Source organism: Desmodus rotundus, chromosome 3 (assembly GCF_022682495.2).
Source record: "Desmodus rotundus isolate HL8 chromosome 3, HLdesRot8A.1, whole genome shotgun sequence".
In the NCBI taxonomy this organism is placed as follows: Eukaryota; Metazoa; Chordata; class Mammalia; order Chiroptera; family Phyllostomidae; genus Desmodus; species Desmodus rotundus.
This window is the reverse complement of record NC_071389.1, coordinates 27,644,039-27,885,256: the sequence shown is the minus strand read 5'-3', so window position 1 is coordinate 27,885,256 and position 241,218 is coordinate 27,644,039. Positions and strand designations below refer to the sequence as shown.

The 241,218-nt window shown below is 43.6% G+C and overlaps 7 protein-coding genes and 2 long non-coding RNA genes across 20 annotated transcripts; 4 read left to right on the top strand and 5 right to left on the bottom strand.

Moving 5' to 3' along the window:
* The first annotated feature begins 3,734 nt into the window (after window positions 1-3,734).
* Window positions 3,735-8,682, top strand: CLDN19 (claudin 19). Its single transcript, XM_024554815.3, has 5 exons — window positions 3,735-4,490; window positions 5,645-5,809; window positions 5,910-5,994; window positions 7,668-7,820; window positions 8,548-8,682. Exons 1-5 carry the CDS (start codon window positions 4,268-4,270, stop codon window positions 8,594-8,596), a joined length of 675 nt encoding a protein of 224 aa, XP_024410583.1. The 5' UTR covers window positions 3,735-4,267; the 3' UTR covers window positions 8,597-8,682.
* Window positions 8,683-20,595: 11,913 nt separating this feature from the next.
* On the bottom strand, window positions 20,596-43,298 carry YBX1 (Y-box binding protein 1). 2 transcript variants are annotated; one of them, XM_053920674.2, is made up of 8 exons: window positions 42,983-43,297; window positions 42,234-42,297; window positions 28,401-28,434; window positions 25,889-25,978; window positions 25,285-25,587; window positions 24,917-24,999; window positions 21,583-21,848; window positions 20,596-20,974 (listed from the first exon to the last, which is right to left on the bottom strand). In XM_053920674.2, the coding sequence occupies exons 1-7, from the start codon at window positions 43,146-43,148 to the stop codon at window positions 21,614-21,616; spliced, it is 975 nt and encodes a 324-aa protein (XP_053776649.1). In that variant the 5' UTR covers window positions 43,149-43,297; the 3' UTR covers window positions 20,596-20,974; window positions 21,583-21,613. The 2 variants fall into 2 exon arrangements, with proteins under 2 accessions (XP_053776649.1, XP_053776650.1); XM_053920675.2 differs by lacking the exon at window positions 25,889-25,978 and having other exon boundaries at window positions 42,983-43,298.
* Window positions 43,299-47,891: 4,593 nt separating this feature from the next.
* Window positions 47,892-65,641, bottom strand: PPIH (peptidylprolyl isomerase H). The gene is made up of 10 exons (XM_024554660.3): window positions 65,510-65,641; window positions 65,111-65,175; window positions 64,753-64,776; window positions 64,451-64,495; window positions 64,147-64,189; window positions 61,492-61,584; window positions 58,161-58,248; window positions 57,632-57,672; window positions 56,533-56,622; window positions 47,892-48,095 (listed from the first exon to the last, which is right to left on the bottom strand). Exons 1-9 carry the CDS (start codon window positions 65,573-65,575, stop codon window positions 56,554-56,556), a joined length of 534 nt encoding a protein of 177 aa, XP_024410428.1. The 5' UTR covers window positions 65,576-65,641; the 3' UTR covers window positions 47,892-48,095; window positions 56,533-56,553.
* Window positions 65,642-68,831: 3,190 nt separating this feature from the next.
* CCDC30 (coiled-coil domain containing 30) lies at window positions 68,832-166,980 on the bottom strand. Of its 8 annotated transcripts, none has more exons than XM_045190923.2 (20): window positions 165,785-166,980; window positions 159,853-160,081; window positions 156,755-156,875; window positions 152,836-153,026; window positions 141,310-141,463; window positions 136,817-136,888; window positions 134,623-134,738; window positions 132,927-133,025; window positions 116,601-116,726; window positions 114,834-114,965; window positions 105,046-105,225; window positions 101,953-102,162; window positions 98,395-98,549; window positions 88,224-88,386; window positions 84,530-84,642; window positions 77,353-77,494; window positions 73,884-74,020; window positions 71,880-71,994; window positions 70,067-70,134; window positions 68,832-69,721 (listed from the first exon to the last, which is right to left on the bottom strand). In XM_045190923.2, exons 2-20 carry the CDS (start codon window positions 159,916-159,918, stop codon window positions 69,679-69,681), a joined length of 2,403 nt encoding a protein of 800 aa, XP_045046858.2. In that variant the 5' UTR covers window positions 159,919-160,081; window positions 165,785-166,980; the 3' UTR covers window positions 68,832-69,678. The 8 variants fall into 8 exon arrangements, 7 of the variants coding, with proteins under 7 accessions (XP_045046858.2, XP_053775894.1, XP_053775895.1 ...); XM_053919919.1 differs by having other exon boundaries at window positions 166,584-166,980; XM_053919920.1 differs by having other exon boundaries at window positions 159,853-159,924; window positions 166,584-166,980.
* On the top strand, window positions 114,186-126,719 carry LOC123479146 (uncharacterized). The gene is made up of 3 exons (XR_006654682.2): window positions 114,186-114,351; window positions 114,867-114,932; window positions 125,317-126,719. It is a non-coding gene; the product is annotated as an uncharacterized lncRNA (long non-coding RNA).
* Window positions 166,981-167,209: 229 nt separating the features above from the next.
* Window positions 167,210-196,751, top strand: ZMYND12 (zinc finger MYND-type containing 12). Of its 3 annotated transcripts, none has more exons than XM_045190929.2 (8): window positions 167,210-167,335; window positions 180,677-180,818; window positions 182,063-182,234; window positions 187,418-187,587; window positions 190,240-190,362; window positions 191,390-191,501; window positions 194,996-195,141; window positions 195,808-196,751. In XM_045190929.2, exons 2-8 carry the CDS (start codon window positions 180,756-180,758, stop codon window positions 195,931-195,933), a joined length of 912 nt encoding a protein of 303 aa, XP_045046864.2. In that variant the 5' UTR covers window positions 167,210-167,335; window positions 180,677-180,755; the 3' UTR covers window positions 195,934-196,751. The 3 variants fall into 3 exon arrangements, with proteins under 3 accessions (XP_045046864.2, XP_024410612.2, XP_045046865.2); XM_024554844.3 differs by lacking the exon at window positions 167,210-167,335 and adding an exon at window positions 176,923-177,171; XM_045190930.2 differs by lacking the exon at window positions 167,210-167,335 and adding an exon at window positions 177,196-177,691.
* On the bottom strand, window positions 170,681-176,699 carry PPCS (phosphopantothenoylcysteine synthetase). 2 transcript variants are annotated; one of them, XM_024554658.4, is made up of 3 exons: window positions 176,556-176,699; window positions 175,712-175,815; window positions 170,681-173,815 (listed from the first exon to the last, which is right to left on the bottom strand). In XM_024554658.4, exons 2-3 carry the CDS (start codon window positions 175,802-175,804, stop codon window positions 173,492-173,494), a joined length of 417 nt encoding a protein of 138 aa, XP_024410426.1. In that variant the 5' UTR covers window positions 175,805-175,815; window positions 176,556-176,699; the 3' UTR covers window positions 170,681-173,491. The 2 variants fall into 2 exon arrangements, with proteins under 2 accessions (XP_024410426.1, XP_024410425.2); XM_024554657.4 differs by lacking the exon at window positions 176,556-176,699 and adding an exon at window positions 175,986-176,537.
* Window positions 196,752-209,878: 13,127 nt separating the features above from the next.
* RIMKLA (ribosomal modification protein rimK like family member A) lies at window positions 209,879-239,385 on the bottom strand. The gene is made up of 5 exons (XM_024554835.3): window positions 239,121-239,385; window positions 224,201-224,431; window positions 220,181-220,267; window positions 212,622-212,825; window positions 209,879-210,572 (listed from the first exon to the last, which is right to left on the bottom strand). Exons 1-5 carry the CDS (start codon window positions 239,281-239,283, stop codon window positions 210,082-210,084), a joined length of 1,176 nt encoding a protein of 391 aa, XP_024410603.1. The 5' UTR covers window positions 239,284-239,385; the 3' UTR covers window positions 209,879-210,081.
* Window positions 239,386-239,576: 191 nt separating this feature from the next.
* LOC139440769 (uncharacterized) lies at window positions 239,577-240,741 on the top strand. The gene is made up of 3 exons (XR_011650923.1): window positions 239,577-239,625; window positions 240,369-240,420; window positions 240,681-240,741. It is a non-coding gene; the product is annotated as an uncharacterized lncRNA (long non-coding RNA).
* The last annotated feature ends 477 nt before the right edge of the window (window positions 240,742-241,218 follow it).

The window sequence follows — 241,218 nt, the reverse complement described above, 5'->3', positions numbered from 1 at the left end:
TAGACAGAGGAGGAGTCAGGACAGCCTGGCTGGAGGTATCGGGCCAGAGGACACGGATCCAACAGAGTCATGAGCAGGGGACCCAAGAGGGACAGAAGTCCTGGAAGCCGACGAGAGGTGCAGGAGGGTGTGAGCAGTGCTGTCAAATGCTGCTGAGAGGCTGAGCCAGGGAAGAACAGAACCCACTTTTGGGTTTGGCAACATGGAGGTTAGTGAGAACTTCAGCAAGCAGTGTTTGGGAGGGGCGTGGACAAAAGGCGGGCTGGAGCGGGTTGGAGTGAGAAGGGATAGGAGGTGCTGGCAGGCACAGACGGTGCTTCTCAGGAGTCAGGCTCCACTCAGGTGTGGAGGTGAGCTGGAGGGAGATGTGAAGCAAAGGAGCAGTTGTGGTTTTAAGCTGGGAGAATGCACCACCTGTGAGTATGCTTGTGGGAAAGACCCCGAAGGGATGGTCCCCATCCCTGTCGTCATTGGTGATGCCAAGTCTGGTTTGGTGACTCACTCGCCCTACGGAGAGTGGAGCGAGTTAGTGGAAAGAACATGAGCTTCACCCATGTGCTGAGTGGGTGAGACTCGCTTCCAGCACTTGGAGTTGTGGTCCTGAGTGTGTTTGCTGCCCCGTAGCCTGGGCTTACGGTCCTGGCCTCCCTGGACACACACGAGTATTCATGAGGGGTGCTCATACAGCAACCGGCATGATGCTTATTAGCGCATAGTAGGTACTCCACACCACAGAAAACTACCTGCCTGCTTCTGGTATTCCAGAAGTTTCCACATCAAGGCAGATGACCTTTATCACTCCAATGCATGCTAGCCAACCACATGGAGACCGCAGACTGTCTCAACAAAGCTCACAAAAGGCCAAGTGTGTCCAAGGGCAACGGGACCAGGGAAGTGCAGACAACCAGGGTGGGCAGGTCACTCAGAAGCAGGCGGTGGAGGCAGAGTCCAGGTGCAGACACGGCTGTGACTGCTCGGTCTGTGTCCACAACACACTCAGGGGCACGTCAGCCATGGCGGGGGCTGTACGGGTGAAAAGGCAGTGCCCGTGGGGGCAGCTGGCACACACAGGGCTGGACCGTGGTCTCTGGCAGCCCAGCAGTTGGCGAGTTCTCAGCACCGGAGACGAGGAGCTCCTCCCACGGGAGGCGTGGGACTCAGACGTGGGCTGGGCTAGAGCTGTGAGGCGCTTACAGCCATCAGTCCTGCGGAAGGAGGCAAACAACACACCAAGGGCCGCGAATGGGAATGTGCAGAGCGTTCTGGGACCCCAGCTCAGGGCGCCTGACCCTGCCCGGGCTGGCTGGGCGGCTGGGCGTGGCCACGTTGCTGGCTGCACTGCTTTCTAGTCACGTGGCCTGAGGCACGTCTTGTGTGTTCCCAGCCCGAGGTTCTGCAGGAAAGTTACACTGAGTTGGGGTAAGACCAGCTCCACCTCCAGTGTGGTGGCTGCAGAGAATGTGCTGGATGGTAACCAACCAAGTCAGAACCTCTGCCTGTCGGTGGGACAGGGCCCAGGAAAGGGCTGCCGTGTCCCCCTGGGAGGGAGGAGAAAACATACAGTCTTCATGCCAATCAGTCCGTGATCAACACGTGTCTACTCAGCGCCCGCTCTCCGCCAGGGACGCCAGGCAGGAGGGGGCTGTGGGTCTTCAGCCAGTCAGTCCACCCCCACTGGGGGCAAGAGGGCACAGAGGGGAGACCCAGCCAGGAAGGAGTCTTGGGAACAGAGCTTTCGTTTCTTCAGGCGTGTCGTGTTCTCCAAAAGCACTTCTCACCCATTACTAGATCCCTGTGAATACAGCTCGCTCGTGAACCAGATGGGACCGGTTATGAGCCATACTTTTCAGTGAAGGAACCAGGCCCAAAGAAGCTAAGGGACTTGCCTAATGTCACACAGCTTTTTGCGGCAGAGGTAAAGCCAGAACCCTAGGCTTCTCGTAAGGCATGTGAAAGCACTTTTCAAACAGTGAAGTGTGACACCCCAGGGCAGTTTCTAGTTAGGACTTAATGGGGGCTGGGTGCTCGCCAGCATGCCTGGGAGTCACTGGGCTGGGCGGGCCGTGAGGCGCCAGGGCTGTAGGAGCCCTGGGTGCAGGAGCTCTGCCAGGTGGGGAACTCCACCCCAGGAGCAGGATCTGAATCCTAAAAGGCTTTGGAACATGGTGAGGGAAAGGCCATCTGAGGACATTTTGATAGAACAGACTCAAAACCTCAAATAACAGAGAAGGGACACGTAGAAGGGCTTCGGAGCGAGATGTGAGCATCGTTCTGGATCACAAACGTCTCTGGGTCCCCAGTGTGAGAGGCTCCGGGGTGTCCAGGAGGGAGGCTAGGGCACACATCCTCTCAGGCCTCAGAGCCTAGAGACTTCTGTCCCAGGCAGCCAGCCGCTCGCCCCCTCTTTGGCTTTCAGCTCCCGCATCTCTCGATGGAGAAGGCTGCCACTGTGGTCCTGAGGGCCTGTGTGGCTCTGACCCTTGGTGTCTGTGTGATGTTGATACTAAAGCTCAAAGACCTGCCCCCCCAGGTGCTTAGCGGGTCCCCTGGAGTGGCCACTTGGCTCTAGCAATGTCCTCTCTCCCCCTTGATCCTGCTGTCTCGGCACTGTTGGTGGTAGAAGAGGAAGCTGAACTCAGCACTGACCTCTACAACTGTTTAAACCCTCTGTTTGATTTTTGGGGCCCACAGGCCTTCCCAAGTACACAGATCCACGTGGCTCTGGACTTCACAGCAGGAAGGGCCACAGGAGGCCCCGTGTTCAGAACTACAGGCCAAACAGCACCCACTCCTGACCCTTCAGGGGGCTGGCTGCTCCCCCAGCGCCCACTGACGGGAGCTCCAGGCCATACCAGGGGCCCACGCCTGGGGCGGGCACACAGGGCGGCCATTGTCCGCTCAGTGCCTGGCACCCTGTCGTTTGCATAGCCACGTGAAGAATGCAAGGGCGCAGGCTGGGGACTTGTCCCTATGGTGGGGCGCCAGGGTTGTGGGGGAGGAAGCCGGGGTGGTCAGCAGCAGAACCCTGCCATCCCCCAGTGCAGCCCAGCAAAAACAGGTGGCCCCTGGAGATGAGGAGGCAGCTGCGGGAGGAGGCTGGCAGGAGGGGGCACAGGGTTGTGACATTCCCCCTGCACCCACAGCAAGCAGAACGTGAGGGGACTGCTAATGAGGTCCAGCAGAGTTAAATATTCCCCGGCTCCAGAGGGCAGAGCTGGAGTAGGGGAGAAAAGGGAAGGTGGGTGCAAGGAGGGCAAAGCCTGAACCCCAGGAATGTGCAGAGGCCACAGCTCCCTCCCCGTGAGGCTGTGCTGGACCTGGGAGCCAGCGCCCAGTGCCTCCAGCCTGGCAGGAGCTGCTAAGCTGGCCAGCAAGGGGATTAACAGGCCGAACCGCCTGCCTTCCTTCAGGCTGGTGCCAGAAGGTCCGCGCTAATTCCCACCTCCCTGCCAGACCCCTTGCTGACCAGCAGCCAGGTCTGGCCCAGCCTTGATGGGGTCCCTCTTCTGCCCCCCTCAGATCTCAGACCCCACAGCGCACATTCCCTGTCTGGCCTCCCCTGTTTTTGATACACATGGCCCCCGGGCACCCAGAACCACCCCTCCTCAACACCCCTTCCGCAGCCCAGTCTCTCCATATCTGGCCTCAAAACCCTCTCCAGAAAGTCCTTCCTGATGTCTTACTCTAGTCTTACCTGCTGCAAATTGGAATTCCATTTCCTTACTGTCCTACAGGCAGAGAGGACAGAAAGCCCCCAGCTCAGCTCAGCCACCCAGGAGCAAAGTCCATCATCTCAGGACTGGTGCTTGGTGGGAATTAGGAGAAATTTAAGGCACTGGTACCGGATTTCTAAAGGGGTTTCCCTGGCAGACAGGCCCTGAGGGCAAGAGAGTCCCTCCTCCCAGCCCCTCCCTTCTCTATCCCGGGGCGGGGGGGCGGTAGGGGAGGTGGCCCCCACCTGCTCCACACCAGCTCCCCACCCCCAGGGGGCTGAGCGGGAGCTTTGCTGGGACCTGCCCTGGCTTAGCCGGCTGCAGTGGGCGGGCCCCTGGCCCTGCCAGCGCCTAGGCCTCCCCCTGCATTCTAGAGCCCCAGCCACTGCCTTTGCTTTTGCTGTGGCTGGGCTGCCACCTCTCCTTTTCAGCGTCTTGCCACTGCTGCACCCCACCCCTGCCCACAGCTCAGCTCACTTGGCCATGCCCCTGACCCCCCCAGGGATCCTGGCCCAGCCCTGAGCTCTGGGACCCCCGGCCCTCTCCCCTGGGCCATGGCCAACTCGGGCCTCCAGCTCCTGGGCTATTTCCTGGCCCTGGGTGGCTGGGTGGGCATCATCGCCAGTACAGCGCTCCCGCAGTGGAAGCAGTCCTCCTACGCGGGCGACGCCATCATCACCGCTGTGGGCCTCTACGAAGGGCTCTGGATGTCCTGCGCCTCCCAGAGCACCGGGCAGGTGCAGTGCAAGCTCTACGACTCGCTGCTCGCCCTGGAAGGTAGGCCCCCTGACAGCTGAGTTGGGGGTGGCGGGGGAAGGGAGGTCTCTAACAAGCTTTCACACAGTCCGCCCTCTGTACTGGGCTGTACTCTTCAGCCCCCTGCCCTGTGCACTTCTGGTAATCTAGGTCAGGCTGGTGCCCCACGGCGGGCAGGGGCTCCAGGCTTTGGCAGCCTTGGGCGCAGATCCCAGCCACTGACCCTGTCTGCGTTCCTGTATCTTCACGTGTAAAGGGAGCACTCTGACTTTTACAGGCTGATGTGAGGGTCAGGTGAGAGGAGGGCCTGGTGATCCCCTCCACTTCTCCCCATGCTCTGCAGGCAGACACGCGTGTGTGAACAGGCCGGCTCCGCTAGCTAGAAAAGCACACTGGCACGCAGGTGCAGGCGCATGTGCATGCACCCACACATGTACACACACATGCACACATGCATGTCCACACACAGGTGCTCGGGCCTGCAGGTTCCTCTTTCTCCCTCCTGGGGTGTGGAATGGAGCCTGGAAGTTTGCTCGTAAACTGGCACCACTGCAGCTCTGTTCATGGCTCCGGGCCCAGCACCCCCCTCTCTGCCCCGGCTCACCCGCCAGAGCCGGCTGACCCCCCACCCTGCCACCCCGCCACGCCAATCCAGGAAGATCATCCAGCCTCCCTGAGCTCCCCCCAGCCCAGCCCAGCCCAGGCTGACTCAAGCAGCAGGCATATGACTGCCACGGTGACTCACAGGCCAGAGGGGAAGGTGACCAGAATCCGGATGGCCGGTGGGGGTTGGCATCCTTGCCCAAGGGCCACCTGGGCTGAATGGGGCCTCAGCTGCCCTTAGTTCCTCTTTTGGCTAATGTGAAAAGCCCCAGGAGAAGCTGCCTCTGCTGCTTGGGTGGGCAGGACAGGTTCCCAGAAGGGAACCCCCAGCCAGAAAACGGCTGAGGAGAGAATGCAAACCGCTCCATCACCACATGCCACCCAGAGGCCCCTGCAAGCAAAAGTGAGCAGGGGAGAAGCTCGGCTTCACCCCTGTTTCAGGACCCTTGTACTGTCCTGTCTGGGGGGCAGTTCAGGAGGAGCTTCCAGGTCCTGCTCCAGCCCCTCCCACCCTGGGCTCCCCCCACCCACCCACCTCTCCCACCACCCACTCAGTCCCTCCCGCCCCCCAGGTCACATCCAGTCAGCACGAGCTCTGATGGTGGTGGCCGTGCTCCTGGGCTTCGTGGCTATGGTCCTCAGTGTCATCGGCATGAAGTGCACCCGGGTCGGAGACAGCAACCCCATCGCCAAGGGCCGCATTGCCATCTCCGGGGGAGCCCTCTTCCTCTTGGCAGGTGAGTGCCCCTGGCTGCTTCTCCACCAGCCTGGCCATGGCAGGTAGCCCCGCCCTGGTGGCCAAGTTGGGGCACAGCTGAGCACCCCCTCTGTCCTTAGGCCTCTGCACCTTGACTGCAGTCTCCTGGTACGCTACCCTGGTGACTCAGGAGTTCTTCAACCCAAGCACACCTGTCAACGCCAGGTGAGTGCCCAGGCATGGCTCGGGCCAGGGGACAGGCTGGGCCTCCCTTCCCACAGCCTCTGGAGCCACTGGCCTTCATCCTGCAGGGTACGTGGAGGGGAATCAGGGGCCAGCCCCCGGTGCTGTCACTGAGAAGCTCTCTGGAGCGGGGAACCAGGCAGGGTGTGGCTGGGCCCTCCGAAGGAGCGAGAGGCCTGTGGAGGACACGCCAGGGGCTACGTGCCTGGCTCTGGGCTTAACCCCCAGCGCTGCACCTGCTGGCTGTGTGATGGTGCCAGCCCCTTAATCTTTCCCTGCTGGTTTCCTCCCTGTAACGTGGAGCTAGGACCCGTGGAGCTAGGACCCGCGGACCCAGCTCACATGTGCTTGTGAGGGTTCAGTGAGTTGTGCAAGTAGGGGACTTGGCACAGTGCACAGGCTTAACTCAGCCAAACCGAGCTGTTGTTATTCCTGTAGGAGAAGGCGGTTCCTTGGGTGGGAAGGGGGTGGCTGACCATCCCTCCAGCTGTGGTGTGAAGAATGGTGGGGAAGGGGCAAGGCCAGTGAGGTGCTGTTGCAAAGTCTGGAGCAGAGGGTTTGGGCTGGGGGGCGAGCAGTGGAGAGTAGGTCAGAGATATTTCGAGGGCAGAGTGGTCAGGACGTACATGGCCAAGGGGCATGGGGGCTGAAGAGGGGGCTCTGTGAAGGGCCTGGGCCCCTATGGGCCAGGAGCAGAGAATGGGGGTAATCTCAAGCCCAGACATCCCCACAGGCCTTGAGTGGGAAGGCGGTGGAGGATAAGAAAAGATGCCTGGGTTGCTGCTGTTGTGAGGGTTCCCTGGAGGAGGTGGAAAGATGGAGAGGAAAGAAAAATGAGACCTCCACTATGCTCCGTGAGGCTGGCCACTCTGGCCACGAAGACCTGCCAAGGAAGAGGCAGCTCAGGCTGGCACTGTCCCTTCATCCCTTCAACACTTCCTAAGGCCGCCTGGGCGGCTGGTCCTGTGCTGGGCCCTGAGGATACAGACAAATCGGGTGTGGTCTGCCCTCGAGGTCCTCCCCAGGGAGCCGAGCAAGCAGGGGACCGAATGGCCACCTAGTGAGAGTCAGCGAAACTCTGGGAGTACAGAGGGGTCTGGCAAATTCCCCTCCAAGAGGTAGTTTCTTAGCTGGGTCCTGAGGGCCGAGCGCAGGAGGCGCAGAACGGAGACGCTCCAGGAGGGGGCGCCTCGTGCAAAGGCACAGACGTGCGGAGACGCCGGGCACCGCGGGAGCAGGCTCGCCGGCAGGGGGCGTGGCGAACCTGGAGTGCCAGGTGGAGGGCCCCGCCCTTCTCGCTCCGCCCTTCTCCGGGGGCAATGGGGAGCCCTGGCTGGGATTTCTGTGGGCCAGACCGTGACTGAGAGAGATGGCAGGGATCGCGCTGCCGGGACCTGCGGACCCTCCCTCACCCGCTCCAAGGGCTGGCTGAGGAAAGGGGCCCGAGGCTGCAGAGGATCACCCTGCTGGAATGGGGGCGGAGCAAGGATGGATGAGCATTCGTCCTGGCCTATCCAGAGAGGGTGCTAAGGCTTGTGAGGGCTCCTGCCACCGCTCCTGCCAGGGGCAAGGCTAGGGAACCCCCCCCCCCCCGTGAAGACTGAGGCAGCCGGGGTGGCAGCCACGCCTGATGGCATCCTCCCTATCCCTTGCAGGTACGAGTTTGGCCCGGCTCTGTTCGTGGGCTGGGCCTCTGCCGGCCTGGCCATGCTGGGGGGCTCCTTCCTCTGTTGCACGTGCCCGGAGCCGGAGAGAGTCAACAGCAGCCCACAGCCCTACCGGCCGGGCCCCTCAGCTGCCGCCCGAGAGTACGTCTGAGCCCGCCAGCCCCAGCCAGCAGTCTCCCGCCCTGCACTCTGCGGCCCCTGCAGCGCCCTGGGCAGGCCCAGGAGGACACAGGGTGTCCCCTGAGCTCGGATGGGGCTCTGAGCAGCTTGTCCCCAACATTGGAATCCACCCCTCGCTCTGAGACCGTCACTCAGAGAGAGGCCAGAGGCAGGACCTAGTCCACAGGTGCACGCACAGGTCCAGGTGCAGGCATGGGCCTGTCCACACAGTCTCTTGGCACCTGTGTTCCCCTATAGTCCAGGTGCCCGCCCTTTCACTGACAGCTTATTTACTCACCCAAGGGCGGCTTGAGTGCCATGCTGGGCCCCGTGGACAAAGCAATTAAGACGGACCTTGGCTCCTCACAGCCACCCCATGAAGGAGGCAGTGCTGGCATGACGAATGTCCCCACATGACACACGAGGAAACAGGTTCAGAGAGACCGAGAGGCTTGGGCCCACTGTCTCTGAGTTCAGGGCTCAGCTCTTCCAGCATGCCCACCCCAATGGACAGCCACACAGGGGGCTGGGCCAGACCAGACCGCGTCACCCCCACCCCAGGAGTGGGCCCCAGGCAGGGCTGCTGTGAGGGCCTGTCTGACCCCACTGGCCAGTCCCCATACCTGGGCCTGAACCCCACAGCCCCCGCCCCTCCTTCCCCCACAGCTGCTCACCCCACTAACCAGCTCTCCTCTCTTTTGACTTTCAGACCAGTTCTTAAATTGTCTGCCTCCTCCAAGGCCCCCCTGGGTGTGTAGTGTCCCAGTCCCCGGCCTGGCTCTGCCTCCCTGCCACACCTAGACTGTGTGTATGGTCCTTTTTTGGAAAGAGAAGTGAACATCCAGCCCCCGTGTGGTGTCATTTGATCTGTCCCTGGCATGGTCAGGGTGGGGGCTGGCCCAGAGAAGTCAGAGCTGTTCCCTGGGGTTGTTGGGCAGAAAGATGGGGAGACAGAGGTCCAGCGTGGGTTATACAGAAGGGCTGAGGCTGACCAGGACTCCTGCCCCCTGCCCTGTGACCTCTCCAGGCTGGCCTTGGGCCAGCATCAGCACCTCCTTGATGGGAGGCCCCATCCTGAGGCCTGGCCTGGCACTGAGCCCAGCCCTGGGGTCAGGGAGCCCTTGGTCTAAAGACAGACACAGTCCCACCCCTGTTAGTCAGCCTGCCCCTGGGAGCCCCCTTGGGGCACCCCCTGGGAGAGGGAAAAATCCCTGGGAGGCCCCCCAGCTGGGTTCTGGGGATCAGAGCCAGGGTGCGGAGACACTGCAGGATCGCTAAGTGGAGAAGGTACCAGAGGTGGGACATTGGGCCTCTCAGGCGCTGGGACCCGCCTGAGGCAGGTTGGAAGCCCCAGGCTCCACTCCACCCCAAGGCTGCTCCTGTTCTTCACCCACCGTTCCCCTTGGCCAGTCTGCTGAGGCCCCGCCTCCTCCCTGCCCCAGAACCAGAGCAGGGAGGGAGCCTGAGGTCGCCCAGATGGTGGCCGGACGCCAGCTCACTCAGAGGTGCAGTCAGAGCTGGACGGGCTTTTGGTCCTGAAGTTCAGGTACCCAGCCCCTAGTCTGAAAGTGGGGGAGTCCTCCGATCAGTTCCTCCCCTCAGGCCCAGGCCTCCCCCGACCCCGCAAAGCCCTCCCTGGATCCCGGGTCTCTGGCCCCTGCCTTCTCTCTCTCCCCGGGAGAGCGGAGCACGCCTGCCCCTTGCCTTCCCGATGCTCAACTCAGCCAGCTCGTCCTGGCTGCCTCCACCGCCGTTGGTGACCACGTGTCTCACCCAGTCGCAAATCCCAAGGCAGAACTCAGCCTCCTCTCTGAACTTGACGCCGGGAGGTGGACTCTGACGAGGGGCTGTCGGGACGCTGCGGGGCGGCTGGCGGGGAGGGGGGAGAGCTGCTGTGGGACAGTTCCTGCAGCGCCCCGGCCTCGGCGGGCAGCGGCCACACGGCCAGGCGGCCTGGGGAATGAACGGCTGCTTCCGGAGGCCCGTCCGGCCTCTGGCCAGAGCGGGGGCGGGCGGGGGGAGGGTGACCCTAAATGGGTTTACTGGACTCCTGACCCTCGAGTCATGACTGAGAACTACGAAAGAGTCTGTCTGGGAGCCTGCGCCAAAACTCAGCGGATCTTGCTTCTGGGCGCACACTCCGGGGCTCCCCGCGCCCCCTGACACCCCCACTTAATCGGCCTCGATGGCCCCGGCCTCTGGGTTCAGCAGCTCCATGGGACCGCAGTGTGCAGGCAGCACCTCTGTGAGGCCTGAAGTTGAGGCCACATTCTTTGCCCCTTTGAGGGGGTCTCGGAGGGAGAAAGGCACCTACAAGAAGAGGTGAGGGGGGAAAGAGGAGGGGAAGCCCCATCTCCCTGGGGCTTTCCTGAGACCAGGCTCTCCCCCGAGAGTCCCGCAGGCTCCCAATAAATGCACGCCCTGTGCCGAAACAATTCCGAGCTTGATCTCCATCACACACAGCCAAGAGAGCCCTGAATGACAGCGAATTTGGGACCTGGGGTCTGAGCGTCGCGGTGAAGGCTGCAGTCACAGGTGCCGGCTGAGCGGGGTGGGACGTGGGGCCCCAAGGCTCGGCCCCCTGTCCGGGCTGGGGACTGGGCAGCCCCTGCTAGCTGGTCATGACTCAGCTGCCAGGAAACCGTGTGTCGTCTCCTGCTGAGGTTCAGCGCCACCAGAGGCTTAGGGCCATCGCTGAGCAAGGGGCCGGGCCCACGCCCAGGGAGGCCAAAATGATGGCACTGCATTTGGGAAAAGAAGGGAGCTTAATTTGCCAGTCCGCTGGCAGAGAGACAGTAGACATGACATCAAATCTGTGTTACCCAGTCCAGGATACGGGGCAGGATTTTAAGGGGTAACAGTTAAGGGCTCATAAGTGTTTCACTAGTGTTATTCATAAGCCGAGTGTCCAAGGGTTAAACTTTTGTTCTGGGTCTTGTTAGAAACGAGAGGGAACCAGGTTCTGCAGTCATAGGACATGGTAGGAAGATGTCAGGATGGCATGAGCTGGCGGCTTGCTGAGGGTTTCGGGGACAGGCTGTGAGACAGCCAAGCTCCATGCCAGGGGCCAGGCCTGACAGCAAGGCAGGAACAAGCTTCCATGTGATCCTTCCTGAAGGGAAGCCAGAGACTGCACAGGCGCAGGGTCAGCTCACCACCTGCAACCCAGTGAGTACCGGTGAGCAGCACAGTGGGTGCTGGCAGTGGGAAGATGTCCAGGAGAAGCGAGGAGGGCTGGACGCTGGGAGAGTTTGGGAACCTGACCCCTGGGCCTGACCCCTGGGCCTCTCTTGAAGCAACCTCTTTCACCTCTACGGTCACCTGGGCGACTCTGCAGGCCTCCGGGCTGGAAGCCTGTTTACTGGCCCGGCCTCAAGGCTGGATAATTAGCAGGAGACAAAGGCTATGATTCTAAAGCATCTGCCATCATTTATTTGCAAACATGGCTCCCCCAAGGACAAAATTGGCCGGGGGAGGAATATACCTGTGTGTTCAGCCCCTGAAGGACACCTGAGTACGAGGGGAGTGGGCCCCAGGGCCCTGGAGTAGCGGGTCAGGGGCCCATCTGTTGCCCTGAGGATCTGCATGTGGACTGCGTGTTAGAGGAGGTCAAGGCATTACGGTTAGTTCTGTGTTACATGTGTTGTTCATTTTGTGTGGTACTGACATTATGGTTATTTTTTAAAAACTCTTACCTGTTAGAAGTAGACACTGATATAATATAATGGCTGACTTTGCTTTAAAATATTCTAGGAACAAAAAGGTCAAGGGCAGGTGTATTTACTTATAAGACTGTTCTGTGTGGGCATTCGCAAGTGAAACACATAAAATGCTAAGAATCCCTCCAAGTTTTTCAGGTTACCCGATTTCATTTTACGGTGGTGAAACATAGCAAATATAGCTGAGTCAGGTGATAGGAGTTAACACCACCAGGAACGGGAAAAAGCCAAAATTGTGCGTTGCTCCTTAGAATGCACTGAGAAAAAAAACAGCCTCATTTATAAGATGTTCCTGCTAGAGGTACATATACTGAATCTACTTATGACAAGACAGGAAAATCTGAGTTGAGGTTACTCTACAAAATAACAACCTGGATTCTTCAAAACCATGCAAGTTACGAAGGACAAAGAAAGACTGAGAAGCTATTTCAAACTGAGGAGACTGGAGGGAGAGAACCCAGTGCTGTGGGTGATCCCACACTGGATTCTGGACCTGGAATGGACATTCCTGGGACGACCGGTGAGGTTTGCACGGTGTTTGTGGTTTGCCTGGTGCTGTATCAGCGTTAATTGTTTGAGCTTCATAGTTCACTGTGGTTTTGTAGAGCAGCGTCCTTATATGTCAGAGAATGCACACCGAAGTAGTAGGAGGATGATGAGGCCTCAGAAAAACCTTCATAGATGCGCATGAAGACAGCCAGGCAAATATGTGCAGTATAATATTAATTAAGCCATCGAAGTGAAGGGCATACAGGAGTTCTTTGAACCAATAAAACTCTTTATTTCACCAGCCAAGGCTATAAGCATCTTTTTAAAAATATGTATTTTTTAAAGATTTTATTTATTATTTTTAGAGAGAAGGAAAAGGAAGGAGAAAGAGAGGGAGAGAAACATCAGTGTGTGGTTGTCTCTCACGTGCCCCCTACTGGGGACCTGGCCCGCAACCCAGGCATGTGCCCTGACTGGGAATCGAACTGGTGATCCTTTGGTTCGCAGGCTATAAGCAGCTTTAAGACAGTTATTTAGAAATCTTTGTCTAGTGCGTCGGCTACCAAGTCTTTCTCAGGGACAGTTTCTATTGATGTATTTGTTCTTTTGAATGGGCCACATGTCTTTCTTTGCATGTCTTGTGATATTTATGTTACTATAGTATTGTTTTTAAAAACTGGTCATTTGGGCCCTAGCTGGTGTGGCTCAGTGGGCTGAGCGCTGGCCTGCAAACCAAAAAATCACCAGTTCAATTCCCGGTCAGGGCACGTGCCTGGGTTGTGGGCCAGGTCCTCAGTTGGAGGTGTGCAGGAGGCAACCTACCGATGTTTCTCCTGCACATTGATGTTTCTTTCCCTCTTTCTCCATCCCCTCCCCTGCCTCTAAAAAAATAAATAAAATCTTTAAAACAACCCCTGGTCATTTGATCTAATAATGTGATACCTCTGGAAATCAAATTGTCTTTCTGCTCTAGTGTTGCTGTATTTATTGTTGTTGTTTTTATTGCTCTAGGGTGTCTCTATGCCAAGGACCAACCTTAGGTGTAAGTTCAAGGTCTTTTCAGGTTTTATCTGAACCCGTGATTTCCCTTGGGCATGGTCGGTGACTTTCCAATTTCCTCCATATATGTGGTTGCCTTTCATTGTTCCCTAGACTTTAATGTCTGGCTCCCCAAAAGAGAAAAAGACTAAAACCAATGGGGTGAAGGGAGGCACCAGGCCTTCACATCCCCTGGAAGTCACTTCAGCTGGCGGAGAGAGATGCAATGAGGGGGCAGGTGCAACAACGGCTGCTGCCTATGCGTGCGTCTGCACCTCCTTGATCAGAAGCAGCAGGAAACAGCCAGAACCCAGAGCCCTGTTATTCGGAGGACAGCGTCCTTATTGCCCGCTCTGGCTCCGCAAGCTACGCGCAAGGCTCCAGGAACATGTACACAGCTGCCTGCCACAGGGTTGGGCTGCGCTGGGGATGAGTAGCTGCTGCAGAGCTAAGGGCTGAAATTCCCAAAGTGAGCCCCCATGTGCCATCTAAGCCTTCTCTGGAATGTTGCCAGTCTTTCAACAGACTGTAGAAGTTCCAAAGTAGCCACGCGGACCGATTCAGCCAGCGTGCTTGTTGTCTCGGTTGGGAACGCATTCCAGGTGCTTCATGCTCAGCTTTCTTCCCAGAATCTTTTCTCACTTGCGTACTGTTTGATGACTTTTTTATGTTACTCTGTGTCCTCCAAGCAGCAGACACTCAAGTAAGAGTAGACAAGTGAGGGGAAATAGGGCAGGAGCTCCGAGAGCCATCGAATAGTCCTTGAGTGAAAAAACATCAATGGGCGCGCCCCGGACCACCATGCAGCCTAGAGAAAATTTGGCAAAGTCTCCAAGGGAGTCCTTGAGCCAAGGTCGGCTGCCAGAGGAGACCTGAGTCCTCCAGGAACAGGACTGCTCTGATTCCGGGGGAGTGTGGCCTCAGGGTGAGCACAGGGGCCGATTTCAGAGCAAAGCATCATGGGTCACTTATGCTCCCTGTCATTGGAGGTCTGTCTGTAAGTCACATTGTCATGGCCATCGCACTTTCCGTTTGCAGTTTTCCCAGCTATTTTCTCAGTTGGTTTTACAGTATTCCTGTAAGAGTAACAGCCATGGCGAGCTGAGCACTAATAAATTAGTGCCAGGTATTGTCTGATTGTCCCTGTATCCTCCGAGAACTTTCAGAGGTTGGTACTATTTGAATCTCTGTTTTAAAGTTAATGTGAAATGCTCGTTCTCAGGTTGCTCTCCTGCATTGGGATCAGGCAATTGGATGGTGGGAGGAGCCGCGAATCCCTTGCTCCTCCCGGGGAGGGTCCAGAGACCGTACTGGGAGAAATACTTCAGCGTTCCATATGGACTCCTGTGTGAGTGCCCTGCAGCGGCTCTGGAAGGTCAGGCTTCATCGTCAGGATAGGAACTCAGGTCTTCTGACTTCAAATCGCTTTCCTTCCTGTGTCTCAAAATGACCTATGAAAACTGAACTTTATGCCCAGGGTAAAATGAAGCATGTTGTCGTACCCATACCCAGAAAGCTGTCTTCTCGTTCATACCTTCTCCCTCCCCTTATAAACCCGTCTCCTTATCTATCTCAGGAGTGACCGAAACTCCCACGCTGCCTGGGCAGTGCTCTCATTCCGCGGTAGTTGATGAGCATGCCCCTCCCATTCCCGCGAGCACCCTATTCGGCTAATGTGAACATCAGTGCGGTCGCGGTGACATTAGCTGCTTCCAGCCACAGCCCACTTCATTCCACTTGACGGATCTGTTGAGCTTCTAGCCTGTACACTTCTAGCCCTGTTGGATAGAGCTGCAGTGAACAAAGTGGACAAAATCCCTGCCTTTACCTTCCAGCAAAGGGGCAGAATAAAGTAAATGTAGATTCGCAGGTGAGGAGAGGCACCACGGAGAAAAGCCGAGCAGGGTCAGGAGGCTGGGAGATCTGGGTGTGGGGAGGGGCTGCTACACTGAACAGAGTGGCCGAGGAAGGTCGGAGTGGCCAGAGACCTGGCAGATCTGAGGGAGACAGCCTTCCTGTCGAGGGGGAAGCGCGTGTGAAGGCCTTGAGGAGGGATTGGGCCTGGACGGTTTGAGGAAAAGGCCTGTGAGGCTGGAGTGGAGTAAACCGGGGGGAGAGCAGCGTGGGAGTGGGGCCAGTGGGGGCGCATCGTGGACGTGACACTGAAAGCCTCTGAAGGGTTTGGGGCAGACGAGTGACCCAAATTCTGACGGTTTTTGAGACACCCTGGCTGCTGTGTTGAGAACTGACTGCAGGAAGGTTGCAGGGAGCTCACCTAGGAGGCCGCTGGAACAGCCAGCGGAGCCCCAGCTGGTGTGGCTCCCTGGTTTGCGTGCCCTCCTGCGGACTGAAAGGCCACTGGTCGGGTTCCCAGTCAGGGCACATGCCTGGGTTGCAGGCTGCTCCCCAGCTGGGGGTGTGCGGGAGGCAACCAACCACCACTGTTCCTCTCTCTCAAAATGAATAAAATATTTATTTAAAAAATCATTAAATAATAATCCAGGTGAGATGATGTGAGTGGAAGTGGTCAGTCTGGATGTTTCCAGGGAAGAATCAACAGGCTTTGCAGACTCACTGCACCGGGCACGAGGAAAAGTGAGGCGACTCTGAGAGGTGGGCTGGGGCCCCGCAGGAGGGGCTGCCCCGCGAGGGGAAGGCTGTGGGACCCGAGCCCTCCTCCCGCCCCCACCGGCAGTCCGGGGTCCGCCCCGCACTCCCGCAGGGCTGCTCTCGCGTCGTCAACTTGTGCTCTTCAGCCTCCACCTTCTTGGAACTCCTGGCTTTGATGCCTCCTGAGCCATTCCTACTTTGTTCTTTAGGGTTCTATGATGTCCACCTTTCTAGATTTAATACGTCTTTCTGGTCATCAGTTTTATGTCCTTGGCCTTGTCCCACAAGTTTGGGCCTCCACCATCTTCTCTTCACAGATGCCCCTTGAGCAATGTGACTTCATCCACGACGATAGGTTTCCACAGCTGCCTACTGGGTGTCGAACATTCGGCTTGGACCTATACCCCACTCGGCTGCAAATCCGCTTCCCACATGCTTCCCGCCGACGCCCCCCACAGGCACCTCAAAACCCAGGTACCGGAAACTAAACAGGCCCTTCCCCCCTTTCACTGTCTGCTGCCAGCAGATGGTGCTGTTTGCGACAACATCCTGCAGTCGCGCGGGAGTCTCCCCCTTCTCCTCCCTGCGTTCAGCTAGTCGCCCAGATCCGTCAACTCCATTTCTGACGACACCTCAAACTGGATCTCCTTCCTTCCTGCGGTATCTATGGTCCAGGTCTCATTTATATGGACTTCCGCAGCAATGTCCAATTCGGTCACTTCTGGTCAAACTCCCCCCGCACTACTCCCTGCCCAGTCATCTTTATGAAGTGAAAAGCATTCTATGAAAAAGGAATCCAGACTCCCGATCACCAGCTCCTGAGCCCAGACAGAATTCAAGCGCAGGGCTGTACAGCTAGCTGCCCTAAGCCTGCAAGGGGTGCTAAAACATCACTCAAATGCGCGTAAGTATGGTGGCATCCCAGTCTCCTCACTTCTCCTGCATCACTGATAGCCTTTGTAAGCAGGGATGCAAGGGATGGAAGCTGGCCGCCTCCACCTGGGGCACTGCCCCCAGCAGGGAGAGGCAGAGTTCCTAAGACTGCTCCTTCCCAGCCACAGGCCAGCTCGCCCGTCAGACCAGTCCTTCCTCCAGCAGAACAGCAGGACTGAGCCTGCCCTGCGCTCCACCACTGTTCTCTACCAGATGTTCGAGCTTCCCCCCTTCAGCTGTCACTGCCTTAATTCCCACTGGCCCTCTCCTCCTCCCATTCCGACCCAGTGTTGCTTTCTTCCCAAACCTTCCACTGCGCCCTCTGGAGTTGTCACCAGCTTATTTTGAAATGTCCGTTCACCTTTTTACTCTGCCGCTAACCAGACCCACCACTTCCAGTACAGTCCCTTCAGTAATGTTTTTTCGGGCCAGACCTCCTGGCACATCACCGCCACTTCTAAGCCCTCCCCCCCCTCGTAAGCCCTCAACAACTCCGTCTTTGAAGCTAGCACCTCCAGATGCAATCTGTTATGGAGCGGCGTTCCTTGAAGATTTTAGTTTCAGGGTCACACCTACTACTTCTACCCTCACTTGTGGCAACCTCAGTGCCCACAGAAAGGAGGTCCTCCTTTGAACGCCACTGTTTACTTCTGGTCTTTTTACTTCCAGTAATGTCTCTGTTCTTTCCGTCTTCCACTCACATGACAATAGCCTGTGTGTCATTACCAGTTAACTGCTCAAGGGTAAGCATGCCTGTCAGGACCAGCAGCTCCTATTCTCCCAACTCCCTCAAACTAGTACTACTCTACTGAGTCCATGAAGAACACTTGCCAACTCCCAGGCCAATTCCCATGACCAGAGAACACGTGCTCTTACTGGCTTTGGCCAATCAGGACCCAACCCTGCTTCTGGGGTTGGGCAAGTGGATGCTGGGAACATCACTGTCACCTATAACCCTACATTCACTCCCAACACCCTTGCTCTTTTCTTCCTCTGATCAGCTGGCAATGCCCTGATAACCCCTGCCACCCCCTCCCCCCCGCTGGCAATTCTAGTTCCCTAGTTACATTTGTCTCCCATTCCCTAAGACGACTATTTCTCATGCACTGCATGTTTTGTCAACCATGGTCTTGTAAGATTACAACGGAGGTCAATTTCCTCTAAGAAATGAAAGGGCATGTGGCTCAGGAACTTTTTCCCTGATGGGATCCCTACCTGTAGCACTTGGCAGTAGCCCCCCTCTCACCTACAGCACCTCAATCACCAGTGCACAGGTGACACCCCAGTCATCGGTCTGTTTCAGCAGAGGAGCCTGTCCCCCCAGCACCACAGCACTCCCAGATCTACCTGGATGGTCTTCAGAGTACGTTGCTGTGAGTTCTCTGTTGAAGATCGCAGATCCTGCGCAAGGACATGGGTCCACAGGGACTTCCTTAACAAGTGTTGAGTGTCACTCCACGTTAGTAAAAGGTTTCTGTGGCAGTGTGGAGACAGCCTGTCCCTCCCTGTACTTTGGAAATGTTTTCTGGCCTATGGCCATACCCCCCTGGACGCACCAGGTCTCAGAAGAAATGTTTTTTGGTTGTAATAGATTGGGTAATAAAGCAAAAGAACAAATTTCCTAAGTCAAAATACCAAGTTCTCAGTTCCATACCCTCCCCATTTTCTATGTATACCGCAAAGTTCCTTAATCTATGGCTCCAACGTACAAACCAAAACCAGTGCCTTTCTCCATCTTAATTATTCCTCCTGACCCTCAGGCCAAGGTTAACCCTTCTTAGCCACTACCACGGTGAGCTACACCTTGCCCCGTGCGTCCCTGGTATTTCCAATCCATCCAGCTAACATCCTTGTTCACGGAGCAGAACTGACAGCCTTGGTAGTTTCTGACCTTGTTAGAAAACAAGTGGGGGGACAGCCTGTGGTCAGTGTCACACCATCTACACCAGTGTCCAGTGATGTCCCAGGCCTCTACTTACCATTCTGGCTCGCCCAGAGCGACTTCCAGTCCTGCAAGCTCCATTCACAGTAAATGCCTGTAGAGGTGTGCTGTTTTTAACCATTTGTATCACATCTTACTGTACCTGTTGTTTACTTCCCATTGTGCTGTACTTGCTCACAGCGTCCTGTACAGGTTTGTAGCCTAGAAGCAGTAGGTAGGGTTGAGAAACGCACTCGGATGTTCCCAAGATGAAGCGCACCTCACAAGGCACTTCTCAGCACACACACTCGTGGGTGGTGACACATTCATGCACAACCTTTTCTAACTTCCAACATCTCTCTCCTAAGACGCATCAAGATAACTTACCAAACTTAAATCAATAGATGAACTGACATCAAGTCTCAATATCCATGAACACAAAAGCCTCAATTTTTAAGTCCTCAATTTTCAATGTCTTCAATACTTTTGCTTCTTCCCAGATTTTGGAAATATTATAGTTGTAAATCCATTTCCTTGATACTGCCATGGTTTTTATTAGCTAATATTATACAGCAAGTATTAGCCACTTATTGACAAATTATCCATTAATTTGACCAAAAACACCTGGTTTCTCTGTTACCGATATTCCTGATACATGACATTTCCTTTCCAATCACTATTTTTATTTTGCTGTACTGCCTAGGCCCAGCAATACGATCAATAGAAACCATGATAGCATCCTCACCTTCATCCTCATTTCAAGGGTAACAGAATAAATACACCGCATACCTGATATATGGTACCTACTCCTTGCTGTGAAAAGGCTGGAGCCAGGCTCAAGGTCTGTTGAAAGCAGAGGCAGAGCTGCCAGCGGAGGAAGCCACTGCTGCCCTCACTGCAAAGCACGACTTCCACCCGCCTAACTGTTGGCTTCTCCACACTCGTGCTGGTGCTCACCTGGTCAGCAGACCTGGCTCCAACAAAGATTAATGTGTGCTCTGGGTCCTTACAGTAGTCACAGGCTGGCTGATCTTTACATAAGGTGAAGGAATTCATGCAAACGCTGAGCAACAACACACACCTAGAAAGATCACCTGGACGGGGTGGCTCCGCTGGCCGGAGCACCGCGCAGCACACCGCAGTCGCAAATCGCAAATCTGACTCCCGGCCAGGGCACCTGCCTAGGTTGCTTGTTTGGTCCCTGGTTGGGGAGCATGCAGGTGGCAACCAATCTGCTTCTCCCCGCCCCTCTAAAATCAGTAAGTATGTCCTAGTATGAGGATTTAAAAAAAAAAAAGTAATTTTGTGTCTAACACTGGTAGAAAGGCTACCACAAAAATCTCCCATTGTGTTCTTGCTAACACATTATTTTACTAGAAGACCAAGAGTTGGCCCCAAATCTGGAACAGGAGTTTCAAACTGTTCAATAGTAGCTAACAGCCTCGCCCACTTAAATATTATTTCCCCACTTCATTCACCAGTCCCCTGAAACTAAGATAGCAGAGCCCCGTCATCTCTGTCCCTCAGTCTCGAGCACGTTCTGGAAGGGGCACCACCACAGGGCCCCGAGATGGGCCAGGCTAGCCTACTCTCCATTCCCATCATCTTTTGCTCTGCCCACTCCCCCGGCCCCCCAGCTGGCCAAGGATGATTCAGAGTCTCTTGACAGTAGCCACCAATTGTTCCATAAAGGAAGTCAAGGAGATTTAACAAGACACTATAAAAACACAGCCAGACCAGGCTTGGGTTACAAGGGAGTGAAGACCACAACACTACTTCCCTGATCTCCACGTTCTTTCGCAGCCTTCTCACGGGCACCACACTACTCGTTACCACCCCCTCTGACTACTCCAAGGAGCCGCGTTTGTGTGCGCTGAGCACCCCAGGCTCTATGGCAGATGTCGCGTGACTCTCAGGTGGGTGTCTCCAATGGGCGTGCTCAAGTTAACTCCCCTAGGAACAGAGGATGCTAGGGCATGACCTCACCCCTTTGCCATCGCCTCCCAGCAAAAGGAACTTCAACAAGACAGAAATTTACACAAAGACAATTATTTAAGACCTTTATTAACAGGTGCTTGCAGTTTGTTGACTTTTTTGAAAAAATCAAGTTGTAAACTTTTATTACAAATTAAAAATGAGGTTCTTAAAAATCTCAACTTGACCAGATATGAAACAATTTAAAAACCTTTAAAGGTGTAGTGAGAAAAAACCAGGCTTATTTTTTTTAAAAAACACTTTTGTCATTACCAAAAAGAGACGTCTTTAGATAAAAATAATAAAAACCCCATGCTGCATAGACAATGCAGATAGTTCTAGTCATCTGGTCAACGGGCAAAAAGCAAGCACTTAAGGTCTTCAGCTCCAATCTTTTGTTCATTTCTTATTGCTGGAATTTCATATTCATTTCTTCTTGTTGGATGACTAAACTGTAAAAGGGAAAAAAAGGAAAGATTATCTTGTACAATTCACTGCAGCGTCCTTTCCATATACCAAACGGCTCCAGATCCCATCAACATACCTCGAAGTATTTAACAACACAGGCGGACAACATGGTGCCTATACATAGTTACTTGGAGGTTTCTGAATGACCTTTGCCACCCCAAAATACAGAGGGACAACCCCCCAAAGCATCAATGGCTAAAAATGCTAACTCCAGAGCCAAACAGAAGCAATTACAAACCTCTCAGTACCAAGTAAAAAGGGAAGACCTTACTTCTGAAATTGATGTCAAAGCTGCCACTTTCCCCAGAGAGACTCTATTGGTCGTCCTCACCTAGGTTATTAATTCTAGCGGCTACCGCACTTCTTTTTAAAAAGGCAGAACACTGTATTGTAATCAACACACTTCTTGGGGCAAGGCTAACAAGACTTTTCTCAACTGGTGAAATCACAGAATACATTCAGAAAAGTTTGAAAAAAGCCCTAAAATATTCAAAATACACTGTGAAATGAGTTCTTCTCTTGCATTAACGAACACTATTCATAACCACTAAGAGGCCAGAAGGCCATTTAAGGTTCAGTTAGGCTAACTCACCCGGATGGTGGTAGAGATGGTAAGCCGGCATTTACTCAGCCCCGCCCTGCTCAGCCTCGGGAGCGGACGAATTCTCAGCTGGTGGATCGGCTGCTTTTGTCTCTTTGCCATCTTGTGGTTTAGGGTTTTCTGGGCGTCTGCGTCGGTAATTGAAGTTGCGGCGGTACCGACGTTGAGGTGGCTGCTGACCTTGGGTCTCATCTCCTTGATTTTCCTTATCTTCTTCATTGCCGTCCTCTCTAGGCTGTCTTTGGCGAGGAGGGCCCCTGGAATAAACATTGTGCAAACCTGCAATGACGAAACTTCTTTCTTTAAACCACCCACTAATGTAACACCATATCTGGTTCTTTCTGTTTATCAAGTGGTCTGCAAGCAATTTAGCAAAAACAAGAGCAAATGTGATTTATATTTCACAAATGGAGTGATGACTTCGTACAATTCTTGGAAGTGTAAAATGGAAGAAGAGTATTCTCCCTCTTTTTTTAAAAGCTGGGGACAGGCAAACAAGGGCGGGCCTAGGATAGAAAAAGCAACAGGAGAGGGACTAGGTGGGGAATTGCGCCTGACACTGGGCTGCTCTGACTAAGTCAGAGAAAAGAGGGTCTTGGAGACAGTTCAGGGGGTCAGCCTGGGATGAGCTGCAGCTGCCCACTGCTCCCTGGTTGCAAGTCTCATGCAGACACTTAAAGAGTTTAGGAGAGGCATGCCTGCTGGGGAGGGAGGGGGGAGGGGAAAGGGAAAGGCTTGGGTGTGCTCCTGGGAGGAAGAGCACACTGGAAGATGAGTATGTAAAACTGGTCTTTGGACTAGCAAACTTTTTACCAATAGTATACAGTAAGGTTATACAACAGTATAATCAATTACAAAATTAACCACGAAATGACTTCAATAGTGGCACAATAACAACAGTTGACGTCATTTTATAACATTTTAAATGGGCTTCATAGTAACCATGTTTGGGAACGAGGGCTACCCAACCTTTATAGATGAACACTTGCTTAAAATGAAGGAATTGAAAACCAAAAAGATGCCCTCTTCACAAATGAAAGCACAGTCACTGGGGAAAGGCATGTGATTCCACTTCAATTTCATTAGGATGGCCATGATCAAAAGGGCAAAAAGTAACCAGGGCTAGTAAAGATGTGGAGAAATTAGCTTTAAAAAGGGGCAAACAACTCAACTGTGTAGCAACTCATCAGTGGAGAAACAAATGTCAGAGCGACGGGAGAGAATGTCATTTGGCTGTAAAAAGGATGCTGCATGCTACACCATGGGTGAACTTTAAGAACAGGCTAAGTGAAAGAAGCCAAATATATCAGGACCACAGACAACAATATCAGGACTTTCAATCATCCAAGACTCTGATTTCTCTTGCTGGTGATTACAAATGTTGCTAAGTGATGTTTTCGAGGCTTCTCCTCCATCCACACTCACGGCACCCCACAAAGCCCCAGGAACACCAGGACTAATATCGTGCCTTCTGTACATTCTGGTAATCCTGGACTTAATCCCCATTTAGATCTCTACCCTCCATTTTCCACTTCTAAATTCCCCAATCTCCCACCCACTCCCCCTCCCTCTCCTGAAACCCTTTTAATCTGTCTGTCTATCTATAAATAAAGTCATGGTCTTTGGCAAAAGTGCTGTGGCTTTGCCCTGCAGCCTTCAAATGGTGGTCATCCCACCCCACCACTGTGGCTCCTAAGTTAATTCTCCCCATTTCTGTCTAAAACCCCAAGGCTTCAAATTTCTCGCTGGGCTATGTTCCCTTCACTATCCGTTTCCTGTTTTACTCATGACAGACCCAAATAACCCGGGCTTTCCCTCTTTACGTCCTGTCCAGTTGTTCCCTCGATTTTAAGCATTCCATCATGCAATGCTCCTTTCTATCTTTTATCTCCTCTTCTTCTCCCATACTTCATTTTCCACTAGGATCTATAAGCCAGTGATCCTATCACCTGTGTCCCTAATTCTCCCTTAATCTTTTTCTCTTGTTTTTACCCAATACACACCCAAATAATGATTAATGGGCCCACCATTAATCATTACAATCAACCCCAATCTAGTATCTTCATTTGGATAAACAAATGCTACACAAATCCAACTTTGCCCAATCTGAACCCGTTGTTCAAAATGGCTAGAAAAACACGACCACGCTGGTGGGCCCACTTTAAACTTGTGACCACTGCTCTATTGTTTGATTCCCTGTTTCTTCTGGAGACACGTTCACACCTTTGACCCAACCCTCCCAAACCTCCTCTCCCCCCTCTCCTTTTGACTCCCCCCCAACACTTGGTGCCCTCGTACTCTGGGCTCCTCACACACGCAACACTCACGGTGCCTAGCAAAAGACCAATCTCCTACTTGAGTATACTGCCTGTTAGTTTTAGAAATCACATTTGGAGACTTAACTGTCACACCATTAGATTGTACCACTGTGAGACTGGGAATATTGCTACAAAGTGTAGTACGCATTTATGTATTAAACATGTCTGGCTGACGGAGCTCTTTCCCAATTTCTCCATACTCTAATATTTAAACATCTGTTAAAAAGGATCTTCCTAATACCCAAATAGGGAGGTTGGTTATTTAATTCAAGTCTGGAACTGGGTTTCTTTCCCAAAAATTATAGATTAAAAAGGATTTTTAGAGAAAGGAGAAAGAAGGGAGAGAGAGAGGATGAGAAACACAGATGTGAGAGAACACCATCCATCAGCGGTCTCCACATGCTCTGGCCAGGGACTGCACCAACAACACTTCGCTCTGTGGGATGACGCCAAACCAAATGAACCACACTGGTCAGGGCCCAAATTGTAAATTCTTAATCAAGTGATTGCTTTTCTAACTTTGGGACGACTAACAAAAAGTACACACTTAAATCGAGAAATGATTAATGGAAAATTATGCCACCTCCAGAAGCAAAACTCTCAACTCTTCAATTCTGGTGCAGTACAGGTCAGATGCTCCTCATGCTTGAAAGGCGATGCTCACCTTACCCTTCTCCCTACCAAAGACGGTCTTTAAGATAGAATGCAGTTTAAACTATCCTCTTACCTGTTCGAGGACAGAAAATTTGAAATTTTATACCCTCATCACAGAGGTAAGAAAAAACACACACACACTCCCCAAACAAAAAACCCCAACCCTGTAAAGTAGACCCCATCTAGAGCCAGCAAAAAAGACGCAGACAACAGTCTCAGCGATAACTGACTTCAGGTTCACCTCTTAGACAGCTGATTAAGGAAAACGGGAAGTATTATTCAACAAGACTGCAGGAGAAGCACGATACTGTCAGGTCCTAAACATGCTCGGCAATTTCTAAATAAAGCCGTACCTGCGAAATCGTGGTCTGTAGCCCCGATACATATTCTGTCTCACTGGTCTACCTTGTTCTCCCGCACCCTGGTTGTCAGCACCCTGAAACGACGAGGGACACCAAGCCAACTGATTAGTAATGGAGTAAAAAGCCAATAAGACAAGTCCAAAGTCTGATAATAGGCGTTAAAAAATTACCTAGTAACTGTGACTATATTATAAACTAGTTATTAATCCTTTTGGTTCTTATTAGGAATTAAAAAGTGCTTCCCATTATGATTAATATAGGTCCAATAGAGGGATGACACCAAGAAAGAGCTTAAAATGTATTCTATTGAAAGTTACCATATACTGTTGTTGATCATCTTACTTTTTGGCAAAACTTACCTCCATCACTTCTCCCTGCACGGGAGGGTTGGAATATTGTGGTCGACGCCCATAGGGTCTCCGCATGTAGTAAGGTGGGAACCGTCGCCTGCGGTAGGGCCGGCGCTGTTGGGCCTGGCCTTCAGGAGCACTCTCCGATCCCTCATTCTTTTCCCCACTCTCACTGTTCTGGTAATTCTGCTGGTAATTGCGTGGAGGACCCCTGCGACGTGGATAGCGTCTATAATGGTTACGGTCTGCTGCATATTTACTGCCTTGCACTGGAACTCCACCAGGACCGGTAACGTTTGCTGCCTCCGCACCCTACAAAAAGTCATCATATATATTGAAAACGACAATGGAATTAAGTACGCTAACCAAAATTTACACAAAGCAAATAAAAAAAGGGTCTGTGGCCAAGGGTGCACAAAAATGATTAAATATTAATTCCTCACTGTTCTGATGAGATTGCCCTCTAACTGTAGCCAGTGTATTATGCTCGATGCACCTGTGTTCATGTGGTCACCTAACCCATCCATCCACATTAGAGCCACCATCCTAATGGATGAGATCTCCAAAATATTTCCACACTGAAGTCAAACCTGTACACAAAAAGCATCCTCACCTTTTCTCCTTCAACAACATCAAACTCCACAGTCTCTCCATCTCCTACACTGCGAAGGTACTTCCTGGGGTTATTCTTCTTTATGGCAGTCTAGTAATATCACATTCCAAAAACAGATTAAAGGGGAGAATAATGTGCTTTTTCATTTAAAATGTACCAGAGTCAATATTATTTTAGGTTCAATATACACTTAAAATTAGCTTTAAATAACACCAAACCATCAATATAAATATGCAAAAACAGGCACCAATGCTATCCCCAACCTCAACCAAAATACTGCAGAGTCTTGCAAGACCCCAGCATTTTACCACAATTTTCCAAACTAAAACAAGTAATTTAACACTCAAGACAATATATGCATTTCTAAATGCTTTAGCAAAAGCATTGTATGTTGCTTTGAACGAAATGAGGACATCAATCTATCCCCCAAAGACTGCACTTAATAGTAGAAGCTAGCCCACCCAGGGCCAGTTTAGATGACAGGCGAGTTTAGTTTTGCATGCTTCAAAGTTGACCAAACCAACTTTGCCCAGCAAACCATACAAATGTCGACCCAAACCCTTTCAAACCTGCCTGTGATAACCCTTCCATGGGATGTAATTCACGTATCATCCATGCCACTTTTTATATATCTGACTACGTGGGACAATTGGTCATTACCGTCCCCACAATACATGTCACGTTTATTGTTCTCCAGACTGCTACGACAAAGTAAAAGGGGAAGAATAACACCTCACACCTGTGGGGAATGCTTCCACAAAGTTCTTTCACACATTACCTATTATTCTCATTATGATAAATGATGTGAGGTATTAGTGCTCCTTTTTTAACAGATAAAACAGGCTTTAAAAAGTTACGTGACTTGCCCAAGGTCACACAGACAATTAGTGGCAGAGTGTAGACTTCTCTGAATCCAGGTCTCGGGACTCCAAACCCCATCTTCATTTGCTACATCGCAGCAGTATCCATTAGGGATCAGTCATGCATTCCATTCCAAAGGGGGCAGGACACCCAACAATCCAAAGCTGATTAAGCTAAGTTGCCCAGAACTGCAGTCTCTTGGATGCATCCCTAAGAGCTGAGCAGCCGAAGTCCCAAGAAACAAGTAAATGTTGAAACCACTTCCAAAATAAAGAGGGGAACATACTGGTGACACCTTGTGGGTCAGAACAAGTGGGTGACACACACTCAGCCAAATAAATGATCTCATCTGTCATCTAAACTGTCACAAAGTTTTCGTACCTTTCATATATAGCCAACTCTAAATTACCTGCAGTCATAGGGGATAGCAGAACTATGGGTGATTAAAATCCCTAAACTCTCATTTCAGTCAGCACCTGCAGCGGCCCTCCCCAATCGCCCCCAACCCTTTCGTGTTGCTAACACACAGTAAGATGGACACATCTTGCCATCTCTTGGTCCTAAGTCTTTATTTTTGAACACACAAAACGGAAGGAACAGGATAAGAGTTGGTATTCAATTTTATAAAACATTTGTTTTAAAATAACATTTTGTCTGAGCAGCCCTGTGTTTGTATTTAGAATTTAAATGTTTCCATACTTATAACTGACCCTGTGTTTATCTGACAGGGCTTTCGATGTACCAGAAATTGATCTGGCTCCCTCCCTCAGTGCCAGTGTACATTGTCCAGGACACTTTAAGAGAGCTACAAAGCACCAACCTAAGACAGCCCTTCTTAAGTATGTCGCCACGCAAGCTCACACTGGCTTGAAAAAGATGTGTATCGAAACTGGCTTACATTAACAATAAAGTCCTTAATTGCTCAAGCATTTTCCAACATATTTTCATTAAATGGTACTTGAGAAAGTTCAGCATGTAGAACCTACCACTCCCCCCCCCCCCGCCCCAAAACATTGAAGTCAACCTAAAAATTATTTGGTAAGTTCCAAACTTGCCACATTGCCTCTTCTTTTAGCCTTAAACTAGGTGAGGACTTCTACAATTTCCAAGCCGGCCAAAATTCTCCAAAGGTAAAAACCTATCTTAACCCACTCAAAGTGCTTCAAAAAAAAAGAAAGAAAGAAAGGGACCATATTACTTTGCTAGTTTTCTAGGATCCATTTCAAATTAATGTCTTGCAGCTTTGTCCTATTTTCCCCATGATTACTGTGATCTGTCCTTACCATACAGGCAAACCCAGTAACATTTGGAAACAACTTACAGTTCAAGTTTACATTAATGGAGGTTTACTGCTCATCTAAAATTACGTTTAAAAATTTAGTGTAATGGCTTGAGCAATTCAACATTTTAAAAAGCTGTAACTATTAACAAAACGTCAATTTCAAACTACCAATACACTCTGTCTTAAGTGAACTGCCAATACATTTATACATTTAAACATGCTAGAACTCTTCCTATAATGAATTAAATAAATCGCTTGGTGATTGGATTTAAAATTCTTTTTTGCAAGGAACCATAGTTGAGATGACAACCCCGCCCCCCTTCTCAAAAGCCTTGAGCCAGAAGCATAAATATCCGCACAAGCACCCACCTGGTGTACAAATACATCTTCCTTGGTGTCATTCCTGTAAGACAGAGAACCAAGGTGAACAAGTTAAAAATGGAATACATTTCATGTTGCCAAAGATTAAGAATACACTGGGTCTTTTATGCATCTCCCTCCTATTTTTCTTATTAGAGACTTTCAGGCTCTCAACTAGCCATTAGGAAATTTAACAATGAAACAAAACAACAGTAACAAAATTAGTAAGCTGCTGTGATTTCTGCTTTAAAGACTAAGCAGTTGCCAACAATTGTTAACTGCACCACCTAAAGGATAAAACAAAGTCTAAGAAATCAAAACGTGACCTACTAAGCCACTAAGAGGGTGGGGGACAGAACATAGATCATCACGCCTTATCCTACTAAACATCACCAATGTTCTAGTACACCCCACCTCTTCCCGCTAGAGCATGGTCACTAACTTAAGTAGGAGACCACAAACATATTTCCACCCATTAATTACTAGCTTCCTTCTTTCTCACTTCATCCTCAATCATTTCTTCTTCACCATTTCCTATTCCCAACTCTCCTTGAGGTCTTAAAAATGACCACTAGAAACCCCACAGAACGCACACCACTGGGAGCGAACCCTAATGAAAACTATGGACTAGAGAGGATAATGTGTCCACAGGGACTCATCAACTGTAACAAACGCATCAACTGTGGTGCAGGATGGTGGGGACTTTGTGCACGTGCGGGCACAGGGCACACTGTCTGAAAAATAAAGTATTAATAAAAAAACAGCATAATGAAGTACAAATACAGACACCACCAATATCCACATCATTCATGTGACAAGCATTATACTGGGAAATTAAGCAGATGAAGGTAAATAAAATTTTGTACTAGCACACACAACCCCCTTTTGCTTCTTTTTACATCAATCATTCGTCTAGTCAGTCTACTGATAGGCTTTTAGGTGCAGAAATGTGATATGATACAAACTACTGGCTATTAAAATCCAGTGGCTGCTATTATGAAAAGCCAAGAAGTGCCCAGTTAGTTACAAAAGCTACTCCAGAAGTCTGGGCCAGGACCGAAGGGAGGCCTGGACTAAGGTGCTGGGTACGACAAATGTGTATTTGACATGTCTTGAGGTAAAATGGAAAAAAACTTTGTGGATAAAAAGACGTTAAAAGCAAGGGGGGGGGGGAGTGGAGAATTAGTTGTGCTTTTAGGTTGGGGACTGGGGTTAAGGTGATGACACTGTGAAGGAGAACCACCACCGGAGGAGAAACAGATTCCCATACTGTTACTGAGCTCCCCACCCTCTTCACTGTTAGCAAACCAGAGAAAGGCTCCACGGGGGTTCTAGTGCTGAATGACAAAAGGAGCAAAGGCTGCAATGAACTAAATTGACTTACTGACTGTAGGCTCCTTGCTGATCCATGGAGCAAAACATACACCTAAGAATCCATGCAGCTTGGAATATCACTGACATGAGACTATGTTTATGAGAACATGACAATTTTAAATCTTTAAAACAAAACCCACACATAAACTGCAAAAGCTACTCAAGGCATGTGACTGAAAACTGACCTTACAAGCTAGTTGAGTATCAGGAACACTAGGGAATTAATAGCTGATTATAATGGCCATCTATAAACAATTGTCACAGCCATCACTAATTAGTGTTCATGCCCAATACGATGGATTTTTCAATCCCTAAGGCTATTAAGTGGACCAACAAAAAATTGGTAGAGGAAGTTAGAAAATTAGAGAAAAAAGGAAGTTGAGTAAAGTCTAGAAGAATGATTCTCAACAGGGGCACTACTGGCCACCACAAGGCATTTAAAGTCTTTCCAAAGACTGGGGGCACTATTTGCATCACAGGTGAAGGGTGTCAGGCTTAAGGATGACTAGGTAAATAATTACATGGTATCCTACTTGACTTTTATATAAACAAACTTATTTGATTTTTGAATGCAACATTTTTTACTGTTTTAATATGCATTAAACTTACTAAATATGCAACTTCCACAGAGAGGGATTTCCTTTTTTATGGCTGATAATGCCACGAGTGTGTCTGGGTAGCCACTACAGTGCTCCTTCTATTAACCCATTATTTGTGGGAGCAACAATTAGTCACCATGTCCACTAATGAAGCTGGCAAACAAGTATTTACATACCAGCACATATACACCAAAATAAAAAATAAAAGTAGTTCATGAATGTTATTTCAGGATTGTAGAATATTTAGAAATTTATCAGAACTACTTTTCTAATGAGGACAATCTTCTTAAAAACAGACAAGGTGGCTCTCCACTCCGCCCATTCACTAGACAGCTGCAGCCCTGAGACATGGTGGCGAAGGCTGTAGTGAATGGATTTGGCTGTATTGGCCACCTTGTCACTAAGGGCTTCTTTTAACTCGGGCAAAGTGGATACCGCTGCTATCAATGACCTCAACTACAGGGTCTACACGTTCCATTATGAGTCTACCCACGACCAGTTCAAAGGCAGCCAAGGCAGAGAACAAGAAGCCTGTCTTTACAGAAAGTCCATCTCCATCTTCCAGCAGCGAGATCCCGCCAACATGGAATGGTGATGCTGGTGTTGAGTATGTTGGTATCCACTGGTGTCTTCACTACCTTGGAGAAACCTGGGGCTCACTTGAAAGGTGGAGCCAAGAGGATCATCCATCATCTTTGCTCCTGCTGCAGATGCCCCCATGTCTGTGATGGGTGTGAACCACAGAAGTAGGACAACTCCCTAAGGTTGCTAGCAGTGCCTTCTGCACCACCAACTGCTTGGTTCCCCTGGGGACAGTCATCCACGACAACTTTGACATCGTGGAGGGACTTGTGACCATAGTCCATGCCATAGTCCAAGAACCACAGGTGGCTCTTCTGGGACGCTGTGGTGTGATGGCTGAGGGGCTGCACAGATCATCCCTGAACTGAATTAAGAAACTCATTGGCATGGCTTTCTGTGCCCCCACCCCCAATGTGTCAGTTGTGGATCCCACCTGCCACCTGAAGAAAGCTGTTAAATACAATGACATCAAGAAGGTGGTGAACTGATCCCTGGTCAGGGCGCGTACAATAATCAACCAATGGCCCTGGCTGGTGTGGCTCAGAGGATTGAGTGCCGACCTGCAAACCAAAGGGTCGCTAGTTCGATTCCGGGTCAGGGCACATGTGTGAGTTGTGGGCCAGGTCCCCAGTAGGGGGTGTGCTAGAGGCACCCACATGTTGATGTCTCTCCCCCTCTTTCTTCCTTCCTTCTACTTTCTCTAAAAACAAATAAGCAGGTGTCAGAAGGAGAGGTGGGAAGGAAGAAGAGTGTTATACTGTTGCTGATAGGTGATATGTACTGGGTAGGCAGGCCTACAATAGTTGCCATCTATACTGAAGAACATATACAGATATTTGTGTCATTACATAAATACAGTATAACAACTTTGTATAGCATTTACTTTGTTACAGTCATGCATTGCTTAAGAGGGACACATTCTGAGAAATGCGCCATTAGGTGAGTCTGTCTTGCAATCAGAGAGCAATTACATAAACCTGTACAAGATGTTACTGTAGGCAACTGTAAACACAATGTTAAGGACTCGAGTAACTATACATAGAAAAGATACAGTAAAAACATGGTACAAAAGACAAAAATGGCACACGACTAGAAGTTGCTCTGGTTGAGCTAGTGAGCAAGTGGAGTGAATGTGAAGGCCTAAGGCATTATTGTACACTACTGTGTATTTTGTAACATCGTACACTCAGGCTACACTCCTTTTAAAACATTCTTTCTTCCATTAACCTTAGCTTACTGGTACCTTATTTCACTGTGTAAGTTTTTATTCTTTAACTTAATTAAGTTGACTGTTTGTAACATCTAGCTTAAAACACAAAACATTTTTGCCCTGGCTGGTGTGGCTCAGCAAGGGGTCACTGGTTGATTCCCAGTCAGGGCACATGCCTGGGTTGCAGGTCGGGTCCCCAGTGCGGGGGCGGCCACACGTTGGTGTTTCTCTCCCTCTCCCTCTCTCTAGAAATAAATAAATAAAATCTTAAAAAAAAAAAAAAAACAAAAAAAAAACACACACCACCGCAAGACATTTTCTTCCTTTTTAAATTTTTTTTTATTTATTTATTTTTAGAGAGGGGAAGGGAGGGAGAAAAGAGAAGGACATCAATGTGTGGTTGCCTCTTGTGTGCCCCCAACTGAGGACCTGGCCCGCAAGCCAGGTGTGTGCCCTGACTGCGAATTGAACTGGTGACCCTTTGGTTTGCATGTCGGCAAAAAATCCACTGAGCCCCACCAGCCAGGGCCAAAAACATTTTCTTTATATCCTTACAATATAAGTTTTGTTTAAAAAAAATAATAAAAATAAAAAAATGTTGAAACCTTTAAATTTTCTTGTTAAAAACCAAGATATAAACACCCACACAATTAGCTTAGGCCTACACAGTGTTCAAAATCAACATTATGGTCTTCCACACCTTCACATTCTGTCCCACTGGGAGGTCTTTCAAGGGCACTCAGAGCACAGAGCTGTCATCTGTCATCTCGTATGATAACAAGGCCTTCTTAATGGAATACCTTCTGAAATACCTGCCTGGGTCTCTTCTCGAGGAGGTGTCACTCTACAAAAATTTGTCTATGGTTTCTTTGTTCATCTTAGATTTGCTTGTAAGCAGATAATGCACCATGAGAACATTCCTCTCTATTAATGAAAACCTTCTGGTGTTGAGATCCATGTTTTCAAACTTTTTAACAAGCTTATTGAGGTCTACAAAAGCTTCTGCTAAACAGGTCACTGTGAATTTTCTCAGAGGTTATTTTTTCTCCTATAGTTTTTTCCCTTTCTCTTGCCTCTTCAGCTGTGCGTTCCTGTTCCAGCTCCAACAACTCATTAGTCAGCTCCTCAGGAACCACATCTAGGAGTACCTCAATGTCACCCTCACCCACACCCAGGTTTGAAGTTGTTTGCCATCTCAACCACAGTCTTGTTGACTTTTGCAACTTTGAGCTAAGATGTTGTGACAGTTACAAGGACAGTAGGGAACAGGACTTGAGCATCCCCAGGATTTTGGTATCTGAGGGTGTGTGTATGTGTGCTTGGGATGAAACCAATCCCCCACGAATACTTGGGACAACTATATGTAGAAACCAATAGAGGCTCACAAATGACATCATGTCAGACAACACAGTACTCATTTATACTAGCCTACTAGGCAATGTAGTATAGCCAGCCCCCCCCACTTTCCCTTCTGCACTCTGAAAATGTTAAAATGGAAAATTCTAGAAATAAACAATCCATAAGTTTTAAATCATGCACTGTTCTGAGTAGTGTAATGAAATCTCATCTTGAGCCATCTCACTCCATCCCACTATTACCTGAATCATTGTTTTGTCCAGCATGTCCACAGTGTACACGCTACCCAATCTAGTAGCTGACTCAGTCACCAGGCTGACTGTTGTGGTATCACACTGCTTGCATTCAATAACCTTTATTCTACTTAAGAATGGCCCTAAAGTGCAACAGTAGCGATGCTGGCAATTTGGTGTGCCAGAGAGAATCTGCAAAGAGCTTCCTTTAAGTGTAAAGGTATGTATAGTTAAAAAAAAAAAAAAAAAGTATATATAAGGCTTCTGAGATTTCAGGCACCCACTGGGGAACTTGGAATATATTCCCCATAAATACAGGTGGGGAGGGGAGAGGGAATTACTGTAATATGACCAAAGTTTATCTGTATTTTTAAGAAGAAATTGGACAGCAGAAATTTCAGTTTTTAGCCCTGGCTGGTGTGGCTCAATGGACTGAGCGCTGGCCTGTGAACTGAAAGGTCGCTGGTTCGATTCCCAGTCAGGGCACATGCTTGGGTTGCAGGCCAGGTCCCCACTTGGGGGAGGGGGGGGTGTGAGAGGCAACCAACTGATGTATCTCTCACACATTGATGCTTGTCCTCCCTCTCTTTTTTGCTCCCTTCCCCTCTCTATAAAAAGTAGTATCTTAAAAAAAAATTTCAGTTTTTAGCCAAGATAGAATACCACGGTTTAGATTCATTAAATCAATCTAGTTGCAAATTGCTAAACGACTATCCAGACTAACAGGAAATCCGATTTTTAGTCCTCATTTCACTAACAGTTGTGTAACCTTGGAAAACCGCCTCCTCCTCAATGAATCTTTTTCTTCACCTGCAAAATGGGAAAAACTAAAGGAGATGCATACCAGCTTACATTACTGAGGGCTTAAGTACCAGATACTGTGCCAAGTGCTTTAACTATCTGTATTATTCAATCCTCACAATCCTGAGGTAGGTGCTATTATTATCCACCATTCTACGAATGAGGAAAATGAAGAATTTGACCTTCTCCTCACAATAGTAAAATTTGACCCCACAAGCCCTTGTCTTGATTAGGAACATGGAATGTTCCATTCCATGTTGAGAACTCAAAAAGGACCAGTTCCAAAATCTTTACACTTTGGCTTTACAGGCAGATTACAGCATATGGTTGCTCCGATTTTTGGAGAGAATGATGACAGCTAACAAGCATCCTTGATACATCCTCACCTGCTGTACACAAAGTTATTCCATGTAATTAGACCAGGGCTCTGCTATACATATCACCCTCTCCAACCTTTTAAAAACATAAAAACCATTCTTAGCTCACAAGATACACAAAAACTCCTGTGAGCCCTGGCTGGTGTGGCTCAATGGACTGAGCACCGGCCTGCGAACCAAAGGGTCACCGTTCGATTCCTAGTCAGGGCACATGCCTGGGTTGTGGGCCAGGTCCCCAGTGAGGGGACGCATGAAGGGCAACCACATATTGATGTGTCTCTCCCTCTCTTCCCCCCTCTCTAAAAATAAATTTTAAAAAGCTGTGAGTGGTAGTTTGTTGATCCCTGACCTATACAGTAATATTGGGGGGAAAATGCATGCCGTGGCCACTAGGGATCTTACTGAACAGGAAAAAAAAGCAATGAAAATAAGATGACCAAAACGGCTTAGCAAAAAGCATGCTTAACCTTTAGCTATTTTTGATGTCACGGGGAGAGAATGCAGGCATCCTCAGCACCTCATCTTCCCCTCACCTCATGGTATATCCTGAGAACCAAGAGGCACACTTCGGCCTCTGCCATGCTTTACTGAGGGTGGAAGGCTGCAGACAGAGCAGACTAGTTTATGAGCTACTCCCCATTGGTGGCAAACAAGTCACTGAAGCCATAGACTGTCACTCTTTCATCCAGCCCACCAAAGAACACGGTAAGCACTCAACAGAATTTTAAAAATATCCGAGTACTTACTATTAACACCTGCCAGCTGTTAAAATGTAATTACTATCACTTTTTATTTTTCTGAATTCCACCATATTAGTTCTTCCTCTAATCTGCCACAAACCACTGGGCCAACAATGAAAGTCCGCCCTGGCTGGTGTGGCTCAGTGGATTGAGTGCTGGCATGCAAACCAAAGGGTCGCAGGTTCAATTCCCAGTCAGGGCACATGCCTGGGTTGTGGGCCAGGTCCCCAGTTGGGGGCACACGAGGGGCGACCACACAATGATGTTTCTCTCCTCCCCTTCCCCTCTAAATATAAATAAAATCTTTAAAAAAGAAAAAAAGGATGTATTTTTAAGTATTTTTTGATTATGCTATTAGTTTTCCCAATCTCCCTCCCCTTTGTCCCCCACCTTCCACCCTGCCTCCTCAACCCTCCAGCACCCCCCACCCCAGTTCATGTCCATGGGTTGTACATATAAGTTCTTTGAGTCCTGTTTCCTATACCATAAAAGAAAATATTTCTAAAATAGAAAGGACAGCAAGTCCAAAAGCCTCATCCATTCCTCTAATAAAGTCACTGTGCTAAGCACCAGAAATAAGACACGCCCCCAACCTTAAGGATTTCAACACAGAAGGCCACCCACCATTCAACCCAATGCAGCAGCTAAATTATCAAGTATGGTTTCCTACACATTAGAGTATGTTAAGCCATATGAATCAAATGAGGCATGAGAGAGGTCTTTACCAGAACCACTGAAAGCCAAGGTTGGAACGATGGCTATTCCATTCCCAACTACATGATCTTGGGCAAGTAGCCTTATTTGAAATGTGGGGATTTTACACCTATTAAATGCTTGCTAATTATCATTTAAAAACCTAGTGAAGGCCATACTACAATCAAACCTAAACCCCTGGTCCATACTGCTGCCATCTGAAATAATTTTACTTGCAGCCAGTTTCTAGAACTGTTAGCCAATGGAAATAAACTACAAACCAAGTATCTAAGTTTGTTTTCTAGTAGCCATAATAAAAAGTAAAAACAGGCAAAATTACTTTTCATCAACTCCACACACAGTCAACATAAATTTGAAGTACGTTACATTTCTCTTCTCATACTAAGTCTTTATAATCTGGCAGGTAGTTCACACTTATTGCTACTGCATTCAACGGCGCAGTCTCCACTCTCCCAACAGTGTCGTTCTATACGGCACACTTCCGTCCTTCCGTCCTCCCGTGAGTGTACTCTGTGCTGTGTACTTCCACCCCACCTCTTTTGTTAATAAGGGCATTATATTTACTACTGAAGAATAGGTTGTTGGGTTTTTTTAATCTATCTAGAAATAGTACAGTATTGTCACATCCAGTAAATAAGGACACAGTACTGACTCCCAAGAAAAAGGAACCACAAAGAGCAAGAGGCTGAAGGGGATGGGGGGGGACGACGGGGACAAAAATCAGTTTAAGTTAGGAGAATGCTTAAAGGGGGGGGGGGGGGGAGAAATCCTGCTGGGATTTAAAGAAAAAAGAACTCTCTTCAACAGTTCCCAATGCAGCACAATGAAAGTAAACCACGTAGCCAGCCAGCCCCGCCTGGAACTTCTACACCACTCAATCTATCCGATTCTAAAAGAGTCTCAAAGCTATCCTAAAAGTTTTAGATAGCAATTTGGGGGGGAGGGGGCCAATTCACAGTATTGGCTGAAATGAGACCTACCACACAAGCTTATCTAGCCACAACTAAGTGCTCTTGTTGCAGATTACCACACCAAGCCGCTTTTGACAACTAATTTGTCCAACTGCATAAATTAATTTATAATCCTTTGGTTACAAAAACAAACTCCAAGATTTACCTCTATGTGCTCCACAATCCAAAGTATCCAGACACCAACTTCCAAATCCTGCAGGTGACTGTTAAGATCACAAATCCCAATTACTGTTTTGTTTGTTCTCTATTAAAACACCCTGACCACACACCTAGCAGAGGCATTCCTATTTCCCACAGTATCTTTTACCATTCTGCCTGCCTTAGGTGAGCTAGACTGTAGATGCTTCCAAGAGCTAAGATTTGGAGGGCAGGAAACTCAGCACTAGAGTACTAGGAAAACAGAAAGGGAAATACACTAGGTTCCCTATTCTAGATTTCAGGATGAAAAGATCTTACATATTGGTGACTTGGTGAACACTGACTGACATCGGGCCAGCTTCATTCAGATCAGTAGCTAACATAACCAGCATATAAATCAATCCTCAAGTGCTCTGCATAAAAGTCACTGTCAGAAGAGCCCCAGTTCTGAAGAAACCAACATACAATGCTCTAAGACGTGGCTTGAGAACTACTTAAATATCTTTTTACGCCTCCCCATCCTCCAATTCTCTTCCTTAGCAACACACCACCAAGTTCTTTAAGCCTTCCCTAGTGCCACACAGCATTTAGTCAATTACATTATAGACTACCCATGATTCTATGGCTTAGAGACAGATCTCACTGTGTGATCAAGTTAGTATCAGCCTGGCTTTAACAGATCAAGGGACTTGGCAGTCATCTTTCCACAGGCTTACAGAATCGTAGTATTTAAGGCTCTGTGGGGTCACAGACTCATGTTTTTTTTTTTTCTTATAACAACCTAACCTTAGCTTGCAGGCCATAAAACCAGTAAGATTCAGAAGTGAAATAAAGATCTGTTGTTCTCTACTGTAATCTCCCAACATTAGCTATTAAGCAAGTCCTTTATTTGTAAGGCCAACTTCTACGTTGAACTGGTCCTGTTACAGCAATCCCTAACTACAGGAAACAGGCAGTGCAAGGTAGAAAGTTTTCACATCTCTGAACTAGTCGTCAGCACGCTGCTCTAGTGACAACTAGAGATCATTTCAGAGTCTTTCAGTAGCTAAGAATAGCCGCCCGAAGAAATCATCTGTAACTATGTGGACAACAACCAAATTGAGGATGGCTAGGGTCTATTTTCAGAGACAGTCTAACAGCAGTCAGTGAACACAAACTCCGGAGTCAGAAAATTCACTTCAAATCCCAGCTCTGCCAATTACAAGTCTCTTTCTGGGGCAAGTTTACCCAACCTGTCTGTGCCTCAGTATGTTACTATACCTCCAAAGTTTGAGCATTACATGAATTGGTTCATTCACGGCATTTTAATAGCTTGTAAATTCTTGACAGACATTAGTTACCTTTACTTATCATCACTGTGGGAAGGAAGTCACCTTCAGTTATACACATGTGGAATCCCCCCAAAGGAGCACTCGCTAGCCCCCACCAAGGGAGACCAAACCAGACAGCCTGGACTGAATGTGTTTGTAAAGAGGAATGGCAGGAAGAGAAACCAACAGGAGAAAACAAAGCCTGACAGACTGCAGCAGAGACACGCCTCATTCACAGGTGGTAATAATATTCACAGCCAGCTGAGTTTTTATTTACTTGGGACTACAGGCCCTAAGGCTAAAATTCAGATCTTAAAAATAATCACCAGGGTATTTCTGGTGCTATATCCCAAACAACAAAACACCTGGGGGCAGCTTTAGCTTCTAGGCCACCAGGTTGTGACCTCTGCTTTATTCACATCTCTGCTCCAAACTCCTTGCCTACCATAAAACTTTAGAATGATCAATTCAGCATTTTAAGCACTCTACAGAATAAGAAAGTATTCCTATTGTAGTCATTATAAAGGATGCACCTCCTGTCGAAACGCAAATTGTTCCTGCCTCCTGCCAACCTCCGATGAGCTTGGTGAGCAGGATCAATCCACAATGGCGGGAAGCACGAGACACAGCCAGGCCTCCAGTTTACAACAGCAGCTCAAATCCGGAAACCAGTGACCCCTGTGGCATCCTTTTAATGACCCCTTCAACAGTTCTGAATCACGTTTTTCATAATAAAATGAAAATAATCTTGGGGGGTTGACAAACCCCTCTGGTCACACAATCCAATGATCTGCTGCAGATGCAGCATACAAACATTAACAATGAATTTCTCTGAAAAACTAGAAGCACGAGGGGAAAAAACCTTTCACCAATAGTTCTAACAAAGCTGTACCAATAATTATAACATAGAATTTAGAGTGACAAATGTTTACAACAAAAAAAATACATTTCCTTAAAAAAATTTACACAAAACCTCTTTATTTCAATTATAAAAATCTTAAGAACCCGGAACACACAATCACAGAACCCCAAGGTTAAAATGAAAGCCACAGCAATCATCCCAAACACCGCCCATCCTCTCCTTCAGAGACACAGCCTGTTTGTATCTCACCCCCCACCCACCCCCTGCTGGCCCAGTGTCTCCAGACAGACCTACAGACTGAACTGAACCAACCCCCCGCATCAGGAACTTGATTTCTTTAAGACACACCCCCCCCCACCCATCCCCAATCAGGGCAAACCTCTCCCAGACCAACTGCAGTCAGATTTTACAATGTCTTATTCAAAAGTCTCAGAATCAGTGAAATGATCAATTTGGAAATATGAAGTACTTTTAAACCAGTTAATTTGACAAAATAGTTGAGGGCTGGACAGTCCAAACAAAGGTTCATCAAACACCAATTTAACTTGACCTGGAGGATAACCAATTGAATTGATTGAGAGTCAGAACAGAAACATACAAGCAATGCCATCTCATAAAATAAAAATTTAAGAATGTGAAGAACTACTCTCATCTTGAGATCAATTGTTCACTTCAAAAATATCACAACCCACGTCCATTTAACAAAATACAGCAAAACAAGGCACACGCTACAATTTTTAAACATTAAAAACTACAACCTAACCACTGAAAAGGCTGCAAATTACAGTCCCTTCTACTGTGATAGCCTATGATTATAATGGTTAAAATCAACATTTTTCAAGGGATGACCTGAAAGCCATAATCACCTGGAGTTCTTGTTTAGAAATGTACCCCAGACCCAATGAATCCAAGCTGGGAAGGAGAACTCAGGAATTTGTACCCTTTCAAAGTACCATAAGCACACAAATTCAAAACCACTGTTTAAGGTTTATGCCCTAAATATGGCAATACTAACTGAAATGCTAACAAATTCAGAGATCGGTCAACTAGAAAGTGGTCAATTGTAAGCACCAAAGTATTCATTCCTTCCTTTCGTAGCAACCTATTATCAAGAAACCGATGAAAAATGTAGCCTTGGCCTGTCAGGGAGGCAGACAGTGTTAAGAACAGATGGACCACCAGTGCTTACAATTCCTTTTACTCCCCCCACAATACTTTACAGTTGAGTGATGACCGGTTTTTCACCAGCCAATTCTCCGTCTTTAAGCTTGATCTTGCCCATTTGGCTTCCTGCGGGGTTGTCCATTTCACAAGCCGTTGGCATTCTTGTGTTCTTCTAAACCTTCAGTTGTTTAAAGCCTTCTACAGCGCAGATGTAAGAAAATGCTGGGGCGACTGTCACACCTGCAAGGCCAACTCTCTCAGCCCAGCGGTGCACGACCCCCTGCAACTAACCAACCGCACCACCCGCCCCGGCAGCCATCTTGAAAATGACGCCCGCTCCCGGGGAGCCCGGGAGCCCCGCCAGCAAACCGCACCGCACCGCACCGCACCTGGCCACCTGGCCACCGCTGCAGGCCACCTAAGTAGTATTCCTGAAGATGCAGTTTGTACCTCGGCCTTCAAACACGAAGGAAACTGCTGCCGTGGGCTAAGGCCACTCCAATAAGCTGCAACCGAACCTTTAATAAAAACGATTTAATAGGTCTGATTTTGGGACAAGGCAGTAGAAGAACTAAATATTGAAGAAGGCAAGGGCCATTTTACACCAGAAGTTACTTACTCTATGAGCAAATGAAAACAACTCTTGTTGTCAAAGCAGTTCTAGTATGAAATTCACCTAAAGCAATCAAGACAGCTTTGCTGAAACGCTAAACAAAGGCAATATAACCTTAGTCAAGATATCCGCACCTCGGGTATTTACACTGACTGTTATGTCATGTTACCTCCAAATGTCAACAAGCTGGAACAACCTACACACTAATCAATAAGTCACACTGATTTCAAATACTAATTTCAATAACGTATAAAGTAATGACAAGCATAAAAATGCAGTGGGCCCGAGTCTAACGGATTTACACTAAATCCTAGTTTCATCAGTCTGCCCTGTTAGGAGATGGCTCTCTCATCCCGCTTGCTCTTTTTTAAAAAAAGACTTTGCTTATTTACTTTTAGAAAGGGGAAAGGAGGGAGAGAAACATCAATGTGCGGTTGCCTCTCACACATCCCTACTGGGGACCTGGCCCGCAACCCAGGCATGTGCCCTGACTGGGAATCGAACCGGCGACGCTTGGCCTCTCAGGCTCAATCCACTGAGCCGCACCAGCCAGGGCTCATCCCGCCTGCTCTTAAATTCCGATGTACCTAACAAACCTTTTAAGTTAGCTTTAAATTAATTATTAGTCACAAAACAAAGACGATCTCTAGATCCACTTATCCCTTCAGCCAGGAAAACAGAAGTCCCCCTATCGACACACCAGACACAAGGGGCAAACGAAGCATGCTTCAACAATCCCAACTCCTCAAAGCCTGCAGCTTGGCGCGGCGCGTGCGAGAGGTGGGACGGTCAGCTCACCTGTTGATGAAACCATATCCGTTCCTTACATTGAACCATTTTACTGTTCCCAAAACCTTCGTTGCTGGAAAAGGGAAAAAAAAAAAAAAGCCCACGATTACCAGACATCCTTTTTCTAAAACCGCCACGCTTCAGCATCCGGTCCCTCGTGTGCTTCCCGGCGGCGGCCCGCGGCCACCTGACAGCCTTTTCCTTTAGAGCCCGCTCGCGGGCCCACCGCGCCTCCGCGGTCCACGTGGGTGACCTCAAGCCCGCCACGGCCAGGGGCGGGGGCCCAAGTTGGGCGTTCGCCTAGACAGCAGGCGGCGGCTGCGGGGCGCGGAGCACGTGAGGGAAGGGGAAGCCGCCCAGCCCACTCCGGCCTGCGTAGGCGGCGCGCCGCGCCCTCGGGGTACACGCGGAAGGGAGCGGGTGGGGGACTGAACAACGGCATGCGGGCCCCTGCGCACGCCGCCCGCAGGGAGGGCGGGACCCCGCCGCACACGCGGTCGGTGGCGCGCGGCCGCCCGGGGGGAGGGGCGCGCGGCCACGCGGGGCCCAGGGGCGCGGGAGGCGGCGCGCGTGCGTCTACCGGGCACGCGGACCAGGCGGGCCGGCGTCCGCGAGGGCGCAGGCCTGGGGGAGGGGCAGCCGCGCGCCGCCGAGTCGGTCCCCGCCGGCCGCGCGCAGGCCGGCTCGCCCCGCTTCGGGTAACGGTTCCGCCGCCAGGTTTTCCTACGGCCCCACCCCTGTCCCCGTCCGCCTCTCACCGATGACCTTCTTGTCCCCGCCGGCAGGCGCCGCCGATGTGAGGCCGCCCGGGCCACCGCTCCCTGCGCCGCTGCCCGTGGTGCCGGGCTTGGTGTCGGCAGCGCTGAGGGTGGGGGCGGCGGGGGGGGCGGCAGGCGGCTGCTGGGTCTCGGCCTCGCTGCTCATGGTTGCGGTGATGGTGACTGGGGCCGGCTGCGGCAGCTACGGCTCCTCCCGGGGTGTGATGGTAACTAGGCCGGCGGCGGCGGTGGGGCTGCTCAGGGCTCTCTGGGGTCCGCTCTCCGCTCCCGCTACCGATCGAACTAGCGAGAATGGCGGGACGGGCGGGATAAGCCTTGCGATAGACCCGCCTTAAACATCGTTCACTGGTCAGGTGTGCTGTCAATCTGGCCACATGACCCTAATCCCTGACTTGTATTGGCTAATACTTGATCACTCCTCCACTTTCATTGGCTCTTAGGCGGCTAATTCGGTCGACCTACAACCGTTCCTGCCTCCGCCGCCGCCATAGAGACCGGAACTAGAATTAGAGTCACCACGAGAACCATAGAGTACCCCAGAGGACGGGCAGAGAGAACGTGACTTTCACGAGGCAGTAGCATGGCCGGGCAGGCCACACGTCCGGGCTTGTGTGCTGCTGGTAGGCAAGGCACGGCCAAATGCCTGAGCTGGGATTGCCCAGTCACCAGAGGGCTTCGCAGGGTGACGGCCGACACCTTAGCCCCGCGTAGAGAGAAGGCCTCCCACCCTCCCTGCTCCAAATATGGTCGTTGTGACCTCAGACCATTACTGCGGAGAGAGTCGTATTTTCTACAATGGCCGTGTAGTCGCGGTACAGCGGAGGGCTTCTGAAACAGACTTAAACGTATGCATTCAAGGAGCGTCCGTTTTCGGCGGAGCAGTCACCTTGGAGAGACCTCGCAGGCTTTCCTGCAGCCCGTACTCTGCATATTTAGGGTGGAGGGCGGGGTGTACTCCATGGAGACCTGCCTTCCCATCCATTTTACCAAGCACGTTAAGGACCGTCTTGTTAAGCATTCACGTCTTTTTGTATTGGCCACAAGTCATATTTAATTTCAAATCACGTTTATTGAGCAAGCCAGGCATTTTTTACTGCATTTCATTCTTACAGTAGCCACGTGAAATAGGGATTACTATCCATGTTTCACAAGCGATTTATAATTGAGGCTGCCACATGGTGTAGCTGAAATCCTCCACCTTCATTCCTTCTTTATTAAGTGTCTACGATCTTCTGGGGATGGACTAGTTCACCAGTTTCTGCCTTGTTAAATTCAGTGTAGGGATGAAAGCAGAAATTTCAACACTCCACTCCAGCCTTGCAAAATCACAAAGCAGTTTGGGAGTGGTACTGGAGAAGGCGGAGTGCCGACTTCAGGCACAAGAGGTTTATGTAAAATCCTACAGGCTAGAAGAGATGGGGAAATAGCAAGTTGTTCAATAAAACTAGAATGAAGACATTAGATTGTAGAGGTAGGCAGGGTCAAATTAGGGATACTTTATTTGAAATTTATCCTAAGGGCAATAGTGAGAAGGCTAATTTAGAGTTGTAAGTAGGGAGTGGCATAATTTTAAAAAAATGCCTACTCAGTGGAGAATGGGTTGTAGGAGGGCAAACATGGAAGTAGGGAAACAGGAAGCTGGTACAGTAGTCCTCACCCATTAGCATTATCTAGTATCATTAGTATCACTTCATAAAGGCCTCCCTGGATCTGTCCTAAAATCCTCTGATCTCCACATTCCTCCTGCCACTCTACTGTGGGCACCATCATCTGTTGCTTAGAGCAGAAGTAGGCAAACTTTTTCTGTAAGGGCTGGGTAATAAATATTTTAAGCTTTGCAGGCCAGGCGATCTTCTCTCAACTGCTCAACGTTACAGCCTAAAAGTAGTCTTAGACAATCGGTAAACAAGTAAATCTGTGTTCCAAATAACTTTATTTACGGACACTAAAATTTGAATTTCATATAATTTTTATGACACAAAATATTCTTTAATTTTTTTCATCTACTTAAACATTTAAAATATTTTTATTTTTAGAGGGGAAGGGAGGGAGAAAAAGAGGGAAACGTTGATCAGTTGCTTCTCGCCCCAACCAGGAGGAACCTGCAACCCAGGCTTGTGCGCTGACCAAGAGTCAAACCCAGGACCTTTTGCTTTTGGGATGACTGAGCCAACTGAGCCACATCGGTCAGGGCTCAACTACTTAAACATCTCAAAACCACTATATTCTTGGCTCACCAGCCATTGGAAAATAGGGAGTGAGACGGCCTGCCAGCTGTAGTCTGCCGACCCGTGGCTCACAGCAACTGCTGTGGCCTCCTGGCCAGTCTCTCTACTTTCTCACTCTGACAGTCCCCACCACACATGCAGAGTGTTCTTTAGAAAATGTCTATTTGATCATGACACTGTCTCATTTAAAATCTTCTAGTGATCATTCAACTTCCTTACTGTGGTCTATAGGACTGCGTATACTTCTCTAAACTCATCTGCCACTCTTCTTCCACATTCCTTGTCCAGGCTTCCGGGTGATCATTTAGCCCTTGCTTCCTGTGAGCTGAGCTATCACTTGCTATCCCCTCTGTTTGTAACACTCTGCATTTCTCATTTCTCCTTTGCCTGCCTAACTCTTCACCCTTTAGGACTTGTCTCCGATGTTAGTAGGTTAAGAGACCTTCGAATCCTAACACTGTATTGTACCAGTTAAATTTTCCTAGCCAGACTATAAATTCCTGGAGCACCTAGCATAGTACATGAGACACAGTATTTTAATAAGTCTGTTAAATGAGGGAGCTGGTGTAGGAAACGGCCTGGAGAAGGAAGTACTGGCAGAAGGGAGGTCACCCGGGCAGCTGCAGCGACAAGACGTGGGGAGAGAAGTCGGTGGATTCCAGAGCTGCTATTCCTCTTTTCCAGCTCTGAATGACTTCTGACTGCTAAAACACAATGTTTCCTCAAAAGGCAGTTCTGCCAACACTGAACACACTTGAAAGTGTGCTCTATAGGCTTGAGAGCTTTTTTCAAAGTAGAGTTATAAAGACAGAACAATGGCAACAGCACCTGTGAGAGTAAGTGAGCAACCTTTCCTATGTAATTGTTTTGAAGAGATGGTTTCTCCAGCAGAAATATAAATTCTGTAACATTTGCCTTTAAAATGTTACTTAAAAAAAGTATCATCACTTACCCAATTACTTCGCTAAGCTCTCTCATGTTTAGTGGACATAAAGATGAGTTATTTTCTACCAGTTGTCTTGTAGCCACCTCTCTACTTCTGCAGAGGTGCTTCTGAAGCACCGGAGGAATCATGCCAGAATTCATCTCTTATTCCACAGTGGGAGCTCTCCACTCTGCAGCTGTGCTGGTCTCCCGGTCCCCTAGAGCTCACACCGCCCAGCATGGTGGCCACAGTTCAGACAACTCCGGTGCCTTTTTTAAGTGATGTGAAAGGCAAGAAGGGGGTTCATTCCAAGAATCTCCTTTGCAAAATGACTTTCACCTTGTTCCCATCTCTATCAGACTCTGGCCCAAGAACCCAGTTCCCTCTTCCTGGAAAGCACTCTCCACCCTTATCTCCTGGCTAATACTGATCTGTCAATACTTACCTCAAATGGTACCTCTTTTTCTCAGGCCGTCTCTCTACCCTGCTCCCACAGCATCTTGTACATACCATTATCATTCATGCAACAAATGTTTATTGAACACTGACTAGGTGCTAGATGCTTACCTCTTCTAGGTGCAGGGGACAAAGCAGTAAAAACAAAAAACTGGCCAAATTTTCTGCCTTTATAAGGGCTCACATTCTAATACTCTCCACATTGTATCAAAACTGCGCCTATCTCCTGTCACCAGCATGGGCCACATCTCACTCATCTCTGCAGCGCCAGTGCCCTGGTCAGAGAACAGCAGAGAATGCTGGTGCCAAGTATGACCAACTGCAGTTGAATGGCCCCTCACAAGAACACCAGCTCAGGGTCCCAGCTGATAATCCTCCTTCCTATCTCTTTATAATTCCACCCTGTATAGTTACTTAATCACAGTTCTTTTTTCACTGTGTCCCCCGAACTGCTTACTCTGCTATAGAGTTGCGAATATAAGTCCCTTGTATACTTCACCACCTCCCAGCCAGTGCACTGAGATGGCACTTTTAACCAGGTTCAATCCCGCCGCAGAGTTCAGCTCTCTGTTATCTCTGCAGCTGCAGTCGTCTGCTGCCAGTAGTTATGAGTCATCCTACCCACGAGCCAGGAGAGAGCAGAACTGGGAGAACATAGACACTGGCAACTCCTCACCTCTTGAACGCTGTTCTCCGTGGGAACTTTTTATATTGGGTCATTGCCTTTCCAAACTAACATTTGCAAGGCACGTTACTATTTACAAGTTACCTCCATTCTCTTTGAGCCTTTCAACAATGCTAGGAGGTAGACAGGTGTTTTATCCCCGTTTTATACACGAGGAGACTGGCGATCTGAAAGGGGCAGTGAACTTCTCAGGACCTCAGCTGTTTAAAAAAAAAATGACCCAATGTTCAAGACAAGGTTTTTGACTTAAATTATTCCCACTTCATCATGATCAAGATATACTCTCCCATCCAAAAGTATACAAATTGGTGACCCTCTTCCCACAGGCTTCGGAACCAACCAAACTGATGCTACTTGGGAACATCCTTGGAATACATCAGCCCTAGGGTGTTGCCTTTTCTGCTTGATCAGCTTGAACCTAAGAGGGGACTGCGACCCCTGCTTGTAAAGTTGAGGCATCAACGGTATCTAGCAAGGGTCTGGCTCGGGTCCACACTGGCCGTGCACCTAGGAGTGCCAGTCCTCCCAGCTGTGGCTAAGGTGTGAGGAGATGGGCTGTCATTACAGCAACAACACACAAACAAAATGCCCCCAAAACAAAACAAAAAAAACCCTCTTTATTTACAGTTGAAAAACAGAGAAAATCTTGGGTTCTGAATCTGTGATACTTCCAAGGTCTCTTGATCAAACAGGGCAAGGCAGGCCAGGAAGCAAACACAGAGACCAATGCAGATTACCTTACTCAAGAGCACCGCCAGGAGCCCGTACGTAGGCCTACAAGGGCGGACACGTGGAGGTCTGTGAAGGAAGAGATAGGCAGCTCAGAGGACTGGAAGTGGACTTGTAATGGGACAACTTTCCCACCTTTATACTCCTGACCCTCTTCTCCCAAAAGAGAAAATCTGGTTTGATTCTTTTTTTTTCCCTAAAAATATTTTATTTATTTATTTTTAGGGAGAGGGGAGGGAAGGAGAAAGAGAAACATCAATGTGTGGTTGCCTCTTGCATGCCCCCGACTGGGGACCTGGCCGGCAATCCAGGCATGTGCCCAGACTGGGAATCCAACTGATAACCCTTTGGTTCGCAGCTCATGCTCAATCCACTGAGCCACACCAGCCAGGACCTGATGCTTGACATAGGCCAGGCCTTAGGTTCTCCAGAGTAACGTTGAAAAGTATACTACACAAGAACCAAGACGAAAACTAATGTTCCATCAAGCATATTATCTCATTATTTACCCTTCACAACTCTGTGCAGTATACATTATATAATTAAGCAAAGGAGAAAACTAGGGTCCCAAGGGGTTTAATGGTTTGACAGTAATGGGACTTTCTAATATACTGGGTCCAAAGCAAGTGTCTTTTTGGGAGAGAGGAAGGGAGAAAGAACACATCAATGCAAGAGAGAAGCATCAGTTGGCGCCTCTTGTACATGCCTGGACCAGGGATCAAACCTGGTAACAGGACAATGCTCCAACCAACTGAGCCACATCGGCCACGGTGCATATATCTTTTTTTTGCCAGGCCTTGTGGCACTCCGTCCAGCTGCAGAACAAAGCACAGGCCTTTTACTTGCAAGTTTGGGAGAAAGGAAATTCTGCACCCCATTTGTGGCCTTGGAGTTAGCTGTATTAAAAGAACAGGTGAGTACACTCAGAGACTGCACTGTTCCCCTCCCTCTGAACGCAGCCACACCCCTCTTCCTCCAGAGGATAGGGAGCCCTCACTGAGGCTCAGAGAGAAGTTGAACTCTGGACCCTAATGCAGAATGCGCAAAAATGTATAAATGCACTTTATAAATTGCATGCTGCTCCAGAACCTAAGCTCTGTCACAGACCGGGCACTGTGTTTGTCAGCATGGTCCCTGTCTCAAGGAGTTCTCAGTCTATAGAAAACCCAACAGACACCTCTGTGTGAAATGTTGTGATGAAGAGATGACCCAAGTACTGGGAGCTCACAGGAGGGGCTGCTGACAGCCGAGGCCAGGGAGGAGGAGAGGGAGGAACCAGGGAGTGATTCAAAGTGATGTTGGCCACATGCTCGCGGGAGGGGCTGGGGGAACTAGGGTTAGTTAAAACTATATATACATATAGTATGTATTTGTTATATGTGCTCGATGTAGAAAATTCAAGGATATATAGGACAATATAAATTGAAAAGAAAGTCACTTTGCTATCTCTACTCTGCAGAGTTAACCATTATTAATAGTTAGCTATGTATCACTACAAAAATTTCTGAAAGTTATTCAAAATAAATAGTATCATGGTTTATATAATGTACTATATCTTGACATTTTCATTTAATTTACCTTAGAAATCTTGCCAACACATACAGATTTACTGTTTCTTTTTTAAGGCTCTAATATTCCATTGACAGGGGTACCTCAATGTGTGTAAGACGTAACCCCGTTAGGACATAAGGGGCTTTGCCTTTGTATGGTCGCGCACCACGTGACATTCCGGTCAGCGGTGGACCGCGTATATGATGGTGGGCCCGCAAGATTATGATGGAGCTGAATAATTCCTGTTGCTTAGTGACGTTGTAGCCATTGTGGTGTCGTGGTGCAATCCATTACTCATGTGTTAGGACGCTGCTGGTGTGAACAAGCCCACCACACTGCTAGTCTCATAGAAGCGGAGCACATACAATGATCACACTGAGCATCAAAGACTGCGCTCCTGCTCTACGCATTCACTTTACTATACTATTTACCATCAGCGTGCTCTTTCTCCCTAGGAAAGTGTGCTGCAGAACAGCCACTGTGCTTCACCGGCAGCATGCCATGCTCACCACATCTCCTAATTTCACCTTTTTCTCTTGGGCTGCATTTAATCTCAGGTTGTTCAGGGCGGGGGACAGTGTCACACACACGACGGGAATGCAAATACTTGCAACCAAATCTCTAGTGCTCCCAAGGCCCGTGTTTTGATGTGGAACCTGCTTTCTCTGGCCTGGACCGCCACGGTGGATACCTTCCTGGCCTCCACCTCGGCCTCCACATTGCTGTCAGAATCAGCTTCTGAGAAAGTTCAATCACATGTTCTCCTGCTCAAAATCCTTCTGGGGCTCCTACTGGCTTGGTTCTTTTTGGAAGGTCAGGCCCCCTTTTGAAAATTACAGGGGCACAATCAACCCCGACTCCAGGGAGGAAAGAAATGTACACACTGCCTGCAGCTGACCCCCACCCCCAGGTGCTACCCCCAGGACAGCACAGGAGCTGCTCAGCCTGCGCTGGTCCTCACAGCCGGCCCGCCCCCCGCCAGCCTCACCTTTCTGCCTGCTTTTCAGACCCTCCTGCTTTGGCCCTATTGAATTATTTGCCGTCTGCCACACATTTCCTGCTGTTTCCGGCTTGTGTGCTTGGCTTACGCTGTTCCCTCTGCCTGGAGTGCCTCTCCCAGTTTCGGCCACCTGACAAGCTGTTCTCTCGTGTCCTGAGCTGAAGCATCATCTCTTTCGCAGTCTTCCCAAACCGCTTCAGTCAGACACCCGCACTCCCGCTTTCCTTACTTCGCCCTAAAACCTGCAGTCCTGTGCTTTATCGTCTGTGACTGCGAGTTTCCCAAGAGACTGAAGGCAGGAACTGGGCTTTTCAAATCTGTAGCCTCGTCTGCAGCACGGAGCCTATCTTTTAAGAAAATTTTATTTTTCAGTTACCAGTGACAGACAGTGTTATGGTACTTTCAGGCGAGCAGCAGTGATTAGACAGTTGTATACCTTAGGAAGCGATCGCCCAGCACTGGGCCTATTTTAATTAATTGGGGCTGAGTCGTGGAACGGAGGACCAGCCCATGTGCCGCCTACATGCCTTTCACAACCATTCTCCGCAGGCACCCGTCACATCTACAGGTAATCCCAGAACGGGGAATACCGTGTCCTACATCGCAGCCCTTCCAAACAGCGCCTTCGCAACTGTTGCCATATCCACCACCCACAGGCATAATTAATTTTAGCCTGATCACTATTTGAACTTCAATAATGCCTCATTATAAGCTATAATAATTGTAAAATTATGTGTTGTGCTAATTATGTATGTTTTCCTCAGATGCAAATGTTAAAATAAACTCTCCAGGGGAGAGATCTGGGAATTAGCAGATTTAACAAGTGACCCCAAGTGATTCCTCTCCTTCAGGGAATTTGGGGTACAATGAACTAAAGAATGTTCTCTACGGCTGGCCACAAATACCAGGTTTGGGGATCACAGGGAGGTGAGCAGCAATTCAGACTAGCAGGGCTGCCAGAGCTGACAGCCACTCCCTTTTCCAAGAGACTCTCAGGCTTTTAAAACAGAGGTTCCACCAGCCCTCATGTGATCGATTATAAGTAGCAAAGAACACAGTTCAGACCCCAGCAGGAGATTCCTGAGGGCCAAGGTTCCTTTATGCATCCAAATTTATCGTAAAAGGCTTTTACAGGACCCCGAGATAATACCAAGGTTCCTACATCAAAAATTGTACAGAAAACTTCATTTTCACTAAAACCAAAGTCAGGGTCTAAGGCAAAACACAAAAGAGTTCTGAAAGGAATGCTTCATAGGGAGGTACAGGGGATCAAGTGACCCCACCTACCTTCTATGTCCTTGTATTTTCAGGACCTGGGCACAAGGCCTCAAGTCCATCATTAGGTGACATCATGATCTGAATGCAGTAGATTTCTGCCAAACCAGTGCCACCAAGAGATCATCTCCTCCTAGGTCTTTTCTGATTGGAACAGGGTGGACTCTCAGAATCAGAGATGCTTGGGAAGAAGAGGGATGGGATGGTACACTGCTGCCTGAGGAATTACTCTCTTTTCCTTACTTTCTCCCAAATGACATTACTCAGAAAGCCAAGGGCTCCCATCTCTGGAACTCATTTAGCTCACACTGCCATGTAGATTCCCTAACACCTTAAAACAGGGGTGTCAAACTCATTTTCACCGGGGGCCACATCAGCTGTGCGGTTGCCTTGAAAGGGCTGAATGTAATTTTAGGACTGTATAAATTGGTAAAGTTAATTGAGATAATTCAAGTAAAATTCTTAGCTCAATATTTGAGCATAAGAAGTATTCAATAAGTGATAACTGCTGTCTTTATATTGTTCCTAAGTATTAGCTATGAAAGATGCAATTCTTAGCAAGTCAGGATTAGGTGTCTAAATTGGCAACACCGCACGTGGCTCCTTAAATTTAAGTACTTAATTGTCACCGTGGCTAGAAGCTACCACCACAGCACAGCTATACAACATCTCCCCATCGCAGAAAGGAATGTCTGCCGGACAGTTCTGGTCCTGAGGGCCTCGGAAACATCGAATGACGGCCCCGACGGAATTGGTCTGCTTACGCTGTGGGCTGAGAAGAGGGGCTTTCACGGGGGCAAAGGTTATGTGGTCTGTGCTGACAGTGGGTGAGGTGGGGAGGGCTGATGATCGCCACCCTCAAAAATCAAACCCCCAACGAGGATTTCTAGTAACTTTCTGTAAGGGTCTCAGAAAAATATAGACAAGAGGCCCCAAACATAAATAATTTATTTTTTTTATCTTCTGTCCTCTGGCAGTAATCAGTGGTCAATCTTTGGAAAGAAAAGGACCCATGAGTTCAACTTTAGTTACAGCAAAGAGATGAGGGAGAAAGGGAGGGAATGGCCAGCAGCTATTCAAGGGGGAATACAGGTTGAGCCCGAGGGCCCCCAGTCCTAGCAGAAAGGCAAGCTTAGGTGTCAACTGGGCCTGAAAAGGGACCATGTGGCTGGACAAGAGAGAGGTCCATGTGCAGCTACCAGCACATACTTGTGCATTCCTGCCTCAGTATTTGCTCACACCCGTTCCCTGCCTAAAATGCCTGACATTCTCTCTCTCTCTATTAACTTGTATAATAAGATTTTACTGAATGCCTACAGGGGCCAGATGCTGTGAACACAGAGTAAGTCACAGGCAGAGGTATAAACAGTCATTAAAGTAGTCTGGAATTTGACTAGAACTCCATTTGGGGAAAAAGGCAGAATTGAGAAAAATATATTCTAAGATAATTTTGTAAGTATGCAAATAAAACTAAAGAAATATTAGCAAAAATACAGAAGACATTAGGATCTGAGGTAGTAAGGACTTTCTTAAACAAGATAAACCACAAAAGCCATAAGGGAAAAACTGGTATTTTTACCTCATCAAAATTTAGAACTTCTGTTTAACAAAGCATATAACCAAAGTTCAGGAAAGCAACACATTGCCAATTTTTTCTTAAACTATATTCTGGAGCAAATAGTCACAACATACAAAGAACTAAGACTTCTGGAGAAAACAGTCTTAACTTATAAAGAACTAAGACTCAGAATGCATAACTATTTATATCATTAAGAAAAAGGAAAAATAGCCCAGGCTGGTGTGGCTCAGTGGATTGATCACTGGCCTGCGAACTGAAGGGTCTCCAGTTCACTTCCTGGCCAGGGCACGTGCCTGGGTTGTGGCCCAGGTCCCCAGATGGGGGCGAGCGAGAGGAAACCGACTGATGTTTCGATGTTTCCTTCGCACATCTGCACACCGATGTTTCTCCCCCTCTCTCTGAAAATAAAAATAAGTAAAATCTTTAAAAAAGAAAAAGGAAAAATAAACTATATGCTACAAACATCTTCTAGAATATTATGTCAGTTTTTTTAAAATCCTCACCCAAAGATATGTTTATTGACTTTAGAGAGAAAGGGAGAAAGAGGGAGAAAGAAACATTGATGTGAAAGAAACACTGATTGGCTGCTTTCCACGTGTGCCCCGACCAGGCACGACCGCAACCTTTTGGGGTATGGTGGTGATGCTCTCACCAACTGAGCCATCCAGTCAAGGCAGTATTTTTGGCTTTTTTTTTTTTTTTTTTTTTTAAGATTTCATTTATTTACTTTTAGAGAGTAGGGAAGGGAGAGAGAGAGAAACATGCAAGAGATACAACCATCAGTTGCCTCTCACACACCTGCAACTGGGGACCTGGCCTGAAACCCAGGCATGTGCCCTGACTGGGATTTGAACTAGCGACCCTTCGATTCTCAGGCTGCTGATCAATCCACTGAGCCACACCAGCCAGGGCTTGCTTTTTATTTTTTTATTTTAATGAGGTAGTTTTACTTGAACAGAGGAGGAAAAGTCTTCAAGACATAATGCCAAATGGAAACACAGTGATGAAAAAGATACAGGGGTCAGCATAGATAACGCCCCTTTTTTAATTACAAAATCATAAGCATGTAATTCTGTATATAACAATATCACACTCAAGCACGCCACGTGACATTTTAGGTGAAATGTTCAAATGAAAGCTAGAAATCATTACACCCGTATTAGTACCCTACCAACCACACTCGAGCACTCGAGCAGGCCTTACTTCTGCAGGACCCTGTAGTATGATGACATCTAGGAAAAACAAAACCTCCCAAAATCAGGCAAAGAAAAGGCCCTAATGGGCCTAATGGGCCACACATCAAACTGATAAAGTTACCTCTGGGGACAGGAGCAAGACTGGGGCCACAGTATTGCCAAGGGGGTGTTGGGGGCGGGGGACTTTCACTTTCACTGTTTTCTGTGAAAATTTGTATGAGATTACCGTATTTTGCTGTGTATAATGTGCTCCTGTGTGTAATGCATACCATGTTTTTGGCCCAAACTTTCAGGAAGAAAAAATCTTTTGTTTTAATTTTTTAATTCAAATTTTTATTTATTTATATTTAGAAACAAGACCAATTATCAAATTCCAGGGTATTATTTTGCATAAGGATATTGTTATTGCTTTCTAGAGTTACAGTTTTAATGCATAAGCATAAATAAAAGAATTAGAAACATTTATACAGATACAGAGTTAGTACTACTCATGTATAACACACATCCTTATTTTTTCCTCAAAAATTTGGGCAAAAAAAGTGCACATTATACATGGCAAAATATAGTACATAATGTTATTTAATAACCAACCACAGGAAGTATGTGAACCTAGATTGGATGCCTTTACCTAGAGCTCTAACAGTTATTTTGTGAGTAACTGGGGGAGTTTGAGCATGCATATGACACATTATTGTGGCTATGGAGGATGCTCTTGTTTTTAGGAGCTGCTTGCTGAGGTATTTATGGGTAAAGAGTCAAGAAGCCTTCAGCTTTCAAATGGGAAAGAGGAAGGGAAAGGAAGGGAGGAAAGAAGGCAGGAGAGAGGAGGAGGAGGAATGGGAATGTGAGAGGAGGGAAGAAAAAAACAAATGTCAAAGCAAAATGATAAATAAGAATGTTCATCTAGGTGAAATATATGTGGGTGTTGAATGTCCTGTTCTTCCAACTTTTTTGCATGTGTGAAAATGTGTGTGTGTGTGTGAGAGAGAGAGAGAGTCACCACCATTCTAGCTGGAAGTGATCAATTTCTTCCTTGAATTCTTATGACACTTAGCAGTGTCACTCATATTACTAGTGATAACCTCTCAGAATGTGTCTTATTCCCTATAAGCTCCTGAAAGGTAAAGACATCCTTCAACTTTTTGTCCCCTCAGCAAGCCTAGCATGATGCCCAGGACAAAGCAGGCCATGGCAAGGATGGGTAGGAGGTACACACTGGCTGGTGTGGCTCAGTGGACTGAGTGCTGGCCCATGGACCAAAATGTTGCTGGTTTGAATCCCAGTCAGGGCACATGCCTGGTTTGTGGGCCAGGTCCCCAGTTGGAGGTGTGTGAGAGGCAACCACTCAATGTTTTTCTCCTTCTCTTCCTCCCTCCCTTCCCTCTCTAAAAATAAACACATATTAAAAAAAAAAAAAAAAAAAAAAAAAGGAATGGCTAGGGCGTCAGGTCACCTATGAAGCTGGCAAATACAAGCCAGGAACTGGAATTGCCCTATCAGTTCTGATGAGAAGCAGGACAGGTCCGTCTCCTGGCTGCTCAGGCTGACCCAGCGGGGAGTCACCCAGAGCTGGTGCCATGTTTCTCTACTGGGACTGCAGTCTGAGGGAGCTGTTAGAAACTGCCTGAAGGCTTTCAGGCTGATACTTTGTAAACCACAAAGTAGTAGAAAAGTAAAGTACCCTAATATCCCTTTCTCTTGTGATCCTTACAAGGACCCTAGGAGAGAGGTACTGTCTCCATTTGACAGATGAGGAAACAGGCTTGGAGAAGGGAAGTGACCTCTGCCAGGTCACCAAGAGAGGAAAGGGGCTCAATCCCATGTCTTCCAGTCTAAGGTGCTTTCTGCTGGATCACACCGCCTTCTCTGGGGCGACTCCTAACCAGAAAGAGAAGATGCACTTACCTGATTCAGTCTCACTCGGGACTACATCTCCCCACACTGTGAGATCACCACGGGCAGCTTGGGTTTATTGTTGGGCCCCGTGGGAACATTCTAAGACAGAAAGCACAGTGAAAATTCATCCACTCAGCCGCACACGCTCCCCAAACATTACTGATGCCTGCCAGCCCCTGCGCTAAGGACTGAGGGATCAGAGGCTGATATGACAGCAGCCCATGTCCTAGCAGACAGGGAAAACACATAATACAGATCAAAAATGAGATGTATTATTTAGTTTTGTTTTTTTAAAAGATTTTATTTATTTATTTTTAGAGAGGGGAAGGGAGGGAGAAAGAGAGGGAGAGAAACATCAATGTGTAGTTGTCTCTCATGTGGCTCCCACTGGGGACCTGGCCCCAAACCCAGGCATGTGCCCTGACTGGGAATTGACCCAGTGACCCTTTGGTCGCAGCCCACGCTCAATCCACTGAGCTACACCAGCCAGGGCTAAAAATAAGATGTACATTTAAAAATATCACAGCTATGATATATAACAATGTAATAAGTTATAAGAAAGCATATACAGGGCAGAGGAAGCAACTAAACACCAGGAAAGGATTCACAGGACGGGGGATTAATTGAGCTGGACTGAGGATAAATGGGAAGGAAGCAAAGAAAGGAGAAAGCACTCCAGACAGAGGAAGCAGCATGAGCAAGGCTCAGGGGCAAGAAGGAACAAGACGCGGTGACGTGTGCAAAAGGCTAGTAGACGGATGAGACTGGAACGTGGAGGCAGCGGTGGCAGCAGGGGAGGGGAGAGGCAGGCAGGGGCCAGGTCTCCAAGGATGGTGAATGCAGTGCTGAGTAGGAGTTTATCAAGCAGGTGGAGGGGCCGCCCCAGGCCATAGCTCAGTGTGCGCTACAGAGGCTAATTATAGGCCAAAAAACGCTTGGGAGGCATGTGGTCTCTCCTCCCTTCCCTTGAGGAAGTCCATGGAATGGAGGCAATGAATGAAAACTGGGCCTAACAGATGAAGCGCACTCAGGATTCTCTAGCTCTCCACCCTGGTCAGGGAGTACCAGACCAGAACGGCTGAGAAAGAGGAATCAAAACAGGACTCACCTCAATCTTTCTCATCACTAGAAGTCCATCAATAATTTTCCCTGTAAGAAGAGGATGAGATGGATTTCACTATTTTATTTGCATAGCATTTTCCAGCTTTTGATGCTCATTCTCACACCATTGTCTCATCTGATCCTCACACCAATTCAGGAAATCGAGATTCAACGGAGGTGAAATGACTTACCCAAGGTCCCAGGTAACACACTAAGTAGCAGAATTAGGGCTCGAACCCAGATCTGAGCGATTGCAAAGCCCCACTGCACCATGCTGCCTGTGTGGTGTTTCTTAAGTGCCACGACCCTGGGTTCCCCCCATACACCCATATCGCCCAAGGGTTATATACTTTATCAGTGGCCCCTCCGTCCTTCCACACGTCTCCCCACCTCCCACCACTGCCACCTTCCCTACCACTACACAGGGTAGGTAAACTAGTCAGGCACTCTTGGTATGAGAGTGCAGGGAATGGCTCCTTTGGAAGTGCCACTTTGGGTGAATGGGGCCAGGACCACGGCACAGGAGCAGGACTCACCAAACACTACGTGCTTCCCATCCAGCCAGTCACACTTAGAACAGGTGATGAAGAACTGGCAGCCATTTGTACTGGGACCACTGTTTGCCTGACGGAAACCAAATATAGCTGCAGTGAGTTTTCCTGGCCACACTGGCTGAAGAGCAAGATTCCCCAAAGAGCCTGTGGCCCTGATTCCCCCACACTTTCAGCAAAACTTAGCACTCATTATGAGCCGGGGCCTGAGCTAGGACCCAAGGATACAGAATAAACTGGGTACACAGTCTCTGCCCTCAAGGAACTAGATCATTGAATAAATGCACATTTCTCCTACAGTGTGAATTTTTATAATGGGAATGGCTGTTTATGGGACCTGATTCCCTGTGTTTAGTCCAACACCAGTTATAACCACATTCCAACAACAAGGCAGCTACTAGGCGAGGAAAGGTCTGCTGTCTATGCCATACGCTGTTTTGTCTGAATGGTTTTGTACTATTACAATAGTAACTTAAAAAAATGTAAGAAGGTGCAAGTTGCAAGTGCTATGATAGAAAAAAGACTATATTTAATCAAAGACATTTGCTTTTTACCACTATACCCAAATCCTTTGTTATTGAATTTTGCAGAAAAAGTATTTTTAAAAATAGAGAATCTGAAACTTTCTAGGCATAGCCATATCCCTTCCCTCTTCTTCCCTTAAAAGCATTTTTATATCATTATAATTAATAACGCATTAGAAAAGAACAGGCTATAATCACAGTGCAGAGTGGTCCTTCCTAAAGAGACATGTGACTTTCATACGAAGTGTACTTCTGGCCCTTACGTATTGATACCCTGAACTGCCCTCAGTGTGCTAAATCCAGCCCTCTGTATACCGGCAAACCGAGTGTCAGCAGCACTGTCTGACACCGACGTCTGTGTAACTACGAACATATTATGACACACTTCCCCTATTTTGGAAAAATATGAGAAGAAAATGGAAAACTGAAAGTACTAGTACTATTAAAAGCACAGGTCTTACAAAACTACTGCCGAGGCAAAGCTGGAAATTATTGGATAGATAACTAGCCTTAATCAGACATTAGATTTAAATTGGTTGATTCTGTGTTCAACTGTGAAGGAATAACACTGTTTATGATATACTATAAATACACTAAAGACATTGTCTCAGGGTAAGCTCCAATCAGGGATTTCATACTACACTTTAGCAATTCCCCGTGTAAGATGAGGTTATTTCTGGTTTTCGTACACGTATTCAGGAACACCTCATATATGAAAATAAGGCATTGTCTGGGCCAGTCAGAATAGGCCTAGGCTTTGGAACGAGGCATAGGCTTCCCAGGGGTCCCAGTTCATCCTAGCTATCCATCCATCCATCCATCCAATCTACTTTGCTGCTCTATGTCTAAACATTGATTAGCAAGCAGGCAGGAAAACAGCCACACATGTTTGTAGAGCTCAGGGGACACTCTCTGCCCTTAGCCACTTTGTTCGCTTTTCAAGGCAGTAAACTTAGTGGTTTAGAGAATGTGCTGTGGAGCTCTGGAGCCAGGTGACCTAGCATGAATCCCAGCTCCACCACTGACTGCGTGCCCTGAGTTTAGTCCCTAACTTCTCTGTGCCTCCGTCTCCTCATCTGTACCTATCTTAAAGATGTGGAGAAGCTTAAAATAAATTAATGCGAATAAGGTGCTTGGTGACTAAGTGCTCAATAAATGTTAGCCATTATTCTGATCATCTTCTGGTCCCTCATCAATATCTGCTCAACACCTTTCTGTATCAAGTATAGGGCTTAGAGATCAAAGAGACCCAGCCCCTGCCCCTGAGGAACACATGATTTAGTGAAGATAGGAGCAAAAACAAGCATGCCACAAAATACTGACGGCACAATTCAACCAGTGTCAGCCTGAAGGGGGCAAAGACCAAGCTTCCTCCCGTCCCTTTTCTGACTCCTCCATCGATACTAACTAGCGGCACGCACTCACAGGGGTTTTAATGCTCCTGGAGAAGATCCAAGCCGACCTAAGCCACTTCTCCACCCTTTACCTGCACTTGCCCAGCCTGACTTTCCTAGAAGGGGGCTTACCCACTGTTTGTACTGCTGGTCCCGCTCAGTTATCTGGGCAGCCTCCTAACTGGCTTCTCCGCCCCAGCCTCTCCATTCCCAAGTGACACTCACACTGCAGCTAGTATTTTTGTTCTAAAACATAAAGTTGATCAACTCTGCTCAAAAAGTGTACGGCTCTCCATAACCTGTGAAAGAAAGTCCACACACCTCACCCTTATTCGCCGTGTACAGCCCTTGAGAAACCAGACAACCTGCCTCTCCAGGGGTCTCTCACTGGCCAGTCCACTCCACCTGCCGTTCACACCCCATGTTCTTCTCAGCACCTTCCTCACTTTCTGTCCCTTGACCACGCCACATGCCCTCTGGTACAGAACTCTTTCAAAATCTCAAACGTCCCCTCCTCTGTGAAGCAGCCTTGCCCACGCCCCAGCAGCCGTCGTTCTCATTCCTTGGGGCCCTCACAGAATTCTTGCATACAGTACAGTGTCCTTACCTTAATATACTGATGGCACGGATTGCACTAGGCCAGACTTGTCATTTTGCATGAGTGATACCCCCATTAGATGTTAGGTGACATAAGGACAGGAATCAGGTCCCGTGCTTTACTGTGGAGCCCGACAGGGAGAGGATATCAGCAGAGGGCTACCTGATGACGCCTACGTGGGTAAGTGGTGGAGTGGGCAAGCAGGGCAGAGATTGCACACATAAACAGACAGAAGGAAATGGGTGATGAGTGGGAGGGAGGGAGGAGGTTAGAGAGAGAGGGAGAAGCAAGGTGGGAGGGTTAAGGGAAAATGAGGAGTCAGAGGTGGATGAGGGGAAGCGAAGGGGAATGAGCATGCAGGAGAGTGAGCAAGGGGTAGCGTAGATGGGGGTTTTAAGTGAGGTGGGCAGAGGGACTGTGAAAGAGGAGTGACGTGTGTGAGAGGGGTTATAAACAGGGAGGGGAGTGGGAGTGGTGGGTAATGAGTGGTGAGTGAGTGAAAGGAGGCGGCCGGCCAGTAGGCAGTGTGAGTAAACGGGTGCTGAGCAGCAAGGCTAAATGCTCAGCCACATGACTTAGCTAAATAAAAGGTAAAAAACATGTAGCAGCGGTCAGTTTCCCTAACCAACAAAATGAAACGAGACTTAAGAAGAGGTGAGCATAACAGAGGTGAGTCCTAGGCTGAGCAAGAGAAGACAAGCACTTGCTTTCATCCAAAGAGACAGCACTGAGCCTCAAGAGGGGCCCAGAAACCAGCTGGCGATAAAACTAACTCAAAGTCTTGATTGGACCTCACTTACCATGGAAAGCAGGCCTGGAGCTGAGTGTCTAAGTTTAAAGTTTTCATCTGCAAATGGTCCCCGGTATATACTGGCGACCCCAGTACCATCTCCCTGAGCAGAGAGAAGGGAAGTGTTAGCAAGTCGCAAGTGTTGGGCCCCCAGAGGCCAAAAAAAGACAGCTGCTGTACCTGGAGTCTAGCTTTCTTACAGTCCACGCTTGCTGCTCGCTTTGGGAGTCACACCTCTTTGACCCTATCCTGAAGTCAAAGCAAGCCCCATCCAAGGCACCTGTAGCTTACTACCTGGCCAGGTCTTCTCACAGATTGGGTAAAAAAGGTCAGAGCTGGGCCTCTAGAAAGACAGGTTAAGACACATAGTGAGGAACAACACAGTGACCATATACATAATCCTTGCCACTGCCACACTCTCATGCCTGCAGTCATACAAAAGTACCCACCTAACTGACTGCTAGCCTACCCCACCTCCCAAACTATGTGGTGGGTGAGCTGTTGGAAACCTAGTGTGTACCACGCAATACCACCCTCCTGGCCAAAGTTGATTTATCTAGGGGAGGGCTCTAATTTTCCAATAAACCAGAGGACAGATCAGTTACCATACCATCCTCTGTAAATGCAGTAGCTATTGCTCTCCAGAAGCCAGAGCAGGAAAAATGAAAACAATTAACTTTCAGAGCAAACAACAGAAAGCAACTTAAATTTTCAACAATAGTGGGTTGATCAAATAAATTCACTGTCTGTTCATTATGGAATATTAGATAGCTAGTAGAAAAAGTGTTTTGGAAGAAGACTTAATAACAAGAGAAAATGAAAACAATTATTAAGTACAAAAAAATTAAAACATATGTATGATCTGCCCTGACTGGTGTGGCTCAGTGGACTGAGTGCTGGCCTGCAAACCAAAAGGTCACCGGTTTGATTCCCAGTCAGGGCACATGCCTGGGTTGTGGGTCAGGTCTCCAGTTGGTGGCATGCGAGAGGCAACTGACCCGCATCTCTCGCACATCAATGTTTCTTTCCCTCTCTTTCTCCCTCCCTTCCCCTCTCTCACAAAATAAATAAATAAAATTTTAAAAAAAAAGAAAAACAAATATTATTAAATCAAACAAACATTCTTGGCCCAACTTTAGAAGGTCTCAAATCCTGCTTCTTCTGCCTCTTGCTCATTCTATTTTTAATTCTCTAAGGGTGGCTCTGAGCAGTTGCTTCTCTCTGATATTCAGCCTTCTGGCTGACCACTACTATCTAATCCTGGGGCTATCAGCAGGTGATTGGGTGAGCCTGGCAATGACCAGTAAGAAGTTGGCCCTGTTCCTGCTAAGTCAATATAGCAACACAGGAGCCCATGGGAAGAAAGAAAAGAAGACAGAGAATAGCTTCACAGCCCTTCTTACCAGCTAACAAAGAAATACATGGTCACCCCCAGCCCTACTACCATCAGTAGTGGCCAGGAGCTGCAAACTTAAATGCCTGTGGCGGCAGATGACATAAACGAAGGAAGCAGGTGTTGGGGACTATGGTGAAATGGCAAGGACACACCTTGTCTAAAAGGAGCAGTTATTTGATTCCAACAAATTGTCACCGCACGAGAAACATAGGCCTAGGGTAGTCCTATTTTCCATTCTTTAGAGAGGAAACAAAACTCCAGAATTTTTTGGTGAAAATTGCCGGTTTTACATCATCATAAAGATGAAACAAAACATATCTGAAAGCCTGATTTGGCCTAAAATCTGCACTTTGTAACCTTACCTAGATAGGAAAGAGAGGGCTCTTTAAAGACCCTAGGGTCAGGGGAAGGGCAGAAGACTGACTATGGGGGACACATACAGACTTTAATAGGAAAGTCGTGCTTAGTAGCGAAGGACGATTCCGCTGGGCCCTCCCAGTGAACAGAGAAAACATTCCTCCAGAATCATCTACCTCTCTTGCTGATTCCTTGTACCCTAATCAACTTATGATTAAAAACTCAGTTTTTCAGGCATTGTGATACCAGAAGTGGAAAGGAAAATGGAGCATAAGCATTTAGCTCACTGGAGAGGGACTTACTACTATTTAGTTAAAACAAGTTGCATCTGATTTCTAGCAAAGGTTCACATAACTAATTAATTTGGATCTGTCATGGATCCTCTATAGCACAGGTGGCAAACACAAGGCCCACAGGCTGAATCCGGCCCTCCACCTTGTTTTATCTGCCTGGCACCTCGGTTCTACCCGGTGGCAGCATCGAGCTCTCACTTAACTGTTAAGGAGTAGTTACATTTATACAGTCCTAAAATTACATTTGGCCCTTTGAAGGCAACCTCAAGGCTGATGAGGCCCCCCGTGAAAATGAGTTTGACACCCCTGCTCTACAGGCAGCTGGAAGACTTCCACTTCTGGCCCTAAAAGGCTGAGACTTGGAAGCTAGTGACTCATTCAAAGTGCTGATGTGTGTTACCTAGCGGTACAGTGAGTAGTAGCCAGCAACATTCAAGAGCATTCCCATCCCCATCTCCTCCCCCCACCAAGCCTGGCTATTGTTCTCAAGCCTTAGGACTGGGTCCCTGTAGTAAAAATAGTAGCGTCAGCAATAACAGAAAGAAAGAAATACAAAGGAAAAAAAAGAAAAGAAAAGAAAAACTGATTCTAAAGCTTTGCTAGGAAAAGAACTACTTACATTAACAAAATCTCCACCCTGAATCATGAAATCCTTTATGACCCTGAAACAGAGAACAAAGGATTCTGAGATAAGACTCTGGTTTAGAAAAACATTGATTTAGTCATTGTAGTTTAGATTAACATTGATTTCAAAATACAATGTTTATCACTTTGGCTTTTAAGAAATCTTCAAATCAATCCTTGGGTTCCCAAAAACATTCCTTCTCAAGATCTAACAATTACCTATGGTTTTATTTTCCTCTAGAAACTAATCCCCCAAGGAAATAATTCTAAAAGCCCCAAGTGGTTTGCCTTGGCCTTACCTGTGGAAAGTGCTTCCTTTGTATCCTATAGGAACCCCATCTTTCCTACAAGCAAACAGAAACAGATTTGCTACTATGACAGGCAACGATAAGCCTTTCCAGTTTACCACATATTCGAGCCCAAGTGATGGTCAGGACGAGAGAGATGAAGAACGAAGACAAATGAATACCCTTGGGGTGATACGTTTTATCACTGTCACCAGCAATCATTCAAGGCCTATGGTGGTCCCCCAGTACCCTCAGTGCAGCCCCAGGACACCCCTCAGGAACAAGCAGATAAGTCAACCATGTCTGAGACTGACCTGAATTCTCCAGTGCAGAACTGCCTGAAAGGGAAAAGAGTGAGGGACTCAGTCACTATGACATCACAGCTGTGAGTGCCTCTAACCTCCAGAGGGGAGAGCACAGACATTGCAAACAGCAAGCCCACCAACCGGCCAGCTAGACGTCCAGGCCCCCCAGGCATTCAGATTAACAATATAAATTGACATGGGAGAGTCAAAACGTGACTGTCCAGACAGAGCAACACCCAGGAGAATCAGATCTCAAGGGCGGTGAGTGGACGGACAGAGGTAGGCTGACGATTCCACAGGATGAGTTCTGGATCGGTTAATCCAGTAAAACTGGAATATATAACCCGGCAGAGCCAGAGCACCTTACCTAAAGTTCTCGGCTGTCTTAGGCACAACGTCTGCAAAGAGCTCGATCTTCATACGGCCAACTTCCTGCAACCGGCGGGAGACCGTCAGAAGGCCCAGCCCAAGACAGCGCAGGGCTGACCCCTCCCTCCCACATGTACTCGATCTCTCCCACCTCCGCCTCCTTAGCCTACCCTTCCGTTCCGTCCAGACGTTCCACTCGCGGGGCACTAGCATGGGAGATTGGAGGAGCAAGACTCTCCATTCTACACCCGCTCACCACGCCCCACAGGTCGGTAGGTTCTGGACCAAATTCACCTTCTAGCTTCCCTACCCCGCTATCCCTGGGCGGGTGAGTTCTGCCTGCCTGGGTCGTTCAGTTTCCCTATGGTGCATGGCTGGGTGGCTTCCTGGACCTCACCTGGCCGCCAATGCTGACATCAAAGAACACCACAGGGTTGACAGGGCTTGAATTTGCCACCGCCATGGCTCCGACCCGGAAGCAAAAGCAGGAGAGTGAGGTTCCGGCGAACCTAACACCAACTCCTCGGGTTTGGTTTTCTGCGCAGGCGCGGAAGAGCCTACCGAGACTGGGCCCGCCCCCGGAAGCCCCGCCACACCCCCGCCCCGCCCTTAGTGCTGAAGCCTCACACGTTTCCGCGCGGACACTGGGAGATGCTGCAGTCGGTGGCCTGGGCTTGCTTCACTGGTGGCTGTGAGGAGTCTGCAAGCCCTTAGGTTCGCTCGACTTTCCCGGGAGACGAGAGTGGGGAGATGCGGCCGGAGGGGCGGCACGGGGGACCTGGTGAAAGTGGAGGAGATGGGGAAGAGGAGGAATACCTGGGCTTTTTTTTTTTTCTTTCAGAACGAAGGGCCATCCCACTCACGTGACCACACGAGTACAAATTATTCTCCCTCAGGTTAGGAAATTTGTACTAGGCAGTCTCCAGGGTACTCATCAGCTCTTGCGGCTAATATATCTGAACCATCACACGTGCTGCTTCTTAGCCCTCCCCACTAGTCAGCCCCAGAAGGCATGAACTCTTGTTCTTCCTCTGAGCTTAGAACAGCCAGACAAATAAGGTGTGCTCAGTAAATACCCAGCCCTTCCTTGAAATCAGTGAAGTAAAATTTTTGTTCCACTTCTGCCACAAGCCTCCATTTTTGTCCCTCCCAATTCACTTCAAGCAGAGTAGCTAGGGCCTTGAAAATAAATCGGCTTATAAATCACTCTTGGCTTCTGTATTTAAAATCCAATTGCTTACCTACTGAGGCCTACATTGCATTATCTGGCTGCTTCATCTTGGCCTAATCTTGTGTTATTGGGTTGGTCGAAAAGTGCGTTTAGTTTTTTTCTGTAAAATAAAAGACGTTTTTCATTTTCACCAATAACTTTATTGATTTGGATATTTTGAGTATGTTGGCTATCTCGCGCTATTGACTTCTAGTGGGTAGAGGTCTGGGGTGTTGCTAACCATCTTTCAATGCAGAAGACAGCCCCACAGCAGAGATTTGGCTGAAATGTCAATAGTACCAAGAGTCTTCACAAACCACTTTAAAAAAAAAGATTTCTTATTTATTTTTAGAGAGGGGAAGGAAGGGAGAGAGAGGGAGAAACATCAATGTGTGTCTCATGCACGCCCCACCGGGGACCTGGCCCACAACCCAGGCATGTGCCCTGACTGGGAATCGAACTGGCGACCCTTTGCTTCACATTCCAGTGCTCAATCCACTGAGCCACATCAGCCAGGAACACAAACCACTTTTGACACGTTCGATGAGTCACAGCACCTCCTCTATATACTGCATAAAATTATTTTTTACGTTTCAGTTGTGTTTTTACTTTTCTTGAAATAATATAGCATAATACGCCAAAAATGTTGCATATTTCTTCCATCTTCAATATTAAAATGGTTGCCCAAGAAGTCACTAATTTTGATAAGTTTTAAAATGCACACTGATTGACAGCTATCACAATACAATCTAACAGAATTGTTCCGAATGGAACTACTAAAATAATCATACAGAGAAAACCAAATGAACTTTTCGGCCAACCCAATACGTGTCCTCAGCTTCCATACTCTGGACTTTCCGTTCCTCAGTCATGAATGGATCCATCAGTTCCCTCTTACCTGAGTTTTCACCTTCCTCCTTTTGGTTGACTGCTGTCGACCCACAGTCTGACAGTTGATCTGATCACAAAGACTTCTACTAAGTGACTAATGGGCAGGTAGCATACAGAGCATGAATATTAATTTATATTAATTAGAAATAGTAATTGAAAAACGTCAGAAATAAGCAATTTATCAGTTTTAAATTGCGCACTCAGGATGTGAATCATCCCTTTGTCCAGCACATCCATACTGTATATGCTACCTGTCCGTTAGTCACCTAGTAACGTTAGTCTCGGTTATCAGATCAACTGTCAGGGAGGGTGTCACAAGGCCTAATCCATTCACCCTACTTCATCTCATCACGCAGGCATTGTGTCGTCTCACACCATTACAAGAAGGGTGAGTACAGTACGAGATATTTTGAGATGGCATGCACATAACTTGTATTACAGTATATTATTATAATTGTTCTACTTTACTACTCCTGTTAATTTCCTGCTGTGCCTTACTTATCATAGGTGTGTATGTCTAGGAGAACACAGTATACTTGTGTACAGGGTTCAGTACCATTTGTGGTTTCAGGCATCCACTGGGGGGTTGCCTGAACGGACTATATCCTCCTCAGATAAGGGGGACTTCTGCACTTTTTTAAGGGCCTTGGTACTAGCTGTTAACTGTCTTTAATACTCTTCTAGATCTTAATGGGGGCAGGGAGTGTTCCTTGTAGTTCAGGTCTTGGCTCAGTTGTCACTCAGATGGGAACATTGCACCCAATCTAAAGTAGCCCTCAGTCACTTATTCAGATACATTACTGATTTACTTTCTTCATGTCGCTCATCATCCAAAATTATACGGTCGGTCTCTCCACCTCACCCTCTGCCACACAAACATACACCTCCCAAACTAAGTAGTATATTAATTATGAAAGCAGAGACTTTGTCTGTTTTCACAGGTATGGCTACAGTGCCAAGTATTGAATAGTACATAGCAGGGATTCAAGAAATGGGGTCAGTGAATTGAGCGAAAGAAAGTGAATGTGGGCAAGGTTTGGGGTCAGAGTGTGCGTTCAGTATCATAGCTATCATTTCCTCTAACCTTTGATCATCTCCAGTGGTCTGAGGAGACAGGGGTTGCACATAACAATTCAGTATGTCTCAACTTATGGGGTCTCTTTTATTCCTGTGTTTTCCTCCCCACTCCCTTGGTCTCTCTCTCTCTCTCCAACTGAAGATGAAGAAAGAAGAGGAGAATAAGGGAGGAAAAGAGGAGGAAGGGAAGAAGGAGCAGCAGGAATCACTCTTCAGGATAGTTTTATACCAACTATTTTAGAGTAGTTTTTTAACTGATAACATACAATGTTGATGAGACTGTAGAAAAACTGGTACACTCAAAGTGCAAGTGAAAATAAGCGAAGATATCTAGCACCGATTAAGCAGTCACTCAGTGAAAAGTACATGCTTCATTCCGTTTGGTCCTCCCAACCCGGCGGGATAGAAACTACTGGGGTCCCCATGTATGTATGAAGAGACTGAGGCTCATCAGTGGACTGTGGAAACGGAGTGTCGACACGAGCTTTTTTAAAGCAACAAGACAAGTGTGTACCCAAACTATATAACATTTTTAGCCTTGGACCCAATTAAGCCAATCTGGTGAATTCATTTTCTGGATTAACCTAAGAGAAGAGAAGAGTTAACTTCACAAAGACTTTCACTGCCGCATAATCTACAAATAGTGAAAAAGTAGGAACAACTTGGATGTCAAATAACAAGAGAATGTGTGGAACATCAACATGATACAATAACACGTGGCTATGGAGAGAATAATTACGGGGAGTTTAAATGTGGGAGAATGTTTTGTGTTATATTAAATAAAAAATAAGACTATGCAAATACAACACAATAACCAATTAAAATGTATGAATTTGAGTAAGGACCGGAAGGGAATAACTCCAAAAGGAAAACTGTAGTGTTAAGAATGTGGGTTTGTAGGGCAGTTTTTTTCTTTTTAAAATATTTGCTTTAATGTGATTACATTGTCTTAACTTAAAAAAAAGAAAATACCCATGAAAATAGGAAAGAATGCGGAATTAGCCATGTGTGTGTTCTGCTGAACATAAACGCAATTAAACCACCCAACTTAAGTCCCTATGTTGAGCAATACAAGTCACTTGAGGATATCAAACAAACTTGAGAAATCAATTTTTGGATCTGGTTTAATGAATTTAGCAGCAATTTTCAAGACTCCTGGTTGACGACCGGTGGGGAACCTGTTGTTACCCTGCTCCATGTCATCGTGATCCGCCTTCACGCTCAAGCTTGAAGTGAGCGGCTTTGACCAGTCTAGTTTTAGACGTGACGTGTCCCTTTCAGAGAAGCCACGTATATGTGTGCATCCAGCTCCAGGGTTCTGTGAACAGTAGAGACTCGAGGGACCTGGGGTTTGCCACTGCTGCTTCTGACGTGTGTTCTTCAGTCTCTTACAGACTTCCAGTGGACTCTACCAAACCTGTTCCAGAAAGACTGAAAAAGGACCCGCGTGAGGACTTCGTGTGGATGGGGTCTCTTGGCAGCATTTTGGGGTTACAGGGATAAGGCTCAGTAGGATTTCAGTTTTAACAACCGTCAAACACAAAACAGCCAAATACAATCGCTTTAAATTCATGCATGTGGGTTATCTTCTACCGTGAGCCAGGACTCTGTCAGGTGCGGCGTGAAGCCGTGGTGAGGGGAGACGGCCCCGGGAGGTTTTAGTACTACGTTTAGAGACAGTATCCCCACGTGCTCCGCTTTCCCAGGTCAGCAGCCCACGACTGGTGAGGCAGCCGTGACTCTCAGTTGTGCAGACGACTGTCTTGTCTTACTGACCTGGAGTTTGGTTGGGGCAGGATTTTAGTCAGTGCTTCATAGTCAGAGATGCCACTAAGTATTGTTTCCTAAAAGGAAAACAAAGCACGAATTAAAATTTTAATGATAAACCATTGGCATTGTGATCCTAGAACTGGGCTTTATATATTTTTTTGATGAAAAATGTAATGTTAGAAGGACTATTATAAAAAGAGAGAGGGGGAGAGAGAGAGAGAGGTGGAAAATGCTGGTGAGGATGTGGAGAAAAGGGAAACCTCAGGCACTACTGGTGGGAATATAAATTGGTGCAGCTACTATGGAAAACAGTATGTAGGTTCCTCAAGAAATTAAAAATAGAACTACCCTACGATCCAGCAATTCGACTGGGTATTTATCTAAAGGAAACAAAATCACTATCCTGAAGACGTATCTGCACCCCATGCTCGCTGCAGCGTTATTCACAATCGCCAGGACACGGAAGCCCCCCGAGCATCCACTGCGGAGGAATGGATGAAGAAACTGTTCGACACACACAGTATATATAGACTACTAGTCAGCCCTCGAATAGGAAGGAAACCCTGCCACTTGTGACTGACATGATAAACCTGAAGGACAGCATGCTAAGTGGATTAAGTCAGACAGAGAAAGACAAATACCATGCGATCCCACTTATATATGGAACCTACAAAAACTCCTACAGACAGAGAGCAGATCTGTGGTTGCTAGAGGCAGAGGGTGGGGGGATTAGGTCAGGATGGTTAAAAGATACGCTTCCAGTTATAAGATGAATAAATTCTGGGAGGTAATGTACAACATGGGGACTATCATTAACAATACTGTATATTTGTGTATTTGAAAGTTGTTAACAGAGTAGATCTTAAAGTGTTTTTATTTTTAAGATTTTATTTATTTGTTTGTAGAGAGAGGGGAGAAGGCAGAAAGAAGCATCCATTGGTTGCCTCTTCCGCACCCCCAACTGGGGCCTGGCCCACATCTCAGGCATGTGCCCTGACCGAGAATCCAACCGGCAACCTTTCAGTTCACAGACGGGCCCTCAATCCACTGAGCCACACCAGCCAGGGCTGAAAGTTTTCATGACTAGGGAAAAAACTATAAATATTCTGGGAATAAACATCTAGCATGTGATACAAGCTGGGAAGAAAGCAAACAGCCTCTCTCCTGGATTTAAAATGCAACTCTGCTCACTGAAGTTCCTCTTGCTGACTCACTCACCAACCAGACTCTTGACCTTGTCTGAACCTACACTACTTGTCTGCTTGGATTTTTGTAACATAATTGCTTTTTCTTCTTACTCAGATATTCTCCCTAGGCTTGACTCTTTCCCAGACCAGACTAGCTTCACCTTACCTCACTGAACTTCACATGTGCTCATCTCTCAGACTGGGCTGGAATAACACATGGCAAACAGGTTGTTGAGAATGAGGCTTATGTGTGAAAACATTTAACATTCATTCATTCTCAAATATTTATGGATCACCTGTGCATCTATACAATGAGATACAATCCTGCCCTCCAGGATCTCAGCACTGAGTTGATTAGCTAGAGAAGTAAAAAGGCAACGGCAGTATAGAGGGTGAAGGAAGAAGTTATGAGGCATACACAAATCGCTCTGGGTTCACACAGAAGAAAAATGTTTAATAAAAGATGACCCAATGAAGAGCAAAGCTGGCCAAGAGCAGACTCAGGGTCAGCTGCCCTGGTGTGTAGCCCCTGAGGCCACAGCTATATGAAGAAGACAAAGGGAAGAGAGAATGGAGCAATCTTAACAATCTGAATTTCATATTAAACACCTAACAGGAAGCACACATCTTACCTCTCCTCTGCAAATCTGGATGCTTCTTACGATGCGCTCCAAGAGGCCAACCTGCTCTGTGAGCTGGAGACTGTTCTCCTGTAATTGCTTATTTTCTTTGTCCAGAGAAAGTACTCTAAGAATGGGATAAATCAGAGGAATGACTAAAACTTGCTACATTATTACTAAAAAACTCAAAGCTACGTCCCACTTGCCACTAGTCTGGGTCTTAGCCTACTGTCCACATTTTAGAATTGACTTTGGCAGGCCAGGTAAAAATTAATAAGCTTCTGGCCTGTACAGAGTCACTAATACCTACCGAGAACAGGGACATACTGTGCACAAGCGAATGAAGGAATAGTTCTAGACCCTGGAGTCACTTAAGGAAGGATATGGTCCCATTTAGAGGCGGAGCTGAAAAAAGAGACACTGCATCCCTCCGTTCAAATACAGCAGCTACACAGCCTGCGCCTGATTCTGACCTCAGCCAGGCATCCCGTACATCAGCAGCAGCAGCAGCAGCAACCACTGACCGAGCACTTACCGTTTACTTAGACATGTAACCTCGCCACACAGAAAGCACTTCAAACTTTTCATTCAGTAGCTCATTTAATCCTCACAACAGCCCCATAAAATAGATATTGTTATGAAGCCTATTTTACAGGTGAGGAAACTGAAGCTCAGAGAGAGCAAAGTAACCTGTGTAAGAAGATCAAAGCAGAAAGTGGAGGAGCTGGGGTGCCAGCCCAGAACTTCCAGATTTCTAAACCCCGAGCGCCGAACTGCTACACCAGCCCGCTCTCCAGGGCTACGGTTTATGCAGGAGACATCCCAGTACAGTAGTTTTGATCAGAAGTTTGTGTTTGACATCTGGTCCTGCCACTTACTAGCTGTGTGACCTTGGCAAATGACTAAGTCTGAGCCTGTTTCCTCATCTGAAGTGAGGAAACATCCTGTGGAAGCAGCTTACTCTAGGGAAAACATAGGTCAAATGCTGGTGACCAGAGTGTGTCTTTAGGAGGCCAAGGCAGGAACAGTATTAATGTTAAGGCAAGGGCAACGAGTCAATCGTGTGGCGACTGCCAGAAGCAGCGATGTAGTTTGATAAGGGCAGTGAATTATACAGAACACATTCAAGGGGAGATACAGATAGTAAAGGACAATCAGAGACCCTCCCAGCCTGCCCAGAGGAGCATGTACCCAAATCAGCAGAAAGGAAAGTTCCAGTCTGCTTGGCAGCTCTCTCCCCAGATTGCCGTGCCGTGGGGTCTAGGATCGGGCTGCTGAGGTTCGTGTGCTGGGTGAGTTCCCTAACCGATCTGGACCTCAGCTTCTCACCCGTTAAATAAGGCTGTAATAGTGTCTCTCGCCTGGGAGTGGTGTGAAAATTAAATGAATATATATAGAGAGAACTTAGAACAGTGCCTAGCATATAGTAAGTGCTCAAAAAGTGTTAATTACTACAGGAACTATTGGTGATACTGTTTGTTAAAATCAACCCATTCTCTTTGTTCTAATTCTGTTCTCTGAGAAAACTTTTGATTATAATTAAAGTTTCCTATAGAGGAGAGAATGCTTGTTGGGCTGGCTGATGTGTGAACTCTTATCTGCTGGGAATATTTTTCTTACAGATGAATGCATTGGGGTCCTGTGGGTTTTGTGAATCTAAGTCCCTAGTATGAGCCTGATTCTCTCTTGGTCTACCTTGACTCCATAGGTAGGAAATGATAACAATGAGTGTGAACACACATAGTGATAGGCCAGAATGAGCCCAGCCGGGTCCTCAAGGAGGCAACACGACCAAGCAAGAGCCGACCCGAATGGCCAGCCTGCCTTCTCCACGATATTTTTCTCTCTAATTTCACAACTTCTGCCACTTGTATGAACTGCTGAAAACAGCGGGTGGCAGAGCAACAGTCATGAGATGGGCCCCAAACTCAAAGGCCAGTCTCTGGAACCACCTCTTTGTGAGGGAGAGATGTCTCATTTGCAGCTCACTGTAAACTCTGGCAGGGCCGTGCCTACCTGTGCTGGACCGAAGACATCATGCATTTGTTGTCGTGGATCAGTTTTTCCTGCTCCATGAGCTGCTCCAGAAGTTTTCTGTTTTCTAGGAGCAGGTTATCATTTTGGGCAATGATCTGGTCCTGGAATGCCTTCTCCTAGGGACAAAAGCAAAAGTCCCCTCATTACCATGGCAGGAGAAATGATAAATTTAAGAACATCAGCTTGTTTAGAACTCCGATAGCAAATTTCCCTTATTTATTTTTTTCTCCTCGGTTGTCTAGGCTGTTTTCACCTGTTTGCTGACATTGTCAGCTAGATTGTTTTATATATTTCAGTTACTTAATGCCATGTCCTTCATTTGGATAATTACTCATTCTTTTGGGTTAACATTTAAAAATATCTGCGCACTCAACTTCTAATAAGGTCCCAATGAGCTCATCTGTATTCATACTCCTTAAGTATCAAATCACCGACAAATACAACTGAATTCTCTGAAGCTCTATATTGAAAAAAAAATTCCACATAATACATTTCCATATGCTTCATAGGTACAGTTCTTTTTAAAGCAGGGAGAGGAGATGGGGATTCAGCCCCCTGACTTGGCAGCAGGTGTCAGGATCTCAGTCACCCTGGCAAGCTGAGCATTCCAGCCGGGCACCGGGCACTGACAGTATTCTTGCAATGACAATGCTAATATGGTTTCTAGCTGGACGCCACGTTTCATTTCCTACCAACAGTTCCCCCAGAACGCAACAGCTAGTAAAGTTAGAGCTAAAATGGTAAAGGAGTGTATTTTGTGTGGGGGGGGAAAAAGACACTAATATTCTTATAGTGAGTCAGTTGATATTAGTAAATATCACTGTTATTGAGTTAGAAGCTCAAAATTTTGAATTCTCCTTCTCATGTAACCGGTGACCTGTCAACGGCAGCAGGCAGGTGCTTCCGCCGTTTCCTGTGTGCTCCTCACCTGCCTGTGGTGGGAGGGCGTGGGGGAGGGGAAGAAGAATGACCCCGGGCAGGGGGTGAATCACAGGGTTAAGGCAGGCAGTTCTCTGTCTTTGAAACAATATTCTGCTACAGAGCATTCAGAAAAGACTGCCCATAGATGTGGAATCTCACATTAAAAAAAAAAAAAGACTTGGATACAGAGAACGAACAGGGGTTGCCAGAGATGAGGGATGGAGGGTGGGCAAAATGGGTACAGGGAGTCAGAAGGTACAAAGTTCCAGTTAAAAGTAGATAAGTCATGGGGATGTGATGTACCTTGTGAGACCATAGTTAGTAACACTATATTTTATATTTGCAAGTCACTAAGAGAGCAAATTTGTAAAAGTTTTTATCACTAGAAAAAAATGTATAACCGTGTACGGGGATGGGTGTTAACTAGACTTGTTGTGCGGACCATTTTGTAATATATACAAAATATAGAATCATTCTGTTGTACAACTAAAACTAATATAATTTTATATGTCAATTATATCTCAAAAAGAATAAAAAAGAAAGAAAAAGACTGTCCATCAAAGAGTTACAAGGAAGGAGATTACATCATGTTCTGAAATAAACCATTCCAGGTTTTAAAGTCTTTCATCCAAGACCCCTCAATTCTAACAAGAGTCTCCCCTGGAATTATTCAAATACATTTCTGGTAAGGATTGAGAATAGAAGGGGCCATCCCACACGGAATCCTCTATGCAGTTATAACTGGATTAGAAAGGAAATTGAATGGGGCAGGCTACGGACACCTTGGCCTTGGAAAAGCCGTATTTCTTTGAACCCCCAAATAAGGAAACCTGCTCTAATAAGGATAAAATAATTGGGGAAATCTGGTTTGGATGGTCACAACAGTCAGAGAACTCAGCTGGCTCACTGTACATAGAGAAAGCTGAAGAACGAAGCCCCCCAAACCCTCCCCAAACCTGGCATTATCTTCTGAGACATGGTGCTTAGTGAGCCCAGCCTCTTCACGCTCAGGACTCCGACCCACGGGCTCTAGAATGAACAAGGTCTGCACCACTGGGTTTTCACCACTGTGGGTCTTCTCCACGCTATTTCCAGTTCCAGTAACAATTTCTCTCCTTAACGGTGCATCCACTGATTCACATGCTTCTGAGAGATTTTATTCCAAAAAGAAAGCCTCAGAAATGTATGTGCCAGGAACCACTTTAGGCATTTCATAGTTTAATCTTCACAAAAGCATGGCGAAGTAGGGATTTATTTGCCCTATTTCACGGGTGAGGAAAATGATACACAGGTACTGTTAGGAGGATTAAAACAACAGTAATTAATTTTTCTCACAGTCTGGAGACTAGAAATCTAAAATCAAAATGCTGGGCCCTGGCTGGGTAGCTCAGTTGGTTTGGGCTGTCACAATACACCAAGGTTGCAGTTCAATCCCCGGTCAGGGCACACAGAGGCATCGACCAATGAGTGCAAAGATAAGTGTAACAACAGATCCATGTTTCTCTATTTCTCTAAAAAACAGTCAATAAATAAAAATTTAAAATAATTGTTGGCAAGGTTAGTTTCTTCTGGGGGCTCTGAGGGGGAATTTGTTCTATGCCCCTTTTCCAGCTGGTGGCTGCTTAGCAACCCTTGGGGTTCCTTGGCTTGTAGCTTCAGCACTCCAATCTCTGCCTCCATTGTCACGTGGCCTTCCTCCCCTGTGTATGTCTGTGTCTTCTCTTTTTATAAGGACACTAGTCATACTGGATGTAGATGGAGTTCACTAAATTGTGTGTAGTCGAGGGATTCTTAACCTGGAGTCCCATAATAGTCTGTGGAACAGCTGGAATGGCATGAATTATTTTGGTATCCTTGGCACAGAGTGGTGGTAGTATAAAAATGTGTTGGGTACAGAAACGAGTACTTTAGGAGTGAGGACAGAGTTTTCAAAATTCTGAAATGGGCCAGGGACTTCAAGGAGGAAACACATTACTGGCTGAGTCTGTTGCTCCCCATCCAGAGCATCCCACGTTGTGTCCTACCCATGTGTAGGCACACACCAGTCCGTCACGCCAGCAACAAGGCGAACATAGAGAAATGATGGATATTTAGAAATAAGCCTGAAGGCACGAGTTAAGAATTGATAAAGGAATGGGGATCACCTATATTCGCTGCCATTTAAAACTGACAGATGTTTGAGGCAAAATGAGGGCTTATAAAAAGTAGGAAGGAGTTACTGATGGTGTCGTGGAAGTCTTTGCTGAAGGGTGTTTAAGAAAAGATATTTTCACTTGAAGGCAAGACGCTAATTGTAAGCTGGCAGTGCAGAGTATATTCAGAGTCCAGTTTGGTTTAGCCTCACCGTGAGTCTTACATCCTCTATGGCGGGGCTTAAACACTTACGCACATTGAAAAAAGGCGCAGAGAAAAGACATGAACAGTGAGTTAGGAAGAGGCCACGAATAAATTTTAAAAATGAGTGGGCATTCTCTAAATGACTGACCATCGGCATCATCAGTGAGCTCTTCACCTTTTTCTTTCTCACCTTTTCCAATTTTTGCTGCAGTATTCCAATTTCATTTTCAAGTAGTTTAATTCTCTTATCGCGTAGCTCTACTTCATGAATGAAATGATTCTTGACTCTGTGAAGCTTGGTTTTGTGATGATGGCATTTTTTATTATAGTTTCTGCAAAAATAAATTAAATACAGGCACACCTGAACAGTGAAAATTCGCTTTGCTTCCTCCACATGCACCTTTCACGGGCATCCTCTTCTTGCTTTGTCAGGGCCTGGCACCGGATGGGGATAACCTCCTAAAGAACACCAGTTTTAGTCATGGCCGTGGACTCGAGTCTCTGGCTTATCTTGGTTTTGAGCTGATGAGTGCAGCATAGCCTTAGCAACCAAGTTGAATTTTGGAAACTCCTTGACTTCTGATCCCTGCTCCACTGACTCAGTCATTAATTTTAAGTTTTCTGTTTCTTAGCTATACCCTTGTATAGTCATATAACCCACTTCTATCTTGTCTGTTTTCCAGATAACTGGGTCTGTTCTCAGTCCTTGCCTTGAGTCTAGACTTGTAAATGTCAATTCTTCATAGGTCTCTACTCTGATTCTGACATAAATCAGACTTACTGCCAATAAGCACATGAAAAGATGTTCAACTTCATTAGCTACTAACAAAGTGCAAATGAAAACTACAAATGAGATATAACTTCACACCCACTAGGATGGCTGAAATAAAAAGAAAGATAATGAGGAGGGCTGACAAGGATGTGGAGAGACTGGAACTCTCATACACTACTGGTAGGAAGGTCTAGTGGTACAGCCTCTTTGGAAAAAGCCTGGCGGCTCCTCAAATGGTTAAACACAGAGCCACACGACCCAGCAATTCCACTCCTAGAGGAATTCCAAGAGAAATGAAAACATATATCCACGTAAAAACTTGTATATGAATGTTCATAGTAGCACTATTCACAATAGCCAAAAAGGTGGAAACCCACATTTCCATCAACTAATGAATAAATAAACAACATGTGGTATATATACACAATGGAATATTATTTAGCCTTAAAAAGGAAAAGTTGAAGAAGATGGCAGCCAAGTAGGTGGAAGCTGAGTCCATTTGCTCTTGTGCCCAACTAGGATACTTGGCTGATCTTCCAAAAAATAAACTGAATATTCAACAGAATTTTAGCTGATATGAAGTTTAGAAGCCAAGGAGTACAGAAGACATTTCACAACAGGTGGTAAGGAGATTTTATAGGTGTAAGGGGAAATACCCGGTGTGGTGCCTGCAGCCACAGAGAGCCTGGTAAGAGATCGCAGCTTTGTGGCTCCCTCCTCTCCCAGGGCAGGGAACCCCCAGACCCAGGCTGGGAGTGACTTGGATACACAAAATCAAGGAGATCCAGGCTACACAGACACACACTCACAGTGAGCAGCAGTAGCAAACACCAACTGGGAGAGCACAAGAGAGAGAGAGAGAGAGAGAGAGAGAGAGAGAGAGAGAGAGAGAGAGAGAGAGAGAGAGAGAGAGAGAGAGAGAGAGAGAAAGAGAGAGAGGGATTCTATCTGCACCAGGGTCAGGCAGAGGAGGCAGGCTGCAGCCAGCCATGACTGGGAGAGGTTTTTGGCTTTTTGGAGAGGAGGTGTGTATGGAAAGCTGGACAGTGACTCAGTGCTGCAGTGGAAGTGCCCCAAGAAACTTTTTAAAAGGGGAGCTAAGAGTGCTGGTCAGGGATCCTGCACACAGCTGCCCCGCCAGCAAGGGGAAAGGACTGAGAGTGTAGTTTGCTCCCACTGAGTCAGCTGGGCAGAGAGTTCAGAAAGGTGCACAGCAAAGGGATTTCTCAGCCCCAGGCCCCAAACAGCTGGCAGGGTAGATGCTGCACAGAGTGGAGAGTTCAGGACTCTGCTGCGAGGGCAGTGGGCTGGGAACTGGAAGAGCAGGAACTGAGCACCTGACATTATTTACAGCTGGACAGATCCCCCTTCCCTGATGGAGACCCAACTTCCAGGAAGGTAAGGACACACCCAGCCCCCACCTCCTGCAGGACTGAAAGCACCACCAACAAGGAAGCTCTGCAAAACAGGCTGGACAGGCTTACAACCCCCTACAGGGTGCATATCCAAAAGAGAAAAGAAAGAAGAAAGAAAGAAAAGAAAGAAAGAAAGATGCCTAAAGGGCCCATTTTGAACTTCTCTCAGGGAGACAAAATACACTGGTTCATAGGGCCCTATTCCACTGAGGCCAGTAGAGCTGGGAGATCGGATATTGGTGCAGCAAGGGGGAATCAGGGACCTTCCTAGCCTCAGCTCAAACACAGAGCTGCCATCAGCAGCAAGCAGGAAAGAGCTGACCCTCTTACACAAATTGGCCCCTTCCTTGAAACAGGCAGCTCGTTCACCAGAAACTATACATTATTGGAAATAAGCTGGGACAGACCAAGACGGGGTGGTGCAAGGGCAAGGAGAACACACCCACTGTTCAGTCTTCTTTTCCCAGGAACACCGAACAGTGTCTCTCAGGAAAGACCCATAGGTCCCACCGTCCTAATTACAACAGAAGCCCCCTCTAGAGGCAGGTAAAAGTGATACAGGTGGTGTTGCCAGAAGTTGGATGACCCACCAGGGACCTTGAGCTCATAAAAATCCAGAGGCAGACCCAGAAAGAGAAGACAGAAGGCAAACACCAAACTGCTGAGATGAATTCTACCTCGTTGTTCTTCAGAATTTGTGTTTTTTTTTTCTTCCTTTCGCATAGCTTTTTAATATCTCCTCTCTTGCTTCAATTGTATTCCAACTAATTCACTATTGCCTTTTACTTTTTATTTTCTTAATTGAAATTTTATATTATTTTTTATTTTACTGTTATTTCAAATCTCACATTGTACCCTTCCCTTGTCTTACCCCATTTTGCCTTCTACCTTCTCTTTCTTATTTTTGTTGTAAATTTTATTTCCCCCCACGCTATTCCTTGTTCCTATTTCTTACTCTTACTATTTCTCCTCCCTCTGTTCTCTCAAAAGCATTCTTCCTCCCTTTAGTCAGCTCACATTCTTTTTCCTCTTCTTATAATATTCTTATTTTCTTTCTACCTTTATAAACTGTGGCTTGTTTGGAATGGATATTATGGTTATTGCTGTTCTTCACCTGTACTCCTATTTGCTCACCTTTAAAAAAATTTAAATCTCATAGGTTACTCTCCCCCTGTCTTATTCCATTTTGCCTTCCTCCTGCCCTTGCCTAATTCAGTTTGGAATTTTATTTTCTTCCCTGTCTCAGCCTGGAAACTATTCCTTACTCTTATTATTTCTCCTCCCCCTATCCTCTCAAAATCATTTTTCTTTGCTGTAGACATCTCATATTCTCTTTTGTATAATATTCTTATTCTCTTTCAACCTTTATCAGTCTTTGCTCAGCTGTCATTGTTATTGACCCTGTTGTGGTTTTTCTGCAATTTTGTTTCCTTTGGTTCACTACCTTTTAAATTTTATTTCAAACCTCATATTATACTTTTCCCTTTTCTTACTCCATTTTGCCATCACCCTTCCTGTTTTACTTATGTTTTAAATTTTATTTTCTTTACCTTGTTTCTATTCCCTACTCTTTATTATTTCTCCTCCCTCTTCCCACTCAAAGTCATTTTCCTCTCCTTTAGTCATCTCATATTCCCTTTTTCCTATCTTACAATATTCTTAATCTCTTTCCACCTTTATTAATCTTTGTTCATTCGCTGTCAATATTGCTGATGTGGTAGGGGAGTATTCTTGCTGCCACGGGTTTGGTTTTCTGGGTAGTATTGCTGTGTTAACCATCACCTGTACAACAGTGTACAAGATGTGGCAGGAGTTGTGACTCCCAGTCAGCCACTGGAGGGGAGAATCCACCAACAAATGAACCACCAATAATCAAAGCCCAAGTACAACAAGAAAGGTCAATAAACTGAATAAAGGGAAACCCTAGAGCATCCAGATCAGGAGATCAAAGAGACTGCACCACTGAGTCCCAGTGAACTTCTACCACAGAAGTCCACCCCAAGAATCCAGGCAGGCAAAGCAGAGCAACTGAAATACAGAAACAAACAAAATGAGTACTTCGTCTCCTAAAATGAGGAGACAAAGAAATAACCCCTGGCCAAAAGGAAAGGAGGAATCCCCAGAAAAAGAGCTAAAAGAAATTGAGGCAAGCAATCTATCTGTTGTAGAATTCAAAATAATGGTTATAAGGATGTTCAAGGAACTCAGTGAGAGCTACAAGGAACTTTATGGGAGCTACAAGGAACTTAGTGGGAACTATAGCAGCATGTAAAAGTACATAGAAACTATGAATAAGAACCCGGAAGACATGAAGAATACAATATCTGAAATGAAAAATGCACTAAAGGAATTAAAAGCAGACTAGATGAAGCAGAGGACCGAATCAGCAAACTGGAAGACAAAGTAGAAAGAAATACCCAGTCAGAACAACAAAACAAAACATCACAAAAAAGAACAAGGATAATTTAAGGGAGTTTCGGGACAACATGAAACAACATTTGCATGATAGGAATATCAGAAGGAGACAAAAGGAGCAAGGGATAGAAAACCTGTTTGAAAAAATAATGACAGAAAAATTCCCTAATTTGGTGAAGAAAAAAGTCACACAAGTTTAGGAAGCACAGAAGTTCCTAAATCAAGATGAACCCAAAGAGGCCCACTCCAAGATACATCATAATTAAAATGGCAAATTTTAAAGGCAAAGAGAATTGTAAAGACAGCAAGGGAGAATAATAGCCACATAGAAGAGAGCTCCAATAAGGGAATCAGCTGATATCTCAACAGAAACACGACAAGCTGGAAGGGATTGGCATGAAATATTCCAGGTAATGAAAAGCAAGGACCTACAACCATGACTATTCTGTCCCACAAGGCTCTCATTTAAAATGGAAGGTGAAATAAAGAGCTTCCCAGCCAAAAGAAGGCTAAAAAACTACATCTCCACCAAGCCAGCACTGCAAGAGATGCTAAAGGAACTGCTAAAAAAAGAGGAGAGAGAGAAAGAGAGAGAGGCGGCGGGGAGAGAAATGAGAAATGAGAAATGAGAAACACAGGTACAGAAAAAATGTCAATTAACAAGTACCTATCAATAATAATCTTAAATGTAAATTGATTAAATACCCCAATACAAAGACACAGGGTAGCTGAATCAAGAAGAAAACATGACATGCACATATGCTGTCTACAAAAGACCCATCTCAGAATGAAAAGGTTGAAAGTGAAAAGATGGAAAAAATATTCCAAGAAAACAGACACAAAAAGAAAGTTGGGGTAGCAATACTTGTATCAGACAAAATAGACTTCAAAACAAAAGCCATAAAAAAGGACAAAGAAGGTCACCACATAGTACTTAAGGGAAGAGTCCACCAGGAGGATATAACGCTTGTAAACACATATGCGACCAGCATAGGAGCACCTAAATACATAAAGAAAATCTCGGAGGACTTCAAGAAAGATGCTGACAACACAGTCATTGCAGGGATTTTAACACCCCCCTGTCAGCAATGGATAGATCTTCCAAACAAAGGATCTGAGCGTGTCCTGACTCAGATCCTGCCACAGTGCTGTGTCCTTCTCCTGCACCGGCTGCACGCCTGGGAACGTCGTCACTGGGGTTCTGTCAGTCCTCGTTAGCTACCAAGCCCAGTTTCACTGGCGCTGTTAGTGTAAGGGCGTATCAACTTTATGACAGGTTATGTTTTACAAAAATAAGCAAATCCAAAGACTGTAACAACAAAGCACAATGCTTATGAAGTGATATTAAAAGACAGGGAATATAAAATTATATCTCAGCTATGACAGTAAAATTATAAAACTATGAAACTATGTTCATTGTCAGAGAACAAGGAATGAACGTGGGATGGATTCTGGTTAACTTTTTTTGTATTAAAAAATTTGCATTGCTGTTTCATTATCTGTGAAATGAATAAGAAAATGTAACTCCCTGAAAACCAAATGTAATTTTACCTTTGGAGGCTGATACTGACCTAACATATATCAGCATTATATATCATATAGATTATATATTAGATTCAGTATCAGTTCATTTGGCAAGCACTGTGGCATTTTGCATGCTCTAGATGTAGCATGTCATTCTCTCAGCTCCCTCTAATGTAGAAAGAGCACCTCACAGGTTATTAGAGGACTGAGCTCTAGTCAGAGATTTGGCAGCAGCATGAACTGAAGCACAGACCCTCCCTTGACCGTGACTTCTATATTTCTCAGTGATAGGATGATCCGAGCAAGGCAATGAATACTAATGACTCCGAGAAATACTCTCTGCTAGTCGGCAGTAAGCAATGGTTTTAAGTCATAATCATTAATATCATCAACATAGTAGGTAAGAATAAAAAAGAATAAGAAACTTCAATCTATAAAGGAATAAAACAGAAGGTTACAGAGCTGAAAGCAGAGAGGTTGGTCATGGAGAAAAAATGAAAAACGAATAGATATAATAATAGCTATGTGCTAGGCACTGTTCTAAGTAAGCACTTTACAACATACATTTATTTGTTTAATTCTCACAACTTTTTAAGTACTGTTATTTTGCTCACTTTAAAGATGAGGGACCTCAGACACAGAGAGTTTACATAACTCACCCAAGGTCACACAATTTTTAGTTTCTAGTAGAACCAAGATTTGTACCCAGGCAGCATGGCTCCAGAGTCCATAGCTGAACCACTGTGCTACATTCCAGAGAGGAGGAGAGTGGGAGGAATATGGTGGAATAAGGACCAGGAAATGAAATGAAAGAGCAGGAAGTTCAGGAAGACAAGTTCTTACTGTGCACTTACTATATACCAAGGACTACGGATAAAAAGATGAGAGAGACGGTGGCCCATGCCCCTGAAAAGCCTACAGTATGGTAAGGGAGACAGGTGGTAAATTGCATTATTTCAGAACAACATGGCAAGTTCTTAAATGAGTACAGAGAGGCACGTACGAAGGGATATAGGGACACAAAGAACGAACATTTCTGCCAGCCCAGGCGGGTGGTGCCAAGAAAGAGGCAGGTGACTACTAGTCTGAGAAGTATGAGCTGAAATGAAGAGTTGAAATGAGGAGAGGGTGGTCCAGGCTGGGGGAAGCAGTGAGGGGGGAAAAAGCAAGAAGGCAAGTGAGAAGGGTATATTTGGGGAAAAGCAACAATTTCCCTTCCAAAGACAACTTGATTTGTTTACCTCACATAGACATCAAACTGCTTCAAAAATTTCCCATATTCTTTGCATAGAGCTTCCTTCTCCTGCTGCAACCCAGACACCTTCTCTGACAGCTCCTGGTTGCTCTTGAGATTCTGAAAAACATTTTTTAAAACGAGAATATTGTGTGCGGAATAAAGGTATGATGTTGATGGAATGCAGACTGACAAAGCCTTTCTGCTGAAAAAGGCTTACAGTGGCTCCAGCTTCTGACACCATTGTAGCTTCCTGTGAGTTCTGCTCCTCCAGATTCCCTAAAAGCTAGCAGCTCTTTGCCTTGACTTTTTCTCCACCAGCCTTTCCAGTAGTTTTTCAAGCATCTAATTCCCTACATAAAAAGTATTCCTGCTTGAAGTACATAAAGAGAAAGCTGTTTTCCTGACCTAACCCTGACTAATAAAGTATCTGGTTCTAGAAGTGGCTCCAGTGAACAGATTCTTAAAGATGGGAAGCTCAAGATTGGTTATCTGCCCTGGCTGGTGTGGCTCACTGGATTGCTGGTGGAAGAGGACACTATATGGAGCCTTTGGCAAGCTTTAGTGTGATAGTTCAACCTTAGGATTTGGGAGCGAAGCCACTTCTCCTCTCGTAATAGCCATTTACCTTTTAAGGAAGGTCCTTGCTTGTGACTTGTCCCTGGTGCAGACTGAATACTTAGTCATGAGAAATCAAGTGATCAAGTCACCTGAGCTGAAACTAGGCATTATGTTATTCACCAAGCCATGGAGTTGGGCATGTGCAGTAGCACTCCGTCCTCAAGTGGAAGTGCGATGTAACATACAGAACCATACAGAACCTGGGTGGGTCCTAAAGGCACAAAGTTGTGTGAGCAAGTGGTACTAACTTGGACTACATTATCGCTTCTCTCAACCCATCCTTTGGCCTTGTGGGGAGTTCCCCTTGACCAGTGGACTGAGGAAGAGTATATTCAGGCCTGATTTACATATAGTTCTGTACAATATGTTACAACCACTTGAAATAAGGCTGCTGCAGCATTATAACCCTATTGAGGGGTGGCCCTTCTAAGAACAGTTGGAAGGGAAATCTCAGTTGGCAAAGCTTGTGTTCACTTTGCCTGGAAAGAGAGATGGCCAGAGGCATGGGCCTGTATTAACTCATAGAAAGTTTCTAAGAGTTTGGCTGGATGATCAGGAATTTGGAAAGAATAATGTTGGAGGGCTGGTGAGAAAGAGGTCTAGGAAAGGGGCCTAGAACTGTAAATGCTGCCCAATATAATTTTTTGCAATGATGGAAATGTTCTATATCTGGACTCTCCAGTATGGGGTGGTAGTCACTAGCCACACATATATGGCTATTGAGCACCTGAAATGTGGCTAGTGTGTCTTAGGAACTGAATTTTTAATTTTACTTAACTCTAATTAATTTAAATTTAAATAGCCATGTGTGGTTATATAGTTGACACAATATTGGACAGTAGAAGCTTCGATGGTGAAAACACGTCTTATGTGTTTTTGCTTACCAGAGGGCATCCACAGGAGAGGAGGCTCTCAACAATGAGGTGAAAAAATGGAACACTCTCCAGATGTCAGCCTCTTTTATCAGCACCTGTTTGCCTGCTCAGCGGGCTCATGTACAAAGTACATGGTGGTAGGAATACATTTTATAAGGGGTTGCCAGCGCTAATACCCTCAACTTGCAAAAAGCAGTGATCCATGTTGACTAACTGTTATGGAACCATCTGCTAAGGGTTTATTACAGGCAGCCTCATTACACCGGACCCCTTCCATCATGGAAAGGACAACGATTTGTCCTCAGTGGAACAGATGCTCATTTTAGATATGGATTTACTTTCACTGTCCATAATGTTTTGCCAGAACTATTTATCTGTGGTCTTCCACTCGACATTGCTTCTGACAAGAATATCATTTTACAGTAAGATTAAGTGAAACAAAGGCTCATATATATATGTCATTGGTCTTACCATATATCTTTTGGGGTTAGAAGATTCCTATAGCATGATGTATAAACTACTTTTTAAAAAGATTTTATTTATTTTTAGAGAGAGGGGAAGTGAGGGAGAAAAAGAGGGAGAGAAACACTGGTGGGAGAGATGTCGACTGGTTGCCTCTTGTGCGCCCCAACTGGGGACCTGGCCTGCAACCCAGGCTTGTGTCCTGACTGGGAATTGAACCAGTGACCTTTTGGTTTGCAGGCTGGTGCTTAATCCACTGAACCACACCAGCCAGACAAGTTTTTTAAAAAGATTCTCACCCAAGGATATGTTTTTTTTTTTTAACAAAATTGATTTGTTTTTTAGGGGTGTAGAAAAATAGAGGGAGAGAGAAACATTGATGTGAGAAATGTCATTGGTTGCCTCCCATATGTGCCCCCAGCGGGGATGGAACCCGCAACCTAGGTACGTGCTCCGACCTGGAATCAAACCTGCCACTTTTTGGTGCATTAGACAATGCTCCGACCAACTCAGCCATCGGGCCAGTGCCCATGATGTATAAACTTTTAACCAGTTATTAATAGTATATGAGGCCATTTCTCTCACAGCCAAAATACATGGAAAGAAACCAAAAGATGGAAGTAGGAATGGCTTCTCATACATTTGGGAATGGCAAAATGTGTATTATTGTATTATTGGTAGTTAACTTTGTAATTAAGTTGTAAAGTTACAGTGTGTCCATATGTATGGAGACTGAAAAAGCAGCAATTAACAATATCCCCAGCGCTGGCAGGTTTGGATCAGGTGGTTGGAGCACATCCAAAAGGCTGTGGGTTTGACTCCTGGTCAGGGTGTGTACCTAGGTTTCCAGTTCGATCCCTGGTCCTGGTGTGTGTGATCTCTGGTCCGGGCACCTATGGGAGGTGACCAATCAATGTTTCTGTCCCCTATTGATGCTTTTCTCTCTCCTTTCCTTTCTCTCTAAAAAGCAATGAAGAAATATCCTCAAGTGAGAATTAAAAAAACAAAACCATTATCTCCAAATGATCACCAATCCTGATGAAACTTTGAGAGGTTACGTGTGTGTTCATTTATACGAGTGACAGTGTATCATATAGGTGGAAGCATGACAGACCTTTTGTTGTTTATTATTTTATTTAAGTAAAGGGTTTGTACGGATGTTAACTTTATGCAAAGTGGACTGTGCTGTTGCTCAACAGGACCCTACTTGTCTAAGCTCTCCTCTGTGCTGCAAAGTTGGGAGTCTGAAAACTCTATTTCCCAGACTCCCTTGATAGCAGAGCTCCAGTTTAACTCCTGCAAATCAGAGGCACTCGCACATGGTTGGGAAAGCACGGTGGGAGGAAAAGGCGTTGCTCTCCTCTCACACTAGCAGGTGGATAAATGCACAGTGAGCAGAGGAGACCTTCGTAGGGGCTTTATGAAGAGTTCCTGTAAATCCCCCGCCTTGGTGCTGCAGGAGTTGGCTCCAGGGATTTCTGAACTTGGCATTTATTGAAAGCAGCAGCAGTTCTTTCTGACCTTCTACTTACCCTTGACTCTCCCTTGCAACAGTGTTATAAGCATGTTATGCCCTGTATTAAATCCCTTCTTGCTTGAAACACCTAGAGTAAATTCTACTTTCCCAACTGAACCCTGGCTAAACTAACGGGTAAAGTGGTAGGCATCAATAATTGTTAGCCATTTCTAATTGTTTCCTATGGGAACTGGAAAACTGAGAAGCATGTCCATTTACTTTCTTACCTCATCAGATTTTATTTTTTCATTTTCCAGTTGTTTAAGTTGGGCCTCTAGTTGCTGAATTCTGTACTGTTGTTCAGAATTGGTTGTTTCCAGTACATTCTCTTTATCCTGAAAGATCTTCACTTTCTTTTGTAGCTCCTTTATATCCTGATCTAGGAGGTTCCTGAGGGAAATTAATGTACATTAAATCAAACTGTGAATTGCAAAGCCTTGCAAATAAAACTCTTTGAGATAAAATTGTTATATCCTCACAGAGTTGTTGTGTTTTTCTTGGTTCAGTGAGGTGGGTTATGTGTCCATAAGACAAAGGGACCGACATAGGAAACATCCCCTGTGATAGAAACTTTTCTGCTCTCCCCCCCTCCTCCCCTCCTCCCCTTCTCTTTCTCTCTGTCTCTCTCTCTCTCTGTCTCTCTGTCTCTCTTAAAACAACCCTATGAAGAAGAAATAACTTATCTTATTTCACAGGGGAAGCTGTGGCAGAGAGTTTTAATACACCTGCCCAAGGTTACACAGCTAGAACGAGATGGAAATAAGGCTCTAATTCTGAATCGAGTATTCCTTCTGCTCTTCCTCACTGCTTTACAAGTTGAGTCTCTTGATCTTCTTGGTTCAATACAGGGTTGTTAGTTACAAACACCATTAATACCAATAGACACATGTTAACACTGCTGTAGCTGAATCACGAGGGAACCTGTGTTTGATGAGTGTTAAAAAAGAAATAACAGGTCCAAAATGGAGTCACTTGTGCTAGCTCCATGTCAGCAAATGAAGACTTCAGTGGTTTTAGCTTGTCCCAGAAATGTGACCTTTAATCAGTCAACCTGGAGCTACCTTGTCAGTACTAGTGATGTAATATGCTTGACAGACCCCCTACACTTACCCAAACGGTGGTGACTCTGCATAAAACACTCCGATCTTTGTTAGAAACTTCCTTTCTTCCCAAACCCCTTCTGCCTATAAAAGCCCTCCATTCTGTACAGCTCCTTGGAGCTCCTTTCTCTTTGCTAGATGGGACGGTCCCCAACTCATGAGTTGTTGAATAAATTGGAGAACCTAATTACCCAATTGGCTAATTAGCCTAATTGACTAATTAGGTTCTCCAATGTACTCAGTTGACTTTTGTTTTTTAACATGAGGATTGCCCTCTTCTGAAAGGGCCATAAATACATAACTTCTTCAGAGGGAGTCTTGTCAAACTACAGTTTGTAGAAGGAGTTTCCGAGGAAATCAGACAAGGATCTTTGGAATGAGAAGATTTATGTAGACAAATTATGATGACGGTAACATTAAAATAGCACTGGCGGGCAAAATACTCGCCTGCATGCCAGGTCACTGTAACACCGATACTGGACAAATGAGTTTGCTCTCTCCAACTTAATTTTTTTCAGAAACCAGTGGATTCTTGGGAAAGATTTATATTTGACACATAGGGCTCAGATCTCTTGAGTGCTAGTTCTTCTCATGTTTCTGGATGTTAGCTGCAGGCTTTCCAAGTATCGCGTGGCTTACCTTCTACCATTCACATCCACCACTGCAGCACCACCTCCCTTTCCAACTCTTATCTCATTTAAATCACTATGTATTTGAGCAATTTCTTGCTATCACTATTTCTTCTTTTTTGATATCGGTCTGAATTTCTGATCAAAAGACCAGTTGAAGAGACAAGTCTTGTAGCTGAGAGGGAAGTTTTAATCTGCTGGAACTAAAAAACCTTGAGTGATCTGCAGTAAAAATTTAGGAGTTAAAAACTAAGGTTGAACGGTAGGAAGTCAAAATTTAAAAAGCAACTCATAAATATGTTAAAAATTAATTTCTTTAATATATGTAGAGCTTGAACAATGAAAGATCAACAGATCACTTTCTGCCAGTGAATAAAATCAGAAATTTAGTAGATTGAGGAGACTCCCTATCTCCCTAACAGCCTTAACCTCTCTTTCAATCTGTCCTATACATAGCAAATAGTGTTCTCTCTAAATCACAACCTAACCATATCATTCCCTTTGCTTAAAATCCTCAGTGATTCTCTATCACTTTTAAGATCAAGTTCAAACTCTTAAATACGGCTTGTTAGCTACTAGCCTCATTTTAGCATACCTTCCTTGCCTCATTTTCTTGCCACCCCCTGTATCCACAGACATTTTATTCCAGGCAAAATGAACTTACTTTTACTTCTTGAAACAAGACATCTTCCACAGTTATCCCTCCTCTGCAACTCCATTTTTTATCCTGTCTTCGTCTCCCAGACCTTCCTTTGCCTAACATCCTCTACTTAGCTTTCCCATCCCAACTGCTTCACTCCCAGCTTAAATAGCTTTCTTTGAGGAAGACTTCCTTGAGCTCTACACACCAGATTAGACATGCTTACTGTGTACCATCACAGCACCCTAAGCTGCCCTTAGTATAACACATATTTCATTGTAGCTGCAAAGTCTTATATAAAGGAATATTCTTTATAGTGAAACCGAGGGTCCTGATTTAGTGTATGACTTCTATTTAATATGTAGCCCTAGCATTCCATTCAGTTTCCTCACAGCTTGCTGCAAGCCTTAGCCCTTTCCCTACTGTCATTAATCCCCTCAGGCAGCCCGGAACAATGGCCAAGCCTTCACTGAAGATCAGGAGTTATGGGTTTCTGTTAAGTTAAAGATACTATCTTGACCTAAATTATGTTTCAGCTCCTCAGCTCTAAGGTGGAACAACCTCCTGGCTACTCTTCCATGAAACCAGACAGAGGGACACCAGAGCATCCTGAAGAAATGATTTATTACCCACACTTCACCTCTTACCAATGAGCTCCCAACACGACCCTGAACCTCAAATCCACTGTGCCTTGTAATTTGACCCTATATAATCTATAACCTACGTGCCATTGGGGAGTTCAAGCTTTTGAGCATTAGCTTCCCCTTCTCTGGGGTGGTGCCACTTCTAATAAAATAGCCAATATCTCTTCTGCTGGAATTCCCGGTGTTTAGTGTTTGGCTCTGCCAGTGCTGGGTGGACGAACTCTTTCTATTTGATAACAATAGCATTATTTATAAAGCAGAAAGGTCTTAAAAACATTTTGCATAAATAATGATAGATCTATGTGACGGGATGCTATACAGCTGTTTGCAAGGACACTATGCAATTACAAATTCATAATAGAAAGAGAGCTGGAAAATCCCAAAGTGTTTACAGATTAAATGTACTTCAAAAAAATTCATTTGTCAAAAAAGAAGTCTCAAGAAATTAAAAATATTTGGAACTAATGAAAATACAACTTACACAATTTGTGAGATGCAGCAAAAACAGTGCTTAGGGGTAAATTTATAGCATTAAATGCAAATGTTATAAAAGAAGAAAGACAGAAAATCAATAGTCTAAGCTTCCACCTTAGGGAAACTAGGGAAAGAGGCCAATACAAGCCTAAATAAAGCAGAACAAAAGAAATAATAAAAATTGGAGCAGAAATCCATGAAGTTAAAAAACAGGAAAACAATAGAGAAACCATGAAACTAAAGCTGATTCTTTGAAAAGATCAATAGAGTTAACAAACCTCTAACCAGGAAACAGAAGACGTGGGTTACTAACATCAAATTGAAGGAGGGATCATCACTACTGTCAGGGAAGAAAAGTTTTTCTTTACCCTCCTAGGTTCTTCTGGTGGGTCTAATAATCAAACTGACATGAGACAGATTAGCAGGGGAAAAACAAATTAAAGTTTAACAACACATATACTTCCTGTATACATGGGAGAGATGGGGACACACTGAACAACTCACCAGTACGACAAAAGCCTTCACCTTCACCTTTACCTTCAGCTAAAGACAAAAAAGCACCGTGGGGGTGGGGAGTCATTAGGGGAGGTTGCCAGGAAAAGTACAATAAACAAACACATTATCACGCAGATTAAAGTCCACACTTTGTCCATTGATAACGATTTCTAGAGATATTCTCCTCTTCCTGGCACAGTGAGAGAAACACCCTTACAAATGTAAGTGTCCTTTTACAAAGGGTAACTAACTTCTACTTGGTTTTCAGAGGTTCTCCCTTGTGTTTTGTTCCTTAAAATTAATCAGCCTAAAAATAAAATAACCATTATTGCCGAGAGGCATATTTTGAGGGGCAAACTCTGTCCCCCCCATCGTGAGGACATCAAGAGCACAGCAAAGGTGTATTTCGAACAACGCCATGCCCACAGGCAGCTTAGATGAAATGGACCCGTTCCTTGAAAACCACGATCTACTAACCTCACAGTTACACAAGGAGAAACAGGTCACCTGAATGGGACTTTATCTATTAAAGAAACTGAATCAACGTTTAATAACCTTCCAAAAAATACAGCACTGGCCCCACATGGTTTCACTGGTGAATTCTAGCAAACATTTAAGGAAGAAATGATACCAATTACCTACACTCTCTTCCAGAAAAATTGAAGAGGGGACACTTTGTAATAATTGTAATAAACGGCATTACGCTAATACCAAAACCAAATGAGGATATTACAAAAAGGAAAACTACAGACCATCCTCTTCCCGGAACAGGTCCAAACTCCTCGTTGTGACTAGTTATGATACAGAGGGCTCTGGTCAGATCACTGGGGAGAAGTAGGGCGGGGCTGCCCGAGGAGTTTGCCCGGCTACGGTAAGCAGTCCGCACAGGATCGGCAGAGAAGCTGAATGCCTCCAGAGCGCCTGAAATAAAAAGAGGGCTGGCTCTCTGGCTCATGGCTCTCTGGCTCTCGGGCTTTTCTTCCTCGAGGACGCCTGGGTGATCAGGCTGCAGCTGCCTGCGTTCCCCAACGCGCGGTGTTTTGGATGGGAAGGAACTCCCCGCACATCCTAGGATGCGGCTGGCCTGGCAGAGGGTGGCAGGCTTATTCTTTGGGTGTCCTAGAGGGAACGGGCTCTGAGGCAGAAGTCTGCCATTCTTCCAAAATTGTGTAACTTTTGTTTCTTATGTTTTAGTTTGTAAACTATCCCTATAGAAATAAGATAACTAAAAACAGGGGGGAATTATAGGAGAACCCAGGTGTTAGAATTTAGCCTTAATTGAGAGGCCTAAGTGACTAATTTAATTCTTGTGGAAAGCTGTTATTCCAAACTTGTGAAGCTTTTGAATAAGGACTCCTTCACTTGCTGTTTGGAAGAGTTAGGCTCATCATGACCAGGCCTAGCTAACCTTTTTAGCTTCATTTTTTTTTTGCCACTCCCCTTATCCTCAAATGTTCAGTTCTAGTCAAAATGACTGTTTTTCACTTCACTGAAGATGAGGGTGATGACAATGACAACAGTAACAATAATGACATCAAATATTGCAGTAACAACAACAATAGTAACATCTTGGCTAGGAATTCTGCCCTTGCAGGTTTCTGGTTAGAGTGGGTTGGTTACAAGAGATATTATCTGCGCAAGGTCTGGAGTGCGGGAATGAAGCATTTTGTTTTTTGTTTTTGGAAAGTTGCAATACGTGCTTTTGTAGCTCATACGTGTTGCCACTCATCTGTGGCTCATCTCGGAATGAGGCAACGGCAGGCCTGCAACCGCTTCACCTCCCCTCAGGTCCTCCTTCACCTTCTCTATCTCCAGGGCCAGGTGTGTGCTTAGCTCCTTGCTGAGGGAGACCAGCCACTCCTGCAGGATACCTATTTTAACAAGGCTGGAGGCAGTGAGAACTGACACGGGATCCAGTCCACCCTTAGGTGCTCCTGCATTCCAGCCCACCATTGTTCTCCCTCACTTTATAAGCATCTTCACTTCCTGACTATTTCCCCTGCAAACTCCAAGCTCCAGTATAAGATGCAAAGATGACAGCTTCACAGACTATGTAACCTGTTGCCACAATTGCGTACGATCAAATCCCTGTAATAAATCTCTTATTAAATATACTTTCCTCCTATGGTTCTGAGGCAGGATAGAAGAAGCTAGGAAAGTTCCCTGGTGAGTGGAATGAGGAAACTGAGACAGAGAGCTGATTCAGATTGGCCTTATCAGTACCCTGACTCACCTGCCTCCCTCCGCCTTGCAGGGTCTCTTAAGCATTAAGCCCTCAAGACAATGAGATTCTGATCAGCATCAAGTAAGTTTAGAAACAAAGCCTGGGGTCGGTTGAGCACAGAGACAGTTTTGGTCAAACTAGAGATAACATCTAGTCCTCAGCTGTGTGTACGAAAAGGGGCCACATACTAAATTTGACCAGCTCAGGGGAGGCCTGTGGGACAGCCTTACAAACTCAGAGACCTAAAGTAACTGCATAGGATGGTCTGAAATTAAAACTTTTTAACTAAAAGCAGTTTATGGCAGGTAGTCACACCCTAGGCTAGAACCTTCCCTGAAAATAGTCTACCTTTACTTTAATTGAGCCTACTGTCTTTTTGTGTCCATGATAACATGACTTGGAATGTCAAGGTTAACTTCCCTTTTCCCTTTTCCAGATCCCTCCAGGCACAACCACCGGAGAGCAGAGACCACAAATCCCCTCATTTAGTGTGATTGTTACCATGTTAATTGTGAACTGTTAAGTATCCCACACCCACCTGTGTAAAAGAAGTATGTGTTTGTCATTACTTTCTACCCAATCTAAGAGGTTTCCCCTGCTTTGCTTTCTCCTGTCTCCCTAATCTCTCATCAATGGATTTCATGTAACCCCTTTATGCCTCCTGTTTTTATTGTTATGTATAAAATAAGGTGTGAAACTGCCATTTTCTGGGGCATTTTCTCAACTTGTTGAGGTTTTCTTCCTGGCAACTGTTCTCACTTGGGCTACAATAAACTCATAAAAATTCTTTACAGGTTTGAACGTCTCTTATGTCGACAGCTGTGTTTCAGCTCCAGGCCCAGAAAAGCTGCAAATCCAGATACGTGCCGCAATGGCTGACATCTGGACCAGGTACATTGACTAATGACCCCCTACCATAGTGCCAACCAATCAGTAGAGACCACAACCCTGACCCCATATGCTCATTTTGATGAATCAACATATTAAAAGGACATACCTGGAAAGCTGATGAATATTGTATTAGATCCTCCTCTAAGACCTCCCTTAAAATTGCTGCCTTTAGAAAGCAGATAAAATCCCTTAAGGCAAAGGACCCAGTGCTCACTCACTCTCGCTGGCTCTTGCTCCCTGCCTCTCCTGCCTCTCCCTCCTCTCCCCCTCCTTCTCCCTGGAGCACACCTGCACATACCTTTGCTTTTCTTTCTCCTAAACTCTAAGGGTTCCCAGGAGACTTACAACCAGGGGAGCAGCTTGTCCTGGGCTAACACCCTGAACCTGTCTCCAGAGACTGTATTTTGCCTATGTAACTTGTTTCCTGACTCCACACCGCTCCGCTGGCTCACTTCTTCTGCCTCTGTGATTTTCCTTCAAAGGGCCAAGGCAGCTGTGCCTAGGCTCGCTCCTGTTGTTATGATCTTGCCTCTTCTATCTTAAGCCCTCCCTTTGTTTTTCCCCAGCTTTAATAAGTGTACTCTCAAAACCACCTAGACTCGTGTTGGGAAACCTTCCCTGCACGAAGTCAAGAACAGAGAGCCGACGGCACTGCTAGCAGTTGTATTTCTCTGACTGAGCCCTGACTGATTCAAGTGCTTACTATGTGCCAGACACTGACACGAGCCAACTGCTCACAGTTCATTTAATCTGCACAATGATTCTGTGAGGTAGGTATTGCCAGGCACTGAGAGGATAAGAAACTTGGCCAAGATTATGCAGCTGCTAAGTGGCTAATAAGATAACCATGTTATATTATTAGGTGGTAAATGCAAATTCCAGAGCAACGTATTTAAAATGATCCAACTTTTGTTAACAGAACAAGAATAATAAAAATATATGCATATGCATAGAAAAAATCTGAGAAATATGTAGCTGAAGGCTAGAATTCTAAAGCACTTAATCTTTTTGTTATATTTGAAAATTCATAATGAGCCCAAACCAGTGTGGCTCTGTTGGTTGGCACTGTTCCACAGAGCAAAAGGTCACCAGTTCGATTCCCTGTCTGGGCACATACTTGAGTTGTGGGTTTGCTCCCTGGTCGGGGTGCGGACTAGAGGGACCAGACGTCATCGGTTGATTGATGTTTCTCTCTCACATCGATGTTTTTCTCCCTCTCATTCTCCCTCCCTTCCCCTCTCTCTAAAAATAAGTAAATATATAAAATCTTTTTAAAAACAGAAAATTCATAATGAACAGTTAAAAATTACAATTTTACAAGCCAGAATTTCTGGGAAATAATAAAAGATAGGCACAAAAATTTGGCTATGAGGATATAAATTATGTCATTGTTTGTTATAGCAAGAAGCTGGGAAAAATGTAAATGTCCAACAATAAAGAACTGATTAAAAACATTATGGTATATTATTATAATAATATTCTAAAAGATTTAATGGCAGGTAAATAGATAATATTTTAAGTGAAAAATTAGGTTACAATCTAAGTATCTAAATTGGGGTTACTTTTGTCTAGGTTACAAAACAATGTATATACTAATAGTCCCCTTTTTGTGGAAAAGAATTTTCCTACATGTTTCATTTGCCTATACGTTGTTTAAATATTACATCTATGTGTATCTCCTTAGCCAATCTTTACAAACAAAAATGTATAGAACTGGCATTACTATTCCCACTTCAGAGAGAAGAAGAAACCAAGCTTCAGGAAAGTTAAATATCCCTTTTCCTTGTTCAATTCTTTGATTATGTCTTTTAAAAAAACCCAAAAAACTCCACACAGTGTCCTTATAATTGATCCTTCCTAATCCTAATTGCTGAAGTTCTTAGAGGTGATAACTCTGGCGTTCCTTATTTCTCCAGATGTTCGTTCATGGTAGCCAGTTTCCTTGTGTTATTTGGTGATTTTTGATTGTCAGTGTACATAGTGGTACCTCGGTACTTAATTCATTCCCACGAGTGGCGAGCGAGTGACAACTGATGAAGCATTTTCTCTGGCCAGGCATGGTGACTCATACAAGTTCTAGCAAGCACAACAAGTGGCAAGCATGCACGAAGTGCTGAAACATTTTTTCTCATTAAAATGCGACGAGTACCAGGTTTGGTGAGTTCTGCAGCCAGGAATACCGAGTACCCCTGTGTTTCATTAAACTTAACATGTGAGAATCCTTAATATCTAAATTAAGGTTGCTTTCCTCCAGAGATAATTTGGGGACAGCCTGCTGGGAAATACTTTAGCTCCTTCAAGATTCCCAGCTAAGTACTGGAGTCTATAGCAGTTCGGCCCTCCTACCTTGTGGCAAACTTCCTTAGTTTCTTGTCCGGAACACGGGGGTTGATGTCGATGTTGTTATTTGCCCCTTGACTTGACTTAGGAGTTTGTTCACCATTCCCCATTTTTGTTTTACCTCATCGTATGTTTGCCCTTTGGGCTTTCTCTGGCTTTGTGAGAGATGATGCTTTAAAAGGTTATGTTTATTGTCGTTCTTTCGGGATCTGTTTGTACAGTAACAGGAAGGGAGCTTGCCGTCCTGCCAGAAGTGACAGTGAGACACTTATTGTTCTGCTCTACCTCACTGAGTGAACTCACTATTCATTTGTACAGTCACTGATTCACTCGGCAAACATTCTTCCATTCACTAAAAGTTCCTGAGTGCTACTGAGTGTCAAGCCCTGTGCCGGAGCTCTTAACTGGAGCTGAAAGTAAGCTTCTGAGCTTCATAGTATATGTGGATATCTGTACATCTTTTCAATGGGTAAAACCATAGTTTTCTTAAAATATATATGTCCCTCTGAGTGCCATAGAAGTAAGAAGCATCAGTTACTGGAGTTTAGGGCATCCGAGATGCCTGTAAGGTAGTTGGAACTTCACTGAAGAAAGTCAGCTGATAAATACAAGACACCAGCTTCATTCTACTCCGCATTTTGTGCCGATCATATTAGAGTTAGAAAAGCAAATCCCAGAGTATCCTATTCCCTAAGCAATTCAGTCATTCAAGAAAATTTACTGGTACACCAAGTGTGTCCCGAAACAACAGGAAATAATCCCTGCATTATGAATCCCACACTCCGGTGTGAAAGGCAAACGAGAAAATACATACTTAGCGTACACTGCGCTGAGCGAGTATACAAGGAGCGCGTGAGTTTACTTCAGTGGGGGCGCAGAGGGAAAAGCACGGGTGAATCCCACTGGGGGTAAACTCAGCCAGGGTGGGCCCACAGGAAACGGACGTCTTTGCTCCTCTTACCTCTTCTGTTGTTCTTCCTGATATTGTCGCTTTCTTTCAGCTTCATTTTCCGTGGCTTCTCTTATCCTTTCCTCTAGTTGCTTCTTTTCCAAACTACAAGCATCTATGAGACACACTTTTTGAGCATGTTTTAATTTCTGCTGCAGATCTAAAATCTGGAATGAAAAAAGTTTGCAAATAAAACTACAAGAAGAGTATGACCTATTTTTAAAATTATATTTCACTGATTATGCTATTACAGTTGTCCCAATTTTTCCCCTTCTGACCTATTTTTCAGTTAGGGAAATACCACACAAACAGCAAACACAGCATTACTGCCGTACAAATCTGATCTAAAGTAAAGAGTGTGGCTGGATCTACTTCAATTTGGAAAATAAATTATTTAGTTTTTGCAATTATGTAATACATTCACACAGCTGCACAGAGAAGACAGAGCTATATAGTGAAAAGTCCCCTTTCCACCCCTAACCTGTCTTCTGCCACCAAAGAGGGGAGCGCTGATAATAGTTTCTTGTATTACCCTTTCAGAAATTTATTTATACTTAAACAAATATTATTAATAGTTCTCACCCCACAAACACTTTTCACATGAATGATGGCATATTATACTTACATGCCTGGCTTTTTAAAATACAAATACACTCAGTGAGTTTTCCATATTATAAGTACACACACAGTTGTCTTCTCTTCCACAGCCGTGTACCATTCCACTGTAAGAATACACTGTAACTTATTTAACTAGCCTCCTACTGAGGGACATTTAGGTAAATTCCAATATTTTGCTGTTATAAACAATCTCTAGAACAACTTATGAGGTGTATGGATTTGCCAGAACAAAGGTTATTATTTGTTTGTTTGATAGATAAGGCCAAAGTGTCTCCATAGTATTAGACCAATTTACACTTCTAACAGCAGTGTGTGAGGAGTCCCTGGTTTCTCCACAGTGTGACTACATTCATGAATATCTCGAAGTCAAGGTCACTTACACACTAAGTAGCAATGAGCAGATTGCCTAGTGCCAGTAATAGGTTCTTTAATACCCTGGTAGCACCAAATATAAGATCTATGAATCTGAAAGAAAGATACGTAATTTTATTTTAGAATTTTAAAAAATTTGTAGCAGTCACAAATTTAGATTAAAAGTGTCATTAAATTTTTTTGTTAGATAAATATCCTTTTAAACTGTTTACTTATTTTTTGTATAAGCCTTTCCGTCATCTACATTTGTGACTGGTACATAGTAAACGTTCAATAAATATTTGTTGAATGACCGGATTCCAGCGGAAGAGCTGCTCTCCCTCTACTGGATTTACTGGTCCCACATTCCCCGCATCCAGTGAATGCCAGTGGGAGAGGGGAAGGTGCAGAACGATTCAGGGCAATGGCAGAGGCCAGGTCGAGTTCCTTTGCGTTGCCTCATCTAGCTCTGTGCTTAGGGTAAACGCTTACTTAAAGACATTCAGTCTTAATTCCCCAGATGAAAGTACTTCCCATTGGCTTCTCTGTCAAGGACATATGTCAAAACTTTTGAACCTGTCACCCAATTTAAGAAAGAGAACATTTCTAATACTTTTGAAGTCCACTCTGTGACCCTTGTCAATTATGCCCCTTCCTGCTCCACCTGAGAAAACTAGTATCTTGAATTTTGTGTTAATCGTTTCTTTGCTTTTTCTTTTAACAGTATCTGTCTCTATAGGGCATGGTTTTTATTTGGTATTATTTTGACCTTTATTTTTTTTTAAGATTTTATTTATTTTTTGTTTTTAGAGAGAGGGGAAGGGAAGAAGAAAGAGAGGGAGAGAAACATCAGCGTGTGGTTGCCTTTTGTGCGCCCCCCTTACTGGGGACCAGGCCTGCAACCCAGGCATGTGCCCTGACTGGGAATTGAACTGGCAACCTTTTGGTTCGCAGGCCTGTGCTCAATCCACTGAGCTACACCAGCCAGGGCCTATTTTGACCTTTATATCAATGGAATAATACTGTGGTTTTGGTGACCTGGTTTTTATTCAGTATTATGTTGAACTACAGCAGATAGCTGTAATTCATTCATTTTCACTGTTGTATGTATGCTGTTGTGTAAATATGCAATGTATGTATTCAATCTCATGTCAGTGGGCATTTGGGTTCTTTCCAATTTTCTACTTTTTTAAACAATGTTACTATGAGAATGACTGAATTCCTGCCTCCTGATACTTAGGTGCAGTGCAATAGTTTCTCTAGAGTTTATGCCTGGCAGTGCAAGTGTTGGGTTATACAATATCTTCATCTGTAACTTCACTAGAAGCCAATGCCAAACTGCTTTTCAAAGTGTTTGTATGGACTCATTCTTCCAACTGCAGTCAGCATGTGAGTTCCTATCGCACAAAATCCTCACCGATATTTAGTACTGTCTCAATTTTAAAATTTCACCAATCTTTATCAATTACTTTTTTCTGGTAGTATTTATGCATTTGTTTTTTTAATTAAATCTGTTGGGGTGACATTGATTAATAGGATCATACAGGTTTAAGCATGCATTTCTATGGTGTATGACCTCTATATTACATGTGTGCTCACTACCCAAAGTTAATGTTTTTTTAACTGTCTTTTTAAAAATTTTTAATTTTTTTCTCTAATTTTATTGTTATTCAAGTATAGTTCTCTGCCTTTTCCCCTCACCCCAGCCTAACCCCCAGCCCTCCCCACCTCCCTCCCATTTCCACCCCCCTTATTGTCCACGTGTCATCAATTACTTTTTATGGAGCAATAACATGCATGCAGTACAGTGTGCATATCTTAGGCATCCTCAGTAAAACTTTAGTTATATAACCGCCTCCCAGACCAAGATGTACTATACTTCCAGCACCACAGAAGATCCCCTCCTGTCCCCTCCCAGCCCGTATAGAGACGACCAGTATCCAATCACCGTAGCTTAGTTCCGTCTACTCTTAAACTTCGTACAAATGATATTATACAGTATGAACTCATTTGTGCTGGCTTCTTCAGCCCAACATTAGGCACTTGAGTTTAATTCAAATTCCTCTCATTTACTACTTGATGTTAGTTGTATGTTTATATAGTTTGTTAAAGTGACTTATTTGTTGTATAAAATTTGAGTCAGACAAACCTACTGATCAAAACGTGCAACTGTTACGTACTACTGCCACCTGGCGGTAGGCAGTCTGAAAGGCAGGGGCAGTATTTCAAAATGGCTCATTTCATAACACAGATCCTTCTGAAAATTACAAAATAAAAATCATGTAAACGCCAATCCACATGAGAGGAGAATAAACCTTTTAAAATTTGAATGTATAAAGCAAATGTCATTTGGTCTCAGTGCTTTAACTTATTGCTTTAATGAAACAACTTTATACGTTCATGCAGTTTAAAAAAAAAAACCACGGGATTTACTGGAATTGAAGGAGCAGGTGAAGTCAAAGGGAGGCAAGCTTGGGAGAGTAAAGAAAAACCCTAGAAGCCTATCAAGTTTGCGCCACATATATTCCTTAAAGCCCTTTGGGAAACAGGATTTCGACAGTGGTATTCAGCACGTTACTTATCATGGGTGAGGATAATTACCTTTTCCTCTGCATCAGCAACTTTCGATTTCTCCTGAGCCAGCTTCTCCTGCAGGTTGTTCTGTGATTTAATGCTCTGAGCCTGTGTAAGTACTTCCAGCTCCAGTTCCTTGATTTTCTGCTGACAGTGCTTCCACTCTGCTGGGGGCGAGGAGCACATCCTGGCACTGTCTAATAACTTCTGCTGGGCCTGCTTTAGTTCAATTTTGATCTACAGGTGGGGAATAAATAAGAGTGATGGCACCAAGCATGGAGTGAATGTCAGTGTGAGCCTGAATAAGCAGCTTTCAAAGGAATGCCGACCCCCAAGCGCTGCCAAGCACCAATGTTATGTGGCTGATTACCTCTCTGGAGCAGCCCTGGGTTAGTAAGGTTTGCCAAGGTCTACCTCACCGGATGGCAGCTGGACAAAGGGATTTTCCTGAGTTCCTGTACATGTGTGGACTAAACATTTTCCATCCTTTTTCCTATCACTTCAAGTTGGCTCTCATTGCCACCACTCCATGAAGCTGCCAGGCGCTATCGCCAAAGTCAGTCCACTGGACAGTTGACCTCTTAGGGGCATTCACTCCCTCCCCCTGAGAAAGTCCTCCTTGTCTCTCGGAGTCTGTGATGCTGCACTGCCCAGATTTTCACTTGCCTCTTCTGTCCCTTCTGAGTCTCCTTTGTAGACGGTTCTAGTGCTGCCCAACTTCTAAATATTACTGGATTAAACTAGGCCTTGCGAGTGGATCACTCTCTCTCCTGGTTCATTCCCATGATTTAAAACACCACCTTTATGCCCAGTAACTGCCAAAGTGAAACTCCTTGGTTCTGCCCACATCTCCAAAATCACTGTTTTCCTCCCAGTCTTCCCGATTGCGGTAAGTGAAGTCACCATCGACCCTCCTGTTCAGGCCCATAACCTGAGAGCTGTCCTTGAGTTTTCCTTTCCCCTCGTGAGCTAGCTCCGCACAAGCTGTCATTCTGCCTCCACAGCAGATCTCGCATCAATCCATTTGTGCCATTTGTGTCACCGCCCTAGTCTAGGTCATCATCGTCTCTAGCCCTGGCTGTAGCAATAGCTTTGACGTTGGTCCTGCCATTCCCATTTCTACTCCCTTCTAATCTGTTCTCTGCACAGCAGCCACAGTGTTCTTTTTAAAACATAAATTGAACTACTTGACTCCCCTCCTTAACTATTTCAGTGGCTTCCCATCACTCCGGGAACAAATCCCAGCAGCTTGCCTGGCCTTGTATGGTCTGGCCCTTGCCGACCTCTTTAAAACCGTCTTGTCACTCCCCCCCCCCTTCTTCCACTGATCTCCTCTCATACTGGCTTCTATTTAGGGTTTCCAGAACACCAGACGCCACCCTTTACTCTGCTAGCAGTGCTCTCTCTTTGCCCTCCTCGTGCTATGGTCAGTTCCTGTCCACTCCTCAGGTCTTAGCTTAGCATCACTTTGTAGGAGAAAACTTTCATCATCATTTAATCTGAATAGCTCTTCTTACTCCTTCCTTATTACACCACATTTATTTCCTTCATAGAACTTATCACAATTTAAATTAAACACGTATTTATCTACTTGTTTACATCCTTCTTCCCCACTCTAAATTCCCAGGAGGGACCATGTATTTTATTCACTTCTCAGTATCCAAGGCCTGTCAAACTGCCTAAAGTAGATAATTAATTAACTGATATGTAGTGAACAAATAAATGAATGAATGAATGACATTCTAAGGAATGTTAGAACCTGGTAAGTGGACATACTAGGCAGGGCTCACAGACAGAAATGCTGAGATAGAATTTACCTTATGTATAGCAGATTTCCTGAGCTCAAAGCTTTTCAATTGAATTAATGGGAATTATAACTATAATTTCCTCCACTTGTGACTTCTGTGCATCAACCATTCAGGGTTTATCAAGTGAATCTAAAACTTAATACTGTTCAACCTCTCTGAGCATCAGTTTCTTCATCTGTAATATGAGGACAACTACTTATCTGACAAAACAGTTGGGAAGCTACATTAAATAAACCAATGAAAGTATCAAGAATAGAAACAGCGAGATAGGTAACACCTGATACAAGTTAACTGCTGTTCTTTAAGAATCACTTAGAGATTATCGGGTGGAGGGATGGGGAGAAAATGCAGACAACTGTAATTGAATAACAATAAAAATTAAAAAAAATAATAATAGTAAGTAAATAATTTATTTAACCCCCCCCCAAAAAGAATCACGTATAGATTATCTACTATATTTGACGTATAGAACTGAGGCAGATACTGCTACAACTATTGTATATTGGTTAGGCTTTCATATCTATGAAGTAGCTGAGACTGGTATTTTACCCCATTTTAGAGATGGAAAAACATGAGTCTCGAATATGGTTGGCAAATAATAGAACCACGGGCTGATGCTCTCGTGTCGGAAGGCACAACTTTGCCCTCCCATGAATTCTACCTTGCTGCAGTTGTTGGATTCAACCAATGATAATGGATACATCTATCAGGGACAAATAAGTCTAGAGATAGAACGAGGGCAGGACAACCAGGGTTTGGGCTCAGGTCACTGAAATTTAGTAAGTGCTAAAATTTTAGGTAATCATTTTAAAAGATGGTGTAACTTTAAAACTTTTCTCATTTACAGGTTGACAGCATACAAGGCCCAGCAGCAGCAGGGAGACAATGGAGCTGTGTGCCTACCTGGCAGGGAGACGTTAAAGGAGTTCACCAGAGAGCTCACATTGTCCACCCATCTACGGACACTGTCATGAATTATGAAGTTGAGAAAATTTTTTTAATCCTCATCGAGGATATGTTTATTGATTTGAGAGAGAGACAGAGAGACAGAGAGAGAGAGAGAGAGAGTGAGAGATGTGAGAGACAAACATCAATCAGTTGCCTCCCATACATGCCCTGACTGGGGGGATTGAACCCGCAACCTGTGTATGTGCCCTGACCAGGAATCGAATCTGCAGCCTTTTGGTGTACGGGAGGATGCTCCCACCAACTGAGCCCACCGGCCAGGGCTAAAGTTGAGAAATTTTTATTCATTTTTCCCCAGGGCCAGTTGAGTGAGATTTCTCCACAAAGATGTGTCCACTAGAGCTACCTTAATGCTTTCTTCCTGAAGTAAGCTGTTGTGTTGCTTCAAGTCCAAGTTCTTTCCCCGCTCATATCGAAGCTCTTTTTCAGCTGAGTTGCATAGAATCTGGAGCCGGTGCAAATTCTGGCGAAGTTGTTGTATTTCCTCTTGGTGCTGGTATTTCAGTTTTTCTCCAGATGTTAGATTCTAAAACAAACATTTTGAAAGAGAAATGTGCACAATTTGAAAGCATATTGGTAAGACCTGGGTTCCAGCTGTCAGCACCAGAATTACCAGCATGTGCTTATTCACGTGTTTTTGGAGTTGGCTTGTCTAGAACAAATTACTCTTTTATACTTATAGCTATTTAGTACATGTTCATATAATTTAACTCCCATTACATTAGAGTAAAAATATCAAAGAACCTATGTGAACAATAGCAGTTAAATATAGACAATTAGCTTTCTTATTTTTCATACCAGTGAAGGGGAGCAGAGCATGGACAGTTTTAGGGTAAGAATCAGGCCTCTCAGCACAATAAAACTACTGTGACCAAAGGAGAAGTCATTAGGGTTTTCTCGAAGGTAGGCACACCCAGGTGTGCTGACTGGATAACGAGTTCAACCTTACCCAACCCAGTAGAGAAGATATACTGTGCATCTCCTCAGGCAAGGGAAACAAAAGAAATAAATAAACAAATAGGACTACATCAAACTAAAACTGGGTGAAGGACCTGAATAGACTCTTCTCCAAAGAGGACATACAGACATATGAAAAGATGCTCAATCTCACTAATCATTAGAGAAATGCAAATTAAACCACAATGAGATGCCATCTCACATCTCTCAGAATGGCCATCACCAATAAATCAAGAAACAAGTGTTGGTGAAGATGTGGAGAAAAGGGAACCCTCGTGCGCTGTTGGTGGGAATGCAGATTGATGCAGCCCCTGTGGACAACTGTACGGAGGGTCCTCAAATAATTAAAAATGGAACTGCTTATCACCCAGCGATTCCACTTCTGGAATTATATGTATAACCTCTCTAAAGCCTCAGTTTCCTCATCTATAAAGTGGAAACAATAATATGCCTCCTTATATTCCTTAATATATGAGTCATATACAGGTTATTTAGTATAGTGCTTAGAACATAGTAAATATTCAATAATGTTATTTTAAAAACCATGAAGCTAGGTTTTAAACCTATAAAATTGAAATATTCATGGCGGTTCCAACTTCTTTCAAGAATATTGGGAAAGCAATATCGAGAGTTCAGCTATCACAGCCTTACCTGGAATGATACTGAGCAGCAGAAACTAAGCCCCAAAGGCCATCAGCAGCCACAAATACATATGCACACCAGAGCTCACATACTCATAAAAGAGGCCCTCGCAGTTCTTTTTCTACGGATTTACGATATATAAGCATTCTTTAAAGTCTGGAATCTGGTCTCAGCCTACAGTTGCTTACATTTGCCCATGATGAGATTAAGACGACACACCACACGTGGACAGCCGCCAGACACTAGACACTGCAATCTGACAACAGGGGATTAGACCATAAAACTCCACCCACACAAGAACTGAAAACAACAATCTGTAGACACCAGCAGGTCAAAGAACCCCATAAACAGAAAGAGGTTCTGAAATGATCATTGTACCGGCTCGCTGCGAAATAAATAAATAAATAAATAAATAAAAATCTGTCTAAATGTGTTTTCTTCCTTGCCTGCCTAAAGAAGTAACTGAAACAGTGTGTGTGGCCCTGCTCGGGAAATGCCAAGTTCAAAATACAAACATGCTATTTCTTTCCCATGAGGCCCACACGCATCTTGTTTTCTGCTGCATGTGCCTTAACGCAGGCCTCCACAGCACAGAAACTCAGCAAGTCGAATCAGTAAGAGCGACTCCAAGTCATTATTATGGAAGATAATTACTGAAATATGCGAGAATTCAGTGAAACCTTAAGAGGCTATGGGGTATACAGGACTATTTCCCCTTTCACAAAGTGGCTATTTTCCAATATTTCTCGTAGAATTTTGATATACATAATAGTTTTTCACCTCCTTCCTGGGTATTGAAATAATTCTTCAAACAATGGGAAAGGGTACATAGAAGAAAATTGATAAATTAACCAGGGTGCTACTTCTCATCCTCTAAATCCCATTATTCTAAAAGAATGCTGGTCATTTTGAGCTCACAGGCAAAGATTTTACAATCTCTGTGACCACAGCGTCCATCCTCTGCCCAAGCCTCCCACGCTGGCCCACTGCCCAATACAGGGCCTGTCTGGGAGACGTACAATTAACCTCCTTTTGAATATTTGACACCATACTTCCTTTTGGTCATCTGTACAAATCCAGTAGCTTCCTCCTCTTTCAAATGTATGTGAGTCTCCCTTCCGGTATATACAGGGGTGGGCAAAAGTAGGTTTACAGTTGTGAGTACATGAAACACAAAAGCTAATGAAGCTACTGCAATGAGCATGACCTGCATGACTTTTCCATCACGCAGCTGCGAGCCTCCTTCTGCCCACCCCTGTGTTTTCCTTGCTTACTGTGACCTGCCTAGTTTTGAAACTCTATGTCTGAATTTCTTTTCAAATATATTTTGACTTCCTTTATTGCTTACTCTTCCTTTTTTTCTAAATGTCTGTGTGAATCCCTTTTCAAATATATATTATCAGTCCTTTGAATTTGGTTTACTTATGAGTACAAAGGCCTCCCTTTGTAGATCTCCAAATAGTTGCCAGAAAGGCATATGTAGGGAAATTTATTTTGTACAAGAAGGGTCCTGTAAAATTGGGGCATAAGAACTGAAGTGTAGCTGGAAGTCACTCCCTTCATTTTTCCTGGGGGGCAGATCTCTGGTAAATAGCAAAAGCCGTATTTAAAACAATTCCATATCTGTGGTCTTTTCCCTCCGAAGCAAAGTATTTTGTACATCTAAGCTAGTTACCAGGAGTAGAAAATGTGGCACAAGTCCTCCCACTCCCTATCCTGCCTGTCAGGGCAGACAGCGACACTCAATCAGCATTTTCTTCCTGCGCAGCCTCAATATAGCCTAAGAACCCTTTATAGTAAAATGCATCAATGGATGGGCTCGGTTCAGATTTTGGTTGCTATTTTATACCATTCAGTCTGTGGTTATGATATTGTTCAACAAATATATGTTTAATGCTAATATAAAATTATGTTTATATCCACAGCTGATCAGAGGAAATGGCCCCAGTTTGCAGCACCTACCTCAGCGCTCCCAGAGCTCTGAGACTGCAGGAGGCTCTGATTTATGTGGCTCTGCTCTCCTCTAAGCCTCACAGCTTTCTTAAGCTTCAAGGTTAATTGCTGTTCTTCACTTTTCATATCTTGGTTCTGTTGTGAGTCTTCCTCTTTCTGCCTCTCTCTTGGAAAAGTACCTTCCTCTACTGTCTCCTCTGGAATTTCCTCCTGCTTACTTTCTCCCAGTTCCGGACTTGGTGAAAATATAACAATAAAAGACTATCAAAATGCTCATTCTACTAGCAGAATATGGAGGGGAAAAATAATCCACTAGTCAAGAAAGTACTGCAAGCAAGATTCTCAGCTTGAATTCTCTAACACATCAGTTATCTTATTCTTATAATTTAACCTTAAAAACAAATAAGTGAAGAGATTAGACAAAAAACAAAAACAAAAGACTCACAGACACAGACAACAGTATGGTGATTACCAGAGGCAAAGTGGGGTGGGAAGAGGTAGAAGAAGGTAAAGAGGGGATAATGGTAATGGAAGGAGACTTGACTTGGGGTGGTGAACATATACTTCAATATATACATGATGTATTACGGAACCGTACACCTGAAACTTAGATAATTTTATTAACCAATTTCACCTCAATAAGTTCAATTTTAAAAAATGAGTCAACCCAGAATCCTATACACAGTGAGAAATACCCTTCAGGAATAAAGTCGAAATCAAGACATTATCACATGAATGTAAACTAAGAGAACTTGTCACCAGCAGCCCTTCTGTAAGAGAATGGCTCAAAGAAATTCTCTATACACAAAGGAAATAATAAAAGAAGGAGTCTTGGATCATCAGGAAGTAAGAAAGTACCAAAAGAGTAAAAATATGGATATATACAATACACTTCCTTTCTCATTTAAGTTTTCTAAATTCTGTATGATGGTTGAAGCAGAACTTGTAACACTGTCTCATGTGGTTCTAAATGTACGTAGAGAAAAATTTCAAGACAATTGTATTATAAATGGGGGAGAAAAAAGGGACATAAAGGAGGTAAGGTTTCTACATTTCACTCAAACTGGTAAAATAATGTTGTGTTCGTAAAATATGGTACCTTGATAGACCACTGAAAAAGCTATATAAAGACACACACTCAAAGACACAATAGGTACTTAAAATGGAATTCTAAAAAATGTTCAAGCAACCCACAGAAAGGTATAAAATAGAGAACAGATACAAACAGCATAGAAAACAAATAGAAAAGCAAAAAAGAAAGAATGGCAGAGCTAAACCTAACATATTAATAATTACATTATGTGTAAATGTTCTAAATATACTAATTAAAAGGCAGATTAGCAGAGTGGACTACAAAGTTTCTCAAAACAATGGTCAGATACAATGTTAAGTAAAACAGCAAAAACAAACCTCCCTGCAGATTATAGTCTTAATTATGTAAAAAAATACATATGTATTTATGTGTACGGAAAAAAGACAAAGAAAATTTAGGATGTTAATATCTCTCTATGGTGGGAATTATGCATTATTATAATCCCCTTATACTTTTTCAGGCTTTACAAATTTTCCATAAAAAGCATATATTTATTTTTAAAAGCAGGAAAAAAGTTTTAAACTGTGACAATGTATCAGAAGACAAACTCTTTGTGTAATGCTTGCTTGTAGCTCTTAATAATTTTTCCACTAATATCGTTTGGAATTGAATGTAAAATTATTGCAGGGAGTGGGGGGAGAGGAGAGGTGGGTGGAGGTAGAAACGGGTATAGGGGAGACAAATGGTAATGAAAAAAATAAAATAAATTATAGTGATCAAGCCAAATAAAACATACCCCCCAAACAATTAACATGATAGGGGATTTTCGCAGTTTACCGGAGTTCCTCTCTCTCTTCCTTTGGGCTTTGAATGTCTACTTCCGAAACTGGTACTTCAGACATGAGATCTTTAGAGGTATTTTCTGTTGTAATTAAATTAGCAGCTGCAGTATTTGTCCCTAAAGTAAAATGATTTAATTGTTCAAATTCTTGTGCAAGCTTCAAGACCTGTGAAGTTAAGTAAAAAGACAAATATTCTATTTTGCATATTCTTATGTATAATTATGAGACGATATATTGGTTCCGTTAAATGATTAAATAGTTTCTGCCTTAAGCAATAAATTGACATCCTACTTGCAGTTGTTATATAGTCTAATCCACTTTACCATAGGCATAAGGGTGATAAGTCCATGTTTTTTTAAAATAAAACATTATTTTTGGTCTGGGGTTGGCTTCCCAGGGTTTTGATCTATTTTTTAGCAAGGAAGATAAAATGTGTTCTATAGAGTTTTACACTATTATTATACATTTTTGTTTTCAAGTTTTGAATGTCCTTCATTGATTCATAAAAGCAATAATATTTTGCTACAAAAACATTATAAAGAATATCATATGTACATTACAGGTCTGAATTTCTTCCAGTCTGACCCTATTCGTTTGAAAACATTTGAATGTGTAAAGGCTCTAGCCTGCAGTAGTGGTTCTCAGACTTTAGCCTACAAGAGCATTGATCACCTGGGTCATTTAAACATGTAGTGGCCCATTGCCGCTCCACCCCCGGTTCAGAATCAGTGGTCTGCGCTGGAAAGTGGGGGCTTGCCTGGTCTCCCAGGTAACTCTGATGCAGGTGGATGCTCTGAGAGTCACTGCTCTGTCATGTGATCTGGCAAAACATTTGTTTAGGATTTCTTTTGTTGTTTTTATTTTATTTTCAGAAAAACATATTCCTGTCTTCCAAGGTTGCTCTTTGTAAAATGAACAACACTTCCAGAGGCAAAGAAAGAGTGGGCGAGGTGTAGTTCTCATAATGGAACACGCATCCCCGTCAAAGGATCGCACTAAAATGGACAACAACCTGTCTGGCTCCCATTCTGAGCCCGCCTGCAAATGCAAAGTTTCTGCAGTAGCTGTGTCTGAGTCTAAGAACACAATGAATGTAATTCTAAAGGTCAATTTAAGTTACTTTAAGAGATTCCTTTGTTTCCTTGCCTAGGCCTTTTTACTTCTCTGAAGAGGAACTCCAGTGGGATACAGAATGTGGTCTCGTAAATCCATATAATCTCATGCAAACTGTAACCTTGCCGAGAGTGCTGGTCTTGAACTGGGCCTCAGGGGGTGGGAAGATATGGATAGGGGGCTATAACACATTTAAAGCATTTTAAGCATGCGCAATATGGTCAAAGGCACTGGTGTGGAGCTGAATGCAGGGAATCTGAGCAGGAGAAAGGAGAATGGCCTTACTGCAGTAGGGGCTACAAAATGAGGAGCTGAGGAAATACGGTGAGATGGAGGGGAGGAGCCATTTTCTGAAGGGACTTGAAAAAGAACACTTCTCAATAGGCTTGCTTTACTTTTGTAAGCAGAAAAAAAGAGATTTCAAAATACTACTTAATAATTTTTTATGGTCAATGTAAAAACGAAAACATTACAGATAATACACTTGAGTTTCTTAAGAAGAAAGCCAACAGGAATTTAAATTTGATATTATAGCAACTTGAGAACTGCTGAAGGTTTCTGAAGAGGATGGTGACACCAGGACTGAGTGTGTTCTAGGTATTCTGGATTTGCACGTGATGGTGAACATCTTAAGTAGGTAGAAGCTTTGCTCTTTACCATGAAGAAAATTCTGTTCACGGGAGCTCCCACGGCACAGACGTTGTAGAGCAGGGCCAGTGCTGTTCCACAGGCTCCGCCCTAGTAAAATTTTATCTTAGTGACACAGCTCAGTCTAGTACTCAGCCGGACTGTAAGTGCCATGAGTATTAAATTGATCATTGCACTTTATGCTTGAGGCCCTAGGGCAGGGAGGACAGAGCTTAGGCTGAGAATCGCCAGGCAGCTTGACAGTGGTTTTAATGTCTGTGAGCCTGGCGTTCTTATATGTAAAACTGAGGCTGCTGGCCTGCATGACCACATCCCATCCAGCTCGAAAATTCTGTGACTCTGAGTCTAGGTGTTGTGACTCCAACAAAATGACATAAAAGCTTATAAAACAGGGGCTTTAGTAAATACATAAAAAACAATTTTTTAAGCACTCTTAGCAAGACTACCTTTAAGTCTAAAGCATTCTATGTCCTGAAAATCAACTGGAATATAACAAAAAAAGAAAAAATGAGATTCTAAACAGAAACTTTTAACAAGTAAAAGTTTGGTGGGAAACAATACATACAGCCTCAAAGTATCTCCTCACAAGATACTTATTAATCGCAAAGGGAGCAATAATAACTTTACGGGGGAGAAATCTGGCAGATGCAATCTTAACCAACCAAATGATCAACGTTAGCATTACTTGTAATGGAACAAAAAGATATCATGTGTCTCTTGATATAATGCGCCGAGGACACGACATCACTGCTGCAGTATTCCTGCCGGAAATACCTGAGTTGTATTGTAAGGAAACATCAGACAAACTCAAATTGAGGACATTCTTCAAAGTAAATTATCTGCACTCTTAAAAAATATCACAGCCATGAACAGCAAAGAAAGACTGAAGAACCGTTGCGGATTACAGGAGGCACAGAGCGATGTAAGGTGTGCTCCTGGACTGGATCCTGGACGAGAAAAAAACTGTTCTTTTGCTATAGAGTAGAACGATGATAAAATTTGCATATGAGCTGGAGATTAGGTAATAGTACTAAATTAATGTTAATTTCTTGGTTTTGAGACTTGTACTGGGATAAAGAGATGCCACTGTTTTTAGCAAACATACATGGAAATATTATATTTAGTGGTAAAGGAGGACTGTGTCTGCGAGTTACTCTTGAAGGGCTCAGAAAATAAAGTGTGTGTGTGTGTGTGTGTGCAGAGAGAGAGAGAAGGATAAAGCAAACGTGGTACCATGTTAATATTCGGAGGAGTAAAGGTGTATGGGAGTTCTTCGTACTATTTTTGCAACTTTGTTATAAGCCTGCAATTATTTGAAAACGAGATGGGATTTATTTGTTTGTTTGTTTGTTTTTGTGGGAGAGAAAGATCAAGAGGACCAGGATAGTGATCCGGATCTCTCGTTTTCATATTACGCTCTTCTCACTCAGTTCATCTTCTGTGTGCAATTTTCTATTTTGAAGGACAAGATCCTTCAGTTGTGCAGGGGGACGATAAACCACCCTGCTGACAATGTCCCGCAGACAAAGCTTACATGTGGGCCATGTCCTGTGTATCCACCCTCCCCTCCTGGGCAACCAACTCTGGGGTCTGGGCTCTTCCCTTCCTAGGTCACGTACTATTCGATCTACGTCTCAATCCTTCAGCAATTTGCTCCTTTCTTTCAGTTTGCCAACTGCATATTGGATGAATTAGGCCTTGATTTAATGCTTTGCTTCACATGCGGTGTTAAAACATAACACAGTATATTTTAAGTGTTGTGCTCTAGCCTTCACTCTTTCTTACCATTTTAATCAAGATGCACGCAGTGATCGACGAAGAAAAATTTCAGCCAGGAGCTGGTGATGGCCTCATAGGTGGGACTCCAGAAATTACACTACAGGCAGCGCCTCCATCTAGTGTTGCCCTAACCCTGGTCTGGCAGCCACTTTGGTACTTGGGGAACAAACTGGGGCCAGGCCATTTAAATGGTTTCCCGATTCTAAGTATGAGCCTAATTTCAGTATAACTGAGAAAGAAGTTTTGACTCAGTTTTAAAGTCAAAGATATTTAGGTAACCTTTTATTTGTGTATAATTTTTATTGTGGTAAAATACATAACCTATAATTTTCCGTCTTCACCATTTCTAAGTATACAGCTCAGTGGCATCACACACATTCACATTGTTGGGCAGCCATCGCCACCATCATCCTGTCGCTCTCTGTCTTGTAAAGCAAACATACCTATTAAACTATAACACCCCGTTCCGCCCCCCCCCCCCCCCCCCCCCCCCGCCGTAACCACCGTTATACTTCCTGTCTTCGTGACTTTGACTGCTCTAAGAATCTGACGTCAGTGAAATCACACAGTGCTTGTCTTTTCATGATTGGTCAATTTCACTTCCCATAACGCCCTCAAGTTTCAGCCCTGTTGTAGCACATTGCAGGATTTCCTCTTTTTAAAGCTGAATGATATGCCACTGCACGTACGTACCACAATTTGCTCCTCCATTCACCTCCCGGTGGGCACTGCGGTTATTTCCACGTTTCAGACATTGTGACTATGCTGCTGCTATGAACGCAGTGGTCCAAATATCCCTTTGAGACTCTGCTTTTAACTCTTTTGGGTGTATGTCCAGAAGTGGAATTGCTGTACCACACAATAACTTTATTTCTAAGTAAACATTTTACTTTATAATATATGTTCCAAAAATTAAGCCATTAGGAAGCTGACTTAATGTTAAAAAAAATATTGATCCTAAGAGTAAAGTACTGGCCGAAGTCTGAATATTTATTCTAAAACCCAGCTTGATTTATAACCCACACTACATGGTAACTTATTTTATAATAATAAAAGAAACTCCAATTTCCATGCCATCTCTTACTGAAAATTAATTTCCTCTTATCTTATTGTCATAAATGATATGTCATATATCAAACATTTAAATACTTAATAACTCAGTCTCACCTTTGTTTCTAATTCAGAATTCTCTCTTTGTAGCAGGTTATATGCTACTAGAAAATTATCTTCTGCTGCCCCTGGAAGACTTTGAATTTCATTATAGAGGTATGTAAGTTCTGACTTTGATTTTTGCAATTCCTAATGAAGAAATGAAGATATTTAGTAGAATAAAATAAGACCTTCCCCATAAGAGGTTTAATATATCTAAGCAGGAATCTTTGAAATGATTCTGATGAACTTATTTTACAAACAGGGGGTGGGCAAAAGTAGGTTTACAGCTATGATTATGCAAAATAGTTAATAAAATTATTGTAATAATCATAACCTGCATGTCTTTTTCTTTACAAATGACTGCAAACTTACTTTGCCAAGCTCTGTATTTCAACCTATTCTCAACCTGGCAGCCGACTCCTTTCCTAGTAATTAAAATAAAGCTCACTTAAATCAGTTAATTAAACTAAACATTCTTAATTTGTATGATTCACAGGCTGAAAGCCTAGGTTTTGCGAGTCATTCCTGCTTTATGCAAGGCTTGTATAAAGATAAATTCTTCAGCAGTTCTGACATTAGTTATGGAACTTGTTTTTATTTTTATTTTTAAAGATTTTATTTATTTACTTTTAGAGGGAAGGGAAGGGAGGGAGAAAGAGATGGAGAGAAACAGCAGTGTGCGAGAGATACATGGATTGGTTGCCTCTCACACACCCCCAAATGGGGACCTGGCTGGCAGCCCGGGCATGTGCCTGACTGGGAATCAAACCAGCGACCTTTCGGTTCACAGGCCAGTGTTCAATCCACTGAGTCCCACCAGCCTGGGCTACGGTACTTGTTTTTAAATGTATCCTTTTGAAAAGTTGCCTTTTCTAGAACAATGTGCTACATGGGCAATGTTGTGACAACAGATGAGGTAGGGTTATTGAAACTGGGGCTCAGAGGACTTAAGTGACCTGTTTACATTCACACAGCCTGGAAGTGTTCTTAACTGCAAAGTATGCTACCTTACTTAATAAAGTATATTCAGTGACTTAATCAACTAAGGTTTCCTCTAACCCCGTTTTTTTTCCACGAGAGAAAATACTTTATGTTGATGTAGATTTTTAAAATCAAATTTCTACATTGATGACATGAATATGCAGCATTTGATTGGTGGATGACTGGGGCCTGAGAGTGCTCTATGAAGGGAATAGGTGATATAAAGTTTCCTTTAGGAGAGGAGTTACTTTATATTCCCTAAGTCTTGAGATCAGAGGGAGGAGAATGTTGATGAGGAAGGTACTGGGCAAAAAGGAGAGAAGGCCGCCTAAAACCACAGGAAGAGGGCAAGTGGTATCGATTTCCTACCTCATTTCATGGAAGATTCCCCTAGGTTAGCAGGATGGGATTTGGGAAAATGCATTGGCTGACACCCATCCAGCAAACTGACAGTCACCGTCCTCTAAACTGGTGATCAACTTCCATGAACTCACTCCCACGTCTCTCTTCCAGAGATAGGCTGGTTATGTCTCCCGATAGACCTTTCCAAGATGGCAGGACAAGTGGTTAAAAGGAGATGCAAGTCCCTGACTTGGTGACAACCATAATAATCACCTGCTTCTCAAAAGACTCTTACTGGCTAGTGCTGGACCTCAGCTTGGGGAAATAGTCACTCCATTAGTACTGATAGAAATATATATCCTATAGCTATGTTATTTTAAAATCAAAATAAGTGATAACATGGAATCTCTAAATTAGAAATGTAAAAACAGGAAAATAACACCCTAAGTGGCAAAATACCTCACTTTCAACTTCCAAAGCCTTCTGTGCAGTATTAAGATCAGATGTCAATTGCTTTCTCCCTTCTCTCTCTTCTGACAACTCACTTTCAAATATTTCAATTTTTTCTTGGCTCATTTTCAATATCTGCAAAAGGATTTTTTTACATAATTAATCCTATATATAATAATGTTTCCTATAAATTCTAATAATATTTTTTTGCCCAACTCAATTATAAAGTCACCTGGGGGAGAGAAAGCGGGGAACACTAGTACACGGTACCACAGCTGATAAGATACATTTTTCCCTCTAAGCCTGTTTCCTCAGCAATAAAATGGAGCTCATGCTTGTCCTATGTACATTGTAGACATCAGAATAACAGTAAAATGTGATTTTGAAAGTACTTTGTAAATTTTAAGCACCCACCAAACAAAAGGCATTGTTGAAATCTTACCAAATTGATAATAATAATTATAAAAACATTATCAGTTACTATTTATTTAGTGCTTAATATATGTCGGACATTATGGTAAATGCTTTACATGCATTATCTCATTCTGTTTTCCCAGGATTCCTATGAGGTTGGAAATGTTAGTATATTCTTATAGCAGAGAACATAGGTGAGGCTCAGATATATTATGGAATTTGCCCAAGGTCACACAGCTACCACTGGGATTCAAACCAACTCTAACTTAGAAGATCTTGTTTTATTTTATTTAATTTTTATTGAGTTATAATCGACATATAACATTATATTAGTTTCAGGTGTACAACATAATTTAGTATTTGTATATATTGCAAAATGATCACCACAACAGGTAACATCGGTCATCATACATGGTTAAAAAAACTCATTTCCCTTGTGATAAGAACTTTCTAGATCCACTCTCCTTGCTATTTTCAAATATGCAACACAGGATTATTAAGTATAGCCTCCATGCTGCGTATGACATCCCCCTGACTTAGTCACTTTATAACTGGACAGTGGAATCTTTTGACACCCTTTACCCATTCCCCTCTCGACAGCCCCCATGTCCCCTCAGTGAACACCACTCTGTTCTCTATATCCATGGCTGAGTGTTTTGTTTGTTTTTTGCTTCCAAGTATAAGTGAGGCCAAACAGTATCTGGCTTCTTTCACTTAATGACTTTAAGATCCATTCATGTTGTAAATGGCAAGATTTCATATTTTCATGGGTGGATAATATTACATTGGAGATACACACCACATTTTCTTTAGCCATTCATCCATCAGTGAACATTTAGGTTGTTTCAGTATCTTGACTATTGTAAATAATGTGGCAACAAACATGGGCGTGCATATATCTTTTCAAATTAGTGCTTTCATTTTCTTTGGATAAACACCCAGAAGTGGAATTGTTGGATCATCTGGGAGCTCTATTTTTAGCTTCTTGAGGAAACTCCAAACTGTTTTCCACAGTGGCTGCACTAACTTACACTCCCACCAATGTGGCACAAGGGTTCCCTTTTCTCCGCATCCTTGCCAACACTTGTTACTTACTGTCTTTTTGACAATAGCCATTATAATAGGAGTGCGGTGATAGCTCATTGTGGTTTTGAGTTGCATTTCCCTGATGGCTGGTGATGCTGATCGTCTTTTCACGTACTTGTTGGCCATCTGTTTGTCTTCTTTGGGAAAATGTCTATTCAGATGCTCTGTCCATTTTTAAATCAGATAGTTTGGGGGTTTTTGGGTTTGTTTTTTTTTGCTATTGAGTTGTATAAGTTCTTTATATATTTTAGATATTTAACACCTTATTGGATATATGATTTGCATGTATTTTCTCATATTTGGTGGGCTGCCTTTTCACTTTGTTGATGATTTCCTTTGCTGTGCAGAAGTTTTCTAGTTTGATGTAGTCCCACTTGTTTATTTTTTGGCATCAGATCCAAAAAATTAGCACCAAGACCAGTGTCAAGGAGCTTATCACCTATGTTTTCCTTTTGTAGTTCTATCATTTTAGGTTGTAAGTTCAAATCTTTAATCCATTTTGAGTTGTTTGCACATTGCTGTCCAATTTCCCAAACACAATTATTGAAAAGACTGTCCTTTACCCATTGTATATTCTTTTAAAAACTATTTTATTGATTATGCTATTACAGTTGTCCCAATCTTTCCCCCTTTGCTCCTCTCCACCCAGCATCCCCCACTCTCTGTGTCAATACCCCCAGCCCTTAGTTCATGTCCATGGGTCATGCATATAAGTTCTTTGGCTACTCCACTTCCTATATTGTTCTTAACGTCCCCCTGCCTATTCTGCAACTACCAATTTGTACTTTTTAATCCCTATACCTTTTTCCCCATTTCCCCCCTCCTCCCTCCCAACTGGTAACCATCCAAATAATCTCCATATCTATGCTTCTGTTTCAGCTCTCCTTGTTTGCTTAGTTTGTTTTTTAGATTCAATTGTTGATAGTTGTGAATTTATTGCCATTTTAATGTTCATAGTTTTGATCTTCTTTTTCTTTTTCTTAAAAAAACATTTCATATAATAATGGCTTTGTAATAATGAACTCTTAGCTTTACCTTGTCTGGGAAGCACTGTATCTGCCCTTCCATTCCAAATGATAGCTTTGCTGGGTAGAGTCATCTAAGTTGCAGGTCCTTGCCTTTCATCACTTTGAATACTTCTTGCCAGTCCCTTTGTGCCTGCAAAGTTTCTTTTGAGAAATTAGTCGACAGTCTTATGGGAACTCCTTTGTAGGTGACTATCTGCTTTTCTCTTGCTGCTTTTAAGATTCTCTCTTAATTTTTAAATTTGGCATTTTAATTATAATGTGTCTTGGTGTGGTCCTCTTTCTGTCCATCTTGTTTGGGATTCTCTGTGCTTCCTGGACTTGTATGTCTATTTCCTTCACCAAATTAGGGAAGTTTTCTTTCATTATTTTTTCAAATAAGTTTTCAATTTCTGCTCTTTCTCTTCTCCTTCCAGCACCCCTATGATGTGAATGTTGGTATGTTTGAAGTTGTCCCAGAGGCCCCTTACTCAATCCTCATTTAAAAAAAATTCTTTTTTGTTCTTTCGGTTCTGATTGAATGTGTTTTTCTTCCTTATGTTCCAAACCATTGATTTGAATCCTGGCTTCATCCACTCCACTGGTAATTCCCTGTAAATTTTTCTTCATTTCAATGAATGTAACCTTCATTTCTTTTCTTTTTTTTTTAAATTTTTTATTGTTATTCAATTACAGTTGTGTGCCTTTTCTCCCCATCCCTCCACCCCACCCCATTCAACCCCCCCTCCCTCCCCCACCTCCTCCCTCCCCCTTGATTTTGTCCATGTGTCCTTTATAGTAGTTCCTGTAATACCCTCTCCTCCCTGTCCCCTCCCCACTCCCCCCTGTTCATTGTTAGATTGTTCTTAACTTCAATGTCTCTGGTTATATTTTGTTTCCTCTTTTTTTTTTTTCTATTTATTATGTTCCAGTTAAAGGTGAGATTGTATGGTATTTGTCCCTCACCTCCTGGCTTATTTCACTAACCTTCATTTCTGATTAGATTATTTTTATGCTTTTAAAGTACCACTGGGTTCCTTGAGCATCCTAATAACCAGTGTTTTGAACTCTGCATTTGATAGATAGCTTATCTCCATTTTGTTTAGTTCTTTTTCTGGAGTTTGATGTGTTCTTTCATTTGGGTCTGCTTCTTTTTTTTTTTTTTGTCTCCTCATTTTGGCACCCTTGCTGTGCTTGTTTCTATGTAGTAGGTAGAACTGCTTTGACTCCCTGTCTGAGTAATGTGGCCTAATGTAGAAAAGCCACCGCTGACTGCTTGTATGGGCCCATAAGTTGGATGGAGCAGAGCCTTGAGTAATTGCCAGGGCAGGGCAACCCTTGCGAGCCAGGTTGATGGAGTCTCAGAAATGGTGCCACTGCACTGTGGCTCTGTGTGGCAGAGGGCTCAGAAAAGGAACAATGGCTGCTGCCTGACCTCTGGAGTTTTGTCTGGGAAGAAGCTGTCCCCTGGCTCTTGCCCTGATGCCAGACACACTCCAGTTTCTTCCTCTATGACACTGGTGACCTTCAAGCTGCTGCCCTGGTGCTGGATCCCAGAGGAAGTGAGTCTGTGTAAATCTGTTTGGGCCCTTTAAGAGGAAATGCTTGAGAATCCTGCAGTTTCTTCCACTACTCCAACCCCCACTGGTTTTTACAGCCAGAAGTTGTGGGGATTTATCTTCCTCTCACTGGAACCCTGGGCTGGATGGTCTGGTGTGGGGCAGGGATCCCTCACTCCTGAGATATCCCTCCCAATTTTTATCCACCACACACGTGTGTGGAACCAGCCCGTTCTGTCTCATCATGTCTCCATGTTTCCCACCTATCTGAATGAACATGACTTTAATTCCTTGGTCATTGGACTTCCATACAGTTCGATTTTCTGACAGTTCTGAGTAATACCTTTTTTGTAGTTTAGTTGTAATTTCTGCTGTGGTTGTGTAAGCAGGTGAGCCATGTTTACCTACGCCTCCACCTTCACCAGAAGTCCTCATTGCATGTTCTTCACTCCTTCATTGTATATTAATTGACCACATATGCATGGGTTTATTTCTGGACTCTCCATTCGGTCTCACTGATCTATGTGTCTGTTTTTATGTCAATACCATACTGTTTTGATTACTAAAGCTTTGTAATATAGTTTGAAATCAGGAAGCATGATGCTTCCAGCTTTCTTCTTTTTCTCAAGATTGCTTTGATATTTCCAGGACATTTGTGGTTCCATACAAATTGTGCCGTTGGTGGAAATGCAGATTGGTGCAGCCACTATGGAAAACAGTATGGAGGTTCCTCAAAAAAGTAAAAATGGAATTGCCTTATGACTCAGCAATTCCACTTCAGGGTATATATCTGAAGAAATCTAAGACACTAATTTGAAAGATTATATACACCCATATGTTCATTGCAGCATTATTTACAATAGCCAAGATATGGAAGCAAACCCAGCGCCCATCAATAGAAGAATGTATAAAAAACTGTGGTATACCCCAGCTGGTATTGCTCAATTGGTTGGAGTATAGTTTCGTACACCAAAAGATTGGGTGTTCAATTCCCTATCAGGGCACCTACCTAGGTTGTGGGTTTAATCCCCCATTAGGGAGCATATGGGAGGCAGCCAACTGATGTTTCTCTTTCTCTATGTGTGTGTGTCTCTCTCTCCCCTCTCCCTTTCCTCTCTCTAAAATCAATGAACACATTTTTGAAAATTTTTAAGTTGCAGTACATATATATAGTAGAATATTAGCCAGCCACAAAAAATGAAATCTTAATACATGCTAAGTGAACTAAGTCAGTCAGAGAAAGGCAAAGAACATTTGATTTCACTTATATGTGGAATTCAAACAGCAAAATAAACAAACAAACAAAATAAAAACAGATTCCTAGCTACAGAGAACAGATTGACATTTGACAGATGGGTGAGAAAGGTGAAGGGATTAAGAAGTACACATTGGGAGTTACATGGAACCACTGTGGAAAGCAGTACGAAGTTACCTCAAAAAATTAAAAATGGAACTGTCTTATGACCCAGTGACTCCACTTATAGGAATATATCCAAAGAAACCCAAAACACTAATTTGGAGGAATATATGCACTCCTATCTTCATTGTAATGTCATTTACAATAGCCAAATTTGGACACAGTCCAAGTGCCCACCAGTAGATGAGTGGATAAAAAAGCTGTGGTGCATTCACACAACAGAATACTGTAATAGTTGGCCATAAAAAAGAAGGAAATCTTACCCTTTGCAACAGCATGGATGGACCCAGAGAGCATTATGCTAAGTGAAATGAGCCACTCAGAGAAAGACAAGTACTGTATGATTTCACTCATGTGGAATCTAATGAATGAAATAAACTAACAAACAAAATAGAAACAGATTCATTGATAGAGAACAGATTGACAGCTGGCAGAGGAGAGATAGGGTGCAGGGCTGGGTGAAAAAGGTGATGGGATTAAGCAAAACCAAAAATCTCACAGTGATTACCAGAGGGGAGGGGGAGGTAGGGGCAGAAGAAGAGGGAATAGGAGGGATTAATGGTGATGGAAGGAGATTTGACATGGGGTAGGGAATAGCAATACAACATACAGATGATGTAGTATAGAATTGTACACCTGAAACCTATATAATTTTATTGACCAATGTCAACCCAATAAACTCAATTAAAATTGGTAGTTATAAATAGTCACAGGTATGTAAAGTACAGCATAGGAAATATAGTAAAAAAAATTCTAATAACTATGTATGGTGCCAGGTGGGTACTGGAAATATTGGCGTAATGGGGCACGCTTTATAAAGTATATGATTGTCTAATCATGATGCTTTATATCTGAAACTAATACAAAATATTAAATGCAAACTGTAATTGAAAAATAAGATTAAAAAAGAGAAAAGAGTCCTACCAGTCCTGTTCTACAGTTTACCAACAGTGGGGCCTTGAGCCAGTATATAACTTTCCTTAACACCAGTTTCCTCATCTGAAAAACAGGGATAATACTTAGGAATATAGGGACACCTCAGTTACAGAGAGTATCTGTAAGCGGCAGCTTACATTATTGAATTCTTCTGAATTTTCAAATTTACTCTTTAGTCAGACAATACTTTTAAATCATCTTTACAATTTCAACACACTAGTTTATCCTAAAAACATTTTTTCATGGACTCCTTCCTGGCCTCGTGCTTTCTGTAACCATTGTCACAATCATAGGACGTAAACTGACCCATTTCTGGGAGTGTGTTTTCTCCTTTTGCCTATTTTCTGTAATTTTAAAGCATCCTTATGAAGTCTGCCTCACCTGTATTAGAAAGTGTAACTGAAGATAACCTTTTTGTTTCTAACCTCATTCAAATCTTGTACTTCACTGTGTTTGGACCTTTCATACTGTCCTCCCTTCTGTCTCCCTATATTCCTGATAATTCAGGCTCTAAGATGGAATTCTTTATCCAAATATATCACCAGTTAAAAAAACATACATATTTGTGTTCTTTTAAAAAATGTACTGAAAAGACAAGCTACATTTCTTAAGTGCCTTTCCTGGAGGCTCCATCCCTGAAATCTCTCCCCACCAAGGTTCATCTCTTGTCTGGATGGTCTTGGGTCCCTGGGAGAGTTGTGTTGTTGAGCCCTGGCTGCAATCTGGCAACTGGACCGAAGGGAACGAGTATTAGAGAAATACATCGCAGAATCCTGATTGTTCAGAATTAAGCTAATCATTTACCTATAAAAATTTCCAAAAGTAAGTTTTTATTGTTGATTGGTCTAGTAACAAAATTATATGCAAAAGAAGTTTATAAATATTTAGGTGTAATTTGGAAACAGAAGAAAGATTGATATTATTTTTATTTAGAATTAGGTTTCAAAAGCAACTTCAATTAAGTTTTTAGTTTAATTTAGAGATAGAAGTATTCATTTACTTAGGTTGAAGAAAGGTAAGGGTTGACTCATACAGTTTTATCTAATTAAACTTTGGGGAAAGAATTCTGCAGCTTTGCTTATTCATTTCCTTTGAGTTTGCGCAGTATAAGAATGTCATGTATTTCAGCGCACAAGCTTTAAAACATAACTTTTCAAAAGAATAAGATATTTGAAATTTACCATAATTATGTCATACTAAATATAGTTATCTATTTAGGCAATTTATGTACTTTAGGCGACCAAAGTTTAAAACAGGAAAACACAGGAAAGGCACAGCAAAGAATTTGAGATGAGCAAAGGGGTGTAGAGACCTGTGAGTGGCTGAAGGGAGCCTGCCTCACCTGTCAGTCAGCAGTCAACGACGACTAATGGACTCGCTAGGGAAGAGCCTCATGGGCAAGGCGTAGCTGCCAACAACTCTGAAGAGCCGTGAAACTGTTCGGAATTTTCCACGGTCACTGGTCGGCTGTCTGAAATGTAGGGATCGCCCAATGCTCTGGACCGAGCTATACCTCCCAGGCACAGTATGACAAGTACTCCTGCCATTCCCCCATGGGCTTGTATTGTGCAGTACCCTCTCCCAGGCACAAATGCGATGGAGAACACAGGCGCTGTAGAGCAGGGGTCCTCGACCCCCGGTACCGGTCCACGGCCTGTTAGGAACCGGCTCGAGGCAAGCTCCTGTAAGCTCCGCCTCCCGCTGCCCTCCCCCTCCGTCTCCCACAAAACCTGTCCCTCGTGCTGAAAAGGTTGGGGACCGCGGCTACAGAGAACAAAATACTGCGAGGTCGTAACCTCCAGGAAGAGATGATGTATGTGCTCAGTGCTAGGCATGCCCTAACCCCTGTGGGTTATAATAAATCCCTAATATAAATCCTCACAAGAGTTGGTACGTTGTAGTAAATGAGCTCTAGGGCCAGACAAAACTGCACCAGCTCCTGGCTCTGTCTCTTACTTTGGTCAAGTTCCTCTAAGTTCTCTCAAATATGAAAGATGAATATTCCTACTTCCCATAGAAAAGGCTGTTACAGGAATTACACAAGACTATGTTTATAAAACACCTAGAACTGATCGTGGCATATGACAGATGATCAAAATATTGTGGCTGTTATTCCTGCCAGGTGCCTCACATTTCTTACATTTTAAGCGTTTTCTCTGAGAACAGGCAAACTAGCAGCAATAGGACGATCTGTTTAATATTAAATCCACCTGCGTATAGAAATGGGTAAGGAACACAGCCATATCTTGAGGAGTCTGCTTGACTTAAGGGAGTGGCTTTCTTACTTCATTGTCCTCCCTAATTCACAGGACCCCTGCATCCCATTTGTCTCCAAAATAACTCTTACGAGGAAGCTGTCTACAGGGGGCCCGGAAAGTGAAGGCTTCTCCGGTTCTTATGGGAGTAGAAGACCTAGGGATTTGCATCTGTGGAGCAGCAAGGATCCCTGGCCTGGAAATCAAAGTGGCAAAAACGGGTTTTGTAGTCAGTTTAAATTTGAAATCTTGACTTTCACTTTTACAACTTTGTAATCTTGGTTCTCTCATCTGTAAAGCAGGGTGAACAATATCTACCTCCCAGAATTTCTGTTCATGTTTAATGAGTTAGGTCAACCCTCTAGGAGAAAGTCATTACAAGATTATAGGTGCTCGAATCTGACTTTCCATTCTTTTAGTTCCTTTTGGTGGGAAACGGAAAATAAAGTACTCAGAGATATGGAATGCCTGCAGGAGGTACCTGAATGCCTTTAAAGCTGAAGATCCACGCCAAGGAAAGCTTGGCTCCAGGTCAGGACCTGGAAACCAGTTCATTACCTGCTGTTTACAGCACCTAGTTCACTTAACTCCTCTGCTGAGAAGCACCCTTTAGTTAACGCTTATCACTACCACCGCTGCCGCTGCCGCAGCTAAACATAACGAAGGAAGCTTAAGTTTTTTTCTTCTTGAGAGATCAAGAGAGAACTCTGAAGGCAAAAAAGCTATTTAGCTATGTCCTCTTTCCTCAATAACTGACTTTAAAAGGTCATTGATGGAGGGTCAGTGGGGCAGGGCGGAGGGGGTATAAAGGTGGAAAAATTGGGAAAACTGTAATAGCATAACCAATAAAAAATACTTAAAAAAGAATACTTCAAATAATAAATACGTCATTTAACTATTATTGATTGCTTATCCACTGAGTGCCTTTTCTGGGTTTAAAGACTTCTACTTCTGAACACCTGCAAAGAAGAAACATTTATTTCTGATGTTCCTCTTTAGCCCATTCCGGCTGGCTCTATGTGGGATGAAGAAGGGAAAGGATCACTGGGAGTCAATATGAAGCTTTATTATTTTAGAAATCCACACATTACCTATTAGGACAATGCAAATCAGGACCACAATGAGATACCACCTCACATTCATTAGGTTGGCTACAGTAAAAACAACAACAACAAAAAGTAACAAGTGTTTATGAGGATGTGGAGAAACTGGAATATTTGTACACTGCTGGTGGCAATGTAAAACGGTGTGGTCGCTGTCGGAAATGGTGTGGTGGTTCCTCAAAAAAAATAAATAGAGAATTACCATATGAACTGGTAATTCCACATCTAGGTATATACCCAAAAGAACTGAAAGTAGGGGCTTGAATGGGTTATTTGTAGGCTCACGCTCATAGGAGCATTCTTTACAAAGATGAAATGTGAAAGCAACACAAGCACCCATTGATGCATGGACAGCTAAAAACACGCGGTGTATACTTACTATGGAATGTCATTCAGCCTTAAAAAGGAAGGAAATTCTGACATATGCTACACCGTGGAAAAAACATAATGCATAAAGGCATTATGCTAAAGACATTTAGCATAAAGGCATTATGCTAAATAAGCAAATCACAAAAGAACAAATAGTGTATGATTCCACTTATGTAAGGCATGTAGAATAGCCAAAATCATGGAGATGGAAAGTAGAATGGTGGTTACCAGGGGCTGTGTGTGTGTGTGTGTGTGTGTGTGTGTGTGTGTGGTGGGGGGAGAGTGAGGAGTTATTATTTAATGGGTGTAGAGTTTCGGTTTTGCAGGATGAAAAGAGTTTTGGAGCTGGATGGTGGTGATGGAGGCACAATATAAACATGCTTAATATCACTAAACTCTATACTTAAACAAGTTAACAAAATAATATTTGTTATGTGTATTTTACCACCATAAAAATAAAAAATTGAAAAGAAGAAAAAGTAAAACAAAGACTTTTATGGATAAACAAAACCAAAGGGTTTATCACTAGTAGAAGAAATGTTAAATCATGTTCTTCAGGCTAAAGAACTAATGATGAGCTCTAGATATGGTTAACACGTGGTCAAACAGGAAAGACTTTTTCTCTTAAAAAATCCCTTTAAAAGGTAAGAGACTAAAACAAATGTATTACGAGGCTTTTAATATCAAATGTTGGATCCTTTATATTAACAGTTCATCTCTCAATTTATCTCTTTCAGTTTGCCTTTCACCACAAGCATCAAAGATTAACCAGGCTGTGGTACAGTTTGATATCAGGTGGTGTGGTTCCTCTAAATTTGTCCTTCTTTCTCGAGATCAGTGCTGCTGTTTGGGGTCTTTTGTGGTTCCATATAAATTTTTGAAATATTTGTTCTAGTTCTGTGAAATATGTCATTGGTGTCTGGAATGGAATTGTGTTGAATCTATAGATTGCTTTGGGTAGTGTGAACATTTTAATGATATTCTTCCAATTTATGAATACAGTATGTGCTTCCACTTATTTGTATCATCTTCAATTTCTTTCTTCAGTGTCTTATAATTTTCTGAGTATAGGTCTTTTACATCTTTGGTTAAATTTACTCCTAGGTATTTTATTCTTTTTGAAACAATTGTGAATGGGATTGTTTTCTTAATTTCTCATATGTAGAATCTAATGAACAAACTGAACTAACAAGCAAAACAGAGACGACTCACGGAGAGCAGGCTGACAGCTCTGGGGTTTGGAGGTAGAAGGGCCGAGCGAAAAAGAAAAAGGTCTTGTGGACACAGATGACAGTGCCGTGATTGCGAGGGGAAGGGTGGGAAGTGGAGGTGGAAGAGGGCATAAGGGGGATGAATGTTAATGGAAAAAATACAATACAAAATAATCTATTTTTTAAAAAAGATAAACCAGGCTGTGCCTTTCCCTTTTGTTTGGAAATCACCTCAGTTAAATATTGAAGTTCATCACTTACAGGTTTTACTTCCAGCCAATGCTGAAACATAATTCAATCGAGTGCTCTGCTCCTTTATAAAAAGGATCGCCTTTTCTCCAGACACAGTAGCATGTTCCTCATTGCTGTGTGAGGACTCACCAGAAGCACCTTCGACGTTCGTACTTCTAGGAACATTCCGTTTATGGCAACCCGCGTATTCTCTGAGGAGATAAAGCTCTCCCTATGGTTTTTACTTCTTTCTGAGCTCTCACCACAATCACCTCTAAGGTCCACATTTATACCAACAGTCTCTTCAAGGCAATTTAGACTTTTTCTATTTAGCACCTCAACATTACGTCAGCCTCTACACACAACACAGTTCCAAAGGCACTTCTACAGTTTTAGGTGCTTGTTCGAGAAGCACCTTACTTTCTCGTATCAGAATTTGTATTAGTTTCCTAGGGCTGCCATAACAAAGTACTACAACCTAGGGGGTAACATCAACATCATTAAAACAACAGCAATTTATTCTCTCATAATTCTAGAAGGTAGAACTCTGGCATCAAGGTGTCAGCAGGACCATGTTTCCTCTGAGACTCTCGGTAGAATCTTTCCTTGCCTCTTCCCACCTTCTAGTGGTGGCCCTCCGTGCTTGGTGTTCTTGGTTTGCAGCTGTCCTACTCCAGTCTCTGCCTCTGTCATCACATGCCACTCCCTGTGTGTCTGTCTTCACACGGCACTTCCTCTTCTTATAAGTACACCGGCCATTAGGAGTGCATCCTAATGACCTCGTTCTAACTTGATTGCACTTGCAAAGAGACTACTTTCAAGTTAGGTCATATTCACAGGCACTGGGGGGTTAGGACTTGAACATATTTTGAAAACACTATGTGAAGTGAAAGAAGCCAGATGAAAAAGGCATATACTGTATGACTCCATTTACACGAAATGTCCAGGATGGGCAAATTCATTGAGACAGAAAGGTTAGTGGCTGCCCAGAGGCTGGGGGTATCGGTAATGGGAAATGGCTACTAATGGTGTGAGGTTTCTTTTTCAGGTGATGAAAATACTCTAGAATAAGATAAATATTCTAGAATTGCACAACTGTGTGTAATTTTTTATACTAAAAATCACTGAACTATATACTTTAAAAGGGTGAATTTTGTAGTGTGCAAATTATATTTCTATTTTTTAAAATAAATTTAATTAAATATATGTAAGACCTGTGTGTTGAAAACTCTAAAACATTGCTGGTATAAACTAAAGAAGACCCAAATAAATGGAAAGTCAGGCCATGTTTACATGTTGGAGGACTCAATATTGATACAATATAAATTTTCCCTAAATTGATTTAATAATTCAATGCAATCCCAATAAAAATTCTAGCTGGCATTTTCATAAAAGTGGAGAAGCTGATTCTAAAACGTATATGGAAATGCAAAAGACAGAACAGCCAAGACAACTTTGATAAAGAAAAACAAAGGAGACATTTTCTTCTGACTTTAAGATTTAAAATGACAGCATAGTATTATCCTAAGAACAAACGTATAGATAAATGGAACACAATAGACTTCAGAAATAGACTTGCATAATCAATTTTTAATAAAGTTGCCAAAGCAATTCAATAAGGAACTAATTGTCTTTTCAATGAATGATTCTGGAAAAACCAGATATGTATTTGGAAACAAATGAAACTCAGCATTTACCTCACAGCATATACAAAAATTATAATTCAATGGATCTTAAACCTAAATGTAGACATTAAAAAGCCTTCAGAGGATAGGAAAAATATTTTGTGACCTTGCTGTAGACAAAGATTTCTTAGATAGGTTTTTTGTGTCCTATCATAAAATTATAAAAGACAGAGTGATGAATGTGTCTCCATCAAATTTTCAAAACAACTATTCTTTATAAAACCCCATACAAGGAAGTAAAATATTGAATTAAAGAACAAACTGACAGTAACCAGAGTGGATAGGAGAGAGGGATAATGGGGAATAGCAGGGGAAGGGCCCTCTTGGAACATGTATAAAGGACACATGGACAAAGCCGAAGGAGGTAGGACTGAGGGCGGGAGGCAGGGATGGGTGGGGTGGGGGCTGCGGTGGGGTGAAAATGGAGACAACTGTGCTTGAACAATAATAAAAAAAAGAAAATGATACACTAAGAGAAAATATTAGAAATATGTATATCTAATGAAGGACTGGTATCCAAAATATGTAAAGCATTCCTACAACTCAACATAAAGAATACATACATATAACAATCAAAAATGAACAAAACATGTGAACAGATGTTTCACAACAGAATGTACACAAATGGCCAAATGGGCACATCAAAACATACTCATTGTCACTAGTGTTGAAAATCAAATTAAAAAAGCAAAGAGATACCACTACATGTTTGCTAGAATTTAAAAGATGGACAATAACATTGTTGGGGAAGATAAGGAGGAACTAAAAGTTCCATACTATTCTTGGTAGGAATGTAAAACAGTACAACTTATTTGAAAAGCAGTCTGGAAGTTTCTTATAAAATTGAATAGACACTTACTCTCTGACTGGGTTAATTCCACCGCTAGGTATTTATCCAAGATGGGTAAAAACCTGATATCTGAATACTAGATGCAGCTTTACTCATAGCAGGCAAAAGATGGAAACAACCAGATCGTCTATGAGCCAATGGGGGGGATAAACAATTCATAGTATATCCACTTATAGGAATACTACTCAGCAATGTGAAAAATGAACTGCTGATGCAGGAAACAACATGGAGAAATCTCAAAAGCATTATAAGTGAAAGAAGCCAAATGTAAAAGAGTATATACTAGATGATTCTATGTGTCTGAAATTCTAGAAAGGTATGATAATAGAAAACGGTGAAGCTGGGGGTATTGATAGAAAAGGGGGAGGGAAATTTTTAGGCTAATGAATATGTTTTCTTTCTTTTAAAAATATTTATTTTTTATTTATTATTACTTCTTTTCTAGAGAGAAGGGAAGAAAGGGAGGAAGAGAGGGGGAGAAACCTCGATGTGAGAGAAAAACATCAATCAGATCAGGTGCCTCTCTCACACGCCCCGAATAGGGACCGAACCTACAAACTAGGCATGTGCCCTGACTGGAAATCAAACCAGAGACCTTTTGCTTTGTGGGATGTTGCCCAGCCAAGTGAGCTACACTAGTCAGGGCTGTTTTCTTTCTTGATTGCAGTGGTTGTGATTATACAAATGGGTGCATTTGTCAAAGCTTATTAAACTCAACTTTTAAAATATGTATGCTTATATTGTAGTAAATATTTCAAAACATACAAATAACTTTTAAACACATGAAAATGTTCAATCTCACTATAAATAGATAAGTGAAAATTAAAACTACATTGAGACACTCATTCTCATTTATTATTTAGTGATAATACAAAAGTCTGACAATACATTCAGTTGATGAATTTTTTAGGAAACTAGTTTTCTCATACATTGCTGATGGGAGAGGAAAAAAGTACAATTTCCACACAATAGCATCTGGCAAAGAGTATCTACCCAAATTACAAATGCACTAACATCTAACCCCACAATCTCATTTCTATGATTCTACCCTATAGAAACACTGGCATGTACTATATGCAAAGGACTAGAAACGACCCAAGTGTCCATCAGCACGAGACCGGTTAAATAAATGATAGTACATCACACAACAGAATGCTAGACTGCCCTAAACAATGAGGAAGAGCTCCTTGTGTGATATGGAAAAATCTCCAGGAGCATTTTAGTAAAAAAAGAAAGAAAGAAAGAAAGAAACCAAGAAAGGAAGAAATCTAAATAAATATTCAAATAGCTTATATTTAAATAAATAAATAGTAGAAGGATAAATAAGAAATGAATAAAATAGTAACTAATAAATCAACTTGCTTTAAATTAGAGCAACACTGGATTCTTTGGGAATAATTTTGGTAGAAGTTACTGAAGTCCTGCCTGGAAATTCTTTCTTTCCTTCTCTCCTTCCTTCCCTCCTTCCCTCCCTCCCTTCCTTCTTTTCTACGAAAATGAGTTATTTACGTACAAGGGGATTTTGGGAGACAGGAAGGCTACTAGGTCCTTGGCTGAAATCAAGAAATCCTGTGGCTAGAGGTTCCCTGATACCTAAAAGGTCTGGTATATAGGGCCCAGGGAGTTACAACAAAAACAAATTCAGTGAATGAGATGCCTCAGTAACAAGAGATGTCACTCGTCTTAAGCATGTAAGAGGAAAGGCTGCCCGCAAAGCAGTCTAGCTCCTTGACCTGAAAGTGTGAGACAGCCCTATGGAAAACACATTGGCTCTTGCTTCAGCTTGTCTCGTGTTTGATCATTGATCACTTTGCCCACTACTTCAGAGGCTGATCATGTGGACAAGACTAGACACCATATACACTGAAGCCACGTACCAATTACCCACGCCCCCACCATTGGTTGATTCTACAAATCAACTCCATTTTGATGATTAAAGATATCCCAGTTGGTTGCATCTTTGTAAAATTCTTCTTTTCTTTAAAGAGAAAGCCCATCATATGTTTCATATTAATTATTCCCTGTGGGGAAGAATTGAACAGAAATATAGCCTCTGTACCTTAATTTCTTCCTCAGCTCTAATGGCTGAGCCCTAGAAAAAGACAGGCAGTAAGAAGAGAGTAGCAAGTGATCAGCACCAATTGCTCTGGTGTACTCTGTAAAGCTGCGACTCCCTTAAAAATTGGAAATCAGAAAGAAGAGAACTTTAAAATACCTGTACTTTCTGGTCAGCACCCACAGTCTTCCCAGGGGAGTGGTTTCCAAGTTGCTTACTCTCTTGAGATTCACGAATCTCTCCTTTAAGCCTTTCAACCTTAAACACAAAAGTAATTTAAATACTAAAGTTGGAAGGGTGGGGGACTTGTTTCGTTTTCAAAATATACAAGTAACACATGAACACATTCTTTGTGTAAAAAAAATTCAAACAACACATAGGTATAGAGTAAAAAGTGCTATTTTCCTTCACATAACCTTACCCCAATAACCCCTATCCCCTTTCCAGAAGTAACACTGTTTACAGTATACTGTCCCTGAAGTTTATCTCCCATGTATATATGCATACAAATGCATCAAACATAAATACATACTAGTATTAGATATGTAAATTTACAGACCCCTTGAACAGTCTTTGTTTATTCATTCTAATGAGTACAGTTTTCAATTATGATAAAATATACATGATGCAAAGTTTACCATGTGAACCCTTTTCAAGCGTACAGTTCATTAACACTAAGCGCATTCACATTATTCTGTAGCCGGTACCACCATCCATCTTGGGATTTTTTTCATCTTGCAAAACTGAAACTCTCACCCATTAACCAGTAATTCCGGATTCTGCCCTTTCCACAGTCCCTAGCGACCACCATTGTATTCTGACTACTCTAGGTACCTCTTACAAGTGACATCACACACTATTTGCCTTTTGGGGGGCTTGCTTATGTCAATTAGCACAATGTCCTCAAGTTCCATCCCTGGTATAGCGTATGTCAGAATCTCCTTCCTTTTTCAGGTTGAATAATATTCCATTGCATTTTTACTCCTTCAGCAGTCAATAAACAGTTGGGTTGCTTCTACCTTTTGGCAATCGTGAATAATACTGTTATGAACAAGAGTATACAAGTGTCTGTTAAAGCCCCTTTTCCAGTTCTTTTGGGTATACATCCAGAAGCAGAATTGCTGGATTATATGGTAGTTCTGTGTTTACTTTTTAAAGAAATTGCCACACTGTTTCACAGTGGCTGTAGCATTTTCCATTCTCACCAGTGCACAAGGGTTTTAATATCTCCACATCATCATCAACATCTGTCATTTTCTGTTGTTTTAATAACAGCCATCCTAGTGGGTATTTATTCATTCTTGCAACAAAAGTTTTGAGCACCTGGTATATATGCCAGGCACTGTGTTACAGACACTAGAGATTTGACTGTGAAATTAATATAAACTAAAACTGAAGGGATATGCAATTTATCCAGAACTTGGAAGTACATATTAAAAATCAATTAGTTGTTAAGGAGAAGTGGTGAAAAATATAACACAACGAAGAGTATAGTATTAATAACCTCAAACATATCCAGTATAATAGAGTAATAATTTCTATTTGGTAAATGTGTTGAGTGTAAACTATTATCTAAATCCCTATTAAAAAGAAGGGATCATAAACTGACACAAAACAATAGGATTGCTCTTTAGCCTAGGTAGCTAAGAAATATAGAATACAAATACCGAGAGCGTGCATTCAAGTCAAAGTACAGCCTTTTCCTGGGATCCCAGAGCCGCCAGCATCCGTCCTCAATAATGACCAATAGGTGATGTGTATCTTTATTGGTCTTCTGCTGGGTTGTTATTCTACACACATTTAAAGTAATTAAATGTTACTACTAACTAAGAACAAACTAAATTAAACAACTTACCACTTCCCCAAGCACTTTTTTTTCTGAATCAAGTGATCGGACCCGAGTTCTTAAAGCCAGAATCTCCTCATTCAGTCTCTGATTGTGTTCCTTTGCTTTCTTTAGATCAATTGAATCTAAAACAGAGGAGAATGCACTCTGTTCAACTGGAACAAAGTTTTCATTTGGAGGCATTAACTCTAAAAACCGAGCAAGTGCTATTGCCTGACGTTTGGTCATGTCTCTGAATCTAACGTCTAGCCCTAGAATATTTATTTGACCAACCCAACCAAACAGAACAGAATGTTGTTTATTTCTCACACCAAGACTAGTGAATTGGACTTTTGTGTGTAGAGTTTCCAGCAATAGAGGTTCTTCCAGGACTCAGAATTTTAAAAGAGTTGAACCTTCTAGAAGTTAAATGATAAAAAAAAAAAAAAAAAGACCTGCCTGGCTTCCTTATGGTCCTGTCTCTCTTACACCCCCCGCATACTGCTAGATACTTCTCGTCTACTCATTGACATCAGGTTCCCCATAGATGACTGAAGCTGTGGACTAGGAGCAGTGAAAGAACACATTTTCCATGTTAAAGCAAATTAATTCATCAATGCCACCGCTCTGCCTGTAGCTATACTGCTATTAAAGCGGTAGTCCACTCTCAGCTTAGCACCTAATGTTAAGACTCGCTGTTTCTGGCACTCATCAAAGTTTTAATAATACAAACTTGCTGCTTGAACTTTCCTGAATTTGTAGCTGTTTCTTTTTAGCTACTTTCCACTTGTTTCTCTCTCTCTCTCTGTCTCTCTCTCTCTCTCTTTTTTTTTGCTGCTTTAAAGTCTTTGTTTTCCTTCTTCATTGTGTGTTTTGTATTTAAGTTGTATTAATTTTTCCTTCTTCATTTTTTTCTCCCTTGCTACACTCATTTTTCCTCCTTAGTATGTAAATTTTTTAAATTTGAAAAATACTGAAAACACATCAAAAAGAAAATAAATCATTCACAATCCTTACATATATAATATATATTCACAATTCCTATATATAGTCAAAGTATATTGAACTGAATTAACACTTCAGATATGTAGGAGGTGTATTAAGATACATATATATGAGAGAGAATGCAAACAAGATTTGTTCTACCTTTGGCATATGCAATTTTAAAAAAATTTAAATAATGTTATACCTACTGTCTGCAGTGTTACTGTCTGCAACTTCACCACTTGCAAACATATCATGGGTATATTGATGGGACAATCTTTATAAAGTCATTTTTTATTTCTTATTGGGAACTATTTTTAATTGAGGTATAATTATATACTATATAACATACTTATATGAAGTGTTCAGTTCAATGAACTTTGACAATTTTATGTACCTGTGAACTTCCCCCCAAACAGATAAAGAACATTTCCATCACCCTGTAAAGTTCCCCTCACATCCTTTTCAGTGAGCTCTTTACTCCCACCCACCCTCACTCCCTCACTTCTATCACCACAGGCTTGTTTTGCTGCTTCTCGGTTTTCACATAAATGGAATCTTACAAGATACATATTTTTTGTGTCAGGCTTGTTTCACTCAACATATATTTTTGGGATTTATCTGTGTTATATTAATAATTTGATCTTTATTCTGTAGTCCATCTTATTAATGTACCACAATTTGTTTACCCATTCTCTCATTTTGTTCTGCATAGTATGCCACTGTCCAAATGTGCTAATTCACTGAACCTCGCCATGACTCGGTTTCTTTACCTGTGAAGTGGAATAATTATACTTACTGCTTGGAATTGTTGTGAGGATTAGAGGGAATGCCTGTAAAGGGCCTGGTAGAGAAGTAGTAGTAACAGTAATAGCAGTAGAAATGGTAATAATAGCAGTAGTAGTGCTATTATTATTATTATAATTATTAAATAATATTATTTAAAAACATCATTTAATATTGTATTATTATTTACTGTATTATTATTAAATATTATTAAGTAGCTGCTCTGGCTGGTGTGTCTTAGCGGATTGAACACCTATGTGCCAACCAGAGGGTTGCAGGTTCAATTCCCAGATCAGGGCACGTGCCTGGTTTGCGGGCTGGGTCCCCAGTGGGGGACGCATAAAAGGCAACCACACATTGATGTTTCCCTCTCTTTCTTCCTCCCTTCCCCTCTGGCTAAATATAAATAAAATTTTTTTAAAAAATAAATATTACATCTGCTAAAATGACTCACCATTTTCTTTTAGCTTTAGCAAATTTTCTTTGAGTTCCTCAATTTCTAGTTGAGCCTTCTCAAGTGCAGTATCTAAAAGAAAACAAGACCACAGGGTGGGAAAAAAGTAGGTTTAGAGTTGTTCATATGGAAAATAACATGATAATTAATAAATAATAGTACAAGAGTAAATTGTGTTTCTCATACTCACAGCTGTAAACCTACTTTTGCCACCCCCTGTATTTGTGTACAGAGCAAATAATTTGTGTAATAATCAAATTTCAAATAACTGGTGGGCCTCCTGTAATGTCAGGATGAAAAATCTCCCAGAAGTAAAAGACTAATACGAATCTTATAAGAGATCACTCCTAATCACAAAGAAAAGGTGCATGGGACAAAATCCAGAGAAAATCAGGGAGTAGCTATTAAGAGTCTTATAGTGGAGTCACACAGGATGTGCTTAATTTCTCCAGCAAAAAAAAAAAAAAAAAAAAAAAGGACAACATGTGTGAAATGTCTACCAGGAAATCCCTCACAGACTCAGTGCCCGAGGCATTTACAGGGGACTGGTCACATATGCGTGCACATCGTCTTCTGCAGGGCGCATATTCAAATTCCAGGCTCTCAGAACTGAAGGAAAGCAGGGTTTCAGCATAAACCACCCTGTTTGTACAGACAGCTTAGGCACAGTGAGCCGCTTTTACATATGACGTATTAAAAGACTTGCTTAATTCAGCTTCCCAGCAGTCTACTCCCAGTGTACTCATTGTGGAGATAGCTGTCAGTCAACAGCTTAGGACCTACCAGCTGCTGGTGGAGCAGGGTGCCATGTGATTGTGTTCTGCTGTGTCCAAGGAACTGAGTAATGGATGCACTGCTTTTCCTGTCTCCTGTATTGCAAGCAGCAAAGACCGGTTCTCACACAGGCAAATCTCTTTTCTTTTCTTTTTTAAGAAATTGGGTTTATTGGGGTATAATTTGCAGACAGTAAAATCCATCCTTTTAAGTATATAGTTTGACAGTTATATACAATTATGTACCCAGCAATCCAATGAGGATATAGAACAATTCTATTTTCTAAAAAGTGTATTTGTATTCACTGTTTAAAATGCATTCTTTAAAAAATCTCAAGCCTCCTGATTTTTAAAATTTTTAATCTCACAATTTGGCAGAATCATTATTATTTTACACATATAAAATTCTTTAGATGTGATCTGAAGGTGATCCATAAAGGACATTTGAAAAGAACCAGTCTAATTTCTAAATAATTGCAAATTATAAATATAGAAAGGAGACAATTAAAAAATTTAAAATTTTATACTAAAATAAATTCTAGATAAAGCAAAGACTAAAATATAAATAGCAAAATCATAAAAGCACTAAGAAAAAGAAACCCAGAGGTGAACATTTTCAATACTGTAGTGATGTAGAAAAGTCTTTACACATGAGAACCCAGAAGCCATAAAGACTAGGTCTGGCCCTGGCCGGTGTGGCTCAGTTGGTTGGAGCATCGTCCCCTATACCAAAAGAATAACCTGATAAATATGACCTGACAATTATTAGCATTTCCATATGGCAAAAAAAACACCCCAAAAAACCCAACATCACATTTGTAACCAACGTAAAGCTCATATCTAATATAAAGAACTCCTGTCCTGGTGTGGCTCAGTGGATTAAATGTTGGCCTGTGAACCAATAGGTTGCTGGTTCCATTCCCTGTCTGGTCACAGGCCTGGGTTGTGGGGGTGGGGAGTCCCCAGTTGGGAGCGTACAAGAGGCAACTGATTGATGCTTCTTGCACACATCAATGCTTCTCTCCCTCTCTTTCTCCCTACCTCCCCCTATAAATAAATAAATAAATAAATAAATAAATAAATAAATAAATAAATTCTTTAAAAAAAAAGAATTGTGCACTTCTTGGTAGGTATGTTATGCCTATGCTTCAATAAAAATTTGTGGACACTGAAGAAAATGAGGGTCTTTAATAGACTTTTATGTGTTTATCTGAAAAGATTACTTTCTCAAGGTACTCATGTTTCACCTGAAAAAAAGATCATTACACTTAAAACATGGTAGACTTCTGGTCACTAGAGTAGCATAGGTAAACATGGCTCACCTCCTCTCACAATCCCATCAAAATTGCAACTATACAATGGAACAACCATCACTCAGATCCATCAGAAATCAAATTGAAGGGAAGTCTGACAACTATGGAATTAAAGAAACCACATCCATCTAGACTGGTAGTGGGGGACGGAGATGTGATGCAAGCTGGTCCCACATCCATGTGTAGTGGATAAAAATTTGGGAGAGATATCTCAGGAATGAGGAGTCCCAGCCCCATTCCAGGTCCCCCAGCCCAGGAAGATAAGTGCCCATAACATCTGGCTGCAAAGATCAGCAGAGACTAAGTCAGTGGAAGAAACTGCTGGATTCTCAAGCAGTTCCCTTTAAAGAACCCACACACAGACTTGCTCAGACTCACTCCCTCTGAGCTCCAGATGGGGGTTGCTGCTTGAAAGGTACCAGTACAGGGAGGAACTGATATCTCTGGTATCAAGGTGAGAGCTGGGGGACAGCTTTCTCCTAGTCATAAAGGTGAGCAGAGGCCACCGTCCCTTTTCTGAACTCTCCCCCAACAGAGCCAGCAGGCAGGTGCCATAGCTGAGATTCTGTCAACTGGATAACACTGTTTGCCCTGCCCTGGAGACCCCCTGAGACTCCATCCCACCCAACTTATGGGCCCACTCAAGCTGTTAACAGTGACTTTTCCACATGAATGGCTGGTCTTGGCTCATGCTTCAGAACTTCCTAAATCCTATCAACCAAGTAACAGTTGGCCTCAGTGAGCCCCCAGCGCCCATCCCTCTTACTAAGTGGCCACAGGCCCAGCATTAGCAGCAGCCAGCCTACATTCACAGTTTGGCTTCGCCTGGCAATCTCCAAGACCAGCACAAGTAGCAGCTATCTCAGATTGTTTTATAGCTTAGGCAGGGTGGTCCTGGACAGAACACAGGTGGGGGCTGACTTTGGCCTATACCACCTGGGAAACTCCAGAGCCTGCGCACCCAGTGGACAGCTACAGGCCATGTCAGAATATCACCACCCTGGCCCTGCACAGCTGATTCTCCATGGAGTGCAGAGGTTGGTGGTCAGTGGTCACAGCCAGTCCTTGCAGCAGAACTGACCTGCCATGAGCAACCAAGGCTCAAGTAGAATAGGAGGGTGTACTCAGCCTGCACAAAGTGTACACCTCATGTACTCAGCTTGTGTGATAGGGGAGGCTGTGCCACTGGACTCACAGGACACCTGCTATATTAGGCCACACTACTAAGACAGGGAGTCATAGCAGCTCTGCCTAACACACAGAAATAAACACAGGGAGGCTGCCAAAATGAGGAGACTAAGAAAATGGCCCAAATGAAAGAACAGTTCAAAACTCCAGAAAAAGAACCAAACATGGAAATGAGCAATCTATCAGATACAGAGTTCAAAACAAGGTTTAAAAGGATGCTCAAGGAACTTAGTGCATAAAAAATATTCAGTCAGAAACAAATGATACACTAATTGAAACAAAGAAAAATTTAAAGGGAAACAACAGTAGAGTGGGTGGTCCAACATTCACATCATAGGGGTGCCAGAAGGAGAAGAGAAAGAGCAAGAAACTGGAAATCTATTTGAAAAATAATGAAAGAAAACTTCTCTAATTTGGTAAAGAAAATAGACATGCAAGTCAAGGAAGCACAGAGAGTCCTAAACAAGATGGATGCAAAGAAGCCCACTCCTAGACACATCATAATTAAAATGCCAAAGGTTAAAGATAAAGAGAGAATCTTAAAAGAGGCAAGAGAAAAGGAGACAGTTACCTACAGGGGAGTTCCCCTGAGACTGTCAGCTAATTTCTCAAAAGAAACTGTGCAGGCTAGGAGGGATTGGCAAGAAATATTCAAAGTCATGAAAAGCAGGGACCTACAGCCAAGATTGCTCCACCCAGCAAAGATACCATTTAGAATCAAAGGGCAGATTAAGAACTTCTCAGACCAAAAAAAAAAAAAAAAGAGTTCATCATCACAAAGTCATTATTATATGAAATGTTAAAGGGACTTATTTAAGAAAAAGAAGATCAAAACTATGAACAATAAAATGGCAATAAATACATACCTATCAACAACTGAATCTAAAAAACAAACTAGGCAAACAAGAATAGAGACAGAATCATAGATACAGAGAGTGTTTTAATGGTTGCCAAATGGGAGGTGGGTGAAGAGGTGAGGGAATTAAGTACAAATTGGTAGTTACAGAATTGCCATGAGGGTGTAAAGTACAGGAAATGGAGTCGCCAAAGAACTTACATGCATGACCCACGGACATGAACAAGGTCGTGTGGATAGCCTGAGGGAGTGGGGTTGCTAGGTGGAGGGGGCAAAGAGGGAAACTTGGGACAACTGTAATAGCATAATCACAAAATATAATTTAAACAAGGTCAGAAATGTTCTCCTGTAACCACAGCTTACCTAGTTTAGTCTGTTCCTTCTCATTCCCTTGCAGTTCATCAGCGAGCCTTCGGATTTCCTCATGGGCCATCCTTAACCTCTTTGCTATTTGTTCCACATCCCTCTCTATGCAGTTGTTTGAAGTTTCATCTTTTTCTACGTCTTTGTTATGGAACTAAAATAAAAGTATTATTAGTAATAAAACAAAAAGTATACTTATGACATTGCACTATTGCATATATGTTTAAAAACCAATGAAGTCACAAACAATATTTCACTTATATGCATCTTTTCATTAAGTTGAACCATATAAAATTGGTGATATTTGATTATTTTTGACCTATAAACATGTCTGTAGTGTGTGGGTTTTTGACTTTGTGTGGGAAAGACTTCACAATACGAGTCTGGGTGACTTTGATACTGCATTTATTAATGCTGGTGACAGTAAACAAGGAAAGGTTTAGGGTAGAAGTAGTAACAGGAGAGAGCCTAAGCCGTGCTCTGCTTTGGCTCCCTAGAAAAGCTGCAGGGAAGGAGTAAGGTAAGACAGGGCTGTTGTTAGCTCACTGGAAAGCAAAGGTCAAAGAGACAGAAGCGAGTCAAGGCGGGCTGCTTTTAGTTCACCAGAAAGTCAGAGAAAATGGGAGTCCCGGAGACAGGATCAATAAGCCCTGGTCAAGTTGCTGGTGCCCACTGCTCCCCTGGCTGCGAGTCTGCCTGGGACCCTTAGAGTTAGGAAATATTGTAAAAGGTTCATGCCCAGGAAGGGGCATTGGTATGCTCTAGAGCAAGCCTGCCCTGAGTCTTTGTCCTGAGGGCTTCTTATCTTTTTTCTGCAGGTGAGAAACTTCACCCGCAGGGGGAGGGCTTCAGCAGCTTATTCATCAGCTTTCCAGGTGTATTTTTAATATGCTGACTTGTCAGAATGAGCACATAGGGGGGTTTGGGGAATATTCTTTGGTCCGCTATACTGTTTTACTTATATCTTGAGTCCGTCTGGCTTTTAATGGGGTTTTTGTTGTTTGTTCCCCTGACTTCATCTGTCCTTGGGTTTAGCTGACACAAATGACATTAATTGGGTCTCTGTGCTATGTCCCAGACCAGGGAGATTTCAGCTAGGTATTCTTTGGTGAGGGAGAAGAGGTATAAACCATTCACTCTCCAGTGTCTTAGGTTAGGGGAGCTAAGTTCTTGCAATTCACAAGCTGGCTGTAAGTTGCTCAAACTGTTTAGCCTTGTTTAATTTTCTTGTTTCAGTTTCCCCATTCCACTTACCCAGGAATTTTTCTAGCTTCTTACCATCCCGTTTCAAACTGATATTTAAAATACTGTGCTTTACTATGGAAGTGGGGGGTGGGCTGCATGGAGGGGGATGGAGGAGGAAAGTTGGGACAACTATAATAGCAAAATCAATAAAATATTTTTTAAAAGAAAAATAAAATAATGTGCTTTACGTTTTAAAGGACTCCTCAAAAGAGGAGTTCCAAACATATTTGGAAAGAAGTATGTACCGTCCCAATGTGATTTTTCCACATTTTCCAAGTGTGTATTATATTCTTGCAAAGTATAAGTTTCTTCTTTCTTACTGCTGTGTAACATTCCATTGTGTACACATACCACAGTTTTTTAATCCACTCATGTACTGATGGGCCCTTCAGCTGTTTCCAAATCTTGGCTATTGTAACTAATGCTGCAATGAACATGGGGGTGCTTATATTCTTTTGAATTGGTATTTTGGGTTTCTTCAGATAAATTTCCAGAAGTGGAATTGCTAAATCTTACCTTTTGCAACAGCATGGATGGACCTGGAGAGTATTATGCTAAGTGAAATAAGACAGTCAAAGAAAGACAAATCCATATGATTTCACTTATACGTGACATCTAATGAACAAAATAAACAAAATAGAAACAAACTAATAGACACAGAAAACATGCTGACAGCTATCAGAGGGGAGGGGGCTAGGGTGAAAAAGGTGAAGGGATTAGCAAAAAAAAATACTCATAGAAAGACACAGTATAATGATTACAAGAGGGATGGAGGGATGGTAAATTGTGACAGAAAGAGACTTGACTTTGGGTGGTGAACACACAATACAGTTTACAGGTGATGTATGATAGAACCGTACATCTGAAACCTATACAATTTTATTAACCAATGTTACCCCAACAAATTCAGTAAAAATTAAATAAGCTATGCTGGTGGGATACACAGCGAGGGAGCTATAATCAATAATACTGCACCGCACATCTGTACGTTGCTGAGAGTAGACTTCGAAAGTTCTCATCACAAGAAAAAAACTCTGTGACTACGTATTGTGACACATATTCCCTAGATTTATTGTGGTGGTCGTTTCTTGATGTATACAAATATCAAATCATTATGCTGTGCACATGAAACTAATAAAATGTTGTATGTCAATTATGCCTTAATAGAAAGTAAATAAAATGGAAAAAACCCGTAATGTTTTATAAAAAAGTAACTGCCAAAGTTGAGTCCTTACATACAATGTCCAAAAACAAGCAAAACTACACTACTAAACATATTGTTTAGAAAAGCATACCTCTGTGGGGAGAGAGGGGCTGTGATCAGAAAGGTACACAAAGGGAGCTTAGCAATGTTGTGTTCTTGACAGGACCCGTGGTCACATGGCTGTTTGCTCTACAACGGTTAAGCTGTATTTTTCAAGTTTTATCATTTTTCTGCATATACATTATATTTCACAATAAAAAATTTAGAACTTTATTTCTGGCATTAAGTATTGCCTCTTCATTCTTTTGTCCAACAATAAAGTGGTTAAGTAAATTTTGATACATCCATTCAAAAGAGTATATATGGTGTCAAAACAGACTATGGCAAATCTATATGCACTAGTACAGAAAGTAAGAACAATATGCAAAACAGAATATATTTTGTATTTAAATGGATACCAATTTTCTAGGGTACATAAACAATTGTTGGCAGTGGTAGCATGAGAGTATGGAGCTAAGGATTTGGGGGGAGAAGATAATTCATTTTTCATTCAATTTTATAGCGCTTGAGTCTTTTTTACTATGTGCTTGGATTAAATCAGAAAACCAACAAATTAAAAACAAATGGTAAGGAAAATATAGTCAGTATATAGATCAGGCCTTGTGATATTCCTTGGGCTTCCAAGTCACCATATATGGCCCCATTTTGGTTGGAATGACTCTCTTATCTACTTTATGCACAGGTAAATTCAACATTAGCCTATGCAAAATAAAACTAGGGAGGCAATGAAATTTTTACAAGCTACATTTCATAACATTTTATAACAAAAGCCTTTCAAGTATTTAATTCTTTCTGTCCATTACTGGGAAAACTATGACATAACAGTGAAAGGGTAGATAGGGTTAGAGTCATCCACGACTTGACCCCCAGCATCAATTTGTTTTAAAGACTCCATCTCCTTAATGACTGCTCAGTTCATCTTCCCTTCTCTAGTTACACTCTGAGCCTTGTGTTTGGTTCTCATTATTTAATTAATTATTATATACCTTGCCCTGAAATCCCCGCTTCCAATCTGGCCCCTATTCAATCCATCCTTCCACTGTGGCCAGAGTGTTTTTTTCTAAAACACAAATCAGATCATGTTACTCACCTCTTAAAATCATTTAGTGACTCTTCAGACCTTCTATAACCAGTCAATCTTTCACATATTCAACCATTTATATTCTTATAGTACCTTCCAGGACCATTGCTGGGTACTAAGTCCAAACTCATTATCATATGAATCTCACATGATGTGGTTCCTGAGATATCTCCAAACACTTTCCTCAGCATTCACTCACATAAACCGGTCTGAACTCTACACTATTTTGTCTTTCCACCACCAGAAATGTCTTTCCCTGTGTCTTCTTCCAGATAATATCTATTCAGCTTTCAAAATACTACTCAGCATCACCTCCACTGGAAGTCTTTTTACCCATTCTAACTCATCCCCTCTCCTGAGTTTTCCTAATTTTTTTTCTTGTAAAAATATTATATTTTAAAAATATTTTATTGTTTATCCTATTAGGATTGGCCCAATTTCCCCCTTTGTCCCACTCCACCTACTTCATCCCCCATTCCCATAGTCAATTCCACACCATTGACTATGTCCATAGTCATACATATATGTTTTTTGACTAATCCCTTCACCTTTTTTCAGTCTCCACCTTCTCCCTCCCCTCTTACAGCTATCAGTCTATTCTATGTTTCTGTACCTCTGAGTCTATTTTGGTTGTTAGTTTATTCTGTTAATCAAATTCCACTTATAAGTAAAACCATGATATTTGTCTTTCATTGACTGGCTTATTTCACTTAGTATAATAGCCCCCATTTCAATCCATGCTGTCGCAAAAGGTAAGAATTCCTTCTTTTTTACTGCTGCATAGAATTCCATTGTGCAAATGTACAGCTTTTTTATCCACTCATCTACTGATGGGCACTTAGGCTGTTTCCAAATCTTGGCTATTTTATAATAAATAATACTGCTATAAACACAGGGTGCATATATTCTTTGAATTTGTGTTTCAGGATTCTTAGGATAGATTCCCAGCAGTGGGATCCCAGGGTCAAATGGCAGTTTCATTTTTAATTTTCTGAGGAAACTCCATGCTGTTTTCCACAGTGGCTGCACCAGTCTGCATTATCACCAACAGCACACTAGGGTTCCCTTTTCTCCGCATCCTCGCCAGCACTTGTTGTTTGTTGACTTATTAATGACAGCCATTTTGGCAGGTATGAGGTGATATCCCACTGTGGTTTTAATTTTCATTTCTCTGATGGCTAGTGATGTTGAGCATCTTTTCATATGTCTCTGGGCCATGTGTATGTCCTCCTTGGAGAAGTGTCTATTCAGGTTCTTTGCCCATTTTTAACTGGATTGTTTGTCTTCCGGATGTTGAGTCATTTGAATTCTTTATATATTTTGAAGATTAAACCCTTGTCCAATATATCATTGACAAATGCGTTGTGCCATACAGTGGGCTCCCTTTTCAAATTGCCAATGGTTTCTTTAGCCATGCAGAAGCTTTTTAATTTGATGTAGTCCCATTTTATTTCTTCCTGTTTCCCTTGCCCTAGCAGATATATCAGCAAAAATATTGCTACGTGAGATATCTGAAATTTTACTGCCTATGTTTCCTTCTAGGGCTTTTATAGCCTTGTGGCTCATATTTAAGTCTTTTATCCATTTTGAGTTTATTCTGGTGTTTGGTGCATGTTGGTAGTCTTATTTTTTTGCAAGTACTAGTCCAGTTTTCCCAACACCATTCGTTGAAGAGATTGTCTCTACTCCATTGCATGCTCTTGTCTCCTTTGTCAAATATTAATTAACCTTACAGGCATGGGTTTATTTCTGGGCTCTCCGTTCTGTTCCATTGATCTATACATTTGTTCATAGGCCAGTACCAGATTGCTTTTAGTACAGTGGCCTTACAGTATAGTTTGATGTCAGGTACTGTGATCCCTCTTTGTTCATCTTTCTCAAGATAGCTGAGGATATTTGGGGCCTTTTCAGGCTCCATACAAAGTTTTGGATATATTTTTCTACATCTGTGAATTATGCCATTGGTATTTTAATAGGAATTGTGTTGATTCTATAGATTGCTTTGGGTAGTATGGACATTTTAGTGATGTGAATTCTTCCAATCCATGAACAGTTCCACTTATTTGTATCTTCCTCAGTTTATTTTTTCAGTGTCTTATAGTTTTCTGAGCATAGGTTTTTTACCTCCTTGGTTAAACTTATTCCTAGGTATCTCTTTTTGTTGTTATTGCAATAGTAAATGGGATTGTTTTCTTAGTTTCTCTTTCTGATAGTTTAATACGGGTGTATTAAAATGCCATCAATTTCTAAGTATCAATTTTGTATCCTGCTACTTTGCCAAGTTCATTTGTTAGGTCTGGTAGTTTTTTGGTGGAGTCTATAGGGTTTTCTATATACAATATCATGCTGTCTGTGAATAATGAGTTATACTTCCTTCTTTCCAATTTGGATGTTTTTTATTTCTTCTTGTCTGATGATTGTGGCTAGGACTTCCAGTACTATGTTGAATAAGAGTAGTGACAGCAGATATCCTTGTCTTGTTCCTGATCTTAATGAAATGCTTTCAGTTTTTGTCCATTGTGTATGATACTGTAGGTTTTCATATATGGTCTTTATTATGTGAATTGTTATCATTTTGCCACTTTACTGAGAGTTTTTTAATCATAAATGGGTGTTGGATTTATCAAAGGCCTTTTCTGCATCTATTGATATGATCATGTGATTATCTTTCATTTTGATTATGTGATGTATCACATTTATTGATTTGTGAATATTGTATCAACCTTGTACCCCCAAGCTAAATCCCACTTGATTATGGTGAATGATCATTTTGATATATTGCTGGATTCAGTTTGATAATATTTTATTGAGGATTTTAGTATCTATATTCATAAAGGATATTGGCCCACAGTTTTATTTTTTTGTTGTGTCTTTACCTGGTTTTGGAATTAGGATAATACTGGCCTTGTAAACAGAGCTTGGAAGTCTTCTCTCTTCTTGAATTTTTTGGAATAGTTTGAGGAGGATAGGTGTTAGTTCTTCTTTGTGTGATTGGTTAAATTCCCCTGTGAAGTCATCTGGACCAGGACTTTTGTTTGCCTGGAGTTTTTTGAATGCTGCTTCAATTTCATTAGTTGTTATCAATTTCATTAGTTGTTATCAATTTCATCAGTTGTTATTCAGGTTTTCTGCTTCTTCCTGATTCAGTTTTAGAAGAACGTGTCTCTAGAAATTTATCCATTTTGCCCAGTTTGTTCAATTTCTTAGTATAGAGTACTTCATAGTACTATAGGAAGTTCATAGTACTTCCTTACAATCCTTTGTATTTCTAATTGTAATAACAGTTGTTACTTCTCCTCTTTCATTTCTGATTTTATTGTTGTCCTGTCTTTTTTTCTTGATGAATCTGGTTAAAGGTTCATCAATTTTGTTTATCTTTTCAAGGAACCAGCTCCTGGATTCATTGATTTTTTGAATTTTTTTTTAAGTCTCTATGCCATTTATTTCTGCTGTGATCTTCATTATTTCCTTCCTTCTAATCATTCTAGGCTTTGCTGTTGTTTTTCTAGTTCTTTTAGGTACAGGATTACATTATTTATTTGAGATTTTTCTATCTCTTGAGGTAGGCCTCAAGAGATAGTGTTATGAGGTAGTGTTATGAACTTCCCTCTCAGGACTGCTTTCACTGTATCTTATAGGTTTTGGTTTGTGTGTTCATTTTCATTTGTTTCCAGGTACTTTTTGATTTCTTCCTTGATCTTCTTGATGACCCACTCATTATTTAATAGCACGCTATTTAGCATCCATGCTTTTTAATGTTTTTTTTTTAACTGAAGTTGATTTCTAGTTTCATGCCATTGAGATCTGAGAAAGTGCTTGATATTTTAATTTTCTTGAATTTGTTAAGACTTATTTTGTGTCCTATAATTTGGTCTATCTTTGAGAATGATCCATGTACACATGAGAAGAATGTGTATTCTGCTGCTTTGAGATAAAATGTTCCGTATCAATTAAACTCATTTGTTCTAGTATGTCATTTAAGGTCGCTGTTTCCTTGTTTATTTTTTTGTTGGGAAGATCTGTCCATTGGTGACAGTGGATTGTTGCTATCCCCTACAGTGACTCTATTGCTGTTGATCTCTTCCTTAAAGTCCATCAAGATTTTCTTTATATATATATATAGGTGCTCCTATATGGGTGTATATGTGTTTACAAGGATTATATCCTCTTGTTAGATCGATCCCTTTAGTATTATGTTGTGACCTTATTTGTCTGTGGTTATAGCCTTTGTTTTGAAGTCTAGTTTGTCAATATATGAATTGCTATCCCAGTTTTTTTTAATCTCCATTTGCATGGAGTATTTTTTTCTATCCCTTTACTTTCAGCTTGTGTAAATGTTTTGTTCTGTGGTGGGTCTCTTGTAGACAGCATATATGTGGGTCATCTTTTCTTATCCATTCAGCTTCCCTATGCCTTTTGATTGGAGCATTTAATCCATTCATATTTAAGGTTATTAGTGACAGGTACTTTGCCATTTTATTATTTTATACCTATGTATAAAGCTTTCTTCTTAAAGCAGTCCCTTTGATATCCCTTGCAATGCTGGTTTGGTGTTAATGAACTCTTTTAGCCTTTTTTTTTTTTTCCTTTTGGTCTGGGATGCTCTTTATTTTGTATTCCATTCTAAATGGTAGTCTTGCCAGATAGTCATCTTAGATGCAGATCCTTGCTTTTCATTGCTTTGAATACTTTATACCAATCTTTTCTGGCATGAACTATTTCTATTGAAAAATTACCTGACAGTCTTATTGGAACTCCCTTTGGGGTAACTGACTGTTTCTCTCTTGCTGCCTTTAAGATTCTGTGTCTTTAAACTATGCTATTTTCACTGTGATGTGTCTTGGTGTGGGTCTCTTTGGATTCAGCTTGATTAGGACTCTGTGCTTCTTGAACTTGTGTGACTTTTTCCTTTACCAGGTTGGGGAAGTTTTCTGTCATTATGTCTTCAAACAGGTTTTCTATCCATTGCTCACTTTCTTCTCCTGGTATCCCTAGGATATGGATATTGTTATGTTTCATGTTGACCCAAAGTTCCCTTAAACCCTCATTCTTTTTAAGTCTTTTTTCCTTTTGTTGCTCTGATTGGGTGTTTTCTACCTTGTCTTCCAAATTGCTGATTCAATCCTCTGCTTCATCTAGCCTGCTTTTCATTCTTTCTAGTGTATTCTTCATTTCAGATATTGCACTTTTCATTTCCATGGTTCTCCTTTATAGTTTCTATGTCCTTTTCCATGCTAATGTTGTTCCCACTAAGTTCCTGTAGTTCCAAGTTCCTTGAGCATCCTTATAACCATTACTTTGAAGTCTATATCTGATAAAGTGTTTGCCTCAATTTCATTCAACTTTTTCTCTGGGGATCCCTCCATTTCTTTCATTTGGGGGTATTTCCTTGTCTCCCCATTTTAGCTGGCTCTTTTTGTTTGTTTCTATGTATTAGATCTGCTTTGACTCCCTGTCTCCATGGAATGGCCTTGTGAGGTAGAAGTCCTATGGGATCCAGTGGTGCAGTCTCCTTGATCTCCTGAGCTAGATGCTCTAGGAATAGCCCTTCTGTGAGTTATGTGGGCTCTCCTCTTACATTTGGGTCTTGATTGTTGTTGGCCTGTTTGTTGGTCTCCCCTCTGGCTGGCTGACTGCCAGGCTCAACCCCCACATCTTGTATACTGTTGTACTGGTCCTGACAGATCAAAACAAAACAAGAACCACAACCAAAATAAGCAAAAAAAAAGTCTCTACAATAACAGCAAAATCAACAATAGAGCAAAGAATAATAAAAATGGAAAGAGAAATAGAATAGTAAAAGAAAAAAAGAATATGAGAAGACTAAAGAAAAGAAAAATGATTATGAGGGTAGAGAAGGAAGAGAAACAATAAGGTATAGAAAGAGGAAATAGCCAAAAAATAAAGAAAGGGAAAGAATAAAAAATAAGAAAAGGTAAGAAGGAAAAATAGAGTAAGAAAATGGAAGAGTAAAATAAGAAATATGAAAAAATATTTAAAAATTGAAGAAAAAGAAAAATTATAAAAAGGTTATGCAAAAGAAAAAATAACAAAAAATAATATAAAAGAACAAAATGGAACTCACTCAACAGAGTTTAGTGATTGCTTGCTGGGTTCTCCCTTTGGATACAGCTCTGATGATGTCTGAAGGTGGTGTAAGCCAATGTCAGATGCTGTCCACGTCTAGCCCTCAGCAGCCTGTGCAAAGCTACAAGCAATCCACAGTTTGTGGCTGTCTTCTCCAGGCTTGGCTGCACCCGGGATGGGCCATGATGTGCTGCAAGGCTGGTTTTTATCAGCACAGGGCCCAGGTGTAGGTCAGCTGATGGTCAAAGGCACTGCAGGATCTACCTCCACGTGTCTCTACCTGCTGTCATTCTTAGTCTAGCCACTGATCTGTTTCTGAGAGGGCTTCTGGTGGAATCAGGAGGATGTGACCCTTGAATCTTCTGAGGAAGGTGCTGTTCATACTTCAGGGAAGGTAGTGGATATATTCCCCTATCCCCACATCACACGTCTGAGTCTGTCCCAGATTATTTCCCTGAACTCAGTAGGGTGGAGCCCATAGTAGGAAAGTGGGTAGGGGCTCCAGAGCCCAGTGTTTGGGTTTGCCAAAAACTAGGAGGGTGTTTCTATGGCTCTCCCATGAGGGGGAAGCACCAGTTTGGTTCCCAAGAAAGTGAATGAAATGGCTGTGCCCTAAAGCCAATCTCTGACATTCCGAGTCTGCATACTTGCTGTCTCCTCAGCAGGCGTTAAGATGCAGGGTGGGGTGAACAGGATTACAGAGAGTGGGCTGAGAAGTTACCCCCAGGGTGGGGTAATTGTTTTTCCACTGGGAGGGGCTTGTTCTTCTCAAGAAAAATGGCTGCTGTAGTAATTTTTCAAGGTATGTCCCAGCATAGGGAACCCAGTAGCTATTTCCTCACGTCTCTCCCCAAAGCCTCCCACTACAGAGTCTCCTCAAGTGACACCAGTCCACACTGTTCACCCTTCATCTGAGACCAAGGTGAGTGTGCTTCGGCCCCCTTAGGAAAAAAATAATAGTGTCTCTGTCTCCAGCGAGTGCGGCTCTCCCTGGCAAAAACCCTGCAGCCTTTCACTGCTGGATGCTGTGTGGGCAGCTGATCCTGACACTGGTGCTCAGTGCTTGGGAGCCTGGTCTGCGGTCCAGGCTTTACTCCTCTCAGGGGGAAGCTCCCCCTGCTTTACTGTACCTTGGCCTGCTGCCCATGGGAGTGGTACCAGCCCCTTTTGCGTCCCTGCCCTTCCTACCGGTCTCAAGGTGATTTCTGCCTGTCCTTGGCTAAGAGTCTCCTCTTCAGGTAGTCTTCAGTTGTTTATTTCAGGTGGCTGTTCCCCTCTTCATTTTTAGTTCCAGTTTGGTTCTGGGTGGTGGTGCAAGAAAGATCCTCCTAGTCCACTGCCATCTTTCTCCTTGATTCAGGTTTTCCTAGCTTTCTGTGCCTTCCTTTCTCATAGTACTTTCCACACTGAACCACGATGGCTGGTTTATTCCTTTCCCTCACTAGCTTGCTCCTTGCAATCCAGATCATGTCTACACGTCTAATTTCACTTTGTTTCCACATCCACTAGCACAAAGCAAGAACATGGTAAGTTCTCAATAAATAACAATAATGTTAATTAATGTGTGAGGTACTACTCTAGAGCTTTATATACATCAAGTTATTTCATTTTCATGATCATCTTGTAGAGTAGCTGAGTTGATCGCAGATTTTATAGATGAGAAAATCAATGCTCACAGAAGTTAACTGACTTCCTCAAGGACAAAGGAAGACCACCCAACCTAAAGCCTGTATTCTTACGTACTGTTAGGACTGGTCTCCTGATGTTTTAATGAATGAATGAGTAAATGAACAAATGCATTTCAAAACCGACTGCCTCTTATTCAATTATCTTGTTAATTTTGGAATACCTGGGGAAATTCTTTCTGTAGGTTACTGCTCAGACATCTCTGTGGTTCTGGCTTTGAGTCCCCAAGTTCCAGTGTACTCAAGAGTTTACTTCTCTCTACCTGTAAGCATGTAATCTGTTCACTGGGGCTACTCAGAGCTATTTCAGAGCCTTCTTGATACAACATTTCTTCAACCTCCTTTATCTGCGCTTCTGTTAGGAAGAAATAACAGAAACAAACTTAAAATAAATGCAGTTAAATGACTACTCTATAAGATGTTAAATGAATTCTTAATTAGATAACAAATTAATTTTTAAAACACGCTATAATAATACTGTTACGCTTCTCCCCATCTCTTTGGGGTGTTTGCAAACTTTCTAAATTACAACAAAAAAGTAGTGGGAAAAGTTCTCAAAAGCAGCAGATGTTCTTGGTACTTGCAGAAATTTAAAATGTGTTCTTGTATAACTTTAAAATTTGTTTATCGAGTGTTTACTATATGGCAGGTATTGTACTAAGTATCTGAGATAAATTTATCTTATCGAATCCTTACAATGACCCAATGATGTAGGAATTATCCTTTTATGAGAGGACTCAGGCACCAAGAAACCAAGTAACTTGCCCAAGGTGACTCAACTAATCCTGCCAAATTCTTGGTGATTTCAATATTCTAGTGCCCTGCCTTGTCCATCCTCTCACCAGCTAACTTCTAAAGATCTAGTCCACTGACCTATTCTGGCCACCTACTCCACAGTCATTCCCTAGACACTGTCCTTAGCAATAACTGGAGCCTCTCTCTAGTCTCAACTGCAAGCATCCTATTCTCAAATTATTCCTTCGTATGTATTTCTAGTAGCATGATTTCAACAAGTTTTCAAACATACTAAAAACTATAATCCATTGTCTTTAAATACTTCTCAATGTTCTTTACCCTGCTCCCATTCTCATTTAGTTTCTTACCCAGCTTAGATTCTATAGTCCATCATTATAATTACTCTTTTGAAAATACTCATAACTCCCTTGCCCCTGTTTCCCTCCATTATACTTGGTTGGCAAAACTCCAATCTGTTTAAATCCAACTCTCCACCTTACTGCAGAATCTGAATGTGGCTGGGGAAACTGCACAGCCAGTGCTGATTGAGTTTACGTTAAATTCATGTCTTCTGATCTCGGGCGAGCTCCTACTTCTGCCTAGCAATCCTCTGCATTTCCCTGGTCATCTCCCTCTCACTCTCTACAGACCTAGACTTTTATTTCATTCCTTTCTCTACTCAAATCTCCAAACCTTTCCCATGCTCACTCTCTGCTGAATACACTGCCTCTTATTTCATGGAGGAAAAGAGAAGCACTCCAAAGAGAACATCCACAAATTCCTCTTACCAAATCTGCCAACTCCCACATACTCTTCTCTCTTTCGAGATTTAATGTACATATCCTTGCTTCTAAGGCTAGCCGCCCCCCACCCCACCCCCCTTGTGCACTGGATCGCATTCCCTCTTATCTCAAAGATAATACTCTTCCAATTGACTCCTCTCTCTATCATCTCATCAAGCCTTCTTTCCAGCTAGGCATTATAATCATCTTAGAGACATGCTATATATCCCATTAAAAACAACAAAAACAATTAAACAAAAACCTTCCTTCAACCTCATCGCCCCCTCTAGCTTCTGTACCATTTCTTCATTCTTCTTTACAGCACAACTTCAAGAAAGAATCAATCATACCCATGCCTCCTCTTCCACTCCCACCACTCCAATCAGGCTTTCATATCCACTACTCCACAAAAACAGATCTCATCAAAGTACTAATGACCTCCATGTGTCCAGATCCAACGGTCCATTATGTGCTTTTATTCCGCCTAGCCTACTCGTGGTATTTAACCCAGTTGTTCACATCCTTTTCTTAAAACACTTTTGTCATTTCTCTTCTGAGACACCACACTCTGCTGGTTTTCCTCCTATTCTGAATGCCACTTTCTTGGGCTCCTTTGCTTATTTCTCATCTTTCTAACCTCTAAACACTAGAATAAGCCAGCCCTGAATCTTTTCTTCTTTTCTCTCCCTAGGTTATCTCCTATAATATCAAGGCTTTAAGCATTAGCTATGTGCTAATGACTCCCCAAAGTACATCTCAATTGCACTGAATTGCCAATACATACATAATTACCTACTTGACACTTCCACTTGGATGTCTAACACAGACCTCAAAATTTACATGCCCAAAAGCAAACTGTCTCCCCCAAATGGCACCTCTCACATTCTCTCCATCTGAACGGTTAGGAACTCCACTATTCTAACTGCTCAAACCAAAAAGCTTTGGGTCACCAGTGATTTCTCTGCTTCTTTCCCACCCGACATTAAATGCATTATCAAATCATGTTATCTCTGCCTTCAAAAGATAATCCTTTATATAAGCATTTCTGATGTGATTGACATGTATTCCCAAAAAGAAAAACAACTTTTATTTTGTAAAATTGTTCACTAAAAATAATAGAGCTTATTGAAGAACATTCTATAGACCACTCACAGCCTTTGTCATTGTGTAACAGGAGTGCTATAAAACACATTAACAATCATAATAATTATAGTGGTACATTTAAAGAGATATGTCAAATTCCTAAAAAAAAATAAAGGAATACTATAGTAAATATGAAAATGTGTTTTCAAAAAAAATAATCAAGCTTGCTTTAGGGAGTTGAGTCTGCAGAGTTCTGGAAACGAAGTCAGAATGCACAAAGATTAGGGATATCTTTGCAATGAGCACTTCCAAGGCAAAAACATGTGGCCAAACTGAGCCCCAAAGAATGTGGGATGAATGGGCTTTATGAAGAAACTTCAAGGCTTGCTGGCAGCCCAAATGATTAACATGCTGGGGAAAACTGCATATAAACTTCCACACGACAATGACATCATTCCCCTATTTACCAGTTCTCCGTGAGCTAATTTATGCTGGCAGCAAGACAGACAGTACCCTCAGTTCTGGCAGTGGGCCCTGAACAGCTCTCCTGCTGAGAGTAACTAAACATGCTGGGAGAAGAGAAGTAGATTCGAGAGTTTAAACTCCCACTTTTCAATGGTCACCTAATAAAGCCTGTGCTGTGAACAATCAAAATAATAACAATAATAATAATGATAGAAATAAAGCTGAAAGAAATTAAAGAAAACTCTTCAAATGCAGCCATTATATGAACTAAAATAGAATGCAAGCTTTTAAACAGCAGGAGAAAATTCAATACACCCAATTGAAAAACAAGGGGAAAAAAAAAAAAAAGAAACAGGAGCATGGAAATATGTCCCATGATTAACTCAACCTTCCCTGTACCTGAGAGTCACAATAAATAAAAAGTTTGTCCATCATCAAACCCTCATAAATAAAGTTCTAAAGGGAAAAAAAGGAAAATGATCCCAAGTGAAATATCTGAGATGCAAGGAAAAATACTGAGCAAAGAAGTAAGAAATATGTGGTAAATATAAGCATTGACCACATACAATACTACTAATTTGGGGAGCTAAACAAAGTAGAGTAATAATATAAAGGGTCCTATCTGTATCTTCCCTTATCGCTTTAAAGTGCTTAATAAATATTTCGCAAGTCCTTGCTATGCTAGGTACTTTGTAAGGCAGGTGCTGCGGGGAACACAGAAGCCACACTGAGACTAGGACGTGATCTCCGCCCCAGGGGAGTGACACAGGCGATTATGACACAAGGTGGCAAGTGCTGCAGTAGACGTTGAAGGAAGTAACCATTCTGTGCTCTCTCACACACATTTCGGACTTTAAAAAGGCAGGCAGAAAACACATCTTAAACATTACATGTACTTTTTAGTGTGGAGGACATGTAGCATTTCCCTCCTTCCTTCTACTTTTATACATTTCTCCAATTCTCTAATTGTCACATATTAATTTTTATAAAATTCCATTTTTACAAAGAGAAAAATTACCCTGTTTGAGTTGGAGCTCTCTGAACTCATGTCTGAGATGTTTGTTTTTGTTTTCATAACCATGAGAAAGTGATTCTCTTCCCTCTGGCAAATTACAGACATGGCTTGCATAATTTCCCACCTAAAAAGAAAATAATACGTTTCCTTACTCTTGTCCATGGTTCATATTTTAACCATATTAAAACTCTATTAAGTGAAAGGGCCATTAAGAGCTCACCATACTAATGGGTCTACAGTCGGAGAAATAAACAGAACACTCAGCTCTCCTTAAGTGTGGGTCTCTCTCCCTAAATGTGATGTTAGGGTACCAGACACCCATAGATACGATGACATGTAAACACAAATTTTATGAGACGGTCACTGTCTGTAATATTTTTACCACGAACATATCAGGTTTCAAAGCAAATCTCATCTATGGTTTAGAAAACATGGTCATGATACCCACGAACAGTGAAAAACCCACACAACAATTCGGTGTACACTCTTACGCTAAAACTGAATAACAAGTCTGAAATGTTAATAGGAGCGTCTACTGAAATAAATTGTTGGGTGTTCTTTAAAAATAGCTTCTGGTCACTATGGCAGCTTCACAAAAGGTACTTTTGTATGGCTCATAACAACAGATCAAAAGCTAACTACTGTATTTTTCAGACTGTAAGATGCACTTTCCCCCCAAATTTGGGAGGAAAATGGGGGTGCCTCTTATAGTCCGAATGTAGCTTACATTTACATTGGTGGAATACTATGTTATTTATGTTATTAAATATTTTACCACATTTTTTGCTTCAAATTTTTTTTTCCTATTTTCCTCCTCTAGAACCTAGGTGCGTCTTATGGTCTGAAGAATACGTATATGCTCCAGGCACTGTTGTGTTAAGGACATCAAATTCCAGGTGGGGCAAAAGTAGGTGGACAGTTGTATGTGAAACAGAGTTTATTCTTGTATTACTATTTGTTAATGATTGTATTGTTTTTTACACCAACAACTGTAAACCTACTTTTGCCCCACCCCGTACTTAATTTTCACCACAGTCCTATGGGACTATAATGCTCCCACTTGATGCGTAAGGAAGCAGGCTGAGAGAGGCTAAGTTACTTGTCATGCAGGGAATAAGGGGAGGAGCTACACTGCACACTCAGGTGGGCCAGAAGGCTTAGAAGTAGACTACCAAAATAACCGAATTGTATTTTGCTGAATTGTTTTGAGTCCTATTGGACAACTCCTCAGAATATGAATAAAAAGCTGAATTTTAGCTTTGGGAAGTGTGGCTCATTTGGTTGGAGGGTTGGCCCAGAAACCAAAAGGTCATGGGTTCAATTCTGGTCATCATACCAAAGTTAGGGTTCGGTCCTTGGTCGGGGAGTATCCGAGAAGCAACTGATCAGTGTTTTTCTCGAATCCATGTTTCTCTCCTTCTCCCTTCCTGCCTCCCTCTAAAATCAATAAGCATGTCCTCGGGTGTGGATGAATGAAAATAAAAGCTGAATGTTATAGAAGGAAAAGAGGATTGCAGTCTAGCTTTGTAACTTCCTGGTAAGCGTCAGTTTCCTCCTTAAAATGGCAGGAAGAATAATACCTATTTCTAATAATAATAGCTACAATTTATGAAATACTTGTTAGGTGCCAAGTAGGCATGTGAAGGGTTTATTCATATTCCCTGTGTGAAATACCTCAGAAATACCTTTGAACAAACTATTATCATTTTCTTTCTTTTTTTTTTTAAAGATTTTATTTATTTATTTTTAGAGAGAAGGGAAGGGAGGGAGAAAGAGAGGGAGAGAAACATCAATGTGTGGTTGCCTCTCAAGTGTCCCCAAGTGGGGACCTGGCCCGCAACCCAGGCATGTGCCCTGACTGGGAACCAAACCGGCAACCCTTTGGTTCACAGTCCAGTGCTAAACCCACTGAGCCACACGAGCCAGGGCCTATTATCATTTTCAAGCTCAAAAAAATGAAGTTACTTGCCCAAGGTTACACAGACAGTTCTAAAGGTAATTTTCTACCCCCATCTGTCTCACGTTAAAGTTCATGGTCTAATACGCTCTACGGCTTTTGTTCTGAAGGAGCTGGATTCCTTTTTAAGACTTTGGAAATCAGACTGTCCTTTGAGAGTTAAATTTAAAAATCAGCAAGTTATCCATCTGAACTGAGATGTGGCAACAGGGCAGAGTGATGATTCCTAAGCAACCTGAGAGAATTAACTCATTTAAAGCAAGAATATGTCAGAAAGTAGGTTGATCTGTACTGCAAACACCAGAGTGATAAGAGAGCCAAAAGATGCCACTATTTACTCATCTAAGGGCTAGGTACCCCGGTCCCAGGATATAGCGGGTCTGGAAGCAAGGGCAGATATGATAGCCCCAGCTAGTACGATAAAATTTTAGAATCATTTGTTCACCAAGTAAACATATAATTAAAATGTGGCTTCCTATCCTATGCAGTGTGCCTGTAGAGAGTGAATGCGTCAGGCGACAGGACACACGTGACTGGTTCCTCTGGCAATTATATTTCTGTCAATTAATAAGCTGGTATCTATTTCTCTAAAAACTTCTCTGTGCGTTAATACAAGAGTACCTTTGAGAAGCAGATCCACTGAGGTTTCTAAACCAACAAGCCAGAGAGTTGGCTAGAGGGTCAGTTACTGAGACAAGGAAGAATTTGCCAAGAAAATGAAAGCTGCTATGAACAGACCTATTTGGATGTTCGACTAGTCATCCTGCACATGGCTTCCTCTGGAAATCAATACAGACTATTCATATACAGGGTCTGGCACAAATAGCACCCCTTTTCATTATAAAATGTTCTATTAAAAATCATAAGCATGTAATTCTGTAATATAACATTCAAGCACACTGTATAACATTTTAGGTGAAATGTTTAAGCTAAAACTATAAAGTATTACACCCATATCATTACCCTACCAACCACACTCAAACAGGCGTTACTTCTGCTGGACCCTGTATTTCATGAAAACAACATACATGTGAGTGCTTTGCAGCCTCTACGGTGATATTCAAATGTCGGTGATAACGTGTTAATTGAGTGGACAATGAACAAAACCACAGGTATCTTAAAGCTTTATGCCATTAGCTCTTACTTCCTTCATGTCTTCCATGCCTTTCACTGAAAGTGCTTCTGGGTTTCTGGAAGCAGTCCTCAGCATGTCTCACTGCAACAGAACAGGCGCCAGACAAGATAGAGTTGTTCTTCTGTAGCAGCATTCAGTTCTTTCTCGAGATGGTGAAGTCCGTCATCTAATTAAACTTCTCCCTCGATAGAAGAGAAGCGTGTGTGGGTGCACACACACTATATAAGCTGAGCATGCTCTGATATGTATACACAGGGTTGGGCAAAAGGAGGTTAATAATAACAAATAATACAATAATTAATAAATACGTAAGAATTCTGTGTCTCATGTACACACAACTGTAAAGCCACTTTTGCCCACCCTTGTATGCATAACTGTTGTGTTAACTGCTTGAAAAGAGCACTTAGATGAAATCGCTAACACCACACACAAACATCAAAGCCTTAACAGCTGTGTATCTTCTAAAATAAAAAAATGACATGATGTATATAATGCAAATGTATGATAGAGTGTTTTTAAAAATACAAGCTTCTCTGTCTGCCCGGTTCTGAGGTTTGCATTTAACAATCTGCAAATCTCCCAAAGGCCCCTTGCAATGTTATAAATTGCAAAGAAGACTTTGTTCCCTCTAGTGAATATTTGGGAAAAAAAAGGACTCCTCTGGAAGCTACAGAGCCCACTAATTCCATACTATCAGTGAACTACTTAGCTTGCAGAATAGGTTTTACCATTTTTGAATGACTTCTAAGTCATGCAGCCTACTTCTAAAACTCCTAACTCTAAGGCTGCCATCAATACTGTCTTTAAGTTTTCTTAAGTTGAAGTAGTCATGTACTACACGGTGAGTAAAAGATGAGCATCTGCTGATTGAGCACGAGACTGAGAAGTGGCATCGTGTTCCTAGGACCATTATGCATTAGACTTGCCGTTCTCCTCAAACACAACTGTTAACCACGTGGATTTACCTAATGTGTAGTGATAAGTGTAATTATTACTACAGTGCAACTAGTCCACATAATTATTGGGTTGGCCAAAGTCTGTTTAGTTTTTTCCGTAAAATAAAAGACATTTTTTATTCTCACCAATAACTTTAGTGATTCGGATAGTTGTCGGCTCTCTCCCGCATGGTATAGCATTGACTGTTCTCAGTTAATGTCTCGATTCAAACTTCAGTGGGTCTACTTGACCGTGGAGTATTATTCAGTGAGAAATCTCCAGCACGAAACTTTGTAAACCACCTTTGAAACGTTCAATCAGTCACAGCACCTTCTCTATACACTGTACAATTCTCTTTTTTGCATTTCAGTTGCGTTTTTATCTTTCTTGAAATAATAAAAGTATAACATGCCAAAAATGTTGCTTATTTTCTTCCACCTTCAATATTAAAATGGCTACATAAAAATTCACCGATTTTGGCTTTTTTTTTTAATGCATGCTGATATGACAGCTGTCACAATACAATCTAACAAAATTGTTTTGAACAAAGTTAAAGACACTTAAGCGCAAGTAGAGCCATCTTACAAAAAAACAAATAAGCTTTTTGGCCAACCCAATATATTGTTTTGCTTTTTTAACAGCAAAACTAGACCTTTATTATTTTTCTTTTTTCTTGCTGAGTCTTCCAGAGTCATTATTTTCACATCAACAATTTTGTGGAAAATATATAGAGTTTTAATTATCATCTGATATTCACACTGAAAGGAAAAAGGAGCCATATCTGAATCTTGGTACCCCCGTGCCTTCCCCATGACTTACAGCTAAAACTCTTCTCATGCTTTTCCCTACCCCACCCCTGTCATCCGGTGCCCACTTACATCCTCCTCCTCCCTACAACGTCTCTGAGCACTATTCAGTTACTTGTGGCTTTAGTCCTGGGTATCATATTGCCAAAGACACCAGGAATATATAGTATCCTATGAGGCCTATTTGGTAATATGGGAAAATGCTCATATTATAATGATAAGAATGTTAAAGAATTACGAGTATTTGACAACCAGACGCACAAAGACTGGAAGCAAATATACCAAAGTGTTAATACAAGTTGTGATAAACAGATGAGATTGTGAGTTGTTAGAAGAATTAAAGCCTTGTACTGTGGGTTGCTTGCCCCCAGAGAGCAGCGTTTAATTCCTCCCTCCGTACTGTAGGGGGAAGTAGGAGAGTCTCAGAGGAAGTTGAAAGGAAAACGGGGTTGGGGTTATTGAGAATACCTTTGGATCCCTGGCTTCTGGGAGATTTGAAGGTATTGGAGGTGAGCAGGAATGTAAGAAGAGGGGCTTATGGGTCAGGAGGACAGTGTAGGCTGCAGATCAACACCCAAGTGTATGATTCATCCAAGCTCCTAGACTAGAGCACACTCCCAAAGCCAGTGATCTTTAGTCTCCATTCTGCTTAGTCACCCATCCCCATAGCTACCTCCGAGCCCTTGTCATAATCTGAACTACAGCTGAAATCCCGCAATCCTAGACCGCAAATGTCCCACTCTGACCACCACTCTCTGTACTTCCTGCTCTTTCTTGTGTTTGTGCAGGGCAAATAAATGAAACCTAAAATTTACCATTTTAACCATTTCTTAAATGAAGAATTCACCCCTTTTCCCCCAGAAATAAGACATCTGATTTTTTGACCAGTCACACACCTGCCTACCTTAATGTTAGATACAGCCTTGTAACTAAGTTCTGAGCTATGAGATTACCGTATGTTTCAGACTGTAAGACGCACCCCCCCAAGTTTTGGAGGAAATGGGGGTGCGTCTTATAGTCTGAATGTAGCTTACCTGGCTTGCTGAGGGGGGGGGCAGCAGTGGAGTGGGGTCACAGGAGGCAGGAGGAGAACATTTTTTGCTTCAAATTTTTTCCCCCTATTTTCCTCCTCTAAAACCTAGGTGTGTCTTATGGTCTGGTACATCATATAGTCTGAAAAATATGTTAAATGGAACTGTATGACACCTCTAGGAAGTGTACTTAAAGGATCAGAACGCCCTTTCTCACTCTTTCCTCCTTTCCACTGGCTGAGATGCAGACAAGGTAGCTAAGTCTGAGATGCCATCCTGCACACCATGAGGGAGAAGCCACATGCCCTGTGGCGTCAGCCATTGGGATGATATACTATCATGAGAGAAGAAATCTGAGTCTCTAACTATTTCAAGATGCTGCCCTATCAGTTCTGGACTGCCTTCTTCTTGCCTTTTATGTGAGAGAAATAAATTTCTACCTTTTTAAAGGTGCCATTATTTTGAGCTTTCCGAATCTCACAGCCTATCAATCCCAAGTACTAAAGGAGGGTTACTAAAAGAGTGAGATACAAGGGCACATGCTGCAAACTGAACATGGCTATATTGGAATTGGACATGGAACTGGACGGCCGTTACTAGTCTATCTCGACCCAGGAGGGTTTCATCTCTGGGTCTCTCTGTAAATCAGCGCATATTAAATTGCTTCTCTACATGGCTGGACTTCCTCTGCTTGCTCATCAGCACTAGTGCAAACAGACATTCAGATCCTAAATCTATGTTACTTTTCAGATTAAGTCATTTCCATTCTTTCGGTTCAAATTTGTGAAGAGACAATTATTTGTTGCTCACCCAATGAATTGTGCCGCCCTCTCTGAAGTTAGTTGTATAATCCTCATTCAATCAATTGTGGCTGCAATGGTAGAAGTAGTAGTACAAATATGGCTACCAAAGCAAGGATTTGTGGAGAGGTACAAATTCCAGAAAGAGGACATAGGCTAGGAATGCAATATCAAATAAGTCTATTGTTTAAGACCAACGCATATCCACTATCTAGTTAACAACTCAGTTTGAATGATCTGCTCTCCTCTTACACCTGTTCCTGTATCTGTATTCCACAGTTAATGAAATAACCATTAATATAGTTTCCCACCATGATGGTGTGGCTCAGTGGATTGAGTGCCGGCCTTCGAACTGAAAGGTTGCTGGTTCAATTCCAGGTCAGGGCACATGCCTGGGTTGCAGGCCAGGTACCCAGCTGGGGGCGTGTAAGAAGCAACTGATCGATGTGTCTTGCACATCGATGTTTCTCTCCCTGTCTTTCTCCCTCTCTTTCCCTCTCTCTAAAAATAAATAAATAAAATCTTTAAAAATATATATAGTTTCCCAAGACCCTGGCCCTATAACTCAGTTGGTTAGAACATCATACCAATACTCCAAGGTTGCAGGTTCGATCCCTGGATGGGCACATACAAGAATCAACCAATGAATGCGTACATAAAAGAAACAATAAATTGATATTTCTATCCCTTCTTCTCTAATATATATATGGTTTCCCAAGCCAGAAAACTGGGAGTCATCCTTGATCCCTCCTTATTTATATCACACCAGTCCCTAAAAGAGGTAGAATTTGTAGATTTTACCTCTTTTTATCATTTTCTAATTCATCCTCTTCATGTCTACAGTTGCTGTCTTAATTCAGGCTCTCCTCACTATTTGCCCAGTTTAGTATAATAGCATCCTTAACTGATTTCCCTGCTGCCAGGCTGGCTCCCATCCAATCTGTATTCCACAGAGCTATCAGACTGGTCTTTCTGAATGCAGACCACGTGCTGTTTAACATTCCCATTACTTTCAGGAAGAGTTCAAACCCCTTAGCTTGGCACCAGAGAATCTTCAAGATCTGGTTCCTGCCTGTCTCTCTAGTCTTATCTTCTGCTACACCTGGAAATTAACTCTTCATACAGTATACTTATTGATCCTCATAACGATGCTTATATTTCCATGACTGTGAATATTTGAGTCCCTCTGCCTGTTCTGCTATGACATCCCAGAACCAACATTTACTGAGACCCAATGGTTGAGTAAATTGAAAATTCTAAAAAATCAGATCTTGAGGTAATATAGATCTAGTCTTTGAATTATAAATGCTCTGAAATTTAAACTGTGCCTAAATTGCCCACAAAAAAAGTATGCAAACATATTATTCTCTACAAAGTAGATACTGAATAAAATGCTCACTAAGTATATTAAAAGTCCACTCTTTGGAAAGAAGCACATCCTATAATGTTTTGGGCCCTTCAGAAACTTCTAGATGTGAAGAATAGGGCGGTAAAGCTGTGTAGGCAAACTGAGAAAGACACAAAGTATCGCCTAGCTTTGAGCAAAGGATGAGCTTTGGATCCCATGGTCTTTGAGTGACACTAGAGAACAAAGTAAACAGCATGGCCACAAAAGCTGAAATACTGCCCTGACTGGTATGACTCAGTGGTTGGGCATTGTTCTACAAACCAAAATGTCACCGGCTCAATTCCCGTTTAGGGAACGTGCCTGGGCTGTGGGCCAGGTGTCCAGCTGGGGATATACAAGAGGCAGTGGATCAATCAATGTTTCTCTCTCACATTGATGTTTCTCTCCCTCTCTTTCTCCATCCCTTCCCTCTTTTCTCTTAAAAAAAATGTACACACGTGCCCTGGCAAGGTGTTAACATGGCCATAATGATGTTTGTTCCGTATATACATATAGAGAGAGGAAAGGAAAGCTCCTTACAATATAGCATCTAACATGCTACCTGAGTGACTTCGGGCAACTATGTCTTATATACACACACACACACACACACACATATATATGTATATATATACGTATATATATGACATCTAACAGCCCCTTTTTTCAAGAGTTAAAATTTACTCAGTTCCCATTTAACGCAAAAAAAAAAAAACCCCTGAAAAAGCTGCAGAACTTATTTTTCTTCTCCAATCTATTATCTAAGAGAAAGCTAAGTTTTGCAGTATTTGGAAATCTGACCTGGCATCAAGCATGAAATATCACAAATAACTGCTGTAATTGACCTGAGAAATACAAATATCCATACAATTCGAGCCCCAAAATACCTGCTAAAAATGTGCACTTCGTATATCTTCCCAATAGGTTTACATTTTAACCTGAATACCGATGAAATAGAAAGACTAGACAAGGAACACGTACTTTAAAACAAAGTTTTCCAAGATAAAATACAACCACGTTGGATATAAATAAATCTCATTCTATTTTTAAGGCCCTCTGTTCCAGTCTTTCCGGGATTAAGTCTGCCCTCTCGCCAAAAATACTTGTTTTCAATCACCCCTCATTGTTTTTGTTTCTTGGCTCACATCACAAAGAATTTTTTCTGATCAAGAAACTCACATGAAGAAAAAGCACAAGAACTGTTTCAAGCATATTCTTTCCAAAAATTCTATCACATCAAGGGGCTGGGTTCAAATGTGCTTAAGGTTGGAATCCTGTTACATGATCATTTTAATGATCTTTTCACATACATGAATACATCACTAAAATGTATGCCTAACACAGCCATTCAGTTAAGCAAGGAACAGTATGTCTTTATATAAGCCTGAGATGGGCCCAAAACTTCACTTTGATTTTGCCCCCCTTTGTTTCCAAAACACACTAGGCTTATAGTAATTTAGGCTTGTATTTACCCATGTGCGCTTCCCCATTCTAGTCTCTATTTTACCTAAGAGAGAAAACTTGCCATAGTGCAGAGAAACATAGAAAAATATTCCAATGATTCCCAGGGCTGGAGAATGTGAAATACTTAGCAACCCAAAGCACTGTAGAAGAAAAACGGGGCGGGGCGGGGGTCTGTAGATGAGAGAGGTGGTGGAGACGAATGGACATTGAGTAAGGTGCAGCGTGGATAAGAAAAGGTGAAAATGGCTGTGGAAGAAGCAGGATGAGGAAACTGGCGCTCAGGGTGATGAAAGTGGAAGGCAGAAGGTTAACTGACTTGATGACGTCTGACGCTGAGAATTCAAAAGGCCTCCAAGCTTCCACGGGAATTACGTGAGGTTCTGCAGGACGAACACAGGGCAACAAAGCAGAAAACGGTAGCTCTTTGTTCACAGCCCGGGAAAGCCGTAGCTCCGTGACTTTGTTAATGGCCGGGGGCTTCAGACGCAGTCGTCTGTGCAAGGGTGAGCCTTCGTCAGTAAAATGAGGACAAAAAAACCCAAAACAAAACAAAGCAAAACGCCTAACTGGGAGTGTTCTAAGTCCTGTCTAAATAAGAGCGGCAGCCTAGTTCGAAATGCCTCTGGCTTTGGGTCCCAGAAACGGGCGAATCCTTCAGGCAGAATCACTCCAGCCCGTGGCTAGAAAGGCCGCGCCAGGGCAGAAGCTTTTCCCCGCAGTTTCGGGCCATTCTGGGGAGAGAAGCGGTAACGGCCTGGAATGGCGAAAAAGAGCGGAGAAGAGACGCTTTCCTCCTTTCCTCGTGCTTTCCTCCTGCGCTTTCCTCGCATCTGAGACTAGACCTCAGGAAGCAGGCCAGAAATTGTCTTTTGGGAAGTGCGGTGAGGGTCCTGGTCGCTTTACTCCTACGCCGCTCCACAGCGAGCTGCAGGTGCCTATAGAGCCCAGGGAGTCATAGCAACCGCTCCAGCCGCAGAGACGCCAAGGCGTTCTTCCGGCAGGAACCATAGAAGCGACGCGCCCCATTGGCTCAGGGGCTGTTTTTCTTGCAGACGCCATCGTTACCAGGTACACCATTGGCCTTTGTATCGTGGGGCGGGACTTTTCGGGCAGGAACGAGGTCCGGCTCCTTCCTTAGGCTTTGTAGTAACCATGGTAACGTCAGGGTGTTAGTTTACAATTTATAGGATACTTTTTATCACCAGGCACTTACAGTTCTCAAATAGCTTCTCGCTAGGCTTTATTTAGAGCCCTGACATAATAATCTTGTATTTATTTTTCTAGAAGTAACTTCATTCTTAAAAAGGAGTTACAAATTTTAGGCCTAGATCTGTAAATAACCACCTGGGGCACCTAAAAAAAAATCACATTTTGGACCTGACCTATTACTCTAAAAATGAAGAAAGAGGTCTTGATTAGAATTATCCCTAAGAAGTCCTAAACACTGAAATTCTGTTTAGGTGATCCGTTCCTACACCTATGTAATACAAAATAAAAATTTATAAATGACACAAAATTTAACATAAGCTCAGTCTACATCACCTTCATTTAAATGCTTTTATTGCAAGATTCTAGTTAGTTCATCAAAGTTCGATTTTACTCATGTTTAGGGGGCCCCTGCTTTTCTGGTAACCCAAACATGTACTTAACTTTTCTTAGTATTACTCTAGTTTCACACAGGATCCATTCCAAAGCTCTGCCAGTTCTACGTGCATTATCTGGATGGATTTTATCCCTTACTTTCTAGAACTGCCTCTACTTCTGGTACCACAGCCCTTCTAAGTTTTTTTTCTTTCATCTAAAATGCTCACCACCATCACCTCAAGACCACTCAACTTCTGCTTCAAGTGTCATTTCCTCAGGGAAACATACCTTGGTTCTCCAATCTAAATCAAATTCTTTCTCATTTGCTGATTGACTCATGTTCCTTTTTTATTATCTTCCTTTGCTCACTTCCATTTGCTGTTTAAAAAACAAACAAAGAAAACACTCTTGGAATTTCATTATGTGTAAATGCTGTTTAAGCGCTTAGAACGGAAACTAAACAGAGTTGCAAAGCACTTTATGTAATTCCATTAGGAAAGTGGTGGTTGTTTCGAGCATAACAAAACAAGATAGGAAATGGTTCCCAAGGGAAGTAATAATTATGGTAAAAACAAATATTAAGATTACTTCCAGTTTTTTAAAATTAAACTTATTGGGGTGACATTGGTTAATAAAACTATGTTTCAGGGATACAATTCTATAATACATCATTTGTATGTTGCATTGTGTGTTTACCACTCCCAGTCTCCTTCTATCACCATTTATCCCTCCTTTACCGTCTCCTACTTCCTCCTACCCCCTTTTCCCTCTGGTAGTCACCTGGTTTTTCTTTGTTGTTGTTTTGTTTTTGTTTTTTGCTTAATCCTCCCACCTGTTCACCCAGGACCCCTACCTCCTCCCCTTTGACAGCTGATCACTTCTAGTTTTAATTCTACTTATCCTCATAGCGTGTTCAAAGATGATGACAGTCACCATCCACATAAAGCTAGTTGTAGGGAAGAAAACAAATCTTTTGCTTCCTGTCCCTTCAGCATTGCAGCCACTGCTGACAGAGCCTGCTGCTTTTGAGCTTTTGCCCACTGGTCCTACAGTTAATTAAAAATTTTTGTTCAGTGGGGCTGCAGCCTCCAGAACAGTCCTGATGACTGCAGTTCTGCTTCCTCTGCTCAAGGTCACACTTCCTGATTTAATGAATAATTTCAGGGCATCTTGTAATTCTTCTTAAAAATTATATTTTATTGATTATGCTATTACAGTTGTCCTGATTTGTCTCCCTTTGCCCCCCTCCATGAAGCACCCCCCACTCCCTCAGGCAATCCCCCCACCATTGTTCATGTCCATGGGTAATGCATATAAGTTCTTTGGCTACTTCATCTCCTGTATTGTACTTTACATTCCCATGGCTATTCTGTAACTACCAATTTGTACTGCTTAATTCCCTCACCTCTTCACCCATTCCCCAACGCCCACCTCCCATCCGGCAATCATCAAAAGCTCTCTGTATCCATGATTTTATCTCTGTTCTTGTTTGCTTAGTTTGCTTTTTTAGATTCAATTGTCATTTTATTGTTCATAGTTTTGATCTTTTTCTTAAATAAGACCCTTTAACACTTCACATAATAATGGCTTGGTGATGATGAACTCCTTCAGTTTTTTGTTTGTTTTGGTCTGGGAAGCTCTTTATCTGCTCTTTGATTCTAAATGGTATCTTTGCTGGGTAGAGCAATCTTGGCTGTAGGTCCCTGCTTTTCATAACTTTGAATATTTCTTGCCAATCCCTCCTAGCCTGCAAAGTTTCTTTTGAGAAATCAGCTGACAGTCTCAGGGGAACTCACCTGTAGGTAATTAACTGCTTTTCTCTTGTTGCTTTTAAGATTCTCTCTTTACCTTTAACCTTTGGCATTTTAATTATGATGTGTCTTGGAGTGCGCCCCTTTGCATCCGTCCTATTTTTGGACTCTCTGTGCTTCCTGGACTTGCATGTCTAGTTCCTTCACCAAATTAGGGAAGTTTCCTCTCATTATTTTTTCAAAAAGATTTCCAATTTCTTGCTCTTTCTCTTCTCCTTCTGGCACCCCTATGATGTAAATGTTGGATCTCTCAAAGTTGTCCCAGAAGCTGCTTATACTATCCTTGTTTTCTTTCTTTTTTCTTATTGTTCTGCTTGGTTGTTTTTTGCTTCCTTCTGTTCCAAATCATTGACTTGATTCCAGGCTTCATCCACTTTACTGCTGTTTTCCTGTAAATTGTTCTTTATTTCAATTAGTGTACCTGTTGTTTCTGACTGGATCTTTTTCATGTGGTTGAGGTCCTCATTAAATTCCTCGAGCATCCTTATAACCAGTTTTGAATTCTGCATCTGATAGTTTGCTTATCTCCACTTTGTTTGGTTCCTTTTCTGGAGTTTTGATCTGTTCTTTCATTTGAGCCATGTTTCTTTGTCTCCTCGTTTTGGCAGCCTCCCCGTTTGTTTTTATGTATTAGGTAGAGTTGCTATGACTCCCTGTCTTGGTAGTGTGGCCTAATGTAGTAAGTGTCCTGTAGGGTCCATTGGCATAGCCTCCCCTATCACCCAAGCTGGGTACTTGAGGTGCACCCTCCATATGGGCTGAGTACACCTCCTTTTGTAGTTGAGCCATGATTGCTGTTGGCAGGTCAATGGGAGGGATTTACCCAGGCCAGTCAGCTGCAAGGACTGGCTGTGACCACTGACCACCAACCTCTGCACTCCATGGAGGATCAGCTGTGCAGGGGCAGGGTGGTGATGCTCCAACATGGTCTGTAGCTGTCCGACTGGGTGTGCAGGCTGTGGCGTTTCCCAGGTGGTGCAGGCCAAGGTCAGCCCCCACCTGTGTTCTGTCCAGGACCACCCTGTCTAAGCTATAAAACAATCTGAGCTGGCTGCTACTTGTGCTGGGCTTGGAGATTGCCAGGTGAAGCCAAGTTGTGAATCTAGGCTGGCTGCTACTAGTGCCAGGCCTGTGGCCACTCAGTAAGAGGTGCAGGGGCTGGGGGCTCACTGAGGCCAGCTGTTGCTTATTTGATAGGATTTAGGCAGTTGTGAAGCATGAGCAAAGACCAGCCATTCATATGGAAAAGTCACCATTAATAGCTTGGATGGGCCTGGAAGTTGGGTGGGATGGAGTCTCAGGGGGTCTCCAGGGCAGGGCAGTGTTAGCCAGTTGATGGAATCTCAGCTATGGCACCCACCTGCTGGCTCTGTTGGGGGAGGGTTTAGAAAAGGGACAGTGGCCTCTGCTTCTTGATGCCAGATACTTCACTTCCTTTCTGTACACCACTTTCAAGCTGCTACCCATGCTGGAGCTCAGAGGGAGTGAGTCTGAGTAGGTGAGCCCATGTGTGGGCTCTTTAACAGAAACTGCTTGGGGCTCCAGCAGTTTCTTCCACTGACTTTAATCCCCACTGGTTTTTGCAGCCAGAAGGTGTGGGGACTTATCTTCCTGGCACTGGAAACCTGGGCTAGTGGGCCTAATATAGGTATGGGACTCCTCACTCCTGAGATATCCCTCCTGAATTTTGGGACCAGCCTGTTTGGTACCTGTGCCCCTCCTAACAATCTGGACGGATGTGGTTTCTTTAATTCTGTAGTTGTCAGACTTCCATTCAACTCTATTTCTTACTTTTCTGAGTGCCGGTTGTTCTATATTTTAGTTGTAATTTTGATGTCGTGCAAAGAGGTGAGCCTTGTCTGCCCAAGCTGCCATCTTGATTGTAAGTCTGCATCTTGGCACTTCCCCTCAAATCTTTTCAACTAAATTTCAGTGTACCTCTGTTATCGGTCACACATTAGGCTACCCTTCCTGACTTACCTCATGAAAACATCATAAATTACATTGTAAGTCAAATATTTGTGTGAAGTACAGTACCTGCTTCTAATTAGATATTAATGATAGTTTTTCAAATTGTGCTGTGGACCATTCATTTAGGGGATTTTTCTGGACTACATTTCTTGTGCCCTCCCAACCCAATGCCCAGGACAGTGAGAGCTTTGAAAACTGATGGGAGAACTCAAGAGGTGGGAAATTTTAGTTTTAGGTAATAGTTAATAAGCTTAGTAGTTAATGCATATGAAAAGCTACTCTTTCAGGAACTGAAGGTATTGGCTACCCTGACTCTAGACCACAATTTGACCTTTGTGCTCCCAAAGAGACCATTAAGCAATCCACATGGTATCTGAGCCACTTCATTTCAGGTAGAGAAATCCTACAGCCCAGGACACAATTAAATCACCTAGGACACAGATAAAGAAAATCACCCAGGACACTGAACATTGGACACAGACAGAAAATCACCAGTCAACAGATGAAACGTTGTTAGAAAAGTTGCTGGATTGCAGCTTTTATCTGATTAACCTCTTTCCTGAACTCCAAATCCCTTATCTACACTTTTTTCTCCTTATAAAAAAAGGCTGGCCTGAAAGGAAATGTAAGACTGTCTGTTAGGGTAAATAACCCGCTGTCTTCTCAGACCACTGGCCATCTGAATAAAGTACCCATAAAGATTCAGTCCCTGTCTCTGCTTATTGGTTCTGGTAGTGACAGACAGCACGAACACCGACTTTTCTGGTTCCAAAACTTCTCAAGGATTCAAGGATGGCGCAGGGCAGCAGCCTAACTTTGCCTTGCTAAATGAAGAAAACAATAATTGCAATCATTTATTGAGTGTGAACTATGTGCCAGGCACCAGACAAATGCTTTATCTTCAGTTTTATTTAATCATTACAAGTGGCATTGATTTGCAGAGATTATCCCCATTTTAAAGATGAGGAAGCTGAAATTAAGTCAGGTGTCTAAGTTGATAGAATAGGTGGTACAGCCAGAGGGGCCACAAACCTAAGATGACTCCAAAGCCCATGCTCTTTACCACACTGTAGTGCTTCCTGCAGGGTAGAGATTAGCAACTGGCCCCTGCCTGGCTCCAGGTGGAAGCCCAGGTTGTTTCCCTAAAGAGCAGTCCTAAAATATTTGACAGGTAAATTGTTCATTCAAACTTGGAGTGAATTTAGGACAAGACAGCAAAAAGTAAAGTAGCAGTGAGCTCATCATTCCCCAAGCAATCTATCTTCGGGGAGGTGTTCTTTCCTACTCCCATCTTTGATAAATTCCCAAAGAACAAAATCCTTTCCATTGTGTCAACTTTTGGGCACACACTTTATTGCACTTAATTTTTTATATATCTATTTCCCAAACTAGACATATTTATTCATTTTTTTAATCCTCGTAATCACCGAGGCCTACCACATGGTAGGCATTAACAACTATTTATCTTCAAGGCATGGCCTTCATGAATCCATAATCCATTTTATAGTATGAAGATGGTTGATATTCAGGCCCCACATAGACATTTTAAGGAGTAGAATTCCCAGTAAGCTCTTTTTTAAGGGTGAGAAAGAGCTCACGTTCATGTTCAGTATCTAGATGACATTCAGGCAAATGTGTCAGGTGGGTCGGTCATAACTGCTTTGCTTTTGCTTTCATTTTTAATGAGTATGAAATGAACTTTGAAAGACAAATAGCAAACAGAATTTGCCTGCACACCACTCACTGTTTTTGCCCTTCGTTTTCTGTCTTTATGAAAGCAAAGGGTTTATTCTAGTTCTCACCATCTGTAGGAGCCCTGGTCTACGGAACAATTTTTGATCCTGTGATTTTTGATTCTTCAGTTGTTGTCTTGTATAAAAGCTGTGTGTCGAGATTGAAGATCATCCACTATCTTCTCTTCTATCTCGATGCCCTTTTCTATTTCTTCGTCTGATAGCAATAACTTAGTTTCTGAGTCTTTGGTTATAATAACCACAAAGGACCGTCGTGACTCAAGGATATTAGCCACCACCACTTGATGTCGATAAATTTCCAAAGCATTCCGTGCACGATCAATTACGATGGAGGGGTCAGTCTCCAACTTAAAGGAAATTACAAATGCTTTGGGAGCCCAGTCTTTAACCAAAGGAGAAAGCATTTTTGGCACCATCTTCATTGTTATCTGTGTTGGGGGTGGAAAAAAAAGCTTAATAAGCAATCAAAGGTCACTACCTACCAGGTCAATCTCCTGGGAAACTAAGGAAGCAGGGGCTCAGATTCTGGCTACATCAATTTAAGTGCGATTTCTCACTGTTAAACTTTTCAAAGTGTAGTAAATGCTTAGCTTAAAAGTTTTGGCTCCATAAGGTTTGCAAGAAATCCTAATTTCAAGCCTTCATACATGTTCTCGGGCAAACCATGTCTTATGAATCAGTTCTGCTCTGCCGCCCTCAGAACCATCACTACAACGCCAAAGAACAACATTACACTTTCTCAAATACCTCCCTTTATTTTTTAAGCCAAACCCTTAAATAAATACATACAAATAATTTATTCATGCCAAAGTTACTTTGGCAAAAGCTCAAATAAAGTTAGGTTTTTAAGACTCTCAGCTTAAAATATTTTTTGCACTGGTAGAATGGCTATTCGATTCCATTTAAAAATTGTCACTTTTCACAGATCTTAGCACTTAGAACTGATTTTCTTTATTTTCATTTGCTCAAAACTCCTACTATACCATTCTCAACCACTTCTAAAGGGAATGTTGAGTTGTTTTGTGTACTTCCAAAGTACAACTAAAAAATACAAGATAAACTAAAGCTCCCAGAATTTAAATAACGTGAAATCACTAATCATCAGGTTTTCCCTTCAAAAATTTAGAAAGTGTGATAGGGATCATATACCCATTCTCCACTTTATTTTTCTCCTTAGCAATTATCACTATGTAACATACTATGCATTTAACTCATTGTCTCTTCTGCAGAATATGAGCAATGCAAAGGCACAGCATGTTACCTCTGGGTCCTATAACATCACCTGGCATATAGTAGGTACTTAAAAAATATTTGCTGAGGAACAAATGAACTAAGTAACAAAGTCAGCAACTGCCCCATACGCAGAGTCTCTCCCATTTAAATTCTATTTGTATCATCCAATAAATCACTAACAGCTCCCTCAGGTTACAGGATGCCAGATCACCTCACATTTCAACCACACCACTGCACTCACCATATCTCGTCCTTAAACTATAGCAAAACCCCTCGCCTAATCAACACACACCTCTCTTCCCACCTAATTCACCTTTAATGCCGATGCCAGAATGTTCTAAAAAAAAAATAAAAACAAAAAACAACTTCATCTCATTCTCCTACTTATGTTCCCCTTGGTTCCACAGGATAAAAAGTCCAAGCTCCTTAAAAAGGAATAGAAAGTCTTCTGTGAAGTAAGCTGTCTCTTCTGCCCTCCATTCCCACCACTCTCCCTGCTCTCCAGTCTTATCAATCAACTTCAGTTCATAGTCACTGCCCTTTTCCAAACTCCAACTGTGTACTCTACCTGGGATAACCTTCCCCACTTTGCCTGGTATAGCCTCTGCTCATCTTTTTTAAAGGAATTTATTTACTTATTTTTAGAGAGAGGGGAATAGAGGGGAAAAAGAGAGGGACAGAATCATCAATGTGTATTGCCCTGACCAGAATTGAACTGGTGACCTTTCAGGTGGCAGGCCAAAGCTCCCTCCACTGGGCCACACCGGCCAGTGCCTAAACATTTTTAAAAACTCAGTTCAAGTCACTTCCAGAAAGCCTTCCTTGACTTCCCCAAGATTCACTCAGCCCATGCTCTGACTTCACTTAGTCCGTACCTGTACTAGAATGTTTATCGCTCTATTGTAATTATGCCTGTGTCCAGTTCCTTCACTAAACTGTGAAGTCCTTGAGGGAGGCCCGTGTCTTACTCATCTCCGTATCCCTAGTGCCTAGAACACATGAAATGCAGAAAGGCCATCTCCAGATCATGAGGGAATTAACCCAAGATTGGTTACAACGGACCAGATCTCTAGAACAAAAGCGCCCATCACCTGCAGTGGGCCCCCAGATGACTGGATCTTGTGTTCAGGCATTTCAGAGACAGGAACATAGAAATCTGACACGGCCGCAGCCAGGTAAAACATCGCAGAAGGGCCTGCAAGAGAAGCACAGGGTGTAATAAATCGGAGAGGTGTATGGGATTAGCTCCTTTTCAACTCACGTTGCCCTACTGTGAGACTCGGGCGGGTAATGAGGTTGTAAGGGTAAGTGTGTGGGGAGAAAGGCTCTGCCTCCGGGCAGCCGATGGACTCCTAAGGCACACACCTAGCGGATTGAGCGCCTGGGCCGCGGCCTGCAGCAGATGCAAATAGTCCGCCAAAGTGGTGAACTCCACCGCCAGGAAGGTGCCGGCAGCCGCAGCCTTCTGGTAGCTCCGCAGAGCCGTAGCAAAGCCCGGAAGTGCCTTCTCCTCGACCTCCAGTCTCAGGAAGCCCGAAGTGGCTGGGCTGGAGGGCCGCAGAGCCGACAGCCAGGTTTGGGGAGGGAAGCGGTGGGCAAAGGGGAAGGCAGAGCGAGCGCGGTAGAGGAACAGAACCCCGTATCCTGCAGCCAGGAAGGCCTCTGCCGAGGTTGCACCGCGCCGCCCGCTGCTGAAGTTGTCCAGGAAGCGCACTGGCCGAGCTTCCAGCGGGACTTTGGTGCCGCCGGACGTTACTAACACTACCCGTTTTCCCTGCGTGCCCAGGTTGGAGGCAAAACGAGCCATAACCTCGGCACAGCGCGCAGCACCGGCGGGTTGGGGGAACTCAGCGACTAGGTCCGCTTCCGCCATGAGTCCCAGGGCTCCCCGCGCCTGCGCACGCTCCAGGGCCGCCTGTTCCTTCCCCTACCCACCTGGTTTATGCGCCGCCGCAGTGGGAGGGGGAGGATCGTTGTCCTATGCTGGGTGGTAGCTCCAGATTTCTCCACGTCTGGAAATGCATGCTGGTTTTGCCTCACAGCCCGGCGAAGTTGACAGTGAGCGGACGCAAGTCACTAGGACAGGCATCTGGAAGGGTCATGTTTGCTGTTTCCTAGTCTGGATAAAGAATTAGCCCTGTTTGACCCTTACCGGCTACCGTATAGACTTTCTGCACTTAGATTCCGCTGGAGTTAGATTACTCAGCCATTTAACCTTTGGGTTGAGACGTGTGCAAATGTATATGTGTGTGTGTGTGTGTGTGTGTGTACTTGGGTTGGGACTTGAACGTGTAACCCCACACACTTCAGATGTTAGCCAGGCCACGCCCCCTCCCTTGAAATGCTGCGAAAGCGAGTGCCCGGTGGTGATCACGTGACACTGGCGTCAGGCTCATGGTCGCCAGGCAACCGTCCTAGAGACTGACACCGCTGGCTGCAACATGAACGTGATCTACCCACTGGCTGTGCCCAAGGGGCGCCGGCTCTACTGTGAGGTGTGCGAAGCGCCAGCTGAACGAGTGTGCACGGCCTGCACAGTCACTTACTACTGGTAGGCCCTGAAATGTGGCAGCGAGGCGCCTCAACTCCCTCTCTCCCAATCACCGGGCTGGGCCTAGGTTCTCATTAGCAGGTTTCAAGACAGGTCCCTAAGACTTCTGGTGCATCGTTTTCGTCCTTCTTTACTTACTCATTCATCAGCAGATATTTTGTTGCGTGCCTACTGTATGCTTTGCACTGTTCTAGGTGAAGTCACTGAGGGAACTCGGCAGACTTGTCTATCCCTCAACGAGCTAACAACATACTCGACTGCGACAGATGCGTTAAAAAAAATGCACACGGAAAACCGTATAGCTTCAGCGAATGATAAATGTCATAAAGACAAAGGAAATGCGATGGGAGTTTGGGCAGACCGCCTCTCCGAGAGTAAACTTTTGATCTGAAAGTAAAGTAGGAGCAGTCCTCCATAGAAATGGCTGGGGGGAGAGCGGCACAGTAAGCCTCTGAGGGAGGAAAGACTTCGATGTGTTTGAGGAATACAAAGAAGGCTAGTTTCGTGCACAGCCAAGATGGTAAGGGTTTGGGGAAGGTTGTACTGGATGAGATCAGTTTTCATGTTTAGTGTAACATCCCTTGACCTTTGCTTTAGATTAGACCCTGTTTGGAACCTGAGATAAAACAGTTAGTTTGCTGGCTTCCAGAAACCTAGGTCAGAGCAGACGAGCTTGTTTAAAATGAAAAATGAAAGTCATTACAATGCACCCTCCATGACAAGAGCTGTCACTCAGGGTGTGCTACTCCCCAGGAAGCATGGTGATTGGGGGAAAGGTTCTCTGAAGAAGTAACATTTGAGCGGAGTCTTGAAAATTTAGTAAGAAATTGCTAGGTGAATGAACAATGAAGGAGGAAGGGTAGGGCACTCCTGACATCCAGGACTGCCTGGCTGAAGAGTGGAAGAACAGAGCTTATTGAGAGCTGGGTAGAGAAGATAGAAGTGGAGGGAGCAGTCACTGATTTTTAAATTGCAGGCCAGGACCCTTTAGCAGATCTTGAATAAGAATCAGTATTTTAAGTAAATAATAGAATAAAAATGATCAGAGCAACCTTACTTTAATTATCTCTTGAAGCTTTTAGTGTTTTTATGTGGGTATGTGTGTTTGTACTGGTAAAATGTATTTCATACTATGGGTTTAGTACAAAAAAGTTTGAAAATCATTTTTTTAATGGACCAAAAACCTTTATTTTTTAAAATATATTTTATCGATTATGCTCTTACAGTTGTCCCATTTACCCCCCTTCACTCCCACCCCCTCCCACCTACATTCCCCGCCTTTAGTTCATGTCCATGGGTCATACATATAAGTTCTTTGGCTTCTACATTTCCTATACTATTCTTACCCTCCCCGTCTATTTTCTACCCACCATTTATGCTACTTATTCTCTGTACCTTTCTCCCCTCTCTCCCCCTCCCACTCCCCTGTTGATAACCCTCCATGTGATCTCCATTTCTGTGGTTCTGGTCCTGTTCTAGTTGTTTGCTTAGTTTGATTTTGTTTTTGTTTTAGGTGTGGTTGTTAATAACTGTGAGTTTGCTGTCACTTTACTGTTCATATTTTTTATCTTCTTTCTCTTAGATAAATCCCTTTAACATTTCATATAATAAGGGCTTGGTGATGATGAACTCCTTTAACTTGACCTTATCTGAGAAGCACTTTGTCTGCCCTTCCATTCTAAATGATAGCTTTGCTGGATACAGTAATCTTGGATGTAGGTCCTTGCCTTTCATGACTTTGAATACTTCTTGCCAGCCCCTTCTTGCCTGTAAGGTCTCTCTTGAGAAATCAGCTGACAGTCTTATGGGAACTCCTTTGTAGGTAACTGTCTCCTTTTCTCTTGTTGCTTCTAAGATTCTTTCCTTATCTTTATACCCAACCATTCCATTCTTAGGTATATACCCAAAAAACTATTTGCTCATACGAAAGCTTAAACATGAATGTTCATAGCAGCAATATTCATAATAGCCAAAAAGTGGAAACAATCAAATGTTCAGCAAATAATGAATGGATAACCAAGAAGTGGTATATCCATACAGTGAAATATTACTCAGTCATAAAAGGGAATAACATAGAAACATACTCCAACATAGATGAACCTTGAAAACATGCTAAGTGAAAGAAGGTAGACACAAGGTCATATATTGTCTGTTTGCATTTTCACGCAATGGCCGGAAGAGGCAGATACGTAGAGAAAGTGGGCCAGAGTTTCTAAGCATTACGTGGGTGGAGGGGAGAACGAGAGCGACTGCTACAGTGAATGGGGTTTCTGGGAAATGAAAGTGTCATGGGCTTAGATACAGGGTCATGGGTGTAAGACCTTGTGAATATACATACATATATATTTTTAAATTTTTTATTGATTTTTTTAGAAAGAGAGAAAGGGAGAGAGAAACATTAATTTGTCGTTCTACCTGTCTATGCATTCAGTGGTTGGTTCCTGTAGGTGCCCTGATTAGGGGTCAAGCCTGAAACCTTGGCATATCGGGATGACCACTGACCAACTGACACTCCCAGCCAGGGCTGTGAATATATAAACACTGAACTGTACACTGTAATTTGTAAATTTTTTTTATGGCATGTGAATTACATATCAATTTTAAAATGTTAAAAAAATGCATGATTGGAGGAAGGGTCAGATTTGGGTAATAGATTTGGGAGTCATTTATATAAGCAATTATTTAAGGAATGGGAATAGATACTCTTTAGGAATTCTGCCCAATTAATTATTTTGCAGTGATGCAAATGTTCTACATCTGTGCCGTCTCATTGAGTGTTTAAAACTACTAAATATGCATGTGAAACAGTAAAAAAACTGTATACGAAACTCACAGTGCTTCCCTTAGCTAAAAACCAAACAGCTTCAGAGTATAGGCTTAGAGTAACCTACTTACTCTCTTGACAGCTTTGCTTCTTTATCTTTAAAACAGTAACAACAGATTTTGTTCTGTTTTCAAAAGTTGATTAGTTGCATGCAGGACCACCTGCAGGGAGGCGTTCACGGTGTGTTCCAGGTGAAAGCACTCCCAGGGCCCGGAAGCAAGTGGTGCTCTCCAAAGTTGTGAAACGTGGTGGCACCGATTACAGGAAAGTGTCTCCTAGAGCCTCATCAAGTGTAAATTCCTTTCTCTTTCCCAAGAAAAAGACCCTCAAATCCCTCAGCCGCAGCGTTCAGGTGTTTTGAAAATGACCTTAGGACAATGTAGAATTAAAGCTGTCTTTGTCGTTATGAAGACAAAGACAGAATACCCACCGCATCCCCACGTGAACCTGTGCCTGCAGAAAGAACATCCATCAACGCCCCTCCACACCCCAACCTAATTTTCCCACCATCAAGTAATCACAAGACAGGAAAGAGATTGGTGTCAAAATGGCTTTGGGCTCCTTGCCTGGTCTGTGTCGGGCTCACTTTTCTAGCTTCTAGGGCTAGGCCAGGAGTAGAGCCCATAGTGTCACCGGTCAGGCCCAAAGTGATGATAACGAAGTGCATGTTTTTATCGTTAGTGGTGTGGTTCATCAGAAAGCTGACTGGGGCAGCATCCACGAGAAGATCTGTCAGCTCCTGATCCCACTGCGCACTTCCATGCCCTTCTACAACTCGGAAGAGGAACGGCAGCACGGCCTCCAGCAGCTGCAGCGGCGGCAGGTGGGCCCTACAGGACGGTTCCGGGGGAGCTTATGGGTGCAGTGAGACTGCCTGGACAGAAGGGTGCACGGGTCAAGATCACTCGCCTGTGACCTCGGTGAGGTCACGGACTTGTTTTTGTGTCTTTATGTCCCCAGTACTGTTCAGTCAGTTGTTCTCCCCGTACTTACTGAGTATCTGCTGTATCAGTCTCCTTGGGCTGCCGTAAGAAGATACCATGGACTGGGCAGCTGAAACAACAGAAATGTATCTTCTCACAGTTCTTGAAGCTAGAAGTCCAAGGTCAGCCATAGGCGTTGGCAAGTCTGATGTCTTCTGAGGCCTCTGTCCTTGGCTTTCAGGTGGCTGCCTTGCCATGTCCTCACATGGTCTTTTCCTCTCTGCCCACGCATCCTTGGTATCTCCTTGTGTGTCCGAATTTCTTATAAGGACACCAGTGAGACTGGATTAGGGGCCATCTTAAAGGTCTCATTTTAACTCAATCACCTATTCAAAGGCCCTGTGTCCAAGTGCAGTCGCATTCTGAGGTACTAGGGTTAGGGCTTCAGCATATAAATTTTTTGGGGAAAATTCAGCCATAATACCCATATATGTCAAGTACTGTGATAAGAGCCCAGGCACCTAGTAGGAAGTCCACAATGGTGTGTGAATATATAAAGCAGTGAATAAATAAATAAAGAAGATTAGGAAAACTATTACGGCATTGATAGCATCTCATTTTTTCTAAAAAAATATAGCGCTTGATAAGCCATAAATCTCAAAACGCCAGATGCATCAATTTTAGTGTTGTGACGCTTTGCGGGTAGCCTTAGAACGATGCAGGGTTAGAGTTGTTTCTTATATTAACTGAGTAGGATAACACCGGCAGGAACATTTCCTTAAAATTAACTCAAATAGAAAGGCAGAAAATTTTAGATTGTCCTGAGGCATGACACCTTTGTTAAACTGTTATTATGTAGAGAAAAATCATATTCATTTAATAATTTCCTATTGAGAACACATTTATGCCAAGTACTGAACAAAGATGAAAGCACACTCGTTCCCGGACCTTGCGGAACTCACAGTCCGGAGTGTGCCTCTTTGTGTCACCTATTTTGGCTCCCGTGTCTACCTTAATACAGGCAGGCTCACTGGGTGCCCTTGACCCGTTTATTAACTGTTGGCTTTATCTCCAGCTGTACGTGTGTCCACCTCTGTCTTTTACCTTTAGACTGTCTCAGATGGTCTAGTTTTCTCTTCCACAGAAGCACTTGATTGAGTTCTGCTACACCGTAGCCCAGAAATACCTCTTTGAAGGAAAACATGAAGATGCCGTTCCAGCAGCTTTGCATTCTCTCCGCTTCCGCATGAGTGTGCACGGCCTGAGTTCAGTAGAGCTTGTGCCTGCCTACCTGCTGTTGGCCGAGGCTAGCCTTGGTGAGTGGGACTGACCTGAGGCCCCCTGGAATCAAGAAGTGCTGTAGCAGGTCGTCTCAGTAGCCAGAGTCTAGCCTTGGCAGTGGCACCAAGACACCTTTTGTGGAGGAGCAGCATTGCTGAAAAAGTTTGGTACAAGGTGGGGAAGGAGATGCCATTGACTTTTGGTTACAACTGACAGAAATCCACTCTAGCTGGCTTACGTAATTTGTTAGGACGCTGGAGGGTCCTCAGGGATTTGAAGCTTCATGAGGTACTAGAATCAGAACGCTGTACCAAACCAAGGCTGGTGCTCTCAGTTTCCCTCTCTGGGGCCTTGTCTCTTGCCTCTGCTTCTCCATATCTGCTTTATTTTCCGTCTCTGCAGACCAGGTTTTTCTGCACTGTGCTTACTGCAGAAGACGTCTACCCCCACATGTCAGGTGTAACTGAATTTACATGTCTTCCAGGTTCCAGGTGGGTAATGGATACTAATTAGCACCCAGTTTCCAATTTTACATTCCCAAAGAGAAAATTGTGTTGACTCATCTTGAGGGTGATATCTGTCCTCCTTTATCTGCCTTTGCTCCCGGGTCACAGAGTTCAAAAAGAAACACAGGAACCTGCCCCAGTAGATGAGGAGCAGTTTTGAGAGAAGGGAGCACAGACTTGGCAGACATCCCACATGGCGGCTGCAAAAAAGAATTAGCATTTTGGGGGGGGAGTTAACATTGGAGTATCTACAATATTTTAGGTACTGTGCTACTATTGTTTATATATTAATAGCCACCTTAAAAAAAACCAAACTTTTAAAAGAGTGAAACTGTTGGGAATACCGTACAAAGAACTCTTTTCCCTGAGCTATCTCTCTGAGAGCAAGCTGCTCACCTAATGCCCTATGCCTTGAACATTTCAGTGCGTATTTCCTGCAAAGATGTTCTCCTTCATAATCACAATATAACCATCATCTACTGTCATTTACTAAGCAGTCCCCATTTAAGTTTCTCCAACTGTTCCAATATCATCTTTATAGGAAAAGGGTACAGTTCAGAATCATGCTTTTCATTTTGTTACCATGTGTCTATAGTCTCCATTTTGGAATAGTTTCTCAACTTCCTTTGATGTCTGTGACTTTGATACTTTTAAATATTAAAGGCCAATTATTTCATAAAATGTCCCTCAATCTGTGTTTCTCTCATGTTGCCTCATGACTACATTCAGGTGATGTATCTTTGGCAGGAATATCACAGGAGTGATGGTGTGTTCTCATCCCGAACTATAAATTGACACATGTTCTCAATTTATCCCATTACTGATGATGTTCATTTAAATTACTTCATTAAGATGGTATCTGCCAGGCTTCTTCTTTGTAAAGTAACTCTTTCCCTTCTTTGCAATTAATAAGTAATTTATGGAGAGGTATTTTGAACTATGTAACTATCCCATTCTTCATCAAACTTTCAACGTATCCATTCATTTATTTATTGACATCCATATACTCTTGGTTTCTTGTTTTTTTCCCCCTCAAAGGGTTATAATTCTTTACTAACATTAAGTTCGTGCTCCACTGTCCCTGATTTGGCAGGTGGCAGCCCATTCAAGCTGGCTTCTGTGTGTCCTTGACACGCCCCCTTTGTTCTTTGATCACTTTCCTGCTTTCTGGAACATGCCTCCAAGGAGCCTTGATTTCCTTTAGTGAAAAATGGAATTCAGAAGCCGAGAGTAGTGCACTAGCGGTATGCGTTGCTATTGGAGTGGGGCCGCTGCCAGGCCTCCTCAGTGGACAGATTAGGGAACATGTGTACATGTAAAAATGTGTGTGTGTATACACACACATGTGTGGACGTATGCACACATTACATCTAAATTTATTTTTATATATCTGCATATACATACAAATACTCAAGGTGGGCAAAAGTAGGTTAAGAACAGTGATAAATAATCCGAGAGTAAACTCTGCACTGCGCGTGCTCACCCTTGTAAATCTAGTTCTGCCCGCCCCGCGCATGTGGCCAGGGGTCCGCACCAGTACACCAAATCCAGCCAGGTGCCGATGCGGGGTCTAGTCTGATTTTCTCCCGTTCCGTATCTGTTGTTCTCTCCTCTGACAGTGAGAATGCCGGCATCCTTTTTCATTAATATGTTCACATGTTTAATCAGTTCCCCTTCTATGAACCCATCTCCCCTCTCCAACCCTGTCCTTTCCCCTTCCAAGGTGCCCTCCTCCTCCTCTGTGGGCTCTGGCTCATTTGCAGGCTGCCTCTTCTACGTGGATCCCCTCCTCACTGGTTTGGGTTCTGACTCCCATGCCACTTAACTGCAAGAATGTCCTCCTCATCCCACTCAGGTCTGACTCCCCATTCTGGATTGTCCCTCCTCCACAACTACTGGGGAGAGCGCTGGGCAAGGAAACATAGCCCAGGTTCTGTTTATTTCTGACACTGACTAGCTACAGGAGTTTGGAAGTCACCCTGGCCTGTCTCCTCATCTCACATTTGGACTGTTACCAGCCAGCTGGTTTCTGCACGTGTCTGGCCTCCCTCCAATCTGGCCTCCACACAAAATGTGATCAAGTCACTCTACTATAAAGACCAAACTCCTAAAGCAACCTGTGAGCCCCTGCTTGGTCCAGCCTTTATGAATCCTCTCACTCGCCTCATCTCGCATTCTTCTCTCTCTCCCTTTTAAATTACACTAGCCTTCTTTTGATTATTTATTTTTTTAAAAAAATTGATTTTAGAGAAAGGGGAAGAGAGGGAGGAAGGAAGGTAGAGAAATATTCATGTGAGAGAAAAACATCAATTGGTTGCCTTCTGTAGGTGTCCCCCATGGGGGACCAAACCCACAACCCGGGCGTGTGCCCTGACTTGAAATTGAACCTGCAGCCTTTCACTTTGCAGGATGACGCCCAACCAACTAAGCCACACAGGACAGAGCTTCTTTGGATTCTTTAGAGGCACTCTGATGCTTCCTTGTGGAAGGCTCGCCTCTAGCCACTGTTCTCTCTTTTCCTCCCCTCCCTTTCCCCTAACTAATTCCTATTCATACTTCAGGTCTCAAGTGTTACCATCCCCTTGTCTAGAAGCCTTTCCCAAGCCCCCAGCCTGGGTCAGAAACCTCTTTCTTTTTTCTGGGTACTTCAATAATAATTATAAATTCATTGATGAGATTGTTGAGAACTGGAACTGCATCTATTCTTACAGGTCCTAATGTCTTCACACCAGAACAGTCCTTACTGCAGGGAAGGTGCTCAAAAGCCCCTCCCACAGCACCTGACACCTAGCGGGCACTGTGTAAGACTTTGTTGAATCGGAGTCCTCTTTACAGGGTCGTCTTGAGAATTAAACGAGTTTGTGTGTGATGAACAAGAAAGTGCTTTGCCAGCTGGAAGGTCCTGTCCAGATGGGAAGTTTTACTGTAACTCCCACAGTCAGTGATCTGAAACCTTGCCAACGTTTTTGAAAGTCTAAGTCACACCCCTTGTGCACACGCCTCCTTCCCATCTTAGAGATTCCTCTCCTCTGGAGTGGAGAAATAACAAGTGTTCAGCCTTTTTAAAAGTAAAACTTTGGAATTATAATCAACTAGAAATGATATTTTCAATAACACTTCAAAGAGGAGCTGCCTTCCTCGTCTCCCCTACTGCTGTTAGTGCTTTGGGACCGGGACAGCCTGGGTTCAAATTCCAGCTCTTTCTCCCCTGCTTGGGTGATCCCAGGCATCAGACTTTTCCTTACCTTAGGGCTCCCACGCATACTGTTCTTTCTGATTGGAATACTCTTTTCTCCTTATACATGGCTGGCTTCTTCTCAAGTAATGCATCTGCTTAAATGTCACCTTCTCAGGGAACTGTCCCCTAATCATCCAAAGTATTACAGGTTTCTCCTTGCTTTCTTTGATCACTGTGTTCTCTTAATTTTCTTTATAGCACTTCATGTTTTGTTAGTTTATTGTGTACCTACTTCATTTTATTCTATAAGCTCCTTGAGGTCAGAGACCACGTCTGTCTCATTCGCTAATATGTACTCAATAAATTAGATGAATGTGTGGTTGAATGAATGAAGTTTCCTCTTCTGTAAATTCCTCGACGGATACTTATTTCCCAGGGTTGTTGGCAGACAGATCACAGATGCAATGGCCTAGCATAGTGCGTGGCAAAGAGCAGGTCCTCAGGAAATGCGGATTCCCTTTTCCCCCTGGGCGTCTCACAGCCACACCTTAGAATTGTCTATAACTGCTTTATTCTGTGCACCTTTACTTTCGTCACCAAGTCATCACAATACCGTCGCTTTGGGGATCAGGGCTTCAACCTATGACTTTTGGGGTGACACAACATTCAGTCCAAAGCACGGACCATACCTCTCCCTACTCCAGTGTTTTTGTCCCTCCTGTCCATACAATGAAACACTTCATACTCTCCACCTCTTCCAAACCCCCTGATGTTACCATTATTGTACTTATACTATTTATATATATATTTGTTTTCATGTCACATACTCATTCATTCATTCCCCCAACCCAACTACCCATTTTTTCAAAGGTAATGGTGTTGATTCATCTTTGAATCCCCATGATTCAACATAAGCTCTGGTACATACATATCCATGTAACTCATATACCATAAAATCCACTCTTTCAAAGTAGAACTCAGTGGTTTTAGTATATTTGGAAGATTGTGCAACAATCACTACATTGAATTCCAAACATTTGAGTAAATCCAAAATGGAACCCCACATCCATATTAATGGTCACACTGCATTTTCCCATATCCACATTTCCTGGACACCCACTAATCTGCCTTCTGTCTCCGTGGATTGGCCTATTCTGGACATTTCGTATAAATGGAATCATACAATATATAGCCTTTTGTGCCTGGCTTTTTTTTACTTAGAATGACGTTTTCAAGGCTCGCCCATGCCGTAGCATGTGTCAGTACTTCCTTCCTTTCCATAACAATGATATCCCACTCATGGATGCAGAGAGACCACCTTATGCATTCTACTCATCGCTTGATGGACATTTAAATTGTTTCTATTTTGGGGGGGGAGGCTGTTATGATCAGGCTGCTATGAACCTTCACGAACAAGTTTGTGTGTGTTGGGACAGGTCTGATTACTGAGTAGATGAGTGAGTGCATGATGGCGTATTTCATCACGTGTCTGCTGGCCAGGATGTGGATTATAATCTCTCCTTCTTTTGGACAGGGCTGGGCCGGATCGTCCAGGCTGAGGAATATCTATCCCAAGCTCAGTGGACAGTCCTCAAATCAACCGAATGTCCTAATGCCACTCACTCTTTACTGCATCGGAACCTGGGACTCCTCTTCATGGCTAAGGAAAACTACGAGGAAGCCCGTTATCATCTGGCTAATGATGTAAACAATCTAAATTATAACACCTGAATGTTTCTGAGACCAGCACTGTTCATTTTTTTTTTTAAACTGAGCATTTCTCTATAACTTTTTTGTCTACTACTGACTGTTTGGTGGGATATCAGCAAAAACTCAATGTTAACAACCTGAGTTCAAGCCTTTCCACTTCCTGACTGCAACCTGGGCCAGGACATCATTTCCCCAAGCCTCCATTGCTCTGAGGATGGTGAAGGGAGGCAGGACAGGGCACTAGTTGAGAGAAGGGCTTTGCTTCTAGTTCTAGCTCAGTAGTTTGACCAGCCACATAGCCTTGAACAAATTATTTAACCTCTTTCAAATTATAAAATGGTCTCTGCCTCATTGGGTCATTGCAGACATCAATAATGGGACAATACACGAGCAGCACTTTGGCTATTATTTTTATAAGCAGCATCAATGTCTCTACTTCAGGGTGTGGTGGTTAAATTTCAATGAGCTGGTGGTATTTGAAAGTGCTTTATAAACTATAAAACTCTGTGCAAATGTTAGATAGGATGATGAGAGTAATGATGGTGCAGTTCTTCCAAAATTTCTGAGGTTTCTTCCAAAATTAGGATTTCAGTATCGGGCAACATTACCAGAGAGAGCAGTTCCTGAGCCTGAAATCTGGATGAGCCTTCATGTAGTTGCTTCTCTCTCCGGCCCCTCCACTGGGTAACCCTCCCTCTGGTTGGCTGCCACTGCACAATGCCCGTAAATCCAATGGAAACATTCTTTTTTTTTATTGACTTTTTTTTTAGAGAGAGAGGAAGCGAGAGAGAGAGAGAGAGAGAGAGAGAGAGAGAGAGAGAGAGAGAGAGAAAGAAACCTTGACTTGTTGTTCCACTTATTTATGCACTCATCAGTTACTTCTTGTATGTGCCCTGACCAGGGATCAAACCCGTAACCTTGGTGTATCAGCACAATGCTCTAACCAGCCGAGCAGCTGGCAGGCCAGGGCTCAATGAAAACATTCTTGTGCTGATTAGCCTCCATACCCCCTCACTGCAAATGCATTCTCTGCCCTACTCTGCCCTGGGAGGCTGACTTTTACGGACTACACAACCTGGGCTCCACTGCTCTGGCTTCAGTTGTGTTTGGAGAGAGAGGTGTGGCGGGGGATTGGAGGTTGGGAGGACAGACAGGTAGGGACCCTGGTAACCTTCTCCCCTTGCTTTTTGAGGAGTCAGGATGGTAATAATTCCTTGCTGTTGAGAATCCCCAGTGTTCCTCTGGCTTTTGTTGATTCCTTAACCCTTCCTTGTCCCTGCAAATAATTCTTTTCATTAAACTGTCTTCAGGAAATAATTCTGAGGGGGCATAAATTTCCACCCATGAGCCTGCCTAATGTACTTCTTCACCTGTGTTTCTCTACACAGAGATAGGCTCCACCCTCTGACAGATGAAGCAGAGGCCAATTCTGTCTTGAGCTGGGCCACACTGTTAAGAATTAGATCAAGCTCAGATTCTTCAGCCTAGTTTAAAAAAAAAAAAAAAAGCACAGTTTTATTGACACATATCATAAAATTCACCCAGAGTGTATAATCCAGTGACTTTTTAGTAAGCTTAAGAGTTGTGCAGCCATTAGCCCCGTCCAGTCGTACAACACTGTTACCACCGCAAAGAGACCCCTCGTGTCCACCTCCAGTCCTTTCTCTTCCCCACTCCCTGCCCCAGGCAGCTACTTCCTGTTTGTCTAGATCTGTGTTTCCTGGTCATCCGATATGAGCAGATTGGTATGTGGTTTTTTGCATCTGACTTCTTCCAGTTAGCACAATTCTTGTGAGGTTCATCCATGTTGTTGTGGGTATCAGTATTCCATTTCTTTTGCTGCTGAGTAGTAGCCCGTCATCTGAATGCACCGCATTTTCTGTGTCCATTCATCAGCTGAGGGACGGGTGGGTCGTTTCCACTTTTTGGCTCTCATGAACAATGCTGCTGAGAATATACAAGTCTTTGTGCAGACACATGTTTTCATTTTCCTGGGCATATACCTAAGAGTGGAATTTCTGAGTCACGTAGTAACTATGGGTGTCGCTTTCTGAGCACTGCCAAACTATTTTCCACAGAGGCTGCATCATTTTATTTTCATACCAGCAGAGTATGAAAATACACTGGGTTCCATACTCGTCGAATTCTGCCTTTTTGATTAGAGCCATTCTAGTTTGTGAGAAATGGTATCTCACTTCTTGTGCTTATTAGCCATTGGCATATGTTTTCAGAGACATGTCTGTTCAGATCTTTGTCCATTTTTTAAAATTGATTTTTATTGTATTTTTCCATTAGCATTTCCCCCCTTGCATCCCCTTCCGCCCGGCAGTCACCACACTATTGTCCATGTCCGTGAGTCCTTTCTCCTTTTTGTTCAATCCCCTTTACCCACTAACCACCTCCTAGAATTGTCAGCCTGCTCTCTATCCATTAGTCTGTCTCTATTTTGCTTATTAGTTTAGTTTTTTCATTAGATCTCACATATGAGTGAAATAATATGGTATTTGTCTTTCTCTGACTGGCTTCTCCCATTTTTAATTGGGCTGCTATAGAAGTTGTTTATATATTGTGGATACAAGTCTTTTTTTAAAATCAGATATATGATTTGCAAAGAGAACTCAAGCACTCTCCTTCCTTCTGCTCTAGATTTATTTTGCCAGTTGTGCATTTGGAACAGAGAACATCAGGACCTCAGGCGGCTACTTTCACCTGGCTAATATCTTCTTTTGCCTCAATAAGATGGACCTGGCAGACACGCTCTACACCAAGGTGAGCTGGGGAATATGGGAGCTGAGCCTTGACACTTTGGCAGTGTCTTACAACTGGTGACGGATCATTCATGAAAAATTTGAAGCACAGAGAGATAACGTGACTTGCCCAAGTTTCCATAGCCTGATATATGATCTATATCATTGACTATCAATGATATATATCATTGATATATATCACTGATATATGATTCCAATTTTCTTTCTTCCTGTTTCTCCACTACCAAAAGAGACCAATCCTTAGAATCCATAGGAAAATTAACAAGTAATAAGTGATGGATCAATAAGAACCAACCCCCTCCAGATAGAGTGCCATATGCTCTGTTATACCCCCAGGATCAAGATAATGTGGGCGTATTGAGGTATGTGATAGAAAAGGAGATGAAGTTTTTAAGGGGTAATTATTGCCAAAAGGCCCTATGAAGGGATCAAAAAATAACAATGCCCCTTGAAATTTCCACTTGTACATGTGAAAGATTTTAAACTGTTTCTAATATATTAAAATGTTGGTTATGTTCATGGAGTGACACCTTACTCAGCAAGAAACCATTGCCATGTGTGATACAGGCTCTCATGTTGTGACTGTTCATTCGTAGTTCAGGCCCACCTGTGAGGAGGGGGCATGGTGGTGTGGCTGAAACGGATTGAGCCTCAGCGTCAGACGGACCTGAATTTAATTCCTGGCTGTGCCACACAGCAGCTCTTACCAAAAGTCAAGTGTGATCTTAACGTCTCTGAGCCTCTGTTTATTTCTCTGTAAAATGGGAATAATAAGTCTGGACCTCAATTGTGCATTGTGAGGATGTAAAGGTTTAGTGATACATTCTCAACAAATGGTAGCCATTGTTTTTAGACCCCAGCAGGGCTGTCTGCAGGTCAGTCACATGCCCTTTGCAGCCCAGTACTTGTCACACTCGCTTTGGCCAGGGCTGTGTGGGCTCCTAGGTTTCCCCCTGCTGCCCTCCCAGCTGGTGGTCCACTGGCTAAGACCTGGCCTGTGTATCTGATTGCATCTTCTTTCCCAACAGGTCTCTGAGATCTGGAATAAATATTTGAACAATCACTATCAAGCCCTCTCACGGGCTCGCATCCAACAAATAGATTTACTGGGCAAACGGTTTGAGACCGACACCGGCTTGGGTAAGTGGCAGTTCTCCCTACGAAGCCGAGCAGTGACTCTCTGTCAATCTCTGGGCCTTGTCCCAAAGGGGGAGCTGCTGTGTCTGCCGTGGATCACATGCCATCTCTCCCATCTGGCTTATGGGGAAACTGAGACAGGGGATCAAAGGATTTTACCAGAAGTCAGATTCCTAGCATCACAAACAGCCTTTCAGGGGACAGATTTGGAGGGGAAAAGGCCCTGCCAGAGCCCACTGTGACTTCTGTAGAGCATCCATGTCTTATATGTTATCTCTCCAAGGCGCATAAGTCTAGGCAGGCTCAACACAGAAGTCACATTACCCATTTGCCCTGAGGACAGGGCTAGGGCTCTTTCCTGGGCAGCAAGTTGTGACTTCTGCCATTTCTCAGTGGCAGCAGTGAGTCTGACTCATCTGGCCATCCCCAGGCTCAGCACAGGGCTGAGCGTTGAACAGCACTGTGCAGTATCATTCCCTCTGAGACAATAAAGACACAGAGGATCTAGTGTGTGCTAAAAAGGGCATAGAATGTAGCTGGCGAGACAGCCTATTTGAAATACCAAAAGAAAATTTCTATGAGTACAAATTATATTGTAAGTCTAGCCCCAGAACAAAGAAGTGATAATGGTGTTAAAGAGGAAAGACTTCTTACGGGAGAGGGGTTTAAATTAAGGTTTAAAAAATTAGTAACTTTGCTGAGCTTTCTGTTATGATCAAAGTGTTCATGTGAAAGCAGAAAACTTGGAAATCATAGCTATCCAAAGACAGCCAACCTTAACATTAAGGTACATACCCTTTCTGGTTTTTTCTCTAAGCTTAACACAGGAAGTGCTCACTTAGTGTCTTTGACAGGTTCGTAGAAACTGTGACTTTAGCAAAACAATGTATAATGCAACCAGTTTTACCACAGGCTAATTGATAGGGATAAGAGTTAAGTCCCTACAGCATATTTCTGGTAACAAAAACATCACCAAACTCCTAAATAAAGACCCAAAACACTTCTAATATTTTTTAAAATATATTTTATTGATTATGCTATTATAGTTGTCCCAGTTTTTCACCCTTTGCCCCCCTCTGCCTGGTACCCCCATTCCCTCCAGCAATCCCTCCCACCTTAGTTCATGTCCTTGGGTCATTCATATAAATTATTTGGCTTCTCCATTTCCTATACTATTCATAATACCCCCTGTCTATTTTGTACCTACCAATTATGCTTCTTTTTTAAAAAAAAATGATACTTCTTAATCCCTGCACCTTTCGCCCATTCTCCCCCTTCACCCTCCCAGTTGATAACCCTCCAAATGATCTCCACATCTATGATTCGGTCCCTGTTCTGCTTGTTTGCTTAGTTTCTTTTTTAGATTCAGTTGTTGATAGTTGTGAATTTGTTGCCATTTTAATGCTCATAGTTTTGATATTCTTATCTTCTTAAATAAGTGCCTTTAACATTTCATGTAGTAATGGCTTAGTGATGATGAATTCCTTTAGCTTTACCTTGTCTGGGAAGCAGTTTATCTGCCCTTCCATTCTAAATGATAGCTTTGCTGGATAGATTAATGTAGGTTGTAGGTCCTCACTTTTTATCACTTTGAATACTTTTTGCCAGTGCCTTATAACCTGCAAAGTTTCTTTTGAGAAATCAGTCGACAGTCTTATGGGAACTCCTTTGTAGGTAACTCTCTGCTTTTCCCTTGCTGCATTTAAGATTCTCTCTTTTCTTTAACCTTTGGCATTTTAATTATGATGTGTCTTGGCGTGGTCCTCTTTGGATACAACTTATTTGGGATACTCTGTGCTTCCTGGACTTGTATGTCTATTTCCATCACTAAATTAAGGAAGTTTTCTTTCATTATTTTTTCAAGTAAGTTTCCAATTTCTTGCTCTTTCTCTTCTCCTTCTGGTATCCCTATAATTTGGATATTGTTATGTTTGGAGATGAACCAGAGGCACCTTATACTATCCTTGTTTTTTTGAATTCTTTTTTCTTCTTGCTGTTCTGGTCAGATGCTTATTTCTTCCTTATATCCCAAGTCATTGATTTGATTCTTGGCTTCATCCCCTCCACTGTTGGTTCCATGTAGATTTTTCTTTATTTCACTTAGTGTAACCTTCATTTCTTCCTAGGTCTTTTTTATTTTCTTGCTGTACGCAGTGAGTTCTCTGAGCACACTGATCACCAGTATTTGGAACTCTGCATCTGATAGGTTGGTTGTCTCTGTTTCATTTAGTTCTTTTACTGGGGTTTTGATCTGTTCTTTCATTTGAGCCATATTTTTTTGTCTCCTCAATTTGGCAGCCTCTTGTGTTTGTTTCTGTGTATTAAGTAGAGCCGCTTTCACTCCCTGCCTTAGTAGTGTGGCCTGTCTCGATGAATGTGACTTCTTTAAATCCGTGGTTGTCAGACTTCCATACAGCTCTACATTCTGATGGTTCTGGATATTATTTATTTTGAGGTCTAGTTGTAATTCTTTCTGTGGTTGCGCAAGGAGGTGAAACTTGTTTAATTATGCCTCCATCTTGACCAGAAGTCCCAACACTTCTAATAGTAAACATTAAAATAAGTGTGAGCTATATATATATTTAAGATAGATAAATAAAAACAAGTAATAGAATTGTATTCCAACCCACTTATTCCATTTCAAGGTCATGGGTGACTGGAGTTCATCTTGGCAGCTCAGAGCACAAGGTGTGCACCCACACTGGACAGGACTCCCTTTCATTGCAGGGCCACTTACACGCACATCCACACTCATTCACACTGGACAACTTAGACACACCAGTCACCTAGTGTGCACATCTTTGCAATGTGGGAAGAAGACTGAGGACCAGGAGAAAACCCACGCAGATATGAGCCAACTCCACACAGGGAGTGGCTCCAGCTGGGAATCCCTCATCAATGTTATAATGAAATGATGTTGAACAAAATGTTATTTGGGACTTGCTATACTTAAAAATTGCTTTTAAGTATTTGGCCCATCATAACTCATAGAAAGTCAATAAATGGTGACTAAAGTACATCCAAAAACTGCTGGGGAAAATTGTAAGTAGAAAGGCTGTTCCTTAAACATCTTTGGATCAGGGGAAGAAGAATTGAGATGCTGCAGCTGCAAGAAACCCTGCTCCCCTACTGCCATAGAGTGGAAGCTGCATTGGGCCCAAGGAATCCCACGGTGACAAATCCCCTGAGAGGTTGAATTTAGGACTCTGAAAGAGAGAAATCTTAGCAACGTTGGGACTGAGCATTTTTTTAGGTTACTCTGATAATGACATGCTAGACAAAGCTGGGGAGCTGCCTGAAACTGTGTGGTTTCCTGCTCTGCATGTGGCAGCAGTCCTCCCGGTGAAGAACTTGCTGTGGTCCGTGCTGCCTCCCCAGATGTCCCCGGGAGGAGGCTGCAGGAGGCCAGCCGCCCTCACAGCTCACTGCTTATCCGTGAGGGGAGACTCGGCTGCCCCCTCAGGACCCGTTTCTTCTTTCCTTCCTTCCCATTGCAGATGAAGCGCAGGAAGCAGAAGCCATTCAGATCCTGACTTCAATTTTAAACATTCGAGAGTCTACCTCTGACAAAGCTCCCCAAAAAACCGTCTTCGTTCTGAAAATCCTGGTCATGCTTTACTACCTGATGATGAATTCTTCAAAGGCAAGTTTCCCTAGAAAAGCAGCCTGTCTAAACTGGAGGTAGAAGTTCCTCTAGTTGAAGCCAGCTGTATACTGCCCACTTGCACTAGCTTTTGCCCTAAGAGTAAGCCCTCATTCCAGAAAAGTTCACATGCTCATGACATGTTTCATTGGTTGAGTCCAGCCTGCATAATGGAAACAGGATCATCTTCTTCCCTTATGAGGGCCTTCCCAGGGCTGCATAGGTAAACGGGGCCTTGGGCAGTGCTAGGAAGCCTGCAGGGCAGGAGGGCTCTGGGAGTCCTTGCAGAAAAGGAGCAGTAGCTTTAACTACATTCATTTAGTGAGTTCCCCCAGGATGGCAATTTACTTGTGGCACCTGTTCTCTCTCTTCCTGCCAATGTTGGTTCAAAAGGCCTTAATTAAGGCCTTTTGATCCTACAAAAATCTCTTTGCTAAGAAGGTGTACTTAGTTTGTCAAGCCAGGTGCTTTTCCTGGTGCCCCTGCCCCACCCAGCACACATGTAAGGACTCAGTGTGTGTTCACAGGTTTCCAACAAGAACTCGGTGGCTGGTGTGACAAGCTGATGGGTCCTTTCCCATGTTTCTGGGATTGAGCACAGGTGGGGCTTCCCAGCATAATGCTTCTCTGTAACCACTTCCTTTTCTCACTGCAATTCTATTCTAGGCGCAAGAATATGCCACGAGAGCCTTCACTCTCGCTAAAGAAAAACAGCTCAGTGTCCATGAACGAAACGCCATCCAAGAATTACTCAACCTCATCTCAGCTGAAGAAGTGCAGCCCATCACTTAGTGGCCCATGGGTTCTGCATCAGTGCCCATTCCAGGGACCACTGAACTTCTAATATATGCCAGCCTTGCACAGCTGCTTTGTTGTTCCACACATTGCTGAAGTTCACCCTCTTCCCCTGTGACTTCGCACAAAGTGCGCCTTTATTTTGGCACAGCATGTGTGAGGGGATGTAGAGCTTTAGACATAGATAGAGATCAGTAAAACCTGTTTATCGTGACCTTTGCACTTGGTTTATCATGACTCTGTACAACTTTGAGTAAGGTGCTGTCAGCTCACTAACAGGGCATTGGTAATTAAACTGCAAATAGTTTATCATATTTCCCAGAAGTCTCCCAGTGATACATGTCCCATAGATCTTTGCCCAAAAAGGGGCATAGGGAATAAGCTATATTGGAGGAAAGTTTCCCTATTCTACTGGAATTAAATTAGCATTAATCTGAGGTAGTTTGTGATTAAAATGTCCATTAGAATTCCTCGAGCAATCACTAAGAAAATTACTCTAAAAACAGTTTAAAATCAACAAAGGAATTAAAATATACTAGAAAAGATCGACTTAATGCAAAAGAAGGCAGTGAAGGAGAAATAGAGGGTCAAAAAGGACATGAGATATATTGAAAATAAATAACAAAATGCAGACATAAACCATAGGTCTTTGCCAGAGAAGGCGCTGGGCCTTGCCAGGAGCCCCAGCTCAGACAGGCTGAGATACCATTCCAGGCTGGTGTCTTCCTCTTCATAGACAATGATGTGAAGCAGAGAAGAACCATCTATGCTGTCTAGAGAAGCACTCCGGAAGGCCCCCAGTGATGTAGAGGACAGAGTGCCTGGGTTCAAATCCCAAGTCTCTCACTTAATAGCTTTGTGACCTTGATCTCCTTGTAACCTCATTCATTATTGTTGTAAAATGGCCTAGATGTGGCCATGGCCATATCAGCTTGTCCCCTGGATGGTCATGGTCACTTAACATATATATATATATATTTTAGCTCCAGACTTGTCAAACAGCTGCCAATTAGCACACCTCGGTAGAGTTTTACCCAGGAAGAGGATATGCAAGTCAAGAACATGTTGGAGAGTTTTGTTCCTCACTGTAAATTAATTCACTCATATACATAATGAAAATAGGTCAGATAGACCACCCTACCCCTGAAGGTCTAGGGAAAATCTGCTGGGAACCCGTTTCATAACACTGGTCATTCTTGTGCTTCTTTAAGATGCGTATGAAGTCCCAGGGCCTGCCTCTCCTAGCAGCCATCTCTCACTCCAGTTTGCAGCTTCAGCTGCATCCTCACTCTCCACGGCTCGTCCTGTAGTTGTTTTTTCATCTCTTTAGGGACACAACCCTTTCCTTCTTCTTGATTCTCACCCTGCAACCTCAAATATGAGTCAGCTCTTTCAAATAGATGTTTAGTGAATATCTGTGTGCGTGGGGGGTTGCCGAGGAGGGTCAACAACTAACTGTTAGCAGATAATTTAAAAGAAAATATAACTTCCCTATTCTATAGAAGTCCTTTAAAGTGCATTTCATTAAACTCTAGTTCTTTCCTTTACCATTTTCGTTGTCCCTCCGTCTCCTCCCCATTATCTATTCTCTCTTCCCCTGAATTCTTGTTCATGAATTCTTCCCCATTAAGTAAATTTACAAAATTATTGTTTCCATTTATGATTAATAGTGACTAATTTTCCTCTTCATCCTGTCACAGTAACTTAATTTTCAGTCTTTCTGCTTCCTAACACTTGCATATAGACTATAAACCCTCCCCCAAATGCTGCTTTACTTGATCCCACATATTTTAAACTGCAGCATTTTTACTGTCATTTTGTTCTAGATATGTCTTAGTTTTTTATGACTCATGAGTCATTTAGAGATACGATTTTTATTTTCTAAAAGAAGGTGACTTGACTTCTTTGTTGCTAATTCCTAGCTTAATTTTATTGAGGTCATAAAGTATGCCGTGTACAATCTTGACTTTTAGAAATTGGTTGAGATTTTCTTTGTGGCTGAGGATGTGGCCAATACTTGTAAGTGACTCGGGTGGGCTACCAGAGAGTGGAGTTGCAGGGCACAGTGTCCTGTATATGTCCATCAGGTCAGCCTTGTTCATGTTGTCAGATCTTGCATATCCTTCCTGAATTTTTTGTTTAAATCTGAGGGAGGCTTATAAAGTTCATTCAGTATAGTTGTGTATATTTCTGTGTCTCCTAGTCCTCAATTCTTGCTTTATATATTTTGAGACTTTGTTATTAGGCAAGTATAAATTCAAATGTTATATTTTACTAATGAAATATAGAGAGTTACATCTTTATATTTTATGTTATGAAGTGCTTCTCTTTATTTCTAGTAATGCTTTTGGCCTTACAGCCTATCTGGGTTCCATAGCAGCACAGCTTCACCCGTTTCCTTTCAGCTGGATGCTGGGTCGGCGAGGCCTCATTACTTTCCTCTGCTTCAAAGGGTAAGCTAGGAACTACAGTTTCCAGGACCTCTTTCCTTTTACGATTCTGGATGAAATTCAGCCAATGAGGGGCAAATTACTCAAGATTTGGAAGCTGGATGAGGAGCAGCCATTCATCTTCCTGAGAATCACCTACTGTTGCTTTCTTGCAAGCAGATTTGATATGGAAACAGCTGGCTGACCTTTGCTCCCTGATCTTTATGACCCATCCGTTCCAAAGGTTGTGGAAGCCTCTCCTTCTCTGCAATAAATAAATCTCTTCACTCAACATGCCTACAGAGGCTTCTGTTTTCCCCGACTAAACCCTGGCGAAACACTTGATACCTCTTCTTGCAACCTTTCACTTTCAAACAATCTGTATCCTTATGTTTTGGATGTTACTAAAAATAATATAGTTAGGTATTTTCATAGCTGTAATTTTTATTTTATTTATTTTAGTTTTAAGTCATGATTTTATTGTATTTATTTATCTTCATTGAGTTTATTGGGGTGACATTGGTTAACAAAAGCATGCAGCTTTCAGCATGCTAGTACAACTCACCTAAACGTCATCAGCACACGGCATCGTGCGCCCGTTGCCCAAAGTAAAGTCCCTTTCCGTTCCCCTCGTCCCCTTTGCCCTCTTCCACCTCCTACTACCCCATAGCTGTAATTTTTAAAGAATCATTTAGTCCATTTGTGTTTCATTTATACTGTAAAGTTTGGGGTTTAAATTGATGATCTTAACGTGTGCCTTCCATTTGTCCTGCACAGTCTATTTTCCCCTTTCTTTTCGGATTGATTATGTATTTTTTCTCATTCCATTTTCTCTCCATCTGCTAATGTGTAACTTATACAATATATTGTGTTTCTGCTATTTTAGTGTTTAGTCCAGAAATTCAGATATTCATTTCTAACTGATCAAAATCTGAAGTTATTCAGAATGTTTACTCTTATTCTGGGCATACAAGGTATTTGAAACTTCTTAACTCCATTTACTCTCCCCTAACATATATTATTACGAACTTATATATAATTACTTATATGTCATTTATTTCAAATATATCTTAAACCCACAAGTCATAATTATTATTTTATAAAGTAGTCATATTCTTTCTTGCTTTTCACATCTTCTACCTGGGCTTACATTACTAATAAATCCTTTACTATTTCCTACAATGAGGGTTTGCTGATGGCAAATTCTTAGATTTTCTTTCTTTTGTTAATCTAAAAATGTTTTATTTTTGCCCTCATTTTGTGACTCTTCAATGAAATGTATTTCATTTTCATACATTATACAGAGATGCAGGGCATCATCTCGCTTCTGAAGATCTCTATGAGATGTGGTTTACTTGACCCAGACAGGTATACACAGGTTGAAGAGCAGCAGGAGTTCTGCAGAGAAAATAGTGTCTCTTACCTTCCCACAAGGTAATCATATTTTTCCTAAACTTCTTCAGCAGAATTTATAGGTGCAGAGCCAAGGGATCATCCTTGAAACGCCTATTTTTTGTCTACTAGCAAGGGACATATGCAATGTTACAAATTGTATCATGTTGTCTATGAACCTGTATGTAGCACAGACTCACTTGGAGCGGCTGCCCACAGTCCCGCTGTGTAACATATTACCACCACCCAGCTACGGGCCTGAGCTGTGCAATAGGTCCTCAGATGACCAAGGCCAGAACCAAACTGCTCACCCCCAGTAGGTCCCATTACAGAACTCAGGGTGAGGTGCCCCTGTATTCATAATGGCTCTGGAAGAACAACGTTCCTCAAGAACAATAGGTTACACAAAACAAACATTTGGTAAAGTGAATGCTTCAAGAAAAACAATGAAGCGTCACTTAAATGACAAATCATGTCATCATTTTGTTTGATAGAAAAAGTATGTGGACACATCGACAAAATCAAGGGGGAGGTGGAGGTAGGGGAGGGAGGGGGGTTCAGCTGGGGTGGGGTGGAGGGATGGGGAGAAAAGGCATACAACTGTAATTGAATAACAATACAAATTTTTAAAAAACTGAAAAAGTATGTCTTTCCTGATATTCACCAAAATTGATAATGTCGTGGAGATAAATATTGTACTTTATATGTATGCATACACATAGTTTCAATAGTTAATAAACACTTAAACAGCAGCAGACTTTAAAAGCATACAAGTAATGCTTTATCATTTTCTCTCTGTGGATGCCCATTAATATGAATTATTTGAAAGTAAGTTGCAGACCTTTTGTCCCTTTGTTCTTGTATTTATTTTTTTTAAAGATTTTATTTATTTATTTTTAGAGAGAGAGGAAGGAAGGGAGAAAGAGAGGGAGAGAAACAGCAATGTATGGTTGCCTTTCAGGCGCCCCCTACTGGGGACTTGGCCCGCAAGCAACCCAGGCATGTGCCCTGACTGGGAATCGAAGGGGCGACCCTTTGGTTCACAGCCCAGGCTGAATCCACTGAGCTAAACCCGCCAGGGCTGCCCCTTTGTCCTTCAATATTTAATATGTATTTTCTAAAAACAAGGATAACCTTTTACATATTCTCATAAATATAATAATATCAGGAAGTTAACATTGACATGATGCTATCAGATAATAAAATACAGACTTTACTCAGATTTTACCAGTTGTCTTAATAATGTTCTTTATAGCGGAAACAAATTTCTGAGCAAGCAGTGCACTCAGCTGACACGTCCCTTTAGTCAGAGGAGAGCCTTCAGACTGGACACAGCGTGCTGCTGCTCACGTGATCTCTGCCTTACCCAGGAGAAGTTCACCCAGTCTTCTAACGAACGAAGAAGCAAGGCCCTGTGGGAGCTCTAAAGAGCGGTGACTCACGGAGGGCACAGGGGGTTGGGGCTGGTGGAAGGACAGTAATTCTTGGGAGAAGCCTGTTCCCTGGTTTAGGAAATCCCTGCGGTGAAGGTCACAGCTGCAGGGAAAGCGGGGAAGTGGGGACCCGTGTGACAGCCAGGTGGGGGCCGGCAGCACGGAAGCTGCAGCAGTCCCAGAGGATGACCACTGGACGTTGGAAAATAGGACATTTCACAGGCTTATCCCTTGAGGGGAGGACATTCCAAGATCCAACACGTCAGGAAGGTGCCTGCAGCCTGATTTCTGCCAAAGCCACGGTCAGGATGGTGGGGAACCAATCACCACCCCTTTCAAAGTACCTCCTGCCCAGCCACACGCTGGTCTACCGCTGGCTCCCAGCAGCTCTTTGAGACACCTGGGGAATTTGAATACACTGGTAATTAGGTGGTATCAAGGCACTGTTGTTCATTTTGTTATCTGTGGTAAAGGCTTAAGGTAATGTTCTCTTTAAAAAAAGAGATGCATGCTGACGTTTGCAGGGGAGAAAAGACACGGCCTGTGGAATTTGCTTTAAAATGCTTAAGAAAAGGAAATATATGTTTTAAAAATAGAAGCTTTTAAAAAATTTTTTATTGTTATTCAATTACAGTTGTCTGCATTTTCTCCCCATCCCTCCACCCATAAAAATAGAAGCTTTTGATAGTTTTAAAACCTGGAGAACTTACTAAATTATTCTACTTTTGTCTACTTTGAAGATTTTCATATAAAATTAAAAAGGAGTATAGGTCACATCCCCCTGGTGTTTGGGTTGAACGGGAGGACATAGTAGCACACCCCCAACTCATTCTGGGCTGCGACCAACCTTATCCCCATGACTCTGTTAACTCAGCTCAGGCTCCCTTCCCTCATAAGTTGAAGAATAGACTTAGTTCCAGGGTCCCAGACCCGTGCTGACCATAGTTAGTTCCTAAAGGTCTTATCACCGTTTCTCCCGGGAAACCTTTGGAAACGTCTGCAAACACAAGCCCCCTCAGCCCAACCTGTCAGAGTTCTTTGGGACAGATTCCCTTAGTCCCCTGGGACCCTTACTGTGCTGTGCAGCCATATTTAATGGCTTTCAGCTCTCACTTCCTATTTGAATCTTAATTCACATGTCAGTCCAGGAGAGCATGCTGAGCAGGCCCATGACAAGCTCATACTGTCTGCATTAGTATTTTCCTCCATCATCTTGACAGTTGAGAGTTGGCAGTATTACGATTCAGAGGGCACTCTGTGTTTGAAAGGAAAATTATGGTTTTTCAGAATGCAGCTGGTGTGCAAGTGATAGGATGAAGTTTCCGTGAAGCTTTTTCTTCAGTTTATGATATGAATATAATAAAGTGTGGGTTCAGCATGTGATTCTGCTTTAAAAGAACAACGGAAAGACCCAGAATTTTGGGGACAAAGGCAAACAAAGCATTCTGTTCCACAGTAATCATTTTAATAAAAAGCAAAAACAGCAAAACAATCATTTATAAATGATTTCTTCTCTGTTGGAGAAGTTAACATTGTTATTGCTGTATAAATCACTTGGAGATGAGCTCTTTTGGTGCCTAGCTATGATTTTTACAGCACATTTTCAGGTTGCCAATGAGGCAGGAAAACTAGCATTCACTTCCAGGAGAGAGCTTAGTTGGCGTACAGCCCACAGGTGAGACAGAGCCTCGCAAGTCACTCTGCAAGTTTAGGAGCAAACTAAACCGATTTCTCACACGTGAAAAACGGAGGCAAGACAGAACAAGCAGAGGAGTATTTTCAAGTGTTCTTTTACTCCAAGTCAGTTCCGCGCATTGTACTGGGGCACTGGCTTCTGAGACGTCCATTGCACATGTGACCTGCCTAGAACTAAGATGTTTCAATGCTTATCAATTTCTTTTTAAAAAATTATATTTTACTGATTCTGCTATTACAGTTATATTCAATTTCTTTCTTGGTCACCCAGGGGCTGTGGTGTGCTGGTGATTAAGTGTTTAACCATCAGCTCTCCGCGGGGGGGAAATGTGATAGGCAGTGTTTTCTCTTCTCTGTAGGGTAATGCTGCCACCATGGCTGGCTTCAAGCTACCAGTGTGATGTCACTGAACGGTGGCGTCGAGAGGAGACGCACGTAGCACACCGTTATGTGGCGTTTCCACCACACAAATGCAACAGATGTCAAAAACCTCAAAAGCACAGATAGTAAAATGTACTGAAATAACCAGAAGTGATGAATTTTGAATATTAATCTCTGTCTTTAGTATTTTTAGTTACAGGTTTTTTAAATCTATTGATAATTTTTAGTGATGGCTGTGTTTAATAACCAGCTCATAAAATTCCTGGAAATTTAACAATCTGTTCTCGGGCTGCTGCAAGCCAGCTCCGGCACACCACTGGTATTCTGGGCGGCTCCAGGTGGGACTGAACAAACCAGCTGAAGACCTGCCTAGTCCTGCCTTCACCAAGACCTGTGTTAGCTCTGCAGAGTAGTTAAAAGCCCCAGCTCTCCCCTTATCGAAGATCGGAGTTCTTTCTAAATAGGAGATTCTGTGAGTCCCACTCAGCAGAATTTTAGCTGCTTTATGGGCTAGTTGCCTCTGATCTCAGGGCTGCCATCCCTGCCAAGTCCAGATGGTGCTGTAGGACTATTAGGGTTGCCTGAGCGGACCCCTGGCCTTCTGCACTCTCCTACCCTCTGCTCGACAGATTTAATTCAAGGCCCTGGCACCTCCTCCTTCCATTTGATGCAAAGCCAGCAAAGCTAATACAGGAAGAGCCAAAGAAACCAGGTGCTAAATCACCCAAGGTCAGGCTGCTCATCAGCTTTCCAGCCTCCCAGTTGTTGGAGGCAGCTATTCCTCCAGGATTTTTTCTAAGCCAAATACACCCCCTATATCTTACACTATAGCATCATAGAATCCCAAGGCAGGATGGGACCTTCCAATCATTAAGCCTAAGCCACAGCATGCTTGAGCAGCTGCCAGCCCTCCCCTCTGCTCCCCAGCATCTCTTTCCTCCAGCTGTAAAGCTGCTGTCTGCCAGCTTTTATCCCTTGGCGTTGAGCCACGATCCATGGGCAGGCGCTGTTTGATAGCTGACAGTAGAGGAAGCCAGAGGAGAGGACCCTGCTGAAAGCCAGGCATATGGTTAAGTGCTTTACATCCATGATTATGTTCATCACATTTATAGGTGATGAAACAAAAGTTTAGCAAGATTAAGTGACTTTCCCTCGGTCACAGAAGCTGTAAGTTAATGAGTCAGGATTTGAACTGAGGCTGTCTAGCTCAAACTGGCACCATTTCCACAAGTCCGTGTTGCTTTCCGTAAAGTGCGAGGACTCCCGTAGCTAGTGGTGAATGTAGTCGTTGGGATGACTTGGCTAGTGTAGTGGGGAGGAAAAATGTATCACCTGCAGAGATGACACTCAAGTTTCCTTTGAGGAGGGAGCCGTCTTTGTCCAGGAAAATGCCTTTAGTAAGCCACCCATGGTAGAAGGTGAAATCATGAAGGAAAGGGTATTGGCAGGAATCAAATTAAGAAAAGGAATGGTGATACGGCTGAACATGAAAACAAAGATGGGATTGCTTTATCCCAAGCAGGGAGACAGGTAGCGTGTGGAGTGGAAGGTGAGTGGGTTCCTCTATAGTATATCACAAGAGCATCTTATGAATGGGGGTGCTGTGTCTTCATTCCTGGAACATCTTCCACTTCCTCCCACATCACTGAAATACACAGGCACATGTGCACACACACACATGGACTCATTTGAATTTTGGTGTGTGTGGAAATGGAGGGAACAGAGCTTCATGTCTCAGCTCACGCAGCAGACGGATGACGCACTGCTGTTGCTTAAAATGAGGTAGCAGAAGTCTGGACTCAGCCCAAATGTAAGTCCCTTCGAAATCACAGATCCAAAAGCCCAGTTACCAGACTTGTCTGGATTTTGGGGGCAGGAGGTTCCCAGATGACATCTGGGCTACAAAGAAGACTGCATCTAGTGGCGGGCTGCAAGGGGGATACATTGTGGAACGGAAGTGGGAGGAAACTTTTACCCGTGGCTGATGGCAACTAGAGGATGTATATCTTCAGGATTCTCCCTCAGGTGTGCCTGATGGGAGAAATTTGTGACCTTCCAACCCCAGTCTCTGCCGAGGCCCGCAGAGGTCTCCAAAAACCCAAAACATTTCACCACGAGGAAATGTGACCCCAGCTGGGGCCAAGGAAGCCTTCAGTCAGCTGTGCAGGGGCCTCCTCCTCATATCCGACCCCTGAAGGGTGGGAGTGGGGCTAAATGGTCTTAGGTGGTCTAAGGAGGGCATGGGCCACAAGCCCACTGGCACGGTGGAAATCTCATATATGCCTATGGGGCTCTCACCTGAACACCATCCCAGAGCTGGGCCCTTCACAGCTGGCACATCAACACCAGCTTGAAAGGCTTGCAGATGTTTTTACCCAGAGCAGAGGCTTGGCAGAGGGGAATGGCAAAGGGAAGGTCCAGGATGGCAGCAAGTGCTAGATGCCATGGAAGAATAGAGCCACCTCTGGAAGCATGCTGAATTGGACGGGAGCCGGACTGCCTGGGTCCCAGCCTTGCAGCTGACTAGGTAAGTGACCTTGGCTTCTGGGATTCAGATCCCTCAGCTCTAAAATGGGGACTGCACTGGTCTCCAGAATGCTATTATTCCTGTGGCCTCAAATCTGGCTCAATAGGTGACTTAGTGTTGCCTCGGAGCCTCAGTGAACAGGAGGCGACAGAGCAAGACTGCTACCTGGTTGGGATGCCAGTGCCAGGCCCAGGATAGTGCCTCATTTGGGCGCGAGAACCACACCTGGAGAAGGAAACTTAAAGGCTTGAAGGAACGTTTTTGTATTCTGCCATGTGAATTTCAGAAGGGAGAGCTGCAGGGTCCAACCACAGACCTGGGATGGAAGTATAACATAGTTTTAAGAAAAGATTAAAACAATATGTTCCTGAGATGGATGGTCTTTCAGGTGAAACACAGTAAAGCCATGATCTCACCTGGAGTCTCAGAGGCAGTCAAACACGGCACCAGGGCTCCTACCAGGCCACAGCAGCAGGTCTAAGAACACCGACCTCAAGGACAGAGACAAAGATGGCTGTGTCAGGGCTCTTCCCAAAACGCCTGCGCACACTGACAGCAAACGGAAGCCTCACCTCCAGGGGCAAAAGAAAGTGATAAGCTGAAGTGGCCTGTTTTACTGACTTTGGATTCACTCTCTGAGTGGCCTGAAACCCACCTCAGAGCGCTATGGCTCTGGGCTTCCCCACGCAGGTTATTCTGGTCCATTCACTTCTGGAGTGGGGGTGGTGGGTAAGCTATTACTCGGACGATCTTGGAAGCACCAGTCACCTGCTTCAGTCTCCCTCTGATTTACATTCAGAGTGCTCTCAAGACCAGCGTGTATCAGGCCTTAAAGAAGGGATGAGGCTTGTCTCTCCCAGTTCAACAGAGGTGGATGGGAACCCATGTGCCCTATTGATATGGAATAATTTTAATAGACCCCTACCTCTTACCAATATATTTTTGTGATTCTTTCATTAAAACAACTCACAGAAGAGCCATTTCTTCCTCCTTCTCACTGGAATTCCAAACGATCCCAATTTCTTCTCTCTCTCACTGGAATGTCATAAAACCATCCCAGCCCTTTCTCCTTCCCTCCCCTCTTCACCCGGTGCCCAGCTCTCACAGGGTGCCCTCTTGGATGGGAGCCATGAGCCTGTAACTGTGATACCAGTAGCTTATCAGCCACTTACACTGCCTGTCAGATCCTAATGACCGACCGAAAGCCCCAAATCCACATTCTGGCAACCCCCTTCCCATCACCAATCAGGCAGATAGCATGAAGACATTTTTCCCAATACAGAATCGTATGTATTCTGAGTGACTGAGCTATTGGCATTCAAGTATTGACCAGTTTCAAGATGCTACGACCAGATAATGGGAAGACTGTACACAGACACTGCAATTTGTTACAGAAGCCTGTTAGTTGGTATACAAGAGTCAAGAGTTTCAGGTTATACATGGTAACACCCAGCCAGCTGCTTGGATACACTGCGAGCCCTACTTCTTTCAGGTTGTGAAGCCTCTGAGAAACCACATCCTTTTTTAGGGCCTCTACCACTGTTTCGTGTGCTAATGCCCAGAATTCACAGCCTCTTTCTTTCTTAACTCAGAGCAGGGGTGATGAGCAACTGTTATAAAACCAGATGTGGGAGGTATTCCTCCACCACCTCCCACATAATGCAGTCTTGTGAATGAACTCCAACTTCAAAGTACCCCCCAAAGGTAAACAGAACAGGCATCTTCCCTACCTGAAAAATTGAAAAATGGAAGCACAAAGACCACCTGATTGTACAGGTTCAATCGGCTTTTTAAGGGGAGTGCCGGAGCCAGGATCTGGCTCTGTGCCCATGTTCCTCCCAGCAGGCCTTACGGGCAGCTGTGACGTGTGGCCCAGCCACCTGACTGAGGCTGAGTCCACAGCCAGTGTAGAAAACCCTGGAGGGGGGCTATGGTCCAGCTGTGATCCAGCTTTCTCTGCTTCCAGACAGGGCTAGGTTCCAAGTGATGATGCCAATGACTACAGATGTCACTAGCAGCTGGAAAATGAGCCTCCTTTGACAAATCTGGACGCAGTCTCTAGCTGCTCTGTTCAGGATTGGGCCCATTAGCATGCTTTCAGATAAAGTGTGAAGGCTGGGCTTACACTAAACGGTGAGAATGAGTGAATGCAGCTTCCAGAAGGCCATCACCTGGTTCTGATGCTGATGGAGAAAGCATCTGGCCAAATCCAGAAAGCATAGACCTAGAACTATCCTCCCAAACCTACCCTGAGTGGTGAACATAAGATATATATGTCTTGGCCCATGAAAAGGTGAAGTATTACCATTTCCGACTCTACAGGACACATAGTAGAGGTACAGTTTAGGGGCATGCGCCCCATGCGGGGCTGTGTAGAGTGGCATCTCCGTTACACGGTGCGGAACATTTTCCAACTGTACAGCTGTTACATGGCAAGATGATTTTAGCCACAGTATTTCAAAAGCCAATTTCTACTTAAATGTGTTGTGGGAAAAAATGGAATTGCTTGACCTTATACATATTTTACATTGACAGGGGAATAAGTACAGCAGCTTACACTCCCAGATGGGTGTTGCTGCCTTCAAAGTAATCACCTTGGGAAGATGTATGTTTAGTCTAGTGAAGCTGGCCTTACTCAAACATTTCTAGAACCGCCCTTGAAAACTGTCTCTTTATAAGCTTTCTCTATGTTGTTAAGTCTTTGTCCTATAAGAGTAGCTTTATTTTTCATCAAATGACTTTAACAGCCACAGAGCATTAAGATAAGTCCCATAAATAAAATGGGTGATGGCCTTGGGACTCCCTCTGGGGAGGGGTGGTGTAAAAGAAAGACCCGACTGTAAGGTCGTAAACCCTCTTTCCTTGCGTCGCTTCAAAGATAACTCCAAACAGGGATTCTATGTGTTCTTGGCACATGCAACATGCGGCTCAAGAGTATGGTCTCCCAAGGAAACGACCCTGATTATGGTAGCTCTCGAGTGCGCGTAATTTGGTATATTTGGTTGAAAAGGCGGCCTTGCTCATTTTCAGCCACACTGTGTATGGCAGAAGTGGAACACTCTGCTTCCATGGAAGGGAAGGATCATCATCTACTGCTTGAAGAGTGGAAATGAGAAGCACTTGGTGTCATGTCGACATTCTCTAACTCCCCCCAAATGTGCAATGAGTAAGTCCTGCTACTTGAGTCTCCCAAGTTTGGAAAAGTGGGTACGGACAGGTCTCTGGAACGTGGATAAGACTGGAATGTCGAGGGGAAGGGAGTGTGTTCCCAATGGCTGTATCTACCTAGTAAGTCCACAATACCAACTCATACAAAAAACCTCCTACAGCTAAGCAGTACACAAAGCTTCAGTAGAGGACGGGGAAAATGATTATCTTCCAGCAGCTTTCCATGATATAAACCAATGGCTTCTGGGTGACAGGGGCAAACGGTCCACTGAAAAGAAAGTCCAGGGTGTTTGGTTCTAGTGCACGCTTACGAAATAAAGTGTGTGGCCGCTAGCTCATCGAAGTGCATTTCCAGCTGAGGCCAAAGGCAGCAAAGGTGCAAGAGGCTGCTGGGGCTGGCGTTAGGTGAAGCAGGGTCTGTAAGTGTGGAGTGGCAAAGCAATTTGTAGAGCGCCCCAGTTACAGAGCAGGACGTTTGCCAACCCGTGAAGTCGAAGAACGTTCAATTTTACTTTCGACAAAGTGCGTCATTGAAAATGCTAATGAGGAAGCTCCCTAGAACACTGTATCCTGAGTGTCATAGAAATATGGTCAAAACGGTGATTGATGGGGAACAGGGATGGATCCTCTCATTACTATTCGAACTGTGTATTCTCCAAGCATCTCTCTCTCACGCGCGCGCACACACGCACCCTCTTAATGAAAAGCACATAACTGCGGTCACATTCCACCTCTTCTGCGCACGCCTCCATCCGGAGGTTGCTTTTGAGTACAGTATTTCCAGGAGCCTGAATGAGTTAATGGGCTCTATTGCTAAAAGCCAGAAGCGGTAGCACAGTCAGCACCTTAAAATAGGTCGTGATATCCAAGTGCTTGCAGTAGACCTCGCTCCCAATTGATCAGCCAGGATGTTGTTCCTGGTGAGTGTTTTTAGATCAGTCTTTGTAAAAACCACAAAGCTAGGCCATTTGCGTAAATCATCGTGAGAAAGAATGCCGAGTGCCCAGATGGGATTTCTAGTTTCTGTGCAAATGAAATCACATTAGCCCAGATTTTATTCATTCAAAACTACTAGGAAAGCAGTAGGATTTGGCTTAGATGCTGCCAGAAAAGCAGGAATTCATTTCAGTTTTAACTCGGAAGCAATCCTCTTGTTAATGTTGTAGCTGGGTTCGGGCAGCGTGGGCGGCGGGGACCCCGTGGTGCTGGCGGAGGAACCGCGGACCTCGCCCAGTTCAGGCTCGCTCTCACTAGAGGTAGACCCGTTGTTGATGGCGTAGAGGCTCTCTGCAACTCCCTGAGCTGACGCACAGCCGTCTGGCTCTTTCTTCTCCCTGGGACTAGACAGTCCTGGGAGGACGGCCATCTTCCCAGTCTGCATATTTGGCAGCAAGGACATGGCATAGTCTGCAATGATCCCGCCCACGTCTAAGTTGCACGCCTGGTCGAAGGCGAGGAAACCAACGTTGGCGTTTGCCTCGCACACCACAAAGGAGCCGTCGTCCATGATGAGGAGATCAATGCCACAGAAGTCCATGCCCAGGATGTTGGACACCTGAATGGCCAGCTGCTTGCCCTGCTCTGTCAGCGGGCACATGACGCCCACGCCACCTGCGGGGGAAGCACAGCCATGTGATGATGACGTCAGACACTGACTGACCAGTCAAATGACCCTTCGGGGAGGAGAAGGGGGAATGCTGCTGCGGAAGGGCAGCAGCAGGGCGTTTTCACTCCTCAGGGTCTGGCTGGAAATCAGGATGCCCTTTGGGAAAACAATATGGTCATTTCTCATTCTAGGGTCTTAAAAATGCTTATGTTCTCTGACCCAGTCATTCCACTGCTAAGGAAATAATCCATTACATCCTATTAAGGAAGTAATAGAGAAAAAGGTCGATGCAGACAGATGTTGATGGCGGTTATTTAAAATACTGAAAATACTGAAAAATCATTGTGGCTGGAACACAGGAGGCACTCCATAAATATTTGCTGATGAATACATGCAAAATTATAATCTAAGTATTTCACAATAGAGGCAAACAACATATTTTACAACCATTAATAATAACGCTCATAGAGTTTGTGGTCCCATAGGAAAATGTGTAGGATTAAAGACTGTACCGTGTAACCAGAACTGCGCAAAAGGCTATTACTAGGAAAAAAGATTGGAAGAAGTGATACCAAAATGTTAACATTAGTTCTCTCTAGATGGTGGGATTAATGATACATATCTTTTCACTAGACTTTGCTATATTTTCCAAGTTTTTTACATTGAGAATGTATCCCTTTTATAACTAGAAAAAAACAGAATTAACTTATTATTTTTTAAGTACAGAGAGATGGAGAGGCTTGTGAGACAAAATCCTATACCAAGGACCGAAAGAGTGTGATTGCTCTTATTCGTGAAAAACCTAAGACCTCAAATTTAATTGCTCCTTCAGTCCCTAGAAAGACTTATGACTTGAATTCCCAGGTCCAATGACTAATGTCTTTACCCTCATACTGTCCTTCCCCCACCTGTTTCACTGTAAAAGGGAGAGGCTGTGAAAACAGCTCAGCAGGAAAAGTAACATGGATAAATTACAAAACCATGCTGTTCCTTGTCAGAGAATAGATTTTTTAAGGTGACTGAAAAAGAACAGTAACATATACTGTGGAACGGCACATGGTTCTCATGAAAATTAAATGAGAGAGTATGTTAGGTACTTAGTACTGTGTCAACCTCCAACAGGATTTGCTCCCATCATACCACTTTATCACAACATCTCACCATGATTTGCTTCCGTGTCCTCCTTTACTGGACCACAAGCTACCGGAGGGCAGGGATTCTCTCACGAATGGCTACACTCTCACCATCGACCAGAGTCTGCTCATGGGAACTGCTCAGCCAGTTTCAACGGAGGAAAAATGAAAACAATGTCTCAGCCTCTTTCTTAGTCACTAGACTTGGGACACTCATCCGGAGATTTAGGAAACAGTAACTATAGGGTGTTTTTGTTTTTTTTTCATGTTACCAGTGTACAAATTCATTTCATGAGGCTGACAATAGCTTTCTGTGTGGGGGACAAGACTTTACAGCCTTCCTGGAACATCTTCATTCACAACACAATAAGCTTAATTAGCTGGTTCATGGGGTGGGGTTATGCGTTTGACCCAAACATAAGCTGTAGCTTTCTAATATCACACAAGTAAGAAAAATAATTTTTATTTGTGCTAAAAAAGCAGAATATGCCCTGCCTCCGGCCGTTGCCTCAGTTCAGAGCCTCACTATGTCTTGCCCGAGCTGTTATAGCGGCTTCCACACTCGTCTCCTTGCCTCCTGCCTTAGGCCTTTAATCCATCCTCCACCCAGATGTCAGTTTTTCTCGAACAACCGGACTGCTAAGTCCTGACACCTACAGGACAGGGTTTGAATCTCAGTGTCTGGACACTCCTGGCCCAACCTCTGTCACAGCACAGACACCCATCTGTCCCCCTCTTGGACTGCTTGCTGCCAGAGGAGAGGGCTTGTTTTTCATTCTTAGCTGTTGACCCTGGCGCCGAGCACAGGGTCTGACAAGATGGGAGGGACTGGTACCCGTTCACTGAATGGGTCCAAACATCCTGATGAAGAATCCCAGTGGCCTCCTGTAACCAAGCAGACTCTGGGCTTCAGTACCTTACCCAGGGAGCAGTTGCTCTGCATCCGCCCGTCTGTGGAGCAGCGAAGCATCGAGCCTATCACCTGGCCCCCGACCACCACCACCCGGATGTCTTTTCCGTGGGACTCCTTCACATACTTCTGGAACAGGTAGGGCACGTCATGGCGGATCAGATGGCAGATGTCTGAGAGGTGGTGCTTATCTCTTGCAAGAAAAACAGCTTTTCCTTTAAGAAGACAAAGAACCAGAGGAAGAGTGAGAGAAGCCTCTGAACCCTGTCCTTGCCATCCCGTCTCCTGGCCCCACAGTCATCAATTCTTTCTGAACTTGCCTCACTGTGGCCCATTCTACTTCTCTGCCTGGCCTTCTGCCTCTTATCGAGTGACTGCTGAACCTTATTTTCTCTTCGTTTTACTCAGGTCTTAATAATGTTGACAGTCTCCCTCTACCACCAGTCTTTTCCAAATGAACTAATAATGTATTCCAGAAATACAGAGGAGGGGTCAAAACAAAATCCCAAGGATCTAGTCCAATCAGTTCTAAAACAGTTAATTATTAGCATCTCTTTATCACCCTGAGGATGTGGATTAGGCAGGGTCCACGTCTAACGCATTTTTTAAATCCCCCAAACCTCACGCTGGACTTGATGAACAAAGCAGCTGTCAGTGTTTACAGAAAATAATTGACTGAACGTACTTCATAGGAATTCTGAAATAGATGGAGAGAGACCCGAGAAAATAACTACAACACAGCATGATTTCACACTGACAGGACTATGGCAAACACTATGGGATTTCAAAGAGGGAGCCACTGACAGACATCCTTCCTTCTTTTATAAATATAAGAAACTAATTATTTGGTGATACCTATTAATTCTAAAAGGAACGATCTATATGTCTATTGATCTCTTGGGAAAGCATTCCTTTCTGCTTGAATGACCAATGCTTTTGCAATTACCTGGCATCTGCTTTCCATTTGCATATTAGCCAACAGGGGTCCTTGATAGGTTTGCTTTGCAAATCTGACGCGAGCATACCCAATGTGAGCATTCTTGTTAACAAATTCGGGATGGCTCCCCCAAGATTTACATAACCATCTTAAAAGGAGTGAGGCCTTTCTGAAGTGTTAATAAGCGGGATGGGTATCTGGCCCTAGTGGAAAAAGGCTGGAAATATGTCTCCAAAACATTGGACATTTGGCGCCAGGAGATCTGGCATCTGGCAACTGAGGGCTGGGGCTCAGTCATAACCCCCAATGTCTGGGGGTTCTCTGACATTAGGTAGGATTTTCAGCAGAGACGGGAGCTAGAGATAGAGACCGGTTCCTTGGTTCCTGGCACAGAGGTTCTAACATGGGGTTTAGTCTTCGGTTAATACAAGAGCTATGGTTTAAAGGCAAGGGGGATAAAAGGAGGGAGTGAGGGAAGGCACTAAGATCAGTTAATAATCTATGATGTGCCAGACACTTTTTTATTGTTTCATTTATACTTCATACTAGCCTTGTGAAGCCATTAGGACAAAGATAGCTCTTTTTATTTTATAAATGAGGAAAATAAGGGTCTACAGACTGGCCACCTTCTCAAAGGCACAGGCTACACCAGCCCACTGTCTTCTTTAAATCTGTTTTCATATCCTGGAGTCTACGAACTGCTGTAACTTTGTTTACTCCCTATCCATCTTCCCTAAGACACTATGTGTTACCTTAGCAATAAACAACCTGAAAATCAAATTAAGAATGCAACTCTATTTGCAACAGTATTAAAAGGAATAAATATTTAGGAATACATTTAATCAAAGGAATATAATACTTATACACTGAAAACTACAACACATTTCTGTAGACGTCCCATGTTCAGGGGTTGAAAGACTTAGTATTATTAAGGTGGCAAAACTCTTCAAATTGGTTTACAGATTCAATGCATTCTCTACCAAAATTCCGACCTCCTCTTTTGCAGAAATTAATGAGGTAATCCTAAAATTCATATGGAAATGCAAGGGACCCCAAAGAGCCAACACAATCTTGGGAAAGGACAAAGTTGGAGGACTCGCACTTCCCAATTTCAAGAGTCACTGTGAAGTTACAGTAATCAAGACAGTGTGGCCTGTTGTAAGGAGAGACACATAGATCGACGTAACAGAACCAAGAGCTCAGAATAAACCTTCACATACTGTCAGCTGATTTTTGACAAGAGTTCCAAGAACACTGAATGGGGAAAGAACGGTTTCTTTAGCAAATGATACTGGAAAAGCTGGATATCCACATGCCACGAATGAAGTTGGACTTCTGTATCCCACCATATACAAAACTGAACTCAAAATGGGTCAAATACCCAAATTAAGGGCTAAAAGTATAAACACTTAGACGGATACATAGGTGTACATTTCTGTGGCCCTGCATTAGGCAAGCACAAAAAATGACATCAAAAGCACAGATAACCAAAGGAAAAAACATATTGGATTTCATCAAAATCAAAAACTTTTGTGCATCAAAGGGCTCTATCAAGAAAGTGAAGAACATCTGGTCGAGATGGAGGCGCATACAGCCATGCTTTGCCTCCTTGCACAACCATAAGAAGGAGCACAACTAACCTCAAAACAAAAAACAACCAGAACTGACAGAAAATCGAACTGTGTGCAGGTCTGACAACTAAGGATCTGAAGGAGAAATATTCATCCAGATGGGTAGGATGGGCGGCGACAGGGAGCCAGAGTGGAGAGGACATGGTGTGGCAGTGGCAAGGTGGCGGTGGCGGCAGCCGGCAGAACTGGTGGTCCCACATTCACACGTAGCAGATAAAAACTGGGAGGGACATCTGGGGAGTGAGTGATCTCAGCCCCAGGTCAGACCACGCAGCCCAGGGTCCCAGCGCTGGGAAAATAAAGCCTCATAACTTCTGCCTGTAAAAACCAGTAGGGGCTGGGGTGCAGAATAAATTGCCAGTCTCTCAAGAGAGTCTGTTTAAAGGGTCCCCATGGTCCTAGAACCTACGCAAACCCACCCACTCTGGGAACAACCACCAAGGCAATAGCTAGAGGGGTGCCAGTTGCATAGAGGAGGTGGGTGAAGTGACTGGAAATGGGGCGATGGCCCAGCAAGCAGCATTGTTCTCTCTCCGACCCTTCCTCCACATATAGCATCACAAAGCAGTGAAGCAGGTTGTCCCACCCTGGCAAACACCTAAGGATCCACCCCTTAAAATGTAGCATGTGATCCAAGACAGGGAGTAAAAGCAGCTCTACCTAATACACAGAAGCAAACACAGGGAGGCTGCCAAATCGAGGAGACAAAGAAATATGGCCCAAATGAAAGAACAGATCAAAACTCCAGAAAATGAACTAAATGAAACAGAGATAGCCAACCTATAAGATGCAGGGTTCCAAATGCTCTTGATAAAGATGCTCAGAGAACTCATTGAGTATGGCAAATGCATAAGGGAAGAAATGAAGTCTACACTACATGAAATAAAGAAAAATCCATAGGGAACCAACAGTGAAGGAAAAGAAGCCGGGATTCAAATTAATGATTTGGAACATAAGGAAATAAACAGTCAACAAGTACAGAATGAAGAAACAAGAATTCAAAAAAATGAGGAGAGAATAAGAAGACTCTGGGACATCTCCAAAAGTGCCAACGTCCAAGTCATAGGGATGCCAGAAGGAAAAGAGGAAGAACAAGAAATAGAAAACATATTTGAAAAAATAATGAAAGAAAACTTCCCTAATTTGGCAAAAAAAAAAAAAAAAAAAAAAAAAAAAAGCTATACAAGTCCAGGAAGCACAGAGTCCCAAACAAGCTGGACCCAAAGAGGGTCACACCAAGACACACATCATAATTAAAACGCCAAAAGTTAAAGATAAAGAGAGAATCTTAAAAGCAGCAAAAGAAAAGGAGACAGTTACTTACAAAGGAGTTCCCATAAGACTATCGGCTGATTTCTGAAAAGAAACTTTGCAGGCAAGAGGGGCTGGCAAGAAATATTCAAAGTCATGAAAAGCAGGGTCCTACAACCAAGATTACTCTACCCAGCAAAGCTATCATTTAGAATGGCAGGGCAGATAAAGTGCTTCCCAGACAACGTAAAGCAAAAGGAGTTCATCATCACCAAGTCCTTATTACATGAAATGTTAAAGGGACTCATTTAAGAAAAAGAAGATCAAAACAATGAACATTAAAATGACGACAAACTCACAACTATCAACAATTGAATCTAAAAAACAAAAACAAGAACTAAGCAAACAACTAGAACAGGAACAGAAACACAGATGTGGAGATTATATGGAGGGTTACAGTAGGGAGGGGGAAGGGGGAGAAAGGGGGAAAAGGGACAGGGATTAAGCATAATTAGTAGGTACAAAATAGACAGGGGGTGGTTAAGAATAGTATAGGAAATGGAGAAGCCAAAGAACTTACATGCACCACCCATGGATATGAACTAAGGGGGGTGATTGCTGGAGGGGAGGGGGTACCAGGCGGAGGGGGGCAAAGGGGAAAAAATTAGGACAACTGTAATAGCATAATCAATAAAATATTAAAAAAAGAAAGTGAAAAGACAACCTACAGAGTAGGGGAAAAAACATGTTTAAATTATATGTCTGATAAGGTGTAATAGTCAGAACATAATAAATAACTCTTAAAAAATTCAACAAAAAGACAAATAATCCAATTGAAAATGGTCAAAGGATCTGAATAGACATTTCTCCAAAGAAGACATACAAATGGCCAATAAGCGCATGAAAAGATGTTCAACATCATTAGCCATTAAGGAAACATAGATAAAAACCACAGTAAGATACCACATATATCCACTAAGATGGCTATCGTAAAACAAATCAAGAATGAATGAAGGGAAGGAAGGAAGGAAGGAAAAGGAAGGACGGAAGGAAGGAAAGAAAGAAAAGAAGGAAGGGAGGGAGGGAGGGAAGGAGGGAGGGAAGAAGGGAGGGAGGGTTGGGAGGACGTGGAGTCCTGGCGGCAATGTAAAATGGCATAACTGATGTGGAAAATGGTTTGGCAGCCCCTCTAAAGTTAAACACAGAATTACCACATGACCCAGAAATTCCACTCTTAGGTATATACCCAAGAGAAATGAAAATGTGTGTTCACACAACAACCTATCCACTAATGTGCACGGCAGCATTATTCACAGTAGCCACAAAATGGAAACAACCCAACTGTCCATCCACGGAAGAACAGAGAAACAAGATGTAGTACACCCACACAACAGAATAGTAAGGCATAGAAAGGAGTAAAGTACTGATATATGTTGTGCCCTGGCTAGTGTGGCTCAGTGGACTGAGTGCCGGTCTGTGAACCAAAAGGTCACCGGTTCAATTCCCAGTCCCAGCACATACCTGGGTTGCGGGCCATGTTCTCAGTGGGGGCGTGTGAAAGGCAACTGATGGATGTACCTTTGCACACAGATGTTTCTCTCCCTTTCTTTCTCCCTCCCTGCCCCTCTCCAAAAATAAATTTAAAAAATACTTTTAAAAAAGTACTGATATATGTTGCAATATAGATGACCCTTGAAAATATGCCAAGTCAAAGGAGCCAGACACAAAAAGCCACAAATTATATGATTCACTGATATGAAATGTCCAAAATTGGCAAATCCACAGAAACAGAAAGCAGTTGCTTGTGGGGCAGTGCGGGGGCAGCATGGAGGTGGGCGTGTGAAGGCAGAAGAGGGTGTAGGGGGGATAAATGGTAACGGGAATAAATACAATAAAACAAAAATAGGAACAAAGAAAACTAAAAAAAATAAAATAAAAAGGAAGAAAAGAAAGTGGTTGCCTGGAAAGGATAATTGGGGTGACTCCTACGAGGTACGGGGTTTCCTTCTGAGGGGATGGAAATGTGCTGAAATCAGATCATGGAGGTGGTTGTACACAAGAGAGAAAATACAAAAATCCACTGAACTGTACTCTTCAAATCAGTGATTTTTTGTGTGAATTTTATCTCAACTTTGAAAGTGTTTAAAAACACCATGCATTCTGTTTGATCTGTGCTTGCCTGCCTTGCCGCAGCACTCTCTGTTTTGGCCCTTTCTGTGTCCTCTAGAACGGGGCCTGGTACTTTGTAGGTACTCGGTAAATATTAGGTGAGTTTCATGATGTATATATTTTACCACAATTAAAGACAACCTCGCTGAGAGACGCTGCGTTTTGGCACTGCCCCACCCTGCCACCCACACTCATTTTTCTCACTCCTCAGTGGGACCCCTCTAGGCTCACAGGTTGCTTTGCTCACACCTGCTTCTGCTTATTTGCTCAACTCACTTCCTCCAGTTCAAATTCCACACTTCAGGAGTCCCGATATGCCCGCTGCAGGGGCATCCCCTCTTCATATGGGAGCTCCTAGAGAGTGGTGACTGTCTAGTTCATTTCTACTGCACAGTCCCCACGTCACAGGAGTTGCTCAGCACGTGTCTGTTCAGGGTACCCCCTTCTCACTCCAGGTGCCCTGAGCATTTATGTATGCCATCTGGGTGACATCACGAGGTGCCCACTCACATACTGTAGGGCTGCTTTCTGCTGCATCTGTCTTCTACATTCACTGAGTCCCTACTGTGTACTGAGCACTCAGTAGGCCTTACAGAGACAGAGGGGAACAGAGGGGACCTGGTTCCCACCCCGAGCAGCTCACAGTCAGAAGGGCAAAAGACACATAACTCATAACTGTCACCAAGTGTAGCACTGGGCCAGAATCACGGACCAAGTGCCGTGGACACACAAAGGGAAGAGCAATTCATTCTGTCTGGAGGGGCAGGAGGGAGGCCAGAGATATGGAGGGAAAAGAAATGACATCTGGAGCTGGTCTTAAAGGATGGGCAGAGCCCTGGCCAGTGTGACTGTGATGGTTGGGTGTCATCCTGCAGACCAAAAGGTCGTGGGTTTAATTCCTTGTCAGGGCACATGCCTAGGTTGTGGGTTCAGTCCCCAGTTGGACGCGTACAGGAGGCAACCAATCGATGTTTCTCTCTCACATCGACATTCCTCTCCCTCCTTCTCTCTCCCTTCCCCTCTCTCTGGAATCAATAGAAGGAAAAAAATTAAAAAAAAAAAAGAATGAACAGAAGTTCACTAGAGGGCAGAAGACGACAGCATTCCCAGCAGAGGTTTCCGAGAGGAAAACACGTGGCCTCTGTAAGAGAAGGAGTCTGGAATGGATATGAGAGGGTCATGTGGACAGAGAGGCTGCAAAGGAAGGTGGAGGCTCTTCATCCAGGCCTGTCAGTGCCACGAGGAGGAATGTGGACTTTGTCCAGTAGGCAGCGTAAGCACTCGAGAAGGTTTTTCAACAGAGTGACAAGAACAGATCTGTTTCAGGGAAATTACTCCCCTAAAGGAATAGAGGATGCACTGGCAGTGGAGTGAGGGAGACCAGAGTCAAGTCAGGGCTCTGCCACCATCGTCCAGGGAAGGGTGGGAAGGATGGGGACAGTGAGGAGGGGAGGGAGGTCAGGACTACACGGAAAGCGCCTCCAGGGGGAGCTCTGTTCCTCCCAGCAGTGCTTCTGCAGGCCTGATGGGGGTCTTATTGGCAGAGCTGCAGCCCTAAAGGAAGCCCAGGAGCAGCACTGACCCTGGTGTCCTCGTGTGCTCTTCACCACGACCGGGTAGCCCAGGGGCTCGGCTTCATCAATCATCTTTGAAAAGTCTTCATGCCCACCTGCCAAGAAAAGGTGAAAGTCAGTGAAGGTAAGGCTGATGCTCAGGAGCGGGCAGCCCAGTACGGCACCCTCTGTGGGAATTTTTTCAAGGCCTCCTGCCTCTCTGATTAAAGAAATTTGAACCCATTCAGTCCGACAGGCATGCGCTATGCACCTGTAACATAAAAGGTGGGTGCAGACAGATAAGGAAACCAACATTTATCAGGGACTTCAATATGGCAAAGGCTCCTCACGCTCTAGTTCTTGGGATCGTCACCACAATCCCATACGCTGAGCAGGCGCATTTCCCCTGAAAATGGCCGCTGTAGGCAGAATTCCGAGATGGCTCTGAAGATTCCTACCTGCCGGTGCACACACCTGTCCAATCCCCTCCCTTGAGTGTGGGAGGGGCCGGTAAATAGGATGGGATATCATTCCTGTGATTAGGTCTACTTTTAGTTAATCAAGGCGGGAGGATTCTTGGTGGGCCTCGCATAATTGGGGGAGCCCTCCCGAAGAAGGTGAGGCGTCAGAGACTCTCCTCCTGGCCCTGCAGGAGCAAACTGCCATGTTGTAAGTTAGGGTGAGTGGGCAATCTTGAGGAGCTGAGAATGGTCCTCGGTTGACAGCCAGCAAGAAAGGGGGGACCCCAGTTCCTACAACTGCAAGGAACTAAATACCAACAACCAGTGAGCGTGGAAGACCCTGGAGACCACAGCCCTGCTGCCCCATGATTTTGGCCTGGTGAGACCTGAGCAAAGAACCCAGCCATGCTGTGGCTGCGCTGCTGACCTACAGAAACTGAGCGTGTAAGCAGGCGTTATTTTAAGCACTAAGTGTTTAGTTTGTTATATAGTGATAGAAAACCAATACCGAAAGAAACCACGCCTGGGGATTTGTCTCATCCACAGTTAAGGCACGACTCACAAGCTAGACTGTCTCCACTATTCTCCTGCAAGTCTTACTTTAAAAACACGAATAATAATAATGTGCATTAAAATCTTTCAAAATTATTTTTACAAACTTCACTAATTTCCTATCCCTTTGCACATTTGAGGGACCATTATTCTGCCTGCAGTTCGTCCATTTTTGCAAAGAAAAATATCCTGGAATCCTGATACCTGTTTTGATCACGAAAGTGCTAATGATTCCTTTTGTAATGAAGAGGCATTGGAGATAACCAGGGGCATCTTCAAAAGAGGATGTTTTATAAGAAGGTAACTCCCAATTTCCTGATACCTGCTGATGAATTTAACTCCTCTCTAGAGATCCTCTCCCTCTTCCCTTCTACTACAGTGAAAGAGGGTCCTTCCAATCCCAGGCACTCCCGCACCTGTACTTTGGGCCGCTTTCCCTCTCGCCTCCTCGGGAATCTTGCACCATTAAGTGCCCCCTTCTCAACTGTACCTCCAATCTCCCCGTTCCTAATTCCGACACCATTTTAAACATACTCAGTTCTCTCCCATCCTAAACAAATAACCCCCCTGTTCCTTGACCCTGCCTCATCCCTTAACCATAACTTTGTATCCCTACAATCAAGCTACTCAAAGGGGTTTCCGTTTCCTCACTTCCCATTTGTTTCCACATCCTGGACAATTTGGCTTCTCTCCCCATCACTACACTGAAGCTGTATTCAGTAAACTACCTGTTGCCAAACCCAACACACACGTCTCAGTGCTGACGTTACTTGTCCTTTGAGAATCCATCAACATGTTTCATTGTACCTGCCTTCCTGGAATCTCTGTCACTGGCTTCTGTCATCTCTCTTTCACTTGTCACCTCTCCAGCTGCTCCCACTAGTCTCTTGTACAGGTTCTTCTTCCTTTACCTTTCCTAAAGGAGCCCCTCCTAAATCCTCCTTTATTAAATTTGATTTTTTATTGTGGTAAAGTATATATAACAGACAATTTATCATTTCAACCACTGTAGGTGTACAGTTCAGCCCTCTTCATTCTACACAGTCCCCTTGAGTAATCCCATCCATTCTTGTGAGGTCACTTAACATAAGAAAGGCTTCAAATTCCCCTTCCCTAGTCTACACCTCCCTCAGGAGCTCCAGATCCATTTATCTGCCTCCTACTGAATATTTTTACTTGCATATACTATGGATACTTCAAAGAGAACATGTCCTGTTGGGAACCACCCTGCCTGGTTTCAGAAACTGTAACCCCTTGTGGCTAAGGCTGAGTAAAGAGACCTTGGGACCATAAGCCATTAAGGAGACAAAGCTTATCTTCCTTGTAGGGGCACTGCCTCTGCCCCTGTTTACTTCACCCTGCTTGGCCCCGGGCAGATGACTGGTTAGTCAATGACTGGTAAGATTCCCTAAAGGAGGGATGACCTAAGACAGACACGGTTGCAAAGGGGCCCTCAGGGAAGGGCTTGGCGGGGGCTATAGGAAAGGGGGGTAATGGACCCTCACCCCTCAGATTTGACATAGCCTGAGTCCTCATTCGGTCTGTGAGAATTCTCCTAATCTCTTGGCTGCCTTACTTCCCCTGCCCGACTTAAGCCTGAAACAATGCTGGAGGGCGGTGCAGCCCTGTGCTGGAAAGGGCGGATTCCCCCCAGGGTGATTGGGCCTAAGAAAGAATACATAAAACCCTGTGAAACCTGCTTTGCTAAGAATGTCCTCAATTTTCTGAAAAGGGTCCAAGCATAAAATGAGTTTGTTCCCCCAAATTTTTATAGCCCTTTACTAACGGACCCTGACTCAGAATAAGCCCTCATAGTTCCTTGTATGTTATCTATTGTTTGATCATTACTGCCTGACAATGATTGATGAGCTTTACCTGTATTCCTGTGCAAATTAAAGCCACTAAAAGCCCATTGAGTAAGAGGCTCCTGGCCATCCTCCTTTGAGAGTTCGGCCACCTTTCCTCCCAACACAGATCTTGTCTTGGTAGACTTGATCTCATCCATGGCGGCTGGGGGATGGTGGTGCTCTGTAGCTGGAGCTCCCCACAATGTCCCAGACTGAAATCATCTCTCCCCCACAATCCCTCACCCCTACCCACCAACCCGTCTCTCCTCTCCCATGTTTCTAGTCTCAGCGAGCGTTTGCTTTCACATCTGGTTGCCCAAACCAGAAACCAGAGTCGCTCTTGATTCCTCTCCATACTCTTCCTACCCAATCCACCAACATGTCTTACTATTTCTATTTCCTTCGTAACTCCTGAATCTGTTGACTTCTCTTCATTCTTACTATGGCTACTTTTGTTTAGACCATCATTGCTCTGTGAATGGTTTAAAAACACTGCCATATAAATATCTTGTCACTGCTTCTAATTCCTTCTTCACAGTGTCACCAAAGTGATATTCTGAACTCTGATCAGGCCACCTCCTTGCTTAAAGCCCAATAACTTCCGGTATATGGCTACTTCTTATCCTACTAGCCTGACGTCTCAACTCATCTCCCTTATGCTCTACCAACTACTCAAAATACCACCAACTGGTCATGCTCTCTGCTTAGACTACTCCCTTGCTTGACGCCCCCTACCCCACTTTAGCTGGGTAACTTCAGCTTCACTTGGATATTATTTCTTTTGGGAAGCTTTCCTCAATATCTTCTAAATTCATTAGGAGTTCTCCTACGTATCCCCTTACCACCTAACACTAACTCTTACCATGGCGCTTACAGCACTGCACTGAACTTGTTCACTTGCTGTCCTCTGCCTCTGATGACCTGGAATGCCTTGAGGCTGTGGTCCAGTGCCTAGCAGGGTGGTCGGCACGTAGTGTGTACCAGATACATATCTAACAAATGAATTGCAGGGAGAAAGAAGCAAAGGCATTTCAGACAGGGAATGACATGATAAAGACTCAAGATGTTGAATTGCCTAAAATGAACAGCTCCATATAGAAAACCACAAGATACTTGAGGGCTACTAGGGGGAGAGAAAACCTAGAGATGCCACTGGGAAAGATAAACTCCAGCCTCATAGGACACTCACCATAGGAGAAGGTATCTGGCATGGGGACCCCGTGCCCAGCTAGCTCTTGGAATGTCCAGAATTTGTTGATGCAGTTTAAAATGCTCTGTGGGCGGTTGACTAAGCGGCAGCCCAACTTCTCCAGGTGCCGCAGGACCGTGATGTCACTGTCCGACTGCAGCGTGGGTGTGGACAGGCGAACGAGCACCACATCCGGGAAGGTGGTGAGTGCCTTCTGGTTCAGCTGTAGGCCTGCAATCGAAGGACAGAAGTGAGCTCTGTGGTCTGGTCCCACCGGAGCAACGGGTTCCAACAGGTTCCTCAAGATGGGACCTGGCAGGAAGACAGCCTGGCAGGTGGCACTGGATGTCCTCTCGTAACACGGAAGCTACAGTCAAGTCTGTGCTCCAAACACACGGGCAGAGCATGATCATGAGGAAACGCAAAAGAATGAACAGGGGACAACAGGCAGCGTGTCAAGAACAACCCACATTAGAAGAATCTACAAGAGATTATATAATCCAGCATCTTCCCTCCTTACAGTGCTAGTAATAGCACAGTATTACTATGCCTGTACGTACTGGCTTAGTGACTTAGGAGGCCAGAGACTTAATGAAAAGAGAGCACTATAGCTCACTTAAGGGATCCTTACTACTTTTTTAAGTGTAATGGTTATAGACTTAACCATTGAAAGTCTATCTGAAATGTTATGTAAGCATTTAAGTGATTTTCATGAATATAATGAATGTGAAAATGTCAATGTTAAGGGAAGAAAACAGGGTACAAAGTTATAAATACAAGTTAGAAAGCTAAAATATCCCAACACTGTAACAGTGGATAATGAGATTACACATGATTTCCTATTTTATAATTATCTGTATTTTCCCAAATGTCTGCAAGTGTACATTACGTTCATAACAAAAAAACTTTTAAAAATCAATTCAATATTGAAACCAGAAGGCATCCAAAGACAATTGGTCCAGATAGCAAGAGGACTTGAAGCTGTATTGCACGGGATAAGCTGGGAGTATTCACTTGAAGTGAGGACTCGCAGGAACAGGAGTGCAGTCTTCAAGTATCTGTGCGGTGTCCCTGGAGAACTATTTGCCTTGTCTTCTAGGACCCCGGCAGATAGAGCCATCCGCGGCTGTCTATGTCGGGTTACTTCTGTGCTGCCAGCCCCTAGAACAGCGCCTGGTGCGTGATAGGCACTTGGTATCTGCTGAATTGTACCGAAGCTACAGGGAGACAGATTTGGGATCAGCAAAAGGGATGCTTTTCTAGTGACTTAGGATGGAATGAACCGAGGCTCACTGGTCACCTGAGCATGGCACAGAAGGAATGCAAGGGTCAGATAGGCTCACAGCAACCTGCTCGGTGTCTTCCAACCTCGATACCCTACGGTGTGTGTTACTGCAGGTAGCTATGTAGGCGTCCACGGTGCCCCAGGCATCTGGGGGTGGAGTGACGGAGATGTGAAAGGGGATGTGTAAAGAGAACTGAGTTCAGGGAATAACTTTGTCTGCCTTAGTGAACCTTAAAGGGGTTTCCAAAACGCTCTAAAAATCCCTCTGAAACGCAGTTGCGGAACCATCTCATAGGCTTTCACCTAAAGTACCTTCCACTTCATAAGTGGTATTCTGTGCAACCTCATAATTCCAAGAAAACAGAAGGTGCTACTGAAATTACTCTTTCTCCAGCGGGTGTGAAAATGAGTAACAGTAATACAAAAACAAGCAGCAAAGTGAAATAAAACAAAAGCAGGCAAAACAAAAACACAAAATACAGTATGGATTGACCTTGCACAGTTTCCTCCCATTTCCAGGAGATATTTCATCAATTTGAAAAAGGGAGTAGGTGTGACCATTAAGAGAAATTGTTTTTACTGCTTCTTCTGATAGTGTAAACCCAAGGAACTGGAATATAATTCTCACGGATGATTTATAAAGAGCATTCGGATTATCTTCACTTTGCCATCAGAAAATAGTACCATTTCCATACACTTTTCCATTGCCATTTATAGGCCCTGTGGGAAATAATATGAAAGGAGAAAAAAAAAAGCAAGCCCTGTAGAGTATCCTCAAAATTGACAGAAGCAAGAAAAGTATTCAAGTTGATGCAAATGGTGAGGAAATACAGAACACTCAGGGAAAAAGCAACAGCCCAGGACAACGTCACAGAAGGAGGTAATATATAAAAAAAGGCTTTGAAACTATAAAGTACTGTACACGGCATGGAAGGCACTGGCATTTGCATTGCACAGACGTTCCACTAAGCAAGGGAGGACAACTGATGGAGACTGGTACCACCTGATGAGCAAAACAGCTTTGCAACACAAAAGTGACCTAGAGAAATGAGAAGCAGCAGAAACGCCTGGCTTTTAGATCCCAACATGAGACCACAGACAGACAGCTACTCTTCCAAAGGCAAAGTAAAAAGAATTCCATTGTTTCTGGAAACATCAACCACAAGTGGACAGAGACAGCTCAGCTTCAACAAGCAGATTCACATATACCTAGGAAGTCTTACCAGGACTTCATCTCTCTTCTCCAAAGGTAAATCTTTGGGCCTGGCTCATTCCAACTGAAGCCCTTAATAAATGAAGAATGGAATGGGTTAAAGGGCAGGGAAATGGCCTACCAGAAGGTTAGACAGGTCCGGGCTCTGACTGTGCCGGCTGTCCAGCTCTGTGCAGAGAGGGACACGGCAGGTTTAGGGACCCAGTGCTCACACAACCGGTTACTTCTCTGCCCACCGACACAGCTCCAGCATTCTTGCTTTGGGCAACTCCACCTGCCCCGTGTTCATTCCTGTCCTCTGCTGTCTAAACTTAGTTTGTATCGCATTTTCTAGAAGCAGTAGACAAGAGGGTGCCACTCACGGGGGCTTCAGTGGGGACAGCAGTTCCACACAGACATGGCCAAGGACAACCTGTATAAGGCAGGCTCTTGGCAAACCCATCAGCGAATTTTGAGACCTTCAACCACTTAAGTAATCCCACTCCCTCTCTTCATGAAAGGACCCCTCTCCCCTTAGGAAAGGACCTGATAGACTTAACACAGGATGGACCTTAGTGTGTTACCCTTCCCAGGATCCTTACCATTTCCTCTGGAATCTACAGGCTTCAAGCCAAGAGAATGAAGAGCTGATGTAAGCTCTCAGGGAGGGCAGGGCTCTGCTTGGCTGCCAGGGAATGGAAGGAAACCCCTCCCCAGTGAGAGGCTCATGCCCTCAAATCACAAGGGATTTCATGAGCCTAAGTGCAGTCATGCTCTCGGGCATCACCTTGAACTAGGGAGCAGGGCAGGGTGAAGGGAGTTACTTCTGGGATATTTACTACTTAGTCTCAATAACATTTTCTCCATATTACTTCTAAAAAGAATAATCTACTTTCATGGGTAATTATGTTCTGATTTCCTTTTGAACTCTCTATTATTTATATTTGGGAATATTTTAATATACTAAAAACAAGATAGAAAATGCATGACTTTGCCCAAAGAATTGAACCTGTTTTCTAATCTATATATCAGATTAAATTAATTCTACAAAACTAGACTTCCGTATTTGTATGTACAACAGCAAAGAATTGTAATACCAAGAAATGGCTTTAGAAATAAGCAAACCATTTTTGGAAAGTAGAGCTCTAAATATTAAAAGACATTCTCAAAAATTTTTTTTAATTAAAAAATAAATAAATAAATAAAAAATAGTCCCGCCCTGGCTGGTGTGGCTCAGTGGATTGGGCTCTGGCCTGCAAACTGGAAGGTCGCAGGTTTCATTCCTGGTTGGGGCACATGCCTGGGTTGCAGGCCAGGTCCCCAGTTGGGGGTGTGTGAGAGATAACCAATCCACATTTCTTTTGCATATTTTTCTCTCCCTCTCTTTCTCCTTCCCTTCCCTTCCCTTCTTTCTAAAAATAAATAAATAAAATCCTTTAAAAAACCCTATTCTCAACCATTCATATCAAAGAGGGAAAAGAAGCAAGGATAATGAAAGATGCAGTCAATCAAATCCAAACATGGCTAGCGTTTTTATTGAGCATCTATTGTGTTTTCGGTACTTTGCTAAGCACTTTCACATTTATTATCTCACTTAAATTAGTGATGTTTTGTACTATGGATCCCTGCCATAGGTCTGACTGCAAAAGTCTTCACCTTTACACAGAACTGATACATAATAGGTCACCACCCTCTCAACCTGTGCACGCACAGCACTAATTTATGTGTACACACACACATCCTTAGCTTCACAAAGAAAACTTCAAAACTAAACTGGTTTTCGCTCTGGCTGGTGTGGCTCAGTCGGTTGAGTGCTGGCCTGTGAACTGAAAGGTCACCGGTTTGATGCCTAGTCAGGTCACCTGCCTGGGTTGTGGGCCAGGTCCCCAGTTGGGGGTATGTGAAGGCAACCAATTGATGTTTCTCTCACACATCAATCTTTCTTTCCCTCTTTCTCTCTCCCTTTCCCTCTCTCTAAAAAATAAATAAAATCTTAAAAAAACCCCAAAACCCTAAATAGCTTTCTAGTATGTCAGAAAACAAACCAACCAACAAAACACCAAAACCCTCATGTACAAAGCAAAGAGCAGAAACAAGAAAATAGCAGGCCACCATAGTGTGAGAACAGCAAGGACCTCAGTCATGGTGGCTTTTAGAGTCACGGTGTGTTAGCAGGATCAGGTAACAACAGCGGCTGGTAGCGAAGCTCTGAAAGTTGTCAGGAAGGAATCAATAGTACAAATAAAGTAAGTGGATAATCCATTAAGGGCTCCACATTTAATGTTGTGTTACGAGGGAGATGTGTCGTCTGAAACACGATCTCGCTCCTCTCACGTTCCAGGTTTTCCCTCGGGTCTGTCTAGCCTACCCTCAGCATCTTCTCATCGGGAGATTACTCTTCTCATGAGGAAGCCCTTTTTATTCTTATCAAGTAGATGCCATCGCCACTTGTCCGCTCTTTTAAAGTTCTTTGTTACAATGCCCAAATAAATCTCACCTCCACCTCATTAAAACCCAGCGATTATGTGGCCATTTTCTCTCTCCATCAACTGATATTTTGAGGTCCTTTAATTCAAGGCACCTGTTACCGAACTGTTGGAATGAGTCACACACACTCTTAAGCAGGCACACAGAGACGTACCAGGTAGTCTTTGCCTACCACGAGCATACAGTCTCCGTATGGAGAAACGTACATACACAGATATTCATTCATTCATTCATTCATTCATTCATTCACTCAACATACATTTACTGTTGCATTCAGCCAATATTCGCTTAGCACCTGCTTTGGGCCAAGCCAGTGCTAGTTTGGGTTTCCCCAGAAGCACTCCCAGAGGTGAGGACTGAAGTGCAGGGGGTTTATTATTATGGTGGCTGATGTCAGGAAACATGTTAGCAGAGTAGAGAAGGGGCAATAAAGGGTGTGTTATCGAGTGAGCGACCACCTCGGCCACTGGGTCTTAGTCCTGCTGTGCAACAATAAGAAATGGCTCAGTGCACACACCTCAGACATCCCACCGAGGGGTGAGGGAGCTGGCGAGTTAGAATTTTAATACAGCAACTCAGTCTTTGGTGGAGCGCTGCTCCGTGGCACGTCTGCCTTGCCAAGCATCTGCAGGCTAAGTGGGCTCCTGTGACAGGGGAAGCCCTCAGGCAGAGACTCGGGTGCTGATGATTAGAAGTGGGACCCCATGAAGTGATAAGGACAAAAGGGACGTGGAAGGACCACTGATAGCTAAAGAACAGGCACCATCTTAAGGGCTAGGAATGGGGGTTGAGGTGTGTGGATGAAACAGACTATAGTCCCTGGAACTTAAGACAAGACAAGACATAGCTGTGATGAACGACCTCTGCGGAGCACCTGGGGTCAAGATTATCCGTCTGACTCGGGCAGGGGTGGGGAGAGGAGGCGACCTTTCACAGCGCGATGCGCGAAGCGCCGGAGGGAGCAGCAGATGATCTCTGAGGGGGAATCAAGGGACGCTTCAGAAAGATGTTAACTCATGGTGCCTCTGGGCTCAGAAGAAATGTGTAAGAGTAATAAATGCATAATGTCTACCTCTCAGAGACAAATCGATAGGAACAGCATGGCATCTTATAAGCACTGAGTTGAGGGATATCTCAGGGCTAGCCTATTTTTAAAGGCATTTCAAGAAGTCGAGACAACATGAGATGAAAGACAATTATGGCAAAGTGGCCTCCAAGCCAGAGGCTTGATGTAATTCCTTGCTGTCATTTAACGGCTTGGCAAGACACAACAATCTCTCTGGGTCTGTTTCCTCTTCCGTAAAATGAAAGGGTCCTAGAGCTTGGAAACTACACGCCCAAACCCCACCCTCTCCCCTCCCCACCTCACCAACTGGATCTTTCTTGCAACCATGAGACTAATCTCATCAAGCCCTTCATCCCTCTGCCATCAATCACCTGAGACTCCAGTCTCCACGGCCACGTAATTCCCCTGCCTTCTAAGCTGCACCTGGCTCTAACTCTGCCTTTTCTACTCCCATCAGCTACTCCTTCCCATCTCCACTGTGCCCTTGGGGACTCAATGGGCAGCAAATCCCTTATCTTCAACCTTTTCAGTGAGTGTTCCCTTCACCCTCTCTTTCTGGGTCCCACCGGACCCCAGCTGTCCCCAGTAACACTGCTTCCCTAGCAGCCCTCCCAAGTTGTGGCTGTTTTCTCTCCCTGGCACTCGGGATTACTGGGCAGAGAGGCAGGAGAGATGTGCTCGTTGCTCCTCATTGTGACTTCGAGAACATTCTCCTTCCCTCCCCGCTGAAGCAGCCAGCCTGACTCGTCAGACTGCGCAGCCCCGACCTGTGCAAGCCAGCTAAGGACCCCAGCCTCTTCCCTCTGCCCTTGAAGCCCTAGCTCCTGACTCACTGATCTTCCCACACTGTGACAGATATTGAAAATTTTGGTATCTGTGTGGAAATTCTTCTGATACCCAGGCTTCTCTTCTTGACCTCTTTTTCTCCAAGGGCCTTGTCCACGACCCCACCTCAGCCACCCCCTTCAGTTACATTCTAGACTTTATGTGCTTATCATAATTCCAATCTGCAACCACTGTCTTCTATCTTTCTAGCTCCTCCCCGTAGCATCCCAACTCCAGACATACTTGGGCCCCATCGGCGACTACCCTGCACCATTACTTCATCTTTCCACTGTCCCCACCCTCTTCATACCCTCCATCCCTCCTACCCCATCTCAGTTCCACAGACAAGCGCTGTAACATAAACCCTCGACTCCCGTGCCTGTGTCTTGCTTGGCTGAATCACAGCCCTGGTTAGACTGGACTGACTTCCCTGCCTCCTTTGTGCACCCCCCTGGCCAGCGGAACCTGTCTGGATGGAAAACACACAAGCCTGCTGACTGGGTCTCAAGGGCATCCTCGTTGCCGCTTGGCAGGCGTTATAGTTCCCTACTCCACTCATTCTCCCACAACCCTACACAACTATTTCACCATTTCTCTTCTTGCCTCAAACCTTACTACTTCCTCCCTACTTCTCATTCTCACTCTTCCTATTTCGATGAGAAAACCCCAAGCAATCAGAAAAGAACTTCTCCATCAGCTCCCACGATCACATCTAGTTCTGTGCCTGTGTCTGTGCCATATAGGTTACCACCTCTCTTATTATAATAGCTAAGGTATCCCTGCTCCTAGCTTAGGCCAACTCCTTCAAACATACAATGGATCCCAACCTCTCCTGTCCACTTAAGGCACTGCTCCAGCAAGTCCCCTCTCCTACACTGTCAGCTTCTCTCTTTCTACTGGATTACTCACACCAGCATACAACAGGCTGCTATTTCTCCCTCCTCTAAGAAAGGCCTCTCCCTTTGAGTCAAGTCTTAGCTCAGGCTGCTATATAACCAAGTCCTACGGACTGGGTGGTATAAACAACAGACATTTATTTCTCATGGTCCGGAAGATGGACATCTGCATGGCTGAGTTCTGGTGAGAGCCCTCTTCCTGGTTTGCAGAGAAGACAGCTGCCTCCTTGCTGTGCCCTCACACAGCAGAGAGAGAGGAGGCTGTCTGGTCTCTTCTTATAAGGGAACTAATCCCATCATAAGAACCCTACCTCATGACCTCACTAAACCTAATTTTCTCCCAAAGGATCCATCTCCAAATATCATCACATTGGAGATTCGGAAGGGATGCATTTAGTCCACAGCAAACTATCAACCCATTTTTCACCTTCCCTTTATAACAAAACTCCTAAGACAGTGTGTACATTCACTGTTTCCATCACTTCATTAAAACCGCTCTTATCAGTCACTAATGCAAAATCCAATGGTCAATTCTTATTCCTCATTTTACTTGGTCTACCAGCAACATCTGACACAGTCGGATCACATCTCCTTGAAATACCTCTGCCATTTGGCTTCCAGGATACCACACTCTCCTGGATCCCTTCACTTCCTTTATTCAGGAGTCTGCTGCTTCCTCCTACTCTCCCTGATCACAAACAATGCGACGCACCAGAGCTCAGTCCTTGGACCTCTTCTCTCCTCTATGCATAGTCACTCCCTGAGAGGTGTAGGGAGATATTCCTCCTTTTGATATATTCGGGCCAGGGCTTTCCCCTGAATCCCAATCAGTATGATCACCTGTCTCCTTGACATCTCCACTTGGATGTTTAATGGGCACCACAGACTGAGTTCTGATCCTCACCATCTGCTCAAACCCACTCCTCTCACACCCTATCCACATGAGGAAATAGCAAACTTTGTTCTACCAGCTCCTGAGGCTGAACATTTTGCAGTCATCCTTGACTAGTCTGTCCTGCACACCCAACATCTAATCCAGTAGGCAAATCCTGACAACTTTGTCTTCAAATTATATCTGAAACCCAGTCACTTTTCACCTCCTCCCCTGAAATCATTCTAGTCCAGCAGCCCTCGTCTCTCTCCTGGATTGTAGCAAACACTTCCTAAGCAACGTCTCCTCTTCTGCCCTTGCTGCCACCAGTCTGTTCTCAACACCGTGTTCAGAATGACCCCGTGCACATAAGTCGGGTCATGTCACTCCTCTGCTCAGAACCCTTCAGTGACTCCCAGCTCATCCAGAGTAAAAGTCAAAGTCCTTCCATGACCCACAAGGCCTACATACCTGCTCCCTCTGCATCCCCACCCCTCCGACCTCCTCTTCTAACGCTTGTCCCTTGGCTCTCTCGGCTCTGGCCCCACTGGTCTCCTTGCCATTCCCTCTTGCCTAAACTCCTCCACTCCCAGATATCTAAACGGCTTGCTTTCTCGCCTCGTTCAGATCTTTACTTGAACACCATTTCCTGGGTGAGGAGCACTCCAGCCATTCTATCTAAAATTGCAATCCCCTCTCCGACTCCAGAAAGGTGCTCTCCCCCTTCCCTGCTTTTTTCCTCGTTAGTCTTTTCTCACCAACACACTGTATATTTTACTTACCTTGTTTCAATTCTATAATATCCCCGCCCCCATCTACAATGTAATCTACTTGAGAGGCAAGAATTCCCTGTGTTTTGTTCTGGTGCCCAGAACAGTATCTCACACAAAGCAGGCGGTCAACAGGTATTTGTTGAGCAAATGAAGGAATGAAATCATAATGAGGGTGGAGACTGTGTCTGTTCTTACTCTCCTCTGTATCTCCAGTCCCTAGCACAGTGCCCGGCACGGAGCAAGCACTCAATATTTGGTGCCTGAAATAAGTAAATGAATAGGACTGTTGTGAAAATTAAGACACAAAAAAGGTATAAGGTATTAATAATAGAGTTATAGGAATGAAAAATCATTATTCCTCTTCGAACCTCAGTGCAAAGTAACTTAAATTTAACCCTTTCTCACAGTCCTTGAGTTTTTTTTTAATAGTGAAGGATCACATAGAAGAATTACGGTCATGTTATAGGCTTTTGTTAAAACAACATGAACCCCTATTAAGGTGACGTGTCTCGGGGAAGTGAGTGAGGTGACGCCAGCAGGGACATAGCTGGATGTCAGTGGACTCCCTGCTAGTCAGGGGAGTGACTAGGAGGTGTGGATGGGTGGGGATGACATGGACTTCTCGATGGTGACTCTACCCCTTCATCCAGGCAACTCTAATAACTTCGGTGGAGATGTTATGGTAGCAACAGCAGGCGGTTCAGAAATCCATAAATAGGGCTTTGAATTCCACTAAGGATCCCAATCTATGGTTCTAAAAGTCTTCCCAACACACTTCATGAGGTGTCCCTAAAAACTGTTAGAAACCTAAACATAAAATACACACCCAAACCCCGTCTAGTCCTTGAGGTCAACCCACAGATACAAACGTGGACCCATGGGGCAAAGCATATCCATGCAGTGCTCACGTCAGTCTGGAGACATGACGTGGTAGGTGTTCCCACCCGCACTCCGACCTTTCCACCAGTGCTGTATGGTGGCTTATTCAGACTCCAGGGTGTCAGGCACTGGCCTTTTGGAAGCACTGATGTTAAAGCTGATGTCTGAGCACAAAGGTTAGCGTGGTACCCGTACTGCTACCGTCTTCTTGCACAGTAACAGCAGTCCACCCTTTCTCCATGACTTTTGAAAGGCTGCAGTAAGACCATTTCCTCATATAAATTTAGTTAGGCTTCCCCCTGACCCAAACCTTCGTCTTACTCAGCTGAGTACAACAAAGAACCCCGGAAAAGTATCCCAGAACACCTTAATTTAAAGAACCTGACCTAGAAACTGCCCGCTGGTCACCAGCTTTGGGCTCTGAAAGTAAAGGGAAGGAATGCTGAATCATTCTGCTTGACAGAGACAAGCTATAACATACCCTGATTTCCAGGGCAAACTTACTTTTTTCTGTCTTGGTATCTATCCCTGAGTTCGTGACTATACTTGCTTTTGGGGACAGTTCATCGTAAAGGCCTGTGGGTGGTCAGAGAACTTAATTTGCACTAATGACTCTGTCCTCATATAATGGCTCATCGCATAAACACTTACACATCGTCATCTCCCGAACACAGAAGCTAATCACAGTAAAGTCTCACATATTTCAAATTACCCTTCAAGTCACTTCACTCAGTCATCCAACAAACATTAACTGGAGCGATTATAGAGAATACATTTGAGGAATCCCCAGTCCCTTAGCGGGAAAGAGAAGATAAACTCGGTAAATAGATAAATTACAATAAAATATGATGAATGCTACTTTAAAAGGTATGCGCAATGTTATCTGGCAGCAGATGAAAGAGAGAGACTGCTTGGGGGCAGGGTCGGGAGTTTAAGAAAGACTTTATGGAGATGAGTGACTTGAGCTGGATGTGAAGGATGAATAAAAGTTTCTCATGAGGGAGGAAGCTGGACCAGATGGGCAGCTTATGGCAGAGCAAATTCAGCGCACGGGGTAGGGTGAAGCCAGGGTAGGCTGATGCGTGGGCTGGCGTGGAAGAGAGGAAACAGAAATTCTGGTTCTGCTGAGTCCTTATCGATGTTCCTGAGTTGCTATGTAAAAAGAACCTAGACCTGTGCCTAGCACACAATAGACACTATAACCATATATATATATATCTTTTGAGAATAGTTAATAAGCATTTGTTGAAGGAATAAATGAACTTGAGGTTTCTGTGAGACAAATGAAGATGGGTATGATTCTCATACCGCCCCACCCAGCAGAAAGGCAGTGTTTTCTACAGGATTGCTTCAGTCACCTGAAGGTCACTGCACTTTTTCCAGGAGTCTCCCCACCCAAATCTGTGCTGGGGAGGGTAGACCTCTGGGCTAAAAACGATAATAATCATAAACCCTGCATTTGCACAGCACTTTCAGTTTACTCGTATTATCTTTAAAATAACTCTATTTTTTAAATGCATAACTTTTAATCTCTTGTCTGAATCCTATTTCCAGATATAATCTGAAATCCTTTCTCTGGATTTGGGCCTCCCAACCTCAGGAAAGAATTTAAGCAACTTCCTGAGGCACTGACTCCTTCATCTACTCCTTTACCAAAATCCAGAAGGAATAGAAAGAAAGAAAGGTAGGAAGATTTTGTAAAGGTGGTACCTTAACTTCCTACACTATAAAATTACTTCGCAAAGTCACTGTCTAGCCTCAATTTGGTCCAATTCCACATCTACTGAGAAAAGTACTGCAGGCTGCAGATGTCCCAAAGCATACTTATTCCGTATCACGGGGCTGGGGACTGGGAAATCAAGTTTTTAACGCGGTTTGCTGCGAACTAGCTGGATGACACTGAGCAAGTTATTTCATTTCTTCGATCATCACGTTCTTCATCTGTGAAATGAGGGCATGAGAATGGATGATCTGAGAGTCCTTCCCAGCTCTCACATTCCATACTCTGAAATGGGGAACAGCATGCATGTCATTAGAACCATCTATTTCTGTATTTCAGAGACAGTGAGTGCTAGTGTTTTTTTCAAGAGGGATATTTTGGCTTAGCAAATCATCAAGGGTTTTCTATAGTTTGACTATGTAAGAAACTGGGAAATAGAGACCATAATCTTTATTTACTCAAAAATGTTTCAGCACCAGTCTAGTCACTATTACAATATTGAACGAAGCAAACGAGTTCACTCTTCTCAGGGAATTCACTTGCTTGGGCTTTAATTAATCTACCACACAACAAAGAAATCATTTTAATGCTTTAGATGGCAGAAATAATTATCTAACAGGTTTGTTTTATGTGTTATGATATACGTATGGCTACTTCTGAACCAGCAAAAAATAAAAAACGCATCAAAAATACATGTTTTCAATTTCTCCATTGACTAGGCAAATAACCATGTACATTTTGTTGTAGTTTAAAAAGAAGTAACTCCTGCCCTGCCTGAGGTGGCTCAGTGGATTGAGTGTCGGCCTGTGAACCAAAAGGTCGTGGGTCTGATTCCCAGTCAGGGCACATGCCTGGGTTGACAGCCAGGTGCCCAGGGGGAGATGTGCTAGAGGCAACTACATATTGATGTTTCTCTCCCTTTCTCCCTCCCTCCCTCTCTCTCTAAAAATAAATAAATAATCTTAAAAAAAAAAAACCCTCCTGGTTCATGAATTGATTGAAATATACACGAATTCAGTAAAACTTTAAGACACTAGACAGAGGGTTTAAATGTTTCCTGCAGCTCTAGAATTTAATGTTCTCTTTTTCCAGGGTTAATTCCTTAAAATGGGACTTCAGATATAAAAGAGCGAGCGTTTCCCTACTCTTTCACAGCATGTGTGATGGGTCTATAACAGGAGCATGTGGAATTTTGGTTACTGTATCTAAAAAAGGCATCATTACCCTGGCCAGGTGGGTCAGTTGGTTGGAGCATCATCCTGTACACCAAAAGGTTGCAAGTTCGATCCCCAGTGGGGGCACTATGGGAGGCCAATTGATGTTTCTCTCTCACACTGATGTTTGTTTCTCTCTCTCTCATCAATAAACGTATCCTTGGGTGAGGATTTTTAAAAAAATGTAAAGGCATCATGACAAGCTATAAAATAAAAAAGCTGAAGGGCAAACAAACCAGCCCTGGGGTTGAAAGAGGTATGTACTAGGTCCAGATCAGTAACAGTCAATCACACCTTGGGTCGTGAACCTCTCCCATAACCGAGGTTCCATTTAACTATGTATGGTACTGACACGGAAATGCAGAGCTGGAGGGAACTTAGACCATGACTTTAGAAACTAGAAACTTGAGATCCAAAGACATAAAGTGACTTGGCCAAGGCAAAGTCATATACTTGTTAGCTGCAAAGCTAATAAGAATCCAGGTCTGCAGATTCCCTGTTCAGGAATTTAGTTCTACATTAACTAACTGAGAGTGATAGCAAGTCAAGGATAGAGAGATGGCAGCCCCCTTCACGGTTGATGGGCACTGTTTTAGACTAAATGTAAGACGTCTAATGTTTGTAGTGTATTTCTCCACTAGGCTACACAATCGGATATTACTTATGAAGGATTTAGATAAATTTTTGGATGGAATATCTAGGACAGATACACTCCACTAAGAAACAGGTCATATTCAAAATCTCATTTGTAAGTAGCCAGTTCAGAACTTGGAATACTTTCTCCCACCAAAGAGAAGTAACAACTTACGAGCTATTTAAGTAAGTATGTTTGAAATAATTTGAATGGTATCCTAAGAAGCACCGTTAATTGGACTTAAAACATTTTGAGTCTTAGACACCCGCCCCCCCCCCCCCCAAGCAGCTGCAACCCAGGAGGGAATTCCTCAACCATGGATTCCTAAGTCAGAGACTCCTTGCATTAAGAATAATTAAAAATGCCTAAAACCATAATGAACGCTTTGAGGTCAGGGTCACAGATGACAACCATGTCTTGCTCAAAAAAGTCTCTTGGACACAGCAGTGGAGAAATAAGTGAGACTAGAATGGTCTGTACCTGAAATCTTGGCTTTTCTGGAATCAGAATTCAACATTTTTTAGAGTGGAGGATGAGTTTAAAGAAAACCTATCAAAGATGTATCCCACTTTACACTCGAGAGGCAATTCCAATCTTTTTCAGATTTCTCCCCATATGTAGGGTCCTAGGTTGGGAATAATATTCTATGTAGTGCATTACTGACGCTTACACACTCCCGGAAAAGTTTTAAAACACTCATCTTAATGGCAATTTTTTAAACATAACGTGGGACTCTATAAATCTAAACTGACAGGGTATCGATGTAAGTAGAATTTGCAAATTTGGGATTGGCAGCTTGATTTTCCTCGGACCTCCAGGCGGCTTCAGGTACGTTTGAGTTCCTCCTAAAACAAAGTCCCCTAACTCCCACTCTCAAATGTTGGCCTCCGGGCAGATGCTGGTGGTCAAAAAGGCTCTCACGGTGAGGAGCTACCTCCAACCCAAAAAGGTCTCACGGGGGAGAGAGGCTGGTTTCGGCGACCTCAAGGAGACTTGTCCTGGGGAGGCCCGGGGGCGCGCGCACACGGGCCGGCTCTCGGGGACCCCGGCGCGCCCTCCCGGGGCCCGCCTCACTCACCGAGGTGGCCGCCGACGATGGTGACCGCGATCTGGTCCATGAACACCGCCCGGAACCGCACGTCCTGCTCCGAGCAGCGCTGCTGGAGGGCGCGCAGGATCTGCACCTGCGGATAGTCGTCGCAGATGCGCCGGTCCGTCAGGAACCAGAGCTGGGAGCACATGGCGGCCAGGACAGCGGCGCCCGGCGGGCGCGGACCCCCTCGGCTCGCCGGGCCACTCGCTCGGGCTGGCAGGCGGTCGCGCGCCGCGCCTCCGCTCCCGCCGGTGCGCCAGGCGCCTCTGCAGCCCTGACCCAGCGAATCTGCCGGCCACTGAGCGCCGCCGCCGGCCCGGGCAGCCAATCAGCGCGCGGCGGCGGGCGCGGGCCGGCCGCGCGGCCAGCTGCAGAGGCGGCCTGCGGTGCCGGGGGAGGGGTGGCGGTGCCGGGGGCCTGCGGCTACCGGGAGAGGGGATGCTGGCGGGGCTCGGGGCCCTGCGGGCTTGGAAGCCGCGGGTGGGCGAAGGTGAGGCTGGGAGAAGGCATCCTGCCGTGGACCCCGGTGGGCGTGGCGCTGCTGGTCGGGGTGGGGCGGCTGGGGCGGTAGGGGCGGGACGGCGTCCAGGTGGGTTGGAGAGGGTGGTCCCGTGGACCGACTAACGGTGCGCAGCGAAACGTGTCCCAAGATGTGTCCCGAGATGGGGCTGGAGTGAAAGGTGGCACCCTACAGAGACCGGGCAGGGCCTCAGGGACATCCCAAAGTGGACTCGAGCCTGGCGAAGGTCACCTGGTTAGGCCCCCAGTTGGACCCTCGCCTAGCAATTCTCTGCCCAAATACTAGCCTGGACTTGGAGGTGGGCGTTGACAGGGAAGTGGGTTTAGCTGTCTCCCGCTCAGATAGTTTGAAGACACATTTCTCAGGGTCTCAGATCGCTTTACACTAGACAACCCCTCCTAGTTTGCAGCAGTTTTGGGCCTGTAGAACCTCAACGTGATGAATACGTATCTGAGACTTTTTTTAAGTCAGGTGGACCACTGGCCATGCAACTGAGTCATCTTTAAACACCATCCTTGGTCCTAGCCAATTGCAGATCTGCCTGCAAACAACAATGTTTGAAGCCAGATTTTTCTTTCTAAATAACTGCAAGACTGAAGCTAGCCATCTTTTGAGATTGCATTTGCTCTTCCAGCTCATTAAAATATGTTGATTTCTTCTTCTTCTTTTCCTTTTCTTTTCTCTCTTTTTTTTTTTTTTTTTTTTTGGCTTAGGAAAGCAAGAGTAATTTCAAGGCAGGCCCAGCAATGACAACTTAGAAATGAGGTAAGCTGTCCAAGTAAGATAGAGGCCTCATGGTAAAGGAAATACAATGTAGGTGCATGCATTTACTCACTAGATATGCCTTTGGAAAAGTTCTGTCTAAACAGAATTTCAAAATTGAATTCTTTTTTAAACGATGCTAAGTAAAGCCTTTTATGTTACAAAATTTTACACCACCCCCAAACATGAATATATTTTCTTAAAGTAACAGTAACCTAGTGCCCTATGGATTAGTAACTTGCAAAACTCTCTTTTAACCACAGATCCACTTGGACACTAGAGGCTCTATCTTCTACATGGATCATTTCCTTGATGTCCCATTGTACGTATTTTCTTGACCCTGATGCTTCCTACTGAGCTGCTGCTGTATCATATGTAGGATGTCTATAGGATGGTCAGAACCATAGTTTCCTGGAATGATAATTTGTATATAAGAGTCAGTAAATTTAGAAGTTGCTTATAACCTGTTTTCATAGTCATCTACACAGACTAGAATGTTTGTCATAGGCAAATGGCTACCAAGATCCCCAAAATCCAGGCTCGAGGAGATCAGAGGAGGATCCAGATGTGATAATCACTCCCTCACTGTCTTCACTGTCCCTCACTAGGAGGTTGCCTCCACCCCATCTCTCTTTTCTAGGATGAGCGATAAGTGAGGAGGTGACACAGTGACATGTGCAGTTAGGAAATGGCTACAGTTGTGTAGGATAATGTTTTGTTATATTATCAAAATTCCTCAAAAACAGGCACTATCCCAGATATAGGATTTTTTTCTAAAATGTATTACTTTATGTAATATTT

Excerpts from the sequence above, each read along its gene's own strand:
- CLDN19 (XM_024554815.3), top strand. The coding sequence starts at position 4,268 with ATGGCCAACTCGGGCCTCCAGCTCCTGGGCTATTTCCTGGCCCTGGGT. Across the intron at positions 4,491-5,644 it reads CTCGCTGCTCGCCCTGGAAG|GTCACATCCAGTCAGCACGA; the intron begins GTAGGCCCCCTG and ends CCCGCCCCCCAG. Across the intron at positions 7,821-8,547 it reads CCCTCAGCTGCCGCCCGAGA|ACCAGTTCTTAAATTGTCTG; the intron begins GTACGTCTGAGC and ends TTTGACTTTCAG.
- RIMKLA (XM_024554835.3), bottom strand. The coding sequence starts at position 239,283 with ATGTGCTCCCAGCTCTGGTTCCTGACGGACCGGCGCATCTGCGACGAC. Across the intron at positions 212,826-220,180 it reads GAGCACACGAGGACACCAGG|GAAAAGCTGTTTTTCTTGCA; the intron begins GTCAGTGCTGCT and ends GTCTTCTTAAAG. Across the intron at positions 210,573-212,621 it reads GCAGAGCAACTGCTCCCTGG|GTGGCGTGGGCGTCATGTGC; the intron begins GTAAGGTACTGA and ends CTTCCCCCGCAG.
- PPIH (XM_024554660.3), bottom strand. The coding sequence starts at position 65,575 with ATGGCGGTGGCAAATTCAAGCCCTGTCAACCCTGTGGTGTTCTTTGAT. Across the intron at positions 65,176-65,509 it reads ATGTCAGCATTGGCGGCCAG|GAAGTTGGCCGTATGAAGAT; the intron begins GTGAGGTCCAGG and ends CGCCGGTTGCAG. Across the intron at positions 64,496-64,752 it reads TTCTGCACTGGAGAATTCAG|GAAAGATGGGGTTCCTATAG; the intron begins GTCAGTCTCAGA and ends GTTTGCTTGTAG.
- YBX1 (XM_053920674.2), bottom strand. The coding sequence starts at position 43,148 with ATGAGCAGCGAGGCCGAGACCCAGCAGCCGCCTGCCGCCCCCCCCGCC. Across the intron at positions 42,298-42,982 it reads CGGGGACAAGAAGGTCATCG|CAACGAAGGTTTTGGGAACA; the intron begins GTGAGAGGCGGA and ends TCCCTTTTCCAG. Across the intron at positions 28,435-42,233 it reads GGATATGGTTTCATCAACAG|GAATGACACCAAGGAAGATG; the intron begins GTGAGCTGACCG and ends TCTGTCTTACAG.
- ZMYND12 (XM_024554844.3), top strand. The coding sequence starts at position 177,062 with ATGAACGTGATCTACCCACTGGCTGTGCCCAAGGGGCGCCGGCTCTAC. Across the intron at positions 182,235-187,417 it reads GTTGGCCGAGGCTAGCCTTG|GGCTGGGCCGGATCGTCCAG; the intron begins GTGAGTGGGACT and ends TCTTTTGGACAG. Across the intron at positions 195,142-195,807 it reads TGATGATGAATTCTTCAAAG|GCGCAAGAATATGCCACGAG; the intron begins GCAAGTTTCCCT and ends ATTCTATTCTAG.
- CCDC30 (XM_045190923.2), bottom strand. The coding sequence starts at position 159,918 with ATGCTGAGGACTGCTTCCAGAAACCCAGAAGCACTTTCAGTGAAAGGC. Across the intron at positions 116,727-132,926 it reads GTGCTGACCAGAAAGTACAG|ATATTGAAAATGAGCCAAGA; the intron begins GTATTTTAAAGT and ends ATCCTTTTGCAG. Across the intron at positions 69,722-70,066 it reads CTGCCCCAACCAAACTCCAG|TCTTTCTGGAACAGGTTTGG; the intron begins GTCAGTAAGACA and ends GTCCTTTTTCAG.
- PPCS (XM_024554657.4), bottom strand. The coding sequence starts at position 176,493 with ATGGCGGAAGCGGACCTAGTCGCTGAGTTCCCCCAACCCGCCGGTGCT. Across the intron at positions 175,816-175,985 it reads CCAGGCGCTCAATCCGCTAG|GCCCTTCTGCGATGTTTTAC; the intron begins GTGTGTGCCTTA and ends CTTCTCTTGCAG. Across the intron at positions 173,816-175,711 it reads CATCTGGGGGCCCACTGCAG|ATAACAATGAAGATGGTGCC; the intron begins GTGATGGGCGCT and ends CCCCCAACACAG.